Source organism: Cydia splendana, chromosome 24 (genome assembly GCF_910591565.1).
Source record: "Cydia splendana chromosome 24, ilCydSple1.2, whole genome shotgun sequence".
NCBI lineage: Eukaryota > Metazoa > Arthropoda > Insecta > Lepidoptera > Tortricidae > Cydia > Cydia splendana.
In genome coordinates this window covers 8100507-8369667 of record NC_085983.1, presented here as the reverse complement: position 1 = coordinate 8369667, position 269161 = coordinate 8100507, and the positions used below count along the sequence as shown (strand labels likewise).

The following is a 269161-nucleotide window of genomic DNA, read 5'->3' as shown; positions in this document are numbered from 1 at the left end:
GCCCTCGCTTTCATGGCGATGGTCTCCGTCTAAGCCCCAGCTGGAGTGGCCACCATGGCCGTCTGATGAACTCCCGTGGTCGCTGTGGGTATACTGATGGCCGTCCTTCTTTGCAGCACTACTTTTTATTTCATGCGATCTAACCCCGGTTCCATCTTTATTTATTATCTTTAAGACCTTGTCACTGGCTGCGGATGATCCTTCGGATTTTCCTACTTGCCTTTCATCGCTTGTATCGCTTTTATATCCACCCTTGCCATCGGCCACGGTCTTGTATCCCTTGTGAGCGACGTCGTAAGCAGATTTATCTGAAGCACTGCTTCCCTTTTCCTTCTGCACACGCGTTCCGCTCTTATCTTTTATGATTAGATCTTTATCTATCGCTGCAGATTTGCCCTCGCTTTCATGGCGATGGTCTCCGTCTAAGCCCCAGCTGGAGTGGCCACCATGGCCGTCTGATGAACTCCCGTGGTCGCTGTGGGTATACTGATGGCCGTCCTTCTTTGCAGCACTACTTTTTTTTTCATGCGATCTAACCCCGGTTCCATCTTTATTTATTATCTTTAAGACCTTGTCACTGGCTGCGGATGATCTTTCGGATTTTCCTACTTGCCTTTCATCGCTTGTATCGCTTTTATATCCACCCTTGCCATCGACCACGGTCTTGTACCACTTGTGAGCGACGTCGTAAGCAGATTTATCTGAAGCACTGCTTCCCTTTTCCTTCTGCACACGCGTTCCGCTCTTATCTTTTATGATTAGATCTTTACCTATCGCTGCAGATTTGCCCTCTCTTTCATGGCGATGGTCTCCGTCTAAGCCCCAGCTGGAATGGCCACCATGGCCGTCTGATGAACTCCCGTGGTCGCCGTGGGTATACTGATGGCCGTCCTTCTTTGCAGCACTACTTTTTTTTTCATGCGATCTAACCCCGGTTCCATCTTTATTTATTATCTTTAAGACCTTGTCACTGGCTGCGGATGATCCTTCGGATTTTCCTACTTGCCTTTCATCGCTTGTATCGCTTTTATATCCACCCTTGCCATCGACCACGGTCTTGTACCCCTTGTGAGCGACGTCGTAAGCAGATTTATCTGAAGCACTGCTTCCCTTTTCCTTCTGCACACGCGTTCCGCTCTTATCTTTTATGATTAGATCTTTATCTATCGCTGCAGATTTGCCCTCGCTTTCATGGCGATGGTCTCCGTCTAAGCCCCAGCTGGAGTGGCCACCATGGCCGTCTGATGAACTCCCGTGGTCGCTGTGGGTATACTGATGGCCGTCCTTCTTTGCAGCACTACTTTTTATTTCATGCGATCTAACCCCGGTTCCATCTTTATTTATTATCTTTAAGACCTTGTCACTGGCTGCGGATGATCCTTCGGATTTTCCTACTTGCCTTTCATCGCTTGTATCGCTTTTATATCCACCCTTGCCATCGGCCACGGTCTTGTATCCCTTGTGAGCGACGTCGTAAGCAGATTTATCTGAAGCACTGCTTCCCTTTTCCTTCTGCACACGCGTTCCGCTCTTATCTTTTATGATTAGATCTTTATCTATCGCTGCAGATTTGCCCTCGCTTTCATGGCGATGGTCTCCGTCTAAGCCCCAGCTGGAGTGGCCACCATGGCCGTCTGATGAACTCCCGTGGTCGCTGTGGGTATACTGATGGCCGTCCTTCTTTGCAGCACTACTTTTTTTTTCATGCGATCTAACCCCGGTTCCATCTTTATTTATTATCTTTAAGACCTTGTCACTGGCTGCGGATGATCCTTCGGATTTTCCTACTTGCCTTTCATCGCTTGTATCGCTTTTATATCCACCCTTGCCATCGGCCACGGTCTTGTATCCCTTGTGAGCGACGTCGTAAGCAGATTTATCTGAAGCACTGCTTCCCTTTTCCTTCTGCACACGCGTTCCGCTCTTATCTTTTATGATTAGATCTTTATCTATCGCTGCAGATTTGCCCTCGCTTTCATGGCGATGGTCTCCGTCTAAGCCCCAGCTGGAATGGCCACCATGGCCGTCTGATGAACTCCCGTGGTCGCCGTGGGTATACTGATGGCCGTCCTTCTTTGCAGCACTACTTTTTTTTTCATGCGATCTAACCCCGGTTCCATCTTTATTTATTATCTTTAAGACCTTGTCACTGGCTGCGGATGATCCTTCGGATTTTCCTACTTGCCTTTCATCGCTTGTATCGCTTTTATATCCACCCTTGCCATCGACCACGGTCTTGTACCCCTTGTGAGCGACGTCGTAAGCAGATTTATCTGAAGCACTGCTTCCCTTTTCCTTCTGCACACGCGTTCCGCTCTTATCTTTTATGATTAGATCTTTATCTATCGCTGCAGATTTGCCCTCGCTTTCATGGCGATGGTCTCCGTCTAAGCCCCAGCTGGAATGGCCACCATGGCCGTCTGATGAACTCCCGTGGTCGCCGTGGGTATACTGATGGCCGTCCTTCTTTGCAGCACTACTTTTTTTTTCATGCGATCTAACCCCGGTTCCATCTTTATTTATTATCTTTAAGACCTTGTCACTGGCTGCGGATGATCCTTCGGATTTTCCTACTTGCCTTTCATCGCTTGTATCGCTTTTATATCCACCCTTGCCATCGACCACGGTCTTGTACCCCTTGTGAGCGACGTCGTAAGCAGATTTATCTGAAGCACTGCTTCCCTTTTCCTTCTGCACACGCGTTCCGCTCTTATCTTTTATGATTAGATCTTTATCTATCGCTGCAGATTTGCCCTCGCTTTCATGGCGATGGTCTCCGTCTAAGCCCCAGCTGGAGTGGCCACCATGGCCGTCTGATGAACTCCCGTGGTCGCTGTGGGTATACTGATGGCCGTCCTTCTTTGCAGCACTACTTTTTATTTCATGCGATCTAACCCCGGTTCCATCTTTATTTATTATCTTTAAGACCTTGTCACTGGCTGCGGATGATCCTTCGGATTTTCCTACTTGCCTTTCATCGCTTGTATCGCTTTTATATCCACCCTTGCCATCGGCCACGGTCTTGTATCCCTTGTGAGCGACGTCGTAAGCAGATTTATCTGAAGCACTGCTTCCCTTTTCCTTCTGCACACGCGTTCCGCTCTTATCTTTTATGATTAGATCTTTATCTATCGCTGCAGATTTGCCCTCGCTTTCATGGCGATGGTCTCCGTCTAAGCCCCAGCTGGAGTGGCCACCATGGCCGTCTGATGAACTCCCGTGGTCGCTGTGGGTATACTGATGGCCGTCCTTCTTTGCAGCACTACTTTTTTTTTCATGCGATCTAACCCCGGTTCCATCTTTATTTATTATCTTTAAGACCTTGTCACTGGCTGCGGATGATCCTTCTGATTTTCCTACTTGCCTTTCATCGCTTGTATCGCTTTTATATCCACCCTTGCCATCGGCCACGGTCTTGTATCCCTTGTGAGCGACGTCGTAAGCAGATTTATCTGAAGCACTGCTTCCCTTTTCCTTCTGCACACGCGTTCCGCTCTTATCTTTTACGATTAATTCTTTATCTATCGCTGCAGATTTGCCCTCCCTTTCGTGGCGATGGTCTCCGTCTATGCCCCACCTGGAGTGGCCACCATGGCCGTCTGATGAAATCCCGTGGTCGCCGTGGGTATACTGATGGCTGTCCTTCTTTGCAGCACTACTAATCTTCTCACTCGATGTGACCCTGGTTCCATCTGGTCCGATTGAGGAGTAGCCTTTGTCTGACTGGGCAGACGCAGCATGACTGCTATCTGCGTGGGTCCTGCTCGAGTGAGTGATTGAAGACTTCGGTCCGGGGAGCGGGATCAACGGCGGCAGGACCGGTGAAGCTGCAAAAAATTGTTCATTATTTAGGTCCCTTTGAGTTCCAGGAATATAAATGTCAGCCAAAAACGGCCTAGAGGTTTTAAATTTAGAAGTAAATTGACAGCCTTTTTCGTTTGCCGTGGGGACTCAAGGAGTTATTAAAAATTAAAAGTATTATTACCTACATTTCGTAGCACTTTCTTCTTTGTCAATTTTTCTAATATGTTCCTATTTCTATTATATTGTATTGTATTCAACTGGGACGCAAGCAATTAGAATAAAACTGGGATATATTCTGGCAAGCCAGCTTTGTCAGTAGATAAAGGCAACATATTTGGAAAATGTAGGCCGAAGGATCTTCTTCCACATAAATTTTGAATTTGGAGCCTTTTTATAAGCTCTTGTTTATCTTGCCCTGTTAGTATGTATGTATTATATGTTAGCAGAGATATATCCCAAGTAGCATTGCAAGCTGTATATAAGCTGTATTAAGGTTTATTTGTATACTATAAGCTGTACAGTTAGGCTGTACAAAGGCTGTATAAGCGCTTATACAGCCCTTATAAGTAAAAAAAGGGCCCAAATTATACAGCCTTTGGCGTTATTAGAGCTGTAGAGTAGCTGTATAAGCAATACATTAGCTGCATAATAGCTGCATTACAGCTATATTTCGGTGTAACAGGAAACCTTAACACTACAGATAATCTCTTATAAGTACGATATAAGAATATAAGTTTTAAATGAGTTATAAGAAAGAATTACAAGAGAATAATAATCATTTAAGAAACTAAAATGTCTTAATCTTGTTCATTCGTAATATAGTAATGGCGACAATAAAGTGTTATAGTGGATGGTAAAAGTAAAAGTAAATATTATACAGGACTTGAATGGAATTTTACATTATTGGTAAGTGCGGATTATTATTTATTGTGAACCTGTGTATCTTTTCTGGCAAAATATTTACGCGCCTGCAAAATAACAAAGAGAAACCATAAGGAAAATATTAAAAATCGGTAAAGTTACTGTTTGTTTTTAAGGTTAGAGTATCAAAAATATTTATAAATATTAATTCTAAGGCTAAACAATTTATTTTAGCTGGTAATCATAACACGGCGTTAGTCTGCTAAATATTTGCAAGTATTTCTTTAATTATATTTACAAATAGGTTTTTTTTTTATTTGAAAAATGGCGACAATTTTTAAACAGCCTACAGGATAGTTGGAGAGCATTATAATCTTAGTAGCTGTGCTGTGTAATAAATGGAGTGTATTTTACAGCTTTTGTAATTAAAACAGCTTTATAATAGAATATTTGTATTCGTTTGGCTGTATTTCGGTTCTCCGTACATAAGTTATAATTCTCTTTAGAGATCCGTATAACAAATAAAAAACCTGTACTGTAACTGTCATTCATTAAAAACATTCGTAAAAACTAAAAAACTAAAACTAGTGCCTACGTCAAATCATGGGATTAGTTGTCAAGCGGACCCCAGGCTCTCATGAGCCGTGGCGAAATGCCGGGATAACGCGAGGAAGAAGAAGACTGTAACTGTCATATATTCCTTTAGTTTTATAATACACTTATTTTCAGAAATCATTACACTACTATACTTATACGAGTGTAAAATTACACCAAAAGATTGTTATAAGCGACTCTATCAGTAATACAGAAAAAAGCTGTACTATAGCTGCCATTTATTCATTTGGTTTTATAATACCCTTACAAACAGAAGTTATACAACTACTATTCTTATAGGAGAGTAAGATTACGCCATAAGAAATAGCTTTAAAACGGGGTTGACAGATACATTTGTACAGCTACAAGTGCCAAGTGATACTACAATACAGCCTGTATACAGCTTTTACGATAAAATTAGCTTGTAGTGTTTCACAACACTTAATGTTTTAAAACGGAGTTGACAGATACTTTTGTACAGCTAAAAGTGCCAAGTGATACTACAATACAGCCTGTATACAGCTTTTACGATAGAATTAGCTTGTAGTCTCTCACAACACTTTTAGTTTTATAGTAGATTGTTTATATTCTGATAAAGCACCCCATGCTTCCGCAGAATCCTTTATAATGATTTTATACAGCTTGAGCTGTATAATGTCTGTAAAGTACCTTTTATACAGCTTAAATCTTTTCTGACACTCTTATACGTCCCTTAAATCACTCTAAGTTCTTAATTGGCTGCTATATTGATGTTGCCGACACTTCCATGCTACTTGGGATATAACTCCGTATGTTAGTTAGTTAGTGTGGGTCAAATCTTGGAAGATAAATTTGTCCCACTTCGCAAATTCCGATTGAGCTGAAATTTTGCATACATATGTAAATCGGATGACAATCTAACATTATGATGACATGGAGCTGATCTGATGATGGAGACAGGAGGTGGCCATGGGAACGCTATGATAAAACAACGCAAACTCATTGTGTTTGGGGTTGTTAGAATTGTCACGATGAGTATTAGTTGCCTGTGGAAAGAAAAGTACAGTCAGCGATAAAAGCTTGTCCCAATAATGTTTTTTTTGCCAAATTACCACTGACAAATTTAGCTTGCCAGACTATATGTATATGCATGTCGGCGGCCGATCGTAAGATCAGGCAGATCGTGAAATTCCTAGGCATATCGTGAAACGTGAAAATCTTTGACTCGTTCCCTGGGTCGACGGAGCCCCGCTACGCGGTGCTCCTATTTCTGGGCAGTTTGCCCTTCGGGCATCTGAAGCAACCTAACGAACCTATCCTACCTATGTATTGGTTTAATGTGACTATATCGTCAAAACATTACACAGGAACATTACGATCTGCCTGATCTTACGATCGGCCTACGACATGCATATGGATATCACTCGGACGCTCTTTAAAACGACTACAGTATACCTACAACGCGTACACTTAGGTTGGGTTAACCTAGCAATGTGCTATAGAGAATATAAAAAAAAAACCGGGCAAGTGCGAGTCGGACTCGCGCACGAAGGGTTCCGTACCATAATGCAAAAAAAAAAAACAAAAAAAAAGCAAATTAAAAACGGTCACCCATCCAAATACTGACCACTCCCGACGTTGCTTAACTTTGGTCAAAAATCACGTTTGTTGTATGGGAGCCCCATTTAAATCTTTATTTTATTCTGTTTTTAGTATTTGTTGTTATAGCGGCAACAGAAATACATCATCTGTGAAAATTTCAACTGTCTAGCTATCACGGTTCGTGAGATACAGCCTGGTGACAGACGGACGGACGGACGGACGGACGGACGGACGGACGGACAGCGAAGTCTTAGTAATAGGGTCCCGTTTTACCCTTTGGGTACGGAACCCTAAAAATAGGTATTAGTATTTTTTTCTGCACATTTAGTGCCAAACATTCTTACATTTAGTTATGATTGACGTCGAGTACGTAGGTAAATGTTAACCTTTTCGACGCCGTGTCAAACACAAAAGCTGTCACTCAGACGCCACGTCACCGAAGTGTCAAAACTGAAATTGAACTTTATGCATATGCACGTAGTTCTATGTTGCTCTGGGGTCTGTGACCGATTAATCGGTCTTTGGCGTTGAACCTGCGGTGCGGATATATCGGTCCCTGGCGTCAAAAAGGTTAAATGAAACAGATTATAAAGCGAGATTTAGACTGGAAAGCGTGTTATAAGCGCTGGTGGCTTAGCGGTAAGAGCGTGCAACTTGCAATCCGGAGGTCGCGGGTTCAAACCCCGGCTCGTACCAATGAGTTTTTCGGAACTTATGTACGAAATATCATTTGATATTTACCAGTCGCTTTTCGGTGAAGGAAAACATCGTGAGGAAACCGGACTAATCCCAATGAGGCCTAGTTTCCCTTCTGGGTTGGAAGGTCAGATGGCAGTCGCTTTCGTAAAAACTAGTGCCTACGTCAATTCCTGGGATTAGTTGTCAAGCGGACCTCATCAGGCTCCCATGAGCCGTGGCAAAATGCCGGGATAACGCGAGGAAGAAGAAGAAGAAGAAAAAGTTTTTTTTTTTTTTTTTTTTTAATAAAACATTTATTTACATACAAAATATATACAGTGGTATATTTTTTTAAGAAAAAGTTTAGACTGGAAAGAACTTTTATGCAATTTTTCATTACATTGCGGTATCTGATCTGACCAAACTTCAAAAATTCAATATGTAAGTAGTTATTTGTTTTACAAGGGGACAAAGTTGTTGTTTAACAGCTCGTGCTAATATTGATACCCGAGCAAGCGAAAGATTCCAAAATTGAACCACGATCGTAGCGAGTGGTTCTAAAAATAGAATCTTGAGCGTTGCGAGGGTTTCAAAGCACGAGGGTTAAACAAAATTTGCCCCCGAGTGAAACACAAAATTTTTCACCGAAGAAAATATTAACTGTACGATAACATTTCAAACAAACACAAACCAAATCAAATCCAAATGAATGTTATTTTTAAATATTTATCATTTAAAATCATCATTTATAAGTCAATTCAACCAGCAAACATAAGAAAACAACTCAAAATTTGCATTTGATTAGTTTGTCTCACATGTGAATAAAATGCAACTTTGCTATTGGTTTTTGAAGGACCAAGAGAGCCTTTACCAGTTGGTGTGGTGAAAAATATATTTATTTTAAGAAATTAGCGTTCCAAGAGAAGAGACGCAGTACAGTGATCCCCACACTAGGCTCAGACCGATATGTTGCGGCTATTATTTTAACAGAATATATTATAATATAATTATGTATTATTAAAGCTACTACACTAAAAATAATAATGATTAATGCAGTTTACCCATTGACGTATAAACACCGTGTTTTTATTGAATTCCGTTAACTTCGGGGTACGGTTAAGTACGTTTAAGAGAACTAAATGGCATAGTAAAAAATAATTAAGTTTAAAAAGTAATTAAATGTAGCATATAGCGTTGTTGTGACACGGGCATTACATTTAACTCAACCAAACAATTGAATCTGTGACTTATCAATGTCAATTCGAACATCGATGGACCGAGATTGTTCTTAAGTTTAGTAGCAAATGTATGAACTCATTCTAACTAATCAATATGTAAACCGGCCCTAAGGCAAGTTTACACGCTTGTAGAGGCTTTATAGGAAAAAAATAGATTATTGATTATCTCCGAAATGGAGTTAATTAGAATATCGGTGTCTTTGAGAAAGTTAGGTACTTGATTTAAGCTCAGGAATGCACCCTTGAAATGAACGGAAAAAAAAAACACGGTGTATAATAGGATGACTCACGTTAGACCGGGCCGTGGCCGGGCCGGAGCTTCGTTTTCTATGGAAAGCACCACGTGATCACCGATCAGCCGTCATAGAAAATGACATGTCGGAAGCCTCGGTCCGGGCACGGCCCGGTCTAGCGCGAGTCAACCTTAACTCAGGACTGGCCTTATGGGCAATAAGAATGGGGCATGAATGGGGCCAGTACAGCGGTGTGGCACCGCTACAACACGCTCGAATTCGTGAGTGAACTTGTACCATTTTTAGTGCCCGTAAGGGTATCCTTAGATATACGTCATTGAGTTTACCTTAGTAGTCCGCAATGTAACGTAAATTGCATGCAAGTTCTTGCTAGTCCATAGACTAGTGCTAGTCTAACCCTCGTTTAAGAAACCCACTTACACACACACACACACACACACACACACACACACACACACACACACACACACACACACACACACACACACACACACACACACACACACACACACACACACACACACACACACACACACACACACACACACACACACACACGAGCACATAAAAAGTATACATTTATTAACCGAATAGCGCTGGTGGCCTCGCGGTAAAGGGGCCCACTGATTAACAGTCCGCCGGACGGTATCGGCCTGTCAGTTAGAACAAAATTTTGACAGTTCCGAACAACTGACAGGCCGATACCGTGCGGCGGACTGTTAATCAGTGGGCCCCTTAAGGGCGTGCGACTTGCAATCCGGAGGTGTCGGGTTCAAACCCCGGCTCGTACCAATGAGTTTTTTGGAACTTATGTACGAAATATCATTTGATATTTACCAGTCGCTTTTCGGTGAAGGAAAACATCGTGAGGAAACCGGACTAATCCCAATAAGGCCTAGTTTCCCCTCTGGGTTGGAAGGTCAGATGGCAGTCGCTTTCGTAAAAACTAGTCTGCCTACGTCAAATCATGGGATTAGTTGTCAAGCGGACCCCAGGCTCCCATGAGCCGTGGCAAAATGCCGGGATAACGCGAGGAAGAAGAAGAAACAATAAATAGGTACTAGTAGTTCGCCCCGAACTGAAAACTCGCGGTTTGCCAAAAATTATATAGAGCGATTGACTTTGTTGTACCTACTTACTCGTATAGTTCGACATAAATTAGTAGAAAATAATTTTCAAGAAAAAAAAAACCGACTTCTATGGGGGCCGGTGAAAGATTATTGTACATAGATGGTGCACTATGTAGAAAAGGAGGTAAAACCATCCACTTTTCTAGTAGGTAGCATTTCGTTTCTGTAAGGGTCGCAGTTTTAGCCTCACGAATCCACTTCTCTGATAGCAGTTCGGTTCTGTGAGGCTTGCAGTTCGAACTTAACCAAAACCACTTTTCTACTAGCATTTCGTTTCTGTACCCACTTCTCTGATAGCAGTTCGGTTCTGTGAGGATTGCAGTTCGAACCTAACCAAAACCACTTTTCTAGTAGCATTTCGTTTCTGTAAGGCTCGCAGTTCTAACCTAACCTAACCCACTTTTTTTCGGTCCTGTGAGGATCGCAGTTCAAACCTAACCTAACGCACTTAACGGCGCGTGCGGTACGGTGTACGGGGGTTTGAGCGGGAGGCGCTAGTAAGTTTGGCATCATTAACTATACTTTATACCTACATTTTATGGTAGGTAATCATAGTGGTTTAATTAGCTAAGGTATCATTGGTTTTCCGGGTCAAGGTCTGAGTCCGGGTCCGAGTCCGGGACCGGGTCCAGTTCCGGGTCCAGGACCAGGTCCAGGTCGAGGTCCAGGTCTAGGTCTTTGTCCAGGTCCAAGTCCAGGTCCAAGTCCGGGTCCAGGTCCGGGTTCAGGTCCAGATAAGAGCCCGAATCCGGGTCAGGTCTGGCTCCAGGGCCAGCTCCGTCAAAATTGAAATTCGAAATCGCCAAACGTGCAGTCATTGAAGAGTTCTGTTCTGATCATCATCAGCAGTTCCACTTCATCAAATGCGACAGTTTTTAATGTAAATTCTTGATTTTCTGATGAAAATACACAAACCTCTATACGCATGCCTTTAAGATTTGAGGAGTTCCCTCGATTCCTCGTGGATCCCATCATCAGAACTCGAGCTTGACAAAAATGTGGCTTAAAAACTTAACTTGCTTAACAAACATAACGAAGAGGACAAATCGCCAAACGTGAACTATGCTTCATTGAAGAGTTCCGTTCTGATCATCATCAGCAGTTCCACTTTATCAAATGTCACTTTTTTGAATGTATATGCTTGATTTGTTGATAAAACACATAAATCACTACATGTATGCCTTTAAGATTTGAGGAGTTCCCTGGATTCCTCATGGATACCATCATCAGAACTGGGTTTTGACAAAAACGGGACCAATCTGTATGCATATACATACAATTTAAAAAAATTTTTTTCAAAATCGGTCCAGTAATGACGGAGATATGGAGTAACAAACATAAAAAAAAATCACAATCGAATCTCCTCCTTTTGAGATTTGGAAGTCGGATAATAAATGAGGGCGCCACTTTCTGCGTAGCTGTCACATTTTTGATGTAAAATGCTTACACATGGCAACAATTTATAGTCTGTCAAGCCATTTCCGTCAGTAGAACGTTTTCTAAAACTCGCTTGCCTCGCCCGGGACTCGAACCAACTAAAAATTACAAAAAATAAACACTCGCAATTTTATTCTAATAGTCGATACAGTTAATGTTAATGATAACATTTCTCCAAGAAACATTAGGTCTTAGACTCGTCTGTCGTACAAAATATCCATAAAATCTAATATTTAGTATTCAAGATTTTTTAGACAAGCCAAATTAAAGAAAAAAAGAAAAATACTTTAAATGCAGTTTTGTTTCTTTTTAAAAATAAAGCAATGTCTCCTTTAAGTAAAATGAGCCAGCTTTTAAGGATTTAAGGTAGTTTCCCTCCAGGGCCCGACTTATCTTTCCACACTGTATAACACTTGAGTCGATATTTCATTAACACTAGCACTGGTTCGATTTTGTCCCCGAAAAACCGGTCTATGAATCTATAGATTAGTAAAATAAAAACTTACCACCACAGCCAAGAAAGCCACTTCTGTCTTCATTTTGCTGGGTGTTGACTGGAGTGCACCTTATGGCCCTTACAATAGCTTTTTATACGTAATATTACAATGGAATTTAAAAACAATAACAAGCATAAGTACTTAACTTATTATAAATCAAATAAAGTACTTAATCTAAAGCGATGGCAAATAACGTCAATTTTATTGTATTTGTCATAAAGTCAACATGGCATTTCTTTACAATATCTGTTATGCATACCGTAAAACGGGGTGAGTAGGTTTCGCGGGGAGAGGTGGGTTATGAATGGGGAGAGGAGGTTTGAGAGGGGGGTGAGAAGGGATTCTAAGGCTACTGCTACAAAAATAATGTATTCCAATTTAAAATGGAGCTATAGTAATACGCATAATAAAAAAAAATCGATCCACCAATCTTCCAAAATCACCTTTGTATGAAAACCCCTCTCACCCCAAATACGAGGCACTACGGGGTGAGGTGGGTTTTCCTCTTTATCGTCAAAGTTATGAAATGGAACTACCCAAAATAAAATAAAAACTAAAATACAAACGTCCGGAACACTACACCATATACACCATTCAGTTTTCATATGTAAAAGGGTCAAACAGATCACTGTGTTATGTCTTTCCTGTAGACATACACTAGAGTTAAGGGCTATAAAGGTTAATTTTCTTATTTAACCCCTATCCACGTGAAAAGGTCCTCCTTTTATTTAGAGAACCATGATAAAATCATTGCTTACATGCCCACAAGCTGTTAACTATTGCCCACAGGAGAGAAAAATGTGCTGTTCGCGATAACACACTAGTTTTCTCTCCTGTGGGCAATAGTTAACAGCTTGTGGGCATGTAAGTAATGATTTTATCATAGTTCTTTAAATAAAAGGAGGACCTTTTCACGTGGATAAGGGTTAAATAAGAAAATTAACCTTTATAGCCCTTAACTATTGTGTATGTCTACAGGAAAGACATAACACAGTGATCTGTTTGACCCAAAAATAAAATGTTATCGAGGTTTGAATTTCAGTTTTGACCCTACTCACCCCATTTTACGGTACCTATTTTGTTTTACAATTATTATTTATTTTATGTCTGTCTCTATTATTAACCCCATTCCAGGCCGCACCAATCTACAAGGTTTTCCCGAAAAATCCAAATATATGCCAATTAATCTAGCTTTGATGATTAATTTGAAGACAACTCAAATTTCCCGAAAGTGCAATCTAATTTGAATCTTAAATCGGAATGCTAAAGTTGAAATTCTAGTGGTGGTCGATAAATCGTACTATGCCTGGAAAAGGGCTAAGGGGCCCACTGATTACCAGTTCGCCGGACTATATCAGCCTGTCAGTTAAACGCAAAATTTGCCAGCTCCGAACAACTGACAGGCTGATATCGTCCGGCGAACTGGTAATCTTTATTTTTTATTTATGTGATAGTCAGCAAACGAGCAGACGAGCCGCCTGATGGGAACCCAAGTAACACACAAGCAGGATAATAGAGTAAAATTATCATCTTATTCAAATTAAGATTGCATAAATTTTGTGTATAAGCGGTGGAAATTACTAAATTCGGAATAAGAAAATATGTGGGCCTAGTGGGGCCTAAATGCTGAATAAATTATGCATAGTATCGGTTTTGCATATTAAAGCTGAATAATACTTATTTCTTACACAGTTAGTCAGACATTATTCAGCTTAAAGCATTTGTGGTTACTAAAAGCTGCATAATATCAGCATTAGCAGCAATTAGCTGTATATATTTTGTGTCGTGAGATATTAAGCAGACAATATTAAGAAAAATGTGATACTGGCTACTAAATGCTGAAAAGAAGCGTCGGTGAAGACTTTCAACTGTATAAAAGCGGTTGCAGTTTCTGTTTTAATGCTAGTTTTTGAATAAAGGTGGACGCTATTACTGGAAGCTGTAATGAAATCCACATATTATTTGTTATTCAGTAGCTGCATATATGGGTTAGTTATGGCTTTTATAGACATAACGTCTGAATATTAAATACTAAAACAACACTTATACTTAAGTTAAAGCGCTTTTAATACACATATACTATCTTTTCTTGCTAAAAGCTGCAAAATGAACGCAATGAGCAGCGCTATTCAAACTACTGCTTAGTATCAACAAATGCGCGGTGGAGAGGGTTCCGTAGCTTTATAAGTTTATACACGGTAACAGTGCTACTTGAGCCTGTTTGCTTTGAGCTTGAGCGTGTTTTTATTTTATTTGGAACGCATCTTGCGTATTTATTCTTTAATCCAACCATTATTTAAAAAATCGAGGTTTAGTTTTCTTAACAATTCTCTTCGATTGGTTATTTTACACAAGATGCATTGTCGTTTTAATGACGTAGAACAATTGCTAGCTACCATCGTAAACACTGTTAACTGACCATTTGCATACCTTACTGCAACGAGATAAAGTTTACCAATGGCCATTTAAGGTTGTTGCTAGTTTGCAAACAAGGTGGCAAATGCTAGTTATGTATATTGTTGCAATAAAAACTTGTAGACTGGACTGGGTATGTGAAAAATAAAATAATCACCCCCATTAAAATATAGCGAAATCGGTTCTCCTGTCGATTTTGAACGGACTGTTTTTAGGTTTCAAGTGGGTCTACTCATACCCATCCCACACTATACTCGTACTCATACCTAAACAATACAGCCCATACCAAACTATACTTGTACTCATACCCGTGATACCCGCAACTAATATACCCGCACCTTCGCACCTATACCATATTCATATTCATACCATACTCGTAACCATACCATACTCATACTATATACATCTTCGTACTCACTTCGTACATCTTTGCGTGTACCTTTACCTACTACATATTTGTCGGAACTGATAACGGAAAAAATAACTGTGTAATCTGCCGTGCCCCCAGATTTATCATATAACTTAAATATTATATCGCGTTTATAATATTAGTAGGAAGTAGGATTGAATATTGCCCGTGTTGCATACCTATAATGTTTCTCATCAAACTAGTGAGGATCTATGTGGTTTTTACCATTTGTGTATAGAACCCTAATAGGCTTTAAGATTGAGAAAACAATTACTATTATACTGATGTTATTCAAAACTTGTTCTAAAACCATTATTATCTAACATGTAGCTTAGTAACGCGAATAATGTGAATGCCTATTCAGAAATTTAGCACATAATAGCTGTGGCAGCAGCTTATATTCAGCACAGTCGGACGCCATTACGGTTCCTCATATCCTAACCTCTAAAATTAAATAGGAATTTAAAATGATCTGAAAAACCCATTTATATTCATTTATAAAACTAGTTTTATCGTAGCATAACTTGTTAAAGTACATTTTCTATCACTAAAACATATAAACACCGCAAAAAAATTACAAATTTAAAAGTGGAGTACTACATTTTCTATATTTACTTTCTAAACAGTGCATTATTAACGCGGCGCTTTAAAATTTTAACAGTAAAGTCGCATGCGCAATGAAATTGATGTTATGTAAACATCAAATCAATATATGGGTAATGTCCTCCTTATTTTGTATTCACTTCAAACACTACACTTTGACACGAGTTCAGAAATTAAAATGGAAGACAAATCATACACAAATAGCTGAATATATTTTCTGTAACAATGCACTTTTGAACCAAAAGCTGCATAACGTGTGACTAACTGAGTCATTCTATACAAAGCTGGATAACTTTGGTTTAAAAGCGGTATAGAAGCTTTTGACAGCCTCTATATAAGTGTTATTCAGCGATTCAATGTGTGGGCACACACTTATACAGCTATTACATTACTGTTATTCAGTAATAAGCGGCGTGGGCTAGCCCACTTTGCGACCAAACCTTCTGTATAACGTCTGTATAAGCGCTTATACAGACGTTATACAGCTACCTTATTCAGCATACGTACGGAATGCTCTATTATTCAAACAATATTCAGCTACTTTTGTGTTACTTGGGAAGCGGTCATCGTCGCCCATGGACATAAGCAACATCACAGGAGCCACTTATAAGCGTTGCCGACCCTTGAGAACCCTAATTAAATAGCAAAGGAAATACCTCAGGAGGAAGCTCATTCCACATTCTGCACGTTCTGCGAAGACACGAGCGAGATGCCCGCTTATTCTTGGTGTGCCATGTCAAGCCCTATAATATAATAATAATAATTCAGCCTATATACGTCCCACTGCTGGGCACAGGCCTCCTCTCATGCGCGACGTTTATATATTCCCATTTTTTTATATATTTACAGAGATTCAGAGGATAGCCGTGGTCGTATGCCACTTTACCTTAAAGTTTATAATCGTGACATACGACCACGGCGATCCTTTGAATATCTCTGAAAATATATAAAAACAAATAGTAAAATATATTAAAATATATTTATAGCTTATGTATACAATTTTGAAATACTTTCTTGTGTAGGATGTCAGCAAGGAGACCCACTAGGGCCCGCAATTTTCAGCCTAGCCATCCACCCCGTCATCACTCAGCTCACATCGGACCTAAATCTATGGTATTTAGACGACGGCACCATCGGTGGCAGTAAGTCGTCTGTGTTGGCAGACCTTAAAACTTTAATCGACCGCTTCGCAGAAATCGGTCTTACAATCAATTTTAAAGTGTGTGAAATGTTCATTTCAGAAGCCATTCCGCCCAATGCCCGATCCTCTATTATCAACGAGATTAACCAGCTCACACCAAATATTTCCATTTTAACCCGCGAAACCCTCACACTTTTAGGAGCCCCCATTTTAGACGAATCCATCCCGTTATGCATAAATTCCAAAATAGAAAAATTCTTTAAGTGTTCCAAACTTTTTTATGAAATCAACCCACACATGGCCCTCTACATCTTACGACTATGCCTTTTTTCGCCCAAATTTTTGTACATCCTTCGCTGCGCCCCACTTTGGAAATTCCCCATAATTACTGCAAACATCGACCAAATTTTAAAGAACACCGTTAGTAAAATTCTGAACATAACCTTCACATCCCCCAGTTGGATCCAAGCTACCTGCTACCTGCTGCCCAGACACTAAAGCGCCGCAAATATGCGTTCCTAACGGACACATACGATTTTGCGGCGCTCGCCATTGAAACACTGGGCCCATGGTCGACCGACACCAAACAGTTAATAAAGGAAGTGTCGGTCAGGCTAATAGGCGTCTCGGGCGACCACAGGGCGGGCTCCTTCTTGGCTCAAAGATTAAGTCTGGCGGTTCAAAGGGGCAACGCCGCCAGCATTCTAGGGTCCATTCCAGAAGCAGGTAGCTTGGGAGAGATATTTTATATTTAGTATTTAGTTTTAGTTGTTCATTTAAGGGTTTTGTGTAAGTATTATTTTAACATTGTTGACAATATTGGTTACAGACTGAAATAAATGCCAAATTCATTATTACGTTGTATTTTTTATTTAAAAAATTCTGGGTAAGTAATAGAACGTATACAAACCTATAATATATTGCTCAGAATGTATAAATTCAATTAGTATAATTTTGAATGGCATAACGTGCAATAAGTATAACGTGCGATACGTATAACAATGAATTCTATAATTTTATAATGTATAATGAACTTTACATATAATATCGTTTATGATAAGTATAAAAAGGTATAACGTTGAAATAATATAATATACAAAACAAATACCACGCAATAAACCTAACCTTTTATTTTTCTGGGGGGTAACAGTTCTAACCTAACCTAATACTTTTCTGGTAGCAGTTTCTTTCTGTGAGGGGTCACAGTTCTAATCTAACCTAACCTACTTTTCTGGTAGCAGTTTCTTTCTGAGAGGGGTTGCAGTTCTAACCTAACCTAACCTACTTTTCTGGTAGCAGTTTCTTTCTCTGAGGGGTCACAGTTCTAACCTAACCTAACCTACTTTTCTGTTAGCAGTTTTTTCTGTGAGGGGTCACAGTTCTAACCTAACCTAACCTACTTTTCTGGTAAGCAGTTTCTTTCTGAGAGGGGTTGCAGTTCTAACCTAACCTAACCTACTTTTCTGGTAGCAGTTTCTTTCTCTGAGGGGTCACAGTTCTAACCTAGCCTAACCTACTTTTCTGGTAGCAGTTTCTTTTTCTGGGGAGTCACAGTTCTAACCTAACCTAACCTACTTTTCTGGTAGCGGTTTCTTTTTCTGGGGAGTTACAGTTCTAACCTAACCTAACCTCCTTTTCTGGTAGCAGTTTCTTTTCCTGGGGAGTCACAGTTCTAACCTAACCTAACCTACTTTTCTGGTAGCAGTTTTTTTTTCTGGGGAGTCACAGTCCTAACCTTACCTACTTTTCTGACAGTAGACAGTACACGATGACCTATGAAATACTGAGCTATCCAAATAATTTTACTGATGTTTTGTTCGGATACCGATAATGTTATTCATTATTTTAATTTATATGCATAATGAATGTTATATTAAATGTAATTAGTTTATTTGTATGTTATACCAAACAGCGGTATGTATATTGTATGTTATATTATTTTTATGTTATACTAATTGAAAATATAAATTTAGTGCATTATACATAAGATTAGTATACGTTTTGAACGTTTGTAAACTGAAATTATACCAAAAGTTCGTATTCATTATGATACGCACCCAAAAATTCTAACTCTTATATTCTAATATTTCCTGTATGATAATTTCAGATAAGAATTCTATCTTGTTTCATACTTTTTAGAGCGCGATTTGCAGTAGTCGGGTTTTAGTTTTTGACCTTATTTTTTGGTTTATCGATAACTTCTCACATCACTAGATTATCGACATTAAATTTTTACTATTGCCCATCACTTTTTTGTCGGTGTACGTATTTAGAAACTTAACCTCGCTCTTAAAATAAGACAACTGCAGCTTAGGCGAAAAATCCTGCGTAAAAATCTCAAAAATCGAGGTTTCGTACTACACTGTTTCCTCCTCCAAAACTTGGAAATAACCAAATTTGGAAATCTAAATGATTATGAAATTATCTGTGTCGAACCGTTTTGCTTTTTTGGTTAATTGATATCAGTTTTGAATACCACGCCTCTCATTGCGGTATAGTCAATTAGGCCATTTTGGCCATTTTTGAAGGGCTCTAGCGCCTTAAAAAACTAAAATATCAAAAAAAGCAAAACGGTTCGACACAGATCTTGACAATATTAATCTGTGTTGAAAAAATCATTGCTCTAGCTTCAAAAACCACAGAGGAAAACGTCGAGTACGTTTGTATGGAGGAATGACCACTCCTTATACTTATTGTGTGTGTGAAGTTTCAAGTGTGTAGCTGTAATACTTCAAAAGTTACAAGTAAGTGAAATTATGCCTAACCGCTGACTTTCGCCAAAACATGCCCGTATTGGGAGGTGACGGAGTGATTCAAGGGCCCGTAGGTAAAGGGTTAAGAGCTATATACGACAGGTATTATCAACGTAACTCTATATAGCACGTTTATTAGTGCATGACACCTTGCATTTTGAGACTATGCGCTGAAACTTGGCACAGTTGATTCTTAGCTGGTCATGAGCAGATACAGACCGGGAGTGTCCGGGAGCCGTAGAGAGCCACCTCTCATTTAGTGGGGTGGAGGGGGGAAGTTCGACGCTGCCGCGCTTCACTTGAAGCTAGATTTCTCTAAAACTACACCAATTAGGGCATGTGATATATCATTTTCGGATAAATTTAGGACGAGGAATCTATTTTTGGAACAAAAACAATGCACTTTCTAACAAAAAAAAAGAATAAAGTAGTAAAGACTAAAAACGTATTTCCGATTTTTTTATAATTACTATTGTTTTTAATCTGGCAGGAATCTGAAAACAAAAAATATAGTCGTAAAACTACACCTATTCCGTTTATAAAAAAATATAGTTTATTATACAAATCTGTTGATAAATGGGAGATATAAAATAATATTAAGCGTGGGTCAGAGTGATCTCATATTAAGGTGGGAAAGTTACTTATAATTTGTTCTACAATCGTTTATTTTTTTTTGTTTTTCGTAAATAACTCGTAAACGGTAGCTCACAGCAAAAATTATCTTTTACGTAAATAATCTGTTCCAGATTTCTTATAAAATAAGTGCCACTTTTTTTCGCTAGAATCAATATTAAAAAAATATATTGAAGGGAGAAAGTTTAGTCATTCGTAAATAACTCGTAAACGATGGCCAATAGCAAAAAATGTTTTATTACATGAATAATTTACATAAAATTTCCTACAAAAAAGGTTATTCAATTTTCGCTAGGATCAATATTTAATAAAAAGGGGGCCTTAGAATTTATTTTCTCTCTTTAATATCGTTTTTAATTGTAATTGTTGAATCCATCGCTTCATTTGTTCAAGATTCAATGTACTTAATACGCCCTTGACGGAAATATAATCATTTTGATCCCTTGTAACAACTACTATTGTGAGTTAATAAGAAAGCAGAACAGCAAAATCACCTTCGCGTGTTACCGCCGATACCCGATGTATCTTTATAAAATCCGAAGGTTAATTTTACTAACGGAATAGGGAATATTACGCGAAACTCTGCGTAGGGGGCGCTATTACCACAAACACGTTCGACGTGTTGCCTCCCTGTCACACTTACGTACGAATTTACAAGTGCGACACAGAGGCAAAACGTCGAACGTAGTTCGCGGTAGGCCCTCGGGCGTCTTTCCCCGTTTCCACTGACAACAAAGACTTCTCGACGCTCAAAAATTCGATTTTGCTTTTTCGTCACGTCTATTTCTTACCTCGGGCGTTGTTGTGTTGTCCGCACCGTAGCCGCTTACACAGGTACACAGGTCCATATAAATTGTCGTATCAAGGCATTTTACATTACAAATCTAATCTAGACTTGGTTAAATCTAAGCACATAATTATGTAATAATCTAATAATAATAAGGATAACAGTGTAATTTTGAATAAAAAGTATGTTGTTTGGGGGGAGAGAACTTCCCATCAGGCGCCGATCCACCGTTGTGGGCACGGTGGGCATGCCCACAACCCTAATAGGATGCCCTATTGATTTCCTGAGTAGAATTACGCCGATTTTTGTTTCGCAGACGCTTTGGCAGAGGAACATTTGGCAGAATTTCATTAGGTATAGGTAATTACGCAGAGTAGTCAGTTGATCGATACGCAGATTTACTTTTCGTACAATGATCGTTTGGTGAACGTCAAAATTGCCCGAGTAAATTAACCATTGGCCGAAACACGGTACCTAGGTACTTAGTGAAATAGAACTCTTAGCTGTCATAAGTATTTATATCAGCTGACAACTCAAATTAGTGATACAAAATAAACAGCAATTTTTTAAATTGTTAACTTATGGAGTCTTAAATTTAAACATTCAGAATTTTATGTACAATTGCTTAAAATAATTTCAGCTTTTAATTGACTGTCATAGGAGTTTTAGAGCGCAGGTCTATATGGATATTATGGATATGGAAAGGGCTCCATAGACCTTACGAAAAATCGCATGCCATTTTTGGTAAATTTCCGACTACACTTAAGTGTAGGGGCAAGTGCTCTACATGTGGACATTATCCAGATTTTGGCCTTATTTTGTTCATAAATCATAAACTATTGACAATGTCAAAAACTTATTTATTTATTTTAAACAATTATTAAATAGTATATAATTGCAGACTAGTTTTATCACGTTAGCTAAATAGGAACCAGAGATATAAAAAAAATGTTAAAATTGATATTTTTGTATGATATTTGGCAGGGTTTGTACCTATGGTCAATATTCTTGGTACAACTTTCCAGCAATTATTTTGGACTTGATATTGTCTCCAGGCCGGGTCTACAAAGACGTCGGAATCATCGTTAGTACGCAAAGCTTTAGACGAATAAAGCTTGATTTTTCGTTAGTCACGGTGTCCATCTTAGGTACACTACTCTACCTCCTTTTTATTAACCATACTATTTAGTTATCAATTAAACATCTGGCGAAATGCGAAAACTGTAGAAAACAACAATGAAACCTTGACGCTTATTTTGTGATTTTTTTACACACTTGTATCATTTACCGAATTCACAAAAAACATTTATATTACGAGGATAAAATTTAGTTATTAATATAATAACACTTTTATTATATACAATTACAAGTTATTAACATAATTTTTTTTCAGAACCAAAAAAATCTCTACATTTACCGGGTGTGGCCTGTAACACGAGCTAATAATTAAAACATAGATTGTACTCCTCAAACGGTGACACTTTTGTTCAACAACTTTTAAAATTTATGAAGTATTTAGACTCCCTATTTTTCATACAAAATAAATATTATCTTCAATGGACGCCATCGCCACGCCATATCATTGTGATTGACGTTGCTTGTCACGCCTTAAACATAACAAAATTCGCAATACATTGCGTCTTAGAATAAACTTTAAAGTGTATTAAAAATCAAACCAATAGTTATTTTTAAAAGTCGCTGAACTAATGTTGGTCAGTATGAGGAGTACATCCTACAGTTAAATTTTTTGCTCACATTACAGGCCACACCCGGTATATATATGGTGAATAACTAATTGTTAGTAATATAAGAAAATGCATTTTTTTAAGTCCACGATGGTAGCATATCGTTAGTAATTCTTTAAGAGCCAACGGGAGTGGTCATTTCCCCATACAAACGTACTCCTCGTTTTCCTCCGTGGTTTTTGAAGCTAGAGCAATGATTTTTTCAACACAGATTAATATTGTCAATATCTGTGTCGGACCGTTTTGCTTTTTTTGATATTTTTGTTTTTTAAGGCGCTAGAGCCCTTCAAAAATGGCCAAAATGGCCTAATTGACTATGCCGCAATGAGAGGCGTGGCATTCAAAACTGATATCAGTTAGCCAAAAAAGAAAAACGGTCCGACACTCATAATTTCATAATCATTTAGATTTCCAAATTTGGTTACGATTGGTTAAGTTTTGGAGAAGGAAACAGAGGAGTACGAAACCTCGATTTTTGAAATTTTTACGCAGGATTTTTCGCCTTGTCCTTATCGCACTACTTTTAGGTGCCGCTTCCGTTAGCGAGACGGGTATATTTACCTAAAATATTTAAAACTCTGCTCCTGTTTCGTCTTAAATACCGGTATTAGTGTCCACAGGTAAAACCGTCCACAGCACTTAAGTATACTTATATGTAGTGTGATCGAGTGCCACTTGACAAAAACTTTAAAAAAAGTTATAAAACGTTACTCGGCTGAAGGTTGCTTGATGAAAAGATTACTCTACCAAATGAAAAATACTCTAATAATTGGTCTGCTAATTTACACAGAAGCGAACTGAATGATATGTGAATCAAGAGTCTACCAAAAGTTAGTTGACCAAAACTTACATCTACGAATAATTGACTCTACGAAACCATTTTCGGCGAAACGTAAGCAAATTGACAATCTGCTAAAAATTGGTCGGGGAATCATTAGGGTAGGTACTCCAGCTGAATACAGAGCCCTAATTATTTGCAAGGATATGAGAAGAATACCAAGGTTACCAGTACAATTTGACACTGGGTTAACGGTTTAACGGGTTAACTCCGGGTTAGTGGGATGGTGCAAGTGGCGCTAAGTGTGTATACTCGTAGACTGAAATAAATCGCTTGTGATCCCTCTGCGAATTTATTGGTCGGGGAATCATCAGGTACCCCCTACTCGCACTTGGCCGATTTTGGAGTGGCTGTGACCACAACCTTTTTTGAGGGCTGGATCCGCGCCTGCTTCCCATGAAATTGATAATTATGTGAATAAATGTAACGAACTATTAAAGATTATTGATTTTCCTTCTGAGCTTTCGGACTGCTGTGACGGATGCTGTATGGACAACCATGAGCATTGCAAGATACTTGACAATCTGTACCTTAAAATAATATCCTCGCTATGTGAAGCTTCTTCATACAGTAAGGCCGTCACGAGCGGACTAGGCAATGGTAAAAAGAAGGTAATAGGATGGAATAAGCATGTTAGCGATGCGCACAGAGAGGCGAGGGCTAGATTCCAGGAGTGAGTCTGGTACGGCAGGCCTAGGGGGGGATCTGTTTTTGATGTCATGTGTCACAGTCAGAAAGTATTTAAATCGAGGTTAAGGTGGGTCCAAAAGCATCAAGAACAGATTAAAATGGATTAGCTTGCCACTCACCATAGAAATAACGATTTTAGAAACTTTTGGAAGTGCACAAAAAAGTTGGAATCTAGGCCTGGTCTGTCTGTAAGTGTGAACGGTTTCTCGGATCCCAAGTGTGTTGCTAATGTGTTTATGGATCAGTTTAATGTGAAGTGCTCTTCCACCGCCGTCGGCGGAGCCGAGCCGCTGCAGGTGCCCGATGCTGGCAGACTGGACGGGGACTCACCGACCCGGTTTAGCGTTTGTGACGTAAGTAAAATAATAAAATCTATGAAAAGGGGTAAATCACCCGGTCACGACCACTTGAGCATCGAGCACCTGCAGTTTGCCGGTCCCCACCTGCCTCGAGTATTAGCGATGTTTTACAACTTATGCATATGTCACTCTTACCTACCGCCGCTTATGACAAAAACGATTGTAATACCTATTGTCAAAAATAAGACGGGTGACATTTCGGATAGTGCTAACTATAGGCCTATTTCTCTGGCAACAATTGTAGCGAGGGTGCTCGATCGCTTGCTAAACGTACAATTAGCCCATCGGTCGGTGGTATAAGAATACTAATTGAAAAGTGTGAGTCCTATGCCCAAAAATATAACTTACGATATAATGTCGCGATAAGTGAATATATGGTTTTTAAGGCGGGGAGCAAGTGCGTACGTCCCACCCATTCGTTTGAATGGCTAACAGCTGAGGAGGGTTTATTCATTCAAATATCTTGGGCACTTGGTCACCGACATTTTGCGTGACGACGCGGACATTGAACGCGAGCGCAGGGCGTTAGCTATTAGGGCTAATATGGTAGCTCGTAAGGTTCAGCAGGTGTACAGCGCAAGTCAACGACGCGTTCAGGGTACTGTTGCGGCTGCCGCGATACTGCAGCTCGTCGGGCATGTTCGCCGACGCGCATGTGGACGGTTTCCACGCGACGCTGCGCAAGCGCTGCGCCGCGACGCTCCGCAGGGTGCGCGACAGCCGCCACAGTCTCCTGGCCGTAGTGGCAGGGATATGGGACAGTGCATTAGTTAGGCACTGGACCTACCAACATTTTAGTTTAAGTTTGTTACTAACAACTATGGATTGAATCGTCCGAAATAAATAAATATTTTTTATTCTTTTTTATTTTTTAAATCTCCATTCTACGGTATAACCACAGAATAAGTAATAGTACTATCGCACAAAAAGGACAAATCCTACAAAACCGAAGTTTGACAGCGATTCTGGGTCGAATCATGATTCTTTCTAACTTATGGCACTATCCATTTCGGCTATTTAGGGTTATCAAAATTCAAGTCATTATCTTATCTGTGGTCGTACACGCAAAGGGACGTCAAGTTGTGATAACTCTAGTAATTGCTCGGAGCAATGCTGAGCCGACTTCCGGTTCGAGCGCCATCTTGATGGTCACGCGTCGTGATCAATTGCTTTGTTTTTTGCTCATTAATATTGTTTAAAGTGTAATATCGATAGCCTATTATACAGTGAACTAATGTGGTAGTGTGCAGTGAATGGAGAATTAATCTTGAAGCACGTTTAACCATCATTTTGGAGTCAACGGCCGGTTGTCCACGTGTTTCTTGTAAAGCCCGCTATCGCTTTACATGAGCTAAATCACCGTACACTGTCTTGTACTAACCGTACAATTTCAATCGTATTACCCTGCTACTACGACCTTGATACTGGCGAAATAGGCCCAATGGGCTGAAGCCATAATTTTAAAAGAATGAATGAATGCTGAGCCGAACGGAGCCGAGTTTGCCCGAAGGGAGGAGTTTTGCACCCCTGGTTTAAGTCAGGATTTCAAGTAAATAAAATAGGTACATAAGGTAAACGTCCTAATGCTCGACAATCTCGACATGCTCATGCCCAATAGGTGACACACTAAAGCTTAGAAATAGGCAAATTGAAAGTTTAAATATTCACTCCTCGAGTGAAGTCTTGGTAGCTTAGTTGGCGGAGCGATGGGCTAGTTATCCAGATGGCCTACCGCGAACCACGTTCGACGTGTTGCCTCCCTGTCACACTTACGTACGAGTTTACAAGTGCGACAGGGAGGCAACACGTCGAACTTGGTTCGCGGTGGGCCCTGGTAAGCCCTCAGAGTCGGAAGTCCGAGCCTCACCCGAGACAGTGAATTTTGCCACTTTTCATTCAATAGCTTTATGCCATCGTTTGTAGACGTTTCTACTATACAATAGTTGTAAGATAACATTACTGGGACTAACATAGGGTTTTAGTAAAACAACAAAAGCCAAAAACAAATAATTTTATCAAATGAACGTTGAAGTTTTTTACGATCGTGAACCGGGTTATATTTGAACAGTCAATTATAAGTAGGTATAAAAACTCTAAACAAATGTTACAACACCTAATGTTTAATTTAATACTTCTAGCCCTTAATGACTTCCACTTTTTTAGAAGAACTAGATGAGGCAGAACTCTTGCTGGCATTTGAAGATTTAGAGTTGACGCTAGCCGTGCTACCATCGGCTCAAACTGAAGTCCGGCTTGACTGGTTTTTGGAAGAGCTGCCATCATCCACGCTTTACATTACATTATTATCCCGAGAGGCACACTCGGCTTGCTCTTTGGCTCTGATCGAGGAATTGTGCTTATTTATTACCTTCACAATCTTGTTAATATATGCGGATAGAACTTGGGAATTACCTATTTGCTTATCAACGCTTATATCGCTTTCGTATCCACCCTTGCCATCGACCACGGTCTTGTGTCCCTTGTGAGCGACGTCGTAAGCAGATTTATCTGAAGCACTGCTTCCCTTTTCCTTCTGCACACGCGTTCCCTTCGCATCTTTTACGATTAATTCTTTATCTATCGCTGCAGATTTGCCCTCTCTTTCATGGCGATGGTCTCCGTCTAAGCCCCAGCTGGAATGACCACCATGGCCGTCTGATGAACTCCCGTGGTCGCCGTGGGTATACTGATGGCCGTCCTTCTTTGCAGCACTACTTTTTTTTTCATGCGATCTAACCCCGGTTCCATCTTTATTTATTACCTTTAAGACCTTGTCACTGGCTGCGGATGATCCTTCGGATTTTCCTACTTGCCTTTCATCGCTTGTATCGCTTTTATATCCACCCTTGCCATCGACCACGGTCTTGTACCCCTTGTGAGCGACGTCGTAAGCAGATTTATCTGAAGCACTGCTTCCCTTTTCCTTCTGCACACGCGTTCCGCTCTTATCTTTTATGATTAGATCTTTATCTATCGCTGCAGATTTGCCCTCGCTTTCATGGCGATGGTCTCCGTCTAAGCCCCAGCTGGAATGACCACCATGGCCGTCTGATGAACTCCCGTGGTCGCCGTGGGTATACTGATGGCCGTCCTTCTTTGCAGCACTACTTTTTTTTTCATGCGATCTAACCCCGGTTCCATCTTTATTTATTACCTTTAAGACCTTGTCACTGGCTGCGGATGATCCTTCGGATTTTCCTACTTGCCTTTCATCGCTTGTATCGCTTTTATATCCACCCTTGCCATCGGCCACGGTCTTGTATCCCTTGTGAGCGACGTCGTAAGCAGATTTATCTGAAGCACTGCTTCCCTTTTCCTTCTGCACACGCGTTCCGCTCTTATCTTTTACGATTAATTCTTTATCTATCGCTGCAGATTTGCCCTCTCTTTCATGGCGATGGTCTCCGTCTAAGCCCCAGCTGGAATGACCACCATGGCCGTCTGATGAACTCCCGTGGTCGCCGTGGGTATACTGATGGCCGTCCTTCTTTGCAGCACTACTTTTTTTTTCATGCGATCTAACCCCGGTTCCATCTTTATTTATTACCTTTAAGACCTTGTCACTGGCTGCGGATGATCCTTCGGATTTTCCTACTTGCCTTTCATCGCTTGTATCGCTTTTATATCCACCCTTGCCATCGACCACGGTCTTGTACCCCTTGTGAGCGACGTCGTAAGCAGATTTATCTGAAGCACTGCTTCCCTTTTCTTTCTGCACACGCGTTCCGCTCTTATCTTTTATGATTAGATCTTTATCTATCGCTGCAGATTTGCCCTCGCTTTCATGGCGATGGTCTCCGTCTAAGCCCCAGCTGGAGTAGCCACCATGGCCGTCTGATGAACTCCCGTGGTCGCTGTGGGTATACTGATGGCCGTCCTTCTTTGCAGCACTACTTTTTTTTTCATGCGATCTAACCCCGGTTCCATCTTTATTTATTACCTTTAAGACCTTGTCACTGGCTGCGGATGATCCTTCGGATTTTCCTACTTGCCTTTCATCGCTTGTATCGCTTTTATATCCACCCTTGCCATCGACCACGGTCTTGTACCCCTTGTGAGCGACGTCGTAAGCAGATTTATCTGAAGCACTGCTTCCCTTTTCCTTCTGCACACGCGTTCCGCTCTTATCTTTTATGATTAGATCTTTACCTATCGCTGCAGATTTGCCCTCTCTTTCATGGCGATGGTCTCCGTCTAAGCCCCAGCTGGAATGGCCACCATGGCCGTCTGATGAACTCCCGTGGTCACCGTGGGTATACTGATGGCCGTCCTTCTTTGCAGCACTACTTTTTTTTTCATGCGATCTAACCCCGGTTCCATCTTTATTTATTACCTTTAAGACCTTGTCACTGGCTGCGGATGATCCTTCGGATTTTCCTACTTGCCTTTCATCGCTTGTATCGCTTTTATATCCACCCTTGCCATCGACCACGGTCTTGTACCCCTTGTGAGCGACGTCGTAAGCAGATTTATCTGAAGCACTGCTTCCCTTTTCCTTCTGCACACGCGTTCCGCTCTTATCTTTTACGATTAATTCTTTATCTATCGCTGCAGATTTGCCCTCTCTTTCATGGCGATGGTCTCCGTCTAAGCCCCAGCTGGAATGACCACCATGGCCGTCTGATGAACTCCCGTGGTCGCCGTGGGTATACTGATGGCCGTCCTTCTTTGCAGCACTACTTTTTTTTTCATGCGATCTAACCCCGGTTCCATCTTTATTTATTACCTTTAAGACCTTGTCACTGGCTGCGGATGATCCTTCGGATTTTCCTACTTGCCTTTCATCGCTTGTATCGCTTTTATATCCACCCTTGCCATCGACCACGGTCTTGTACCCCTTGTGAGCGACGTCGTAAGCAGATTTATCTGAAGCACTGCTTCCCTTTTCCTTCTGCACACGCGTTCCGCTCTTATCTTTTATGATTAGATCTTTATCTATCGCTGCAGATTTGCCCTCGCTTTCATGGCGATGGTCTCCGTCTAAGCCCCAGCTGGAATGACCACCATGGCCGTCTGATGAACTCCCGTGGTCGCCGTGGGTATACTGATGGCCGTCCTTCTTTGCAGCACTACTTTTTTTTTCATGCGATCTAACCCCGGTTCCATCTTTATTTATTACCTTTAAGACCTTGTCACTGGCTGCGGATGATCCTTCGGATTTTCCTACTTGCCTTTCATCGCTTGTATCGCTTTTATATCCACCCTTGCCATCGGCCACGGTCTTGTATCCCTTGTGAGCGACGTCGTAAGCAGATTTATCTGAAGCACTGCTTCCCTTTTCCTTCTGCACACGCGTTCCGCTCTTATCTTTTACGATTAATTCTTTATCTATCGCTGCAGATTTGCCCTCTCTTTCATGGCGATGGTCTCCGTCTAAGCCCCAGCTGGAATGACCACCATGGCCGTCTGATGAACTCCCGTGGTCGCCGTGGGTATACTGATGGCCGTCCTTCTTTGCAGCACTACTTTTTTTTTCATGCGATCTAACCCCGGTTCCATCTTTATTTATTACCTTTAAGACCTTGTCACTGGCTGCGGATGATCCTTCGGATTTTCCTACTTGCCTTTCATCGCTTGTATCGCTTTTATATCCACCCTTGCCATCGACCACGGTCTTGTACCCCTTGTGAGCGACGTCGTAAGCAGATTTATCTGAAGCACTGCTTCCCTTTTCTTTCTGCACACGCGTTCCGCTCTTATCTTTTATGATTAGATCTTTATCTATCGCTGCAGATTTGCCCTCGCTTTCATGGCGATGGTCTCCGTCTAAGCCCCAGCTGGAGTAGCCACCATGGCCGTCTGATGAACTCCCGTGGTCGCTGTGGGTATACTGATGGCCGTCCTTCTTTGCAGCACTACTTTTTTTTTCATGCGATCTAACCCCGGTTCCATCTTTATTTATTATCTTTAAGACCTTGTCACTGGCTGCGGATGCTCCTTCGGATTTTCCTACTTGCCTTTCATCGCTTGTATCGCTTTTATATCCACCCTTGCCATCGGCCACGGTCTTGTATCCCTTGTGAGCGACGTCGTAAGCAGATTTATCTGAAGCACTGCTTCCCTTTTCCTTCTGCACACGCGTTCCGCTCTTATCTTTTACGATTAATTCTTTATCTATCGCTGCAGATTTGCCCTCTCTTTCATGGCGATGGTCTCCGTCTAAGCCCCAGCTGGAATGACCACCATGGCCGTCTGATGAACTCCCGTGGTCGCCGTGGGTATACTGATGGCCGCCCTTCTTTGCAGCACTACTTTTTTTTTCATGCGATCTAACCCCGGTTCCATCTTTATTTATTATCTTTAAGACCTTGTCACTGGCTGCGGATGATCCTTCGGATTTTCCTACTTGCCTTTCATCGCTTGTATCGCTTTTATATCCACCCTTGCCATCGGCCACGGTCTTGTATCCCTTGTGAGCGACGTCGTAAGCAGATTTATCTGAAGCACTGCTTCCCTTTTCCTTCTGCACACGCGTTCCGCTCTTATCTTTTACGATTAATTATTTATCTATCGCTGCAGATTTGCCCTCCCTTTCGTGGCGATGGTCTCCGTCTAAGCCCCAGCTGGAGTGGCCACCATGGCCGTCTGATGAAATCCCGTGGTCGCCGTGGGTATACTGATGGCTGTCCTTCTTTGCAGCACTACTAATCTTCTCATTCGATGTGACCCTGGTTCCATCTGGTCCGATTGAGGAGTAGCCTTTGTCTGACTGGGCAGACGCAGCATGACTGCTATCTGCGTGGGTCCTGCTCGAGTGAGTGATTGAAGACTTCGGTCCGGGGAGCGGGATCAACGGCGGCAGGACCGGTGAAGCTGCAAAAAATTATTCATTATTTAGGTCCCTTTGAGTTCCAGGAATATAAATGTCAGCCTAAAACGGCCTAGAGGTTTTAAATTTAGAAGTAAATTGACAGCCTTTTTCGTTTGCCGTTGGGACTCAAGGAGTTATTAAAAATTAAAAGTATTATTACCTGCATTTCGTAGCACTTTCTTCTTTGTCAATTTTTCTAATATGTTCCTATTTCTATTATATTGTATTGTATTCAACTGGGACGCAAGCAATTAGAATAAAACTGGGATATATTCTGGCAAGCCAGCTTTGTCAGTAGATAAAGGCAACATATTTGGAAAATGTAGGCTGAAGGATCTTCTTCCACATAAATTTTGAATTTGGAGCTTTTTAGGGTTCCGTACCCAAAGGGTAAAACGGGACCCTATTACTAAGACTTCGCTGTCCGTCCGTCCGTCCGTCCGTCCGTCCGTCCGTCCGTCCGTCCGTCCGTCCGTCCGTCCGTCCGTCCGTCCGTCCGTCTGTCACCAGGCTGTATCTCACGAACCGTGATAGCTAGACAGTTGAAATTTTCACAGATGATGTATTTCTGTTGCCGCTATAAACAAATATACAAATACTAAAAACAGAATACAATAAAGATTTAAATGGGGCTCCCATACAACAAACGTGATTTTTGACCAAAGTTAAGCAACGTCGGGAGTGGTCAGTACTTGGATGGGTGACCGTTTTTTTTTGCTTTTTTTTTTGTTTTTGTTTTTTTGCATTATGGTACGGAACCCTTCGTGCGCGAGTCCGACTCGCACTTGCCCGGTTTTTGTTATTTATAAGCTCTTGTTTATCTTGCCCTGTTAGTATGTATGTATTATATGTTAGTTAGTTAGTGTGGGTCAAATCTTGGAAGATAAATTTGTCCCACTTCGCAAATTCCGATTGAGCTGATATTTTGCATACATATGTAAATCGGATGACAATCTAACATTATGATGACATGGAGCTGATCTGATGATGGAGACAGGAGGTGGCCATGGGAACGCTATGATAAAACAACGCAAACTCATTGTGTTTGGGGTTGTTAGAATTGTCACGATGAGTATTAGTTGCCTGTGGAAAGAAAAGTACAGTCATCGATAAAAGCTTGTCCCAATAATGTTTTTTTTGCCAAATTTCCACTGACAAATTTAGCTTGCCAGACTATATGTATATGCATGTCGGCGGCCGATCGTAAGATCAGGCAGATCGTGAAATTCCTAGGCATATCGTGAAACGTGAAAATCTTTGACTCGTTCCCTGGGTCGACGGAGCCCCGCTACGCGGTGCTCCTATTTCTGGGCAGTTTGCCCTTCGGGCATCTGAAGCAACCTAACGAACCTATCCTACCTATGTATTGGTTTAATGTGACTATATCGTCAAAACATTACACAGGAACATTACGATCTGCCTGATCTTACGATCGGCCTACGACATGCATATGGATATCACTCGGACGCTCGACGCTCTTTAAAACGACTACAGTATGACCTACAACGCGTACACTTAGGTTGGGTTAACCTAGCAATGTGCTATAGAGAATATAAAAAAAATAGGTATTAGTATTTTTTTCTGCACATTTAGTGCCAAACATTCTTACATTTAGTTATGATTGACGTCGAGTACGTAGGTAAATGTTAACCTTTTCGACGCCGTGTCAAACACAAAAGCTGTCACTCAGACGCCACGTCACCGAAGTGTCAAAACTGAAATTGAACTTTATGCATATGCACGTAGTTCTATGTTGCTCTGGGGTCTGTGACCGATTAATCGGTCTTTGGCGTTGAACCTGCGGTGCGGATATATCGGTCCCTGGCGTCAAAAAGGTTAAATGAAACAGATTATAAAGCGAGATTTAGACTGGAAAGCGTGTTATAAGCGCTGGTGGCTTAGCGGTAAGAGCGTGCAACTTGCAATCCGGAGGTCGCGGGTTCAAACCCCGGCTCGTACCAATGAGTTTTTCGGAACTTATGTACGAAATATCATTTGATATTTACCAGTCGCTTTTCGGTGAAGGAAAACATCGTGAGGAAACCGGACTAATCCCAATGAGGCCTAGTTTCCCTTCTGGGTTGGAAGGTCAGATGGCAGTCGCTTTCGTAAAAACTAGTGCCTACGTCAATTCCTGGGATTAGTTGTCAAGCGCTCCCTCATATAATATAATTATGTATTATTAAAGCTACTACACTAAAAATAATAATGATTAATGCAGTTTACCCATTGACGTATAAACACCGTGTTTTTATTGAATTCCGTTAACTTCGGGGTACGGTTAAGTACGTTTAAGAGAACTAAATGGCATAGTAAAAAATAATTAAGTTTAAAAAGTAATTAAATGTAGCATATAGCGTTGTTGTGACACGGGCATTACATTTAACTCAACCAAACAATTGAATCTGTGACTTATCAATGTCAATTCGAACATCGATGGACCGAGATTGTTCTTAAGTTTAGTAGCAAATGTATGAACTCATTCTAACTAATCAATATGTAAACCGGCCCTAAGGCAAGTTTACACGCTTGTAGAGGCTTTATAGGAAAAAAATAGATTATTGATTATCTCCGAAATGGAGTTAATTAGAATATCGGTGTCTTTGAGAAAGTTAGGTACTTGATTTAAGCTCAGGAATGCACCCTTGAAATGAACGGAAATAAAAAAAAAACACGGTGTATAATAGGATGACTCACGTTAGACCGGGCCGTGGCCGGGCCGGAGCTTCGTTTTCTATGGAAAGCACCACGTGATCACCGATCAGCCGTCATAGAAAATGACATGTCGGAAGCCTCGGTCCGGGCACGGCCCGGTCTAGCGCGAGTCAACCTTAACTCAGGACTGGCCTTATGGGCAATAAGAATGGGGCATGAATGGGGCCAGTACAGCGGTGTGGCACCGCTACAACACGCTCGAATTCGTGAGTGAACTTGTACCATTTTTAGTGCCCGTAAGGGTATCCTTAGATATACGTCATTGAGTTTACCTTAGTAGTCCGCAATGTAACGTAAATTGCATGCAAGTTCTTGCTAGTCCATAGACTAGTGCTAGTCTAACCCTCGTTTAAGAAACAACTTGCATGAGAATTTCCTTAAATATGAACGTTTCCAGAAATTTTGAGAATGTCCTGTAACCTTTGCATACCTATTGCTTGCATAAACACTCACTTGGAAATGCACCAACAGCCACGAAAACCTGAAAAAAAAACAAACAAACAAAATAAACAATAAAAAATAAATAGGTATAATTAGCTATATATATACTCTAAAAAACACAAGTTAAGAAAAGTATACATTTATTAACCGAATAGCGCTGGTGGCCTCGCGGTAAGGGCGTGCGACTTGCAATCCGGAGGTGTCGGGTTCAAACCCCGGCTCGTACCAATGAGTTTTTTGGAACTTATGTACGAAATATCATTTGATATTTACCAGTCGCTTTTCGGTGAAGGAAAACATCGTGAGGAAACCGGACTAATCCTAATAAGGCCTAGTTTCCCCTCTGGGTTGGAAGGTCAGATGGCAGTCGCTTTCGTAAAAACTAGTGTGCCTACGTCAAATCCTGGGATTAGTTGTCAAGCGGACCCCAGGCTCCCATGAGCCGTGGCAAAATGCCGGGATAACGCGAGGAAGAAGAAGAAACAATAAATAGGTACTAGTAGTTCGCCCCGAACTGAAAACTCGCGGTTTGCCAAAAATTATATAGAGCGATTGACTTTGTTGTACCTACTTACTCGTATAGTTCGACATAAATTAGTAGAAAATAATTTTCATAGATGGTGCTCTATGTAGAAAAGGAGGTAAAACCATCCACTTTTCTAGTAGGTAGCATTTCGTTTCTGTAAGGGTCGCAGTTTTAGCCTCACGAATCCACTTCTCTGATAGCAGTTCGGTTCTGTGAGGCTTGCAGTTCGAACTTAACCAAAACCACTTTTCTTGTAGCATTTCGTTTCTGTACCCACTTCTCTGATAGCAGCTCGGTTCTGTGAGGATTGCAGTTCGAACCTAACCAAAACCACTTTTCTAGTAGCATTTCGTTTCTGTAAGGCTCGCAGTTCTAACCTAACCTAACCCACTTTTTTTCGGTTCTGTGAGGATCGCAGTTCAAACCTAACCTAACCCACTTAACGGCGCGTGCGGTACGGTGTACGGGGGTTTGAGCGGGAGGGGCTAGTAAGTTTGGCATCATTATACTTTATACCTACATTTTATGGTAGCTAATCATAGTGGTTTATTTAGCTAACGTATCAGTGGTTTTCCGGGTCAAGGTCTGAGTCCGGGTCCGAGTCCGGGTCCGGGTCCAGTTCCGGGTCCAGGACCAGGTCCAGGACCAGGTCCAGGTCGAGATCCAGGTCTAGGTCTTTGTCCAGGTCCAAGTTCAGGTCCAAGTCCGGGTCCAGGTCCGGGTTCAGGTCCAGATAAGAGCCCGGATCCGGGTCAGGTCTGGCTCCAGGGCCAGCTCCGTCAAAATTGAAATTCGAAATCGCCAAACGTGTAGTCATTGAAGAGTTCTGTTCTGATCATCATCAGCAGTTCCACTTCATCAAATGCTACAGTTTTAATGTAAATTCTTGATTTTCTGATGAAAATACACAAACCTCTATACGCATGCCTTTAAGATTTGAGGAGTTCCCTCGATTCCTCGTGGATCCCATCATCAGAACTCGAGCTTGACAAAAATGTGGCTTAAAAACTTAACTTGCTTAACAAACATAACGAAGAGGACAAATCGCCAAACGTGAACTATGCTTCATTGAAGAGTTCCGTTCTGATCATCATCAGCAGTTCCACTTTATCAAATGTCACTTTTTTGAATGTATATGCTTGATTTGTTGATAAAACACATAAATCATTACATGTATGCCTTTAAGATTTGAGGAGTTCCCTGGATTCCTCATGGATACCATCTTCAGAACTGGGTTTTGACAAAAACGGGACCAATCTGTATGCATATACATACAATTTAAAAAAAAATTTTTCAAAATCGGTCCAGTAATGACGGAGATTATGGAGTAACAAACATAAAAAAAAATCACAATCGAATCTCCTCCTTTTGAGATTTGGAAGTCGGATAATAAATGAGGGCGCCACTTTCTGCGTAGCTGTCACATTTTTGATGTAAAATGCTTACACATGGCAACAATTTATAGTCTGTCAAGCCATTTCCGTCAGTAGAACGTTTTCTAAAACTCGCTTGCCTCGCCCGGGACTCGAACCAACTAAAAATTACAAAAAATAAACACTCGCAATTTTATTCTAATAGTCGATACAGTTAATGTTAATGATAACATTTCTCCAAGAAACATTAGGTCTTACACTCGTCTGTCTTAAAAAATATCCATAAAATGTAATATTTAGTACTCAAGATTTTTTTAGACAAGCCAAATTGAAGAAAAAAAAATACTTTAAATGCAGTTTTGTTTCTTTAAAAAAAAAAAAGGAATGCCTCCTTTAAGTAAAATGAGCCAGGATTTAAGGTAGTTTCCCTCCAGGGCCCGACTTATCTTTCCACACTGTATAACACTTGAGTCGATATTTCATTAACTGCACTGGTTCGATTTTGTCCCCGAAAAACCGGTCTATGAATATAGATTAGTAAAATAAAAACTTACCACCACAGCCAAGAAAGCCACTTCTGTCTTCATTTTGCTGGGTGTTGACTGGAGTGCACCTTATGGCCCTTACAATAGCTTTTTATACGTAATATAACAATGGAATTAAAAACAATAACAAGCATAAGTACTTAACTTCTTATAAATCAAATAAAGTACTTAATCTAAAGCGATGGCAAATAACATCAATTTTATTGTATTTGTCATAAAGTCAACATGGTATTTCTTTACAATATCTGTTATGCATACCGTAAAACGGGGTGAGTAGGTTTCGCGGGGAGAGGTGGGTTATGAATGGGGAGAGGAGGTTTGAGAGGGGGGTGAGAAGGGATTTTAAGGCTACTGCTACAAAAATAATGTATTCCAATTTAAAATGGAGCTATAGTAATACGCATAATAAAAAAAAATCGATCCACCAATCTTCCAAAATCACCTTTGTATGAAAACCCCTCTCACCCCAAATACGAGGCACTACGGGGTGAGGTGGGTTTTCCTCTTTATCGTCAAAGTTATGAAATGGAACTACCCAAAATAAAATAAAAACTAAAATACAAACGTCCGGAACACTACACCATATACACCATTCAGTTTTCATATGTAAAAATAAAATGTTATCGAGGTTTGAATTTCAGTTTTGACCCTACTCACCCCATTTTACGGTACCTATTTTGTTTTACAATTATTATTTATTTTATGTCTGTCTCTATTATTAACCCTTTTCCAGGCCGCACCAATCTACAAGGTTTTCCCGAAAAATCCAAATATATTCCAATTAATCCAGCTTTGATGATCATTTGAAGACAACTCAAATTTCCCGAAAGTGCAATCTAATTTGAATCTTAAATCGGAATGCTAAAGTTGAAATTCTAGTGGCGCGTTGATTGCGCGTTGAAATTCATGTGGTCGATAAATCGTACTATGCCTGGAAAAGGGCTAAGGGGCCCACTGATTACCAGTTCGCCGGACTATATCAGCCTGTCAGTTAAACGCAAAATTTGCCAGCTCCGAACAACTGACAGGCTGATATCGTCCGGCGAACTGGTAATCTTTATTTTTTATTTATGTGATAGTCAGCAAACGAGCAGACGAGCCGCCTGATGGGAACCCAAGTAACACACAAGCAGGATAATAGAGTAAAATTATCATCTTATTCAAATTAAGATTGCATAAATTTTGTGTATAAGCGGTGGAAATTACTAAATTCGGAATAAGAAAATATGTGGGCCTAGTGGGGCCTAAATGCTGAATAAATTATGCATAGTATCGGTTTTGCATATTAAAGCTGAATAATACTTATTTCTTACACAGTTAGTCAGACATTATTCAGCTTAAAGCATTTGTGGTTACTAAAAGCTGCATAATATCAGCATTAGCAGCAATTAGCTGTATATATTTTGTGTCGTGAGATATTAAGCAGACAATATTAAGAAAAATGTGATACTGGCTACTAAATGCTGAAAAGAAGCGTCGGTGAAGACTTTCAACTGTATAAAAGCGGTTGCAGTTTCTGTTTTAATGCTAGTTTTTGAATAAAGGTGGACGCTATTACTGGAAGCTGTAATGAAATCCACATATTATTTGTTATTCAGTAGCTGCATATATGGGTTAGTTATGGCTTTTATAGACATAACGTCTGAATATTAAATACTAAAACAACACTTATACTTAAGTTAAAGCGATTTTAATACACATATACTATCTTTTCTTGCTAAAAGCTGCAAAATGAACGCAATGAGCAGCGCTATTCAAACTACTGCTTAGTATCAACAAATGCGCGGTGGAGAGGGTTCCGTAGCTTTATAAGTTTATACACGGTAACAGTGCTACTTGAGCCTGTTTGCTTTGAGCTTGAGCGTGTTTTTATTTTATTTGGAACGCATCTTGCGTATTTATTCTTTAATCCAACCATTATTTAAAAAATCGAGGTTTAGTTTTCTTAACAATTCTCTTCGATTGGTTATTTTACACAAGATGCATTGTCGTTTTAATGACGTAAAACAATTGCTAGCTACCATCGTAAACACTGTTAACTGACCATTTGCATACCTTACTGCAACGAGATAAAGTTTACCAATGGCCATTTAAGGTTGTTGCTAGTTTGCAAACAAGGTGGCAAATGCTAGTTATGTATATTGTTGCAATAAAAACTTGTAGACTGGACTGGGTATGTGAAAAATAAAATAATCACCCCCATTAAAATATAGCGAAATCGGTTCTCCTGTCGATTTTGAACGGACTGTTTTTAGGTTTCAAGTGGGTCTACTCATACCCATCCCACACTATACTCGTACTCATACCTAAACAATACAGCCCATACCAAACTATACTTGTACTCATACCCGTGATACCCGCTACTAATATACCCGCACCTTCGCACCTATACCATATTCATATTCATACCATACTCGTAACCATACCATACTCATACTATATACATCTTCGTACTCACTTCGTACATCTTTGCGTGTACCTTTACCTACTACATATTTGTCGGAACTGATAACGGAAAAAATAACTGTGTAATCTGCCGTGCCCCCAGATTTATCATATAACTTAAATATTATATCGCGTTTATAATATTAGTAGGAAGTAGGATTGAATATTGCCCGTGTTACATACCTATAATGTTTCTCATCAAATGTTTCTCATCAAACTAGTGAGGATCTATGTGGTTTTTACCATTTGTGTATAGAACCCTAATAGGCTTTAAGATTGAGAAAACAATTACTATTATACTGATGTTATTCAAAACTTGTTCTAAAACCATTATTATCTAACATGTAGCTTAGTAACGCGAATAATGTGAATGCCTATTCAGAAATTTAGCACATAATAGCTGTGGCAGCAGCTTATATTCAGCACAGTCGGACGCCATTACGGTTCCTCATATTCTAACCTCTAAAATTAAATAGGAATTTAAAATGATCTGAAAAACCCATTTATATTCATTTATAAAACTAGTTTTATCGTAGCATAACTTGTTAAAGTACATTTTCTATCACTAAAACATATAAACACCGCAAAAAAATTACAAATTTAAAAGTGGAGTACTACATTTTCTATATTTACTTTCTAAACAGTGCATTATTAACGCGGCGCTTTAAAATTTTAAATAAAATGTATATATATATTAACAGTAAAGTCGCATGCGCAATGAAATTGATGTTATGTAAACATCAAATCAATATATGGGTAATGTCCTCCTTATTTTGTATTCACTTCAAACACTACACTTTGACACGAGTTCAGAAATTAAAATGGAAGACAAATCATACACAAATAGCTGAATATATTTTCTGTAACAATGCACTTTTGAACCAAAAGCTGCATAACGTGTGACTAACTGAGTCATTCTATACAAAGCTGGATAACTTTGGTTTAAAAGCGGTATAGAAGCTTTTGACAGCCTCTATATAAGTGTTATTCAGCGATTCAATGTGTGGGCACACACTTATACAGCTATTACATTACTGTTATTCAGTAATAAGCGGCGTGGGCTAGCCCACTTTGCGCCCAAACCTTCTGTATAACGTCTGTATAAGCGCTTATACAGACGTTATACAGCTACCTTATTCAGCATACGTACGGAATGCTCTATTATTCAAACAATATTCAGCTACTTTTGTGTTACTTGGGAAGCGGTCATCGTCGCCCATGGACATAAGCAACATCACAGGAGCCACTTATAAGCGTTGCCGACCCTTGAGAACCCTAATTAAATAGCAAAGGAAATACCTCAGGAGGAAGCTCATTCCACATTCTGCACGTTCTGCGAAGACACGAGCGAGATGCCCGCTTATTCTTGGTGTGCCATGTCAAGCCCTATAATATAATAATAATAATTCAGCCTATATACGTCCCACTGCTGGGCACAGGCCTCCTCTCATGCGCGACGTTTATATATTCCCATTTTTTTTATATATTTACAGAGATTCAGAGGATAGCCGTGGTCGTATGCCACTTTACCTTAAAGTTTATAATCGTGACATACGACCACGGCGATCCTTTGAATATCTCTGAAAATATATAAAAACAAATAGTAAAATATATTAAAATATATTTATAGCTTATGTATACAATTTTGAAATACTTTCTTGTGTAGGATGTCAGCAAGGAGACCCACTAGGGCCCGCAATTTTCAGCCTAGCCATCCACCCCGTCATCACTCAGCTCACATCGGACCTAAATCTATGGTATTTAGACGACGGCACCATCGGTGGCAGTAAGTCGTCTGTGTTGGCAGACCTTAAAACTTTAATCGACCGCTTCGCAGAAATCGGTCTTACAATCAATTTTAAAGTGTGTGAAATGTTCATTTCAGAAGCCATTCCGCCCAATGCCCGATCCTCTATTATCAACGAGATTAACCAGCTCACACCAAATATTTCCATTTTAACCCGCGAAACCCTCACACTTTTAGGAGCCCCCATTTTAGACGAATCCATCCCGTTATGCATAAATTCCAAAATAGAAAAATTCTTTAAGTGTTCCAAACTTTTTTATGAAATCAACCCACACATGGCCCTCTACATCTTACGACTATGCCTTTTTTCGCCCAAATTTTTGTACATCCTTCGCTGCGCCCCACTTTGGAAATTCCCCATAATTACTGCAAACATCGACCAAATTTTAAAGGACACCGTTAGTAAAATTCTGAACATAACCTTCACATCCCCCAGTTGGATCCAAGCTACCTGCTACCTGCTGCCCAGACACTAAAGCGCCGCAAATATGCGTTCCTAACGGACACATACGATTTTGCGGCGCTCGCCATTGAAACACACTGGGCCCATAGTCGACCGACACCAAACAGTTAATAAAGGAAGTGTCGGTCAGGCTAATAGGCGTCTCGGGCGACCACAGGGCGGGCTCCTTCTTGGCTCAAAGATTAAGTCTGGCCATGGTATAATAATATACTCCGCCTGGTACTCCATTCCCGTCTTTTCTAGGTCACCTAACTGACACGCGCTTACGTCATCATGCGACAGCGCTATATGATAATATGCGATAGCGCTATATATAGCGGCCATGTTGTTGTGACGTAGCCCCGTGTCACTCTGGGAATGGAAGACCATGTTTTATTAGACTATGAGTCTGGCGGTTCAAAGGGGCAACGCCGCCAGCATTCTAGGGTCCATTCCAGAAGCAGGTAGCTTGGGAGGGTTACATATCAGAATACCGAAAATCGATTTACCTAATGTTGAATCACCTATGCTCGTTTCACCTATTTTTTTAAATACCTAATGACCAATTAACCTAAGCTCATAACACCTAATGAACGAATTACCTATTGCACGTTTCACCTACAATTGGTTTACCTAAGCTCAGAATACCTATGCTCGATTTACCTAAAGTTGAAACACCTAATACTCGAAATACCTAAAGCTAATATACCTAATACATGAAACACCTAATGTTGATATACCTAATGCACGAAATACCTAAACTCGGTATTCCTAATGATCGAATTGCCTAAAGTTAACATACGTACTGCACGAATTACCTAAAGTCGGTATACCTAATGATCAAATTACCTAAAGTTAACATACCTAATGAACGAAATACCTAAATTCGATACACCTAATGCACGAAATGCCTGAACTCGATGCACTTAGTGAACAAAATATGTACCTAAAATCAAAAATATAATTATTGTTTAGTAGAATATTATTAGGACATACTTACAACATTTGGTATAAATTTTTTAGCCAAATCATTCAATTGACTTACTATTTTTTATTATAATATAAGGTCTAGTCATTTGCCAGAGTCGAGATAGGTGCGACGACGAGCAAAGCGAGGAGGAGCGTGTTAGGTTAACTGCGACCAAACAGTGCCAAAACCGACTTTTATTTCATCGTCATGATGCTAACTTACAATAATTACGTTTTTGATAAGATAAAATAACCAATTTTGTATTAGACTTCAGAAATCATTCTACTACCTAAAAAGAAGCGTTTCAAAAAGTGTATTTTTAAGTTGTTATCCAAACAAACAGTTTCTACTGTAAGGTTGGGAAATCATACGATTTATTGGGTTGCGACTTGATCATTCGGCAAAATGATATGAATTTTGTACTAGGTATATAGACTTTAGGTATTCCGTGCATTAGGCATATCGGCATTAGGTAATGCGTGCAGGAAGTATATCAACTTTAGGTATTTCGTGCGATAGGTTTAACAGTTTTAGGTATTTCGTCCATTAGATAAATCAAATTTAGGTACATCGTTCATTAGGTATATCGTATATCAGCTTTAGGTGTATCGTCCATTAGGTATATCAGCTATAGGTGATTCGTGCATTAGGTACAATAGCTTTAGGTGAAACGTGCAGTAGGTAAAACGTGCATTAGGTATATCGTGCATTAGGTATTTCGTCCATTAGGTTATTTAAGCTTAGGTATTATAAACTTAGGTCAGTCAATGTTTAGGTAAAATGATTGATAGGTAATTTAAAAATAGGTGAATCAAGCATAGGTGATTCAACATTAGGTAAATCAGTTTTCGGTATTCTGATATGTAACCCTTGGGAGAGATATTTTATATTTAGTATTTAGTTTTAGTTGTTCGTTAAAGGGTTTTGTGTAAGTATTATTTTAACATTGTTGACAATATTGGTTACAGACTGAAATAAATGCCAAATTCATTATTACGTTGTATTTTTTATTTAAAAAATTCTGGGTAAGTAATAGAACGTATACAAACCTATAATATATTGCTCAGAATATATAAATTCAATTAGTATAATTTTGAATGGCATAACGTGCAATAAGTATAACATGCGATACGTATAACAATGAATTCTATAATTTTATAATGTATAATGAACTTTACATATAATATCGTTTATGATAAGTATAAAAAGGTATAACGTTGAAGTAATATAATATACAAAACAAATACCACGCAATAAACCTAACCTTTTATTTTTCTGGGGGGTAACAGTTCTAACCTAACCTAATACTTTTCTGGTAGCAGTTTCTTTCTCTGAGGGGTCACAGTTCTAACCTAACCTAACCTACTTTTCTGGTAGCAGTTTTTTCTGTGGGGGGTCACAGTTCTAACCTAACCTAACCTAACCTACTTTTCTGGTAGCAGTTTTTTCTGTGAGGGGTCACAGTTCTAACTTAACCTAACCTACTTTTCTGGTAGCAGTTTCTTTCTGAGAGGGGTTGCAGTTCTAACCTAACCTAACCTACTTTTCTGGTAGCAGTTTCTTTCTCTGAGGGGTCACAGTTCTAACCTAACCTAACCTACTTTTCTGGTAGCAGTTTCTTTCTCTGAGGGGTCACAGTTCTAACCTAACCTAACCTACTTTTCTGCTAGTAGTTTTTTTTTCTGGGGAGTCACAGTTCTAACCTAACCTTACCTACTTTTCAGGTAGCAGTTTCTTTTTCTGGGGAGTCACAGTTCTAACCTAACCTAACCTACTTTTCTGGTAGCGGTTTCTTTTTCTGGGGAGTTACAGTTCTAACCTAACCTAACCTACTTTTCTGGTAGCAGTTTCTTTTCCTGGGGAGTCACAGTTCTAACCTAACCTAACCTACTTTTCTGGTAGCAGTTTTTTTTTCTGGGGAGTCACAGTCCTAACCTTACCTACTTTTCTGACAGTAGACAGTACACGATGACCTATGAAATACTGAGCTATCCAAATAATTTTACTGATGTTTTGTTCGGATACCGATAATGTTATTCATTATTTTAATTTATATGCATAATGAATGTTATATTAAAATGTAATTAGTTTATTTGTATGTTATACCAAACAGCGGTATGTATATTGTATGTTATATTATTTTTATGTTATACTAATTGAAAATATAAATTTAGTGCATTATACATAAGATACGTTTTGAACGTTTGTAAACTGAAATTATACCAAAAGTTCGTATTCATCATGATACGCACCCAAAAATTCTAACTCTTATATTCTAATATTTCCTGTATGATAATTTCAGATAAGAATTCTATCTTGTTTCATACTTTTTAGAGCGCGATTTGCAGTAGTCGGGTTTTAGTTTTTGACCTTATTTTTTGGTTTATCGATAACTTCTCACATCACTAGATTATCGACATTAAATTTTTACTATTGCCCATCACTTTTTTGTCGGTGTACGTATTTAGAAACTTAACCTCGCTCTTAAAATTAGTGCGATAAGGACAACTGCAGCTTAGGCGAAAAATCCTGCGTAAAATCTCAAAAATCGAGGTTTCGTACTCCACTGTTTCCTCCTCCAAAACTTAACCGATCGTAACCAAATTTGGAAATCTAAATGATTATGAAATTATCTGTGTCGAACCGTTTTGCTTTTTTGGTTAATTGATATCAGTTTTGAATACCACGCCTCTCATTGCGGTATAGTCAATTAGGCCATTTTGGCCATTTTTGAAGGGCTCTAGCGCCTTAAAAAACTAAAATATCAAAAAAAGCAAAACGGTTCGACACAGATCTTGACAATATTAATCTGTGTTGAAAAAATCATTGCTCTAGCTTCAAAAACCACAGAGGAAAACGTCGAGTACGTTTGTATGGAGGAATGACCACTCCTTATACTTATTGTGTGTGTGAAGTTTCAAGTGTGTAGCTGTAATACTTCAAAAGTTACAAGTAAGTGAAATTATGCCTAACCGCTGACTTTCGCCAAAACATGCCCGTATTGGGCGGTGACGGAGTGATTCAAGGGCCCGTAGGTAAAGGGTTAAGAGCTATATACGACAGGTATTATCAACGTAACTCTATATAGCACGTTTATTAGTGCATGACACCTTGCATTTTGAGACTATGCGCTGAAACTTGGCACAGTTGATTCTTAGCTGGTCATGAGCAGATACAGACCGGGAGTGTCCGGGAGCCGTAGAGAGCCACCTCTCATTTAGTGGGGTGGAGGGGGGAAGTTCGACGCTGCCGCGCTTCACTTGAAGCTAGATTTCTCTAAAACTACACCAATTAGGGCATGTGATATATCATTTTCGGATACATTTAGGACGAGGAATCTATTTTTGGAACAAAAACAATGCACTTTCTAACAAAAAAAAAGAATAAAGTAGAAAAGACTAAAAACGTATTTCCGATTTTTTTATAATTACTATTGTTTTTAATCTGGCAGGAATCTGAAAACAAAAAATATAGTCGTAAAACTACACCTATTACGTTTATAAAAAAATATAGTTTATTATACAAATCTGTTGATAAATGGGAGATATAAAATAATATTAAGCGTGGGTCAGAGTGATCTCATATTAAGGTGGGAAAGTTACTTATAATTTGTTCTACAATCGTTTATTTTTTTTTGTTTTTCGTAAATAACTCGTAAACGGTAGCTCACAGCAAAAATTATCTTTTACGTAAATAATCTGTTCCAGATTTTTATAAAATAAGTGCCACTTTTTTTCGCTAGAATCAATATTAAAAAAATATATTGAAGGGAGAAAGTTTAGTCATTCGTAAATAACTCGTAAACGATGGCCAATAGCAAAAAATGTTTTATTACATGAATAATTTACATAAAATTTCCTACAAAAAAGGTTATTCAATTTTCGCTAGGATCAATATTTAATAAAAAGGGGACCTTAGAATTTATTTTCTCTCTTTAATATCGTTTTTAATTGTAATTGTTGAATCCATCGCTTCATTTGTTCAAGATTCAATGTACTTAATACGCCCTTGACGGAAATATAATCATTTTGATCCCTTGTAACAACTACTATTGTGAGTTAATAAGAAAGCAGAACAGCAAAATCACCTTCGCGTGTTACCGCCGATACCCGATGTATCTTTATAAAATCCGAAGGTTAATTTTACTAACGGAATAGGGAATATTACGCGAAACTCTGCGTAGGGGGCGCTATTACCACAAACACGTTCGACGTGTTGCCTCCCTGTCACACTTACGTACGAATTTACAAGTGCGACAGAGAGGCAAAACGTCGAACGTAGTTCGCGGTAGGCCCTCGGGCGTCTTTCCCCGTTTCCACTGACAACAAAGACTTCTCGACGCTCAAAAATTCGATTTTGCTTTTTCGTCACGTCTATTTCTTACCTCGGGCGTTGTTGTGTTGTCCGCACCGTAGCCGCTTACACAGGTACACAGGTCCATATAAATTGTCGTATCAAGGCATTTTACATTACAAATCTAATCTAGACTTGGTTAAATCTAAGCACATAATTATGTAATAATCTAATAATAATAAGGATAACAGTGTAATTTCGAATAAAAAGTATGTTGTTTGGGGGGAGAGAACTTCCCATGAAATTGATAATTATGTGAATAAATGTAACGAACTATTAAAGATTATTGATTTTCCTTCTGAGCTTTCGGACTGCTGTGACGGATGCTGTATGGACAACCATGAGCATTGCAAGATACTTGACAATCTGTACCTTAAAATAATATCCTCGCTATGTGAAGCTTCTTCATACAGTAAGGCCGTCACGAGCGGACTAGGCAATGGTAAAAAGAAGGTAATAGGATGGAATAAGCATGTTAGCGATGCGCACAGAGAGGCGAGGGCTAGATTCCAGGAGTGAGTCTGGTACGGCAGGCCTAGGGGGGGATCTGTTTTTGATGTCATGTGTCACAGTCAGAAAGTATTTAAATCGAGGTTAAGGTGGGTCCAAAAGCATCAAGAACAGATTAAAATGGATTAGCTTGCCACTCACCATAGAAATAACGATTTGAGAAACTTTTGGAAGTGCACAAAAAAGTTGGAATCTAGGCCTGGTCTGTCTGTAAGTGTGAACGGTTTCTCGGATCCCAAGTGTGTTGCTAATGTGTTTATGGATCAGTTTAATGTGAAGTGCTCTTCCACCGCCGTCGGCGGAGCCGAGCCGCTGCAGGTGCCCGATGCTGGCAGACTGGACGGGGACTCACCGACCCGGTTTAGCGTTTGTGACGTAAGTAAAATAATAAAATCTATGAAAAGGGGTAAATCACCCGGTCACGACCACTTGAGCATCGAGCACCTGCAGTTTGCCGGTCCCCACCTGCCTCGAGTATTAGCGATGTTTTACAACTTATGCATATGTCACTCTTACCTACCGCCGCTTATGACAAAAACGATTGTAATACCTATTGTCAAAAATAAGACGGGTGACATTTCGGATAGTGCTAACTATAGGCCTACTTCTCTGGCAACAATTGTAGCGAGGGTGCTCGATCGCTTGCAAAACGTACAATTAGCCCATCGGTCGGTGGTATAAGAATACTAATTGAAAAGTGTGAGTCCTATGCCCAAAAATATAACTTACGATATAATGTCGCGATAAGTGAATATATGGTTTTTAAGGCGGGGAGCAAGTGCGTACGTCCCACCCATTCGTTTAAATGGCGAACAGCTGAGGTGGGTTTATTCCTTCAAATATCTTGGGCACTTGGTCACCGACATTTTGCGTGACGACGCGGACATTGAACGCGAGCGCAGGGCGTTAGCTATTAGGGCTAATATGGTAGCTCGTAAGGTTCAGCAGGTGTACAGCGCAAGTCAACGACGCGTTCAGGGTACTGTTGCGGCTGCCGCGATACTGCAGCTCGTCGGGCATGTTCGCCGACGCGCATGTGGACGGTTTCCACGCGACGCTGCGCAAGCGCTGCGCCGCGACGCTCCGCAGGGTGCGCGACAGCCGCCACAGTCTCCTGCGGGCTCAGCACGGTTCCATTTTTATCGACTATCACTATGCGCGTCCCTTTCGCACTTACATACTTGTTAGAACGTGACAGGCATGGTGACAAGGGATAAAAACGCGACCGTGCTAAGCCGCCTGGCCGTAGTGGCAGGGATATGGGACAGTGCATTAGTTAGGCACTGGACCTACCAACATTTTAGTTTAAGTTTGTTACTAACAACTGTGGGATTGAATCGTCCGAAATAAATAAATATTTTTTATTCTTTTTTATTTTTTAAATCTCCATTCTACGGTATAACCACAGAATAAGTAATAGTACTATCGCACAAAAAGGACAAATCCTAATACAAAACCGAAGTTTGACAGCGATTCTGGGTCGAATCATGATTCTTTCTAACTTATGGCACTATCCATTTCGGCTATTTAGGGTTGTCAAAATTCAAGTCATTATCTTATCTGTGGTCGTACACGCAAAGGGACGTCAAGTTGTGATAACCCTACTAATTGCTCGGAGCAATGCAGAGCCGACTTCCGGTTCGAGCGCCATCTTGATGGTCACGCGTCGTGATCAATTGCTTTGTTTTTTGCTCATTAATATTGTTTAAAGTATAATATCGATAGCCTATTATACAGTAAACTAATGTGGTAGTATGCAGTGAATGGAGAATTAATCTTGAAGCACGTTTAACCATCATTTTGGAGTCAACGGCCGGTTGTCCACGTGTTTCTTGTAAAACCCGCTATCGCTTTACATGAGCTAAATCACCGTACACTGTCTTGTACTAACCGTACAATTTCAATCGTATTACCTTGCTACTACGACCTTGATACTGGCGAAATAGCCCCAATGGGCTGAAGCCATAATTTTAAAAGAATGAATGAATGCTGAGCCGAACGGAGCCGAGTTTGCCCGAAGGGAGGAGTTTTGCACCCCTGGTTTAAGTCAGGATTTCAAGTAAATAAAATAGCTACATAAGGTAAACGTCCTAATGCTCGACAATCTCGACATGCTCATGCCCAATAGGTGACACACTAAAGCTTAGAAATAGGCAAATTGAAAGTTTAAATATTCACTCCTCGAGTGAAGTCTTGGTAGCTTAGTTGGCGGAGCGATGGGCTAGTTATCCAGATGGCCTACCGCGAACCACGTTCGACGTGTTGCCTCCCTGTCACACTTACGTACGAGTTTACAAGTGCGACAGGGAGGCAACACGTCGAACTTGGTTCGCGGTGGGCCCTGGTAAGCCCTCAGAGTCGGGAGTCCGAGCGTCACCCGAGACAGTGAATTTTGCCACTTTTCATTCAATAGCTTTATGCCATCGTTTGTAGACGTTTCTACTATACAATAGTTGTAAGATGACATTACTGGGACTACCATAGGGTTTTATTAAAACAACAAAAGCCAAAAACAAATAATTTTATCAAATGAACGTTGAAGTTTTTTACGATCGTGAACCGGGTTATATTTGAACAGTCAATTATAAGTAGGTATAAAAACTCTAAACAAATGTTACAACACCTAATGTTTAATTTAATACTTCTAGCCCTTAATGACTTCCACTTTTTTAGAAGAACTAGATGAGGCAGAACTCTTGCTGGCTTTTGAAGATTTAGAGTTGACGCTAGTCGTGCTACCATCGGCTCCAACTGAAGTCCGGCTTGACTGGTTTTTGGAAGAGCTGCCATCATCCACGCTTTACATTACATTATTATCCCGAGAGGCACACTCGGCTTGCTCTTTGGCTCTGATCGAGGAATTGTGCTTATTTATTACCTTCACAATCTTGTTAATATATGCGGATAGAACTTGGGAATTACCTATTTGCTTATCAACGCTTATATCGCTTTCGTATCCACCCTTGCCATCGACCACGGTCTTGTGTCCCTTGTGAGCGACGTCGTAAGCAGATTTATCTGAAGCACTGCTTCCCTTTTCCTTCTGCACACGCGTTCCCTTCGCATCTTTTATGAGTAATTCTTTATCTATCGCTGCAGATTTGCCCTCGCTTTCATGGCGATGGTCTCCGTCTAAGCCCCAGCTGGAGTGGCCACCATGGCCGTCTGATGAACTCCCGTGGTCGCTGTGGGTATACTGATGGCCGTCCTTCTTTGCAGCACTACTTTTTTTTTCATGCGATCTAACCCCGGTTCCATCTTTATTTATTATCTTTAAGACCTTGTCACTGGCTGCGGATGATCCTTCGGATTTTCCTACATGCCTTTCATCGCTTGTATCGCTTTTATATCCACCCTTGCCATCGGCCACGGTCTTGAATCCCTTGTGAGCGACGTCGTAAGCATATTTATCTGAAGCACTGCTTCCCTTTTCCTTCTGCACACGCGTTCCGCTCTTATCTTTTATGATTAGATCTTTACCTATCGCTGCAGATTTGCCCTCTCTTTCATGGCGATGGTCTCCGTCTAAGCCCCAGCTGGAATGGCCACCATGGCCGTCTGATGAACTCCCGTGGTCGCCGTGGGTATACTGATGGCCGTCCTTCTTTGCAGCACTACTTTTTTTTTCATGCGATCTAACCCCGGTTCCATCTTTATTTATTATCTTTAAGACCTTGTCACTGGCTGCGGATGATCCTTCGGATTTTCCTACTTGCCTTTCATCGCTTGTATCGCTTTTATATCCACCCTTGCCATCGACCACGGTCTTGTACCCCTTGTGAGCGACGTCGTAAGCATATTTATCTGAAGCACTGCTTCCCTTTTCCTTCTGCACACGCGTTCCGCTCTTATCTTTTATGATTAGATCTTTATCTATCGCTGCAGATTTGCCCTCGCTTTCATGGCGATGGTCTCCGTCTAAGCCCCAGCTGGAGTGGCCACCATGGCCGTCTGATGAACTCCCGTGGTCGCTGTGGGTATACTGATGGCCGTCCTTCTTTGCAGCACTACTTTTTATTTCATGCGATCTAACCCCGGTTCCATCTTTATTTATTATCTTTAAGACCTTGTCACTGGCTGCGGATGATCCTTCGGATTTTCCTACTTGCCTTTCATCGCTTGTATCGCTTTTATATCCACCCTTGCCATCGGCCACGGTCTTGTATCCCTTGTGAGCGACGTCGTAAGCAGATTTATCTGAAGCACTGCTTCCCTTTTCCTTCTGCACACGCGTTCCGCTCTTATCTTTTATGATTAGATCTTTATCTATCGCTGCAGATTTGCCCTCGCTTTCATAGCGATGGTCTCCGTCTAAGCCCCAGCTGGAGTGGCCACCATGGCCGTCTGATGAACTCCCGTGGTCGCTGTGGGTATACTGATGGCCGTCCTTCTTTGCAGCACTACTTTTTTTTTCATGCGATCTAACCCCGGTTCCATCTTTATTTATTATCTTTAAGACCTTGTCACTGGCTGCGGATGATCCTTCGGATTTTCCTACTTGCCTTTCATCGCTTGTATCGCTTTTATATCCACCCTTGCCATCGGCCACGGTCTTGTATCCCTTGTGAGCGACGTCGTAAGCAGATTTATCTGAAGCACTGCTTCCCTTTTCCTTCTGCACACGCGTTCCGCTCTTATCTTTTATGATTAGATCTTTATCTATCGCTGCAGATTTGCCCTCGCTTTCATGGCGATGGTCTCCGTCTAAGCCCCAGCTGGAATGGCCACCATGGCCGTCTGATGAACTCCCGTGGTCGCCGTGGGTATACTGATGGCCGTCCTTCTTTGCAGCACTACTTTTTTTTTCATGCGATCTAACCCCGATTCCATCTTTATTTATTATCTTTAAGACCTTGTCACTGGCTGCGGATGATCCTTCGGATTTTCCTACTTGCCTTTCATCGCTTGTATCGCTTTTATATCCACCCTCGCCATCGACCACGGTCTTGTACCCCTTGTGAGCGACGTCGTAAGCAGATTTATCTGAAGCACTGCTTCCCTTTTCCTTCTGCACACGCGTTCCGCTCTTATCTTTTATGATTAGATCTTTATCTATCGCTGCAGATTTGCCCTCGCTTTCATGGCGATGGTCTCCGTCTAAGCCCCAGCTGGAGTGGCCACCATGGCCGTCTGATGAACTCCCGTGGTCGCTGTGGGTATACTGATGGCCGTCCTTCTTTGCAGCACTACTTTTTATTTCATGCGATCTAACCCCGGTTCCATCTTTATTTATTATCTTTAAGACCTTGTCACTGGCTGCGGATGATCCTTCGGATTTTCCTACTTGCCTTTCATCGCTTGTATCGCTTTTATATCCACCCTTGCCATCGGCCAAGGTCTTGTATCCCTTGTGAGCGACATCGTAAGCAGATTTATCTGAAGCACTGCTTCCCTTTTCCTTCTGCACACGCGTTCCGCTCTTATCTTTTATGATTAGATCTTTATCTATCGCTGCAGATTTGCCCTCGCTTTCATGGCGATGGTCTCCGTCTAAGCCCCAGCTGGAGTGGCCACCATGGCCGTCTGATGAACTCCCGTGGTCGCTGTGGGTATACTGATGGCCGTCCTTCTTTGCAGCACTACTTTTTTTTTCATGCGATCTAACCCCGGTTCCATCTTTATTTATTATCTTTAAGACCTTGTCACTGGCTGCGGATGATCTTTCGGATTTTCCTACTTGCCTTTCATCGCTTGTATCGCTTTTATATCCACCCTTGCCATCGACCACGGTCTTGTACCCCTTGTGAGCGACGTCGTAAGCAGATTTATCTGAAGCACTGCTTCCCTTTTCCTTCTGCACACGCGTTCCGCTCTTATCTTTTATGATTAGATCTTTACCTATCGCTGCAGATTTGCCCTCTCTTTCATGGCGATGGTCTCCGTCTAAGCCCCAGCTGGAATGGCCACCATGGCCGTCTGATGAACTCCCGTGGTCGCCGTGGGTATACTGATGGCCGTCCTTCTTTGCAGCACTACTTTTTTTTTCATGCGATCTAACCCCGGTTCCATCTTTATTTATTATCTTTAAGACCTTGTCACTGGCTGCGGATGATCCTTCGGATTTTCCTACTTGCCTTTCATCGCTTGTATCGCTTTTATATCCACCCTTGCCATCGACCACGGTCTTGTACCCCTTGTGAGCGACGTCGTAAGCAGATTTATCTGAAGCACTGCTTCCCTTTTCCTTCTGCACACGCGTTCCGCTCTTATCTTTTATGATTAGATCTTTATCTATCGCTGCAGATTTGCCTTCGCTTTCATGGCGATGGTCTCCGTCTAAGCCCCAGCTGGAGTGGCCACCATGGCCGTCTGATGAACTCCCGTGGTCGCTGTGGGTATACTGATGGCCGTCCTTCTTTGCAGCACTACTTTTTATTTCATGCGATCTAACCCCGGTTCCATCTTTATTTATTATCTTTAAGACCTTGTCACTGGCTGCGGATGATCCTTCGGATTTTCCTACTTGCCTTTCATCGCTTGTATCGCTTTTATATCCACCCTTGCCATCGGCCACGGTCTTGTATCCCTTGTGAGCGACGTCGTAAGCAGATTTATCTGAAGCACTGCTTCCCTTTTCCTTCTGCACACGCGTTCCGCTCTTATCTTTTATGATTAGATCTTTATCTATCGCTGCAGATTTGCGCTCGCTTTCATGGCGATGGTCTCCGTCTAAGCCCCAGCTGGAGTGGCCACCATGGCCGTCTGATGAACTCCCGTGGTCGCTGTGGGTATACTGATGGCCGTCCTTCTTTGCAGCACTACTTTTTTTTTCATGCGATCTAACCCCGGTTCCATCTTTATTTATTATCTTTAAGACCTTGTCACTGGCTGCGGATGATCCTTCGGATTTTCCTACTTGCCTTTCATCGCTTGTATCGCTTTTATATCCACCCTTGCCATCGGCCACGGTCTTGTATCCCTTGTGAGCGACGTCGTAAGCAGATTTATCTGAAGCACTGCTTCCCTTTTCCTTCTGCACACGCGTTCCGCTCTTATCTTTTATGATTAGATCTTTATCTATCGCTGCAGATTTGCCCTCGCTTTCATGGCGATGGTCTCCGTCTAAGCCCCAGCTGGAATGGCCACCATGGCCGTCTGATGAACTCCCGTGGTCGCCGTGGGTATACTGATGGCCGTCCTTCTTTGCAGCACTACTTTTTTTTTCATGCGATCTAACCCCGGTTCCATCTTTATTTATTATCTTTAAGACCTTGTCACTGGCTGCGGATGATCCTTCGGATTTTCCTACTTGCCTTTCATCGCTTGTATCGCTTTTATATCCACCCTTGCCATCGACCACGGTCTTGTACCCCTTGTGAGCGACGTCGTAAGCAGATTTATCTGAAGCACTGCTTCCCTTTTCCTTCTGCACACGCGTTCCGCTCTTATCTTTTATGATTAGATCTTTATCTATCGCTGCAGATTTGCCCTCGCTTTCATGGCGATGGTCTCCGTCTAAGCCCCAGCTGGAGTGGCCACCATGGCCGTCTGATGAACTCCCGTGGTCGCTGTGGGTATACTGATGGCCGTCCTTCTTTGCAGCACTACTTTTTATTTCATGCGATCTAACCCCGGTTCCATCTTTATTTATTATCTTTAAGACCTTGTCACTGGCTGCGGATGATCCTTCGGATTTTCCTACTTGCCTTTCATCGCTTGTATCGCTTTTATATCCACCCTTGCCATCGACCACGGTCTTGTGTCCCTTGTGAGCGACGTCGTAAGCAGATTTATCTGAAGCACTGCTTCCCTTTTCCTTCTGCACACGCGTTCCGCTCTTATCTTTTATGATTAGATCTTTATCTATCGCTGCAGATTTGCCCTCGCTTTCATGGCGATGGTCTCCGTCTAAGCCCCAGCTGGAGTGGCCACCATGGCCGTCTGATGAACTCCCGTGGTCGCTGTGGGTATACTGATGGCCGTCCTTCTTTGCAGCACTACTTTTTTTTTCATGCGATCTAACCCCGGTTCCATCTTTATTTATTATCTTTAAGACCTTGTCACTGGCTGCGGATGATCCTTCGGATTTTCCTACTTGCCTTTCATCGCTTGTATCGCTTTTATATCCACCCTTGCCATCGGCCACGGTCTTGTATCCCTTGTGAGCGACGTCGTAGGCAGATTTATCTGAAGCACTGCTTCCCTTTTCCTTCTGCACACGCGTTCCGCTCTTATCTTTTACGATTAATTCTTTATCTATCGCTGCAGATTTGCCCTCCCTTTCGTGGCGATGGTCTCCGTCTATGCCCCACCTGGAGTGGCCACCATGGCCGTCTGATGAAATCCCGTGGTCGCCGTGGGTATACTGATGGCTGTCCTTCTTTGCAGCACTACTAATCTTCTCACTCGATGTGACCCTGGTTCCATCTGGTCCGATTGAGGAGTAGCCTTTGTCTGACTGGGCAGACGCAGCATGACTGCTATCTGCGTGGGTCCTGCTCGAGTGAGTGATTGAAGACTTCGGTCCGGGGAGCGGGATCAACGGCGGCAGGACCGGTGAAGCTGCAAAAAATTGTTCATTATTTAGGTCCCTTTGAGTTCCAGGAATATAAATGTCAGCCAAAAACGGCCTAGAGGTTTTAAATTTAGAAGTAAATTGACAGCCTTTTTCGTTTGCCGTGGGGACTCAAGGAGTTATTAAAAATTAAAAGTATTATTACCTACATTTCGTAGCACTTTCTTCTTTGTCAATTTTTCTAATATGTTCCTATTTCTATTATATTGTATTGTATTCAACTGGGACGCAAGCAATTAGAATAAAACTGGGATATATTCTGGCAAGCCAGCTTTGTCAGTAGATAAAGGCAACATATTTGGAAAATGTAGGCCGAAGGATCTTCTTCCACATAAATTTTGAATTTGGAGCCTTTTTATAAGCTCTTGTTTATCTTGCCCTGTTAGTATGTATGTATTATATGTTAGCAGAGATATATATAACTCCGTATGTTAGTTAGTTAGTGTGGGTCAAATCTTGGAAGATAAATTTGTCCCACTTCGCAAATTCCGATTGAGCTGAAATTTTGCATACATATGTAAATCGGATGACAATCTAACATTATGATGACATGGAGCTGATCTGATGATGGAGACAGGAGGTGGCCATGGGAACGCTATGATAAAACAACGCAAACTCATTGTGTTTGGGGTTGTTAGAATTGTCACGATGAGTATTAGTTGCCTGTGGAAAGAAAAGTACAGTCAGCGATAAAAGCTTGTCCCAATAATGTTTTTTTTGCCAAATTACCACTGACAAATTTAGCTTGCCAGACTATATGTATATGCATGTCGGCGGCCGATCGTAAGATCAGGCAGATCGCGAAATTCCTAGGCATATCGTGAAACGTGAAAATCTTTGACTCGTTCCCTGGGTCGACGGAGCCCCGCTACGCGGTGCTCCTATTTCTGGGCAGTTTGCCCTTCGGGCATCTGAAGCAACCTAACGAACCTATCCTACCTATGTATTGGTTTAATGTGACTATATCGTCAAAACATTACACAGGAACATTACGATCTGCCTGATCTTACGATCGGCCTACGACATGCATATGGATATCACTCGGACGCTCTTTAAAACGACTACAGTATACCTACAACGCGCACACTTAGGTTGGGTTAACCTAGCAATGTGCTATAGAGAATATAAAAAAAAATAGGTATATTAGTATTTTTTTCTGCACATTTAGTGCCAAACATTCTTACATTTAGTTATGATTGACGTCGAGTACGTAGGTAAATGTTAACCTTTTCGACGCCGTGTCAAACACAAAAGCTGTCACTCAGACGCCACGTCACCGAAGTGTCAAAACTGAAATTGAACTTTATGCATATGCACGTAGTTCTATGTTGCTCTGGGGTCTGTGACCGATTAATCGGTCTTTGGCGTTGAACCTGCGGTGCGGATATATCGGTCCCTGGCGTCAAAAAGGTTAAATGAAACAGATTATAAAGCGAGATTTAGACTGGAAAGCGTGTTATAAGCGCTGGTGGCTTAGCGGTAAGAGCGTGCAACTTGCAATCCGGAGGTCGCGGGTTCAAACCCCGGTTCGTACCAATGAGTTTTTCGGAACTTATGTACGAAATATCATTTGATATTTACCAGTCGCTTTTCGGTGAAGGAAAACATCGTGAGGAAACCGGACTAATTCCAATGAGGCCTAGTTTCCCTTCTGGGTTGGAAGGTCAGATGGCAGTCGCTTTCGTAAAAACTAGTGCCTACGTCAATTCCTGGGATTAGTTGTCAAGCGGACCTCATCAGGCTCCCATGAGCCGTGGTAGATAGATAGATAGATAAATCATTTATTTGACAGCTGCAATGACACACAATATAAATTTAAACACATCATAACAGAAAGAAAAAACAATAATTATTACACTAACAAAGAAAATTGAGTTACAAAGAAAATAGCAGTTACAATTTTATAAAAGTAGGTAGGTACAAACTGTGTGCGTTGCAACAGGACAAAAGGGTCACGGCTCAGTGATATGCTTCGCTCTTTCGAGCAAAGCACTGATTTTCTGCCGGAACCCAGGTCACAACAAATATTATATTTATGTAGAAGTATTTACGTACGTCGAAAACAATCGTACAGTGTAAGTGTGATATGTGCATGTCGTGTGATAATTTTTTGATGAAATACTTAGATAGTAGGTAAAATTGACCCGTGTGTACTGTGTAAGTCTCCCCAGTGTGTTGTGTTACACCAGCCTCACCATGTTATATCCTAAAATCTGCAACCAAATAGCCGAATGGAATCCCAGCGGTTTGTTTTTCAAAAAGAAGTTTTTTAAAGTGGTTTTTAAATGTTTTTTTGGATTTAAGTTGTCTTAAAGGCGGAGGGATATCATTCCAGCATTTGGTCGCGAGATAACGGAAACAACCGGTAAAGGCAATCGTCCTATGAGGGTGTACTTCTAAAATGCAACGTCGAGTAGATCTTGTGGCGTGTCGGTTGTGAAAAGAAGAAATATTTATTTTAGAGAATAGATATTCGGGTGACTTGCAATTTATAACGCCAAAGAGAAGACAAGCAAGATGTAAATGTCTACGTGATGCCATATTCAGAGTCGAAGATTTGTTCAAAAACGGTGTGATATGGCTCCTTGGAGGAACTTTGTAGCAATATCGATAACACGCGTTTTGAACTCGTTGTATTAATCGACGACTCTTTTGTTGCAGACGAGGCCCGTACACCAGATCGCCGTAGTACAACTTAGACAATACGAGCGATTCGCATAATGTCAAGCGAACTTTTTCATCTAGAAGGTTTCTTACTTGATACAATACTTTCAATCTAAAGAAACATGATTTGGCTAGCTCCGCTATGTGCTTTTCAAACCTTAACTGGTTGTCTATTATTATACCCAGGTTTCTGGCCTCCTCTACTCGCTCTATTAATGAGCCTCTAATATTTAGTTGAGGGCTACCATCTAAGATTCGAGAAATTTGAGTTTTACTACCCAAAATCATTAACTTTGACTTAATAGGGTTTAGCAACAGACTGTTTTGTTCAGCCCAAGCGGAGATACTTTCGAGGTCTTCGTTAATTTTATTAATTGAGTCAGGGAAGTCACAAGGACGGGCCGTGTAGTACATCTGAACATCATCCGCATACAAGTGATATTGACAATGCTCAATAATGTTAACGATGTCAGCGCTATATATAATAAACAGTAAGGGCCCGTGAATGGAGCCTTGTGGGACTCCGCGATTTAGGGGTCTAGAGTCAGACACCAACAAAGTGCCATCGTTTTTAGCAATTTTAACTGACTGCATACGCCCAGCAAGGTAACTTCTAAACCACGAGAGTGACCCTAAATCTACACCGTAATAAATTAACTTAGATAGAAGCAAGTCAATATTTATGCAGTCGAACGCACGAGAAAAATCCAACAACACTGGCCATAAATAATATTGTCAAGAACGTCAATAAGGGCGGTTACAGTCCCCATACCCCTACGAAATCCTGACTGTAATTGAGGTAGGATATTATTGGTTTCTACATACTTATATAACTGCTCATAAACAGCTTTTTCTAATATTTTCGAAAGAAAAGGTAAAATACTTATAGGCCGAAGATCTTTGAGCTCAGTAGGGTTATCCACCTTTGGCAGAGGTGTAACTATGGCAGATTTCCACAATGATGGCACTTCACCAGTCACCACCAGCCACCAGTCACCGTGGCAAAATGCCGGGATAACGCGAGGAAGAAGAAGAAGAAGAAAAAGTTTAGACTGGAAAGAACTTTTATGCAATTTTTCATTACATTGCGGTATCTGACCAAACTTCAAAAAATCAATAAGTAAGTAGTTATTTGTTTTACAAGGGGACAAAGTTGTTGTTTAACCGCTCGTGCTAATATTGATACCCGAGCAAGCGAAAGATTCCAAAATTGAACCACGATCGTAGTGAATGGTTCTAAAAATAGAATCTTGAGCGTTGCGAGGGTTTCAAAGCACGAGGGTTAAACAAAATTTGCCCCCGAGTGAAACACAAAATTTTTCACCGAAGAAAATATTAACTGTACGATAACATTTCAAACAAACACAAACCAAATCAAATCCAAAATGAATGTTATTTTTAAATATTTTCATTAAAAATCATCATTTATAAGTCAATTCAACCAGCAAACATAAGAAAACAACTCAAAATTTGCATTTGATTAGTTTGTCTCACATGTGAATAAAATGCAACTTTGCTGTCGGTTTTTGAAGGACCAAGAGAGCCGTTACCAGTTGGTGTGGTGAAAAATATATTTATTTTAAGAAATTAGCGTTCCAAGAGAAGAGACGCAGTACAGTGATCCCCACACTAGGCTCAGACCGATATGTTGCGGCTATTATTTTAACAGAATATATTATAATATAATTATGTATTATTAAAGCTACTACACTAAAAATAATAATGATTAATGCAGTTTACCCATTGACGTATAAACACCGTGTTTTTATTGAATTCCGTTAACTTTGGGGTACGGTTAAGTACGTTTAAGAGAACTAAATGGCATAGTAAAAAATAATTAAGTTTAAAAAGTAATTAAATGTAGCATATAGCGTTGTTGTGACACGGGCATTACATTTAACTCAACCAAACAATTGAATCTGTGACTTATCAATGTCAATTCGAACATCGATGGACCGAGATTGTTCTTAAGTTTAGTAGCAAATGTATGAACTCATTCTAACTAATCAATATGTTAACCGGCCCTAAGGCAAGTTTACACGCTTGTAGAGGCTTTATAGGAAAAAAATAGATTATTGATTATCTCCGAAATGGAGTTAATTAGAATATCGGTGTCTTTGAGAAAGTTAGGTACTTGATTTAAGCTCAGGAATGCACCCTTGAAATGAACGGAAATAAAAAAAAAACACGGTGTATAATAGGATGACTCACGTTAGACCGGGCCGTGGCCGGGCCGGAGCTTCGTTTTCTATGGAAAGCACCACGTGATCACCGATCAGCCGTCATAGAAAATGACATGTCGGAAGCCTCGGTCCGGGCACGGCCCGGTCTAGCGCGAGTCAACCTTAACTCAGGACTGGCCTTATGGGCAATAAGAATGGGGCATGAATGGGGCCAGTACAGCGGTGTGGCACCGCTACAACACGCTCGAATTCGTGAGTGAACTTGTACCATTTTTAGTGCCCGTAAGGGTATCCTTAGATATACGTCATTGAGTTTACCTTAGTAGTCCGCAATGTAACGTACACACACACACACACACACACACACACACACACACACACACACACACACACACACACACACACACACACACACACACACACACACACACACACACACACACACACACACACACACACACACACACACACACACACACACACACTATTTTTTATTTATTGTTTACGCAAAATTAGAGCTATACCTACTATTTTAGGATTTTTTTTCCAGTTTACAGTTATTATTAAATTTTTCTCTTTTTCCTTGTACCTTAAAGACTTACAAATTAAGTTATATTTACAATTCTTGTACAGCACAAGTTACAAGTCTACCCACAGATGATTTTTTATTATGTATAAATTCCAGGAAGTTCTGTTATTGGCTATGCTATAAGTTCTCATGTTTTTTATATATTATTTAATGTAAACGCTGTTGAACTTCTCAATAAAAAAAAAAAAAAAAAAAAAAGAAACAACTTGCATGAGAATTTCCTTATGAACGTTTCCAGAAATTTTGAGAATGTCCTGTAACCTTTGCATACCTATTGCTTGCATAAACACTCACTTGGAAATGCACCAACAGCCACGAAAACCTGAAAAAAAAACAAACAAACAAAATAAACAATAAAAAATAAATAGGTATAATTAGCTATATACTCTAAAACACACAACTTAAGAAAAGTATACATTTATTAACCGAATAGCGCTGGTGGCCTCGCGGTAAAGGGGCCCACTGATTAACAGTCCGCCGGACGGTATCGGCCTGTCAGTTAGAACAAAATTTTGACAGTTCCGAACAACTGACAGGCCGATACCGTGCGGCGGACTGTTAATCAGTGGGCCCCTTAAGGGCGTGCGACTTGCAATCCGGAGGTGTCGGGTTCAAACCCCGGCTCGTACCAATGAGTTTTTTGGAACTTATGTACGAAATATCATTTGATATTTACCAGTCGCTTTTCGGTGAAGGAAAACATCGTGAGGAAACCGGACTAATCCCAATAAGGCCTAGTTTCCCCTCTGGGTTGGAAGGTCAGATGGCAGTCGCTTTCGTAAAAACTAGTCTGCCTACGTCAAATCATGGGATTAGTTGTCAAGCGGACCCCAGGCTCCCATGAGCCGTGGCAAAATGCCGGGATAACGCGAGGAAGAAGAAGAAACAATAAATAGGTACTAGTAGTTCGCCCCGAACTGAAAACTCGCGGTTTGCCAAAAATTATATAGAGCGATTGACTTTGTTGTACCTACTTACTGGTATAGTTCGACATAAATTAGTAGAAAATAATTTTCAAGAAAAAAAAAACCGACTTCTATGGGGGCCGGTGAAAGATTATTGTACATAGATGGTGCACTATGTAGAAAAGGAGGTAAAACCATCCACTTTTCTAGTAGGTAGCATTTCGTTTCTGTAAGGGTCGCAGTTTTAGCCTCACGAATCCACTTCTCTGATAGCAGTTCGGTTCTGTGAGGCTTGCAGTTCGAACTTAACCAAAACCACTTTTCTACTAGCATTTCGTTTCTGTACCCACTTCTCTGATAGCAGTTCGGTTCTGTGAGGATTGCAGTTCGAACCTAACCAAAACCACTTTTCTAGTAGCATTTCGTTTCTGTAAGGCTCGCAGTTCTAACCTAACCTAACCCACTTTTTTTCGGTCCTGTGAGGATCGCAGTTCAAACCTAACCTAACGCACTTAACGGCGCGTGCGGTACGGTGTACGGGGGTTTGAGCGGGAGGCGCTAGTAAGTTTGGCATCATTAACTATACTTTATACCTACATTTTATGGTAGGTAATCATAGTGGTTTAATTAGCTAAGGTATCATTGGTTTTCCGGGTCAAGGTCAGAGTCCGGGTCCGAGTCCGGGACCGGGTCCAGGTCGAGGTCCAGGTCTAGGTCTTTGTCCAGGTCCAAGTCCAGGTCCAAGTCCGGGTCCAGGTCCGGGTTCAGGTCCAGATAAGAGCCCGAATCCGGGTCAGGTCTGGCTCCAGGGCCAGCTCCGTCAAAATTGAAATTCGAAATCGCCAAACGTGCAGTCATTGAAGAGTTCTGTTCTGATCATCATCAGCAGTTCCACTTCATCAAATGCGACAGTTTTTAATGTAAATTCTTGATTTTCTGATGAAAATACACAAACCTCTATACGCATGCCTTTAAGATTTGAGGAGTTCCCTCGATTCCTCGTGGATCCCATCATCAGAACTCGAGCTTGACAAAAATGTGGCTTAAAAACTTAACTTGCTTAACAAACATAACGAAGAGGACAAATCGCCAAACGTGAACTATGCTTCATTGAAGAGTTCCGTTCTGATCATCATCAGCAGTTCCACTTTATCAAATGTCACTTTTTTGAATGTATATGCTTGATTTGTTGATAAAACACATAAATCACTACATGTATGCCTTTAAGATTTGAGGAGTTCCCTCGATTCCTCATGGATACCATCATCAGAACTGGGTTTTGACAAAAACGGGACCAATCTGTATGCATATACATACAATCAAAAAAATAATTTTCAAAATCGGTCCAGTAATGACGGAGATATGGAGTAACAAACAAAAAAAAAATTACAATCGAATCTCCTTCTTTTGAGATTTGGAAGTCGGTTAATAAATGAGGGCGCCACTTTCTGCGTAGCTGTCACATTTTTGACGTAAAATGCTTACACATGGCAACAATTTATAGTCTGTCAAGCCATTTCCGTCAGTAGAACGTTTTCTAAAACTCGCTTGCCTCGCCCGGGACTCGAACCAACTTATAAAAATTACAAAAAATAAACACTCGCAATTTTATTCTAATAGTCGATACAGTTAATGTTAATGATAACATTTCTCCAAGAAACATTAGGTCTTACACTCGTCTGTCTTAAAAAATATCCATAAAATGTAATATTTAGTACTCAAGATTTTTTTAGACAAGCCAAATTAAAGAAAAAAAGAAAAATACTTTAAATGCAGTTTTGTTTCTTTTTAAAAATAAAGCAATGTCTCCTTTAAGTAAAATGAGCCAGCTTAATTTTAAGGATTTAAGGTAGTTTCCCTCCAGGGCCCGACTTATCTTTCCACACTGTATAACACTTGAGTCGATATTTCATTAACACTAGCACTGGTTCGATTTTGCCCCCGAAAAACCGGTCTATGAATCTATAGATTAGTAAAATAAAAACTTACCACCACAGCCAAGAAAGCCACTTCTGTCTTCATTTCGCTGGGTGTTGACTGGAGTGCACCTTCTGGCCTTTACAATAGCTTTTTATACGTAATATTACAATGGAATTTAAAAACAATAACAAGTGTAAGTACTTAACTTATTATAAATCAAATAAAGTACTTAATCTAAAGCGATGGCAAATAACGTCAATTTTATTGTATTTGTCATAAAGTCAACATGGCATTTCTTTACAATATCTGTTATGCATACCGTAAAACGGGGTGAGTAGGTTTCGCGGGGAGAGGTGGGTTATGAATGGGGAGAGGAGGTTTGAGAGGGGGGTGAGAAGGGATTTTAAGGCTACTGCTACAAAAATAATGTATTCCAATTTAAAATGGAGCTATAGTAATACGCATAATAAAAAAAAATCGATCCACCAATCTTCCAAAATCACCTTTGTATGAAAACCCCTCTCACCCCAAATACGAGGCACTACGGGGTGAGGTGGGTTTTCCTCTTTATCGTCAAAGTTATGAAATGGAACTACCCAAAATAAAATAAAAACTAAAATAAAAACGTCCGGAACACTACACCATATACACCATTCAGTTTTCATATGTAAAAATAAAATGTTATCGAGGTTTGAATTTCAGTTTTGACCCTACTCACCCCATTTTACGGTACCTATTTTGTTTTGTAAATTGTTGTTCTGAACAATTATTATTTATTTTAGTTCTGTCTCTATTATTAACCCTATTCCAGGCCGCACCAATCTACAAGGTTTTCCCGAAAAATCCAAATATATTCCAATTAATCCAGCTTTGATGATTAATTTGAAGACAACTCAAATTTCCCGAAAGTGCAATCTAATTTGAATCTTAAATCGGAAAGCTAAAGTTGAAATTGTAGTGGCGCGTATATGTGGTCGATAGATTTAGATTTATTTATTTCATAATATGAAATTACAATATAAATTACTTTCAGAGATGTGACTTATTTGAAATACCTTGTATTTAAAATGCAAATACAAAATGCAAAATACCTATTTTGTATTTAAATACCTTTAGAAGGAAACTATTTTGTATTTTATTTGAAATAGTTTTTGGGACCTATTTTCTATTTTCAAAATACAAAATACTTTATAGTAGGTAATGTAGGTAGGAGTTACATTTCTTCTGATGTTACAATTCTGGCAACTCTCTCATTCTTTTAACATGGAACTGTTGAATCTGTCTAGTAACGTCGCACATGACCACAAGCGTAGCGAGTGGTTAAAAAAGTGGAATCTAGAGTGTTGCGAGGGTTTCAAGGTACCAGAGGAGAACAAACTTTTCTGCCCTGGTGAAACACAAACGAGACGTTTTCATCACACCAACGAGAGGCATTATACTAGCTGTAAAATATTACAAATCTAAATTAATGCTTTTTAAAATTGCCCTTTAAAATCCATCATCCATCCCACCGGTTAATATGAGCAAACAATTGTCAACTGATTGACACACTGTTTTCAAAGAATAAAGAGAGTCTTTTCAACTCGGAAATTCCGAGTAAACTTTTTAATTCAGACTAGGTATTCACTGTTCAGAGTACCTTTTATCGCAAAGTATTTGTATTTTTAAAAAGTATTTTGAAAATACCTATTTTGTATTTGAAATACAAATTCAAATACTATTTTGTATTTTGCATTTGAAATAGTATATTAAGGAAGGAAGTATTTGTATTTTGTAAAGTATTTTTCACATATCTGATTATTTTATACTAATCTATAAGAATTTATATTATGATCGTCAAGTAGGAAAATAACAATTGATTATAATTATACAAATGTCGAGCAATACACAATTTAAAAACCATTATAAGCAATCGATTAATTAACTAAATTATTAACAATGTCAAATAATATAAAAGAAAAACAATGTCAATATGGCTAAGCTAAGCACGGATATCTCATAATGATCGTCAAAATAAAATAAAATGAAAAACAGGTCAATAGAAAAATTAATAACATTCAATTTGGATTATTACATGTCATTTTCATATATTCATTTACAGAATATAATGGATTGATTATCCAATAAAAAGAGTCTCAATTGGCGTTCAAATGTTTCGTCCGATAGTTCGGTTCGCAATTTTGATCGTAGACGCTCATAATATGTTGGCCCTGTCACCCTCGGATTCTTGACTGAAAGTGCCATGCGACTCGGCACTGTGCGTGTAGTCTTACTGGTTATGAAGCTTTTTTCCCGAAAGCTGCATATTGAGAGGAAAGCAAGCCACTTTGCACGATGATAGTGGAGGCTCAATAAAACAATTTTTTTCGAAGAACCGGTAATTTCGTACCTTAAACTCTAAATCATAATTAGATTCCAAAAAATGTTGCCACTGCAATAATTTGTTAGTAAAATAGTAAATTCCTTTTTATAAATAAATAAGCTAAGATAATTTATTTATTGATAATTTTAAGCCTACGATTTAAAAAAGTAGTTTCATTTACTTATTTTTACATAAATACAAGACGCGCTAGTAAAAAGTGGCAACATTGTTTTACTTATTTTGGAATCTAATTATGATTTAGAGAGAAGAAGCCGAGGTGAAGCTAGGTCTCTTATAAGCAGAAAATAAAATGTACAAGTTTTACGAATCCTCCGATTTCGTTAAATTTGGTGTCAATTGTAAGAAAATGACTTTCTTTGTCGTAAAAAAATTAAAACAAAATATGTCAATACAAAAATAATGTAAAAAAAATTGAAAACCTAGTGTGTTCCATATAGAGAAAAGTCTACAAAAAGCACTAAATGATAAAATCAAACATATTTCTTATCGTACATTGAAAACTGCATCAAAATCGGCTAAGCCGTTTATGAGATTCAAGTTTTAGAATTTGGCTAAGTTTTATTTACATGGCGATTTTTAGTACAGTCATATTCTTGAGTCGGGACTTTTGGGCTTCTGTTAAGACGATAGATAGGCCCAATGCCCTTGAGCGCCTGGGCGGAGCTAAGCGCTCTGTCCCCGCACCACCCGCTTACCCCGCTCACTGCCATCGTACGTGAATTTTGTATCGCTGCACCGCCACGAGGTTCAAAGAATAAGATACAGCCCAGAGGCGCGCAGTTGGCGCTATACTCGTATATCTTTTGTTTGCATATATTTTGTTTTCAAACATGATGATGTATGAGTAGATCATGCATTTAGTGGAGGTCGTAATTTACATTTCATGGTTAATACGACAAATATAAATAAATCATTCATCATCAATCATTCATACTAAGATTCAAGTTCCGTACTCACAAAATATTTGATCTCCATACAACCTTTCAACCCCTTTCTCACTAAATTAGTTTTCATGTTTTTTTAATTTAAGTAATACCTTTTTACAAAGTTTCAAGTTTCTAGCTTTTAAAAAAATGTGCACCCCAAAACAAACTTTCATCCCCTTTTTAACCCACTTAGGGGTTGAATTTCCAAAAACGTTGCAATTACATTTTTTGTAATCGTCTATTATGCATTTCTAAGAAGTTTCAAGGCATTTGTAATGGATTCAAACTTTCAACCCCTTTTAACCCTGTTAGGGGATGAATTTTACAAAACGCTGAAATTACTTTTCCTCATAATATCCCCAAATACAAAGATTCAAGTCCCGCGATCGAATAAAATGTTTGATATCCATACAAACTTTCAATCCCTTTTTCACCACCTTAGGGGATGAATTTTCATAAACGCTGAAATTAGTTTTCTTGTATTTTAATAATATATCGTTTTACGAAGTTTCAAATTCATAGCTTAAAATAAAACTTGATCCCCATACAAACTTTCATCCCCTTTTTAACCCCCTTAGGGGTTGAATTTCTCAAAATAGCTTCTTATATCTTGTACACTTTATAAATGTAATCTGGTGTGCAAATTTCAACTTTCTATCCTTTGTAGTTTCGGCTCTGCGTTGATGAATCTGTCAGTCAGTCAGGACACTTGCATTTATATATACAGTGTGGAAAGATAAGTCGGGCCCTGGAGGGAAACTTCCTTAAATCCTTAAGCTGGCTCATTTTACTTAAAGGAGACATTCCTTTATTTTTAAAAAGAAACAAAACTGCATTCCAAGATTTTCTAAAACTCGCTTGCCGCGCCCGGGACTCGAACCGACTAAAAATTCCAAAAAAATAAACACTCTATTCTACTAGTCGATACAGTTAATAATTAATGATAACATTTCTCCAAGAAACATTAGGTCTTAGACTTGTCTGTCGTACAAAATATCCATAAAATATAATATTTAGTACTCAAATTTGTTTTGACAAGCCAAATTGAAGAAAAAAAGAAAAATCTTTAAATGCAGTTTTATTTCTTTTCAAAAATAAAGGAATGTCTCCTTTAAGTAAAATGAGCCAGCTTAAGGATTTAAGGTAGTTTCCCTCCAGGGCCCGACTTATCTTTCCACACTGTATACCTAGATAGAACATAGATAGATATACCTACAATATAAATTGCCAATGTTGATTATGATTAATTCATTATTATTTTTTAGGAATCGAACTTTATTAAAAACGTAACATAAGTGGAAATATTGTCATTACGTTCGTAATAATAGGCTGCGAAATACCGTGTTGCGCGCGCTAAAGCGCGTCACAACCAAATCAACTTTCTGCAGTTATTTAATCTTTGGCCACAATAACTCCAATTTTATTGCACTTGGGCTCAGCACAAGCATGCTGTAACCTGTAAACCTATGAAAATGTACCCGGCTGCTTACATAATACCTAGGGATGTCATAAAGGAAAGAAAACACAAGAGTCCACTTGATAGCTGTTTTATTTCTTCTCTCAAAACTCCTACATACCTTATAAATTACATCTTCTAGCTCTGACTGCTAACGGTAGAGCTGTTGGTTCATTAATATCTGTATTCTTACACTTAGGATAAACCACCAACAAACTAGTTGTTTAGTTAAATTTTATTCAGATAATTATAACCCGTAAAGTTACGCCTGAGCATTAAATTGGCAAGTAACACTGTCCATTAGATCACAGTAAACCTTGGTTATGATATTAAAGTTATTCATTATAAATGTGACAAAAGCAAAAGGTTACCGATCTATGACAAAACAAAACATGAACTTCAAGTAAACTATGAGCTTACTATGGGCTACCTAAGGGCCAACACATACCTGCTGCCACAGACGACGTTAATTCCTCCAAGTTAACTCCTCTGCATTCCGCCAGACGAACGAGATAGACGATCTAAAAAATATAACAAATATCATGAGATTTATCTTTGTGCACAACTGCTGAGAGACGCATAAACACTGAACCGAATCATAACACTTACAGAAAAGTCTGCAGCGGTCAAGAAATAGCATTTGGGTCGGAACTCGTGACAATGACCATGAAGGCGTCCCGATCTTGAGAAGACCCGTCTCTTACATCAGCTTGCCACGCTCAAGGGCACGCACCTCTTTCTTCAGCAACATGGCAAAGGAAAGGAACATTTGCCACGACATATTAAACCCTGGAAAGAATAAATAACTTAGTCTTTACCGAGTTTGGATTTAGCCGGTTTGCCGTGAAAACACAACATTGCGAGAATTACTTACCCAGTAACCAAAATAAGTATCTCCGGAACTATATACAGCGACAATGGATTTCCACGCTGAGTTTTATATTAATATATTTTAATTATTGTAACAATCAATATATATATGTTCTGACACAAATCCATGCCGTCTTTTCTTCTCATTCTATTTTCCTTCCATCTCAAATTTCGTGCTCTTTACAACACGAACTGCACGTTGCCAGTCATATTGTGCTATCTTTTAAAACATATAGGTTTAATTACCCAACGACACAATATCAAGAAAAAAGGTGAAATACAAATATTTCTATTCGTAATTAAACTATATAATTAAGTGAATCATGTTCAATATTTCTAAAAAGAAATTAACACTAACAGAAATAACAGAAACAACGAAGTTCCACCAAAACCACTAGCTGGCGCTATGTTACAATGCAGAATACAAGGAAGGCACGGAGCGACGAGCGACACAGCCTCCTCGTCTCAAAGCTAGCACACGACTGCCGGCCACGCCTTTTTCGAGCTCTATACGCACGAAATGTTGAAAAATATTCGATTACTTAAAAAAAATTCACAGATTTCGTGCCTCACACGACTATCGAGCACATTGGAAATGAATCTACGGAATTCGAAAAAATATTGTCGCTGAGCGACGAGAAATTCTGGATAAGGAAAAAGTTACAAAATAAAACTACAACGTTGAATGATAATTATTTTATTCTTAGATTAACACAAGTATCCTGGACATAACGCATGTGAACAAACAAGTTGCAAAATTTCCACACGCGTATCGAAGTTTGAATAATTGTCGCCGTGGCGCATAAGTATAGGTACATATTTCATTTTTCGATTAATAAGCAGGATATATTAATGTTCAAAGTACAAGAAAATTATTACACGGCAAATTGATATGCGGATTGGGGACTTCACATACACCTTTGAATTTCTTCGCAGATGTATGCAGGTTTCCTCACGATGTTTTCCTTCACCGCCTCACGATGTTTTCCTTCACCGAATCGGAATACATAAGAAACCCCAATTTGAGACAATAGTCTAGTCTAAAATTAAAAGTGGTGAAAAATAGAGATACTACTCCTAAAAATAAGTGTGATACCTCATTGGATTCGGAATGATGTCAACAAAAATGTATTCAAAGCGTTTATTCCCACATAAAAAAATCAAAAGTTATTAACAAAAAAATTGGCTAAGAGCACTTCGGGCCATGCTCAGTGTAGGGTTCCATAGTTACCATTCTGTCAGATTAGGCTAAACGGGGGCTATTAGCACAGAATAAATTTAATAATGGTGCTATTAGTAAGTATATCATGTACATAACAAGCAAAAGGGTTTACTTTCGCAGCGCTATGTACGTTTTTTTACTAAGAAGATTTTTTTACTATCATGGTTGTCTCCCCAGAGTGGTAAACAATACGTGAGGAGAGTTTGGCACAACGATTTATACACCATCACTAGGATTTTGGAGTCGGTTGAATGACGGAGTTGCTTAAAGACGTACATAAGCTTCCTACTGACTCGAGCTGTCACAGAGTTTATATGGGTGTGCCAATTCAGATTTTGATCTAGGACAACTCCAAGATACTTAAGGCACTTGTCCCACCAAGAGCGAGTAAGCGATTAACTATCGGCGATTTTCTCGCCCAAGAAACGAACAAAAGATTAGGATCCTGTGTTAGTAAAAGAGACACACTGCCGGCGAGAACACTCGCTCTACTAGTTTGTCGCCGCGATAAGATAAAACTAGCTCAGCGGTACTCGCTCGGCGATGCTCGCTTCGTAGTTAGAACTCCAGCTGCAAGACCAATCAGTCTGCGTGTTCGGCTACGCTGCACCGCCCGAGCGAGTGACACGAGTAATTGCCCGTCGCACTCGAACACTCGCCTATAGCCGAGCGACAAAACTATTGGAGCTAACACTCGCTTCTCGCCGCTCGCCCACTCGTTTCTAGTTTATCGTTCTACTCGCTTATCGCTCATCGTCGGCGGTGGGACAAGTGCCTGATACTAGAGGTCAGAGTAAGAGAAGGACATAGGCAGTTAGTTGAAGTTAGAATTCTTGACTGAAAGTGCCATGCGACTCGGCACTGTGCGTGTAGTCTTACTGGTTATGAAGCTTTTTTCCCGAAAGCTGCATATTGAGAGGAAAGCAAGCCACTTTGCACGATGATAGTGGAGGCTCAATAAAACGATTTTTTTCGAAGAACCGGTAATTTCGTACCTTAAACTCTAAATCATAATTAGATTCCAAAAAATGTTGCCACTGCAATAATTTGTTAGTAAAATAGTAAATTCCTTTTTATAAATAAATAAGCTAAGATAATTTATTTATTGATAATTTTAAGCCTACGATTTAAAAAAGTAGTTTCATTTACTTATTTTTACATAAATACAAGACGCGCTAGTAAAAAGTGGCAACATTGTTTTACTTTTTTTGGAATCTAATTATGATTTAGAGAGTAGAAGCCGAGGTGAAGCGAGGTCTCTTATAAGCAGAAAATAAAATGTACAAGTTTTACGAATCCTCCGATTTCGTTAAAATTGGTGTCAATTGTAAGAAAATGACTTTCTTTGTCGTAAAAAAATTAAAACAAAATATGTCAATACAAAAATAATGTAAAAAAAATTTAAAACCTAGTGTGTTCCATATAGAGAAAAGTCTACAAAAAGCACTAAATGATAAAATCAAACATATTTCTTATCGTACATTGAAAACTGCATCAAAATCGGCTAAGCCGTTTATGAGATTCAAGTTTTAGAATTTGGCTAAGTTTTATTTACATGGCGATTTTTAGTACAGTCATATTCTTGAGTCGGGACTTTTGGGCTTCTGTTAAGACGATAGATAGGCCCAATGCCCTTGAGCGCCTGGGCGGAGCTAAGCGCTCTGTCCCCGCACCACCCGCTTACCCCGCTCACTGCCATCGTACGTGAATTTTGTATCGCTGCACCGCCACGAGGTTCAAAGAATAAGATACAGCCCAGAGGCGCGCAGTTGGCGCTATACTCGTATATCTTTTGTTTGCGTATATTTTGTTTTCAAACATGATGATGTATGAGTAGATCATGCATTTAGTGGAGGTCGTAATTTACATTTCATGGTTAATACGACAAATATAAATAAATCATTCATCATCAATCATTCATACAAAGATTCAAGTTCCGTACTCACAAAATATTTGATCTCCATACAACCTTTCAACCCCTTTCTCACTAAATTAGTTTTCATGTTTTTTTAATTTAAGTAATACCTTTTTACAAAGTTTCAAGTTTCTAGCTTTAAAAAAAATGTGCACCCCAAAACAAACTTTCATCCCCTTTTTAACCCACTTAGGGGTTGAATTTCCAAAAACGTTGCAATTACATTTTTTGTAATCGTCTATTATGCATTTCTAAGAAGTTTCAAGGCATTTGTAATGGATTCAAACTTTCAACCCCTTTTAACCCTGTTAGGGGATGAATTTTACAAAACGCTGAAATTACTTTTCCTCATAATATCCCCAAATACAAAGATTCAAGTCCCGCGATCGAATAAAATGTTTGATATCCATACAAACTTTCAATCCCTTTTTCACCACCTTAGGGGATGAATTTTCATAAACGCTGAAATTAGTTTTCTTGTATTTTAATAATATATCGTTTTACGAAGTTTCAAATTCATAGCTTAAAATAAAACTTGATCCCCATACAAACTTTCATCCCCTTTTTAACCCCCTTAGGGGTTGAATTTCTCAAAATAGCTTCTTATATCTTGTACACTTTATAAATGTAATCTGGTGTGCAAATTTCAACTTTCTATCCTTTGTAGTTTCGGCTCTGCGTTGATGAATCTGTCAGTCAGTCAGGACACTTGCATTTATATATACAGTGTGGAAAGATAAGTCGGGCCCTGGAGGGAAACTTCCTTAAATCCTTAAGCTGGCTCATTTTACTTAAAGGAGACATTCCTTTATTTTTAAAAAGAAACAAAACTGCATTCCAAGATTTTCTAAAACTCGCTTGCCTCGCCCGGGACTCGAACCGACTAAAAATTCCAAAAAAATAAACACTCTATTCTACTAGTCGATACAGTTAATAATTAATGATAACATTTCTCCAAGAAACATTAGGTCTTAGACTCGTCTGTCGTACAAAATATCCATAAAATATAATATTTAGTACTCAAATTTGTTTTGACAAGCCAAATTGAAGAAAAAAAGAAAAATCTTTAAATGCAGTTTTATTTCTTTTCAAAAATAAAGGAATGTCTCCTTTAAGTAAAATGAGCCAGCTTAAGGATTTAAGGTAGTTTCCCTCCAGGGCCCGACTTATCTTTCCACACTGTATACCTAGATAGAACATAGATAGATATACCTACAATATAAATTGCCAATGTTGATTATGATTAATTCATTATTATTTTTTAGGAATCGAACTTTATTAAAAACGTAACATAAGTGGAAATATTGTCATTACGTTCGTAATAATAGGCTGCGAAATACCGTGTTGCGCGCGCTAAAGCGCGTCACAACCAAATCAACTTTCTGCAGTTATTTAATCTTTGGCCACAATAACTCCAATTTTATTGCACTTGGGCTCAGCACAAGCATGCTGTAACCTGTAAACCTATGAAAATGTACCCGGCTGCTTACATAATACCTAGGGATGTCATAAAGGAAAGAAAACACAAGAGTCCACTTGATAGCTGTTTTATTTCTTCTCTCAAAACTCCTACATACCTTATAAATTACATCTTCTAGCTCTGACTGCTAACGGTAGAGCTGTTGGTTCATTAATATCTGTATTCTTACACTTAGGATAAACCACCAACAAACTAGTTGTTTAGTTAAATTTTATTCAGATAATTATAACCCGTAAAGTTACGCCTGAGCATTAAATTGGCAAGTAACACTGTCCATTAGATCACAGTAAACCTTGGTTATGATATTAAAGTTATTCATTATAAATGTGACAAAAGCAAAAGGTTACCGATCTATGACAAAACAAAACATGAACTTCAAGTAAACTATGAGCTTAGTATGGGCTACCTAAGGGCCAACACATACCTGCTGCCACAGACGACGTTAATTCCTCCAAGTTAACTCCTCTGCATTCCGCCAGACGAACGAGATAGACGATCTAAAAAATATAACAAATATCATGAGATTTAGCTTTGTGCACAACTGCTGAGAGACGCATAAACACTGAACCGAATCATAACACTTACAGAAAAGTCTGCAGCGGTCAAGAAATAGCATTTGGGTCGGAACTCGTGACAATGACCATGAAGGCGTCCCGATCTTGAGAAGACCCGTCTCTTACATCAGCTTGCCACGCTCAAGGGCACGCACCTCTTTCTTCAGCAACATGGCAAAGGAAAGGAACATTTGCCACGACATATTAAACCCTGGAAAGAATAAATAACTTAGTCTTTACCGAGTTTGGATTTAGCCGGTTTGCCGTGAAAACACAACATTGCGAGAATTACTTACCCAGTAACCAAAATAAGTATCTCCGGAACTATATACAGCGACAATGGATTTCCACGCTAAGTTTTATATTAATATATTTTAATTATTGTAACAATCAATATATGTATATATGTTCTGACACAAATCCATGCCGTCTTTTCTTCTCATTCTATTTTCCTTCCATCTCAAATTTCGTGCTCTTTACAACACGAACTGCACGTTGCCAGTCATATTGTGCTATCTTTTAAAACATATAGGTTTAATTACCCAACGACACAATATCAAGAAAAAAGGTGAAATACAAATATTTCTATTCGTAATTAAACTATATAATTAAATTAAATCATGTTCAATATTTCTAAAAAGAAATTAACACTAACAGAAATAACAGAAACAACGAAGTTCCACCAAAACCACTAGCTGGCGCTATGTTACAATGCAGAATACAAGGAAGGCACGGAGCGACGAGCGACACAGCCTCCTCGTCTCAAAGCTAGCACACGACTGCCGGCCACGCCTTTTTCGAGCTCTATACGCACGAAATGTTGAAAAATATTCGATTACTTAAAAAAAATTGACGGTGACGGTGGTTTCGTCTTCCGTCCCGACCGGCGCGGTGAGGGTGGATCTGGCTGAGCAGATGATGAGGATGGCGCAGGCGGCTCGGCCGCTCCTCCGCCTGTATCCCTGCTGGTGGAGGCCACAGGTGCCGGTGGTGGCATGGGACCGTCTGGGTGATCCCGGTTGGGCGCTTCTGGGGCCGGTTGTTCGCCATGGTCGCCACTCTGTTCTCGAGTGTCTACGTTACGTCTGTAGTATGTAAAGTTTTTGATCTTGATCGTTCTCCTTGGGTTTTGTTCAGATTCGGGTTGTCTAGTTTCGGGCACATGTCGAGATGTTTGTTGGTTTGTGTCGATGGCCGTCTTTGGTACTTGTTCATATCTTAGGCGAAGCTGATCTGCATGTTTGCGTTTATGTACTCCGTTCGTGAGTTCTACTTCGTAAGAGTAAGGTCCGTTGCATTTAATGATTGTTCCAGGGTCAGACCCCTTACCGATAGGTTTGTTTATCCAAACCTTATCGCCAGGTTTATATACCGGAGGCACAACTACTTTGTTGGTAGGTCTCAGTATCTGTTTGAGGCGTGCCTTTTCCATGTTCTCTCTTACGTCAGGCTTCCACAGGTCGAAAGTAGTGCGTATTGGCCTTCCGAACATCATTTCGTAGGGCGATCGATCTGTTGAGCGTCGTGGGGTATTGCGGTATCCTCGAAGGAAGCTGTTAAGGCGTTCCTGGAGGTCAAGGCTTCTGCCACTGGCTAGCATTCGCTCCTTAAACGTGCGCACTGCGCGCTCCGCCAATCCGTTCGTTTTGGGGTGATAGGGTGTTGTTTTAATGTGTGTGATGCCTGAAACTTGGCAAAAATGGTTAAAATCTTCTGAAGTGAATTGCGGTCCGTTATCACTTACGATATATCTTGGTGTTCCAAATGTAGCAAATATGTTCTTTAATCTCTGCACTGTTGCCCTCGTCGTTGTAACGTTCGTTGGCACAATCTCTAGCCACTTCGTATAGGCGTCAATAACTATTAACCACATGTGACCTAAGAATGGCCCCGCGTAGTCTACATGTAACCTGTGCCAAGGCTCCACAGGTATTCCCCACGGAAACACCGGAGCTTCATTCGTGTTGCTTCTTGACTGCTGACATAGACTGCACCTTTTTGAGAAAGTTAATATGTCTTTGTCGATGTTTGGCCAATATACGTGAAGACGTGCCAGTGACTGCATAGCTGTGATGCCGTTATGGCCGTCGTGTAGCATTTCCAGGATCTGGGGTCGGAGTGTTTCTGGTATGACGAGTCTCCCGTTCCAAAGTAAGATTCCGTCTTCGTATGATATCTGGTCCCTTTTTTCATAAAACGTGTGTAGCTCGTTGGAAAGGTCTTTCTTATCTGGCCAATGCGTTATGATATAATTTTTGATGATGTTGAGCGTGTTGTCTTTGAGTGTTTGTTTTTGTAGCTCGTGTTTTGTTACGGGAATGTTTTCGAGTCTTAGATGTAGTAAGTGGGCGAATTGCGGTAGCCCGGTTCTTTCTTCCAGTGTTGTGTCGTTGCATGCGATCGGTAGTCTTGATAGTGCGTCGGCGGGGGTGTTCTCTCGTGCTGCCTGGTAATGGATAGAATATTCATAGCTGTTTAAGATCATGGCCCATCTAAGGAGCCGGTTGCTAGCGATTTTGGGTGTTTCTCGATCTTGGCTGAAAATCCTTTCCAGGGGTTTATGGTCAGTTAACAGGATGAACTTTCTACCATAAAGATATTGGTGGAATTTCGTGACGGCATACACGATTCCCAATGCTTCTCTGTCGATAGTCGAGTATCGTTGTTCGACGTCGGAGAGTGTTCGCGAAGCATACGCCACGGGTCTCATCGTCTCGTTGATTTTATGGAATAAAACAGCACCAACTCCCTTCTCTGATGCGTCACTGCTGAGATATATCGGTTTGCTTTCGTCGTAGTGTACGAGCGTGTCTGATGACGTTAGGATGTTTTTGAGTTCGTTCGTTATTCTTGTGTCTTCTTCGGTCCAGTTCCACCTTTGGTTCTTTTTTAGATGTCTGTACAATGGGGCGCATCTCATGTGAAGGCTGTCTATGAAACGGCCATAATATGTTAACGAGCCTAGTAGTGCTCGGAGTTCCGTTGTGTTGGCCGGGATAGGCATGTTCTTAATTGCATTGATTCTTTCTTCCGTTGGGTGTAGACCGCTGGCGTCTATTTTATGTCCTAGAAAGGTGACACTTTCCTGTAACCAAGCGCACTTATTTACTTGGCTTTTCACTCCGGCGTCTTGTAGCCTTTTGAGTACCGTTTTTACGCGTGTTAGATGTTCTTCTAAGTTATGGGCTGTTATAAGAATGTCGTCAAGATAACAAACAACACCATCAATGCCACTGAGGATCTGGTGCATTGTCCTTTGGAAAACGGCCGGCGCAAAGGAAATTCCAAATGGTAAGCGTTTGTAGCGAAAGTAGCCCTTATGTGTTGAAATCGTTAAGTATTTTCGCGATTCTGGATGGATCATCAGTTGTAGGTATGCATCTTTCAGGTCGATCTTTGTAAACAGTTGTCCTCCAGACAATTTTGATGTAATCTCTTCAAATCTGGGAAGTGGATAATCATCGGTTTGGACATGTTGGTTTATAGTAACTTTGAAGTCGGCACAAATGCGGATGCTTCCGTTAGCCTTAATTGCAATGACAATTGGGGAGGCCCATTCAATTGGAGTCGACATAGTGTCAACTGGTTCTATAACTTCTTCTTGGACTAGTCGTTGTAGTTCGCTGTTCACTTGTTCACGTAAGGCGAGAGGTACCGGGCGAGGTCGGAATGTTTTGGGCGTTACGTCGTTAGGTATGTGAATCTTAGCACTATGCCCTTTTATAGTTCCAAGTTTACCGTCAAAGAGTGACTTGAATTCTTGAAGGATGTACTGTACTGCGTTGTTATGTTTTGTGTCGTGCTGGTTTGAGGTTACTGCTGCAGGTGTTTTTATATTGCACAGCCTGGCTCCAGGGGGCATAGGTAATTTGAAGCTTATGCACCAATCCAGCCCAAAAAGTGGAATATCGTTTCGTTGCGTAACGTAAACGGTCAATACCTTCTGAATGTTAAAAGCATTAACTGTTATCTCGCATGTTCCTAATGTTTCAATTTCTACTTCCGTGTAAGCCACAAGGTTCTTGCATTTCTTTAATGGTGGACGTCCAATAGAATTCCATAGGTTTTTTCCAATTACGGAATGCACTGCTCCTGGATCATATAGCATTTCGACCCTTTTTGCGTTGAGTTGAGTTGGTATCATAATTTTTGTAGTTGGGTTGTTGTGTCTCTTCACAGCAAATGTGTGTATGCTCTGTTCATCAAAATCGTCATCGTCGCTGTCTGTTTGCCTTGTTATTTGTCTAGTGGTATTGTTCTGTTGTAACTTGAGCCTACCGCTGGTTATGCAGACGCTTGAAAAGTGGTTTTCTTTGCCGCAGGCATTACATCGTTTTCCTTTTGCCGGACAGTCGTTCATGTTCGTGTGAAAATCACGTCCGCAAAACATACATGTTTTAACTTTAGGAATTTGTCGTTGAGTAGGCCGATGTGTTTTGGGCCTTATTTTGTTAACGGTTTGTTGTTCAGTACCCATCTGGGGGTTGTTTGTTAAACGTTGGCTCTGTAGTTCTGCTTGTTCAAGCTTGTTTGCTGTGGCTATAACATCGGAGAGTTTAGCACTGTTTGTTGGGTGTTCTTTAATTAGTTCTTGCTGCCATGTGCTGTTATTGATGCCGATTACCAGTTGGTCTCTTATACGTTCGTCCAGGGTGGTTCCGAATTCGCAGTATCCCGCTAATGATCTTAGCTCGAGGATGAATTGTGTGATTGATTCTTCTGCTTTTCTGTGTCTAGTTGCAAAAGCGACTCTTTCTGAGAGGACGTACGTTTTTTTGCCGTAATATTCGTTAAGCACCTTCTTTAAGTCATCGTACGACTTCGTAGTAACGACAACTGGTCGATAGTAATCTACGAGTACCTTGAAGGCTGCAGGTCCAATCCGAGAAAGAAGAAGTTGTTTTCGTTTATCCTCAGAAGTTTGTTTGTCGAAGCCGTGAATTTGTAGTTCAATTTCGAAGCGCTGGATATAATAATCCCAGTCTTCTGTTTTGTTATCGAACGAATCGAATTGGAAACGATCAACGCGTTCGGTCATAGCTCCGTCGTCGTCGCCAAAATGTTATATTAAAACATATTTATTTTATTAATCTTGTAGTTTTATTCTGAATGTTCAGATGACATTGACAGTTGACATCATAGAGTAAAGTACGTAAGTATATAGGTTGAGGTTGACATGATACTACACTTTGAATTTCTTCGCAGATGTATGCAGGTTTCCTCACGATGTTTTCCTTCACCGCCTCACGATGTTTTCCTTCACCGAATCGGAATACATAAGAAACCCCAATTTGAGACAATAGTCTAGTCTAAAATTAAAAGTGGTGAAAAATAGAGATACTACTCCTAAAAATAAGTGTGATACCTCATTGGATTCGGAATGATGTCAACAAAAATGTATTCAAAGCGTTTATTCCCACATAAAAAAATCAAAAGTTATTAACAAAAAAATTGGCTAAGAGCACTTCGGGCCATGCTCAGTGTAGGGTTCCATAGTTACCATTCTGTCAGATTAGGCTAAACGGGGGCTATTAGCACAGAATAAATTTAATAATGGTGCTATTAGTAAGTATATCATGTACATAACAAGCAAAAGGGTTTACTTTCGCAGCGCTATGTACGTTTTTTTACTAAGAAGATTTTTTTACTATCATGGTTGTCTCCCCAGAGTGGTAAACAATACGTGAGGAGAGTTTGGCACAACGATTTATACACCATCACTAGGATTTTGGAGTCGGTTGAATGACGGAGTTGCTTAAAGACGTACATAAGCTTCCTACTGACTCGAGCTGTCACAGAGTTTATATGGGTGTGCCAATTCAGATTTTGATCTAGGACAACTCCAAGATACTTAAGGCACTTGTCCCACCAAGAGCGAGTAAGCGATTAACTATCGGCGATTTTCTCGCCCAAGAAACGAACAAAAGATTAGGATCCTGTGTTAGTAAAAGAGACACACTGCCGGCGAGAACACTCGCTCTACTAGTTTGTCGCCGCGATAAGATAAAACTAGCTCAGCGGTACTCGCTCGGCGATGCTCGCTTCGTAGTTAGAACTCCAGCTGCAAGACCAATCAGTCTGCGTGTTCGGCTACGCTGCACCGCCCGAGCGAGTGACACGAGTAATTGCCCGTCGCACTCGAACACTCGCCTATAGCCGAGCGACAAAACTATTGGAGCTAACACGCGCTTCTCGCCACTCGCCCACTCGTTTCTAGTTTATCGTTCTACTCGCTTATCGCTCATCGTCGGCGGTGGGACAAGTGCCTAATACTAGAGGTCAGAGTAAGAGAAGTATGGCTACCACCAGTTTTGACATTGACATAACGCTCACGTTTACGTAATTTACTTTCTGTACATCTCGCTTGCACTAATATGCCAGTACGAGCGAGATGCATAGAAAGTAAGTTACGTAAACGTGAGCGTTATGTCAATGTGAAAACCTGGTGGTAGCCGTAAAGGACATAGGCAGTTAGTTGAAGGAGACTGACATATGTGGCCTTGTATTGTAAATGGTTCAGAGGATAACGATGAATTAGCAATGACGAAACGCATGACTTTAGTTTTATCTAAATTAAGGGTGAGGTGAGAAGGTTATTCTTAAGCCACTGCATTACATTTATATTTAATCCATACTAGAGTCGGACCAAGAAAAATCTGCAGCGGATTTGATAGCTCACGCAGTCTACGTGTTATATATACGTCATTTTTTCATAGAAGTTTGACGTTTAAAATAACACGTGCACTGCGTGAGCCATCAAATCCGCTGCAGACTTTTCTTGGTCTGACTCTACACCTGCTTAGTCGTGTGTTTTGTTATCTAAATGCTGGCTGGCGATCGTTTGTGAAAATGTCTATTGACTTTGACGCCTTCGTTAGTTAAAAAAAGTTTCATTTCTTTCCTAAAAAAAATGAAAAATACGAAAAAAAAACGATAATTTCAAAACGTCCTGAAAAAAAACGATTTGATTTTTTCGACAATCGATTGCAGACGTTTCTACTTAATACAATAGTACCTACATTATGATACAAGTGTGCTACGTTGGTCATTACACACGAGGCGATATTGTGCGCGCGAGCTGCATTTATTGTACATGAAGCAGAAGGACCCTTCTCTACTGGAAAGCCACATAAATTTGATGATGGCCATTTATTTTAAAGAAGTAGTTGCAAGATATTACGGGGATTCTACCATAGGGTTTTATTAAAACAACAAACCTAAAAACATAATTTTATTGCCATAAGCTAATGAAAGTTTTTTGACGATTGTGAACCGGATTATATTTGAACAGTCAATAATAAGTATAAAAAAACTCTAAACATATGTTACAACAACTATACTCTGTATCTTTAGGTATTTCAATGAAAGTAAACAAAATCTACCCTTAAATGGCTCGTTAAGCCAGTTGAGGGTAGATGAAAACATTACACGATCAAATAATGTAGGTGTAAAAATCCAGGCGGTTTTGTAATTGGTTGGTTAACCAATAAATGTCATAACTACCCGAAAATTTACAAATTGTTTACTTTTATTTAAATACCTATAGATACAGAATATAATCTTTAATTTAATACTTCTAGCCCTTAATGACTTCCACTTTTTTAGAAGAACTAGATGAGGCAGAAGTCTTGCTGGCATTTGAAGATTTAGAGTTGACGGTAGTCTTGCTACCATCGGCTCCAACGGAAGTCCTGCTTGCCTGGTTGTTGGAAGAGCTGCCATCATCCACACTGGCGTTTTCTGTTTCTGAAGTCTTCAGTCTAGAGGAACCGTTCGGGTTCTTCTCGATTAAAACTGACTTGTTGCTGTCAGATGCGGCTTTGTGAGCCGTCGCGGCGTTCTCTTTAATATTCCAGGATTCTGAGCTACCGTCAGCGTTCTTTGAAGTGCCTTGGTTTTTGTTGTTACTCGAAGTGCCGCTGCTTTCGGAAGCAGCGTCACCAGTGTTACGAATGTAAGTGTACTTTCCATCTTTCCCTACAGACTCGTACGACTTGTCGTCTGACTTAGACGCCGCGTCACTCGCCGAAGCGTAGTCGCCGGTTGATCTCGAGCTACTTGAGCTACCATCATTGTTTTTGTTGGTCATTTGGTTACTGTAGGAACCTGAGTTTCCACTTTGTTTAGAAGCTGCTGAATCGGTACCAGTTATTCTTACGGATTCACCGCCTTTCCCTACGAATTGATATTCTTTGTTGTGGCCTGTTTGTGAAGCCTGTTTATCGGCTGAAGCGTTGGTGCCTTCAGAACTAGATTTACCGGAACCTTGAGGACCTGTATAAGCGCTTTGGCCAATGTAGGTGCCTGAGTAGCCGCTTTCTTTGGACGCGCCCGCTCTCTGGTTGGTAATTCTGACTGATTCTCCCGATTTTCCTACCGATTGATATTCCTCGTCATGGGAATCTGATGCCTGTTTATCTGCTGAAGCGTAGTTGCCTTTATTACTGTTGGTACCAGACCCATTAGGACCATCGTACTTGTTGTTGTTATTGTAGTTACCAGAATTGCGGTTTTCTGTCGACGCACCTGCTTCCTTTTGTACTATTTTGACGGATTCGGCCTTTGCTCCCACTGATTGGTACTCTTTGTTATGAGAGTCGGAAGCCTGTTTAGATATACCAGCATCTCTTCCTACGTAGCCCCAACTATTGTGGGACCCGTCGTTGCCTGTGCTAGTGCCCTGGTTATTATGAGTACCTGAATATTGATTTTCTCGTGACGCGCCGTCTCCCTGGTCTACTGTTGTGACTGATTTTCCCTTTTTCTCTACAGATTCATACTTCTTGTCATGGGAGTCTGATGCTTGTTTATCAATAGAAGCATGTGTGCCTTCAGAATTATAGGTGCCAGATCCATCTTTATTTGAGAAGGTGTTTTGGTTAATGTAATCACCGGAATTTCGAGTTTCTTTGGACGCTCCTGCTCCCTCATCTGATTTTGTAACTGATTCTCCTTTCTTTCCTAATAACTGATATTCTTTCTTATGGGAGTTTGACGCTGCACGATCAGATGCCAAGTCTTTAGAGTAGGTGTTGGAAGATTCATAGCCATCAGCATTAATTTTAGTTTTCTGTTGCGAATGTGATTTCTCACTGTTATTATCCCGAGAGGCACTCTCGGCTTGCTCTTTAGCTCTGATCGAGGAATTGTGCTTATTTATTATCTTCACAACCTTGTCAATATATGCGGATACAACTTGCGAATTACCTACTTGCCTATCAATGTGTCTATCGCTTTCGTATCCACCCTTACCGTCGACCACGGTCTTGTATCCCTTGTGAACGTCTTCGTAAGCAGATTTATCTGAAGCACTGCTTCCCTTTTCCTTCTGCACACGCGTTCCCTTCGCATCTTTTGTGATTAATTCTTTATCTATCGCTGCAGATTTGCCCTCGCTTTCGCGACGATGGTCTCCGTCTAAGCCCCAGCTGGAGTGGCCACCATGGACGTCTGATGAAATCCCGTGGTCGCCGTGGGTATACTGATGGCCGTCCTTCTTTGCAGCACTACTTTTTTTATCATGCCATCTAACTCCGGTTCCATCTTTATTTATTATCTTTAAGACCTTGTCACTGGCTGCGGATGATCCTTCGGATTTTCCTACATGCCTTTCATGGCTTGTATCGCTTTTATATCCACCCTTGCCATCGGCCACGGTCTTGTATCCCTGGTGAGCGACGTCGTAAGCAGATTTATCTGAAGCACTGCTTCCCTTTTCCTTCTGCACACGCGTTCCCCTCTTATCTTTTGTGATTAATTCTTTATCTATCGCTGCAGATTTGCCCTCGCTTTCGCGACGATGGTCTCCGTCTAAGCCCCAGCTGGAATAGCCACCATGGCGGTCTGATGAAATCCCGTGGTCGCCGTGGGTATACTGATGGCTTTCCTTCTTTGCAGCACTACTTTTTTTATCCTGCCATCTAACTCCGGTTCCATCTTTATTTATTATCTTTAAGACCTTGTCACTGGCTGCGGATGATCCTTCGGATTTTCCTACATGCCTTTCATGGCTTGTATCGCTTTTATATCCACCCTTGCCATCGGCCACGGTCTTGTATCCCTGGTGAGCGACGTCGTAAGCAGATTTATCTGAAGCACTGCTTCCCTTTTCCTTCTGCACACGCGTTCCCCTCTTGTCTTTTGTGATTAATTCTTTATCTATCGCTGCAGATTTGCCCTCGCTTTCGCGACGATGGTCTCCGTCTAAGCCCCAGCTGGAATAGCCACCATGGCGGTCTGATGAAATCCCGTGGTCGCCGTGGGTATACTGATGGCTTTCCTTCTTTGCAGCACTACTAGCCTTTTTATTAGATGTAACCCCGGTTCCATCTTTTTCATTAATCTTTAAAACTTTGTCACTGGCTGCGGATGATCCTTCGGATTTTCCTACATGCCTTTCATTGCTTGTATCGCTTTTATATCCACCCTTGCCATCGGCGACTGTCTTGTATCCCTTGTGAGCGGCGTCGTAAGCAGATTTATCTGAAGCACTGCTTCCCTTTTCCTTCTGCACACGCGTTCCCCTCTTATCTTTTGTGATTAATTCTTTATCTATCGCTGCAGATTCGCCCTCGCTTTCGCGACGATGGTCTCCGTCTAAGCCCCAGCTGGAATAGCCACCATGGCGGTCTGATGAAATCCCGTGGTCGCCGTGGGTATACTGATGGCTTTCCTTCTTTGCAGCACTACTTTTTTTATCCTGCCATCTAACTCCGGTTCCATCTTTATTTATTATCTTTAAGACCTTGTCACTGGCTGCGGATGATCCTTCGGATTTTCCTACATGCCTTTCATTGCTTGTATCGCTTTTATATCCACCCTTGCCATCGGCGACGGTCTTGTATCCCTTGTGAGCGACGTCGTAAGCAGATTTATCTGAAGCACTGCTTCCCTTTTCCTTCTGCACACGCGTTCCCTTCGCATCTTTTGTGATTAATTCTTTATCTATCGCTGCAGATTTGCCCTCGCTTTCGCGACGATGGTCTCCGTCTAAGCCCCAGCTGGAATAGCCACCATGGCGGTCTGATGAAATCCCGTGGTCGCCGTGGGTATACTGATGGCTTTCCTTCTTTGCAGCACTACTAGCCTTTTTATTAGATGTAACCCCGGTTCCATCTTTTTTATTAATCTTTAAAACTTTGTCACTGGCTGCGGATGATCCTTCGGATTTTCCTACATGCCTTTCATTGCTTGTATCGCTTTTATATCCACCCTTGCCATCGGCGACTGTCTTGTATCCCTTGTGAGCGATGTCGTAAGCAGATTTATCTGAAGCACTGCTTCCCTTTTCCTTCTGCACACGCGTTCCCCTCTTATCTTTTGTGATTAATTCTTTATCTATCGCTGCAGATTTGCCCTCGCTTTCGCGACGATGGTCTCCGTCTAAGCCCCAGCTGGAATAGCCACCATGGCGGTCTGATGAAATCCCGTGGTCGCCGTGGGTATACTGATGGCTTTCCTTCTTTGCAGCACTACTAGCCTTTTTATTAGATGTAACCCCGGTTCCATCTTTTTTATTAATCTTTAAAACTTTGTCACTGGCTGCGGATGATCCTTCGGATTTTCCTACATGCCTTTCATTGCTTGTATCGCTTTTATATCCACCCTTGCCATCGGCGACGGTCTTGTATCCCTTGTGAGCGACGTCGTAAGCAGATTTATCTGAAGCACTGCTTCCCTTTTCCTTCTGCACACGCGTTCCCCTCTTATCTTTTGTGATTAATTCTTTATCTATCGCTGCAGATTTGCCCTCGCTTTCGCGGCGATGGTCTCCGTCTAAGCCCCAGCTGGAGTGGCCACCATGGACGTCTGATGAAATCCCGTGGTCGCCGTGGGTATACTGATGGCCGTCCTTCTTTGCAGCACTACTTTTTTTATCATGCCATCTAACTCCGGTTCCATCTTTATTTATTATCTTTAAGACCTTGTCACTGGCTGCGGATGATCCTTCGGATTTTCCTACATGCCTTTCATCGCTTGTATCGCTTTTATATCCACCCTTGCCATCGGCCACGGTCTTGTATCCCTGGTGAGCGACGTCGTAAGCAGATTTATCTGAAGCACTGCTTCCCTTTTCCTTCTGCACACGCGTTCCCCTCTTATCTTTTGTGATTAATTCTTTATCTATCGCTGCAGATTTGCCCTCGCTTTCGCGACGATGGTCTCCGTCTAAGCCCCAGCTGGAATAGCCACCATGGCGGTCTGATGAAATCCCGTGGTCGACGTGGGTATACTGATGGCTTTCCTTCTTTGCAGCACTACTTTTTTTATCCTGCCATCTAACTCCGGTTCCATCTTTATTTATTATCTTTAAGACCTTGTCACTGGCTGCGGATGATCCTTCGGATTTTCCTACATGCCTTTCATTGCTTGTATCGCTTTTATATCCACCCTTGCCATCGGCGACGGTCTTGTATCCCTTGTGAGCGACGTCGTAAGCAGATTTATCTGAAGCACTGCTTCCCTTTTCCTTCTGCACACGCGTTCCCTTCGCATCTTTTGTGATTAATTCTTTATCTATCGCTGCAGATTTGCCCTCGCTTTCGCGACGATGGTCTCCGTCTAAGCCCCAGCTGGAATAGCCACCATGGCGGTCTGATGAAATCCCGTGGTCGCCGTGGGTATACTGATGGCTTTCCTTCTTTGCAGCACTACTAGCCTTTTTATTAGATGTAACCCCGGTTCCATCTTTTTCATTAATCTTTAAAACTTTGTCACTGGCTGCGGATGATCCTTCGGATTTTCCTACATGCCTTTCATTGCTTGTATCGCTTTTATATCCACCCTTGCCATCGGCGACTGTCTTGTATCCCTTGTGAGCGACGTCGTAAGCAGATTTATCTGAAGCACTGCTTCCCTTTTCCTTCTGCACACGCGTTCCCCTCTTATCTTTTGTGATTATTTCTTTATCTATCGCTGCAGATTCGCCCTCGCTTTCGCGACGATGGTCTCCGTCTAAGCCCCAGCTGGAATAGCCACCATGGCGGTCTGATGAAATCCCGTGGTCGCCGTGGGTATACTGATGGCTTTCCTTCTTTGCAGCACTACTTTTTTTATCCTGCCATCTAACTCCGGTTCCATCTTTATTTATTATCTTTAAGACCTTGTCACTGGCTGCGGATGATCCTTCGGATTTTCCTACATGCCTTTCATTGCTTGTATCGCTTTTATATCCACCCTTGCCATCGGCGACGGTCTTGTATCCCTTGTGAGCGACGTCGTAAGCAGATTTATCTGAAGCACTGCTTCCCTTTTCCTTCTGCACACGCGTTCCCTTCGCATCTTTTGTGATTAATTCTTTATCTATCGCTGCAGATTTGCCCTCGCTTTCGCGACGATGGTCTCCGTCTAAGCCCCAGCTGGAATAGCCACCATGGCGGTCTGATGAAATCCCGTGGTCGCCGTGGGTATACTGATGGCTTTCCTTCTTTGCAGCACTACTAGCCTTTTTATTAGATGTAACCCCGGTTCCATCTTTTTCATTAATCTTTAAAACTTTGTCACTGGCTGCGGATGATCCTTCGGATTTTCCTACATGCCTTTCATTGCTTGTATCGCTTTTATATCCACCCTTGCCATCGGCGACTGTCTTGTATCCCTTGTGAGCGATGTCGTAAGCAGATTTATCTGAAGCACTGCTTCCCTTTTCCTTCTGCACACGCGTTCCCCTCTTATCTTTTGTGATTAATTCTTTATCTATCGCTGCAGATTTGCCCTCGCTTTCGCGACGATGGTCTCCGTCTAAGCCCCAGCTGGAATAGCCACCATGGCGGTCTGATGAAATCCCGTGGTCGCCGTGGGTATACTGATGGCTTTCCTTCTTTGCAGCACTACTAGCCTTTTTATTAGATGTAACCCCGGTTCCATCTTTTTTATTAATCTTTAAAACTTTGTCACTGGCTGCGGATGATCCTTCGGATTTTCCTACATGCCTTTCATTGCTTGTATCGCTTTTATATCCACCCTTGCCATCGGCGACGGTCTTGTATCCCTTGTGAGCGACGTCGTAAGCAGATTTATCTGAAGCACTGCTTCCCTTTTCCTTCTGCACACGCGTTCCCCTCTTATCTTTTGTGATTAATTCTTTATCTATCGCTGCAGATTTGCCCTCGCTTTCGCGGCGATGGTCTCCGTCTAAGCCCCAGCTGGAGTGGCCACCATGGACGTCTGATGAAATCCCGTGGTCGCCGTGGGTATACTGATGGCCGTCCCTCTTTGCAGCACTACTTTTTTTATCATGCCATCTAACTCCGGTTCCATCTTTATTTATTATCTTTAAGACCTTGTCACTGGCTGCGGATGATCCTTCGGATTTTCCTACATGCCTTTCATGGCTTGTATCGCTTTTATATCCACCCTTGCCATCGGCCACGGTCTTGTATCCCTGGTGAGCGACGTCGTAAGCAGATTTATCTGAAGCACTGCTTCCCTTTTCCTTCTGCACACGCGTTCCCCTCTTGTCTTTTGTGATTAATTCTTTATCTATCGCTGCAGATTTGCCCTCGCTTTCGCGACGATGGTCTCCGTCTAAGCCCCAGCTGGAATAGCCACCATGGCGGTCTGATGAAATCCCGTGGTCGCCGTGGGTATACTGATGGCTTTCCTTCTTTGCAGCACTACTTTTTTTATCCTGCCATCTAACTCCGGTTCCATCTTTATTTATTATCTTTAAGACCTTGTCACTGGCTGCGGATGATCCTTCGGATTTTCCTACATGCCTTTCATTGCTTGTATCGCTTTTATATCCACCCTTGCCATCGGCGACGGTCTTGTATCCCTTGTGAGCGACGTCGTAAGCAGATTTATCTGAAGCACTGCTTCCCTTTTCCTTCTGCACACGCGTTCCCTTCGCATCTTTTGTGATTAATTCTTTATCTATCGCTGCAGATTTGCCCTCGCTTTCGCGACGATGGTCTCCGTCTAAGCCCCAGCTGGAATAGCCACCATGGCGGTCTGATGAAATCCCGTGGTCGCCGTGGGTATACTGATGGCTTTCCTTCTTTGCAGCACTACTAGCCTTTTTATTAGATGTAACCCCGGTTCCATCTTTTTTATTAATCTTTAAAACTTTGTCACTGGCTGCGGATGATCCTTCGGATTTTCCTACATGCCTTTCATTGCTTGTATCGCTTTTATATCCACCCTTGCCATCGGCGACTGTCTTGTATCCCTTGTGAGCGACGTCGTAAGCAGATTTATCTGAAGCACTGCTTCCCTTTTCCTTCTGCACACGCGTTCCCCTCTTATCTTTTGTGATTAATTCTTTATCTATCGCTGCAGATTTGCCCTCGCTTTCGCGACGATGGTCTCCGTCTAAGCCCCAGCTGGAATAGCCACCATGGCAGTCTGATGAAATCCCGTGGTCGCCGTGGGTATACTGATGGCTTTCCTTCTTTGCAGCACTACTAGCCTTTTTATTAGATGTAACCCCGGTTCCATCTTTTTTATTAATCTTTAAAACTTTGTCACTGGCTGCGGATGATCCTTCGGATTTTCCTACATGCCTTTCATTGCTTGTATCGCTTTTATATCCACCCTTGCCATCGGCGACGGTCTTGTATCCCTTGTGAGCGACGTCGTAAGCAGATTTATCTGAAGCACTGCTTCCCTTTTCCTTCTGCACACGCGTTCCCCTCTTATCTTTTGTGATTAATTCTTTATCTATCGCTGCAGATTTGCCCTCGCTTTCGCGGCGATGGTCTCCGTCTAAGCCCCAGCTGGAGTGGCCACCATGGACGTCTGATGAAATCCCGTGGTCGCCGTGGGTATACTGATGGCCGTCCTTCTTTGCAGCACTACTTTTTTTATCATGCCATCTAACTCCGGTTCCATCTTTATTTATTATCTTTAAGACCTTGTCACTGGCTGCGGATGATCCTTCGGATTTTCCTACATGCCTTTCATGGCTTGTATCGCTTTTATATCCACCCTTGCCATCGGCCACGGTCTTGTATCCCTGGTGAGCGACGTCGTAAGCAGATTTATCTGAAGCACTGCTTCCCTTTTCCTTCTGCACACGCGTTCCCCTCTTATCTTTTGTGATTAATTCTTTATCTATCGCTGCAGATTTGCCCTCGCTTTCGCGACGATGGTCTCCGTCTAAGCCCCAGCTGGAATAGCCACCATGGCGGTCTGATGAAATCCCGTGGTCGCCGTGGGTATACTGATGGCTTTCCTTCTTTGCAGCACTACTAGCCTTCTTATTAGATGTAACCCCGGTTCCATCTTTTTTATTAATCTTTAAAACCTTGTCACTGGCTGCGGATGATCCTTCGGATTTTCCTACATGCCTTTCATGGCTTGTATCGCTTTTATATCCACCCTTGCCATCGGCCACGGTCTTGTATCCCTTGTGAGCGACGTCGTAAGCAGATTTATCTGAAGCACTGCTTCCCTTTTCCTTCTGCACACGCGTTCCCCTCTTATCTTTTGTGATTAATTCTTTATCTATCGCTGCAGATTTGCCCTCGCTTTCGCGACGATGGTCTCCGTCTAAGCCCGAGCTGGAATAGCCACCATGGCGGTCTGATGAAATCCCGTGGTCGCCGTGGGTATACTGATGGCCGTCCTTCTTTTCAGCACTACTAATCTTCTCATTCGATTTGACCCTGGTTCCATCTGGTCCAATTGAGGAGTAGCCTTTGTCTGACTGGGCAGACGCAGCATGACAGCTGTCTGAGTGGGTCCTGCTCGAGTTAGTGACTGATGACTTCGGTCCGGGGAGCGGGATCAACGGCGGCAGGACCGGTGAAGCTGCAAAAAATTGTTCATTATTTAGGTCCCTTTGAGTTCCAGGAATATAAATGTCAGCCAAAAACGGCCTTGAGGTTTTAAATTTAGAATTAAATTGACAGCGTTTTTCGTTTGCCGTTGGGACTGAAAGAGTTAGGTATTAAAAATTAAAAATACTATAACAGCTTAAGCAAGAGCTCCTTGCATTTTTGAGCCAAGCCGGGCACCGTGCGCGAATTCTTCAGAGTTCACGTGCAGAATGAACCTGAAGTACTCTGTGGGTCAAAGACTTTTGAAAGCTCTAGATTCGTTTGGATTTGAGGAAATGGAGCTCAAAACTGCGACACAAACATGCTGACATAATAGTAAACATGAAACAAACCGTTTATTTAACGAAAATAATACAAACTTAATACTTAAGTACCTTATAAAATATTTTTTTAAAAACTAAACCTAATAAAAAAATAAAAATCCCTAAAACCTACCTTATAAGCCTAGGCCCCTCGGCATGGTTGTAACATGGTGCCCATCGCGCAGGCAGCATTCCCGCGCTGTATAGTGATGGCAATCCTTTGCGCGAGAAAGCTGCCTGCGCGAGAGTCCCCTGTTGCCTGTGCCTCCCTTAACCGCTTACCAAGCTCAGGAGCCCACGCACTCCTCTACCCCACGGTCCGAGTGTCTCGACGCCAAAAGCTACGAACTCGTAGTTGGCGCCGAGACAGCTGTATTTATAAGCCTTAACCCGCTCTCGGGCGTCCGCCGCTGCCCCGGCATTTCTGCTGGTTGCTTGAATGTAGGACGCTGCCAACGTGTCGGCGCAGGTAGCGTCCCACTCCCACACCAGCGCGCGGCCCATTCTCCATGGGATTAACGACATCGCGTCCGGGCGCTTAGTAAACATGATAATTATGAGGCCATTTCGTAGCACTTTCTTCTTTGTAAAGTTTTCTAATATGTTACATATTTATATTCTATTCAACAGGGACGCAAGCAATTAGAATAAGACTGTGATATAGTTTGGCAAGCCAGCTTTGTCAGTAGATAAAGGCAACTGGAAAATGTAGGTCCGAAGGATCTATCTTCCATATAAAAAGTTTGAATTTCGCGCTTTTTTACAAGTTTTTATTTAACTTGCCCGGTTAGTATGTATGTATGTTAGTTAGTGTGGGTCAAATCTTGGGAGCGTGAAATTAAAATTAGATTGCACTTTCGGGAAATTTGAGTTGTCTTCAAATGAATCATCAAAGCTGGATTAATTGGAAAATATATTTGGATTTTTCGGGAAAACCTTGTAGAATGGTGCGGCCTGGAAAAGGGTTAAAACGACTACAGTATACATATACAACGCGTAGAGTTAGGTAGGGTTAACCTGGCTGCTTTGGTCATTATCTGTACCAAATTCAGCGGGAACCGTCAACAGTTTGCCATCACTGTGGCGAAGAGGACGACACTGCCCAGCACACCCTTGCGGATTGCCCAAGCTGGGTCGTAGCGCGCCACGAAATGGTGGCGATATTGGGGGTGGATGATCTCTCTCTGCACAGCGTGGTGTCGAGCATGTTGAGCAGCGAGAGATCGTGGAATGCCGTCTCAAAATTCTGCGAAGCGGTGCTGCAGAAAAAAGAGGTAGCGGAACGGGAGCGCGAGGAGCGAGCAAATGCGCACCCGCTCCGGCGTAGACGGATGGGGAGAAGGCGGTTACAGTATATCAATCGCCTACTCCCCCAGTAGGGCCTGTGGGCTGGGAATCCACATTAAAGGGCCTTCTCGACGTCTGGGGGTAGGGTCAGTGCGTTGCTGATCCTTCCCTCGATTGGAGTGAGGGTGCCCCCGGTATACTAACCGGGGCAGCCGGGGGGACGACACGGTGGAATGGTCTGCGAACCAGTGGCGTCCCCCAATAGGTAACGGTAACGCGGGCAACGCCGCAGGGGATGTTAGTGGGTATTCTCTTCCCCTCCCTCTGCTAAGCAGCAGCTTACGGCAGGAGGAGCGAGTCCCACATAACCCCCCCCCCCCTTTTTGGGGGTGAGATGCCTAAATGCATTTACCCCTGCGTCAAAAAAAAAAAGGTAGGGTTAACCTAGCAATGCTATAGAGAATTTAAATAAATTGCAAAGTCCCATGAAATGTTCTCGGTATTTTTTTCTGCACGTTTATTGCCAAATCATCTTACATTTAGTTTTGATTGGCGTCGAGTGACGTAAATGTTAAATGTGGCAAGAACTTTTTAATTTTCATTACATTGCGGTATCTGACCAAACTTCACGAATAAATCCAAAATTCAAAACATATGAATTTCAAGAAATTAGCATTCCAAGAGAGGCAGTACAGTAATTCCCACACTAGGCTCAGCCTGTAACGTAGGAATCTTAGAGAAATACAGAATACCGATATGTTGCGGCTAATATTTTAACAGTACATTATAATTATTATTAAAGCCACATTAAAAATAACAATTTTTAATGCAGTTTACCTTAGTAGTCCGCAATGTAACGTAAATTGCATGCGAGTTCTTGCTATAAGTAGTTCGTTTTTTTAGCATTAAAAATAAGGTAAACAATCTTAATGTGTCTTTTAATTGAAAAACACACTTTAAAAATAAGTTACGGCAAATATGTAACAATTATGAACCTAATACGATCATTTATATTCTTCTTCTTTCATAAGTAATAGTTACTGATTTTTAAAAAGCGTTTTTCAATTAAAAGACATGTCAAGATCGCTTACCTTCTTTCAAGTTCTTTCTAATGCTAAAAAAAACGAACTATAGTCTAACCCTCGTTTAAGAAACTTGCATGAGAGTTTCCTCATGAAGGTTTCTAGAATGTTCTGTGGCTTGCACATTGCTTTGGTTAACTTGGTGAAATAGACACTCACTTGGGAATGCAACAACAGCCACGGAAACCTGGAAAAAACAAACGAATACAATAATTTTAATTGAATTATAACTTATAGCGCCGCCTGCCTTCAATACGGCCACATCTCATATGATTATTGAAGATTACATGTTTTGTGATCGTCACGAATAAAAATCTTTTATCTTTTATCTTTAAGATTCAATCTTAATTGTATTAATAATAAAAAAATTAGTTTCCTTTAAAAATGTTGATGTCCAAGTGGCCGTATATTTATATTTTTCATATATTTTATTTATCATTTTAAATCAGGCAACAAGGCCCATATTACAAATACCTTACAGATATAGACTAACATATATATTGTATATGCATTTTTATAAACTTAAAAAACTAGAAACACTATTTAGGCTGGTGCGAACGCAACCTTTATTTGTATAAACCTAATGCAATAGCTAAACGCAGCCGTCGGGCGCGGCTAGTATTTGGAAGCTTTTTCTAAAGCACCAATAGGAGCGCTCCACATACCCTGTATCGCGGCCAATTAGAGGCACCTAAATCTAAACCACCATTTTGTACTTTCAAATTATGCAAATCACTCTTCCATCAGCCTCCATACAATAACCACACCACTTCTACATCTAACAGTTTAGTCAAGAAAGCCCGTGTAACCAGTACCTTTTGAAAATTATAATAGTTTACTTCAAATCGAAGCTTTTTATTTGAGTCGTTGAGATCCTGACCTGCGGCGGCTACAAGGCGACAAAACGGCGGTGTGGCTCCGTTGAATCGTCTAGTCTTGTGTCGGGTTCGGGGGCGACCAGAAATTTGCCGCCCCGTTTATGATCAACATGAATAAAATTAGTTAATATAAAACAATCGGTAAAAATGGTAGAATTAATACTTACAAAATAAAGTTCAAAAACTAAAATCTTACAGCTGAAAATCGGGCTCTAAAAGATAAAAAAATCTCGTAGTCTGAAATATTCACATGGAATGTTTTATATTTATCATCTTTTAAATAAAGATATGGCGGCTACCTCGCACAACGTATCAGCATTGCGATACAGCGAGGAAATGCCGCCAGCATCCTTGGTACAATGCCTCAAGGGCCTATTTTATTTAGATTTAAGCTAGTTATTAATTTCGTTTAGTAGTACCACTGTATATATATTGTATGTCAATAAATGTTTTCAATAAAGATATACAATATATGTAACATAATTTACTACATTTCATATACACCGTGGGAACGAGCAGATAGTAGCCACGCATTTCTGAAGTCATCATAAATAGTAAAAAATGTTATATGACATTTGGACAAATTCGGCGAAAAAAAATGTATGTAGGTATTTAGGGCGGTAAAAAAAATGGTTCTTAATGTTGCCTCTCCGCACTCTGCAAGTGTTATTTATGTCATAATTTTAAAGATGTTTGACGTTCAATATAACACTTATGTTGTCAAAATCGTTGCAGAATTATCTTGTTCTAACTCTAACACTCTTAATTAATATTGTTTACTTTAAGGATGAGTCACTTGCCCTTGTCCCATTCACTTGGGGTCGGCGCAGCATGTCTTTCTCTTCCACACCTCTCTGTCGCCCGTCATTTCATCATTCACATGCGTTCGTTTCATAGCATCTCTCACACAGTCCATCCAGCGTTTCCTCGGTTTTCCTTTCCTTGTAGTTCCCTCCACATTCATTCGTAATTAATACCTGGTAATACCTTTCTCGTCACATGACTTTCATCCCTCCGCATCACATGCCCGTAACTACGCTAGGCAATTTGCCCTTACATTTGTTATTATGATTTAATAATTGCTTGCTATCGACAATATAACACTTGAGTCGATATTTCATTAACACTAGCACTGGTTCGATTTTGCCGCCGAAAAACCTATCTAATCTATAGATTAGTAAAATAAAAACTTACCACCACAGCCAAGAATGCCACTTCAGTCTTCATTTCGCTGGGTGTTGACTGGAGTGCACCTTCTGGCCTTTACAATAGCTTTTTATACGAAATGTAACAATGGAATTTATAAACAGTTTATTAAGTTATTATAATTCGAATAAATAAAGTACCTACTTAATCTAAAGCGATGGCAAATAACGTCAATTGTCATAAAGTCAACATGGCATTTATTTACAATATCTGTTATGCATATTTTGTTTTGTAAGTCAATTGTTGTTCTGAACAATTATTATTTATTTTATGTCTGTCTCTATTATTAACCCTATTCCAGGCCGCACCAATCTACAAGGTTTTCTCGAAAAATCCAAATATATTCCAATTAATCCTGCTTTGATGATTCATTTGAAGACAACTCAAATTTCCCGAAAGTGCAATCTAATTTGAATCTTAAATCGGAATGCTAAAGTTGAAATTCTAGTGGCGCGTATATGTGGTCGATAAATCGTACTATGCCTGGAAAAGGGCTAAGGGGCCCACTGATTACCAGTTCGCCGGACTATATCAGCCTGTCAGTTAAACGCAAAATTTGCCAGCTCCGAACAACTGACAGGCTGATATCGTCCGGCGAACTGATAATCTTTATTTTTTATTTATGTGATAGTCAGCAAACGAGCAGACGAGCCGCCTGATGGGAAGCGGTCATCGTCGCCCATGGACATAAGCAACATCACAGGAGCCACTTGTAACCGTTGCCGACCCTTCACTGAGAGAAAAGTATAACAAAAACACACTTAGAATTACAAAAAAAAACTTAATCCGGGGACAAGGAGAGTCAACTAAGAGGAACAAATTGACTTTTGCAATTTCTATTAGTTCTTGCAGTTTCTATTATCTGTTTGTTGAAATTAGATTTAGGATTACTGAGCTGTTTGTAGAAATAAATAAACTTTACAGAAATAGTGAAACTTCCATAATTATTACTAAACTTCATTTTTTCCCTCAGTACAGAACTGTTATTTAATTCCTGGTGATGATTTTTCTCTCAGTGTTGCGAACCCTAATTAAATAGCAAAGGAAATACTGAGGTCATTCCACATTCTGCACGTTCTGGGAAGAAACGAGCGAGATGCCCGCTTATTCTTGGTGTACCATGTCAATCCCCCCCTCCCGCAGAAGAAGTTGCTAAGCGGGTGAGGTGTTCAAAATGATCTTGACGCGACTTTATTGTTAAGAGAATAAGAGCGTGTCAAGGTAAGGGCCGCCATACACGGACTGCTTTGAGCAGTCAGTGCCAACAGCTTCAAGCGGTCGCCGTTGGGTGATCTGCAGTTTCAATACAAAATCGTCATTCGCAATACACGAACCGCTCAAGCAGTTGCAACTGCTTCGGGCGCTTGGCTGCGCGGTGAAATTTCATCATGCGGTCAAGCTGCAAAAGCAGTCCGTGTATGTTGATCACTGGGTTACTGCTCGAGCAGTCCGTGTATGGCGGCTCTAATTTTTAACACTCGCCCGATTAGCAACTTCTGCTGCTACTGTACTACCTATTGGGTACTTAAATCATTTTTTTCTTATCACTCGTTACTACCCAACTAACATTAGGCGCTAAATTTAAGGGTAAGAAGAGATTTATATAAGCGCCTATTTACTCTTTAGGTGTTGTTAGTGCTCTAAAAATAGGAGTTATAGCCGGCTATAACCCCGTTTTAACCCCGGATTGGGCACAAATTTTATCACCATAAGATTTATAACAGTGCTACAGTAGGGTTAGCGGATAAAAAAAGAGACATAAGAGCGGTATAGTGGAGCTACAATAGTGTTAATTAATTCTTTAGGAGCTAGATGGGTTGCATATAGCTGACTACAAACTGTTGTAGTAGAAGAGCGCTAAAGTAGTGTTGTAATAGCGTTGATTAAGTACTTAGGATTTAAAAGGGTGCCAAATAAGCGAATACTAACTACTTGAGTAGTAGTGTAGGGCCGTATAGATGATACTTTCAGCTTTAGATGGTACATTAGCATTTAAAGTCAATATTTGTAACACTCAAGAAGGTAATTGCACATTTTTCCTTAGCCCTATCTGCTTTGGTTGCAGATGTTTCCATTTTGTATTATTATTCGTAAGCTTGCTCTGTGACAGCTTGAAGTGAAATGTAATGGCGGATAATTAAAAGCAAATAATTATTTTAGTTCACTGATGCAGGAGTTATCTGCGGATTTATGATCGCGAAATTAATTACACTGTCAAAAACTATATGTATTACTAACAAAATTTTAATGGGCCTCTGATCCTTTGCATATTTATCTGAATATAATATTGCTTTATTTGTGGTCCACCGTATTTAATTTTCTAAAAATTACTCAATATACGTGAAGTCCGGTTTTAAATATAACAATACTAACATTAGGTCAATATTGAGTAAAAGTATCGATTTTTATGAAGTATTTACGTTCTAATTAATAGTTTTTGTTTTGCTTATTGATTCATCGGTCATCTTAACATGGCGCTATAGGCTTAGGTTCTAAGTAAGACTCCAATAACAGTATAAGATGTACTAAGGTATTGAATAACGCTCGTCTGCGACTACATGATCGATAATGGTGACTCATAACTTCTCTTTTCGACTGTAAGCATAAAGTAAATATATATAGAGTCGCCGACCCATGCAAGCCTCGCTTAGTTCCACAGAAATTCAAGAGATGTCACTCAGAGCACCATTGGGCCTAAATAGATATTTGTGTCATTTGAAATCTTGCCAATTTTTAAATTAACATGTATAGTTCTAATTTATTTACTATATTACAACAAAAACCTTTTAAAACATCCATTTACACATAGTAAATCGACGCAGAAAAAAATAAATAAATAATGGCATGAACTATTCTAAGCGCCATCTATCGCATTATTAGACAGTTAGTTTCTTGCCGTTGTAACACACTAAATAGCTCGATTGTTTGAGAAAAACTATCAATAGATGTCACTGTAGTAAATCCCATAGACCTAGTATTACATAGATGAGCTATACGCGTGCCTCCGTGAGGGACAAAACATATGCAAAGCGACAATATTAAAAACACGTTTTAACATTCCTGACAACATACCAAAAACAATCTACGTAATTTGGTCGGGTTATTTGTTGCCCACCATAAACCATACTAAATTTTTGGTGGGGAACAAACAAAAAGTGCGACTGTGACAAGGACAAGCAATAATACCGCTTTCTCTGCTACTCCTACTGAAATTTCCATAAGTGCATCTCGATCGGTCGTTTGGCCCCTCCCCCGTGTCATCTCTATATGATTGTACCTCTATGGTAAATCCTCATACTTAATGATCTTGATCATAAAGTTCGACCACAGAAACTTTGCAGCGCTAGATAAAAAATAGTTTTTAAAAATCAGTATGCGACAACACCACAGAAAATGGATTAAATAGTCTTGATACTTGTGAAATTTCTACCATATTTACCGTCTATGAAAAATTTAAGCGGTGCATTTATGGTTAAATAAGTTTAATTCCAACAATATATGTCACTATTAATATGTATACATATACTAAATGTTGATAAATAATATAATCAGCATTGCGATACAGCGAGGAAATGCCGCCAGCATCCTTGGTACAATGCCTCAAGGGCCTATTTTAGATTTAAGCTAGTCATTAATTTCGTTTAGTAGTACCACTGTATATATATTGTATGTAAATAAATGTTTTATTTTATCTATAAAAAAAAAAAATATTGAGATATTTGTGAGAATATGACATTTGGCTTCATCAAAATTATTGAGCTTTTGTAATATCCGCGACGGCCTAGCAGTAAATAGGTACAGAGGGCCAACCGCAAACACCAACGTTCGCAAATTGCGAGCATCTTTCTCTTTTACTCCCATTAAGGCGTAATTATATTGACAGAGAAATTGCCCGCAATTCGCGAACTTCGGATTTCGGAAAAACGAAATAAACCATTAAAACAATAAACATACATTCAAAATAAATTTAAGCTTTAACTAGTAGGCCACCCATGCCGTAAGCATAAGCATGGAGGTCAGTGGCGTAGCTAGCATGGGTGGCACCCGGGGCGGAAATTGTGGGTGTCACCCCAAAATTCAATCAAAATTGTAAAATATGTTAAATATGTTTAATATGTTTAATATTTTACAATTGTAAAATATGTTTAATATTTTACAATTGTAAAATATGTTTAATATTTTACAATTATAAAATTACGTTTAATATTCCATAGCTCACAATTTACTCCATCGCTTTCATTTTAGATTCCATGAACTCTCAATAGTCCACACCCTGGCGGGTGTTGCCTCTGCGCGCGTTCTATGACACGGGCAAGGACAGCATCCGCTCGGTGTAACCCACATTTCATAAGTGTCATAAGGGTCTACATGTTGGCTTGGGCTCCGCGCACGCCTCCCAAAGGTCCGAGTCATCATTGTCCCGTGAAAGATATACAAATAATTTACGTTAAAAAAAAATTTAAAAACTTTTTTTTTGCCAAGTGCGCGATTTCAAAGAGATTCTGTAAAATCCCATTTCACAATGAATTTCAAATAGTCCAGTGTCACACAATTAGAAAGTGACATAGCTTCTCAATTACAGATATAATCACATAATAAAAAAAACTTTCTGAATAAAAAAACCTACGAGGCACCAACATATTATTGTTACATACCAGGAACCCCGAGAGATTTTAACCATGCATTTCTGAGAATAAGGACAAAATACTAAAAGAGTTTACGTCAATTTCGCCAAAATAAAATTATTTTTCGATTTTTTGTACATAAAATGTAAATGCTATAATTTGTAAAACTGACACCCAAAAATAATTTTTACTTTTCTTTGTCAATTACAGAAATAATCTCACAATTAAAAAAAAAACTTTCCAAATTTGCGAAACTTTCCACATGAGAATTTCTCGTTTTTCGATTTTTTGTACATAAAATGTAAATGCTATAATTTGTAAAACTGTCACCCAAAAATAATTTTAACTTTTTTTTGTCAATTACAGAAACAATCACATAATTAAAAAAAAAACTTTCCAAAGTTGCGAAACTTTCCACATGAGAATTTCTCGGTAACTTCTGAGAATGTTCTCGAGAACGAGAATTTATTTATTTATCGTAGTTTATACCATGAATATTCACGATAGTTTAGGTGTAGTATCCTTACCCCCAGAAAATTCCGACTTTTGGTCTACCGCTTCCGGTCAGAAAAATGTATGACGGCCCGGCCAAACGGTCAGACCTAGGTGGGGGTGCTCGACCAAATGTCATAGAGGGACCCTGGTAGTTTTTGACGCCGCCATGTTTTTTTTTTTCAATATGGCCGATTTTTTTTTTTAATTTTTTCAAGTTAAATTGCACTAGCGCGCTGAAATTTTGGCCACGGAATCTCGGAGTCCCCTAAATACCTATGAAAAATTGTTTTTTTGGAAAAATACTACAATTGCGGGAAAACTGGCCACTTTTATTTAGTATGGCAACTTTTAAACGGTGCGTGATAGGTGGGGGGTGCTCGACCAAATGTCATAGAGGGCCCCGAGATAAAACAAACTGCATTAAAAAAAAATGGCCGAGTTTTTTTTTTTAATTTTTTTCATATTGGTGCGAGCGCGCTGAGATTTGGCATGGCGGGAGATAGAGGCCTCTAGATACCTATGACAAAATCATTTTTTTGGAAAAAATCCAAGAAGGCGGAACAATAATTTCCATGTTCTGAGAACATTCTCGAGAACGTTTCCGCTTTTTGGGAATGTTCTGCAATTTGTACATTGCTATGCTGGTGGTACTGGACTATGAAATATAGGACATTTTAGTCTTTAAATATGATCAGGAATATTCTGTCAAAATCTCTCGGGTTCCTCGTGGGCATGTTGTATATTATTTCCTTAATGGCGGTTGTGCAATCTGCCACAGTTTTACGAATTTTTATAGATGGCACTACTGATGTTCACGGTCGGGTGTCACCCCCCAAATGGGTGACACCCGGGGCGGGCCGCCCCCGCCGCCCCCCCCTAGCTACGCCACTGATGGAGGTTGTGGGTTAGAGGACTTCGATCTCAAAACCCACCTCGAACCAATGGGTTTTTCGAAATGTTAGAGAAAGTTCATAAGGTAATGCCTATACCTACTAGGTGTGTTCAACTTGGTGTGAAACCTTAGTCTAAACCAATATTATAATATATTATCTATTTATGTAATATAGTCGCAACAATAAAAGTCTGCAGCGATTTGATAGCCCACGCAGCGTAAGTGTTATTTATACGTCATAATTTCATAGAACTTTGACGTTTAAAATGACACTTGCACTGCGTGGGCTATCAAAATCGCTGCACACTTTTTACGGTCTGACTTTAGATATGGTGCAAGTATTAAAATGTTTCATTCCACTTACCCGTCATCAACTCTAAATTTTGTAAACATTGTCGTTTTTGAGCTTGAATTGCCTAGTGCTGATTTTTTACTAGTGTAAAATTATTCGTCACGCGGAAAAGTAATTCCCGCACGCCGATTTTGTAAGGTTTCACCATGTTTTTCCCGTTCATCACAAAACACAACGAATATTTACCTAAACGATTTTGACAAACACATACCATAGAGAATGACGTTTACTGACTATTGCGCTGCAAAGTTTCTGTGGTCGAACTCTATCAACATTATTAAATAATAATATAATTTTTGTTCTTAGAAACGTGATAATAATTAAAATAAATTAAACCTACATGGTGCCATCACCCACACTGTTAATTGTACATTGGTGGACCTTATGCCTTTTGTATTAAGCTAATAAAGTCCACCGATGTACAATTAGCAGTGTTGCTGTTAGTACATTTATTTACTTAACCTTACGCATTGCAAAATTGTCCTCATATATACATATATTATAGGACAGTCTTACACCTTACACTAACCGACATACTTAGTAACAAAACATTGTAAATTCTTGAGCAGTTTAAATAGCAGGGCAGGTGACAAAAACTTGCTCAAAGAAAAGAGACATCCGACACTAAAAACATATCCGTATATGTATGAGAGCAATAATACAATGTGTAAATGTAAATAGATACTTATCTTATACATATTTTATGATCATATCAAAGCCATACAAGAGGTGTGGACAAATGGGAATAGACCATTAATATATACACACACAATTAAAAAACAAATAAATGTCCTATGAGGATTTGTACCCGGGACCTCCTACTTCATAGGCAGAGCAGGGTCACTGTCACTAATGACTAGCTAGGAGGCCGTAGAAATAATATACAATTTATTTCATTATATATTTAAATTAAGTACAGACAGCGTCGTATATTCAAATAGTTCAGTACGCCATACAAATAATATGGTGTACCGAACTATTTGAATACTGTGGATGCTACCTACTATATGACGCTGACTGTACTTATATAACAATTGACAAATCAGACTGGTAGCCACACTCTAATGGCTAATCTAGGATTAAAACTTTTTAGTGGCTGGCCATCTTTGTCAAAATATAGAGCCTCAAACCACATCAAATATTTAAGTATATTGCCATTGCCCGCCAGCATTGAACAAATTGGTTATTGGTGGGTAGACAAAATAAAGTCACTATCATGTTAAACATTGAATTTATTAATTGTATTTTATTATTTTTAAGAGAATCTTCATAGCATGTGTCTGTCCGTCGATACAGGAATCAATCTCAACCATCTTCCACTCAAAATATTTTACTTGTGGTACAGAGATGCATTGACTATTTCATCTTCACTCTCTTGTTGCATACATTGCTACTTCTAGTGGCTAGAGGCTGGGTCCTGAAATCAGAAACATATTTGTTATATATAAAATGTAATATCACACTAAAGTTAATACACAGTCACAATAAGGTGTCGCTGCGGGGCAAGCGTGGCTGGCCTTCACATTGGAGTCTGTTTGCAAATTGATTACATACATTTGCTTACTTTCACTTGCATTAAGTGGCAAACACTAACCATTGTATATTTAGACCAAGAAAAGTCTGCAGCGATTTTGATAGCCCATGCAGTGCATGTGTTATTTAAAATAACACTAAATACTTTGGAATCTTTCGCTAATCAATATTAGCATGGGGGGTTAAAATAAAACTTGACAATAGTTATTCGTTTTACAAGGGGGCAAAGCAGTTATTTAACCGCTCATGGCGCTCATGCTAATGTTGTTTCCCGAGCAAGCAGAAGATTTGAACTATGACGGTAGCGAGTGGTTCGAGAAGTAGAATCTTGAGCGTTGTGAGAATTCAAGGCACGAGGGTTAAACAAACATTGCCACCTAATGAAACACAAAATTTATCACCACGCCAACGCAGGGAAAATATCAACTATAAAATACCAACAAAATCAAATCCACATGAACATTATAAAGAATTTATAATTCAAAATCATCATTTAAAAGTAAATTCTACCAGCTAACATAAGGAAACTGAAAAGTTAGATCGGATTACTTTGCCCCACATGTGGGAAAAATGCAATTTTCGCATTAGTATTTGAACAATCAAGAGCCTTTACCAGTTGGTGTGGTGATAAATTATTTAATTAACCTTTGTATTCAAAACAAACTTACCTGAAGTGGCAAACAGTAGACACTGTCAGATTAATATGTAGATTTTAGGATTAGTAGTGTTCCGTTACTACATCGGCAATTCACGTCATCATCACGGGTCTTTCCGTCTATTGTAGACGATTTATTCATTGCTGTTTAGACAACGGGTTTGGTGACTGTGGAGGCCGATGCGTGAGCGGCACGACCTCCCACATTTTGGGCAGAGAAAGCTCATGCCACCTGAGGTTCCAGTCCTTTCTTTCTGCGACACCTTCTGCTATCTGCTATCTTAAACCAGGCTTGGTCGCATAATCTTCTCCCCTCCACTACACGCTTGCGCCATCCATCACGGTCTTTAGCTAAGGCTTCCCAGGTATGGTGGTCGATTTCAAATGCAGACATGTCTCGCTTAGCAGTCTTTAAAGCGCCGCATCGGTCTTCCAACGTTCCTTTTAGCATACCTACGTAACTGCACCAAGCAAGACACGTCTAGGTATTATATTTACGTACTTGTACTATATTTCAAATGAAGCTATAATATAAAATTAAAAAGTTTGTATAAACAGAAACAAAGCAAAGGCATCAAACGCGATGCCGGTTCGTGACGACTTTGTGTGTGTGACAGTTTATTTTTAGTGTTGCCGTTGAAAGTTCTTTCTTGTCCCTAAATAGAGCTTTTATGATTCTCTTTATTCATTTCTCATCTTAAGTTAGGTTATTTTATAATATGAATATAAAAGTAAAATATAAAAACACTTACAAAACCATAAAAATTAATATAAACACATTATAAAAAACCTAACCTAGGGTGCCGCCAGCAGCGGGGCAAGGCCCAAGCTACCGGTGGTCAGGGCTGCAGAGAGAGGAACCGGCGGACTATCCGCGCCGTGTCCAAGATCACCGCCTTCTGCATCTGACCCTTGATCCAACCACCTAGCGAGAGTCTCTCAAGGTGTTGGTCGAGACTCTTCGCTATTAGACCGTTTACTGAAACGACTATCGGGACAATGATCGTCGAATCAACATCCCACATGGCGGTTATCTCGTGAGCCAAGTCTAGGTACTTACTGGACTTGTCCTTCTCGGCCTTCACGAGATTCTCATCATGGGGGATGGTGATGTCAACGAGCACGGCCCGACGTTGCGATCGATCTATTATCACAATATCAGGCTTATTGGCTACAATAGTCCTGTCAGTGATGATAGATCGATCCCAATAGAGCGTGGCACGACCATTCTCGAGAACAGGCGCAGGTAAGTACTTGTAGTACGGTACTTCGCGGTCCACAAGGTCATATAGAAGAGCAAGTTGCTGGTGAATAATCCTGGCTACGAGATTATGTCTGTGCAAGTACTCGCCGTTAGCAAGATGAGAGCAACCGGAAATGATATGCCTGAGTGACTCTCCGGGACGGCGGCATGCCCGACAGATGTCGACCGTACCGTCCTTCAGGATATATTTCCGATAGTTGTTCGTCATCATCACTTCGTCCGCAATTGCACAGGCAAAACCCTCGGTTTCTCCGAAGAGGTCCCCGAATCGTAACCAGTTCACCGACGCGAGCAGGTCCACATCGGGTCCCGTGAGGGCCTTGTAGAACCGCCCGTGTAGCACCTTACTCTCCCATGCCGCCTTGCGATCCGCAGTACTTAGTACCACAGGTTTGCGCCAGTTCTCGTTTGCCAAGGAAAGCGGCGTGAGGTTCCTATCTACTGCCACCACATCACGATGCATCCCACACTCGTTGTTAAGGAAATAGTTCCTGAGATTGTACACCTCGTGGTTGTGGAGATCCTTGGCGTTTAGGAAGCCTCGGCCTCCACACTTCCGTGGGATGTACAATCTCATAACTGACGAGCGTGGGTGTAGCATGCGATGTGCGGTGAGCAGTGATCGGACCCTCCGATCCAGGGCGTCCAGCTCGGTCTGAGTCCACCTTAGTATGCCAAAGGAGTATGTGAGTAGGGGCATTACCCAGGCGTTGAAGGCGCGCACTTTGTTGCCTCCTGACAAAAGACTGTTAAGGACTTTTGTGAGCCGACTGAAAAAGCGCTCCTTCACCGACCGTCTAATACCCTCGTCCTCAATACCCAACGACTGTGACATACCAAGGTATTTATAGGTTTCTGATTCAGAGATAGATCTGAAAGACATTGTCTCAGAAAGTTGTAAATTTGTTGAATTTACAACCCTCCCCCGCTGTACATGCATAACCGCACATTTATCGACACCAAACTCCATGTGGATGGCACTACTGAAGACTTCGGTGGTTTTCAGTAGCTCCAACAAGTCTTGGCTATTTGGTGCAAATAATTTGAGGTCATCCATGTACAGAAGGTGAGAAATGACTTCACCCTCTCTCCGAAGCCGGCAACCTAGTCCCAAATCCTTCAGCAGGGTGCTGAGGGGATTCAAAGCTAGGCAGAACCACAGGGGACTCAGACTGTCGCCCTGAAAGATTCCTCGCTCAATCCTTATAAAATCCTGCGGGCCAGAGCGGTCACCCCCGCCTCCTGGTTGACGAAGGACTGTGGTCCACTGTCTCATACACGCGCTTAGGAAGGCTCTCAAAGCTGCATCAACTTTATACAACTCTAAGACCCTCCCCAACCATGAATGAGGCACCGAATCATAGGCCTTCTTGTAGTCAATCCAAGCGGCTGAGAGGGCACGCTTGTTCCGCCGGATTTGTTGGCAAATGGTCATGTCTATGAGGAGGAGCTCTTTAGTACCACGGGACCCAACCCTACATCCATTTTGAGCGGAAGCCAGAATATTGTTTGCGACAATGTGCGCGTTGATTTTTGCTCTCAAAATGGATGTAAGGAGCTTGTAGAGTGTAGGCAAGCATGTGATGGGTCTGTAGTTCTTCGCTTCCGTGGTACTACCGGACTTATAGAGCAGGAAGGTGACACCAGTTGTTAAGGAAGGTGGGAGAGAACCAAGCTCGAGGGCTTGTTGAAATTGTACTGCCAAGCGCGAGTGAGAGCATCGGAACCACTTTAGCCAGAAGTTGTGCAATCCATCCGGCCCAGGACTTTTCCAGTTCTGGGCCGTGCGGATGGCACAACTGACGTCATCGGGGCTGGTGGTGACTGCCCCCATAGGTTCGATGGACTCGCACTCACGCTCGACAACACTCATCCAACCCCCCTCGGTGTGTCCGACAGGCACCGACCAGATGCTACGCCAGAAGTCGGTCATGGCAGTAGCATCCGGCGGCTGCGTGTCGGGCGCACGAAGGTTGGCTTCCTCCCACTTTCGGTACACCTTCCTTTGGTCACTTTGAAAAAGGCGATTCTGCTGAAATCGATCCACACGCTCTCTGTAGCGGCGAATACGGTTTGCCCATGCATAGACTTTCTGCTTTAGAAAGTCGATGCGCTCTGTGACATTGGCCATGTAGTCGCGGGGCCTGATATCCGTCCCCGCGAACGCCTGGTTCACAAAGCGCATTACTCGGGGGCGATTGTTGCCCCCCCTGAAGCAGATTAGTTTTGCGATGAGAGTCCTAAACGAGCCGATACGTCGCTCGATCCGCGCTTGCCATGCAGGGACACCTCCGACGGTCCTAGGTGCACGTTCAGTGTCCGGGAACTTGACGCGAGCAACACGGCACGCCGCGATGGCTCCGCAGTACATGATCGAGTGCGTATCATCTAAATCTTTACTAGTCCGCAAATGTGGTTCTAGTAAAGCGTTTAGGGCTCCCATTAGCGCTAGATTGCGTCTATTCATAGGCAGACGTGGTAATCGGGGCCTAGAGTTGGTTGTGACGCGATACTGCGTAATCGCCTCTTCCAAAGTCCTCCTCAGTTGCTCATTAGCAGTTGTATTCACATTCTGACTCGCGAAGTCCCCCTCGTCGGTATAGAAATCAACCCGCGGCGCCCCCGGTGCCAGGTCGGGTGCGGGCACCGGATCCGGCGACGTGGCGGGCAGATCTCGCACCGAGGTGGAGTCCGCGCGAGCAGAGAGAGCCTCCTGGCGAAGCCGATCAAGTGTCGCGTCATCCAAGCGTTTTAGCCGCTGAATGACGCGCACCTGATCCGATAATCGCTGCTCCGACACGTTGATGGTAGGTTCAAGAGCCTGAAACAGAGGCAGTATTCTCGAACGATAGGCGGATAGCTGTGTTCCCCCCTCTGTAGCCCCATAATAGGCGCGCATGACATTCTCGTTCATGTTTCGAGTCCATCTCATGTCCATCTTATGATTTATTATTATACAATATTATTAGTTCAAATAAAATATGATATTCCAAAAGACTACAAATAATATTATATAGTACTTAAATTCCAAAATAATGAAATGCCTCAAGTGTCCATTTCTGCTTTTTTAAGGAACAGGCGTATAACATTACCCTGAAGTAGGGGACTAATTTTAAAATAGCAATAATCAGTACTTTATGCCGTTTTTGACGTTTCTGTGCACGCTGTTGTCTGTCTATACTTAAAGGTCACATAATTAGTGATACAAACACCTGCCTGGTCGATATAAGCAAAATTAGATATATTTATTACCTATTCTAATTACAACAGAAAAAGTTTATAAAAACAAAAATTAAATGCTTTTGTAATAATTTCCGGTTTGATAGGTACGGGTTTTGCCATGGTAGAAGTTGAAAAGGAACGTTATGAAAACATATCTTTGTATAGGTACTAAATACAATGGTACAAATCTGTTGCAATGGTACAAAATAAAAGCAAGACGCGACGTTGCCAAACTGCTGCGAAGCGAAAGTTTGACTCGACAACGTCGCATCCTATTGTTACAATAGGGTATTTTCGAACTAGTCAAATCAGTTACTTTTTTATAGTTATTGCAATGCAACTTGTATCGTAAATTTTTAGAAGTCACGATAAAGAGTGAATTGAGCATGTATTGAGGTATTTTATCCCATTAACTCCAAAATCGTCTGAATCACACATTTTTATTTAATAACTTATGCTTTCGTGGCAAAAAGGCGGAAGGGAATAAAAAAGTTTTACTTTTAATTGCCATTTTTTTCAATGTGGATTCTGTTGTCACTGTTGTAAGCATATGCCAATTGAAGAAAAATTGATTATTAATTCAGAACATATAATTATGTAAAAAAACAATATTGATACATTTATACTGCCGTGCTAACAATATATGCAGTAATCGCAGTTAAAAAGTTATGCAATTGTTTATCTTGTTCTCTTTGAATAAATTCTTTATTTAAACGATGATTTTCATGCAAGTACTGCACATACAATAAGCAGGGCAGTATACGGTCATTTATATGTGACGTTCCACGGGAAAAGGTACCTTATGAGGGTTTCTAGTTTCGGAGATATGAAATGTTTTGTAAAGAGGTGAAAAAATGCTCAATTTTTTTTTATTGTTTGATCTGAAACCTTAATGCGTAACGTTTATTTACCTGTTTTTATTTTTGTTATAAGTTAGTTATAAGCCTAGTAATGTCGTCTCAGAGTTTAGTAGAAAAGGTACCTTATGGAAAAAAGATTGAAAATTCCCAAAAAAACTAGTCAATACGGGAAAAGAAGTTTGGTAGTTCTCTACCAATTTCCTGTATTAGCATTCTGCAAAACTAATTTGATAATTTCAGTTCTGGTTGGGGCGCCTCGCAAATATTATAACCGTACATCGACCGACATCACAAATCCAAGTAGTCTGCTATTATACCAAAGTTACTCTCGTCAAGTCTTTCTTAACTAGAATAATCTTCATTTGGTTTGGTCGCATGCAGTAAATCAGCTATTGGTTTGCTGAAAAATGCCAATACCCGACGCATTACCTTATGGAATATCTGAGGTCATTGAACCTCAATGCCGCTTATCTTCAATAGAAACCGAAATATATTATTGATAAGAAATAGACGATTTATACCATTACCAAAATATTATTAGTTTATCCTAACTGTTCCATCATCATCATGCCTCATCATGTAACTTAATCACAAGGTACCTTTTCATTACATACAAATTATTGGTCTTTTTTAAGATTATTATGACGAAGAACTAATTAAATTTGGGGCAGTTTAATGTAAATTAATATTTTCTATTCATAAAAGATAAACTGTAATATGATTGATATTTACTAGTGATGTATTATTAGATTTATTTCCATAAGGTACCTTTTCGTAAATGTATGGAGCAAATACTGTTATTGTTATGTAAGTTTAAAGTGGCATAAGGGGTTAAATATAGTATTTAGTTGGGGTTTTAGGATTTATTTCATTTGAATGACAGAATTTCTTTCATATGTGCTCAGAAAAATTGATTGTGTGTGACATTAAAAGTAAAAATATGCAATTTTGTGATTTTAAATGAAAAAGTCAGAAAATACATTTTCACCTCTAAATCGGTATTGTTTGTTGCTTAAACTGTCTGTCAGTGTCGTTTTCTAATAGATAAAATTTAAATCTTGAGAGCTCATTGCAATCAATCGTGAAAATGAAATAAAACTTTATTTTCAAGAGATTGGTTAGTATACACATAAATCAGTCGATATCAAAAGTTTCTATTTGCATTACAGAACAAGTCGCAATATTTTTTTAATCTCAGATATATAAGGTATTATTATTTGTAGTCAACTATGTAACTTACTTCAGGAACATAGTTTTTTAGGCGGCTAAACTTAAAACTTCTCTATCGTAAAGTTGCTCATTTCACAACATTATTTTCAAAAAATCATATCTCTGTAACTACGCAACCTAGAAGATTGATCTTTTGTGTTATCGATAGCTTACTTATTGTAGATTACTGGGGTATGCATAACTCCATACCCGCCATAAGGTACCTTTGACCGTGGGACGTCACATATTAAGTACAGTGTACGAACGACGGCTTCATTCAATCGCGCGTTGTTCAAGTAATACTATTGGGTCTCGAATAATACTCCTTTTTGCCCAATCGCGCGTTGTTCAGGTGGGTCATTTATAAGCGGGTCTCGCATAATACTCATTTATTTAAAAAGTATCAATCAGATTACTTTTTTGCACTAGTGTAAAAAAATCAAACTTTACACACAATTTGCAGCTACAAAAACTAAACTTTTTGAGCAATTGTATTAAAAAAATATAAAGAAACGCTCAAGTACCAGTGGCATGGTGGTAGGGAATGCAAATCGGTTATAACCGAAACCGAAATATTCGGTTATAACCGAATATTTTGACAAAATTTCATAACCGAATAACCGGTTACGGTTATTTTCGGTTATTTATTTATGACTTAAATTGTATGTTTTTATCATCAAATGACTACAAAATCCTGCCATTGTTGGCTGTGACGCCTGTGACTATAATTTTTGTCATTCGTGGACTTTAATAACAAAAATATATCAAATTTACTTCCCTTATTAATGAAATATTTTTATTGAATATTGTATCACGTTCAAGGTCATATTTTACTTTTACTGTATTTGGTGTGTTTTATTAAAAAACGAAGACTTTTACTCACATTCCCTAATACTGTAGGTACTAAAACAAAGATTTTTGTATTTTTTTAATTACTTCATTGTAAATTTATAATTTTTCGTCTAAAATAACCGTAACCGATTATAACCGATATTCGGTTATTTTTCGGGCATAACCGTAACCGAAACCGGTTATGAAGTTTGGCCGGTTATTGCATTCCCTACATGGTGGCAAATACACGGACTTTCGCTAGTAGTAATGTCTAATCCTTTTGCCATGCACCAATGGTAGCATGCGCAAAATTATTATGACAGGTATTTATTTTCAGCCGGTTTAAATAGTTTCGGCAAGACTTATGTAGCATATAATATATAAATATTATCATCACCACAGTATCGTTTTCCGAAATTATTTTATGGTTATACCGTTTGGCTACGCTATTTCTCTGTACCCTGCCTCTCCCTTCCCTCCCTGTACTCCTTAAGTGCCCTAACTCTCTTTACTCCTACTGAAAGATTCATAAGACTATCCTGTTCGGTCATTTCCTTCCACCACTCATGCCTGATCCAGTTTTAAACTAGATTCATGATTTATTAAATTCACTATAAAGCGACATCTGTTGATTATTCCTAATCGTTGGCAACGGCATATGTCTACTAACTTTCAATGAAGATGTATAGATGTCGTTAGGAGTTCTATGATTTGGATGTGACACAGCACCATCTCGTGTCCATGATAGGCAATAGCGCATTTTCAGTGACGCCATCTGGTAACGATGCGCTTTTAGGCGGTCGCATTTTTAATGTATGGGATGGCGGCGTCTGTAGTCTGTGCTGTAAGTGATACAAGAGAGTTAAGTAGCGATTATGATACACGGAGCTATAAAAGACTTTTTATCACCTGTTTAGAACCTTAAGTGAAAATTGCAGCTTCTTATTACTCATATAGATATTAAGGTGGTAGAATTCACTTTGAGCTATAACACTAGCGGCTTAAGATGCATTATAGCGGCCAACACGGCTACTGTGGATCTTAAAGCTATACATGGACCTCTTAAAGACCTTGATGTCACCAGAGCCTGTAAGCTTAGAATATGTAGCTATTCTACAGCCGTTCTATGTCTTTAGGTGATAAAATAAGTGCTAAGTGTCGCTTAATTGTTTGTTGGGTATGGTTAATACTATCTCCTAGAAAAAAAACTCCCTAAAACCTTTATGGCATTTAATATTTTAAATCAATCAAATATGCATTTTTGTGGTATGGGTCACCGATCTAGATATTCTAAAATATTAGTCAACCGTGGCTCTTCTAATAAATTGTGTCAGTAATGTCTTCTGGCTGACGGGACAAAATAATAACAATAAATACTCGATTCAATCTAGGGTGGCTAGTTATTTGCCACTACATAGTAATTGGCCACTCTTAACACTAAGACTTCAATTGGCTTGTTTCTTTCTGATTTGTTAGGAGTGGCCAATTACTATGTATAGTGACCAATAACTATAGCAGTCACCCTACCTATTATACATAGATCTATTTTGTGCAGATATAAAGTTGAATTGTCTTTCTTCTTCTTCCTCGCGTTATCCCGGCGTTTTTGCCACGGCTCATGGGAGCCTGGGGTCCGCTTGACAACTAATCCCATGATTTGACGTAGGCACTAATTTTTATGAAAGCGATTGCCATCTGACCTTCCAACCCATAGGGAAAACTAGGTCTTATGGGATTAATCCGGTTTCCTCACGATGTTTTCCGTCACCGAAAAGCAACTGGTAAATATCAAATGATATTTCGTACATAAGCTCCGAAAAACTCATTGGTACGAGCCGGGGTTTGAACCCGCGACCTACGGATTGAAAGTCGCACGCTCTTACCGCTAGGCCACCAGCGCTCTGATATAAAGTTAAATTGTGATGAATTAAATAAATTGTTTCCGTGTAACTGAGTAAAAACTTCAAAGACGCAGGTTAGTGTCTGGATCTGGTCCCGTAGAGCGCTATAAAATAAATTAGGAGGTTATTTTTGTACGGAGTAGGGTGACCATGCCACAGGAGCATTCCGCGGGACTGTCCCGTAAAAGTTTTTAAGAGTTTGTATAGGACAACAGAAGACAATAAATAGATAGGGAATTGGACTGTTCAAATTAGTTACTTAGTTATTACTACTATAATCTCTTCTCTTCTCCGTCGAATTACTCTTGACAGAGCAGTCGTGGTCACGTTGATCGACGAACGATTCTACGCCAGTTCTCCCTGGCAGATGCTTCTCTGGCACATGTGTTAAGTGGGGTGTTGGTAAGGGCTTTTATCTGATCCGTCCAACGCATTGGGGAACGTCCTCTTGACCTACAGCCATTGACCCGTCCCTGGACAACAAGTCTCTCCATGGCCTGCTCTCCACGTCGCGTCACATGTCCGAAGTATCTGAGGATACGCGCTCTGACCGTAGCTGAGAGCCTCTCTTTCACCTTAAGTTCTTCAAGTATGGAGACGTTTCTACGGTGTTGTGTCCAAGATACTCGCAGCATTCGTCTCCAACACCACATTTCGAGTACGTCGATTCTTTGTCTCTCTCGCTCCTTCACTGTCCATGTCTCAGCACCATACAGTAATATAGGGAATACGAGAGACCGCACTAATTGGACTTTGGTGGCTTTGGTGATATTTACTATAATATATCAAAATAATCCATCACTCATAGTTCGTAATCATATGAATGACCTCATGACTACTATGATGTCATATAATATGACGCTTAAAATCTTTCTCATACATTTTGTCCCAAAATCTGTTTACTCACAACTAAAAATTACGCATAAGCTCACAGTATAGACACTAAAATGCATAGAGTCAAACCAAACTCTACATGGCATATATTTGCAATGAGTGCAATGACAAAGTGTTGTAATGACATCAATAATGTTAAATTTCTTCGAAAATATGACGTTTCTAATGACACTAGCTCACTCTGTTTTATCCAAGTCGGTACAAAGTTAGCTTAGATAGACTCAACTCAATCGCAGAATAAATAATAGTACTAGGTACAGAAGACTCACTCTCTAACAAAACGCGTCTGTTACGATCAGGACAGATATGGCCGCTAGGTGGCGACAGCGCCACGCGCGGCTTATGGCTAGCCACCAAAATTGGTGTGGAACGGATGTACTTTTAGCTACCTGTAGCAAAGCGACGAAATCGCGGAGTGAGCCACGCCTGACTCAATTCAAATTGAGGAATGTCCCGGGGAAAACGGCGTGATGGTCACAGTAGCCGGCACGGGCCACATGGCCCCCGTCTCGAGGAAATCTTGTAAACAGGTACAGTCTGCCCTAATATCCGGCACACGATGGTACAGTCAATATAAAAAGGTAACTAAATAAACTATAATGGCTCTGTGACGACCATAACTTGCACTTGGTCAAAGTAAATTATGTAGCCACTGTAAATTTACTGCCTGCCATCTTTCGACAGAAGATTAAACCTGTTAGAACGCCATTTGACTTTGTTCATTATTCTTTCACTGATATGTGTTAACTTGTTAAATATTAATATTAACGCCATCTAGTCGAGAGTAGGCCAAAGGTGTGATACAATATTTTTGAGCGATGGCGCCATAACCTTTGGCCTATAGTCGAGTAGATGTCGTTAATTTCAATATTTAACAAACTAACTTCGAAAGATGGCAGTAAAATTACAGTGGCTACATAATTTACTTTGATAATCCGCCTCTATACACTCTATTCTCTTTGCTTGCACCTTAACGCCTTTCTATTTTGCCCTATGGTTGACTGGTAGAGAATACCTATAGTGGAATTAATTCAGCCTGTTGTACTCTTTTTTATGTGCAATAAAGTATAGAATAAATAAATAAATAAATAAATAACTTTAAACTGAATAATTTAAATGTATGTCTCCGCCATTTTTAAGAGTTTCCAAAATCTGAATCCACGAAAAAAATCAGTGTTTAATCATGGAACCTTCTCACAAAATTTCACGAGAATCGGTTGAGAATTGTGACCTGTAGACGAGAACATCTGAATAGACGAAAGCATGTGCCCATGCTGAAACCTTAGCTTTCGCTCGGTCAATAAAATATTCAAATGATAACCCCTAGGATCTTTAAAATTTTTTTAAACGTATTTTACATACGTTTCAAAAATACTAAGTTTGGTTTTTAATGTTTTTATTTTCTATTGTTTTCTCGAAATATTATTTCCAAGGCGGGTTTAGATACCTTTACCTAGGTATCCATGGACGACGGTCATCTCTTACCCTCAGGCGCTTCGTCTGTTCGTTTGCCTCCTATAAAATAATAGTTACATTTTAAGTAAATATTTATTATTTATCTACCTAAGAAACCAACCAACCTAAGAAACTCAGGAACAAACATTTGTGATAAATACAAATAAATAGATCTCCATGATGATTAACTTGGCAAATTATCTTACTGACCCATTTAATAAATACCCTGTATGTTTAATACACTTGCCCTAGTAATTGGTTTAGTAAACAGACGTCTATATCCGTCGGTGGCTTCCGCCGAGGGCCATGTGGTGTGGCACGGGATCTGAACCTGCACTTCAGCAGGCAATGGCCGCCAAAAATATAAAAACCGGGCAAGTGCGAGTCGGACTCGCGTTCCAAGGATTCCGTACATTACCCAATTTTTAACAATGTATTTTTTATATGTGAAACGCGAGTGAATAGCCTTTAAAAAGGCCGTAGGGGTCGGATCAAAAACTAAGTAATTAGTCCGACTCACACTTGACTGCATTTTTCTAAAGGTTTTCCTGTCATCTATAGGTAAAGACCTATTTTTTTAATTTTTTAAAAATTTTAGACCCAGTAGTTTCGGAGATAAAGGGGGGGAAAGCTAATTTTTTGGCTATTTTCTTAAATAACTTCTAAACTATTTATGTTAAAATTACAAAAAATATATATTTGAGATTCTCAAAATGAGCTCTTTCATTTGCTATGTAACACGATATAGTTTAAAAAACATTATATTTTAATTTGCCCATTTACGCCCCAAAAGTGGTCATGAGATACAGCGTGGTGACAGACAGACGGACAGTGAAGTCTTAGTAATAGGGTCCCGTTTTTGCCCTTTGAATACGGAACCTTAAAAAGAAATAATGGCAAACTATGGTGAAGTCGAACAATATCATCATATCACCCGCAATCTCTGGAAACTATCATCAACGACCGGTCTGGCCTAGTGGGTAGTGACCCTGCCTGTGAAGCCGATGGTCCCGGGTTCGAATCCCGGTAAGGGCATTTATTTGTGTGATGAACACAAATATTTGTTCCGGAGTCATAGGTGTCTATTTATATCACTATACCTTGTATTATTGTATTTGTATTGTATTGTATACTTACCTTATAAAACAAAGTCCCCCGCCACGTCTGTCGGTTTTTGTGTATACAGGGTGGAACATTTCTAGAGACTGAGCTGAAAGGATAATGTTATCTAAGTGATCTACAATCGAGTTACTTATTATAATCGTAAAGCTGAAGTAACAAGTAAAACAAAATCACTAAAATGAAATATTTTTATATCAGTGACAACCCTACAAAGATATTTACATTTTAAATTGACACATGTCATGTCATACAATAGGATCTACTTGCTAGAGGGTTGAAACATAAAGATTTTTGCATTCATGTTTAACAAATTGTATCTCTAAAACGGTTAGAAATATTAACGTGATTAATAAGTGAAAAATAAAGTACGTAGCCTAAACAATTCCCCGTTTGCGTAAAAATCCTTCGTTCTGTTCCACCCGATATACCTATGTTCGCGATAAACTCAAAAACTACTGAACGGATTTTCACGCGGTTTTCACCTATCAATAGAGTGATTCTTGAAGAAGGTTTAGGTGTATATTTTATTAAAATTTTGTGTAACCTGTGCGAAGCCGGGGCAGGTCGCTAGTATTATATATGTCGGGGCGTGACTCCAGAAGGACGTATTGCAGCGTGACAGTTCATAGTTTTAGACGCCTTTATACAAGTGATTAGCAATGTTTGGCTACTAGCAATGTTTGCTGTTTGGAAGTTGTAACGAAATTCATAACGTAGAGAGTAACGCCATCTATTGGCGTGTTGTTGAACTAAGATGACAGGTAGAAGGCTTTGGAACGTCAAGAGGTTTCTCTTGGGTGAACGTAGGCACGAGTTGTCATTTTTGTCGTTATGTTGGTAGACTGGTCAAGCAGGTTGACCAACTTGACGTTGAGGCGGGAGCACTGGAGCAGCGAGGCTCCGCCGCTGGTGTTTCTTCTTGATCGGACCGCGCTAGAGATCGGACGTACTCGTTAGCCAACCTCGTGCCTAACTCGCCACGTTCCTGAAGGCTTATACCTGAAGAATTATTCTGAAAGCTTATAGAATTCAACGTTCTTTATCCATTTAGCTAAGTGTTTTATTCCAAGTGTTATTTTGATTTCTTATGTTTCATTAGAAGCTTACTTTTGTGAAATAAAGAAAGGATGTGTTGTTTTGAAAGGATGTTATCTTTTATTTTACAACAAATCAGTTAGCATCGGAATAATAATTGGTTCTTTTTATCATTTAGTACTGAGATATAGTAGGCGCTAGTATGGTTAACGAGTTCGAATGCTTATTTCATGCACTGGTAGCATACTAATTTAGCTGTGAAGTAATACATTGAGGTACTATGCCCACTGCCGTCGCCCGTGCCTCCGTCATATATATCGCTGTCTAAGTACCCACAACACAAGCCTTATTGAGCTTACTGGGGAACTAAGTCAATTTGTGTAATATTGTCCTATAATATTTATTTATTATCATTTATTATTTTATTATTAATGCGAAAGTAACTGTCCCGCTTTGTGCGTAAACCACTGAACCGATTTAGATGAAATTTGGCATGGAAATCGTCTGACCGACGGGGAAGGACATAGCTAGGGTAGTTTTTATCAATCATCATCATCATCACCATTAAGGATGACTCACGTTAGACCGGGCCGTGTCCGGGCCGGAGCTTCCGGCGCATCGTTTTCTATCGAACGCATCACGTGATCGCCTGTCATGTCATAGAAAAGTAAGCGCCGGAAGCTCCGGCCCGGACACGGCCCGGTCTAACGTGAGTCATCCTTTATGCTGAAGCATTATTGTGGAACTAGTCTACTAAGGAAATCGGTTAATAAGACACAACAATGACTAAGTAGTAGGTATTTTATTTTATTCTTTGGCACATCATTGCGAGATTCTTTGGTAAAACATTTACATCGAGACATTAAAAAAACGTAATAAATGTCCCCATCAACATTACATACACATACAGTCAGCAGCAATAGTTGCTAAGCGGGCGAGGTGTTCAAAATGATCTTGACGCGACTTTATTGTTAAGAGAATAAGAGCGCGTCAAGGTAATTTTGAACACCTCGCCCGCTCAGCAACTTCTGCTGCTGACTGTACCTACACGAGTACACATTCTTAAACTTTAACTCTATTATATCTAAAGTAAGGACGATAAGCACAAAGAATTTCATACATTGACCTGCCGTTTCATATCTCTATCGCACGCGCGTAATTATATTGCTGTCTCGCCCATGATGCCGGCGGTCAACGCCACTGTGTGAGCGAGACAGCAATATAATTCATTGCGTACGATAGAGATAGGACGTCGAGTCAATGTACGATATTCTTCGTCTTTAGCGTCCTTAGTGTAAAATAATCTTTTAGATGCAGCACACAAACAAAATCAAAGTCGTAACTTTTGCCGTGTGTGTGTCTGTGCGTGTGTGTGTGATTATCATAGAGAAATATAGTAAGAATAGAGTGCTCACTCCATACATCAGTTTTGGTACCAAAACGATTATTATTTTCGCAGTCGACATCTAGCATCGAGTAGCGGAATTATCAGTACCGCTACTTGATAGCAAAGACATATGTAACTTCGTATAAGACGAATAAAGTCTAAGGAAAAAACGTGCCTCGGAATTCAAGTAAAAGTCATTCTCGAATAGATGCCGCACACACCTTTAGCCTATCCTCGGCTAGATGGCGTGACGACACCGTTTCATATTTAACAATTTTAACACATAGATATCAGTGAATGAACATGGATCAAAATGATATAAAAATAATAAAATAATTTATCCATATATATACATTTTTTGATAACTTTATACGTTTTCATTTTGAGTTTTAGTCGTGTGTCGATAGATGGCAGTAAATTCACAGTGACTACAAAATTTACAATGACAGGACCCCTCTATACTATCTATTCTTTTTGTTGATAGGTACTAGAATTCTCTAGTGTCGCGACTCACGAAAATTGTATTGAACAACAATTTACAACTATAGATGGTCAAGCAAATCTTGTCAGTAGAAAAAGGCGCGAAATTCAAATTTTCTATGAGACGATATCCCTTCGCCCCTACATTTTTAAAATTTGCCGCCTTTTTCTACTGACAAGATCTGCTTGACCAAGTATAATATTAAAAGCAGAAGGAGTTGAAAATAGAGTTCAGGTAAATCCGGTGATAATATTAGCTGAAAATTGTTGAGCATTAGACTTTTCGGTCGGTGCAGCATCTATTGTCAAGTGGCGGTACTGATAATTCCGCTACTCGATGCTAGATGTCGCCTACGAAAATAATAGTCTTTTAGGTACTCAAACTGAAGTATGGAGTGAGCACTCTATGTATTTTTTTCTCTATAGGTACTATAATACTAATTAATTTAAACTCAACTACTTACATGTATAATTAACTATAATATTTAATTTAACATTTCATAATTATAGTATTTGTCAATCAGCTTGGTTTCGGTGACAGATGTCATCTCTATAAAATGTATACTTAACCATAAATGCAAAATCTCGCTTATTGTATTGAAATGCCACCTGTCACCGTAACTAAGTTGTTTGAAAAATACTAATACATATTTTCTTATTATATAGCTTATAAATAACATAAGTACGTTTCGAATACATAGCAAGTGACTAAAGTGAAAACATGCTAAATGTTTTTTGGCAGAAAGTGAACTCAATTCCTTTTTTTTTGTTCAAAAATATTTTGAGTGACAGATCACGTCGGCACTCCTAATAAAACTGTATGTTTTTTAATAACTAGGGTGTATTTGAGTATTTCCGAAAATAGTGAATAGAATCAGGCGTTACTTTGCGGAAATTAAGTAATTGCATGTAAAAAATACGCAAGTAAGTGCCAGTTGCACCAACCACATTTGACAGACTGATCAACATCAGCCGGCGCGCCCCGGCGCTTTATTATGAAACTTTCCATACATAAAAATTTAGCGAACTCTTTAACGATACGAACAGTTTGGTGCAACCGACCCTAAGTATAACGGGTTAGCACTGATTGACTAGCACGTTATCTTTTCGCGGATTAGCAAAGTAATATTTTGGTTTTGATTATTCCCGAAAAGTTCAGAATGCCGGACATTTCCAAAAATGAATTCTAATGCGATGGGACCTCTATGGGAGATTTTCGGAATTACCCGACGTGTTGAAGTAGTCGTAAAACTAAATATTTTTTATTACAACACAAAAAATGACAGATAAAAAAACTACTGGGCAACAACATTTGATATTAAATTAAATAGATTTATTTAGAATGTAAAATTTTAGTAAGAAAAATGGTATATAAACATATTTCTTCAATTATTTTTTTTATTAATCCCACTTAATCCCTACAAAATGAAACTTGAAGAAACTGTCATAGGGACCCTCATTAAGGTGGCCACTGACGAGCCTTCCAACAGTCCAAATAGCGTGGCTGCAATCCAAAATCGGTCCGTGAGTGTCAAAAACGTACAATGTTTAATATTAGGATGCCGTCCATTTGGATGAATCCATTGTAACAGCATCCATTTGGAAGGCTCGTCAGTGGTCTGCTTTAGACGCGATTATAGTAGGTAACGTCGGAATTGTCACAAACTCTGGGTCTAGTACTAGACCAAGAGCTAGGTCTTCAGGTTCTGTTCTGTTTTAAGTTCTAGCGCCCACACGTGCTGCGGCCAGCCCGTTCGCCCGTTCCCCCTCTTCTCTGCTGTGCTCTGAAACAAAAGCAGCATGTTACATAGGTCACTAGATAAGTTTTGCAATAGAAAAATATAAAACAAGGAGGAGGCCTATCGCATATACTTTTTAAAACTATATTTCCATAGACTTTTTAAATTTATACGTATGCAAAGTTTCAGCTCAATCTCCACCCACACTAACACTAACGGCGCGATTCGGGAAATGAATTAGAGATTAACTAGATACGATATAGTAAAGATATGTGACGTCCCACGGGTAAAGGTACCTTATGGCGGTTGGCGCTTACGCTATTATTAACGTCGCTCCAATATTATTGCGGCGCTATGTGACGTAAACGCCAGCCGCCGTAAGGTACCTTTTGCCGTGGAACGTCACATAACTTTACTATTTCATATCTAATTTATTTCCCGAATCGCGGCGCCAGCCGCCATAAGGTACCTTTTGCCATGGAACGTCACATATCTTTACTATTTCATATCTAGCGAATCTCTAATTCATTTTCCGAATCGAGCCGTAACTAACTACTTAACCAACTCATACTATTGATGTTTTTCAAACCCTAAGGGTGGAATATATGACACCTATTGTTTCAATTCAATTTTGCGAGATTTGGCGTTTTTAGGTTATAAATTATATAGAAATGACAAGTGTCGAGGTGTCGTTCTCCCCTTCGAGTTTAAAAAATATTATAACAGGGCAAGTTTAATTCAAATTCAAAATTCAAAAATTCAAAATAAATTTATTTCAGAAATTAATATTACAGGAGAGGCAGTACAGTGATCCCCACACTAGGCTGAGCCTGTGACGTGGGGATCTTAGCGAAATACAGTGTTGCGGCTATTATTTTACCAGAATATATTATAATTCTCTTTATTTATTTTTGGTCTTAAGTTAGGTTATTTATAATATGAATATAAAAGTAAAATAGGTATAAAAACACAAAACAATAAAAAATACATATAAACACATATAAAAAACCTAACCTAGGGTGCCGGTGGTCAGGGCTGCAGAGAGAGGAACCGGCGGACTATCCGCGCCGTGTCCAAGATCATTGCCTTCTGCATCTGACCCTTGATCCAACCACCTAGCGAGAGTCTCTCAAGATGTTGGTCGAGACTCTTCGCTATTATAATTATTATTAAAGCCACTACATTAAAACCAAGAATGTATTGTAAAGAACAGCACCGACCACATTTCCCGTTTTCCACTAATAGATTTACGACCGTACCTGCAGCGTCTGCGCAGCGTCAAGCACGCGAGATTGTTTATTATAAAACCTTGGTGTAGGTACTCGTACAGATAACAGAGTGATTTCGTTATGTCCTTATGTCTGAAGCGGAAACAGGGCGGCCAACTTTTGCGCTACAAAGATGTGCTGAAGCGTCACATGCGGAGATGTGACATTGAACCATCGCACTGGGAGACTTCGGCACAAGATCGGCCGAAGTGGAGGCATACAGTAAGTACAAAAGTGCAAGCCTTTGAAGAGCAGAGGCGAGTGGAACTCGACGCGAAGCGTGACGAGTTAAAGGCCCGACCACCTGCGGTCATAAATTACAATTTTGTCGGAGGGGTGCTGACCTGCGGTGAGTGTGGACGTACATTCACCGCAAAAATAGGCTACGTCAGCCACCTGAGAGCTCACGATCGTCGCTCTCACTAGCCAGTAAATACCCAGTCGCCGAGGCCGAAACCGGCTAGGAAAGGATGATGATGATGTCTGAAGATATTCTGAGGGGTGAATGTACAGTCTGTGGCCTGTACTACGAGCAAAAAATTTGACTGTAGGCTGTACTCGTCATACTGACCAATATTTGTTCAGCAACTTTTAAAAATAACTTGTGGTTTGATTTTTAATACACTTTAAAATTTATTCTAGGACGCAATGTATTGCGAATTTTGTTATGTTTAAGGCGTGACAAGCAACGTCAATCACAATGATATGGCGTGGCGATGGCGTCCATTGAAGATAATATTTATTTTGTATGAAAAATAGGGACTCTAAATGCTTCATAATTTTTAAAAGTTGTTGAACAAAAGTGTCATCGTTTGAGTAGTACAATCTATGTTTTAATTATTTGCTCGTGTTACAGGCCACACCCGGTATAGGCAGGGCCGTCTTAAACTATGCTGGAGCCCTTGGGCACATAAGAATTTGGGGCCCTTTTGGAAAGTAAAGAAAGCGAATTAAACTAACATTTTTCTACTACGATCTTCTATTTATTATGAGTAATCAAATATACTGTTACTGTCTGTCCTTCGGGGCCCCCCGAGGATGGGGGCCCTAGGCACGGGCCCCGTGTGCCCTTATGGTAAAGACGGTACTGTATATAGGTAGGAGGGCTGAATACCTTTTACTATGGAGCCAACTCCAAAAGGAATACCTTTTACTATGGAGAAAAATATTTCGGCGAGCCATGTCAATGATTTCTCTGGAACAGTAGATTTTTTTGGCTACAAATATAATGACCACCAAAAAATACTTTGGTACCCTAAATAAAAAAATCATGCTTACCAAAAAAAATTACAGAACACCAAAAAAATAAGGCCTAAAAATACAAAAGTACCACCGTTATAATTACGACTGCACTTCAAATTGTATTCAAATACCAAATATATTGAATGATCACCAAAAATCATTAATGATCGGCCGCTCCCGACCGCACTCTCTGTGCTCAACTCCGTACTCAACGTAGACCCGCAATGTGATCTCTTTCACTCTACATGGTATTTTTTGATTGAAAAATGTAAGAGATTAATAGAAAAATCCTAATGTGACTACTGCTATTTTTAAGTTTGATAGGAGACCTGTTTGTTAGAAATAATAGTTATATAATACTTGACATAATATTTATATTTGTGACGCTTTGGCTTGTTAGCTGTAGTTTACAGATGTATTTAAATAAATAAACAATAAACATGATCACCAAATCTTGAAGACCAAATTAATGCGATATTTTCACCTAAATAAACCACTATGATTACCAAAAAATGTATACATATTACCAAATATAGTAAAGTGATGCCAAAATTTAGTTGCTCCTCCCGCTCAACCCCCTGTATCCCGCACCGCATACCTACCTAACCTAACCTACTTTTCTAGTAGCATTTCGTTATGCTACTAGAAAAGTAGATTAAACCGCTATCAGTTTGAACTGCTATTAGTTAAGTGGGTTAGGTTAGGTTAGCACTGCGACCCTTACACAATCGAAATGGTACTAGAAAAGTAGGTTAGGCTAATTTTAATTTTTAACAAGCAGAAACGTATGCGAACGATGCTATTAAGCTTAGAATAAAAGTGGAAAAATTACCGTCTTGGGTGAGATTTGAACTCACGGCCTCTGAATCGATACTCCAGCGCGCTGCCATCTAAGCCACCAAGACCTCATCCATAGCCAGCAAATCTTTCCACCATATTATAGGTCAAGGGGGCCTTAGCGACATCTACTGCAAGAGTGTTACACTTCTTAAACGGCTACCGGAGTTCCAAGTCATATTGGAAAAGACAGTAATTTTTCCAATTTTAAATTTAGGTTAGGTTAGGTTTGAACTGCGACCTTTACAGAAACAAAATGCTACTATAAAAGTGGGTTAGGTTAGGTTAGAACTGCGATCCTAACAGAACCGAACTGCTATCAGATAAGTGGACTAGGTTAGGTTAGAAGTTCCAACCTAACCTAACCCACTTTTTTATCAGCATTTCGTTTCTGTAAGGGTCGCAGTTCTAACTTAGAACTGCGACCCTTACAGAAACGAAATGCTGATAAAAAAGTGGGTTCACATTAGAATGGGGTTATAATTTTGGTGATCATTTATTATTTTAGGGTGGTAAAATATATTTTTTTGGTATTAAATTTTACTAAATCTGGTGATCAGTTAAATAGCAGCCGATTTTTTTTCTCACGATTTCGGGGTTGGCTCCATAAAAATTTGTCCAACATAACCTACATTTTCAATTCACCCCTCAGAGTTTGTTCAGACATAAAAAAAACAACTTGTACATAACTAGTTATACTCATTTGATGCTTATTGAACTCTAATGCCTAGACAATAAGGGTGACAGCTGGCTACCAAGCGCAAGTTAGAAGATTAGTAAAATTATACATAAAAAATACCATAATAAAAAACTCAATTTTATACAACTCAAAACTTACTTATCTAGAATATAGAACTGCTAACAATACTAACAGTAAAAATAAAGGATAGGTACTTAAATACATAAGCACTCGGACAAATTGCAAACCTGTTACTTGTGAAAACAAAACAACAACTTGTGTTTTTTATTTAAAACAACCGGGATCAAAGTGGGTTAAAAAATAGATTCGCTAATTTTCGCTTCACTGAAGGAATATTGTTGGAACCACTGTATCTTCATATCGATTCATAGAAAATCATGTTACTATGCATGTTACCTACTCAATGCATTTCGTCAGAGAAATTGTAACTTTATTTATTTAGCACAAATACTAAATAACACAGCTTTACAAGCATTGTCAAAAGTAAAATACGCATATCATATTGAGCGTGTGTCATCAAATGCGTCAATGAACATATGTTGGCATTCGATATGCCATTATGTCATTTGTTAAATTAATTACTGCATCAGGCGGTTAGCATGAGTTGCAATCTTGCGCGCGAGTCCATACCTACTTGAAGTCGCGCAAGATGTATGAGTCGCGCGCAAGAACGCAACTCATCCGCCTGAAGCAACATTAGAATAGAATAAAATTTCTTTTACTTAATCAAGTAGGCTTTTACTATCTCTTTTGAAGTTATTTAGTTATTTAATTAATAGCATAATTTTTGTGACATATATAAATTAATGTGTACCGTAACTAGTTTTTACGAAAGCAACCATCTGACCTTCCAACCCAGAGGGTAAACTAGACCCTATTGGGATTAGACCGGTTTCCTCACGATATTTTCCTTCAACGAAAAGCGACTGGTAAATATCAAATGATAGTTGCGAAAAACTCATTGGTACCTACGAGCCGGGGTTTGAACCCGCGACCTCCGGATTGAAAGACGCTCGCTCTTACAGGCCATACTTTTCCAACTACTACCTACTACAAACATCTCAATTATCAGAAAGCAACATATCAAATCACCTAACAACCAAAACCCCTGTTCCAATAAGCCACGTGCCCCCAATTTTAAAACGATTACACGCCTCATAAACAAGGCATAAAAAAAACGTGTAACCAAATCTATAGACAAAAACTTTTTACACAAACAGTTTAGAAATTGCTTACACATGTTGGCTGTGTGCGCACGACCGTTGTCTAGAAAAAGTTGTGTGAAAAAATGGCTCCCGTTTCGTTATCGGTCTTTTGGGAGCTATTGACGTATTTTTGGATAGATTTTACTATTGTTTTAATTGATAACGATACAACAGTAGTATCATTAATGAATACCCTGCTTCCCTTCTTTAAATATAGTGTCTTACGTCATTACTTTAATAATTATTTGCTAACGTAATTTTGAGTCCCTTCTTTTCATAATAAATTTGATCTTTAATAGAATCAGGCGTTACTTTGCCGAAATCCACATTAAGTAGGTACCTAATAAAAAAAATATATAACTTTACTAATCCACGAAATATCTAATACTCGTTATGTGTTAGTCAATCAGTGCTTACCCGTTATATACTTACTTGCGTATTTTTACATGCAATTAATATTATCAAAATACAATCCTATCATGTTTTGGCATTAAAGTGATTTGAAGTTTGAAATACCTAAAATTCTTTGACTACGGTTGAATAATATTATTACTTATACAACATTTTAAACTCGAGCGTTTTGTACACATATTTAATTACACAAACGGATGTACCGCGATATAATTTCATTGTTTTTAAAATAAAAACAATGAAATTATCTCGAGGTAGACCGGTGTTTGTTTAATTAAATATGAATATGATTACTTTCCTTTTATCGTTGAGGTAATAAAGAATATGTGGTTATTGTTAATCAATTGCGTCATTTGTGCAATAATCCAATTGCAATGGTTGCTTGACGAATGTTGACTAAGATGCAACTGTGTAAACTATGTATGTGTGCGTATTTAGCCAATGACCTTCCATCAGTGAACGAATAAAATAATAGTTTCAATGTCTGTATGATTTCATTGGAACCCGATTAAAAGATATACAGCTTTCCTATCAGCAATATAAGGTAGTAGGTATTTTCACAATGGAAACTTCCTTTAATTTTAATGAAATAAGAGTTTGAGATGATTTTTTTTTTGTTATAACCACATTTTTCCACATAACCAATACCCAAATGCCAATTTATACATAGTAAATAGTATTAGTATTATGATGTCAGCCATTTAGCAATGTGTTATCAAATTAGTTGCATTGCGTTTGTCCTCGCAGCAAGTTCTGGCCCTAAATATATGTGTATGTAAGTAGTAGGAAAATGAAACTCCCTAGTGCGGAAATAGTACATTACGATATTTACGATATAAGTGCGAAAAGTAGGAAATTCGCAACGAGTGGCGATAAATTGAAACACGAACGAAGGGAGTGTTTTTAATCGGAACGAGTTGGTGACCTTTTCGCACGTGTATTGTACAACGTTTTACAGTACATATGGCCCTTTAAATTTCCGATATAGGCACGTATAGTGCTAATTACCGCACTAGGGCGGTAAAATATGTAGGTACCGTAATAGTAGATTGTTAACCAAGGGATGAAATCAATCACCCGAGTTAAACACTCTACTTTTCATTTCGAATACGAGGAAAGTAAAATGCATGTGTTTATTAATACATTACTAAGTATACATTTTTATACATAGTATTTTTAGGGTACTTTCAATTAACAATTTAGGCAAAAGTATCGTTATTTATGGAATGGGGAGTCAAATATAAGAATAGAAATTGTATAAAAAATCCATTTATACCCAAATTTCAATTGCTGATCGTAAAAAAAAAAATCGTACTTGGAACCTAAAATGGTCTAGTGCAGAAACATATCATTTTCTACACACCTTTTAGAACAACAATGACCCTCTTTCAGAGCAAGAGAAATGAAAAATCCATTTTCCACATTATAAGTGAATTTTCCGAACAGGAGAGATAGAAATACATTTCACAACGAGTGAAATAGCCCAAACGCGATATAATTACGGCGATAGGCAATAAAGTTCCGTAGCCATGTGGTTTTGTTTCGTTATTAAATTAGATTAACAGGGACGTCTGGTTCGCGCACTCTCGCGATTGCTACCCCAGTCACAGAATAAATAATAGTACTAGCACAGAAGACTCACTCTCTAACAAAACGCGTCTGTTACGATCAGGACAGATATGGCCGCTAGGTGGCGGCAGCGCCACGCGCGGCTTATGGCTAGCCACCAAAATTGGTGTGGGACGGATGTACTTGGACGGAACTACCTGTTGCAAAGCGACGAAATCGCGGAGTGAGCCACGCCTGCCCCAGTCAAATAGGAATGTTGGTGAAAAATTTCCGGTACGATTTCCTCTTGAAATATATTGTTATCTATATATATAAACGTGAAAGATCTGACTGACTGACTGACTGACTTAAATCAACGCACAGCCCAAACCGCTGGGACTAGAAAGTCCAAATTTGGTAACTAGATTCCTTATAAGGTCTAGGGGTCCACTAAGAAAGGATTTTTCAAAATCATCCCCTAAGGGGGTTAAAAGGGGGATGAAAGTTTGTATGGGGTTAAAGTTTTCTTTTAAGCTAGGAATTTGAATCTTCGTAAAAAGATACATTATTAAAATACAAGAAAACTAATTTCAGCGTTTTTGAAAATTCATCCCCTAAGGTGGTGAAAAAAGGGTTGAATGTTTGTATGGATATCAAACATTTTTTCGAGTGTGGGACTTGAATCTTTGTATTTACGGATATTATTAGAAGACAGGCAAAGTAATTTCAGCGTTTTGTAAAATTCATCCCCTAACAAGGTTAAAAAGGGGTTGAAAGTTTGATTCCAATACAAATGGTTTTGAAACTTCTTTGAAAGACATAATAGCCGATTACAAAAAAAAAGTAATTGCAACGTTTTTGGAAATTCAACCCCTAAGGGGGTTAAAAAGGGGATGAAAGTTCGTCTGAGGGTGCAAATTTAATTTTAAGCTAGGAACTTGAACTATTTGCAAAAAAAGGTATTAAATTAAAAAACCGGCCAAGTGCGAGTCGGACTCGCGTTCCAAGGGTTCCGTATATTACACAATTTTTAACAATCAGTGCCGGATTAAGATATGTTGATGCCCTAAGGATTTCTAGGTGCCCCCTCTCCCTTGGGTCATCAAGATTACATTGATTTTTTGGTAAATTGAGAGAAGTTCATTGCCGCGTTACAGCTGAGAATGGAAATCAGTCACATCATTTTATCACGAAAATTGACAGTGCCGCAGCAGTAATGTTGCAACAGAGTACCTAATGCTGTTGCAGTCGCCACCCGAATGTCACCTTTATCATAGCTTAGAAAGTAATAGAACCGCGAGCGAAGCGAGCGCGGAAATTTTTCGATATAAAAACGCAATATGATAGACAGTTGTAAATTTTTACTTTCAGTATGGAAATCAGTCACATCATTTTATCACGGAAGTTGACAGTACTGCAGCAGTAACGTTGCAACAGAGTAATGTTGCTGCAGTCGCCACCCGAATGTCACCTTTATCATATCTTATAAAGTTATTGAAAACGCGAGCGAAGCGAGCGCGAAAATTTTTCGATATACAAACGCAATTTTACTTTTAGTCCCAACCAGGCGCGAATCCAGGATTTCATACAGAGAAGGGATGGGACAGTTTTCTATCAGCCTAGCTTCGCATAGGGCTCGATATTTCTTAGGCTTCGATATTCGAGGTTGTTTTCATGCATAAAATATGCAAGAAAGCAGAGCTTGAGAAAGTGTGAGAAAGGCAGTAGGCCTAGCTGCGAAAGAGGAAAGCTTGGATTTGGATCCACGCCCAAGTGTAATTAAGGCAGAAGGCCTCGCATAAGACCTAACGCCGAACCGCAAAAGAGTGGGTTGAAGTCGAATCTATGCATGTAATCACGACTCTTCTACTGCTACCGATTGTTTCCCAAAGAATTACGCGCCATTATTTTTGCAAATTAGCTTTTGGACAGCTAAAAAAAATCGTGTGGTAAAAACGATGTGTCTGTCCCTAATTTTAAAATTTGTTCACCTTTTTCAACCTGGCATTTTGGTGCCCCTCCTGAACATGGTGCCCTAAGCACGTGCTTGTTTTGCTTATTGGTTACAAAGTCTTTATTAATTCAACCATTAAAGTCGACGAGTACAAAAAACTTTAAGCTAGCTCTCAATTTAACATTTTTTTTAAACATTATTTTTAATTTGACCTTACAATTACTCGTAAGTAGGTAAGACCGTTAAATATTTAAAATGATTATCTTATCAGAAAATTATCACCAATAACTCTAAGAAAACTACTACTCTAAGTAATCCGGCACTGTTAACAATGTATTTTTTATGTGAAACGTGAGTGAAATCTCTTTAAAAAATCCGTAGGGGTCGGATTAAAAACTGTAATTAAGTCCGACTCACGCTTGACTGTACATTTCTAATAGGTTTTCCTGTCATCTATAGGTATAGACCTATTTTATGTATTTTTTTCAAAATTTTAGACCTAGTAGTTTCGGAGATAAGGGGGGGGGAATGGTCATTTTTTGCCTATTTTCTTGAATAACTTCTAAACTGTTGATTAAAAAATTATAAAAAAAAATTATTTGAAATCCTTACAATAAGCTCTTTCATTTGATATGTAACATGATATAGTTAAAAAAAATTTTTTTTTTCATTTCTTCATTTACCCCCCAAAAGTGGCCCCCATGTTTAAAATTCATTTGTTTACGTTACATGTCCGTATTCGGGTCACAAACTTACATATGTGTAGTTTCATTTTTCCGAATTTTCGATTTTCATCTGACTTTGCTCGAATTCTTGTTCTAACTGATAAAAAAATATTATACGTTAAAAAAAATTAAAATCGGTCAACATTTAGAGGTTGCACAACATCAACAAAGATTTTTCAAATAACTAACGACTCTACATCGGAGGGTAGAAAATGGTTTAAGCGGCTACCATCAAAGCAGACAGTAGTGTAATACTGAACCTTCTACATATAAATAAATTTTAAAATTAGTAGTAAACTTGGATTTTGGTTACTCGATAAATGTTCTAATTAAGATTTTTCAGTTTTTCCACCTGTTTCCAAAGGAAAAGTGCTTTTATCGTGTTTTAGACGCAAAATTCAGTTTTCTCATTCGATTTTAGTATCAGTTCATTATATTTTGTCATTTTAGAACATAGTTCATTTTCACGCAATGTATGGGGTTCTCACTCTACCTTTTCAACTTGTGCAACCTCTAAACGTTATTCGATTCTTTTGAAAATTGAAATAGATAGTTTTTAGTGTGGGGAGACTCCATTGGTGAGCAAAGTCAGGAAAAATATTACAACTTTTTTTTCTCCATACAAAAGTGAATCACCCTAAATTGTGTACCAAATTTCAACTTGATTGGTCCAGTAGTTCCGGAGAAAATCGGCTGTGACAGACGGACAGACAGACAGACAGACAGACGCACGAGTGATCCTATAAGGGTTCCGTTTTTTCCTTTTGAGGTACGGAACCCTAAAAACATAAAAACTAATTCAAGCATTTTTGAAAATCATCCCCCAAGGTGGTGAGAAAGGGGTTGAAAGTTTGTATGAAGATCAGATATTTTGTGAGTGCGGAACTTGAATCTTTGTATAAGGGCATAGGCACCTATTATGAGAATACAAGAAAAGTAATTTCAGCAACCAACATCAAAATTCACTTGACTTAAAACTTCATACAACTTGCTAAAAAATAAAGTACTTAATTTCAACATTGCTTGGGTATGAAAATTATAGTACTAAAGATGTAAAATGTTGAAGATAAGATTCCACGCGGACGAAGTCGCGGGCAACAGCTAGTTGTTTAATATTTTCGTTAATTTTGCCCCTTTGAACAATTCCCCTTATTTTGTTTGGCCTATATCTATTCTTATTTTAGCCAAGTTTTACCCCCCTCTCTTCTAGTAGCTCAACATACAAGAAAAATTGGAAAGTCTTTTCTTCGAAGACCCCGTAATTTCGCCTTAGGAAGTTAAAAGGTTAAAGAGTTAACCTTTTAACTGCCGTAGAATGATAAATCATCATCATCAATGGCTACACTGCATCCCCGTCGGATGATTGTTGCAACGCTGTGTCAAGAGCGGTTGAGACGGCCAATGTATTTCCGCCTATGGCTATAGGTACAAGCATATCATCTTCGCACGGCACTTCACTGAGACTGATATATAAGAAATTCAATATCGGGTCATTTCGATAAAACTGATACACGATCGATAAAAAAATCTATGACGGTTAAAAGGTTTAAAAAATCTACAGGTTTCACAGGTCATCCGATTTAGACAGACTACAGAGCCTCTACCATCAGTTTTAACATTGACATAACGCTCACGTCTACGTAATTTACTTTCTGTACATCTCGCTTCCACTATTGCTCGCATATGCGAGTACGAGCGAGATGCATAGAAAGTAAGTTACGTAAACGTGAGCGTTATGTCAATGTCAAAACTGGTGGTAGCCGTACAGGAATGTGTATATACTTATATAGGAAGCTGACAAACGTTTGTTAAAAAATCTGTGTACCTATGACCTACCATAATCCCAGCGACGCCGTCGCGGCGCCGCCTACACTTGAGCCGCGCATGTGCAAGATAACGGTTCCCGAGAGAAACACTCTTCTCAATTACTGCGCCAGATTTATACTTATATGTAGCATGAGTGCGGTAACGTCGATTATTTCAAATAGCTTCGATAATGAATAATAGTTACAATAATTTTAAATCACACTGAAAAAAGTAATTAGCCCCGTACCTAGTTACTCAGTGCCACAAAGTCATAGCCGAAAATATAACTGAAATTAAGTAATAGGGAATAATTTTTGTTCTATAGCTAGAGTCGGAGGACCATGAAAAGTCTGCAGCGGATTTGATAGCCCACGCAGTGCAAGTGTCATTTATACGTCATAATATCATAGAAGTTTGACGTTTAAAATAACACGTGCACTGCGTGGGCTATCAAATCCGCTGCAGACTTTTCATGGACTGACTCTATTAGCTATCCTAAAACCGATTTTTTAATGTTATGTAACACAACATCTAGTCCCATTTTTTGTGTAAGTAAGTACATAAGGTAAACATACTGGTGCTCGACGCGATCCCAGTACATGTCATCTTGAAACTTAAGTCATTGTCTTGAAACTTAAGTCACTTGAAACTTAAGGCGTAAGCGAGCCTAAAAGTGTCGCGAACCTGTTTAAAGACCATTTCTTTTTGAAATCTCCCTTAGGTCCATCGCTGATGGGGGGGCTTGTGACTGAGACCTCCAATGAAAAACCAGGCCCGGGGTTTACGGTCAAGGATATTGACAAAGTAATTAAATCAATGTCCAGAGGCAAATCCCCGGGTCATGACGGTCTCAATATCGAGCACCTCCAAAATGCTGGTCCTCACATATCTACGATATTGGCAATGTTTTTTACAATATGTATGAGGCATTCATATCTGCCTAATGATATGATGCGTACTATCGTGGTTCCTGTAGTTAAAAACAAAACTGGGGACTTGGCAGACAAAAACAATTACAGACCGATATCACTGGCAACGATTATAGCCAAAGTATTTGACAGTGTGCTTAATTCACAGCTAAGTGAGCATATAAAACTACATGACAACCAATTTGGCTTTCGACCGCGTTTGTCTACAGAATCTGCAATACTGTGTCTGAAGCATACTGTCAAGTATTACACCAAGAGCAAGACCCCAGTGATTGCATGTTTCCTGGACCTTTCTAGGGCATTTCACCTGGTTTCCTATGACATACTATGGGAAAAATTAAGGAAAACCAGTATACCACCGGAAACAGTACGTATGTTTAGGTACTGGTATGGAAACCAGGTCAACTGCGTTAGATGGTCAAATGCGCTGTCGGACGAATACAGGTTGGAATGCGGGGTGAGGCAGGGGGGTTTGAGCTCACCAACACTCTTCAACATGTATGTGAACGAACTCATCGAGGAGCTCAGCAGCATCCATGTCGGATGCCATATAGACGGAGTCTGTGTAAACAACATCAGTTACGCGGACGACATGGTGCTGCTGAGCGCCTCGGTCTGTGGCATGCGTAGGCTGCTCAAGATATGTGAGGACTATGCGGTGAGTCACGGTCTCAAATATAATGAGAAGAAGAGCCAATATGTAGTCTTTGAGAGCGGCCGCAACAGGTCTTCAGAGTTTCCCGCAATATATCTTAATGGCAGTCCAATGGACCGAGTAACCCAATTTAAATATCTAGGTCATGTTGTTGCGGCCGACCTCAAGGACGACATAGATATTGAAAGGGAACGAAGGGCCTTGTCGGTCCGGGCAAATATGATAGCACGAAGGTTTGCGGGTTGCTCCAGGGGGGTAAAGATCACTCTCTTTAGAGCGTTCTGTACTTCCCTGTATACCTGCAGCCTTTGGGTTCAGTATTCGCAACGGGCTTATAGGGCCCTTCGAGTCCAATATAATAACGCGTTCCGGGTGATGATGGGACTGCCTCGCTTCTGTAGCGCATCAGGGATGTTTGCTGAGGCGGGCGTCGATTGTTTTCAGGCGACCTTGCGTGTGCGCGCCGCATCCCTGGTGCGCCGGGTGCGGGACAGTCCCAACACCATCTTGAGAATGATAGCGGAAAAACCAGACTGTCCCATAATGCTCCACTGTGAGGGACTACATTCCCCTACAAGTGTGATACAGTGGTAGCAAAAATTAAGAGTTTGGCTAGCACTGTATATCTTGTGTCAATTTTAATGTGTATATGTTGTGTTTATGTGTAATTCTTGTAAGTTTATTGTTTATTGTTGTGTATTGCTATGTGTGTACCTAAATCACATGAAATAAATAATTTTGAAATTTGAAATTGTCAATAGAGGTGACAGCAAGGGGTCATCTATTGGGTATTAGCATGTCGAGCACTAGCACGTTTACCTTAGTAATAAAATATTTTGTAACTGTCATGCAAAAAGTAGGAAATTCGCAACGAGCGAGCGGCGATAAATTATTTATTTATTTAAAATTTATTGCACAAGGAAAATACAAATCTACAAAAGGCGAACTTAATGCTACAAGGCATTATCTACCAGTCAACCTTCGGGCAGAGCAGAAAACTTGTAGGCGGTGCAACAACATGTTGTGATAACAAACAAAGTAAGTACTTTTACACAACTCATACAACTAATATAAATAATACATACCTACATATGTACATAACAAATAATATGTACATGTGTATGTCTATGTATATTATAACACAACTGAAGGGTTTTAAATCAACACGAGTTGCGATGTTCAGCCCTGAAGCCTCCAGCCGGCTCCCCGTCTGTCTGCCAGACCTTAAGCCCCTTGAGAGGACCTTTTTCCATATTACTCCGGGTACGGAACCTATGAAATCATCAAGTCACCTGTGTATCAGCTCTCCGGCGCGGTGGCGCGTGATGTAGCTCAGCTCTGAAGCCTCCAGCCGGCTCCCCGTCCGTCTCCAAGACCTTGAGGAGGTAAGAGATGTAGGAGGTGGCCAGCCGAAGCGTTTTGATCTGAAAAGAAGGGGGATGTTAGTGGCGGGTGATTAAAACATTAATCGGGAGCACACGTTTTTAAAAACGCTCGTCTGCTGAATGAGCATTGCATTGCAACTAAAAATAGGTACCTCCACATATTTACTTACACAAACGGGTCTACTGCGATATAATTTCATTGTTTTTACCTTAAACTCCGACGTTTCAGCTGAGTTGCACCAGCTGTGGTCACGGAAAGACATCTTTCCGTCACCACTCAGCTGAAACGTCGGAATTTAAGGTAAAAACAATGAAATTATATCGCGGTAGACCCCCGATAAACGCGAGAGTTTTAAGTGTTAAAAAATTGGTACTTAATAGAAAAAAAAATATATAAGCAAAAATAAGTTTTCACAACACAAACCTCATCGATAATTGCATGGGATTTGCGTTATATTGCGGCATTTGATATATTGAATGAATTCATTCACGTCCTTAGCCGGCAATTATCTAAAATGACGTGCTATTTGTTGTTAGATCAATAGAGGCCTAAAGCGCTACTTTCACGCCAAGGTTTAGACAAGCGGCCCGCGAACCTCTCACTTGCGGCCCGCGAGCCACCTTGGCTATGTTGTATGTAATATTGTCAAACAACAATGACTGATAAAGTCACACATATAAACAAAAGTGCGGCCCGCGTCTACTTCCTTAACTACTATGTGGCCCTTGGCTGCTAAAAGGTTGCCGACCGCTGGTTTAGACCATCTATTACCATATTTCCGAGCAGTGGCGTGAAATAGTTATTTGTACAACAAGAGATCAAAGTTTGATATTTCTTCGAGTGCTTATTTTGAGTCCCGTGCAAGCGAAAGATTCTATAATAGATTCACGAGCGTAGCGAGTGAATCTAATTTAGAATCTTGAGCGTAGTAAGGGATTCAAAAGCGCACGAGATGTAAATAACTTTGATCTCGTGTAGTACACAAAATTTTTCACCCTAAGCAGTGAGAACATACCTAGAGGGACAGAGATAATAGAACCCAAGTATATCGAACTTGTATTAGACCCCGCATGTTGAAATGACTATAAAGGTCACTTGAATGTCATTTTGTCTCACTCAGTGAGCAAAATCGCATTTTGCTCACTGAGTGAGACGCAATCAGTGAGCAAAATGCGATTTTGCTCACTGAGTGAGACAAAATGACTCAGTGAGCAAAATCGCATTTTGCTCACTGTTTTTAAGAAGCAAAGTACCCTTGTTCGAGCTGCTGAGGTGAAAAGCTAATTATCTAGCTAACGATCGTAACATATCAAGCGGAAACGCTGCGTTCGCATCATTCGTATATGAACTTAAATCTCATTACAATAAGGTTGATATTGACCAACCTTGGATAGCTTAGTGTCGGGCGCGACGCGCGGGATTCGTGCGCGCAGCAGCGAGAACGCAGCGTTCACGCCCGCCGACCGCACTGCCGTCTGCCAGAGAGGTCATAATCACTGATTGAAACTTTCACGATTTTTACACATTATTCAATTGTACAACGGGACTTATTTAAGTTTTAAGATTTACCTCCGACGTTTCGAGGGCGTTGTCCCCGTGGTCTCGGAGAAGACTGGCTAAAGTTGGCATCAACATCTTCTAGCCGCGCGAGTTTTTCGAACTACGCACTTGGTCTTGTTTATCAGTTTGAACCTTTTGCGCACTAGGGATGTTACTCTGTAGACACACAACGCTAACGATATGAGATTTAGCCAGTCTTCTCCGACACCACGGGGACAACGTTATCCTCGAAACGTCGGAGGTAAATCTTAACACTAATATACGCGATTAAGTCCCGTTCTACAATTTAATAAGGTCATAATTAGACACAGAAAATCGCTGGAGTTCGTCTAAAGCGCTTTATACACCTTTAAATAAGGTGTGTGAAAGGCCAACAGGAACAGGCCAACTTTGCACAGACTTTGCAGTGATAAAGTGTGAAAATGCCATTGTTCACGTAATTTTTTCATAGGAATTTGACGCTGCCAAGTTGGTGCAGAGTTAGATTAGACGGACTCTAGCTCTAGTACAGACACAAACACAACACAAGAAGACGTTTTACCAAAAAATAAAAAAATCTGATAGAACATTGTACCTACAGTGTTTTTTGTTTCTAAAAACGCACTTGTGTTTGTCAGCCTTTAAAAAACAGTAGGATCAATAACTTGGATGTAATAGAGTAACATTTGGCAGACGGCAGTTGCAGAGAGTAAGCTTTTTATTATATTAACGGAAAGAGTAAAATTGGGGCCTTATAAGAGACAGCACAGTGGTGGCTCCACAAATAGTTATTTACGATACAAGTACGTTACGAACAATAGGAAATTCACAAGTGGCAAATTTTAAAGCATGACTGAAGGGAGTGTTTAAAATCTACACGAGTTGCGAATTACCTATTCACACGTGTATCGTACAACGTTTTACAGTACATATGGCTCTTTAAATTTTCGGACTTCGTTTCATTCGCAGGGACCATGCTATAAGTATCACCACGCCATACACGACTTTAAAGGATGACTCACGTTAGACCGAGCCGTGTCCGGGCCGGAGCTTCCGGCGCATTGTTTTCTATGGAAAACGTGATCGCCTGTCACGTCATAGAAAAGTAAGCGACCCTTCTAGGCATGATCCAACCTTCTACTTTTAAAAATCTGTATGATACAGGCCTCAGTGAAATGTAATTACCTACACAAATCATTAATCGTATTGTCCCCAGGAAAGACGCTAGTTTTCCCGAACGTTTTTGACCCATCTGGTATATAAAAACACCAATTGTAGGTGCGTTATTTTATTATAGGTCGACCTTATACGTAATTACAAAAGGCGGTACACCGATGTACAGTGAACAGTGTGGGCGTTGTTATAGTCTGTCGATTTGTAACTGGCCCCGAACCGCTAATCCTTTGTCTATTGTTAAGTAAAACCGCACCTGTAAAAAAAAGGGTCGTGTAATTCTCTACGGTTATTGAGTGCTGGCGAGTCGAATCGAATCAGTCTAATATGTGTCATCGAGATACGTAACGAAGGCGCGTTATCGGAGAGCGCATCTACACTGGTTTTTTAAGCGTTGGACTAGCCCGCGCTCAGGTGCCAATTAGAATAATTAAGACCCTTTTTTGCACGTGCGGTTTTACTCAACAATAGACAAAGGATTAGCAGTTCAGCGCCAGCTACAAATCGACAGACTATACCAGCTTTACCTTAGATAACTTGGTGTCAGGCGGCACATTGGGTATACACTCCCTCAGATCCGTAAAGGCGGTGTTGATGCTCTGTGTGCGCCGGCGCTCCTTCTTGTTGGCTTAGCAGTTCGGGGCCAGCTACAAATCGACAGAGTATACCAGCTTTACCTTAGATAGCTTGGTGTCAGGCGGCACGTTAGGTATACACTCCCTCAGATCCGTGAAGGCAGTGTTGATGCTCTGTGTGCGCCGGCGCTCCTTCTTGTTGACTTAGCAGTTCGGGGCCAGCTACAAATCGACAGACTATACCAGCTTTACCTTAGATAACTTGGTGTCAGGCGGCACATTGGGTATACACTCCCTCAGATCCGTGAAGGCAGTGTTGATGCTCTGTGTGCGCCGGCGCTCCTTCTTGTTGACTTAGCAGTTCGGGGCCAGCTACAAATCGACAGACTATACCAGCTTTACCTTAGATAACTTGGTGTCAGGCGGCACGTTGGGTATACACTCCCTCAGATCCGTGAAGGCAGTGTTGATGCTCTGTGTGCGCCGGCGCTCCTTCTTGTTGGCCGTGCTGCGGCGCTTGACGACGCGGACGAAGGAGGGGCCGGAGGGTCGGGGGTAGCGGGGGAGCTGGAGCTCGCAGTCCACTGTATAAAAAAGTCAATATTTTTCACTATGAAAAAAAAAATGTTTTGTAATGTTCAGTTTGAGCTCTTTCAAATGATATCCCACTCGACCTAGTAACTAGACTTTTTAATTTTAGCCCCCTCTTTGTATTGGGTTTTTAGTATTTTCCATAATTAATAAAAAATAAATAAAAAAATTACACTTCCAATGTGTTTGTGTTAGCGTTGTTCATAAACATTCCAAATTTCAAATCGATAGCTTCAGTAGTTCTCGAGATATTTAGCGATGTGACAGACGCACAGAGTCGCACCATAAGGGTTCCCTTTTATTTTGTTAGGTTTTGTACCTTTTTGGTACGGAACCCTAAAAACGAGATATTTAGCAATGTGACAGACAGCAATGTGCATGTTTCAGAACGTTCCCAAAATCTCCATTCCTAGTTATTTACTTATGAGAAAATTCTCACGCATGTTTCAACTTGGGAAGAGCATGGTATAATAATATACTCCGCCTGGTACTCCATTCCGAGATTCGCGTATGACCTAACTGACACGCGCCTACGTCATCATGCTGTTTACAGGTTCTCAAACTTTGAAATGTGGGAGAATTTTAACCAACGGTGAAAATTATTTTAACGGCATTAATTTTAAGTTATTCATGTAGAAACATAGTAAAATAAAACAAATCTAATGTATTAAATTAATCTTTATTTATCTATACAAGACAAACGTTTAAAAAACTAATTCACAGTTACACATTAATTACCAAGCTTACGACGTGAAAAGTTTGGAAAACACTGCGACTGCTGACACTGAGCGAATGGGGAAGAGTAAAAAATTAAATAAATAGGTAAAGGCTTCTTCTTCAATGTTCTTGACTATTGACGACTGTTTAATATCCATCCCTAGATAGCACTAGCAAATAGATGGAAATAGAAGAGGTACAGATGTATTAGTGCATAAATGTTATCCATCGTACTTTCTCGGAAAAGTTCGTACTCATTTGTCATGCTACTTCAGTACTTTTTGTAATGAAATAACAAGACATGTTCGTATGCTTCCGTGAAAATACAATGGAAAATAATTATGCACTACATCTGTAGCATAAATGTGGGATTCCACCAGTGTGCGGCACTGTGCGGCACAAGCATATTCAGTAAAAAATGCTTGTGCCGCACAGTGCCGCACACTGGTGGAATCCCGCCTTAATGTCCCAAAATGAAATGTATGAATGTTGACATAAGTTGTTCGCAGAAATCGCGAAGCGTCTGGTTGACGTAACTGGTGACCGAAGAGCTGGCGGCTACCTCGCACAACGTATCAGCATTGCGATACAGCGAGGAAATGCCGCCAGCATCCTTGGTACAATGCCTCAAAGGCCTATTTTAGATTTAAGCTAGTTATTAATTTCGTTTAGTAGTACCACTGTATATATAATAATATCGTATGTAAATAAATGTTTTATGTTGACAGCTCACCTGTGTTGTTCTGCATGTAGTTCTGATGTATGTTCTGAAAGCCGTCGTAGGGGTCATTTGACATGTTCACGTCGTCGTAACCTGTCAAACAGCATGTTTTGGGGTTACTTTAGACACAGGTTGACTACGGCCGATGTCTTTAGGACCCCACTAGCGTCTACCGAGCGTCGGCGCCTAGTCAACTCTATGGTTGCTGCTCGACGCAACGCCGACTAGACGACGACGCTAAAAAGACGCCTTTTTTTTAGTTCTAACATACACAATAAACAAAACAACTTTAAAATTTCGCCAAACTGCGGAACAGCGGTTAGTTGTTTGCCAGTGTGGGGCCCTAAGGATTTATTTGAATTTGTACAGTCAGCGTCAAAAGCAAAGGATAAGACTATGCGTCAAAATTATTTACCATTCTTTGATAACTTAACAAATAGAAACATATACAACGTGTCCCAAAATTCAACGATAAGCTGGCACCAGGAGATGGACCTGCTCATTTGTCTACTCCAGGAAAAATAATAAAAAAAATTGAAAAAAATTATAATTGGAAAATTGTAGACATGGTCGTTAAAAATACCACTAGGGGTGTCGACTTTAATTTTTTTTGTAATTCCATAATACATTGAGATACTTATATTTTTTCTTTTTTTTCCTCGAGTAGTCATGAGCAGGTCCATCTTCTGCTGCCAGCTTATCGTTGAATTTTGGGACACGTGGTATATATGCCTCTATATACAACTGCAGGAAATAATATTGAACGACAACCATATAACCCAATGTCTGAGGGCCTACCGCAAATATTGAAAAACGTTATACTCTGGCAAACCCACTTTATCAGTAGAAAAAGTCTAAAAATCCAATTTTTTTATGGACGGACAACCCTTCCCGTCTACATTTTTTAGCCGCGTTTTTTACTGGCGAAAACGGCTTGCCACACTTACATATCTGCCTCACTGTCGCTCAAAAAAACCGGGCAAGTGCGAGTCGGACTCGCGCACGAAGGGTTCCGTACCATAATGCAAAAAAAAAACAAAAAAAAAGCAAAAAAAAAAAAACGGTCACCTATCCAAATACTGACCACTCCCGACGTTGCTTAACTTTGGTCAAAAATCACGTTTGTTGTATGGGAGCCCCATTTAAATCTTTATTTTATTCTGTTTTTAGTATTTGTTGTTATAGCGGCAACAGAAATACATCATCTGTGAAAATTTCAACTGTCTAGCTATCACGGTTCGTGAGATACAGCCTGGTGACAGACGGACGGACGGACGGACGGACGGACGGACGGACGGACAGACGGACGGTCAGCGAAGTCTTAGTAATAGGGTCCCGTTTTACCCTTTGGGTACGGAACCCTAAAAATGCTCGATGTTAGCTGTAAGCCCTTGATTATCAATGTGTTTTGCTGACTGTAACCGACCTGCAATAATATGTTACTCTTCGAAGGCCGCAAAAATATGTGACACGCTCTTATGGCTCTACAAATAAGATCGTGTCAGATATTTTTGCGGCCTTCGTTGTGTAACATGTTATTGCAGGCGACTGTTCCAAACGTAATGATGTATGTATGTCAGTCTTACCGTAGCTCCTGGAGATGTAGTGCTGGTTATCGTGGTACACGTCCCGGGAGTCGAACTCGGGCTCGACGCCGGGCCAGTACACTCCGCCGTCCATGGGGCTTCCTACAACAACAGTTAAAACTCAATATTAGTGGTGGAGCGCTGGTGGCCTAGCGGTAAGAGCGTGCGACTTTCAATCTGGAGTTCGCGGGTTCCAACCCCAGCTCGTACCAATGAGTTTTTCGGAACTCATGTACGAAATATCATTTGATATTACCACCACCATCATTTGATATACCAGTCGCTTCTCGGCGAAGGAAGACATCGTGAGGAAACCGGACTACCTAATCCCAATATGGCCTAATAGTTAAACCCTCTGTGTTGGAAGGTCAGATGGCAGTCGCTTTCGTAAAAACTAGTGCCTACGTCAATTCTTGGGATTAGTTGTCAAGCGGACCCCAGGCTCCCATGAGCCGTGGCTCGTGGCTATTTCAGTCATCAGTCTCGGTACAAAAAGTACTGAGGTTCTGAATTAGCAAGACAAATACGAACGTTTCCGTGAAAATACGATGGAAAACAATTATGCACAACATCTGTACCATGTTTCATGTAATTTAAGCATGTCGTCAGGCGTGGCTCACTCCGCGATTTCGTCGCTTTGCTACAGGTAGCTAAAAGTACATCCGTTCGGCCCCAATTTTGGGGTTTGCCATAAGCCGCGCGTGGCGCTGTCGCCACCTAGCGGCCATATCTGTGCTGATCGTAACAGACGCGTTTTGTTAGAGAGTGAGTCTTCTGTACTAGTACTATTATTTATTCTGTGATGTCGTTTTAAAATGAGAACATACTTGGATTATATGAATTTGTATGGCGGCTAGGTTCGTGCGACTCAAAGGACGACTCACGTTAGACCGGGCCGTGTCCGGGCCGGAGCTTCCAGCGCATCGTTTTCTATGGAAAGCATCACGTGATCGCCTGTCATGTCATAGAAAAGTAAGCTCCGGAAGCTCCGACCCAATCTAACGTGAGTCATCCTTAAGTCTGTATGTTTTCATTTCTTCATTACCTTGATGACTAGGCGGACAATAGAAGGGCGGCTCATATCGGTCGAAACCTTCGTCCGAAGGAGAGATGCTACCGTAGCTCGACATCCTGTGAACAAACAAACTACTATTACAGTACATATGGTGCTACTTTACCGCCCTAGGGCGGGATTAAGGACAATACGTGCCTATGTCAAAAATTTAAAGGGACATATGTACTGCAAAACGTTGTACGAAACAAGTGCGAAAAGGTAATTCGAATTTCTTACTTTTCGCCCTTGTATCGTAATGTACGGTACATCTGGTGCTACATTACGACACCGGGTGCTATAATAAGCACACTACGTAACTACCTCGAAAATTTAAAGCGATACACGGGCGAATAGTTAATTCGCAACTCATGTCGATTGAAAACACTCCCTTTCGGTCGTGTTTTAAAATTCACCACTCGCTGCGTATTTCGCACTTGTAAATAACTATTAAGGTAAACTAACGCCGTTTATAACTAACTACATAAAAAATCTCCTGGTATATATTTTTTATTTATTCAAAATCATCACTTAAAATTCAGTTGTACATACCAGCCAACACGAGGAAACAACTCAAAATTTGCATAAAATTACTCTGCCACTTTTATTTATTTATATATACTTTATTGCACAAATATGTAATTAATAATAAGTATACAAATGGCAGACTTAATGCCAAAAGGCATTCTCTACCAGTCAACCATTGGGCCAAACAGAAACATTTATGGACTTTTGTGGATAAAATGCAACTTTACTGTCTCATCAGTCTTTGACGAATAAAGAGAGCCTTTACGAATTGGTGTGTTGTAAAAATAAATATCACTCCGGTCCCTTCTTAGGATAATTTAGGTTGATTTTGTAAGGTTAAAATTAAAAGTAGTAAGACTAAAATCAAAAATAATGCGTTTAAAAAGTAATTTACAGCAGCCTAATGTCTACCACGAGTAGTAGTTGGGCATTTCGCAGGAGGGCCATTTTTACGTGTCCGGGGCAATAAATGATTGAATTTATTGCTCAATAAATCTGAATTAATTTAGGCATGATCTTCAGCCTATATTCTGTCTGGGGCACTATCAAATTATTTATTTATTATTTATATAATACAAGAAAAAAAAATTCAAATGCCCAAAATGATGTTCGGTGGGAGTGTCCCGCACCCAGATTTTATGAAACAAAAAATTATTACTCAAGATGGGGCATTAGATCGGAGTTATTATGGGTATTCACGCATAGGGTATTAGTTAACTTATCATATTCTTTATATCACAATAATGTGTTTGCTCAACTCATTGAATAAAACCAAATTTACGATGTGTCCCGGGCTAGTGCCTGATTTCGGTGTAATTTGCAAAACATGTCGGTACTCCTTCAAAGTTGTAAACCAGGAACTCAGTGTCTCAAACATAGTATGCTTTAGTTATGCCTTAACCGTTGAATAGAGCAGAGGTACAGTCACAGTATAATAAAGTGATTTTTTAAAGGTTTCACCGTCCTTCGGTGGGTTTGGTTCTATGTTTTTTTGAGATCGGTGGTGCAATTTACTCCGAAAGTTTTAGTGCATTTATCGTTATGCAAGTGATTAAGAAATCCTCGAAAGTACGTAAATCCATCATTATTACATCTCCTCTGTATCACCCATGCTATTTCTGTAATTGCTAAAAAGCGATTAATTTTGACATCGCTGGTGTTGATTTCCTTGGATTCGGTGGATTTTTTGACCACCGATATCAAAAAAGTGATCACTGAATTCAAATCCTGCTTTGTAACCTAGTTTGTTGTACTAATTTATCACACTTAAAAAGTGCAAGATACGTTGTATAAACGTAAAATTATGTTTGTAAATAAATTAAGTCATAATAGGTACAAAAGATCACTAGTTTACTATGAGTAGTTTTTTAAACCAGACGTGTGTTGAAACTTGAAGACCCAATGTTTCTTTCTCTGTCTTGATATTCTCTTCAAACCAATGAAGTAAATTATGTTAATTGTCCTCTGTATCACCTGAGGCCCTACACCTCGATACCTTTAAACGTGTCAGGCATGTTAAATGAATGCAGTCAATTAGATCCCACTTCTTTTACAATAACTTGTGTATGTAAGTACTATGCACACCCAAGGGACAGGATGATCAGAACAAGGGATTAAAAATAAAGTGGCCTTCTAATGTCGAGATCGCTTCAAAGGCAATGAGACCTAGACATAGACCCAAATTGAACATAGCAAATGTTTTAACAATCCTCAATGTCTTATGTCTTTATGTCTAAATATAGGAGTTACAAATTAGCTCAAGTGTTTGAGGGTGCTGGAGATCTCCAGCACCCTCAAATAATTAACGGGTAATTAGATCTTCAGGCATTAGTCGACCACTTCAAATAGTTTTAAATTGATGGAGTTCACGCTTTAAAACTCTGTTATTCAAAAATACTTGTTTTCCGTATTGCATCACATTGCTTTATATATTTTTTGAGCATTGATCAAAAGTTTCTTGTTTATCGGGTGTAGGTAACATAAGTTTCTTTTTGATGCGTGTGCGGTCGGATTGTGTTAAACAAACACCTTCTCCTTTATGGCACTAATGTGCGAATTTGTGGTCGACATGTGTGAAACTCGTTCCAGGACCATACATCGCCCATCACCCTATTATATGAGGACAGTCAAATAGTGTGGGATATCTTCTAGAGATGTTGTTTTACAAGCCGTAATTAGATTACTTTAAAATCTTGGGTCTATATCTATTACATTTATGTAAGCTTTCGACATCATTAGCCTTGTTACATCGCTTATAATCAAATAAGAATGAAAAATATGATTAAAATGTAATATGGTTGAGATATAAAATTGAAATGTGATTTTTGTGTATGCATTATTGAATTCGGTGACGCCAATTGATTTCAATGCCTGCACATGATTTCGGTGTTTTTTAAATCTCAAATATCTTAAAAACTATAAGGTTCTAATGGAGGCCTCCACTACCAATATTTTTTATATTAAGGCTAGATTTTAGGAAATAAAGTCGCATATCAAATAAGTTAAAAAAAAAATTTGGCACCGAAGTCAGGCACCGAAGGTCATCTCTGAGAAACGCCCAGTTACAAGTGGCACTTGAGACAGTGAGACTGCTGAGATACTAACTATAAACTACGGCGCCACGGTATCAGTCAAGAGCTGCGTTCATCTCCATCCATTTAGTTTTTTACCCAACTACCACAAAGTCAAAAGGGTTATGATTTAAGATAGATAAGATACTATAGTTAAGTGTTTTTGTTTTCAAAAATCTAGGAAACTTAGAATGTGTAGTGTTGAAACTGCTAGCTAGCCCGGATAGTTTAGAAAAGCTGATGGTAGTTCGTAAGGTCGAAGGGGAACGAGGACACGGTCGATCGCCTACCCGGTGGTCAGACTTGATCACCATCACCGGCTTGCCAATACCTAAAGCTATATTAAGACCGCAGGACAGAAACACTTGGAAAAGCATGGTACATCGCGCAGGAAACTCTTCAAACTAGACACGACCTTCAGCAATCAAGACGCCGATTAAGAAGAAGGTTATGAGCCCAGGGTAAGCAGTGTCGTGGTCTTCAAAAACGCAAAGATGTGTGAGGTGTGAGCCTTTCAACGACCGAGGCAGAATTTGTTGTGCCAGCCTAGCAGAGTGTGGTTATACAATGTTTTACTCAAAATCATATCACTACACCTTATACGAATAAAACAAAGTCCCCGCCGCGTCTGTCTGTTTGTGTGTTTGTATGTTCGCGATAAACTCAAAAACTACTGAACGGATTTTCATGCGGTTTTCACCTATCAATAGAGTGATTCTTGAAGAAGGTGTATAATTTGTTAACCCGTGCGAAGCCGAGGCGGGTTGCTAGTATGTATTAAAATCCCAGGAAGTAACAATATTATGGCCGCCAACATGTCAAATGTAAACACACAAATATTTGATAAAACGTGGCTCACACGTGTGACAGTCCATGACACAACGAACCGGAACTTTATGGTTATGACGTTAAAGTTTAATTTCCTTCAAACGACAAGATTATATGTGATTTTATCCAGTTTTAGCCAAAAAGACGTATTTTATAAGAGAGAACGTGACGCTTACGTTTTTTTTCCATTATTTTCTTATGTCAGTGTTTAGATCATAAAGATTTTTAGGCAGCATAGTTTTTAGAGGAATAGTTCATTTGAATCAAGACTAAAATTGTACATATAATACCTATATACGCATGGGTTCTAACTACGAACTGGTGCATGTTTAGTTTCGTTAAATTGAAGATTGGAGATAAACAAGTGCGAGTCGGACTCGCGTTTCAAGGGTTCCGTGCATTAAGTACGACTTATAGTCGTATCATCGAGAGCGTGGAATTGCATATGTAGTAGTATTGTTTGTTTACAGGCATTCTATATTTGAATTTTCTATTTTCTTGTACTATCAGCATACAACCACTACAAATGCAATTCCATCTTCTCGATAATTCAACTATACGCTTGACTGCACATTTCTAAAAGGTTTTCCTCTCATCTAAAGGTAAAGAACTATTTTGTCAATTTTTTTCAAAATCTTAGACAGTAGTTTCGGAGATAAAGGGAGAATGGAATGGTCATTTTTTGGCTATTTGCCTTAATAACTATGTATTTTAAAATTATAAAAAAATATATATTTGACATTCTCACAATGAGCTCGATATAGTTTGAAAAACTTTTTTTTTACTTTCTCATTTACCCCCCAAAAGTGGCCCCATATTTAAAATTCATTTGTTTACGTTACATGTCCATCTTGGGTCACTAATTTACATTATGTGTACCAAATTTCAACTTAATTTATCCAATAGTTTCCGAGAAAATAGGCTGTGACAGACGGACAGACAGACAGACAGACGCACGAGTGATCCTATAAGGGTTGCGTTTTTTCCTATTGAGGTACGGAACCGTAAAAAATAAAGATTGGAGATGAAAAAGCAAAATGTCCTTAACCAGGTAATAAATACATATTTTCTTGTGCTGAAAAGTATAATTATAAATGGTTGTCAGCTTAGAGCATTTAGTAACTGGAGACGCCTTGGTTGTCATTTTCTGTACAAAACAGTCTGCCGATTTTTGCGGGGGAGGGGCACGTCTAATGTATGGCTATTTTGTACTATCGCGGTCAGATACGGCTGGACACGTTAAGCGTTATTTTCGCTTAAACCTGACAATATTTGTGTTCGGGTTAGCGCTGATTGACTAGCACGTTATTATTTCGCGGATTAGCAAAGTAATAAGTATTTTTGTATTAATTAGCGGCCTTCTAGCCTAGTCGGTAGTGATCCTGGGGGCTGCCCATAAATTACGTCATTTGTCAATTGACAATTGTTGACCCCCCCTACTTTTACTCCGTTTCCTCCTACGTCATGCTACCATCATGACGACACCGATGTCCAGACCTCCCCTCCCCTAATTTGAAATGACGTATTTTATGAATAGCCCCCTGCCTACGAAGCAGGAGGTCCCGAGTTCGAATCCTGAGTTATGAATGTTTTCTATGAATATAAGTATTTATTCTATGTACCTATATAAGACTAGGTCGATCTGTGTAAAATTGTCCGATGATAGGTATATGTAATTAATTTAGTGTAGTAACCCTTTAGGTATCCCATTAATTAATTAGGTACTAGTAGGTATGTACCTACGTATAAGTAAACACATAAAAAGAAAATGAAACTAAATAAAATTGCTTACCTCGATTGAATGCACAATCTTGGCACAAAAATATATTCACCAACTCAACCACATCACTATAAAAGCACAATCACTTTCAAATCTTAAAACACCAGTTTTCATTAATTATAAACCCACTCACACACGAACTAAACTTTTTTTTATTTATTTTTTTCGAAAATCGTACCGCGGTTGTCTGCCAGTTTGACAGGTAACGCGGCAACCGCGAACTCGGGACTGGCTGGTTTTTTGGCCCACTCTCTGGAGGCGGGGCGTAGATAACTAAGTTAATAGAATGCGGGAACGAAACGCAATAAGCGCCATTTGTGATTAGCAATGGGCGGTGAGAAGGAGGGGAATAATCGATGTAAAACCTCCCAACTATGATGCACAATGATCCACAAGTTCAAAAGGAAATTAAGTATCTATACCGATGTTCCTTTTGGTTGGCGACCGGTCTGGCCTAGCGGGTATAGTGACCCTGCCTATGAAGCCGATGGTCCCGGGTTCGAATCCTGGTAAGGGCATTTATTTATATGATGATACAGATATTTATTCCTGAGTCATGGTTGTTTTCTATCTATTTAAGTATTTTATATATTATATATATCGTCGTCTGAGTACCCACAACACAAGCCTTCTTGAGCTTACCGTGGGGCTTAGTCAATTTATGTAAAAATGTCCTATAATATATTTTTTTTTTTACTCCGAGTTTTTTCTTCCATCTATAAACAAGGTATGTTTATAGATGGAACTACAATAAAAATACAGTAAATGACACACCTGAACGAAAAAAATACAGTTAATTTTGGATTACAGTTGGGAGTTTGGGAGCTTTGGACTACGTGGGCCATACTGAAAGTTTTTGGATTCTGATATATGAGACGTTATTTTTTCTAAGTAGCCAGTTCCAGGAATTTTCAGTATGCCCCAAGTATAGTTGGGAGGTTTTACGGTACTCGTAGCACACAATATAATAAAAGGTTATTTTATTTTATGTGACTGTCAAAAGTTCATAATTTTTGAGGTATCCGTTTCCTCCGTAACCGAATAAGTGTTACAGTGTTATGTTATTTCTATGTCTTTTTTCTTCTTGTCTGTTACCTCCCGTGATTCTTCTCACTTGATGGTCTCATCGGAAGATCAGCGCTGGAAACCACCAGCAACATGCTGAGATGGGACCATTTCGTGGCACTTTAATCTTATTTTATGTTTTCTTTTATATAATGTAATGTATTGTACCGATTGTTTGTGCTTACGAATAAATCAATTCTATTCTATTCTTTTAATAACATACAGAGCCCACCAGCTATACACGGTGGCCAAAAAATAAGTGCATTCCCGTTGCCAGGGAGGTTTTGGGATTATACTGAGCAACTTTTAGGTACTATGGGACCAACCCCGAAATCGCGAAAAAAATGGCTGTTTCATGTTTTGGCTGGTCCATTTTCTATGGGAGGGTAATTTTTTTGTTGGTTCCATAGTAAAAGTTGCTCGGTATAATCCCAAAACCTCCCTGGCAACGGGAATGCACTTATTTTTTGGCCAGACTGTATGCACAGTCAGCAGCAGAAGTTCACAATTACCTTGACACGCTCATAAGAGCGTGTCAAGGTTGTGTGTGTGTGTGTAAATACAGTGGAACCTGGATAATTGCAATCTCAAGGGACCGGCCATTTTTTGTCAATTAACCAGGTTTTTCATTTAAGCAGGTCGTGTCAATTAACGAGGTTCAAAAAATCGTTGTGTCAATTATAGAGGTTTTCATTAATAGAGGTTTCGTTCTGACAAATTTCTTTTATGGAGGTGCAAATAACCATTAAAAGTAGATTTACACGCTTACGTTCTGGGTTTCTGGTCTAAATATTGCTTCTGTCTATACTTGCACTTTTACACTACATTAATTAATAATTACTACTTTATTTTCTTATCATTTGGGTTTTAAAAAATTCCCTTGAAGAAAGAAGAAAGTTTTATAAGAATGTAAAAAGCATACTTTGTTTTTGATTCAATCAAAACTATGTCACCTACTACAGGCTGTGATAGATACCCAATAAATAAATTGAATTCTGGGTGCAGATATAAATAAAATGATCATTGCTATTAAAATGTTGTTTCTGCTGTCTACAACTACATTATTTCAATTACAGAGGTAATAAGTAAGACTCGTTTCAATAATAGAGGTAAAAAGAAGAGCAAAAATAACGGATTTTTTTAGCACAGTGTCAATTATAGAGGTCTTAGTTGCGATGTGGTCAATTACAGAGGCAAAATTACGAAAAGCACTAAAATCTAAATTGCAATTATAGAGGTTCCAAAATTTCAATTATAGAGGCCTTTTGGTCTCAAGGGACCGGGACCGGACCTTTGGTTGCAATTATTGAGGTATTCCATTTATCCAGGTGCCAATTAACCAGGTTTCACTGTACTCTTAACAATAAAGTCGCGTCAAGATCATTTTGAACACCTCGCCTGCTTAGGAACTTCTGCTGTTGACTGTACCTACAGAGATACATTAGGTCCCTGTATATTGTCAAAAACATACAATTGGTAAGTATAGTGTGAATTTTACGATCTGAGCTAGTTTACTCAAAGAGTCTCAAGAATACAAATACCATTGAGTGGTAAACCACAAATTAGGATAACCACCTTGTAGTAAAAGCAGATTATAACCGCCTTGAAAAGTTAGTATAGATTAACGACTCTATTTCTTTATACAATAGACTACAAAATACACTAACTAAATAATGGCTAACATAACTTTTTTTGCATTTAACAACCATCGACACTCACTTTACAAAAGATTGAATATGATATTATCTTTTTAGACCATTTTAACCCCATTCAACAAGGAATAAGGTTTAAAATTCAATATACATACACTGTACTTCTAACTTATTTTGTAAGTAAATTGTTTGGCGCCTACGAGAACAAAAGCAGATAATAGGATTCTTATAATACAATGCCATTGTTAGTACAGGTAAGTGAACAAGCTCAGTTCAAAAAATTATATCTATACACGAACTTGGAAATAAGCATCCCCTTTTCTCCCACTATTGTGTCACTTACAACATTTTAAATAACAACTTAAAAACAAAGGGCCTACCGCGAAACCCGTTCGACGTGTTGCCTCTCTGTCGCACTTGTAAATTCGTACGTAAGTGTGACAGGGAGGCAAGACGTCGAACGGGCTTTGCGGTAGGCCCTCAGTCCCGCCCCATACCTAATATCTTCTATTGGTCAAACTCATATCCCTTCCTTACAAAACTGCTCTTCAAACCAATCTCAACTCTAATACTACCATCATTAGATCGAAAATAAATTCCTAGGGTCTTGTATATAATTCTAAGTCACTTTGCAGTCTAACGTGATATTTAAATTTGAACCGTATGTGTTACAAATAGGGATACATTTGCAACTACTTGGTAAATTTAGATACGCCTTTGCGGAACTTATTTGTTGATGTCTAATGAGCGAGTTGGGTTATGCTGCAAGTGATTTTGAACTTTAAAACGCTAATGTTACGGTTGGTTTTAAAATAACAGATAAGAGAGATATGAGGACAGAGGGAACCACGAACGATGTTTTACTACTCTGTCGCACTTACGTATGAATTTACAAGTGCGATAGAGGCAAAACTTCGTAATTGGTTCGCAGAAGTTTGTTTTGACGTGAAACGTGTTACACACCAACAAAATAATAGGTGTAAGTATCATAACTGTGGGTGTAAACCTCAAAGATTGCAAAGGATTCTTCGTAATTTCATATACCTACTTAGTACGTAAATGTGCATTTTCACTTAATGTGTACCATTTACTTTTTTTCGAAAATCCATCAACTTTTGGGTTATTTCTACTCAGAATCACATGGACTATCGATATAAAAACAAAAAAATTGTCCCAAAAAAATGATAGTTTTGTAACGTATTTTCACATACATTTTGTATGGACCGTTACAAATAATTAGTATGAAAAACTGGGAACACTTTTTTTATTTGAATGAATGAATGATTGTTTATTTGCGGAATATGGGTTACAATAAGTTGTTACAATATTAGTTATATAGTCCACCATACTCTACTTAATTAAGTATTTGTCTCATTCAATTCTAGTACTCGTGATTCTTAGTCTAAATAACCCAAAAGTTGATGGTTTTTCGAAAAAAAGTAATTGCTACCATTTTTTCTGAAAACTCCCATATACTTCGTAATCCCATTATTTCAAAGAACAAATACGGTTCACTCTACAATATATGTATACAGTCGCCATCACATATATCAGAGCGGTCAACGCGCTCACAAATATCTGAACACGCCTCTATTGTCAAGGCGTTAGAGTGCGCCTTGCACCTTGGCCGCTCCGATATATCCGATGGAGACTACACATAACATACACTTCTAAATGATAATTATAAAATTATCCTACCGCAGTAATTTCACTCTAAATCAAATTGTATGGCTATCATCCAGATCATTAACACGATAACTCCATCGAGTGATTGTCCCTAGCCCAAGGGTTCCCAATCTTTGTTATCATGTTATAGAGCCCCTTCAGCGCAACGACAAAACGCTATTACGTGTTCGATATTTTTTGGAAAATCATTTTTTACCGTAGAAGGTAGGATCCTATAGAAGTGCTATACGCGTGCCTCCGTGAGGGACAAAACATACGCAATGCGACACTATGATTGGTCGAATTTTATAAGTTTAAGGGTCCACTGAAAATCAGCGCCGTTGCACTAAGTGCTCCGACATAATTATGCTGAGTGGTATCCTCTTTGGGACAACCAATTGCATAACTATATCACATGCTTATCATCTATTAATTTTAAGTGTGTTGTTTCAAATAAATTATTTTCATTTCATTTCAATTTATTTGTTGCCCACCATAATACATACTAAAAAAACGGTGCGGAACAAAAAATATGTGAGACTGTGACAAGGACAAACAATAATAGCGCTTTCGCTGCTACTCCTACTGAAAGATACATAAGACTATCCCGTTCTGTCAGTTACCCCTACCACTCATGCCGAATCCAGTTGAATACTAGATTCATGTTTTTTACATATGTGTAGGTTATATTATAATACAAACTTACCTAATACTAAACTAAACCTAACTAATAAATAAAAATCCCTAAAACCTACCTTCTAAGGCCCCTCGGCAAGATGCCCATCACGCAGGCAGGTACAGTTTACAAAAACATATAGGTAGAGAGATACACAGGTACCTACTTGAAATTACTCAATCTTCATGGCAATTAAATTCTAAATGGATAAGATCAATCAAACTAATACATATCTAGTGTATAAGTGTCTGCAAACTTTACGTTATTCTTCCTAGAGGTTGTGCCCGGCATTTTGCCAATGCTCAGTTGGTGAGCCTAATTTTTAGGGTTCCGTACCCAAAGGGTAAAACGGGACCCTATTACTAAGACTTCGCTGTCCGTCCGTCCGTCCGTCCGTCCGTCCGTCTGTCACCAGGCTGTATCTCACGAACCGTGATAGCTAGACAGTTGAAATTTTCACAGATGATGTATTTCTGTTGCCGCTATAACAACAAATACTAAAAACAGAATAAAATAAAGATTTAAGTGGGGCTCCCATACAGCAAACGTGATTTTTTACCAAAGTTAAGCAACGTCGGGCGTGGTCAGTACTTGGATGGGTGACCGTTTTCTTTTTGCATTTTTTTCCGTTTTTTTTTTGCATTATGGTACGGAACCCTTCGTTCGCGAGTCCGACTCGCACTTGCCCGGTTTTTTAATTTAATGTTCTACTATTTACTTGCACATTGTATATAGTTCGTTTTTTTAGCATTAGAAACAGACTACGCGATCTTGACGTGTCTTTTAATTGAAAAACGATTTTTTTAAATCAGTAACTATTATGAAAGAAAAATAATGTAAATAATCGTATATGATTCATAATTGTTACATATTTGCTGTGACTTATTTTTCAAAAGTGTTTTTCAATAAAAAGACACGTCAAAATTGTTTACCTTTTTCTAATGCTAAAAAAACGAACTATAGTTGGGACACACAGTTTGGGAACCCCTGCCCTAACTCAATTATTGCAGAGCGTAACTCAATAACTCAAAAATGAGCGCGGTGTCGAATTAGGGGGAGGGTTTGTTATGACAGCATACCCAGGGGTTAGATTGACTGTCATTAGTTTGGCAATTATCAGACCCCCACAGATAAGATTCCCAGTTTTAATAATCATGAGTTCTTATCTGTTCATGTTATGTATTATCTGTTCATTTCTCATTTATTTATTTATTAAAAAGAAACCTATGTACTTATGACTAGGTATACAAAAGTTTGGCCAAACTGTATACAATTTGTTGGCGAATAGTGCGCTCTCAATACACCGGTCTTATTACTCCTCTTATACAGGATGGTCCGTACCTTGACGGACAAATTTTTTTTTAGATTCCTCACGTCGTGGGCTATCAGAATATACACCATGCATGACAACCGATTTTTCGTAGTTTTGAGTTATGAATTTTTTTAACTTTTAATTTGTTAAAAAATTCCGGGGTGAAGCAATTAATTTATTAAAACAAACTATTAAACTTTTTTGTATGTTTCTTTTAGTAATATAATCCTTGACAAACGGCGCAGTTGCTAAAAACAAGTGCGAGTCGGACTCGCCCACCGAGGGTTCCGTACTTTTTAGTATTTGTTGTTATAGCGGCAACAGAAATACATCATCTGTGAAAATTTCAACTGCCTATCTATCACGGTTCATGAGATACAGCCTGGTGACAGACGGATGAACGGACGGACGGACGGACAGCGGAGTCTTAGTAATAGGGTCCCGTTTTTACCCTTTGGGTACGGAACCCTAAAAATCAGCATCCTCACTTGGCTGTGAGTTGGAAAAAAAGACAAAAGACGAAGTTTTACGTTCAAGCATGTCAAGCTTAGATGTTGCCCTTACCTAAATAAATAAAAAATACAAGCGATTTCCAGGACTTTTGGTTATTATAGAAACTGCTAGACCCTAAGTTTTTTAAAAGGTCAAAAAAGTGATAATAGGTACTTAATAGAACGGCCCGGGTCCGGGCCGGGGCATCCGACACTTCGTTTCCTATAGTAAGCGTCACGTAATCACCGATGTCAAAACAAAGTGTCGGTTGCCCGGTCCGGACCCAGGCCGTTCTAGCGTGAGTCAAGGCTAATGCCATGGAAAAAATACACGGAAACTAGACTATAGCAGGGGTGCGAAACTCCTGACTTCGGGCAAACTCTGCTCCGTTCGGCTCAGTATTGCCCCGAGCAATTATTAGGGTTGACACAACTTGAGGTCCCTTTGCGTGTACGACCACATATACACCGTGTTTTTTTTTATTTCCGTTAATTTCAAGGGTGCATACCTGAGCTTAAATCAAGTAACTTTCCCAAAGACAACGATATTCTAATTAACTCCATTTCGAAGATAATCAATATTTTATTTTTTTTCCTATAAGGCCTCTACAAGCTTGTACACTTGCCTTAAGGCCGGTTTACATATTGATTAGTGTTTAGAATGAGTTCATACATTTGCTACTAAACTTAAGTAAAATCTCGGTCGATCGATGTTCGAATTGACATTGATATGTCACAGATTTCAATTGTTTGGTTTAGTTAAATGTAATGCCCGTGTTACAACAACGCTATATGCTACATTTAATTACTTTTTAATATTAATTTTTCTGAAAAAAAAAGCAAAAAAAAATTATTTTTTTCAAAATTAACTATGCCATTTAGTTTTCTTAAACGTACTTAACCATACCCCGAAGTTAACGGAATTCAATAAAAACACGGTGTATAATAATGACCTGAATTTTCACTATCCTAAATAGCCGAAAGGGATAGTACCATACATATGAAATGAATCCCTGTCAAACTTCGGTTTTGTAGGAAGTTTCTTTTCTGTACGGTAGTACTATTACTTATTCTGTGGTTCTACACCTGAGTCTACGCAAAGACCTTGCTCCGCTCGGTTGATAAATAAAACTCTTAGTACTTTACACAATTTATTTACATTTCATATTCATATAAACGCACACGTTACAAAAATTAGTTACAGCAATATTTATAAAAGTTACAATATTATTAGTTTTATTATAATTACATTCAATCCAATACTTCGAGAAAAATAATAATGTTACCCCTCCCAGCCATACAAATGGAAAATGCAAAATTTGCCACAGAAGTTTGAACCTAGTTTCTGTCTTGAAAGTTTCTACGCTCTCTTAAAACAAGTTTCAATTAGAGATGCACCGGATATTCGGTTACTATCCGGTATCCTGCCTATCCGGCCATTATTTTAACATCCGGCCGGATACCGGATAGTGGCCTACTACCCGGCCGGATATCGGATAGTAACATTGCTTGATTTCGGAGTAAACAAATTGGAATAAGAAACAGTCAGGGTCATAATCGTACTCGTTTATTATTTTAAAACAATTTAAACATTTCACTCACTTGCACGCGCACTCATTTCGAACCTAGAAATGAGTCCGCGCGAACGTTCACTACGAAACAGATCCAAAACCTGCACAATGCGCACCTTGAAAACCTAAAAGTAGGTATAGTTCCGCCGGCCGAATATTCGGCGGCCGACTACCGAATATTCGGCCGATGGTCAGGCCGATTATCCGGTATCCGGCTAAACAAATCCGTTGCATCTCTAGTTTCAATGTTGTTTATGCCTCTTAAGGTGCCTTAGCGCGCATCTGGCAGCCGTGCCCTTGGCGATCCGATAGTTCCGCCCTACGCCCTTGAAGGCCCCTCGACCGAACACCTCCACGCACACGCGGACTCTCCTCCCGTCGGCAAGACGCTCTGGTTTGCTGTAATCATAAAAACATGAGGTTAGTGTAGGCAATTAGGGTTTACGCGATCGAGATTTTCACGTCTTTTTGACAGCTGCTGTCAAGATCCACCAATAAAAAAAACATGGTTAAACATGATTGGTGGATTATGACAGCTAGACCTCTCGCCACGGTACTGTCATCTAGTGAAAAACTCGATCGCGGAAACCCTCATTAGCCACTTTCAGTGTTTAACAGTAACACTTTGGTTTACTGTGACATAAACGCATATTGCTTGTGGCAGCGCAACCTAACGTGTATATACACGGTGCCTAAAAAATAACTGCTTTCCCGTTGCCAGGGAGGTTTTGGGATTATACTGAGCAACTTTTACTATGGGACCAACCCCGAACTCATGAATCAGGCCCGTAAAGTTTTATGAAAGGGGGTAAGGCTGCCTTTCCACTGAGGCGGAGATGAGAGATGTGCGGGAATGGGGTTGGCCGGTCGATGTATTTAGCAGATGGCGCCAGCATAACTTGCCCTGTCAAGTCCTAGAATTGTGTCAATGTTTTGTTTTTATTTATTGGAATTTTATGGCCTGGATGCCAAATTTCATAAAAAAACGGGCAAGCTATGATGGCGCCATCTATGCAAACCTTTGACAGTTGCCAACCCCATACCCCATTAACCAATAGAATTGGTTGTCTTCTCCACTCCACACAACCATTACAACCAATGCTATTGGTCGATTTTCACGTTATAACTAGTTGGTTTTTTAGCATTAGAAAAAAAGGTAAACAATCTTGATGTGTCTTTTTATTGAAAAACGCTTGTGAAAAATAAGTCACGGCAAATATGTAACATTCATGAATCATATACGATTATTTACATTCTTTTGCTTTCATAAGTAATAGTTACTGATTTAAAAAAAAAACGTTTTTCAATTAAAAGTAGAATAAGAAGAAATACATTTATTTTAACGAAACAAAGAAAAAAGAAGTACATGAAAAAAAGAAAGGCATGCAGACATAAAAGACATTTGGACGCTAAAATATATAATAAATAAATATAATGCCGCGGCAATCCGTGGCGCTGGTTTTCTGTGGGGACCTGACTTAATTTAAAGTTGATGGCGCCACGTACGCCAACGACACACAAATAAATTTACATTGATTTAATAAAACACACACGTGACGCAAACAAAAGACGCGTCAAGATCGCGTAGTCTTTTTCTAATGCTAAAAAACGAACTATATGAGTTGGGGGGGGGAGTCTTACCCGAACTTGGCGGTGTCGGGCTCCGCCTCGAGCAGCTCGCGCACGGGCGACTTGGGCGCGGCGGCCGAGAACGCCTCCAGCTCGGCGCCCATCAGCTGCTCGTACGAGCCCCACACCGCCGCCAGCGACATGCCTGCCAACAACAAACATCATTCATACAACAATAGGCTAGATGACAAATTTTTATTTATGGTATCAATCGATCAGGTTTGTTTTTAGGATCAAATGTATATAGTTGCGATACAATCTTTTTTTGGATAAAATGTAAGGACACGAATGGTACCCTAACTTATTTCCTTTTTGGAAGTTCAAAAAAAACTTAAGTTTTGAAACTTTTAGGTCCTATATTTTTGTATTATTATTTTACAAGATTTTGTTATAAAATTCAACATGCGTCGTCATCCCTCTTAACGAAAACATTGAAATAGTTATTTGTTTTACAAGGGGGTCTAGAAATATGGCACCCGCTATGGATTCGAAGAGGTCTCATAGAGCCTCGGGGACCTCCACATCAGCTATACCTTGAAACCTCATTAGAAGCTCTGTACGAAGTATTTGTAGGTATGATGTGAAAAATCATATAGCTGCGAAGTATGCTACTTACCGGAGTCTAGAAATATGGCGCCCGCTATGGACTCGAAGAGGTCTCATAGAGCCTTGGGGACCTCCACATCAGCTATACCTTGAAACCTCATTAGAAGCTCTGTACGAAGTATTTGTAGGTATGATGTGACAAATCATACAGCTGCGAAGTATGCTACTTACCGGAGTCTAGAAATATGGCGCCCGCTATGGATTCGAAGAGGTCTCATAGAGCCTTGGGGACCTCCACATCAGCTATACCTTGAAACCTCATTAGAAGCTCTGTACGAAGTATTTGTAGGTATGATGTGAAAAATCATATAGCTGCGAAGTATGCTACTTACCGGAGTCTAGAAATATGGCGCCCGCTATGGACTCGAAGAGGTCTCATAGAGCCTTGGGGACATCCACATCAGCTATACCTTGAAACCTCATTAGAAGCTCTGTACGAAGTATTTGTAGATATAATATGACAAATCATACAACTGCGAAGTATGCTACTTACCGGAGTCTAGAAATATGGCGCCCGCTATGGACTCGAAGAGGTCTCCTAGAGCCTTGGGGACCTCCACATCAGCTATACCTTGAAACCTCATTAGAAGCTCTGTACGAAGTATTTGTAGATATAATATGACAAATCATACAGCTGCGAAGTATGCTACTTACCGGAGTCTAGAAATATGGCGCCCGCTATGGACTCGAAGAGGTCTCCTAGAGCCTTGGGGACCTCCACATCAGCTATACCTTGAAACCTCATTAGAAGCTCTGTACGAAGTATTTGTAGGTATGATGTGATAAATCATACAGCTGCGAAGTATGCTACTTACCGGAGTCTAGAAATATGGCGCCCGCTATGGACTCGAAGAGGTCTCCTAGGGCCTTGGGGACCTCCACATCTTCGGCTTGCTCCAGCTCGTCTTCGTGAATCAGGTAGTGCTGCAAATACGTTATAATAATTAAAAAAAACTAGATGACGCGTGTTAACACTGTTATGGCAGGTGTCCGGGGCTCTTTACAATAGCCCAGTCTCATTGTCCACCCAAACTTCAATCTACACCGTGTTTTTTTTGATTTCCGTTAATTTCAAGGGTGCATACCTGAGCTTAAATCAAGTAACTTTCCCAAAGACACCGATATTCTAATTAACTCCATTTCGAAGATAATCAATTTTTTTTTTCCTATAAGGCCTCTACAAGCTTGTACACTTGCCTTAAGGCCGGTTTACATATTGATTAGTGTTTAGAATGAGTTCATGTCATTTGCTACTAAACTTAAGTAAAATCTCGGTCGATCGATGTTTGAATTGACATTGATATGTCACAGATTTCAATTGTTTGGTTTAGTTAAATGTAATGCCCGTGTTACAACAACGCTATATGCTACATTTAATTACTTTTTAATATTAATTTTTCTGAAAAAGAAAAGCAAAAATATTTTTTTTTTTTTTTCAAAATTACCTATGCCATTTAGTTTTCTTAAACGTACTTAACCATACCCCGAAGTTAACGGAATTCAATAAAAACACGGTGTATAGACTGGTATACTATTCACTTTTTCTACTGCTGCGACCGGTTCATGGGTGTCTATTGTTGCGCCTGTGGTTCCAGCAGGTGTTCTACAAGACATTAAAGCTCTCCAAAGAGCCTCTACGTGTTGGATCTATATCCCCACGCAAGACTATCAAAAGACCGGGATTTATACGCCCGTGAAATCCAAGGAGATACAAAATATAACTGTAGGCTGTACTCCTCATACTGATCAGCTACTGTTAAAAATAACGTTATCAGAAAACGCTGTTCAACAAAATATAGGTACGGAATGGAATATAATAATGCTGAAACAGATAACTTAACGTTATTTAACGTCATGCTCCCTGGAAACCCCACTGTCTGTTTTGTGATTTATTGAAACGTAATGCTGATGTACACAATATGTACTGAATTAGTACATACTTAAAAAAAATTGTACCTCAATAGATCGAGAGTACAATTAACTCAATTCGGACTTGCTGTAGAGCATCTCCCCAGCAACCCCAAAATTTAATTAAAGAAAATTTACGTAAATACTTAGGTTTTAGCAAAAAAGACGCCTAAAAAAAATTGTACTGCAGTTTTTAACGTTGATCGAGTTAGCCATGGCTAGTTAAATTACCTAATTGTCGCCAGGACGCAAGCGCCTCCAGCCGACTTCTCAAACGTACGAAACTTTGTATTTTTATATAGGTACAATGAGATACACACATTTTATTTATGTTATGAACTTGGTTTCTGGTGAGAGTTCCAATGTTTTCTTGTCAACCAGAAATGGTGTAGTTGCATTGATCATAAACGTATGTACTTATTTTTAGTCGTACCTACGTGTTTCTTACATGACATTATTGAAGTATGTTGATAACGTTAAAACGAAGATTAGGTACTTTTATTTTTTATTGCTAGGTAGGTACTTATATTATTATTTAATATTATTAGATGAAAAATATGGTTTTATGAATTATAACTCCTATAAGTACCTACCTACAACCTGGCAATAAAAATAAAACTACCTACCTAATCTTCGTTTTAAGAGCCCATCAACGTGCACACTAGCGCCACTGCTAAATAATCGTGATTATTTAAATTTAGCGACAGGTATTTAAAAAAGGGGGCCGCTACGTACTGTATTGTGTATTTAAGTACCTTTTGAATACATTAAACTAGTTTTTATGTTGCTGGATTCGTCAATCTATGCGTCCAAAGTTAAAACGGCCGTTTATGTTTTGAGTTCCTAGATCGGCAAATCCAGCAACATAAAAACTAGTTTGACGTATTCAAAAGGTACTTACATACACAATACAGTACGTAGCGGCCCCCATTTTTAAATACCTGTCGTTAAATTTAAATAATCACGATTATTTAGCAGTGGCGCTAGTGTGCACGTTGATGGGCTCTTAACGTTATCAAGATACTTCAATAACGTCATGTAAAAAACACGTAGGCACGACTAAAAATAAGTACATACGTTTATGATCAATGCAACTACACCATTGCTGGTTGACAAGAAAACATTGGAACTCTCACCAGAAACCAAGTTCATAACATAAATAAAATATGTGTATCTCATTGTACCTATATAAAAATTAGGGATGTACCGACTAGTCGCCGACTAGTCGGGAAAGCCGACTATCCGGCCACATTTGTAGTCGGCGATTAGTCGGCGCTTTATTAGTGAAAGAAAAACAGAAAAAAAAACAAATCAACTGTCAATATTTACCATATGTTTTATGTTTATTTTACTAAAATACCTATTCAGGGTGCATACGAAAACTTTTGTTCGTTATCGTATGTTGGTGGGCTGGTGTTTTCCTCTACAGGTCGATCTCAACTGATTCTCGTGTAATTTCATAATCACGTTCGATAGTTTTTTTATTATTATTCAGTTTTTGTTTTTTTTAATGGTGGAGCCATGAGGAACTACTAATGTTATTGCAAAATTTAGAGACTTAGTCAGGGCACGTTGCTCGTAAAGACGCTGACCACAGGGGATAGGTTCTTAACTGGCGACTACGTACGGGAAATAGAGCCTTGGAAATACCTCCTACAAGCTGTACTGGCGGTCTGCTCAGGATCGCAAAATAAAAGAACTAAAGACAGAAATTGAACGAGGATTCTTGTGATAGGTCTTTGAACCTGTAGAGAACACCTTTAAGCCAAGCTAAATTATGATGAATAGCGCAACCAAAGGAGCAAAACTATTGTTTTTCACCTGAACTTATACGAAACTAATGATCTGGCCGACTAGCCGACTAGTCGGCCAAATCAATAGTCACTAATAAAAATACAAAGTTTCGTACGTTTGAGAAGTCGGCTGGAGGCGCTTGCGTCCTGGCGACAATTAGGTAATTTAACTAGCCATGGCTAACTCGATCAACGTTAAAAACTGCAGTACAATCTTTTTTAGGCGTCTTTTTTGCTAAAACCTAAGTATTTACGTAAATTTTCTTTAATTAAATTTTGGGGTTGCTGGGGAGATGCTCTACAGCAAGTCCGAATGGAGTTAATTGTACTCTCGATCTATTGAGGTACAATTTTTTTTAAGTATGTACTAATTCAGTACATATTGTGTACATCAGCATTACGTTTCAATAAATCACAAAACAGACAGTGGGGTTTCCAGGGAGCATGACGTGTTATTTATTATGATTGTATTTTTATTATGTAGTTTGATATCCACAAATTAAAAAAGCACTGCTTGAAAATCCACATTCATTTAAAAGATACTATATCATGCATGACCAGATTTTTTCGTTCCATATTTTATACAGGATGCCCCAGAACTACCACGTCACAGTGACGCCGGAGGTAGGTCAACTCAAGAGGAACATAACCAGCCTAACATGACCCCAGTAAAAGTTGCACGGATTTCGAGTTATTACCGGAAAAAAAATGAATTTTCCCCTTTGTACTAAAAATCTTAAAACAAAGGGGAAAATTCTCTAATAACTCGAAAACCATGCAACTTTTACTAGGGTCATGTTAGGCTAGTTAGGTTCCTCTCGAGTTGAGCTAACTCCGGTGTCACTGTGACGTGGTAGTTCTGGGACACCCTGTATAACCAAAGATGTTTTTTATTTATTTGTTTTATTTAGATGTTTTGACGACCGGTCTGGCCCAGTGGGTAGTGACCCTGCCTATGAAGCCGATGGTCCCGGGTTCGAATCCTGGTAAGGGCATTTATTTGTATGATGATACAGATATTTGTTCCTGAGTCATGGTTGTTTTCTATGTAGGTATTTAAGTATTTATATATTATATATATCGTTGTCTGAGTACCCACAACACAAGCCTTCTTGAGCTTACCGTGGGGCTTAGTCAATTTGTGTAAGAAATGTCCTATAATATTTATATTTATATTATATTTATATTTATATTTTTTATTGTTGAGGATGTACCTCCTCGCTGATGGAGTGTCCGTTTTCTTCCTGTATCCTAACGTAGCGAGTCAGCACCTCGTTCAGCCCGGGTGACATGTGGCGGAAGTACCTGTGACAACAATAGGGTATTTATTATACTGTATTTAATAAAATAAACTATTTTACACCATGCATGAAATAAAGCACCAGATAATTATTAGAAAAACACAGATAGGATAGGAGTCATTTTTAAACACAAGTTCTATTTAATAAATCGGATAGAAATATAAATAAAAAGTAGGTGAGTTGACCGTGACTGTTTCATATAAATTCCATATTAGCTAATCGTTTTGACAGTTCTAACAAAGTAACTGATTTGACTAGTAGGAAAATACCCTATTCAATAATCAACAGTCGTGTAGTTGATACCCCAAATAAAAGCATACAGGATGTTTTTTCATCCCTTAACCATTTTTCGCGAGCTGAATTTAACACAAAACAAAACAAACGTGTATTCATTTTTTCATTTTTTGGCAATAGGGAATATTAGGCAAAACTCTGCGTAGGTGCACCACTAGCACATACAGTAAACAAACCTCACTGACATCATCAATGGCACATCATGCGTCACTAGGTCAATCACATGGCCTACCGTGAAACACGACAATCGAAAGTTCGGTTTCTGCCTCTCTTGCTTATTCGATCGATATAGAGGCAGATAAAGAAATTACAATTATCGCGTTTCGCGGTAGGCCACCTGTAAACAAACCGCCTTGGTGCATCAATGTCATAGTGAAAACTTGTCAAAAAACTGTTTAAGGCCTAGTATAAGTTACTCTATGGTTTACTAAACAAATTAGTGCTGCGCTCTGGTGGCAGAACATTGCAGTAATACTCCCTATTCTGAAAAGTTACTCGTTTCTGAACCGAACAAATAATAACGAAAATGCGGACAAACAGTACATTATGACATAAAACTTTATATCAAACAAAGGGACCCCTTGTCGTAGATGCATGGAGAAGGAAGAAACAGCCTCTCACGTGGTGTTGGAATGCAGCGGAGTGGCCCCATACAGGGCAAAACATCTCGGATCCCCGAGAGACTTCCCCGAGGTCCTACTCAACATCAAAGGTTTGGTGGGATTCCTCGAGGAGCTGGGCTGGTAGGACTAGCCCACCCCCTATCACGCTAAATAGGCGCAAGTCGTCGAGTTGCGGAAAATCGCCCGAACTACAACACAATACGACCGGTCTGGCATAGTGGGTAATGACCCTGCCTATGAAGCCGATGGTCCCGGGTTCGAATCCTGGTAAGGGCATTTATTTGTATGATGATACAGATATTTGTTCCTGAGTCATGGTTGTTTTCTATGTATTTAAGTATTTATATATTGTATATATCGTTGTCTGAGCACCCACAACACAAGCCTTCTTAAGCTTACCGTGGGGCTTAGTCAATTTGTGTAAAAAAAAGGAAAAAAAAAGAAAAAATACAAGGAACCCCCTAGTAACTGACTTGTGGAAGCCGTGTCGGGCGGCTAGAGTGGCGAAGATGGTGTTGTTGACGAGGGCCGAGCGCAGGTCGGTCAGGGCTCCGGGCGAGTGCCGGCGCGGGTCCTCGTACAGGTGCCGCGTTATTAGGTAGTCTGCGAACAAACGACATTAAAACTATACTCTGTCAAGCCATTTCCGTCAGTAGGAAAGAGCGGCAACTTTGAAAAGCCGGACAAGTGCGATTCAGACTCACGCACGAAAGGGTTCCGTACCATTACGCAAAAAACGGCAAAAAAATCACGTTTGTTGTATGGGAGCCCCACTTAAATATTTATTTTATTTTGTTTTTAGTATGTATTATTGTAGCGGCAACAGAAATACACCATTTGTGAAAATTTCAACTGTCTAGCTATCACGGTTCATGAGTTACAGCCTGGTGACAGACAGATGGACAGCGCAGTCTTAGTAATAGGGTCCCGTTTTTACCCCTTGGGTACGGAACCCTAAAAGCCGACACAATGCAATACTGTTTATTGTTACAATTCCATCATTTTCTAGTATTCAGCAGCTCCACCTCACTATAAAAAAAAATACCCAAATCTAAAATCTTGTAATAAAAAGTCTGACGTTTTACTTACTTCTGAATTTAAAGCAAGCTTAATAAAAATAGTGCTTAGGGCCGCGAACTAAGTTCCAAGGTTACTCTACTTCAAATCAAAAGGTAAAGATAAAACTTACCCAAAATGGCGTCACCGAGAAACTCTAGCCTCTGGTAACAGTCGGTAAGTCTGTTTCTCTGGTGTGACGCGTGTGTGAGCGCCTGCAGTAGGAGCGAGCGATCTTTGAACCGATACTGAAGGGTCCGCTCCAATGCGTCATAGCCTGAAAAAAAAATTTGAAATATGGTAGAAGTGTGGCGTTACTCACAGCTTGAAGGATATTTCGCAGTTGAATGGTTTGTCCCTCGTGTGTTGAGTAACTAGGGCTTAAATGGCAGCATTCAGCTAGGCAATATATCACAGCCACAAACACGTATGTAGCACGGTGGGCGTTATCCACTCAACATGGCTACAGTGCAGCGTGAGTGTTTCTGTTCCTAGCATATTTCGCAGTTTAGTTTAGTAACTTATAAGTAGAAGAACTCGCAGGAGCAGAGTAGTGTGGAGTGACTCACTACGTAGCATATTTCGCAGTGCAGCATGGGTTGTCCCTCGTGTGGCAAGACTTACCGGACAACATCTGCGCTAGCTCGCCCTCGGGGTCGGCGATATAGCGCAGCAACGGCGAGGGCGGCGCCCGCAACGCTCCAAACATCGGCTGCAAGAAAATACCCGTGCTGAACAAAGTAATGAGATGACAGAATCCGTAGTTTTCTTGGGATTACAATGACAAAAACTATAATGGGTATACAGAGTCCGAACGTCAAAGAAAATTCGTATAGAACTATCATATAACACCTACTTAACAAAACAACTACTATGCATTCCCATACTTCGCAGTCGCGTGACTTCTCTCTCGTGTGATCACAGCGGGTGTACAGGAAAACAACTAACTTACCAGGAACCACTGCCGATTCTCTTTGTAGGGCGCCAGCGAGCCGACCGGCCAAGTCGTTTTCATATGATGGCTTTAGAGTCTGTCTCTTGACGTCTTGCTCGTAACATACTTCGCAGTTGTATGGTGTCTCTCGTGTGATCACCGCAGAATTGTAAAACAATATAGAACTCACCAGAAACCATTGTCCGTTCTCTTTGTAGGGCTCCAGCGAGCCGACAGGCCGAGGAAGTTCATCATCATCATCTTCGTCTGATGACTCTGAGTCTGACTCACGCCGTGTTTTGCGGGCAGACTGTTTCTTCTGTTGGACAAAAAAAAACATGCTAATATACGAATGTAACTCTTATCTGTTGCATTGGGTTGTTGTTTTACTAAACTAATGTGTACTGTGTGTACTAATGTGTAACGAACACTTAAGATATTGTGTAACAAACTTGGGGCGCACACACATTACCTGCCAATCCTCTAGCTTCTCGACGGTGCCGTGGTCGGTGACTGGCACAGCATGTCGTGGCAGCACCCGGATCCCGAGCCAGGCCATGAAGAGCAGAGCTCCGCGGGGACCGCACTCCAGGAGGTACGCCCCGATTAGGGCTTCCACGCAGTCCGCTATTGATTTGTCTGCACAAAATAGGCACTAACGTAAATTAAGGACGTTTAATAGCCGCTAACGTGGTGAAATTTGAAGATTTATGGCGTAATTACTAAACGCATGTTGCAACTGAATTAGCTATGAATATTTTGTCTTTATCTGTCTTTTTGACTTATGTCTTTTTAAGAAAAGGATAAAACATAATTTAATTAGGCTCGTAAAGTTTTATGAATAAGGGGGTTAACCTTTAGCAAGCACCCCACCGTCCCAATACTAGTACTAATTAAATATAAATAATAATAATAATCAGCCTAAATACGTCCTACTGCTGGGCACAGGCCTCCTCTCATGCGCGAGAGGGCTACTTACTACTAATTACCTACATTGAAATTTAAACCATTATTAAATGAAACTAAGTTGCTTTTATGTTATTTCGTTAGATTTTAAAACAAAACAAATTCAATTATATTTTCTTATAGGTACCTATATCACTGATTCAATAGGGTATTTGACTGTATTTAAATAAGATTATTTCACATGCATGAAATAAAGCACTAGATAATTATTAGAAAAACATAGATAACAGTTATTTTTAAACACAAGTTATATTTAATAAATCGGATAGAAATACAAAAAGTAGGTGAGTTGACCGTGACGTCATTGTGTAATATTTCATATAAATTCTATATTAGCGTAATAAGCCGACGGGTTACCTGGGATGCTGTGCTGCGTGATGAGATTGTAAGGGATGAAGCAGCCAGCCGGAGGGGCCTCCTGCACACCCTCCGAGTCCACCTGTGAGACAGGATATAAACATAACCATACCCTTTCTTAATTAATCACTAGAGTGAGACCTAGAAAAGTCTGCAACGATTTTGATAGCACACGCAGTGCAAGTGTTTTTTTTAACGTCACACTTATATGAACATAAATAATAATAATAATAATTTGTAGCCAATAAGCCTGATATTGTGATAATAGATCGATCGCAACGTCGGGCCGTGCTCGCCGACGTCACCATCCCCCATGATGAGAATCTCGTGAAGGCCGAGAAGGACAAGTCCAGCAAGTACCTGGACTTAGCTCACGAGATTACCGCCATGTGGGATGTTGACTCGTCGATCATTGTTCCTATAGTCGTGTCGGCGAACGGTCTCATAGCGAAGAGTCTCGACCAACACCTAGAGAGACTCTCGCTGGGTGGTTGGATCAAGGGTCAGATGCAGAAGGCGGTGATCTTGGACACGGCGCGGATAGTACGTCGGTTCCTCTCTCTGCGGCCCTGACCACCGGCAGCTTGGGCCCTGCCCCGCTGCTGGCGGCACCCTAGGTTAGGTTTTTTATAATGTGTTTATATGTATTTTTTATTGTTTTGTAAGTGTTTTTATATTTTACTTTTATATTCATATTATAAAAACCCTAGCCTAAGAAGGATGATGAATAAAGATAATAATAATTTCAGCCTATAAACGTCCCACTGCTGGGCACAGGCCTCCGCTCATGCGCGAGAGGGCTTGGGCTATAGTCCCCACGCTAGCCCAATGCGGATTGGGGACTTCACATACACCTTTGAATTTCTTCGCAGATGTATGCAGGTTTCTTCACTACGTTTTCCTTCACCGAGAAGCTAGTGGTAAATATCAAATGATATTTCGTACATAAGTTCCGAAAAACTCATTGGTACGAGCCAGGATTTGAACCCGCGACCTCCGGATTGAAAGTCGGACGTCATATCCACGCGGCCACCACCGCTGATATGAAATTATGACGTATAAATAACAATTTCACTGCGTCTGCTATCAAAATCGTTGCAGACATATTTTGGTCTAACTCTAGCACTGGTACGTTTCTGGTCTCAAAAAACTAGGCTATATACAGTCGACGTCAAAGATATGTTTACACTTTTGTACCCTACTCCTTTGTAATAAGGTGAAATATGTAAACAAAGATGGCATACCTTTGGCCTACTCTCGAGTAGATGACGACACTTTTGGACAACAACAAATTTAACACATATCAGTGAAACAATTTACTGTGGCTACAAATATTACTTTGACAATCCGCCTCTACACTAAATTATCTTTGGTTATACTTACTTAACTACTTTTTCGGTTTTCTTTGGTATTCTCGCCGTCATGTACATTTTATCTTAGTTTGACTACCATTTCATATGTATCTCACAGTTACTTAAAGGTTAGCTGGAAGAGATCCCTTAACGGGATAAGTTCGCCTTTGTACACATTTACTGTATTCTCTCTGTGTTACCTATGTACTTGTTTTGTACAAATTTTTTTTTTTACTGTTTATTTTTAAAATAGAATTAACATACAATTAACTTAGAACTAATCTTACATTTTTAAGATTATTAGAACTAAGGGACATGGGGAGCAACCCCTATCAAAATTATTGAACATTACTATTAAGTGTTTTTACATGCTACTGAGTCTTTTTACATTTATCTTTTAACATTTTTTTTTATCATTTATCAATAAAGTGTTTAATACTTATCTTATCTTATTAACTTACTACTTACTACTACCAGAGATATATATAACCCCGTATAAGATAAATAAAGTCTAAGAAAAAAACGTGCCTCGGAAATCAAGAAAAAGTCATTCTCGAATAGATGGCGCCATACCTTTGGCCTATTCTCGGCTAGATGGCGTTGACGACACCGTTTGATATTTAACAATTTTAACACATATCAGTGAAAGAACATGGGTCAGTATGGAACAATAAAAATTAAAAATCATTTATCCGTAAACATATTTTGATTAATTTATACATTTTCAATTTTATTTTAAGTTTTAATCGTGTGTCGATAGATTGCAGTAAATGTACCGTGACTACAAAATTTACTTTGGCAATAGCTGTCTATACTATCTATTCTCTTTGCTACTACTACTTCTACTACTTACAGGTGCGTGTGCCGCGGGTGGGGCTTTGTGGCAGGGCGGCAGCCAGTTGTCGTGGGGTTCGAACTTGGACGCGATCATTCGCGCGCCGAGACGCTTGCGCAGGCCCAGTCGGTACAGGTTCAAGTTTGACACCTGTGAAAGTATGAAAAATGAATGAAAATGAAAAAACTGTTTATTTGGATTACAACATTTCACAATTCACAATTAGCTATGCTTGGAATCTCCTAGTAAGTATTGTAAATACTGGTGACAGAAGACCATTATACCAAAGAGAATTTGAAATAGAGAGTTACTGTCATGGTAAATTATGTAGCTACAGTACATTTACTGCCATCTTTCGACAGAAGATTAACACTGTTTGTAGCAGCCAGTTAGCCGCTACACTAGTAACTTCAGGTGGCCTGGACCCTCGGGGCCGAATGTGGTCCCGAGGGTCCATGCTTCAGGTGGGTTGGTGGTGAGCAGCACAGCAAAGAGCACTTGTAGTAATGACGTAGATATATTGTAAGTTAAGATACAAGTAAATAAGGTGACCCTCCTTCTCAGGAACCTAAGATGCGTCTATATCTCTCTTGTCTGGACAGCAGTTTTTATATCGTTGACTATCTTGTTTCCGCCATTAGAGTTGCTGTTCGACAAGACGTGAAGAACGTGCGACTCTAATACGGATGATAATCACGTAATACCATGTACGATATGTACGTGCAGCTAATTAGGTAGATTCCGAAATGCATGTACAGTGATAAGACTGTACATATTGGCAACCCCTAACGAAGCGAAAATTGTTAGCTTGAGAAAGAGAGTCGTTACAAAGTAAGTAGAGGTGCGTAAGTAAAGTACAAAGTAATTAAGTAAAGTTAACCAAAGTAAAATAAGCTATCGATCAAATTCGAAGGCAATGTCCGCTGCGGCGTCGTCCCGATGCCGCTGTTCCTCTCGGCTGGCTGACGGCTGCGCCTCCTTCCCACGTTGCAGATTCCTTGCTGCCGGAGTAGGCTGCATTTCTATGTCCACATGACGTCGCTTAATAGACTTGAGCGAGCATTGACTTCGTGACGTACGTTTCGCACATAGTTTCGGGAAACGTCGCTTCCCAGCCCAAACGGCGAATGAGCTATTCCTAACAGCAGGTAGCTGATGGCATATTGATGCATATCATGACTGGAGACAGTTGACGGCAGGGCTTGTTCCTGCCTATGCTGCAGTGTTAGCTTTCGATCGATTTCCGCTTCTGCTGCGTCATCGAAAGCGGCGGTTGATACCTTGTAGGGAGTTAGATTCACGATCCGATTTATTGAAGAGTTAGCGTTAAACACCGGTACGTTGATACCGTAGTCAATTTTAATTTTGCTATTAAACTGGTTATGGGAGTGGATCGTACGGTGCGATGCTTGCGCCGCATATCCTTGCGGTAACGTAACGAACCCCGACGACGTCATCGTGTGAGTGGTAACTTCGTCCATACATATTATTCGTAGTGAGCAGGTGTCACAACAAACTGCACGCCAAGCATTTGTCGCATGAAGTTCAATCCACTCGTTCTTGCATGACGTGTTTATTATATCACACAGTGTAGTATAGTGCCGTCTCAGCAGTTTTGCTTCGCACGAGACATTGTTATTGTTTAAGTTGTAGACAAGTAGATTCTTACTGCAAACGTAGCTGTCTGGCCTTTGCTGTATGCAGTATTTTAATATTTCCTCGGTCAAGGTAATATAAATGTTTTTCCTGAAGTTCACGCCAATGTATTTCGAAGTTGTTTTCATAATTGCAGCTCTCGCCGCAGCTCTCACTGGTAATGGTATAATTGGCTTGAAGAATGCGAAATCTTCGTCAGAGATGAGTGGCACGTGAATTTCGAATAGGAAATAACTGTCTGTCACCCTCGCCTTGACGTAAAGTAGCTTATAGAGATCCTTGATATCTTCCTTTATATAAGCATAGCATAGGATAGCGTCCGCGGCAGCCTGCCGGCGATTGCTGTGAGTTGCTTAACTAAGTTGACTGGCGTGACGGGATGCACGTCGATGTGTCCTTTGTAGATGTTCGTTAGCGTATTGAACATCCTTTAATTAGCAAGTGCGTGCCCAATGACGCCGAATTGAAATAACTGGTTGCCATCACTATTTATAATGTAGACTCGACCTTCGCAAAGTGATTTGATTTTGAATAAACTCGAGTAGGTAGTTCTCGTTGTCCTTTACAGCCTCTATATCATTTTGATACTTGTCCGCGAATCTCTGGTCCAAGATCCCGAGCAAACTGTTGACTGCGTAACCCACTCCGTCGAATAGGCTCCGTTTATGTGCTTATGCGGGGCCAGAAGTAACGAGTTATAGAACTTCCAAAAGTCCATTTCATGGTATAATTGCTCCATCGTAGCTTTGCAATAGCGAGGGTCAGTTTTCTGGCATTATTTATCGGTTTCGTGCAGGTAGCCTTCTACCTGACTGACAGCCTGCCAATAGCTACTTAAGTTATAATACATGAGGAGAGTCTATTCGTCGTGCATTATTTGTAGCTGGCCCATTGCATCATAATAAATGGGGCGCTCCGGTTCAAACGCTGTAATCTGAGCCGGTGCCGTATTACCGCCAGCGGTGGCGGCGTGTGACTCATTCGTTAGTTAAGACACACATTGCTATTAACGATGTAAATAACGTCATCAGAGTTGGCTTTGAGAGTTTACTTTGATGATGAGCTGATCTTCTCGTGCTAAGTTCCGCTTCCTTGTTTTCTTCTTGCTTGTCACCTCCGCAGTTAGATTCTATAGGTAGCGGTGATAGCTTGACTATGGGACGCTTCGTGATCCCTGACTTCGTCTTTATGGTTGTCACTCTTACGCGGCCGTCGCTGCCTGCGTGAGTCTCCAACATCCGCCCCATTGCCCATTTACCGGGCGGCAGATTATCATCCTTCTTTCAAGTTCTTGGTTGGTTGATTCCGTTTGCCCCTGGTTTGAAGATGCGATAAGTTTTCATTCGCCCAGGTCTTTCAGAAGTGCTGGTGCATGTGTTCGATAAGTTGCCATCGACACCGCAAACCAATAGTTTTTTCGTCACTGTAATCCGACAACGGCAGCGACAAAATTGAACTCCCGGTCAGGAAATGACCGGAAGTGATACAGTTATAAAACTCCTCCGGGTCCTCCGTTAAGGGACATAGCGGCCGTGAGTTCATACAGGCTTCAATACTGGTTAGAAAAGTAGAAAACTGCTCGTACGTTAGCTTTTGATCTCCTAACACTCGTTTGAAGCGATGCTTCATCGACCTTACAGCCCTTTCCCAGAGACCGCCGGCTGTAGGCCAGGCAGGAGCATTAAAATGCCACTGCACTTCCAGTTTCCCCATCTCGTCAAAAACTCAGGCGGTAATAGAAGCTGAAAACTCTTGTACTCATTCTTCAGTTTCCTGGCTGACCCGATGAAATTCGTTCCGCAGTCTTCCTTTATTTAGTTTTATCTCTACGGACCCCGTGAAATAAACGCCGGTGTGCGTAAACGGCCTCGAAGGGGTGACTCGCTGCTTTCGTAAGTCGGTCATAAGTTGATAGTTTTCCTTAGATTTAAATCGATGGCACGTCACACAGTGTCGTAACCGTGCCTTTACAGTCCTGTTCCCACTTATGATCCAATATCGCTGTCTGATATGGAACAAAGTTAACCGTGTTCCTCCATGAAGCGTCATTCCATGAGCTTGATCGATGATTAATTCAGTAATTCGCCCCTTATTTGACAAAATGATCGGGTTCTTCATCCCGGGAGGCAAGTTCGACTTGCTTAGACGACCTCCAAGCCTGATGATACCCTTATCATCCATGTATGGATTAAGCTTGATCAGATTCGATTGTTTCGTGATCAATTGTTTCTTCAATAGCTGTTTATATCCGTCTTCAAAATCCATGCGCTGCGCACATTTTATAATAAGTTCAGTCGCCTTTGCCAGCTCACTCGTAGTTAGATATGCAGCGTCAGGTTTTATTTTGCTAGCTGCTGTTATGAAACGTAATATCCATGCAATGACCCGTACAACACGGCTAAATGAACTATACTTGCGTAATAATTCATATGCAATATATTTACTATGTTTCCAAGTTGGACTCTTTGCCTTTTCTATAGTGCATACGTTTGTTGTAAACAATGTTGATGGAGTTTTTCCTTCACCTTGCCCGTCGAATGTCTTCAAAAAACTCGGGTCCGTCCCACCAAAGTTGCAAGTTAATAAGTTTGCTAGGGTAAAGTCCCCGTGATGCGCAGTCCGCTGCATTTTGCTCGGACTTAATGTAGCTCCATCGCTCGGCTGGAATTATCTCCTTGATTTTCACAACACGATTTGCTACATATTTTTCCCACTTCGAAATATCCCCTTGTATCCAGGCCAAAGCTAGCTGAGAGTCACACCACGCATGTATAGTTACGGAATACCCCGTTCATACGTCCCTTATCTTCTTGACTAGCTGCGATAAGAGTAAGGCTCCGGCCAGCTCCAACTTCGGCAGGGATTTCTTATTAGCCAAAGGTGCGACTCTTGTTTTTGCTGCGACTAGGGTGATAATCGGTTCACCTCGTTCGTTAAGTGCTTTCGTGTACACTGCACACGAATAAGCCTTCTCGCTCGCGTCGCAAAAACCGAATAAATGTATCGCGTTCTCTGTCGTACCGACCCATCGTTGTAGTTTAATACTTTTTATTTGTGTTAGCTCAGTTTTAAACCTTGCTCAGTTGCCTTGAAGATCCTTCGGCAGCTCCTCCTCCCAGGAAAGCTGCTCCAACCAGACTTGTTGAAAGAGTAGTTTTGCTGTGATCGTTATCGGAGCCCAGAATCCTATGGGATCGTATAACCTTGAAATTTCGGATAACAGTACCCGCTTAGTTAGCGATTTAGTTTTCCTTGCATCTAAGTCCTAGCTAAACGTAAATGTGTCGCTATGGGGATTCCACGAGAGCCCGAGTGCTTTCGTAGACTGCTCGCTCTTAAAGTCACAGACTTCGGAGGTCGAAACTTGATCCTCCCTTAAGTTTTGCAGAAGCATGGGATGGTTCGCAGACCACTTCCTTAAGTTCATCCCTCCTCCATTCAGCAATTCTATAAGTGCAGTTTGAAGCTCCTTAGCTGCATCGAGCGAGTGACGTCCACTAATTAGATCATCAACGTAGAATTCGTTAAGTAATGCGTTCGCTGCTGCGGGATACTTGTGCCCGTCGTCGATAGCCAATTGCTTCAAGGTTCTGATCGCCATCAGGGCGCGCTCTTTGTACCGTAAGAAACTGTACATAAATGCAGCCTTTCAGTAGGCGAGTTACACCATATAATCTTTTGAAGGGAGTGTTGTTCTTCGGCTATACATTAACAGCGGTACATCTTGGCTATGTCCGCTGTGTAGGCATATCTATAAGTCCTCCATTTCATAATGAGACCTTGAATGTCCTCTTGAAAATTAGGACCTTTGTACTGCAAACTGTTTAGACTATAGCCGCTAGTTGTATTTTGGGAAGCATTAAAAAACTACCCGCAGCTTAGTTGTGGAACTGTCCCGGAGTACTCCATGGTGAGGTAGATAATACTCAGGGAATTTGCCTGGAGATGAGAGCTTCATGTGCCCCATGTCAGCATACTCTTTGATGAAGTCCCGTAAATCCTCACTTTCTTTTGAAGCCCTTTTTCTAGCTGAAGAAATTGCGAGATCGCCACAGCTTTCGAATTTCCAAGCTTTTCCTCGCAGTTGGGATGAAACGGCACCCGGACGATGTATTTCCCATCCGGCGCTCGTTGAACAGTTTGTCTGTAGTAAGTTTCGCAGTAGTCGTCCACGATAACGTCCGAGCTATCCTGTGTAACGTCCTCAGTCACCCAGAATTTAGCTATTTCTTTCTAAGTTTAAGATAGTTACATGACAATTCAATGTTTCGAGATCTCCGCTCAAGATCCACCCAAGCTGAGTCTCTTGTGCACTAGGAGGTCCTTGATTACCTCCACGGAGCCCGTCCAGGATGACTCTAGCGTAGACACCTGATCCGAGCAGTAAGTCAATCTTGCGGGATACGTTGTAGTCAGGATCGGCGAGTTTTAAATTTTCTAAGTGCGCCCAGCTCTTCCTTTCAAACGTAGAATTGGGCAAGCTATTAGTTATCCTATTCACAGCCAATGCTCTAGCTTCGAAAACGTAGTCGGAATAGATAGATTTGCAATTCAATTGCACCCGTCCTTTACAATCCTTGGATCCTCCAACTCCAGAGACAATGCCGCCAAGCTTGTTCCTTGGTAGTTAACTTGACTGCATTGGTCTAAAAGGGCCCGAAGAATGACGTAAGTTCCGTCGATTGCCTGTACCTTCACCAGGACCGTAGTTAGCAGTGCCTCTGACCCGTCCCCCGATAAATGATTGCAAGATGGGCGTGAACTTGAAGCTGCCGGCCGCTGACCCGACGAATTACCTTTATTGTAGTTAGCTGACATGTTTCTTTTCGTCGGATTATGCAAAAGTGTATGATGACGCATATTTCACTCCTTGCACGTTTTTGCCGACTTACACTCATCGCTTCCGTGACTGTATAAGCAATTTTTGCAGACGCGCAACCTTGCAACAGTTGCATTACGTTGGAACGAGTCTAGGTCAATAAACCTCGGATATTGCATTAAAATGTGATTCCCCTCACATAAGGCACAGTTTCCATATGTTGTGTGGTAGCTTTTCGGTAATTCCGGTTTATAGTTGAATGATTTCTTAGCTTGCCATGGTTTGTTGAAAGTTGGTTTACTGGATATTGCTGGCTTCTGATAGTTAGATGTATAGTTAGTTTCTTCTTTCTTCTGACTCTTCATAATTTCATATGCCATAAATCTACTTTCCAAGAAAGATAAGAAATCGGCTAGAACCGGCAATTCCCTCTGGTTCTGAAGCTCCTTTAGATAATCATTGAAGGAAGACGTGTCTAGTTTTAGCGACATAAGATGCACGATCATCGGATCCCATGTAGTTACTTCGACGCCGATATTAGCCAGCCCGTTGAGACACTCCAATATTACATCGTGCATTTTTTTTAAACTGTGCGCATCCGGATGATGAATGACAGATAGATTCAGCATGGCGTTGACATATGAAGTAAATTGCAGACGCTTGTTGTCATATCGTTGGGTCAACAGCTCCCAACAGGAAGAATAGTTTTCGGCGCTTATAGTTAAATGCTGCACTAATCTCTCAGCCTCGCCTCGTAGTTTAGTTTTCAAATGCTGCATCTTCTGAGCCTTGTTAATAGCAGGGTTGTTATGAATAGTTTCCAGGAAAAGGTCTTCAAATGACACCCATTGACTATAGTTCCCTGCGAACTCAGGAACCTGGACCCTCGGGGCCGAATGTTGATAATGAGCCACCGACCAGATCTTGCTATTCAATCTCCTTTTCAGCTCGTCGTACTTGTGCTCCATGTTAACGAACAGACTGTAATAGTGTTCGTTAGAGCCTTTCAGGATGGCATCTAACTCCCAGTGGTGCTTGTCAATGGGTTCCCATTTCGACTTCAAGATGCTCAGATGATCTTCTAACTCCCACTTCTGCGAAATTTCGTTGATGTCGACTTTAGACATGGCCCGATCGATTGCTTTAAAGTTACACTCCTGCTTATTAAGTAGCTCACGTAGCTTACTTTCGTCATCCTGGCATTCTTCGTCCACTTCTGTTATGTTAAAGTCGACCTTATTCCCCTTGATATTTTCCTGGTTCTGAGACCGCAATCGGTCCAAAATATCCTTCTTGGTTGACTCATAGATAGCTTCAGTTTTCCCGTATATGTCGCCCGTAAAATACGCCCGTATAATTGACACTACTTGCCGTTGCTTGCTAATTGCTTGAAGTTTACTTGTAGTGATAGATGCTTGAAGTTGAAGTTCGTTGATGCAGTAAACAATAGTTCGTAGAGGCTTGAAGTTAGTTGCTTGTAGTTAGTTTAAGTTGAAGTTTCAGTTGATACGCTTAAAGTTTAGTTGAGTTTAGCTAATTGCTTGAAGTTAAAGTTCCTTGTAGTTGGCTTGAAGTTGACGTTTAGTTGACGCTTGAAGTTGTAGTTAGTTGCTTGAAGTTGTAGTTAGTTGCTTGAAGTTGTAGTTAGTTGCTTGAAGTTGAAGTTGCTTGAAGTTGTAGTTAGTTGTAGTTGCTTGAAGTTGTAGTTAGTTGAAGTTGCTTGAAGTTGTAGTTAGTTGAAGTTGCTTGAAGCTGAAGTTGCTTGAAGTTAAAGTTGCTTGAAGTTGTAGTTAGTTGAAGTTGCTTGAAGTTGTAGTAGTTTCTTGAAGTTGTAGTTAGTTAAAGTTGCTAGAAGTTGTAGTTAGTTGAAGTTGCTTGAAGTTGTAGTAGTTTCTTGAAGTTGTAGTTAGTTAAAGTTGCTAGAAGTTGTAGTTAGTTAAAGTTGTGGCTTGATTCGTTGTACCCCGACGACTGTAATTGCGCTGGTTCAGTCCGATGTCCCTGGTCCACAGGTAACTAATGCTTTTGCACCCCAAATACGATATATGCGCCTTCTCAATTCACTGGTGGAACCCGCTTGTGGGAAGCCAGCAAACCGATTCGCTACCGCAATAGAGCAACAAAAACACTAAATACCTTTTGTTGAAGCCGCAGGACACGGAGAGGTTCGAAGGACCCTTTAATGTAGCAGCCAGTTAGCCGCTACACTAGTAACTTCAGGTGGCCTGGACCCTCGGGGCCGAATGTGGTCCCGAGGGTCCATGCTTCAGGTGGGTTGGTGGTGAGCAGCACAGCAAAGAGCACTTGTAGTAATGACGTAGATATATTGTAAGTTAAGATACAAGTAAATAAGGTGACCCTCCTTCTCAGGAACCTAAGATGCGTCTATATCTCTCTTGTCTGGACAGCAGTTTTTATATCGTTGACTATCTTGTTTCCGCCATTAGAGTTGCTGTTCGACAAGACGTGAAGAACGTGCGACTCTAATACGGATGATAATCACGTAATACCATGTACGATATGTACGTGCAGCTAATTAGGTAGATTCCGAAATGCATGTACAGTGATAAGACTGTACACTGTTAGAACGCCATTTGACTTTGATCATTACTTTATTACTTATGTAGATAGTGGTGTTTCTACAGCTGACATTGCTGATTACATAATGGAAAAAACGCAAGTGGTCGTTAACTTAGTGTCTATAAAAATGAGGAGGCAAAAAGGATATAAAGCCTATAAAATGTATATACCTAAAAGTAAATTAAACACGTTTCTTGATGAGAACCTGTGGCCAGAGGATATCAGGTGTCGTCGTTTTGTGGACAATAAGTTAAAGAGTGGATATGGAGCTCCCGAGGCTAATCATAAAAATACATAAGTGTGTTATATGGATATATTAACAAAAATAGTAAGCTTTAACTGTAAGTCTGTTAAAAGATCCATAGACGGAGTGAGGCAACTGTGTAAGACAGCGCATATATTGGCTCTTCAAGAATCGTGGTTATTACCTCACGAGGAGGGCTTCATAGGAACGATCGACAAGGACTTCGAATTTACCAGCAAATCGGCCGTCGATACATCGGCGGGAATACTACGAGGGCGCCCTTATGGCGGCGTTGCATTGATGTGGCGAAAAGGTGTATTTACGTCGGTGTCTGTAATCTCGTGTAAAAGTGTTCGGTTAGCGGGCATTAAAGTGTGCGCGGGAGATCGTAGTGCGTTATTTTTCTCGGTATATATGCCTACAAACAGTGTGGAAAATTTAGCGGATTTTACGGAGGTGCTAAGCGAGTTGAATGCAGTAATTGACAGTTGTGAAGTCGAGTCTGTGTTTATACTCGGTGATTTTAACGCGCACCCGAACGAGTTATTCTATAGTGAATTAATGAGTTTTTGTAATGAGCGGAGGTGGCTCTGTGCCGACGTGGTTAAGTTAGGATTGAGTTCGAATACGTACACCTTTATCAGCGAGAGTCATGGTTCCAGAAGGTGGCTTGATCACTGTGTGGTAACAGAGGCAGCTTCGCAATGTATTATGGATATAAAGGTATGTCATGATATATTTTGGTCAGATCATTTTCCGCTTGAAATTCAATGTAGATTGGGTTGTCTTACTCCAAAAGTTGTTTACCTTGACAACGTAGTAAACAAAGTAAGGTGGGGCGAAAGAGATAGTTTTCAAATTAGCGCCTACTATAAGGAATGTGAAGAGAACCTAAGGTGTATTGAATTTCCAGCGGAGTGTCTGCAGTGTGCAGATGCGATTTGCACCAATACTGAGCACAGATTAATCATTGATAGACTGTACTATTCTATTATTAAAATCCTGACCCGGTCAGCTGAAATCAGGTATGATGCAAAAAAATCTCGTCATGGGCGTGGGAAAATAATAGGATGGAATAGACATGTAAAGGAGGCCCACGGGAGGGCGCGACTTAGTTTTCAGGAATGGGTATTACACGGAAGACCTAGAAATGGTAATGTGTATGACAAAATGTGTGAAACCAGGAGGCTCTTTAAGTCTAAGTTGAAATGGTGCCAGGATAACGAAGAACAAATAAAGATGGACATTTTAGCGACTAGGCACTCAACTAAGGACTTTAAGGGCTTCTGGAATCATACAAAAAGGCTGGGAACTGGGGCGTGCGTGCCTGCAAGTGTGGAAGGGCAGTGTGAGCCTAAATGTATAGCGGAGCTCTTTAAAGAGCATTTTAAGGTGGAGTCTCCTTTAGGCATAATGTCATCAGGGTCGTCTGGCATTGGGGCTGTGGTGGGGGGTGCGTACACACTTGTGAGTGCCAAGCAAGTAGCTACAGTGATTAGAGATATGAGTAGGGGAAAGTCACCTGGTCACGACAGCCTCAGTGTTGAACACCTGCGGTTCGCTGGTGCGCATCTGCCTAGGGTGTTGGGGATGTTTTTCAACTTGTGTATTGGCCATATTTACCTTCCTCAAGAGCTTATGAAGACCATAGTAGTACCAATACCAAAAAACAGGACGGGTGATGCATCCGACAAGAATAATTATCGGCCTATTTCGTTGGCAACCATAGTGGCGAAAGTTTTGGACCGTCTGCTTGATCTTCAATTTGCGCGCCATATACACCTGAACGAGGCGCAATTCGGTTTTAGGCCAGGGCTTTCTACAGAAACGGCAATTTTGCGGCTCAAGCACACGGTTCAATACTATACTACGCGAAATACGCCGATATACGCGTGTTTTTTGGACTTGTCGAAGGCGTTCGACCTTGTTTCTTACAATATTTTATGGGATAAGCTCTTGAGGGAGACGTCTACACCCAGAGAGTTGGTCTACATCATGAAATATTGGTACCAGAACCAGAACAACAGTGTAAGATGGGCCGGTTCATACTCAGAGGAGTACAGGTTGGAATGCGGCGTCAGACAGGGTGGGTTGACGTCTCCGCGGCTTTTCAATCTGTACGTCAACAACCTGATCGAGGAGCTCAGCAGAGCTGGCATTGGATGCTCAGTTGGTGGCAAAATAATGAACAATATAAGCTACGCTGATGACATGGCTCTGCTGAGCCCATCGATCGGAGCCCTCGAGATATTGATTGGAATTTGTGAGGGGTACGCGGAGACCCACGGTCTCAGATACAACTCCAAGAAAAGTGAGCTTCTCGTGTTTAAGGCGGGTTCAAAAAAACCGAAGTACATACCACCACTAAAACTTGGAGGAACTGAGTTAAAAAATGTCACTCAGTTCAGGTATCTGGGGCACTGGGTCACCGAGGACCTATCTGACGACCTTGATGTGGAGCGGGAGCGTAGGGCATTAGCGGTGAGAAGCAACATGTTGGCTCGCAGGTTTGCACGTTGTACGAAGACCGTCAAAATAACTCTTTTTAGGGCATTTTGTCAGTCTTTTTATACGTGCAGCCTGTGGGTCAAGTGTACGCAGAGATCTCTCAATGCCTTACGCATTCAGTATAATAACGGGTTCAGAATGTTATTGGGGTTGCCTCGATTTTGCAGTGCGTCGGGGATGTTTGCCGAAGCGCGCGTGGATGGCTTCCAAGCCATAATGCGCAAGAGAGTGGCCTCCCTGATGCGCCGTGTTAGGGACAGCCCCAGCAGCCTTCTGAACACTGTTATAGACAATTTACAGTGTCCAATAGTGCGCAAATGGAACTCTATGCACATGGACCATAGAGGTGCTGTTGGGCAAATTTAGTTAAGTACTTTAAGAATTAGTTTTATTTAATTTAATTTAATTTATTGTATTAGGTATTTATATATGTAATGTAAAATGTATGGATCTTGTTATCCGAAATAAATATATTAAATAAATTACTCGTTCACTGATATGTGTTAACTTGTTAATTTAGAATATTAACGCCAGCTACTCGAGAGTAGGCTGAAGGTTATGGCGCCATCGCTCGAAAAGATTGCACCATACCTTTGGCCTAGTGTTTCACATATCAGTGAAAGAATAAGATCAAATAGGATCAAAGTCAAATGGCGTTCTAACAGTTTTAATCTTCTGTCGAAAGATGGCAGTAAATTTACAGTGGCTACATAATTTACTTTGACAATCCGCCTCTATACACTCTATTCTCTTTGATTATACTTTTTAGAATCTGTGCGGAAAGAGAGGAGTTGTGAAATGTATATATTCCATGACTCTTCTCTTTCCAAACAGACTATATTCATCAAATACACCCAATGTCAAATGTGTGTTTTTACCAAATGTCGCCATCCGAGATTAAATGTAAGAAAAACTATACAGTTTTAGGAGTTCCCTCCATTTTTCCTAGACTTAATGGGACCTACCATATACCCATTGGTTCAGCCGTCTTCGAGAATTTGGGAATCTTCAATGAAAACCAAACACCCCGACAAATTGAGATCCTCTGCCTTTACCGGTAACAAGTAAACGGGTTTATGAAAATGTCTATAGCGCGATTTAGAGCACTACAGCGCCATCTACCGGTCGATGTGAATACTTCTTACCTTTCTTACAGTAGGGTGTACCTGTTTACTCCTCATATGGCTCAGTTTCCCCTCGTGCACGGTAGGGTGCGCGCAGTACAGGTAAGCCGTGATGGCGAACTCCAGTCGTTCAAGTATAAAGCGCCATCTATCGGCCAGTGTGCACACTATCTCACCTGTTTACTCCTCATATGGCTCAGTTTTCCCTCGTGCACGGTAGGGTGTGCGCAGTACAGGTAAGCCGTGATGGCGAACTGCAGTCGTTCAAGTATAAAGCGCCATCTATCGGCCAGTGTGAACACTATCTCACCTGTTTACTCCTCATATGGCTCAGTTTCCCCTCGTGCACGGTAGGGTGTGCGCAGTACAGGTAAGCCGTGATGGCGAACTGCAGTCGTTCAAGTATAAAGCGCCATCTATCGGCCAGTGTGAACACTATCTCACCTGTTTACTCCTCATATGGCTCAGTTTCCCCTCGTGCACGGTAGGGTGCGCGCAGTACAGGTAAGCCGTGATGGCGAACTCCAGTCGTTCAAGTGTTCAAGTATAAAGCGCCATCTATCGGCCAGTGTGAACACTATCTCACCTGTTTACTCCTCATATGGCTCAGTTTCCCCTCATGCACGGTAGGGTGCGCGCAGTACAGGTAAGCCGTGATGGCGAACTCCAGTCGTTCAAGTATAAAGCGCCATCTATCGGCCAGTGTGAACACTATCTCACCTGTTTACTCCTCATATGGCTCAGTTTCCCCTCGTGCACGGTAGGGTGCGCGCAGTACAGGTACGCCGTGATGGCGAACTTCAGGAAACTATCTCCGATGGTTTCCAGTCGTTCAAGGTTAATGCCGTCGTTCGCGTTCGACATTGTAAGCGCCTGAAAAAAAGACATTCAAATATAGACCGACAAGAAATTGTAGAAATTAAAAACTGGCAACATCGTAGTGTCGTCCCGTTTTCTTAGATTGATTTGAAAGGGACGACACTACGATGTTGCCACTTTTTAATTTCTACAATTTCTTGTCGGTCTATAGGTTCGATATGAAACTAAGAAATATATTATACAAAAAATACATAAAGTAACTGCACTGCATTTTTCAACCAAAAACCTGATCTAGATTTAGACTATTCGATGCATGCGATTCGTTATTTCGACTCCTGACCCGTACGAGTCGAAATAACGAATTGCAATCGGATAGGGACCGTACGCGTTGTCGCGTTGGAGGGTCTGCCATCTTGTGGCCTGAATCGGAAACATACACATGTACATTGCCAAAGTAGTAATTTAGTTTATTTTATTCTTTTATCCTATTTCTGATTTTATTTTCTTATTTTAATTTGTATGACATTTTTATGCATGATTTTATATTTTTGTATGTTTTTAATTGTTATGTTAATCCTTGATTACTAGCATGTATATTTACTATTTTGACAATGTATCTGTTTTCCTAGCATGTAAGTGATTTGGTCTGAAACTGTAAGCTTACATTGTGTTCAATAAATAAAATAAATAAAATTAAAATAAAGCAACTACTTTCAGCAATAAGCACAGTATATTAAGGCCCGGTTGCACCAACCACATTTAACAGACTGATTAACGTCAAACAGCAGTGAATTATGTAATTTCCCATACAAAAAAAATTAGCGAACGCTTTAACGGTGACAGACGGTTTGGTGCAACCGACACTAAGTCATTGTAAAATAAAATACCTGTAAAATAACACTAGGACTCGGCCCAGGATGCCCCTCCAGATTCGGCTGGAAATCAAAATCGAACTCCTTCCCATTCTGCCCCTTACTATCATCATAATACGGTTTAAATTCCCTCACACCGATACGCTTCACTCTCTCCGCATAACTCTCCATCGTATCGAAGCCAATATTCGAAACTTTCTCATTCATATACTCTGGCGAATCAATGTCAACATCAGTCATAGAGAAACAGGTATATTTTTTAATTTCTTCCTCTGATAAACTGTTTTTGAATTCAGCCAGTAACGATCGCTTGTTCTTCTCGATCGCTTCTAAGGTTATGGGTCCGTTTTCGATGTTTAAAAAATCGTTTTCGTATGGGAAGAGTTGCTCGAATCTGGTTTTTACTTCGTCGTCCGGTATTGGTTCGGGTTTTCGGCAATCCTTCAAAGGGTCGGGGAGGACGTCTGTGATTGGCTGATCCTGTGTTATTAAAAGGCCTTTTTGGATGATTTCTTGCTCGTGTTCGGCGACTGATTGTTGGAACTGTTGTAGGCACTGTAAGAAAAAAGGATAGCTTTTAACCGCCGTGTCATATACAAAAATGTTACGCAGACGAAACAATGGTACAGTCAGAAGTTGCTAAGCGGGCGAGGTGTTCAAAATTACCTTGACGCGCTCTTATCCTCTTAACAATAAACTCACGTCAAGATCATTTTGGACACCTCGCCCGTTTAGCAACTATTGCTGCTGATTGTACATACAAATTATGATTAAAGAAGTCTCACTGCGTTCGTTTTATATTTAAACCCACATTTGTAAATTAATGCCTTTAATTATATAACAGTCACATAAACTGCTATTATAAAGCCATGTGATAATAAGACTGCGCTTATCAAGTGAATTATCAAGCGCTGGTGGCCTAGCGGTTAGAGTGTGCGACTTTCAATCCGGAGGTCGCGGCTTCAAACCTCGGCTCGATATCATTTGATATTTACCAGTCGCTTTTCGATGAAGGAAAGCATCGTGAGGAAACATGACTAATCCCAATAAGGCTTAGTTTCCCCTCTGGGTTGGAAGGCAGATGGCAGTATTATTATAATATAGAGTAACCTCTGTGGGCGCGTCTCCAGCCCGCATGGCCCGCGCGTGCGCGGCGCGGTCCCGCGCGTCGGCGTCGGCGTCGCGCGCCGGCGCCGGCCGCGCCGCGCGCCGCTCCACGTCCACCGCCTCCGCCTCGTGCGCCGTCTTGTATTCTATGCGGACGCCCATTGCCGCTGAACAAAACATTAGGATAAAGATTACAATAACATATAATAAGCAGAGGGCGGAATAGGGAATATTAGGGAAAGCTCTGCGTAGCTGGCACCTTTGTGGCACATACAGTAAACAAACCACATTGACACATCACACGTCACGTCAATCACATGGCCTACCGCGAAACAAGTAAATCGAAATCTCTCTATCACTCTTGCATATTCGAGCGATAAAGAGGCGGAAAACTAAATTTCGATTTTCGCGTTTACCGGTAGGCCCCTGTTAACAAACAGCCTTGATGCATCAATGTCATATTTTATTGTCTGTGAAAACTTGTCAAAAAACAGTTTAAGGCACAATATGTATAAGTTAGTCTATGAATTTACTGAGTCGGTAGTGCTGCACTCTGGCGGCAGAACATTGCAGTAATATCCCCTATTGCTCATGGCAAAAATCAAACGTCAATAGAGTTGGAACGTTGAATTTTATCGACTTTTTCAGCTATCGATAAGTTCAGTCACCTTTTACATTTCTGACTTTAACATTAACCTCTTTAATTAGCTAGTTGACTAGCTAGTTTTAATAATGCAGTACTAAGTTAAATAGTTTTTAAAATTATCGTTTTATATTGTCTTTTATTTAAATGTTATTCCATAATGTTCATATGAAGTCTATTATTGTTTGCTTATGGATTTGAGGTTTAGTTTTGTTAATAAATAAATAAAGATACCTACGCTAGGAATATAATTTCAGTTTATTCGATAGTCGATAAAATTCAACGTTCCAACTCTATTGACGTTTGATTTTTTGCCATAAGCAATTCTGCCCTCTGATAATAAGACAATAGATTCGCTATTAGCGAGCCATACACATACGGATTTGCCCGCCGGATCTGCCTGAAAGATGTCTCTGGCACATCCGTCAATGTGTGGCGAGAAATAGACACAGATTTGTCCGCCGGATATCTGTCGGCTGTCCGTGCTAAAAACCAACGGATCGGGATGTGCCCGTCAGACACATCTTTCAGGCAGATCCGGCGGCCAAATCCGTACGTGTATGGCTAGCTAATGCAGCATTTCAAAAACTATGGGTCGCGACCCATTTGTCAGTCGCGAGCAAATATTGAGCGGGCCCTGAAGCTACTAGGGAATCTCAGTGTCACCAATAGGGTATTTAATCGAATTTAAACTGTTGTGAAACATACTAACATCGCAGTACGCGATACACGGCCGTCGTGAACGCTGCTCGCACTGTTAGTGCTTGAGAAAGGAGATCTAGGCTCTCCGAAACATGTCACGCGAGTGACTAAAAACAAGTGAGTCTAAACCGTAAAATTATTCAATAGGGTATTTGACTACTAGTCAAATCAGTTTCTTTTTTCAAACTGTCAAAACGATTTGCTACTATGGAATTTATATGAAACACTAGCATGTGACGTCATAATTACCTACTCTTTATAGTTTTATACGGGTTTAAAAATAGAAATTGTATCTAAAAATAACTGCTGTCTACGTTTGTCTATTCATCTTCTAGTGCTTTATTTCATGCATGATTTAAAATAATTTATTTTAAATACAGTCAAATACCCTATTATATTTTTTGGTCTTTTTAAAACGGCCAAGAGATGGGTCCCGAATTTGGCAGTTTTTGTTAGGTGGGTCGGAGCCCAGTTAACTTTGGGAACAACTGGCCTAATGTATTTTGAAGACACATATTTTTGTTTGAGTAATCATTGAAAAAAAAAACATAACAATATTAGCATCATTTGACAGTCTTGGTATTTTAAAACCCTTAGAACTTTAAACGGTTCGAAAACTTGCATGCAATTTTCGTTACCCACGGTATTTGGTCAATGGACGAGTGGTCATCAATCTATCGAATATTGCATGCAAGTTCTTGAACCACCTAAAAAGAATAACAGTTTTGAATGATTTACGGTCACTAGACTTATATCGACCGGGATATACAATACAAAAGGTAATCACGGTTCATATCCCGGTCGATATAAGTCCACCTAAAAAGAAACCCAAATAACAGTAGAATTGATGTGTCTGTAACATTTGAAGGGTTCCCTCGATTTCTTCAGGATCCTATCATCATCGGTAGGGATCAATAGGGTATTTTCCTACTAGTCAAATCAGTTACTTTTTTAGAACTGTCAAAACGATTTGCTAATATGGAATTTATATGAAATATTACATCGTGACGTCACGGTCAACTCACCTACTTTTTATATTTCTATCCGATTTATTAAATAGAACTTGTGTTTAAAAATAACTCCTATCTGTGTTTTTCTCATAATTATCTGGTGCTTTATTTCATGCATGGTGTAAAATAATTTATTTTAAATACAGTATATTCTTCAGCTTGCCGCATCCAACATCTGCCTGCAGCCTTTCGCAGGGCGCTTTGGCGCTGTTTAGGGGAGGGCTATGTCCAGCAGTGGACTAATATAGCCTGATGATGATGATGATGACAGTATATTACCCTATTGTAATAGTAGAAGTCGCATAAAATCTAAGAAAAAATTACATCTGCAGTATAAAAGTATAAGTAATATAAAAACATACCATTGCTCTTACTGCTACAGAACCCACTGGTGTCCGTGTCGTCGCTGTCTTCAGAGTTCAGATCTGAATCGTCCGTGTCAAAATCACTGAAAATAATATCGTCTTCGATTACCGCCACAAGTAGTGGGAGTGCCGGCAGAAGTGAAAACTCAATGACATTGTAACAGTTTTTCGATCAGGTCACGTGTCCGTCTTACGTCTTACGAATCTTAAGGTCACGTGACCTGTCGCGAGTTTAACATTTTTCCCCATCACAAAAAGTGCACAGCGCCGCTAAAGAAGTTTTCACTTCAATACATAAATACAGGGGCGTATTTACCCTAGGGCCATCCGGGCCATGGCCCGGGGCGCCAACCCCCGGGGGCGGCATATGCCGCCCCTGGCGGATTGCATTTTGTTTTTCTTCCTTGACTTCTAGGGCGGCGAAACGTATTGGCCCGGGGCGCCAAAATTTAAAATACGCCCCTGCATAAATATTAGGGAACATCTTACACAGATCAACCTAGCCCCAAACTAAGAAAAGCTTGTACTATGGGTGCTAGGCGACGATATACATACTTCTATAGATAAATACATACTTATATACAAAGATTACAACCATGACTCAAGCATAGCATAGTATTAGTAGTAGTATTGGTAGTGTAGTTTTAGTAGTGGTAGTGTAGTAGTAGTGTAGTGTAGTATCATTATAGTGTAGTATTTGTTGTGAAACGGTTTACCTCGACATGTAGGAACAGTCGCTGTCAGCCATGGAGAACGTTCTCGAAGGGTTGAACTGGCTTTTCGGCTTCTGAACTGGGTCGCACCAGTTCGCACCGCCTATACACAACATATATAAACATTACATTATACAGGAAAGTTTGGAAAATCTTACACTAATCGACCTAGTTCCACAATCCACAGTGGGCTCAATCAATAAGGCTTTAGCTGTGGTGCATCTTTAGCTGTCCCGCCCGTGGCACAATATCTTTCATCAGGGGCCCATTTCTCAGACGATATTAGTCTAACATTATTAGTGTGTTGTCATGACAACCCATACGATTTGACAGTTCGTGGACTAATAATATTAGTCTAATATCGTTCGAGAAATGGGCCCCAGTATCACACTTGCTCATAAAAGGCACGTAGGCGATGCGCTCCTAAATCCTAAATGGGACATTATCTATGAAAAGTGTAACAACCCGCCTACCCTTTTTTCCAATACAATTACTGGTTCACTACCGGTCGGTATATTGAGGGTAGATACAACTCGGATAGAACCAGTTGGGGTGCTACCAGAGGTTATAAAAGGCCGTTATCCAGCTCGGAACGGGCACTTCGTGTCTAACCTTAGACCCGTTCGGTTTAATTATAAAAGTGTAATATTGAGAATTGAAGTGAATAAAAAAAGAAGTGATTTTAAAACCCAAGTGTATTAATTATCATTGTTCCTGGAGTTCTCCTCATTGAAGGTTTCATCTTCAGAAGTGAGACGGCTACGCTCACAAATAAGGTACATAATTTTTTTTTTCTATTTTTCAGTTATTTTTCATTAAATGAGTTACATTAGGACAGTTAAAATAAATAGATTATAATATTATCGATAAAAGTTTTTGCTAGTATTATTATTAAACAACCCATATTTACCGTAACGGAGCAATTCCGGAGGTTTATATGGTTAATTAAGCATATTTATCTTGCCAGGGTACTCCCTGGATTTGAATATGCTTGAGGTTTCTACTCATAAGTTCTTTCTAACAAACTATATTTACCGTAACGGAGTCAATCCGGAAGTTTATAGTTAGTCACATATGGTTATCTTGCCAGGGTACTTCCTGGAGATGGACATGTGGGATTTTTATAATCACATTACAAGCTACTTAGTTTTTTTTTAAAATAATAATTACTTAGTCCCCTAAAAATATATATATAATATTTACAGAACTTTAACACATAATGTATGAGTTTCAGCAATGGAGTCTGATGACGAAACCAATCATGAGCGCCAGAGTAGAAGCCGTGCTAAAAGCATCATCTTGAGGCCTCATAGACAACGGCGCCTGAAAACTCCAGAGCGAAATCCTGTGAGGCCCAGCCGTTTGGATCAGGAGGTACGCAGTGATCATCAGAGACGTCCACGTACTCGTAGTCGCAGCCCGCTAAGGAGATTACGGGAACAAGAAGAGGAGCTGGAGTCACAGAAAAGAAGAGTTGCAGCCTTATTGAGCCAGCTTGAGAACGAGAGCGCGAAACGACGACGACATGACAGCGAGCGACGTGACCGCGAGCGACGTGACAGCGAGCGACGTGAGAGCGAGCGACGTGAGAGCGAGCGACGTGAACCACCAACAACAAGGCTTGACCCACCCCAAGAGCGATCAAGGTATGATTCGGCATCTTCTTTTCTTGATGAGCTAGTTAAAATGATGAAAAATAGGCCCAGTGAACGTGAAAGCTTTGCTACCATCAATAACGTTATTCCCGAATTTGATCCCTTATCTAAAGAACAAACAATTAGTGTATGGCTAGACAAAGTAGATGAATGCGCTGAGATCTATGGTTGGACCGATAGGCAGGTAGTACACTATGCGTTACCTAAATTAGTAGGACAGGCAAAGGTTTGGTACCAGGGTCTACCGTCTCTCAAACGCACCTGGGTTGAATGGAAGGTACTGTTGAAGGAATCCTTTCCGTCAAACGAAAATTATGCAGAGCTTTTAAATGAGATGTTGAAGAAACGGGCTCGTTTCGGAGAGTCGTTAGAAATGTATTATTATGCTAAAGTAAATTTACTAAACCGCTGCAAAATTTTCGGAAAGAACGCTGTCGACTGCATAGTTCACGGGGTAGATGACAGGAATGTTAGGGTAGGTGCACAAGCAGCGAAATTCGAAAAACCCGAATACGTCTTAGAATTCTTCAAAACTTTGCGTTATAACAACGATAGAAAGGAAACACGCAGTTCAACACAAAACACGTCAGCAAATACAAAGACTAATGATCAGTCGAGTTCATCAAAACCTGTTCACAGTTCATCCCAACTAACTTGTTTTAACTGTAATCAAAAAGGACATCCTAGCTTTAGATGTCCTAAACCGTTGATAAAATGCACTTACTGTAACCTGATGGGACATACCGAAATAGATTGTCGTAAAAAGAAAAGGGCTCCACCTTCGGAGACAAAAGAAAAAGCTGTCATGAAGGTTTTGATGGACTCTGAGCCTGATCTTGGGCTAGGGTTACCTGAAAGTGTTAATAAAGATTACGGTGATATTTGTAAAACTGTTAACACGAGTGAAAAGTATAAGTTGCCAATAAAAGTAAATAATAATTTTATATTGGGGCAACTAGATCTTGGGAGCGAGGCAACATTAATTCGGAAATCCGATGCTGAGAAATTAAACTTGAAATGGGTTCCAGTAAATAGTCCATACTTACGTGGGTTAGGCAACGTGCCGTATTTGCCAATAGGTGTCGTGTATGTTACAATGGGGGTGCAAGAAGTAGTAGAGGCCAATGTTGAGCTCTACATAGTAGATGACCACCTTATAAATAGTCCAGTTTTAGTTGGGCATTCATTTAGCGAGCGTCCTACTTTGCGTATTATAAAAACTGCGACCGAAGTCTTAATTGAAAATGTTGAGAAAGATGATGTTATGAAGGTTCCTCTAATTGCTTCTTGTGATTCGATTATACCAGTAGGTACATTTACATCGATTTGTGTAAAGTCCCCGGGACTATATAGTGGCACAATCTATATACCTGGTACAGTTCGAGGCGGCCCTACTACCGAGTATTACTTACTGCCAGGGGAATATCATTTAACTAAGGGTACATGTCATGTCCTAGTACACGGATTAGGCGAAAACCCTGTGACTCTACAGAAAGGTTCACTAATAACTCGGGCCAAACATCTTGCGTCAGAGGTAAGAGTTGATCTTGCAGCAGAAGATGTGTGTAACCCAAAATTTATTATAAATTCTGATAAGGACCTTTCTTTAGAGGACCAGAAGAGCTTAGAAGATTTACTAGTTAAATATAAGACTTGTTTCTCCTGGGGCATGCACGACTTGGGTTATACTACGGAGACTGAAATGGTTATACAGTTAAAGGATTCCGAGCCAGTTGTGTATAGGCCATATAGGCTATCTTTTCATGAGCGAGAATTAGTTAGGGGAATGGTGCGCGAAATGATAGAAAACAATATAGTTCGCGAATCAAGTTCACCATACGCCAGTCCCATCGTTTTAGTGCAAAAAAAAATCGGGCGACAAACGGTTGTGCGTCGACTATCGAGCACTTAATAACAAAACAAAAAGGGATCATTATCCCTTGCCAAGGATAGACGATCTCCTCGATCAATTATCAGGGCAGGCTATTTTTACAACCCTTGACTTGGCATCCGGGTACCATCAAATACCGATAGCTGAGGAATCTAAGGAGAAGACTGCATTCGTTACCCCGGACGGGCAATACGAGTATAACCGTATGCCGTTCGGGCTAGCGAATGCACCTGCAGTATTCCAACGACTCATACACAAGGTTCTTAATAACGCTCAGATTAGACATTCCATCGTATACATGGATGATATACTTATTCCGTCTACAACTGTTGCCGAAGGTATGAGTCGCTTGGAAGAGGTTTTAGTTGCGTTACGACAAAGCGGTCTCACATTAAAACTAGAAAAATGCCATTTCTTCAAAAGAACTATAGACTTTTTGGGCTTTGAAGTAAGCAATGGCGAGATCAGACCGGGATCGCAAAAAACACTAGCAGTTGCTAGCTTTAAAGCCCCAAGTAATCAACATGAGGTTAGAAGATTTCTTGGACTTGCCAGTTTCTTCAGACGGTTTGTCAAGGACTTCGCTACTATAGCGAGGCCATTGACGGGCCTTCTGAAGAAGCAAGCTTCTTGGAGGTGGACTGATGACGAAGCAAAAGCATTCGAGACCTTAAAGCGCAATCTGATTCAGCGGCCAGTATTAGCGTTGTATGATCACACCGCAGAAACGCAGCTTCATACGGACGCTAGTAAGGTTGGCCTTGCTGGAATTTTATTGCAACGAAAGGGCTCAATGCCGTTTAGACCAGTGGCTTACTTCAGTCGTCAGACCACCGCTGACGAGCAAAAATATCACTCCTTTGAATTGGAGACGCTGGCGGTGATAAATTCCCTTAACAAATTTAGAAATTATCTCTTGGGTATAAAGTTCACCATAATAACAGATTGTCATGCCTTGCGTTCCACCTTCACGAAAAGAGATCTGGTGCCGCGCATATCTAGGTGGTGGATCCAGTTTTTGGAATATGACTGCAATATTGAATATCGTGCGGGAGCAAAAATGTCTCATGTGGATTGTCTAAGTAGGAATCCAATCATAGAACATAGCGCTGAATCTCATATTCTTGACGTTCTACCTGTCAATTCCGAAGACTGGATCACCACAGTTCAGCTAGGGGACGCAGAAATTAAGCGAATTAAAGATATTCTCGAGGATCCGGAAACAGCTAAGGTTGCATCAATATATAAAGAATACAGGGTTAAAAATGGCAAAGTATTTAGAATTCTAGACGACAAGACCGAACGCTGGGTAGTACCACGAGGGGTTCGCTGGCAGTTACTCAAGTCAAATCACGATGACGTTGGTCACTTTGGGTTTGAAAAAACCCTCGAAAGAATTCGCTCGTTTTACTGGTTTCCTAAAATGCGCAAGTTTATAAAAAAATATGTGTCTTCATGCTTAGCCTGTGCTCATCATAAACTCCCTTCAGGAGCAAAAGAAGGTCTATTGCACCCAATTCCGAAGGTAGAAATACCCTTCCACACAATCCACGCTGACCACCTCGGACCATTTGTGCGAAGTAAAAGGAAAAACTCTTATATTTTAGTAATCATTGACTCGTTTACGAAATATGTGAACTTGACACCAGTACGTTCTACCAAAACGAAAGCCAGCATCAAGGTGTTTCAAGCATTTTTTAATTTATTTGGCGTTCCAACACGGCTAATTACCGATCGGGGTACAAGCTTTACGAGCAAGAAGTTTGAAAAATATGTCAAATCTAAAGGAATAAAACATGTGCTAAATTCAGTTTCCACACCTCGCGCAAATGGTCAGGTGGAAAGATATAACAGAACGATCTTGTCCGCACTTGGAGCCATGACACATGACAAGAATCCTGAGTCATGGGACGAGTACGTACAAGAGATACAGCTTGGTATAAATACAACTGTACACGAAGTTACTAAAATGACCCCAACTGAACTACTTTTTGGGCGAAAAACGTCAGGCCCATCCCAAGGAATCTTAAACCAAATTTCAGACGAAATAGGGAGTGGAGTAATTGATAGCTCACTAAGCGATGCTAGGAATGAGGCTAGTCAGGCTATACAAAAACACCAGGAGATAAACAAAAGACGTTATGATCACTCTCGGAAGCCTGCTAGGTCTTATAAAGTAGGCGATCTTGTACGAGTAATTAGGGCCATACCATCCGGGTCAGGTCAGTCCAAGAAGTTAGAGCCTAAATGTCAAGGTCCCTACAAGATTAAAAAGGTATTACCACACGATCGTTTCATCGTGGAAGACACGCCTCTTACCAGAAAGGGTAGACGATATGAAGGAGTAGTAGCTATAGACAAAATATTTCCCTGGTTGAGTTACGGTGTTGATTATTCTTCAAGTAGTGAAAGTGACGAGGAATGTTTTGATAAATAGTTGGTCCAGGCGTTCGCATTCACTGGTCGATCTTCATATACTTACATAATAATATAACTCTGATTGTTAAGTTGCTGATGCCTAATCATATCTATAGAGATAAAGAGCGAAATATCATTAGAGATGATATTCATAAATCGGGGTCATTAGAGATGAACCCTAGAAAAAAAAAATCAAGTGATTATGATAACTGATAGTTTATTACCTAATTTAATTTTCTAAGATTAATTGAATTATTTTGTCATTACGTTTTTTTCAGTGTCATTGGTCGAACGGTACATTAGCCTTTCGTATTCGTATATCCTGCCTCATGCCCGTCCCAATTGTTGGACTAAAAAAAAATTAAATCTGTAGCTCATTTTAAGTATTCAATAACAATTGTTGTCAGCATACGAAGGTTAATGTTCCGTACACGTATGTACTGTGGGTTGTGTGTTTATTATTAATATCACTGATGTTTAAGTTATTATTGCACACAGAATGGAATTAATGAATCATGTAAAATGATTGCTTTCAAACCGTTCTTATCAGAAATAATTAGCATTAACAGTTGCACATCCGCTATAAGGTATTACTTGTATTGAACTTAAAAGTATATTAATAATTAAAAAAACGAGGGGACTCGTTTCGAGCAGGATGACCGACTGTAACAACCCGCCTACCCTTTTTTCCAATACAATTACTGGTTCACTACCGGTCGGTATATTGAGGGTAGATACAACTCGGATAGAACCAGTTGGGGTGCTACCAGAGGTTATAAAAGGCCGTTATCCAGCTCGGAACGGGCACTTCGTGTCTAACCTTAGACCCGTTCGGTTTAATTATAAAAGTGTAATATTGAGAATTGAAGTGAATAAAAAAAGAAGTGATTTTAAAACCCAAGTGTATTAATTATCATTGTTCCTGGAGTTCTCCTCATTGAAGGTTTCAAAAGGGACCTTATTGTCGATGGCGCTTACGTCGCACAGCGTCGCGCGGCATTGTATCTATATCGGAGCATCGTTAATAATGGCATAAGCGCCATCGACAATAAGGTCCCTTTTCATAGATAACGTCACACATTTCGTTTACATTGTTACCAGTACAATTTGACACTGGGTTAACGGTTTAACCGGTTAACCCCGGGTTAGTGGATGGTGCAAGTGGCCCTTAAGGGGCCCACTGATTAACAGTCCGCCGGACGGTATCGGCCTGTCAGTTAGAACAAAATTTTGATAGTTCCGAACAACTGACAGGCCGATACCGTCCGGCGGACTGTTAATCAGTGGGCCCCTTTAGTGGATCAGTACTCACCGGAAGCGGAAGTGCAGAAGGTCAGGTTAGGAGGCAGCGGTTCCATAAACTCATCGAACTCCGGCGGCTCCGGGATGGAGGACGCCATGTTGTTGTCCCACGTGCCAATCTCGAAGCCCTGCAACGTACCAACACGGTGGAACCTCGGTAACTCGAATACGGAGGTGAAATAAATGTTAAGAGCCCATCAACGTGCTCACTAGCGCCACAGCTAAATAATCGTGATTATTAAATTTAACGAAAGATATTGAAAATAGGGGCCGCGACGTACTGTATTAATTTGTATTTAAGTATCTTTTGAATATATCAAACTAGTTTTTATGTTGCTGGATTCGACAATCTATGCGTTCAAAATTAAAACGGTGGTTTTTTTTTGAGCTCATGATGTATTTCTGTTGCCGCTATAACAACAAATACTAAAAACAGAATAAAATAAATATTCAAATGAGGCTATCATACAACAATCGTGATTTTGCGTAATGGTACGGAACCCTTCGTGCGCGAGTCCGAGTCGCACTTGACCGGTTTTTTTAACTTACGCTCTCAGCATCCTCCTTCTCTTGCAGAATATCGTTGATGGTCTTCTCCTTGGGCTCTTCCGTCTCTCTCTGTTCCTCGTGTTCTCTCTCGCTCAGTTCGACTTCGTCTTCGTCCTTCGGTTCCTCTTCGTTTTCCTTCCTCTTTTCGTTCTTCTCACAATCAGCGCTTAGCACCTGAATTTAAGATAGGTATATTCAATAAGTTTTTGGCATTGACATAATATCTAAAAAGAATGGGACATGAATGGGGCCAGTACCACACCTCGGACACTGGCGATCAAATGTATGAAACAAACCCGTTCCTACGCACACAGTCTAAGCTCGTGTAGGTGGACGCGTACCTTGCTTGTGTGAGTGAGATAAGACGTGCTAGGGTTCTCGCCATTTTGTTGTCAAGTTCGATGACCTCAATGACTCAAAACTCATTGCGCGTATTAAGAAGAAATAAGAATCGTATTATGCTGTAAGGTGGGTATCTAAGCTCGATTTATACAATAGTTTCCTATTTTGAATCAGTTTAAACGAAGTAACAAAATTTTTGTAAGGAAATTCAGGCCACAAAAATATTACGTAACTTGAAAACATGATTTTTTGTTCATATAGATATTTTGTTGTTTTCAGTGTGATCTGATAGGTTTTGTAAATATTTGTTTAATATTTGAATATTTTACGTGGCCTCCGCTCTGCGCACCGCGTCGTCGCGTCCTTGCCAGCCGGTAACTGTGAGGTAACCGAGAGCGGGTGGGCGGCACTTTCAACGGGAGGCAGGGAGTGTCCATACTGTACGTTAGTACTATTTATTATACTGTGCCGGTACAGCGGTGTGACACCGCTACAACGCGATTGGTTGATGAGTTCGCATCACGCGCGCGATTGGTCGCAACTAGTTGCGTTAGACTGCACGATTGGCGCGAATTCTCGCGTCCTTAGATATTATATGTCAATGGTTTTTGGCAATAAATTCATTTTTGGTACAAGCTTTTATCGCTGACTATACTTTACTTTGTTATATAAATCAGGCAGATCATGAAATTCCTAGGCATATCGTGAATCGTGAAAATTGTGTCGTGCCCTGAGTCGACGGAGCCCTGCTATAAGGGGCTCCTATTTCTGGACAGTTTGCCTTCGGGCATCTGAAGCAAGCTATCGAACTTATCCTACCTATCTATTGGTTTAATGGCTGGCTCTCACGTGGAAACCATAGACCCGACTTCTAAACCATTAGGTTTCAACCTTCCCCGGAGATTGTGGTGTCGCTTAAAAAGACTGAGAACGGGTCACAGTCGCTGCAATTACCTTCTACATAAAATTATTTCATCAATTGTTTTTTATTGCTATCAATAAAAATTGCAAGTCTTATGTTTTGGGGTTAAAGTTCTGATATCAGCACGGGTCTATTTTTTTTTTTTACATAAATGGGGGTGGAAAGACTCTGCAATGTGCGAGTGTGGCGAAGAAGTCCAGACTATGGACCATATAATTCAGCGATGCCCTCTGCACTCATACTCGGGACCACCAGAAGACCTGCTGCGCCTAACACCCGACGCAATTGCGTGGCTGAACGCACTGAATATTGACATTTCATTCAATTTTTAATTGCAATGTAATTTCTATTCTGTGACATTTATATAACTGCCTATTTTTGTATAAGCCATACGATTAAATAAATAAATTGGTTTAATGTGACTGCCGTCAAAACATTACACAGGAACTTTACTATACGAAGTACGTGTTAGTAAAACGTCTAAGAGAGAACATAAATTTAATTCGTAATCACAGAATAAATAATAGTACTACGGTACAGAAAGGACACTTAATACAAAACCGAAGTTTGACAGCGATTCAGGGACGAATTATGCTGACCCTTCCTAATGTATGGCACTATCCCTTTCGGCTATTTAGGGTTGTCAAAATTCAAGTAATTATCTTATCTGTGGTCGTGCACGCAAAACGACGTCAAGTGGTGCCAACCCTAATAATTGCTCGGAGCAATGCTGAGCCGAGTGGAGCCGTTTGCCCGAAAGGAGCAGTGTCTTCCCACTGCCGTAATATAGTGTCTTAGAAGCCTAGGGAGAAACCCGGTCGCACAGACAAAACATCCTCCAGACTGAGCATAGTCGCGCTACCCCCTCTGCCACGCATACGGTAATTTTACTCCATGTTCGAGTCGAAAGTGTCTTTGTGTGACGTCCGTGTCTTTGAACGGACCAATCACGGCACGGGACTTCGCTCACCTCGTCCCGCGCACCTCCGCATTTTTGGCATCATCGGTTGCATGAAATAATTTCTCTAAACTCGGTCTAGAGGATTCCTAGTCTATGCCCGGTCGTCAACAGAGGGACATGATGTTGTGATCCTCAGCATTGAGTAGAAAGTGTCTTACCTCGGCCAGACTCCATCCAAAGTCAAGCGGTGGCCACTGGAACCCCGGCCCCACTCTTGGGACCCCAAGAGCGACCCCGGCCGCTACGCCACGACGTATCTCGTCTGCTATTAGCAGTGCGTTGATTCTGGGGACCAACAATAGTTATTTGATTTACAAGGCGTTACAAGCCGTTAAGTTTTATGAATAGGGGGCTTATGGGTTTATGATATGTGTGTAGATAACCTTAACCGACCTGTAGAGTACGCAGGGGAGAGCGACAGTGGCGAACCACAGTGGCGCCGCGAAGGGATGCACGGTGCACAGTTCTGGAACTAATATCTGCTTCTGATCTAGTCGGTCGCGTTTGGCGCGCCGAGTGCGCTCTGACGACACGGGCAGGGCTACGCCCTTGCGGTTGACGTATCTAAAAATAAATAATTCAAATTATAAACTGATATAGATGGCATAAGATGTCGAAGCGCTCCGGAGGTCGCGGGTTCAAAATAAATCCCAATGAGTTTTTAAGAACTTATGTACGAAATATCATTTGATATTTTACCAGTCGCTTTTCGGTGAAGGAAAACATCGTGAGGAAACCGGACTAATCCCAATAAGGCCTAGTTTACCCTCTGGGTTGGAAGGTCAGATGGCAGTCGCTTTCATAAAAGCTAGTGCCTACGCCAATTCTAGGGATTAGTTGTCAAGCGGACCCCAGGCTCCCATGAGCCGTGGCAAAATGCCGGGACAACGCGAGGAAGAAGAAGAATAGTCTCCGAAGCTTGTGTGTTGAACGGAAACTAGAATCTAGGATCAATCTTATCTTTATCTTACAACTATCTTTGTCATATCTTTATCTTATTTACCTGGGCGTGAGCAGATTGAGCCTGGCACTAGTGTGGTCCACGTCCAACAGAGGCTGTTGCGGCTGTGTGAGTGAAACGCCATATTTGCTCTTGTAATAGTCACGGAAGCTTGTGTGTGTGTCCGACGGGAACTCAGAGTCTGGGGTCAATCTTATCTTTATCTTACCTTATGTTATCTTTATCTTATTTACCTGGGCGTGAGCAGATTGAGCCTGGCACTAGTGTGGTCCACGTCCAACAGAGGCTGGTGCGGCTGTGTGAGTGTGACGCCATATTTGCTCTTGTAATAGTCGCAGAAGCTTGTATGCGTGTCCGACGGGAACTCAGAGTCTGGGTTCAATCTTATCTTTATCTTTGTCATATCTTTATCTTATTTACCTGGGCGTGAGCAGATTGAGCCTGGCACTAGTGTGGTCCACGTCCAACAGAGGCTGGTGCGGCTGTGTGAGTGTGACGCCATATTTGCTTTTGTAATAGTCACGGAAGCTTGTATGTGTGTCCGACGGGAACTCAGAGTCCGGGGTCAGATTGGAGCATATTTCGGCTACTAGGAAGAACTGGAAGAGAAGATTCAGTGATAAGTCTATTACTAACATTGCCTGTTGTCTGTCTCTATTTTTAATCGATTGTTTTTCTTTAAGCTGTATCTTTTACTGAGGTGTGACACAATATGTAAAGAGTATTCTATCTATCTGGGGGTTTTCAGAAAAAATTGTACCTTTAAAAAAAAAAGCCATCAACTTTTGGGTTATTTAGACTCAGAATCACGAGTACTATTGATTGAATGAGACAAAGAAAAAAAGTGTTCCCAGTTTTTCATACAATTTTTGGGTGTCAGTTATGTACCTAACGGTCCATACAAAATTCATGTGAAAGTGCGTTACAAAACTGTCATTTTTTTGGAACACATTTTTATTTTATTTATTTATTTTAAACTTTATTGCACAGTAAAAAATATACAGTGACAAAAGGCGGACTTAATGCTACACGGCATTCTCTACCAGTCAACCTTTAGGCCAAACAGAGAAGCTTTTTGAAGATTTTTGAAAAAAAAGTAATTAGTACACTTTTATGTGAAAATGCCCATCTTTCTTTTTACTTTAAATTCAGGAAACATCCCTATTTAGCTAGGACCCTATACTCTGTATCTTTAGGTGTTTAAATAAAAGTAAACAAATAATTTGTACATTTTCGGGTAGTTATAACATTTATTGGTTAACCAACCAAATACAAAACCGCCTGGATCAGTCACTGAACGACCTGACTTTACCCTACATTTGATCGTGTAATGTTTTCATCTACCATCAACTGGCTTAAGAAACCATTTGAGGGTAGATTTTGTTTACTTTTATTTAAATACCTAAAGATACAGAGTATAGCTAGAAGAATACTACGACTCGGCCATCCTGACTATGCACGTCCTCACCTCCTTAACCTCGACCTACATTATGTTTACTTTTATTTAAATACCTATAGATACTGTCCCCAAATGGTGCAACCATCGTGATGGTACCTGTACTACTCACACACACAGTGGGACAAGTATATGGCTCGTTACGTCACCAGTAGCTAGGATCGACACGTCCGCTCTCACCAACGGCTCTCACTAGCGATGGGCGAGTCGAGTTATCTGATTCGAATAATCCGAATCAACCTACAGATGAGTTGATTCGAATCAAGACTATTCGCAATTCGAATCAACTCGGCCACTAAACTAACTGGTAACTTGGTATCCGATCCGCTAACTCGGCGAATGAATCGCCAATTCGCCAACTCTTCGAGCCGAGTCAACGCTATCACACTGCTACTAAGGCCATTCAAAAATAAACCTTAACTCGGTAGCCCGAAGGTTCTTTTTACAACAACTGCCGCTTGATTCGCCGTCTCAATTCGAGTTGACTGGTACTATGACCATTCAAAAATAAACCTTAATTCCATGGCCCGAAGGTTCTTTTTACAACAACTGCCGCTTGAATCGCCATCCCGAGTCGAGTTCACTGCTAGTATGGCCATTCAAAAATAAACCTTCATTTGGTGCCCTGAAGGTTCTGTTTACAACAACTGCCGCTTGACTCGCCGTCTCAACTCAAGTTTGCGGCTCCGCGGCCGTTGACCTTGTCGCGAACCGTCGAGTCGAGTCAACTCGAATCAGCGGCCGAATCAGTTCGAATGATTCGAATTGAAAAAAAGTGGACTCGTCACATCGCTAGCTCTCACGTGACTGTCGCCCCACCACCCGTGAACCCGAGACTACGTCATCCCTACTATAGCTCAATAGCACAAACACTACAGTACCTGGGGTTGGTCCTGGTTCCGGTACCATGGTGTGACGACCGCCTCTCTGTATTTTTCAGGGTCAAACACGAAGATTTCGCCAGGCTTCAGCAGTGGGTTGTCCATCTTCTTCACTTTTCTCTTGTCTTGGTTTTCTGACTGAAAACAAAAACTATATAATTTTTTGTCCTCTCCAGAGCTGTGTAGTGTGTAGTACAGAAAATACATTTTTTTTAAATATACGGGTAGAAAAAATCTAATATTATACTTTAGTGCCATCCTGTTTCCTCGCCCATACTTCGCCTACCCCGGGCCGTTTTTCTTCGTTCTTCCCTTCTTCTGTCCATAGCAGGCTTCTACAGGAATACCATCTTAATAATATAAATACTTACTTTAGTGTCATCGTCTCTCCTCGCCCATATTTCGCCTTCACCAGGCCGTTTTTCTTCGTTCTTCCCTTCCTCCGTCCATAGCACCGGCTTCTACATGAATACCATCTTAATAATATTAATACTTACTTTAGCGTCATCCTCTGTCCTCGCCTATACTTCGCCTTCTCCGGGCCGTTTTTCTTCATTCTTCCCTTCTTCCGCCCCTATCACCGGCTTCTCTAGCTCAGCGTGTGCTTTCTCTTCCGTGTACTGATATATTTGTTACTAAACTACTGGCTTCTATGTACATGTTTCATAAAAAACAAAAATAATTTAAACGTAATTTTTTACTTTAGTTTCATCCTCCTTCCTCGCCCATACTTCGCCATCCCCAGGCCATTTTTCTTCGTTCTTCCCTTCTTCCGTCCATAGAACGGGTTTCTCTAGCTCAGCGTATGCTTTCTCATACGTGTACTGGTATATTTCTTACTAAACTACTGGCTTCTACAATCTACATGTTTAATAAAAAACAATAATAATTTAAACGTAATTTCTTACTTTAGTGTCATACTCTTTTCTCGCCCATACTTCGCCTTCCCCATGCCGTTTTTCTTCGTTCTTCCCTTCTTTTGTCCATAGCACCGGCTTCTACATAAATACCATCTTAATAATATAAATACTTACTTTGGTATCATCCTCCTTCCTCGCCCATACTTCGCCTTCCCCATCCGTTTTTCTTCGTTCTTCCCTTCTTCCGTCCATAGCACCGGCTTCTACATAAATACAATCTGTAATAATATAAATACTTACTTTAGTATCATCCTCCTTCCTCGCCCATACTTCGCGTTCCCCGGGCCGTTTTTCTTCGTTCTTCCCTTCTTCCGTCCATAGCACCGGCTTCTACATAAATACGATCTTAATAATATAAATACTTACTTTAGTATCATCCTCTTTTCTCGCCCATACTTCGCCTTCCCCGGGCCGTTTCTCTTCATTCTTCCCTTCTTCCGTCCACAGCACCGGTTTCTCCAGCTCAGCGTGCGCCTTCTCTTCCGTGTACTGGTATATTTGCTCCAGAAACTTCCAGTCGATGTCCACTTTAGTGCTGCCGTCTGGGTTGTTTACTGTTACATTTTAATCATATTTTAGATTTTCGGATTTTCAGTGGTACTGATGTATTTTACTGGGGATTTTACTCTTTGACAACAGACGTTATGAGTCACCGAATGTCACTGATGTGAACAAGAAAAAATGGTTTCGCAATTATAAACCATCTTACTACAAAAACGCAAAAAAGATTGTCAAAAATGTACAAAAAAAACTTTCGAATACAATAAAAGGGCGAAGGATTGCGTAGAATAATGTTTTGAAATTAGGGAACGTCCATTAATTACGTGAGAGGTTTTTGAAGATTTTTATGATAAACTTTGAAACAAAAAGATATTATAAAATCGTTTAAGTAGGTCTAAGGCAATAAACATACAAAATAAATCCCACCTCCTCTTTCTAAATCTTGAAGTTTTCATAAAAGTAAATCCGTACCTTTAACAGTGGGCACAACGTAGTAGTTGTTGTGTGTGCAGGCGTCCGGCTCGAGCGTCATGCCGCGGCGGCGCACGCGCAGCACGTCGGCGAACACGAAACGCATGAACCTGCGACGATAGAGAAAAATAACACACCTCGAAAATTTAAAATTGTAAGCTCTTTCATTCTCTTCTTCCTCGCGTTATCGTGCCATTTTGCCACGGCTCATGGGAGCCTGGGTCCGCTTTGACAACTAATCCCAAAAATTGACGTAGGCACTAGTTTTTACGAAAGCGACTGCCATCTGACCTTCCAACCCAGAGGGGAAACTAGACCTTATTGGGATTAGCCCGGTTTCCTCACGATGTTTTCCTTCACCGAAAGGCGACTGGTAAATATCAACTGATATTTCGTACATAAGTTCCGATAAACTCATTGGTACGAGCCGCGGTTTGAGCCCGCGACCTCCGGATTGAAAGTCGCACGCTCTTACCGCTAGGCCACCAGCGTTTTTAGGGTTCCGTACCCAAAGGGTAAAACGGGACCCTATTACTAAGACTTCGCTGTCCGTCCGTCCGTCCGTCCGTCCGTCCGTCCGTCCGTCCGTCCGTCCGTCCGTCCGTCCGTCCGTCTGTCACCAGGCTGTATCTCACGAACCGTGATAGCTAGACAGTTGAAATTTTCACACATGATGTATTTCTGTTGCCGCTATAACAACAAATACTAAAAACAGAATAAAATAAAGATTTAAATGGGGCTCCCATACAACAAACGTGATTTTTGACCAAATTTAAGCAACGTCGGGAGTGGTCAGTACTTGGATGGGTGACCGTTTTTTTTTGCTTTTTTTTTTGTTTTTTTTTTTTATGTGGTACGGAACCCTTCGTGCGCGAGTCCGACTCGCACTTGCCCGATTTTTTTTTTATATTTAAGCTATTTTATTGTTATCCGAAATTAAATGAAACAATGTACAATACCTCGTGATGAGTTCCTTCCTGCGCGGGCTGAGCCTGGTGTCGGCGCGCGCGGCGGGGCCCACGGTCACACGCACCTCGCCAGAACGCGTGTACACCGGGAACGACGGGATTTGCAATCTGCGAAACACGTGCTGATTCTAGTTGCAAGCAAACTTATGTTGCAAGTGTTATGTTAAACGTCAAACCTCTATGAAATTATGACATATTTGTATTTATTAATTCGCTGAATATGGGTTTACAAAGGTGTACAATAACATATTAATTAGTGCAACCATAACCTGCTTGGTGTATCATGCAAAATTTGAAGTCTAATCGCACTAATAACATAAAATTAAGATAAAAATATTAAAAAATAACATGTCACATTAATTATTAACATTATAAAAGTCATGCGATTCATTATTTACATTTCAAATATGAAATAACACTTGCACTGTGTATGCTATAAAAATCGCTGCAGACTTTTCCGCGACAGCCGCCACAGCCTCCTGAGCTTAGTAGCGGGGAGGGGACAGTGGCCTAATCAGGCACTCGTCCTCGCTTCACTTAGGTTTAGGTACTAATATAGTCGTTTAAGTATTTTCTTGTTACTAACAAACTATGGACATTTAGTCGTCTGAAATAAATGCATTTTTTTTTCTTGGTCTAACTCTAGTATACATATTTTGCTCTAGTCACCTGTCCGGTTGTTGTACTCGCATGAGCACACCGCACGCTTGTCTCGCTAGCTGTGGCGCGTGGAGCCGCCTTCCTCTTGTATTATATCGCTCGGGTAGCGCGCACCAGAGGGTGCAAGCTATCCCGCTCACTCTAATATAGAGAGAGTAAACAAACATTCTCTAGTCACCTGTCCGGTTGTTGTACTCGCATGAGCACACCGCACGCTTGTCTCGCTAGCTGTGGCGCGTGGAGCCGCCTTCCTCTTGTATTATATCGTTCGGGTAGCGCGCACCAGAGGGTGCAAGCTATCCCGCTCACTCTAATATAGAGAGAGTAAACAAACATTCTCTAGTCACCTGTCCGGTTGTTGTACTCGCATGAGCACACCGCACGCTTGTCTCGCTAGCTGTGGCGCGTGGAGCCGCCTTCCTCTTGTATTATATCGCTCGGGTAGCGCGCACCAGAGGGTGCAAGCTATCCCGCTCACTCTAATATAGAGAGAGTAAACAAACATTCTCTAGTCACCTGTCCGGTTGTTGTACTCGCATGAGCACACCGCACGCTTGTCTCGCTAGCTGTGGCGCGTGGAGCCGCCTTCCTCTTGTATTATATCGTTCGGGTAGCGCGCACCAGAGGGTGCAAGCTATCCCGCTCACTCTAATATAGAGAGAGTAAACAAACATTCTCTAGTCACCTGTCCGGTTGTTGTACTCGCATGAGCACACCGCACGCTTGTCTTGCTAGCTGTGGCGCGTGGAGCCGCCTTCCTCTTGTATTATATCGTTCGGGTAGCGCGCACCAGAGGGTGCAAGCTATCCCGCTCACTCTAATATAGAGAGAGTAAACAAACATTCTCTAGTCACCTGTCCGGTTGTTGTACTCGCATGAGCACACCGCACGCTTGTCTCGCTAGCTGTGGCGCGTGGAGCCGCCTTCCTCTTGTATTATATCGTTCGGGTAGCGCGCACCAGAGGGTGCAGGCTATCCCACTCACTCTAATATAGAGAGAATAAACAAACATTCTTTAGTCACCTGTCCGGTTGTTGTACTCGCATGAGCACACCGCACGCTTGTCTCGCTAGCTGTGGCGCGTGGAGCCGCCTTCCTCTTGTATTATATCGTTCGGGTAGCGCGCACCAGAGGGTGCAAGCTATCCCGCTCACTCTAATATAGAGAGAGTAAACCAACATTCTCTAGTCACCTGTCCGGTTGTTGTACTCGCATGAGCACACCGCACGCTTGTCTCGCTAGCTGTGGCGCGTGGAGCCGCCTTCCTCTTGTATTATATCGTTCGGGTAGCGCGCACCAGAGGGTGCAAGCTATCCCGCTCACTCTAATATAGAGAGAGTAAACAAACATTCTCTAGTCACCTGTCCGGTTGTTGTACTCGCATGAGCACACCGCACGCTTGTCTCGCTAGCTGTGGCGCGTGGAGCCGCCTTCCTCTTGTATTATATCGTTCGGGTAGCGCGCACCAGAGGGTGCAAGCTATCCCGCTCACTCTAATATAGAGAGAGTAAACAAACATTCTCTAGTCACCTGTCCGGTTGTTGTACTCGCATGAGCACACCGCACGCTTGTCTCGCTAGCTGTGGGGCGTGGAGCCGCCTCCCTCTTGTATTATATCGCTCGGGTAGCGCGCACCAGAGGGTGCAAGCTATCGCGTATAGCACGTTGCTACCTGTAACAAGTGTTCAGAATAATCTGTAACAAAATAAGCGGTGGTGGCCGAGTGGTTCTGACATCCGACTTTCAATCCGGAGGTCGCGGGTTCAAACCCCGGCTCGTACCAATGAGTTTTTCGGAACTTATGTACAGAATATCATTTGATATTTACCACTAGCTTTTCGGTGAAGGAAAACATCGTGAGAAATCTGCATACAGCCGCGAAGAAATTCAAAGGTGTATGTGAAGTCCCCAACCCGCATTGGGCCAGCGTGTGGACTATAGCATTAACCCTCTCGTGCTTGTAAGTAGTGGGACGTATATAGGCTAAATTATTATTAATTATAAATAAGTTTTTGGCAAAAATTTCATTTTTGGTACAAGCTTTTATCGCTGACTGTACTTTTCTTCCCACAGACAACTAATACTGATCGAGACAATTCTAAAAACCCCTAACACAATTAGGTTGCGTTGTTTCATCACAGAGTTCCTATGGCCACCTCCTGTCTCCATCATCAGATCAGCTCGACGGTACCATAATATTGCATTGTCACCCGACATACACACGTATGCAAATTTTCATCTTCATCGGATACCGGGAAGTGGGTCAAATTTAACTTGCAAGATTTGACCTGTACAAACATACATAGTTAGCTACTGTCTTGTCCAATGTCATTGCGTCTCACTCTCTCATTGAGCAAAATGTGAGACGCAATACTAATTGGACAGATGGAATACCACCCTAAGCTAACTCTGGACAGACTTTGCAGTGAAAATATGACGTTCCTATTGGCACTTCCATACTTCTTCACTACATAACCACAGGGCGGACGCGCCATACATCAAAAATCATTTGCGTTTATATGTGTTCCCGGCACGTCTGTACACGCGTCATTGTGTATGTGTGGGTAAGACGCTTTACTGAAAGGACGCCAGAAGTCCGCCAGATTCATGTCGCGGGGCGAGGTAATGCGAGTCGGGGCGGGGCGGGGCGTGGCCGTTCTGTATGATAATACTATTACTTATTCTGTGCCATAACTTTTGAGTGTTGAGAAAATATCGTACTGTAAACTTACTGGTAATTGGCTCTGTGTGTCCGCCTGCCTCTTCTGCCAGCTGTTCGTCCGTCGTGTCCACAATGGGCTCGCAGTTCGTGAAGGCTCTAGCTGTCTGAAATAAGAGGCATTCCTGTAATATCTCAAAGGTATATGTCAATGAGACATAATTTTATACCGAAATTTAGCAATAGGGTGAATCAACCATTTCTAGTCACTAGTTGCCATGGTTACGGTCTCTTGGGTCACTCTTAAAATACTAGTTATTTCGTATTTAAATGAACCAAACTTGATTTTTTTGGTAGTTATAAGGCCTTTCCATAATGGGACATCTACTAAGCACGTTTGTAGAACATGGTACAGCAGCTCTTCTAAGAAACTATGCTACTATTGTCTCCTGGCTGATGGGACAGAATAACAACAAGAAATAGTTGATCGACCCAATAACGGATTATGGATAATATTAGATAACGTCAATACTTTGAAAAAATCTCGTATCTAACACTGCTACTCAAAGTAGAAAGGCAGTAACTCTGTATGCATCCCATAGATTGAGACTACATTTTTTCTTCTGATTGACAGAACAAAATACGAGTTTTTTTTTAAAGTAGCGATATGTATTCTAAAAATATTCATACATCGAATTTGACAGTTGAGATAGAAAGTCGCTGTACGGCTCAATAAATTATGCGGTAACATTGGTTGTCAAAACTTGACATTTGACAATTTTCTGACACAAAACAGATTTCTGACATTTTTGTTTGTTTTTTATTTGTTTTTTTAAGATTCACAAACATATTTTATTCTTCTATAGTATTTTTTAAATCCGAGGGGTACGGTGACAGGTGTCATCTCTATACGATTTATAATTATAATATAAGAATGAGATCTGGCAGCGTTTGAAAAATACTTTACAATCAATAACTTTTTCCTTTCTTTTACACAAATTTGACACAAATCAAAGAATTTTAAGAAAAAACTATGTAAAATAATAGTTACCCTTTTATAATAGTATTGGCGTCTCTTCGTGGTTCCAGGCCTCGCATCGGCCTCGGCGCAAGCTTCTAACTCGCCCGCCTTGAAGTTCTCCTTGCCTAAAGTATAACAACAACATGTTACAAATTAATCAAATCAATATAAAATATAATACAGAGCTGAACTAATACAGCAAAAAATCTTTGTTTTTTTTTTTGTTTTAGCAAAAAATTTATATAATTAATATCGATCACTCCCGATGCTCATGCTCCCGTATTTGACAGCTGAAGTAGATGCGCTGTGCGGCGCCATATATTTTAGTGTAAACGAATTGTCAAACGTCAACTATTAACATTCAGACTAATGGCACCCAGAGTTACCACAAAATGTAGTATGCAGTATATTATTATAACATTTATGACTAGCAACCCGCCCCGGCTTCGTACGGATTAACAAATTATACACCTAAACCTTCCTCAAGAATCACTCTATTGATAGATGAAAACCGCATGAAATCCGTTTAGTCGTTTTGGAGTTTATCGAGAACATACAAAAAGACAGACGGGCGGGGGACTTCGTTTTATAATGGTAGAAGAGCCGACTGCATAATTTTAAACCGACTTGATACCGCTATGAAGTGCTTGGCAGACGCTCTCAAAGGGGTACCGATGGTCATCGGGACCCCTAAACTAACCCAAGCACTTCCGGCAAAAAAAATACTGACAGACTTCGCTTTTCTGGGTCTACATGTAAATTTCTAACTGCTGCCATAACTATTATTTCAGTATCAGATGGGTTAAATCAGCTCCCCTTTTTCGCACCGGAAGTGGCCTTCTTTTTTGTACTTTCGGCAAGTTCCGCCGTGGCAGACTATCGCGGACTTAGCATCACTTTTATGGGAAACCAATGTGCATTTCATCGCGGTATCAAGTCCGTTCGAAATTTTGCAGTCGGCTCTTCTACCATAACGTGTAGTGATAATAGCCAACATGCCGCTATAGCATGTGACTACCTATAGGCATAAGATGATCGTCGAGCTCTCCAGACTTGTGTAGTATCCTACACGCTTGCAACGCCGCCATTCTGCGCGCCAGCACTCGCGTCGGCATTGGGTGACCCTATAACAAGTATAAATATTCATATTTAATTACACAAACGGGTCTACCGCGATATATTCATTGTTTTTACCTTTAATTCCGACGTTTCAGCTGAGTTGCACCAGCTGTGGTCACGGAAAGACTGACGTCCCAACAAATGTCAACGAAATTCAATGTCAATGAAATTATATCGCGGTAGACCCGTTTGTGTAATTAAATATGTGTACAAAACGCGAGAGTTTAAAGTGTTATATAAGTATAAATATTAACATTAATGGCTATGTGAGCTGTATACCTCGCAATAAACTTAAAAATGTTAAAAAAAATAGGGTCTATGGCCTTAAGTAAGTATGTTAGGTCAATGACCGTCATTTTGAACATTTTCCAAAAAACAAAACAACTGAAAAAAACTATTTAACTACAGAACCTGATGTTCACAAAATTTCACGAGAATCGGTTGAGGAATTCGATTTGCAGGGGAAAATATGCCCAAGCCGAAACGGAGACCTTCGCTGACGGTCAACTAAACTGACTACAGTTACTATTTTGTGGAGAGCCTACTTTTTTGGAGTTGGGTTAAAGTAGCCTATTGAATCACCACATCATTCATTAATATCTGCTCAGCAGTTTAGGCACTACGCTAGGACACACGTTACAAGAATTTTGTCAAAATCTTGATGTTTTCCTCTCAATTTGACGACCGGTCTGGCCTAGCGGGTAGTGACTCTGCCTGTGAAGCCGATGGTCCTGGGTTCGAATTCCGGTAAGGGCATTTAGTTGTGTGATGAACACAAATATTTGTTCCCGAGTCATGGGTGTTTTCTATATATACAAGTATGTAACGTCGCCTAGCACCCATAGTACAAGCTTTGCTTAGTTTGGGGCTAAGTTATCGACATTAGCTAGAAGAGGTACATTTTAAAGATAAGTTCGTCTTTATATTATAGCTTATCCATATACTGACCACAATGTATTTGACGGTATGAGGGGGCGAGGCTAATGTAACGATTATAGCGAAATTCACTAATGTAGCGATTATAGCGAAATTCACTAATGTAGCGATTATAGCGATACTGACCACAATGTTGTATTTGACGGGGCAGTTGAGCGGCAGTCGTAGAGTGCACACCCAGGCTGGCTGCACGCCCGTGGCGGTTCGTATGTGGACTCATACGGTGCAGTATAAGGGGGCGAGGCGAATGTAACGATTATAGCGAGTCTCACTAATGTAGCGATTACAGCGATACTGACCACAATGTTGTATTTGACGGGGCAGTTGAGCGGCAGTCGTAGAGTGCACACCCACGCGGGCTGCACGCCCGAGGCGGTTCGTATGTGGACTCGTTCGGTGCGGTATGAGGGGCGAGGCGAATGTAGCGATTATAGCGAGTCTCACTGATGTAGGGATTACAGCGATACTGACCACAATGTTGTATTTGACGGGGCAGTTGAGCGGCAGTCGTAGAGTGCACACCCACGCGGGCTGCACGCCCGAGGCGGTTCGTATGTGGACTCGTTCGGTGCGGTATGAGGGGCGAGGCGAATGTAGCGATTATAGCGAGTCTCACTGATGTAGGGATTACAGCGATACTGACCACAATGTTGTATTTGACGGGGCAGTTGAGCGGCAGTCGTAGAGTGCACACCCACGCGGGCTGCACGCCCGAGGCGGTTCGTATGTGGACTCGTTCGGTGCGGTATGAGGGGCGAGGCGAATGTAGCGATTATAGCGAGTCTCACTGATGTAGGGATTACAGCGATACTGACCACAATGTTGTATTTGACGGGGCAGTTGAGCGGCAGACGTAGAGTGCACACCCACGCGGGCTGCACGCCCGAGGCGGTCCGTATGTGGACTCGCTCAGTGCGGTACGATGGGGCGAGGCGGGTGAATGTGTCGGAGGGCAGTTTGCCGCAGTATCTAAAAAAGATTTGAGATGAGATGAGGAAAAAATCGAAAATAAGGAAATTACTAAGCTAATTATACGGCCAATTATTATTGATTAAAATTTCAAGTAAGTGTAACCGTTAAAACTTTGGGGTCATGGGGGCCAAATGTGCGTCGACTGTACAAAGACTTGTAGGGGCGCCTAATAGAGGCTTCTGGTGACCAGAGGGCTGGCCCCTATTTCGCACAGCGTATTAGTATCGCCATACAGCGAGGAAATACGGCCAGCCTTTTGGGCACCTTGCCTGTTGCAACGCGCATTTTTGAGTTTTGTGTGTTTTCCGAGCAAAACTCGGTTTCCCAGATATTATATAATTAACTTACCTATTTATCAAAGCTATAGCGGAACTAAGATCGACACTAGCTATATCCTCTTTCTTGGCCTCCTCACTACAGCACTCTTTATCGACACCACTCCTCTTTCTATTACACTTGTTACACTCTAAATTCAGTTCACTGTTCCCACTATTCCTCATTTCACTAACTTTCGATTCTACACTATCTTCTGTGGACGTTTCTTTTGAATCAGCATTTGATTCGTCTTCATTATTTTTTATAATATTATCTTCAGTTATTTGACTAATTATCTCTATAGATGTTCCTTTCTTGCTTTTGACTAGATATTCTTCATTTACAGTTTCAATATCTTTACTAGTTATTTCATTATCATATTTATCATTATTTTCATTAATTTTCTTAACTGAATCGTTTTCCTTATCAACATCAACTTCTGTATCTTTTTCTAGGTTGGCTGAGGGAGAGTAGGGAATCACGAGCGCAGTGAAGGCATCTGCGTGATCTTCTTCTTGCTGTGGCGGCTCGTCCTGGATACCGCAGCCGCATTTGCGGCTTATGATCTAGAAAATAATCTTAAATAAAATCTAAGACTTTTTAAGGGTTACATTCTTACTAATATCAAAGGGAATTTAGTATAGACATAGAGTAATTTAAGTAAAGAGTGGTAACTCGATACATCAGTTTTCTCACCAAAACGCGCGTTATTTCGTAGTCTATGCGTTTTGGTAAGAAAACTGATGTATGCAGTTATTACTCTTTCTTTACTTATATTACTCTATGGTATAGAGGCGGATTGTCAAAGTAATTTTTGTAGCCACAGTAAATTTACGGCCACCTTTCGCCCGCCTGTCAAAACTTTTAGAACCATCGCTCGAAAAGATGGCATGCTCGTGTAGATGGCGACACTTTTTTGACATTTAACAAATTTAACATATATCAGAGAACGAACAAGGATCAAAGTCAAATGGAGTTTCAATAAGTTTTGGTAGGCAGGCAAAAGATGGCAGTAAATTTCCTGTGGCTACAAAAATTACTTTGACAATCCGCCTCTAGATCAAGCTGAGTTGCACCAGCTGTGTCAGTCTTTCCGTGACCACAGCTGGTGCAACTCAGCTGAAACGTCGGAATTTAAGGTAAAAACAATGAAATTATATCGCAGTAGACACGTTTGTGTAATTAAATATTTATTATATTTATTTTCACCACACCAGCTCGGAAAGGATTACTTTACACTTCAAAAACGGATAGCAAATTTGCATTTTATTCACATGTGAGGCAAAGTAATCAAATGCAAATTTTGAGTTATTTTCTTATGTTTGCTGGTAGAATTGACTTTTAAATGATGATTTTGGATGATAAATATTTAAAAACATACATTTGGATTTGATGTTGTTTGATATTTTACATTTAATATTTGCTTCGAGTCGGTGCAGTGAAAAATTTTGTTTTTCACTCGGGGGCAAATTTTGTTTAACCCTCGTGCTTTGAAACCCTCGATTCCATTGAGCGGTTAAACAACAACTTTGCCCCCTTGTAAAACAAATAACTATTATTTTATGTCATTTTGGATAAGGAATCCTATACGAGTAAAGCGCTTCATCTACTACCTGGTCCAGCTCCCGGTAGACTGCGACGTGTCGGAGCAGATCCTGCGCGAGCCCGGCGCGCGCCAGCAGCGCGCACGAGGCGCGCGGCGCGCGCGCGCGGCCGCGGCACAGCCCGTGGGAACGATACCTGTACAAAAATATTGCTGAAATAAGACCAGTCCAAGTGGGCAGTGACCCTGCCTATGAAGCCGATGGCCCCGGGTTCAAATCCCGGTAAGGGCATTTATTTGTGTGATGAGCACAGATTTCTTGAGTCAAGTTTGTTTTCAATGTATTTATATATTATATATGTCGTTGTCTGAGTACCCACAACACAGCCTTCTTCAGCTTACTGTGTGGCTTAGGCAATTTGTGTAAAAACTGTTCTATTTTGTTTTTATTTGAAACGTTAAAACGTAATTTTATTATTTTACAAAACTATTTTTTATATGGATGAATTTTTAAGTGGAAACAACTTGTCAATGCGTTTAGCCCCAACCAAAATTTTGTAGTTTTTTATAGATTTAAGAGAAAGGGTTGAAATTGAAACAACAAGTCGACAACTAGGTATATTTAAAAACTCACGAGGCCGGCACGTCCCACCGTAGCACGAGACTGCACCGCGGCAGGTCGATGACCGACAGCTGACGTAGCCAGCAGCAGTATACAGTGCAGTTATATTAGTAAAGTACTCACGAGGCCGGCACGTCCCACCGTAGCACGAGATTGCACCGCGGCAGGTCGATGCCCGACAGCTGACGTAGCCGGCAGCAGTATACAGTGCAGTTATATTAGTAAAGTACTCACGAGGCCGGCACGTCCCACCGTAGCACGAGATTGCACCGCGGCAGGTCGATGCCCGACAGCTGACGTAGCCGGCAGCAGTATACAGTGCAGTTATATTAGTAAAGTACTCACGAGGCCGGCACGTCCCACCGTAGCACGAGATTGCACCGCGGCAGGTCGATGCCCGACAGCTGACGTAGCCAGCAGCAGTATACAGTGCAGTTATGTTAGTGAAGTACCCACGAGGCCGGCACGTCCCACCGTAGCACGAGATTGCACCGCGGCAGGTCAATGCCCGACAGCTGACGTAGCCAGCAGCAGTATACAGTGCAGTTATGTTAGTGAAGTACTCACGAGGCCGGCACGTCCCACCGTAGCACGAGATTGCACCGCGGCAGGTCAATGCCCGACAGCTGACGTAGCCAGCAGCAGTATACAGTGCAGTTATGTTAGTGAAGTACTCACGAGGCCGGCACGTCCCACCGTAGCACGAGATTGCACCGCGGCAGGTCAATGCCCGACAGCTGACGTAGCCAGCAGCAGTATACAGTGCAGTTATATTAGTAAAGTACTCACGAGGCCGGCACGTCCCACCGTAGCACGAGATTGCACCGCGGCAGGTCAATGCCCGACAGCTGACGTAGCCAGCAGCAGTATACAGTGCAGTTATGTTAGTGAAGTACTCACGAGGCCGGCACGTCCCACCGTAGCACGAGATTGCACCGCGGCAGGTCAATGCCCGACAGCTGACGTAGCCAGCAGCAGTATACAGTGCAGTTATGTTAGTGAAGTACTCACGAGGCCGGCACGTCCCACCGTAGCACGAGATTGCACCGCGGCAGGTCAATGCCCGACAGCTGACGTAGCCAGCAGCAGTATACAGTGCAGTTATGTTAGTGAAGTACTCACGAGGCCGGCACGTCCCACCGTAGCACGAGATTGCACCGCGGCAGGTCAATGCCCGACAGCTGACGTAGCCAGCAGCAGTATACAGTGCAGTTATGTTAGTGAAGTACTCACGAGGCCGGCACGTCCCACCGTAGCACGAGATTGCACCGCGGCAGGTCTATGCCCGACAGCTGACGTAGCCAGCAGCAGTATACAGTGCAGTTATATTAGTAAAGTACTCACGAGGCCGGCACGTCCCACCGTAGCACGAGATTGCACCGCGGCAGGTCAATGCCCGACAGCTGACGTAGCCAGCAGCAGTATACAGTGCAGTTATGTTAGTGAAGTACTCACGAGGCCGGCACGTCCCACCGTAGCACGAGATTGCACCGCGGCAGGTCAATGCCCGACAGCTGACGTAGCCAGCAGCAGTATACAGTGCAGTTATATTAGTAAAGTACTCACGAGGCCGGCACGTCCCACCGTAGCACGAGATTGCACCGCGGCAGGTCGATGACCGACCCTACCCACTAAACCCACTCCGGCGTTTCACCCTCTTTGCCGTTCGTGAGGGCGCACTGGGATCGAGGTCATTCCACCACGGCGCCCTCCGGCAGCCCCGGCTTATCGCCAGGGCACCCTCACAATGCAGGGGGGGATCAGAAACGCTTGATCCCCACCCCTACGACGTGTGTGGGGCCGATGCGATGCGATGCGGGTTCGGTACCCACTGGCCCCACTAGGGCTCGAGGCGAGCATACGCTCCTCGCCTTCGACCCTGCCGCCTGCGTCGGAGAGGAAGCGCGTCAGCAGCCGCTTCTCGCTCCCTCTCCGCCTCCTCCTTCTGCGACATAACTTCTTCGCAGAAGGAGGCCACCGCTTTCCATTTCCTCTCGCTACCCAGCATCACCGCTATTATGCTGTGTAGCGAGAGGTCCGCCACCCCCGTCGCTGCCCTGAGGGAAGCTCTTTCCACGGCCCAGCGATTACACTCTTCCAGAGTGTGCTGAGCCGTATCATCCGCCGCGCCACATTCGTGGCACTGAGGCCCCGGCTCCCTCTGTATTTTGGGCCAAATTCTCCCCCCCTCTCGCTAAGAGAGGGATAAGGAGCGGCGAGTCCCACACACTGTGCGTAAATGCATTCCCACTCCGTCAAAAAAAAAAAAAAAAAAAAAAAAAAAAAAAAAAAAAAAAAAAAAAAAAAAAAAGGTCGATGACCGACAGCTGACGTAGCCAGCAGCAGTATACAGTGCAGTTATGTTAGTGAAGTACTCACGAGGCCGGCACGTCCCACCGTAGCACGAGATTGCACCGCGGCAGGTCAATGCCCTCCTCTAGAGCTGACGTCGCCAGCAGCAGGTTACAGTCGTGCATACGAAACCTGAGAAATATAAAAGCTTTTTTAAATCACCATACTTTGGTTTTGCAATTACGCGAAACTCTGCGTAGGAGGCTCCACTGCCACTACCCAACACAATCTGGGGGCCTACCGCGAAAAAAAAACGAAGTTTCGTTATCTAACCTCTCTATCACTCTTGCATATTCCGAGCGCTAACGAGGCAGATAACTAAATTAAACTGCCTTGATGCATCAATGTCATATTTTATTGTCTGTGAAAACTTGTCAAACAAACAGTTGAAGGCACAGTATGTATAAGTTACTCTATGGTTTACTAGCTAGCTTAGTGCTGCACTCTGGCGGCAGAACATTGCAGTAATACCCCCTATTTAGTGAGCGGAATGGGACGAATCTCGATCCGAATCACACACAAGTAAAAAACCAGACAAGTGCGAGTCGGACTCGCCCACCGAGGGTTCCGTACTTTTTAGTATTTGTTGTTACAAATCCGGTTTTTTACTTGTATGTGATTCGGCAACAGAAAAACATCATCTGTGAAAATTTCAACTGTGAGACACCGTGAGATACAGCCTGGTGACAGACGGACGGACGGACAGCGGAGTCTTAGTAATAGGGTCCCGTTTTACCCTTTGGGTACGGAACCCTAAAAAGTATTGTGAAACAACTGAAGTTAAAATTTGCTGATAGTTGAATGCCTAGCAACAGTAGCAACACGTTTAGGTGCCCCTCTACGGATGAATAACTCACGTACGTCGCGACGCTAAAACACCGGGAAGGGGCCTTTTTAGGGTTCCGTACCCAAAGGGTAAAAACGGGACCCTATTACTAAGACTCCGCTGTCCGTCCGTCCGTCTGTCACCAGGCTGTACTCGTATCTCATGAACCGTGATAGCTAGACAGTTGAAATGTTCACAGATTATGTATTTCTGTTGCCGCTATAACAACAAATACTAAAAAGTACGGAACCCTCGGTGGGCGAGTCCGACTCGCACTTGTCCGGTTTTTTTTTGTGATTTGATTTCATGATATATTCCAATAGGAAACTAACTTCGCTCGGACAGGCGTGGCTGGCGTGGCTCAATTCGCGATTTCGTCGCGTCGCTATATACAAGTACATGCGGTCCACACCAATTTTGGTGTCTAGCCATAGTGGTTGCCGCGCACCGCTACAGAACGGACGCCTGCTCGCGCTTGCGCCACCTGGCGGTGATATCTATCGTAATAGACGCGTTTTGTTAGAGAGTGAATCTTCTGAACCTAGTACTATTATTTATTCTGTGGCTCAGTGTAAATAATTAAAAAGTAAGTGTGTGATAAAGGAGTCAATTTCGGTCCAGCTCACCACTGAAATAAGCAACTATACACGCCCTATAGTGTGAACTCTATATAGCGTCACTCAAGGGACCGGACATTTTTTGACGTTATAGAGAGCTTTCGTTAAATAGAAAGAAATTAATATTATAGTGAACCAACTAGAGCCAAAAATGTCGACGTCATAGGGAGTCAAACGTTATATCGAGTGACGTTATATGGAGTTTACACTGTATATGTAATCTAATCTAATCTAAAATTAATCAAATATACTTACTTTTTCAGCGCGTCCTCGCGTGCACGTGCATGTCTCCTCAGCTCCGCGGTATCCGCGGCGCCACCGCACGCTACATACTGCGCGTTCACACCGGACAGACGGGGTTCGAACCGGGACAAATCCTGCAATACAATTAACTTGTTAGTAAGTTACACATTCGCAGTTGTATGGTTTGTCCCTCTGTAATTTATTTAAATAAGCTCCGCGGTGCCACGGCACTGCTAAAAGCAACATACTGCGCGCTTCACCGGACAGACGGGGTCGAACCGAGATAGATCCTGCAATACATGCTCTAAAAAGTTACAATGAACTTGTTGGTGACACATTCGCAGTGGTATGGTTTGTCTCTAGTGTGAGTTTGTTAAATTAGCAATTCTTACGAATTATTTTGTATTTATTTTACAGAGATAAGTTTCAGAGGCCTCCGGTTTACCAAACAGACACTTTGTATCTCAATGTATGAGCTAGAAGGTCGTGTATACATATTGTTGGCACTTCGTCCGTGTCGATATTATACCTTGACTGTACACATTGACCACAGCTGGTGTAAATTAGCTGAAACGTCGGAATTTAAGGTAAAATAATGAAATTATCGCGGTAGACCCGTTTGTGTAATTAGATATGTGTATAAAACGCGAGAGTTTAAAGTGTTATATTATACACAGTAAAAAACCTGCAGTACTCACCACAACAACGAGGAACATAATCTTCGCCATAATAGGTTCATTCATGAACACGATCCCACACAACGCATCAGGGTTCATCTGAGCCTGCTGGTTCCGTACCACGTTCCTCTGGACCCTGCCCCGACCCCGGATCCTGTGTATCCGCCTAGGGAACAGGAGCGACCGGGGGTCCGTAAGATCCATTCCAGTTTTAACTTCAATTGTATCAGTTTTTGTGTTAGATTCTTTGTTTACATCAAGTTTATTCAAATCTATACTTAAATCGTGTATTTCTTTTAAGTTAGCCTCGTAAGTGTTAACTTTATCCTCTATTTTATTGCTTAGTGCTACAAAATCGCATTCTTCTATATCGTCTAACATTTTTTTCGTTAATTTTTTACTATCATTCTCTTTTTCTACGTCAATTTCATTAGTATTTTTTTTATTATCATTCCGCTTTTCTTCGTCTTCATTACTATTTATAGTGGTGTAGCCATTTAAAGTAATTTTATCATTAATATCATCTTTAGTCACATTATCTGTGTTTTCACTTTGATTGTCATCATTATTTTTATCAGTTATGGCTTTTTCATCAGTTTTATCATTTTCACCGTCATTATTTTCAAATTGAGCTAATATTTCAATAAATCTGAGTACTTTTGGTGTGGAAAAAGTAGTAATTCTTTCTAATTCAGAGTATTTAGAGAACATTAGATCAGCGTAGCACCGGATTTTAACTAATACTGTAGTACATAGACAGAGTAGCAGGAAATGCCTTTCGTATGGAACTTTGATTTTGAGTTTTTCTAATTTAGTTAGCAGGGAAAATGCCGCTTTGTCGGCGCCGTATGGACCTGTAAAAAAAAATTAACTTGACCGCGTGTTGTCTGCTTTTATAAATTTTTAAACAATTGTTTTTCCTGCAGCTATTTATTTAACTGAGGTGTGTGTGTGTTCGAAATATAAGTTACACTATAGTATTTTTCACACACGAAGGCTTTTATATTATTTTTAAAACACGAAGAGAACTTTGGGAAGTTTGGCGTTTTAAGGTTATACATTGTATGGAGATGACACCAGTCACCGTTGACTGGTGTCATCTCCATACAATCTCCATACAACCTTAAAACGCCAAACTTCCCAAAGTTCTCTTCGTGTTTTAAAAATAATATAAAAGCCTTACGCTTAAAAAAACTTGCGTAATAATTGAAGCATAGTTTTTTTTGTACATAGTGTTCGTTTGTCTATCATGTTTTATTTAATTTACTCTCAATTGCTCAAAGGTTGACAGGAAGAGATTCCTTATAGGGATAAGTTCGCCTTTGTACATAATATATATTTTGTTTCATTGTAATCTAACCTGTCTTATGTACAATAAACTGTTTACATACATACATACAAAACTTACCCAGCTCGTCCAAAACGTAGTGAAACTGCTTGAATATCAGCTTAGGGTCAATTGTCGGGTTCGGGATATTCATAAACTCCTCATATAAATCCTCGCCATAGATTTCCGTGGGATCGTACCTGTCAAGAAATAATCTCTTTTGAAAACAAAGTTGCCACACTGGGTACAAACCATATAACTGCGAAATGTGTAACCAATGGCGAATTTATGAGTAAATACACTATTGTACAAACATGGCTTACGATAACGGTGCACATAATACTCTGACAGTTATCCCTTCCCATAAAAATACCCCCCAGATTTGAATTACCCAATACACAATTTCCCGCTATTAAAAAAGTTATAGGTCAAGAAAAGTTATGATAGGATAAAATAAAATTCTATACGTCTAACCTCTTGCGCGGCATTACAATATTTGGCGTTGTCAAACTATGCTGTACAGATGAGTTGCTCGCGGCACAAAAGCCGTGGGATGTTTAATCCCTATTCAGACCTCTATATGGAGCGTGCATGAACAGGGTAGGGGGCAGCACAAGTGACCCCTATTAATTGGCGCGAAACGGACATATCAAGCTTAAGTTTCCAATTTATGCCACAAGATGGCAGAACCTATAACGAGCAAGGTAGCGTGCGTGAACTGTAGGGGGCAGCACCTGCTTAACGTGAAGTGTCAATGTCAAGTTTATGTTTCCGATTTAGGCCACAAGATGGCAGATCCTCCAACGCGCACGGTGCCTATAGTTATTCTAGAATTTCTAGATCATTGCTGATGCCCTGGCTACAGAATAAATAATAGTACCGTACACAAAGGAAACTTCCTACAAAACCGAAGTTTGACAGCGGTTCAGGGTCGAATCATGCTGTCCCTTTCTAATATATGGCACTGTCCCTTCCGACTATTTATGGTTGTCAATATTCAAGCCATTATCTTATCTGTGGTCGTGCACGCAAAGGGACGTCAAGTTGTGTCAACTCTAATAATTGCTCGGAGCAATGCTGAGCCGAACGGAGCCGAGTTTGCCTGCGGGGAGGAGTTTCACACTAGGCTTACCTGTGCTCCTCTAAGAACTCTGTCACATTGTCCAAGGCGTTTCTCATGAATGTCTCCAACTCCTCATAGTCGGCGCAGACGGGCCGGCTTACGGCGTATTCCACTATCAGCTCTTTGGGCTTACAGGGGGCGCCAGTGAACCTATAACAAAAGTAAAATTAAGCTTAGAATAAATTTAAAAGTGGAAAAATTACTTTCTTGGGTGAGACTTGCACTCACAGCCTCTGGATCGATACTCCAGCGCTCTGCTACCAAGACCTCATCCATAGCCAGCAAATCTTCCCACCATATGGGTCAAGGGGACCCTAGCGACATCTACCGTAAGAGTGTTTCACTTCTTAAACGGCAACCGGGATTCCAAGTCATATTAGAGACATTAATTTTTCCAATTTTAATTCTAAACTTAATAGCATCGTTAGCAGACGTTCCTGCTTGTTAAAAATTTAAAGTAAAATTAGTTGTTCTATCCTAATATTATCCATTCTTTTGCCGTCCAAGCTAGTCGTCTTTGGAGTTTACTCCGTTTAAATATCAGATAAGTCATTAAAGTAAACAATCCGAACTTAAATTGACTGATTATCATTGATTGTGACTATTGTGTCATGCAATATCTACTATGATTTTAGTAGTTTTGAAGAAATTATCAGGTTATTGTCATTTCCGGTTTTTATCCCTATTAACCCCGGTTGACGGTAACAAATTATTTAACTAAGAAGATGTTATAGTGATAGGATCAACAAGATGATGGCACAGGCAAATATTTATTCAATTTAAGCTTTAATTATAACGATAAATAGATAGAAGATTACTAGGGATGTACCGACTAGTCGCCGACTAGTCGGGAAAGTCGACTATCCGGCCACATTTGTAGTCGGCGATTAGTCGGCGACTAGTCGGCAAAAATGGCCGATTAGTCGGCACTTTATTAGTGAAAGAAAAACAGAAAAAAAAGAAATCAGCAGTCAATATTTACCATATGTTTTATGTCTATTTTACTAAAATACTTATTCAGGCTGCAAACGAAAACTATTTTCCATATAATTGACCGTTTGATCGTTATCGTATGTTGGTGAGCTGGTGTTTTCCTCTACAGGTCGAACTCAACTGATTCTCGTGTAATTTCATGGGCAAGTTCGATAATAAAATAATTTTATTATTTTTAATTTTTTGTTTTTTTTTATGGTGGAGCCATGGGGAACTATTAATGTTATTGCAAAATTTTGAGACTTAGACAGGGCACGTTGCTCGTAAAGACGCTGACCACAGGGGATAGATTCGTAACTGGCGACTACGTACGGGCCTTGAAAATACTCCTACAAGCTGTAGGTACTGACGGTCTGCTCAGGATCGCAAAATAAAAGAAGGACAGAAATTGAACGAGGATTCTTGTGATTAAGGTCTTTGAACCTGTAGAGAACACCTTTTAGTCAAGCTAATATGATGAATAGCGCAATCAAAGGAGCAAAACTATTGTTTTTCACCAGAACTTATACGAAACTAATGATCTGGCCGACTAGCCGACTAGTCGGCCGACTAATCGGCCATTCGAGCGCCGATTAGTCGGCTAGTCGGCCAAATCAATAGTCGGTACATCACTAAAGATTACACATGATCAATTGATCACACGGTCGATAAACCATACACCTGCGAAGCATGTTGACAAGTATAAAACTATACCTTTTTCCGCCGTCCATATCATCAGCCAGATCCACCTGGCTGCACAGCCTCTCCTCCAGCCTCCTGATGTTCCACTCGAGCTCGCTCTACATCTCGACATCGTCGCGACAAACCATACAACTGCGAAACATGTTGACAAGTATAAAAACATACCTTTTCCCGCCGTCCACATCCTCAGCCAGATCCATCTGGCTGCACAGCCTCTCCTCCAGCCTCCCGATGTTCCACTCGAGCTTGCTGTACATCTCTACATCTTCGCCACAAACCATACACCTGCGAATCATGTTAACAAAAACGAAAACGTACCTTTTTCCACCGTCCATGTCCTCAGCCAGATCCATCTGGCTACAGAGCCTCTCCTCCAGCCTCCTGATGTTCCACTCCAACTTGCAGTACATCTCGAAGTCGTCCACGTTGTCACAAACACCGAACTCTTGTAGGCTGCCTTCGGTGACTTGTTTGGCACCTGTTTGAAAAAATTACAACATAATATATATCACAATATAGGTTCTTATAGATTGATATACTTTTGAATAATATTGCATACATAATAATATACATAATAAGGGCAGGGGGCAGCTTGTGGCGAGCTGTTGGGGAGTAACGACCCCACGGACCCGAGTGCTCCCGAGAGTCGGTCAGGGTCTCCGTCTCCGGCGTGTCTTCGTCGGTCGGAGTGGACCCCAAGGGGACCCGCAGGACTCTCAGCTCTGGTTTGCCTTCATTGGCCGTCCAGAGAGGAGTCGCTAGAGCTATATATATGCTCCAGGGGTGGAAGTGAAAGATGCATAAGACGCGAGTTGGCACAGTGGCTGGTAACAGCCACTGGGTAGAAAGCGGCGCACACCTCTCGACACCCCTGAGCCGCTCACACCGATGTTGCTCCTGGTCGTCTTTACGACGGCAGTTTCAGGGGCCCATCTAGTCAGCGGCGAGTCACCGCCTGCCTCGATGACGGTGTTAACATTGTTATGGCAGGTGTCCGGACCTCTTTACAATAGCCCAGTCTCATTGTCCACCCAAACTTTAATCCATAGACCGGTATACTGTTCACTTTTTCTACAATAGTCCCAATGCCTGCTGCGACCGGTTCATGGGTGTCTATTGTTGCGCCTGTGAACGGGTTCCAGCAGGCGTTCTACATGACATTAAAGCTCTCCAAGGGGCCTCTACGTGTTGGATCTATATCCCCACGCAAGCCTATCAAAAGACCGGGATTTATAGGCCCGTGAAACCCGAAATGGAGTACATAATAATATATTTGAATAATATTTGATATACAGACATGATTCCTCCTTTTCATCAGGCGTGTTCTCAGCAACAGGGTCCGATCTCTTGGCGGGGAAGAGGGGGTACGTCAGCCCGAGGACCCGCGGCTGAGACGGACTTGACTTGTACAGGTCCATTATCTGTTGAAGAAACTCAGATTTTAATGAGATAAAATTAATCATGAAACATGATTACAGATACACAATAGGAAAGCTAAATTTAACTATAAATAAAACTAAACCTAAACCAAAGAGAATTTGAAATAGAGAGTTACTGTCATGGTAAATTATGTAGCTAGTGAAAGAATCAGGATCAAAGTCAAATGGCGTTCTAACAGTTTTAATCTTCTGTCGAAAGATGGCAGTAAATTTACAGTGGCTACATAATTTACTTTGACAATCCGCCTCTATACACTCTTTTCTCTTTGGTTATATCTGATAGTGACTGAACAACTTACTGTTTGCAAGTCTGCGTCGGTGTGCAATAGACGACACTTGATTTCAGAGACTAAAAGGATGTTTTATCTATGGCAGCAAGAGTCTTTCAGGTATGTTTAAGTTGTTTTTATTTTTCGAGAAAAGTTAATAAGACATTCCAATAAACGGACATATTCGATATTCGTGGCAATTCATTCGACGAATAAATTATTCCACGAATAATTTATTCAAATAAGAATAATCATCCGCCAATGTTATTCGTCATTCGCGAATAATTTTGTTATGTTTATTCGTCATTCGAATAAATTTTGCCCATCTCTGATCTGAACACACACTAACCCCTTGACTATAGAGGCGTTCGAAACGTCGGGATGTAGTATGAATTCAATATACGCGATATAATCCGTTTCAATAGTTTTATTTCATGAGTAACTATCGCGGTAACCGAAGACAATATTATATAGAGGCGTGTTATATAGAGGGTGTGTATTGACGATTGTTCAACTTACTGTTTGCAAGTCCGCGTCGGTGTGCACTAGATGACAGCTGTCAACGACTAGCACGTTTACCCTGGTCATGGTGATGACGCCGTCTTCAAGTAGTTGACGAAACACGGCAGAAGTGCACACTATCACCTGGGAAACAGAACAGAATCAGATAGTAACCCAAATAATAACATAGGTAGAGTTAGACCAAGAAAAGTCTGCAACGATTTTGATAGCGTACGCAGTGCAAGTGTAATTGTAATGTCATAATTTCATGGAAATCGTTTAAAATAACACTTGCACTGCGTGTGCTATCAAAATCGTTGCAGACTTGTCTTGGTCTAACTCTATGTACATTTAAAAATTAAAGTACATAGTTAAATAATAAATATCTTCCCTCTTTCTCCTTGCACCATATTTAACAACAGAAGTAGATGTTGACCGTAATAATTATATTATGTTATATGTTATCAATAAGGGTCTCTGTTGTTTCCCATATAGTTTTAAGTCATAATGTATTGTTTGTCCGCATATTCGTTGGTCATAATTTGTTTTTTCTCAGAAACGCGTAACTTTTCAGGATTGCCATAAAACAAACCTAACCTAACCTATCTATAGGATAACCATAAGAATATCATAAAAAGTTAACGGTTTCAGAATTATGACTAATAATAATCTGACAATCATTACATTATGACTTTCAATAATTATGTCAAACAAAGGGATCCATATCAAAAAATCAAAATAAATATAAAACATTGTAAAATGTTAAATTTTGTCAATTTTATAAACATTTCACAAACATCTTAGACACCGACAATCTCTCTCTTTGATCGGTTCCTCATGTCTGAGGATCGTGGTCAGTATCAGGGTTGCATCTGGAGCGGATGATCTGCCTCCACCGGTTTCTGCGCGTCTCCCACAACCGTGTAGAAAGCAAAGGATGACGAGTCTTTAAGTTGATCGGTCCACCTTATTGGTGAACGACCGTGTGATCTTCTGAGCACCGACAATAAGGTCTTGTATATATATTTTTGGAATGTTGGCTTGTAAACATGTTTGTGAACTCGACCATAAATACTAATTAAGTTCATATTATTCGTTTCAATTGGAACACAGTTGCGTTACCTTGTCTCGTGCAACTTTCTTACAAGATGGAACAATTATTCGTGATGCCAGAAACTAGTAAATCTAAAAGACAATTGTTGTATGGAGGTTGTTCTCCATACAACACCTCGTACCGAGAACATTGCTAGGCTTTATGGAGGAGCTGGGGTGGCTAGAGTAGCGCGTGAGTAGCGTAGTAGAGTACCTCGTTTCACGCAAAATAGGCACAATGGTTGTCGATTTGCGGAAAATGCCCAGAAGCACTAACTAACATCTCGTTACTCGCGGCCCTTTGTAATTGTTTTTCCATTTTAGATTTATATGTATACATATACAATCTGTCTTGTCTTCTATACTCGTACTTGCTCAGTAATAATTCTGACTACTATCACAGAATAAATAATAGTACTAGGTACAGAAGATTCACTCTCTAACAATACGCGTCTATTACGACAGCTGCCAGACAGGTGACCACAGGGCGGCACAAGCGCGAGCAGGCGTCCGTTCCGTAGCGGTGCGCGGCAGCTACTACTTCTAGACACCAAAATTGGTGTGGGCCGCATGTACTTGTAGCGACGCGACGCGGAGTGAGCCACGCCTGGTACTGTCCTCACCTCGTTAACCTCGACCTCCTGTCTCCAATCTTCAATATCTCCATAAACACTCGCGCTGGCCACTGCCAGGTCAGTCAATATGCGGAGCTCGTACGCCGCACACGGGACCCGCGAGGCGCGGGTCACGAACACGGAGCGCTGCTTCCCGGATGAGAATTGGCTGCAATAAATAAATACACCAATTGAATTTAACTGTCATACTAATTAATTCACCAACCAGTAAATTATAAAAGGATATTTCGTATGTAAATTCTATGAATCAAATTGATAAGAACCGGGTTTCGAGCTTACAACACTCCGCACCACTGCCACACCAGTGCCAAAGCGCGGGCACCTTTCGCTGCCAAGATTAAGGCCAGAGCACACCGACTGCGTGTAGTGTTAGTAGGAACTCGAGTCCTTTAAAAACTTCTGAGTCTTTTAAGTCCCGAGTTGAGTCCTTTCATGAGTACTTTTTTAAGATGACTTGAGCCTCCGAATAAAGACTCCGTGAACAATTTTATAGGTTATTCCTAAACCTAACAATAAATTAGGCGTTATTGTATGATTTATGTATCTAATCCACAAATTATACATAAACATCAAACATCATCAAACATCAACATTTATTAAGCAAATAGGCCACAAGGGCACTTTTACACGTCATCATTGAATTTACATAATTACAAGCAAAAATAATAACATCAACAATTTTATAAAATAAAACTAACAATTCAATCTAACGTATTACAATTACTAAGAGATGTATATGGTCTCTTAATGTCTAATTACATAAAAAATACAGATACAAAACACAAAAAAAAAATCTATAATATTTAGAGGTGTAAATGTCTCTAGGTGTCAGAACTATAAGATTATATAGTTTATCAAGTTATCCTTAGAGATGTATAGGGTCTCCAAGAGTCAATATCCTGTATAATTAATACATTCATTAAGAGAAAAGAAACATACGAGAGCAGAATGAGGCGTCTCACTGTAATTAATTAATAAAAATAAAGTTACTAAGTATAATAGCTTGTGTTAGCTTAAACAGACCAGTCTCCACAAGCATTTCAAAGACAATACATTTCGAAAATGTTTGTAAAAAAATCGAGTTCTCTGAAAAGGACTCAAGTCTACAAAAAACTCGGGTCTCTATCAAGTTAAAAGAACTCGAGTTTAGACTTAATTATAAGAGTCTGAAAAACTGAGTTGAGTCTTGAAGAAGAGGACTCAAAGGACTCGAGTCCTACCTAACACTAACTGCGTGTGCGAAGACGAGACGTATACGTTGGATCTGTGCACGCACACGTCACGCAAGCGGTGTGCCGTCTCTCATAAGGATCTGTATACTACAAGCGGATGTCTACCCAAACGCATCCGGTGTGCACAGGCCTTACATCAGCCTCCTCCCGTCTCCGTTCCACTCACCCCCTGATCTCGTGCGCCTCCTCATGCAGCAGCCGCGTGGCCGTGAACGCCGCCAGCTCGGCCGCTATGGTGTTTCGGGTGCGGGCCGCGGCCGCCAGCCGAGCCCCGCCCTCCGCCGCGGTGAACCGGGACCAGTTACCTTCCGCCATCTTGATAAAGTTCCACAATATTAGTTTTCATCAAAACCAAGTGCGAGTCGGACTCGCGCACTAAGGGTTCCGTACCATTACGCAAAAAACGGCAAAAAAATTGTTGTATGAGAGCCCCACTTAAATATTTATTTTATTTTGTTTTTAGTATTTGTCATTATAGCGGCAACAGAAATACATCATCTGTGAACATTTCAACTGTCTAGCTATCACGGTTCATGACTTCATGAGATACAGCCTGGTGACAGACAGATGGACGGACAGACAGACAGACAACAGAGTCTTAGTAATAGGGTCCTGTTTTTATCCTTTAGGTATGGAACCCTAAAAAGGACCGAAAAATTCATTAACTCAGTCAGGACTACTTAGGGCTTCCATATTTCGTAGTATTTCCCGCGCCTTTTTTCAGTCCCGCTTGTTGCGGGATTACGAGCGCGGGATCCCGCGTGATTTGCGGGACTGTATTCTAGATGTTGTAGAAGTTAACTATATCGTCAGCCTCCTATCTTAATTGCTCATCACCCTCTTGAGCGAATACTCTCAAGTCCATCAGCAAGAAAGATATTCTTAATGAATCTGGAGTCGTCCAGAAATCATGTGATCGTTTAGAGGGGGGGTGAGGGTAAGAAAAATATCATGAACGATCACGATGGGGGAGGGGTCAGAGATGATATCACGTGTATTTATTTTTTCAAAGCGGGAAAGACAATAAACAACAATATTACTCAAAACTTTAAGTAGATCAAATAATCCGCTCTATTTTATATGCGTATTTACCCAATAAAAACATCAATATTATCACGTGATCTTGTGGCAGGGGGGGTTGCGTTAAAATCACCAAATATCACCAAGGGGGAAGGGGGGTCCAAAATAGGCCAAATATGATCACATGATTTCTGGACAACCTCAATCTGGGGAGTCAAATATGTATACTTTATGCAAAAGCTTATTATTATTAGGGTTAAACAACTTTATCTTGTCACTTGTTACCATGGCTACAGTCTCCTGGGTCACTCTTAAAATCATATATAAATGAACCAAACTTGCATTTCTGTGGTGGTTATAAGGCCTTTCCATAATGAACCATCTACTAAGCATGTTTTTAGAACATGGTACAGCAGTTTTTTAGCAAACTATGCTCTTATTATCTTAACAATAAAGTCGCGTCAATATCATTTTGAGCACCTGGCCCGCTTAGCAACTTCTGCTGCTGACTGTACTATTGTCTTATGGCTGTTGGGACAGAATTACAACATAATAATAACATTAAAAGAAAAAAAAATAGTTGATCGACCCATTATTATACATGTAGATGGTCTAAAGCAAATCTTGTCAGTAGAAGAAGGCGCGAAATTCAAATTTTCTATGAGACAATATCCTTTCACGCCTACATTTTTCAAATTTGCCGCCTTTTTCTACTGACAAGATCTGCTTGACCAACTATATTTGTAAAGCAGGCAGGCAGTTGAAAAAACTGATAATGCCTCAGTCAACCAAGTTTTCAGTGTTGAGTAGAATTTGCATTGTGGTTAATCTTTAATAGCAATTCCTGGTTTTTCCAATGATCTACTGAAATGGGGTTGGCAACTGTCAAAGGTTTGCCTAGATGGCGCCATCATAGCTTGCCCCTTTTTCTATGAAAATTGGCTTAAAGGGCTGGCATCCAGGGTATTAAAAAAACAAAAATATGACACAATTCTAGGGATTGACAGGGCAAGCTATGATGGCGCCATCTGCTAAAAACTTCCACCGGCCAACCCCATTACAGAACGGCCGTTAATGTGATCCGCATGAATTGTTCGAGCCCTGGTTCTTACACACCTCACCTTGCACAACTCAGACTTTATGAATCAATTTGATGTTCATTCACAGTTAAACTTATGACAAGGCAGTATGGCTTAGAGCTTTACCCTGTCCAGATGGACGAAAAAAAAATTCACAGTTTATATTGCTTGAATACCTAATTAAGTCACATTACAAATATTTTTTAGTTTATAACTACTTTTCAGTAGACAATTTCAAACAAATGATTTAACTGTAAAACTACTCTTTGTATAAATTAACATTTAAACAAACTAATAACAAAAAAATAACCCCAAAATGCCTTATTCAAACGTATATAAAATTTGTACTGTGATTCGAAGCTCACCTTGGTAGCTTTATTTCTCTCCTTCCACAGAAACGTTCCACCTAACACTTTGTTTATACTAAACAATGTATAGAAAACCCATTGTTTTACAGAAAATAATGGCCTTCGTTTACTTTACATGGTTACCGAGTAATGCACTTGTTTACACGAAAATTATTAAATATAACATCGTAACAAGACGCACACAACCTAGAGCCTTGTATTATTGAGAAAAAAAGTTCTTAAAAACACGTAATCCTTGTAGAAATGTAGGAAAACTTTACAAGTTTACGAGCAAAAAATGTAAAACCGTACCGCAGCAAAGTTCGATGACATTTCAATCGGCGTTTGGCATTAAATTTCATGTTCGGGACATGCTTTAAATAGCGTGCGTTGAATTTGACAAGAACGTAATGAAGATGAAATTAAGCGCTTAAATAGTTTGGAAGCGTTTGGGGCATGAATCTAGTGTATAATTGGATCGGGCATGATGGGTGGCGGGAAATGACCGAACGGGATAGTCTTATATATCTTTCAGTAGGAGTAGCAGCGAAAGCGCTATTATTGTTTGTCCTTGTCACAGTCCCATATTTTTTAATTCCCCACCGTAAATTTAGTATGGATTATGGGGGCAACAAATAAATTCGACCAATCATAGTGTAGCATTGCGTATGTTTTGTCCCTCACGGAGGCACGCGTATAGCACGTCTATAGGATCCTACCATCTATTGGAAAGGTTTCAAATATTTAAAAAATGAAAGTGTCAAATGTCAAATTGACAGCTGTCAAACTACAAGCAGCGAACTCGTGCGGATTTTAGAATAATTTATGTTTATTATTTATTAATTTTAAGCTTAATTAGATCACATAATGGAGTGTATAAGCATATTAGAGCGGGAAATAGCCGACTTGCGCAAGACTTTAGCCGAGAAAGAGAACGAATTGTGCGAAATTAAGAAGAAATGGTTATCGGTTCGTATTGTTTCCTTTTTGAGAACCAGTAAGTACAGTCGCGCATAAATATCTGAACACGCCTCTATTTACAAGGCGTTAGAGTGTGTGCTCAGATATTTTTGAGCACCTTGGCTACTCCGATATATCTGATGGCGACTGAGCTACAATTAAAGTTATGCTTAGCAATGGTGTTATTGTGACGAAAATTAGGAGAATATCTATAACCTAATCATTTATTTGCAGTAATAGATAAATTAAAGACGGATGGTACAAACCTTTAAAGGCAGAAGGCATTGTATGTGTTATTGTTGCTGGCCTTCTAAGGCCTGGTCAATTTCCTTCTTGTTAGGGGCTATATAAGGGTCCATAGCCTATGTATCACTGTGACCATCCCTGATCTATTGTGATCGCCACCTACTACAGTCTCGATCCAAACCTGCAACTTCAAACAGCTGCAGAATCTTTTTGATCTCGAGAGACTTTAACTCCTCCGGGTGCAATATGTGTCTGCCCAGGATTAAGTCATGAGTGCGCCTTAGGCAAGGGCACTCTGTGAGGATGTGCAAGGGCGTCTACTCTGCCTCCATACAGTCTGCACCGCCCCATGTCATGTTTCCCCCTAGTGTGCATGTGCTTATTTAGGCCTGGCCATACAAAATCCATAATTTGCTACTGAAACTTAAACCTATAGAAATACTCTTTATTGTACACCTCAGTACAAAAACAATACAGCAACAGAAGGGCTATTTTGGGATTTACAAAAAAAACCGGTTCCAAGCCCTGTCCTAGACAACCTTTTTTTTTTATTATATTGCCTTTTATTTCCACAAATTTTCATTTTTCATTTCAAATTACTTAAATATTATTCTTCTAATTTTGTGGTCCCTGTTTGGGTAAAGGCCTCCTCCAAGCTTTGCCATGTTACTCTATTAGACAACCTTTAGGTAGCAGTGAATGGCACCCTGTTATGCTCTGGTTTCCTAGGATAGCGGTGCCGTCATATAGCGGCTGTCTCCATACAAATACTACAACATCAATATTTAACCATATTATATAATAAATAAATAAATAAAAATAAAATGCGTTTATTTTCAGACAACAAGGTCCATAGTATTGTTAGTACGTACTTAAAATAACAAATATAAACTAAAATTACAACTTAAAATTAAAAAACTAAAATTATTAATACTAAACTAATAGGTACTACAACTAAAATGAGTTAGTATTACTTAATTTAATAACAAAAAATCTAAAACTAAAAGCCCTGCATGGCAGCCGTGCGAGCGGTTCACCGAGGCGCACGCACAATCGGAGCATGCAGCTCGTTAAACCTGCCGAGCCGGCGCTGTCCTGCCTCCCGGCCACGACCTGTAGGAGACTGTTGGGGCTTCCCCTAACCCGTCTGATGAGCGACGCGACTTTGTTGCGCATGAGCGCATAGAAGTCATCAATGTGCGCGTCGGCAAACATGCCTGACGCGCTGCAGTAACGAGGAAGCCCCACCATCGCCCGGAACAGGTTATTATACAATATTCGAAGGGTATTGTACGCTCTTTGGGTATAGTTGGTCCACAGACTGCTGGTGTAGAAAGTTTGGCAGTATGCCTTAATAGTATGGAGACGGCCGCTATATGACGGCTATCCTAGGAAATCCGAGCTTTGGGACAAACAATAGTAGGTACTTATAGGTTATCGCGGGCTTGTTTTCCGCAACTCGACGTCTATTATTGCGCCTATTTTGCGTGATGGGATGGCGGCACTATTCCTGCCAACCCAACTCCACCAAGAAGCCCAGCAGACCCTTAATGTTAGTAGGTACTTATTAACAGTCTTAATATGACTTTAGGCAAGTCTATAAGTCTATTTTAAATTTAAATGACATTATCAGTTGGTACTGACGACTACCACTTAAAAGGATATGCCCAGTCCGTACTAGAATTTAACTAGTAGAGAATGCTTTTGGCATTAAGTCCGCCTTTTGTATGATAAGTTTTTCTTTTGTGCAATAAAGATTAAATACATAAATAAATGCTACTTTTGATTAAAATATGCTTTTTTTGTTGCAGAAGCCACAAGACAATCAGATGCAAGCCAACCCCAACGGGTTTCATGGCCAGGCCCATGTAGAACGTCTGCCCCGATGGGCAATAGAAAGGTAAATTATACCCAAACCCCATTATCAAGGTTGCCGGGTTATTCCCACTAGTTACCACCAAGTTCTTACCAGTGGTAACTACTGGGAATACCCAATACGTACCCTAAAGTCGCATTTAGTGCATTACTTTGCCTTAAATATCATTAAAGCATAATAGGGATGATGACACATGGTGAATTTTATAACAAAACCTAGTAAAATAGATAGCAAATGAGCAATTTATCACAATAATGTGGATATAAAAATAATATATGGAAATAATACAAAAATACAGGAACTGAAAGTTTCAAAATTTAAGTTTTTTTTTTAACTTCCAAGAAGAAAATAAGTAAGGATACCATTCGATTCCTTAAATTTTATCCAAAAAAAGATTGTATGGCAACTGTGTACATAAACGCAATATTTCACCGACAAAAACGCAATTATCTTGTTTTTTCAATACAGTCCATACTTCAAGATGGACTCTCAGTGACCTTGACGTCACGGTCACTTATCGTTTTGTTAGGGGCGTTTCGCGAGTGAAGTACGATTGTCAGACTTTGACTATCATTTCTGACTTTTGACTTGCTTTATTGCAATGGGTCCCATATAGACATTTGATCCTAAAAACAAACCTGGCTCCAATTTCACCACGGTGACAGGTGCGACAATTGTAAAACATCACTGTTGCTGACGTCACAGGCATCCATGGGCTACGGTTACCGCTTACCATCGGGCGGGCCGTATTCCTGTTTGCCACCATCATTGTTTTATTAAAAAAAACTTTATTATATCGGGAAAAAACAGATATTTCTCTTGCTAAGTTTATGACAATTGTCACGAGAAACACTACAATTGTCACGAAATTCCGACATATAACTCATTACCTGTCAAGAATTACCTACAATTCTTCTAAATCTTGACAATTGTCAGAAACTTCGCAAAAGAAATATCTGTTTTTTTTCCGATATAATAACGTTTTTTTTAATAATACAATGATGGTGGCAAACAGGAATACGGCCCGCCCGATGGTAAGTGGTAACCGTAGCCCATGGATGCCTGTGACGTCAGCAACAGTGATTTTACAATTATCGCACCTGTCACCGTGGTGAAATTGGGGCCTGATCGATTGATATCGTAAATGAAAAGTTGTCATCTAGCCTATTCCACAACTTGTAATGGGTGGTGGCGGCCTGGCGATTGGCGCAAGACCGGTCATTGTGGCACTCTTTGGGGGAGGCCTATGTCCACCAATGGACGACCACTGGCTAATATGATGATGATGTAATGGGTGTTATTCAATATTTAAGATTTAGAATATATTTTAATAATAATATAATGTTTTAGCGAAGTTTTCTAGGGCCCAAAGTGTCTAGAATAAAATCTAAGTAGGCTAGTGTTGGTTAAGGGTATTTTGAGTCTTCTGCGTTAATTTTGACTTGGTTTAGACTCTCACATTATTATAATCAGATAGGTATCTTTAATTTTATAGCATTTTTGATGCAGCGGTATGGTGTTAACGGAATTTGGTATAGATAATTCCAACTAAAATGGTAAATTAAGGTTAATAATGTTAATGTAATTAACGCTAATTAATAATTGGGTTGAAATTGTTTATACCAATTCCGTTAACACCACTCCGTTACACCGAAAATGCTTTAAAATTTACGATGTATACGATTATAATTAAGTAAGGTACCAATTGAAGGTATCTCTGTTTGGCCTTATGGTTGACTGGTAGAGAATGCCATTTGGCATTAAGTTTGCCATTTGTACATTGTTGTATACATTTTGTGCAATAAAGTTTAATAAATGAATTAAGTGAAAACTCGAGTTCTTTTCAACTTGTTAGAGTCCCGAGTCTGTTGTACAGACTTGAGTCCTTTTCAGAAAACTCTAATTTTTACCAAAAATTGAAAATGGATGATGTGGATTAGTGTAATATGGCGATTGTCCACTTTTAGTGTTTAGCAGTAACACTTTGGTTTACTGCGACATAAACGCGTATTGCTTGTGTCAGCGCAACCTAACGTGTATATATAGGCAGGCATTTAGAGAATATACGTTCTTATACTATCACACATAAGGTGTTTGACTTCTACTCCCTGCTACCGCTCGAAACCATATATAACAAGTACTATATCTTGTTATTTGATGGCGACCCGGACCAGCGAACCAAGGAACTAACACTTAAAAAGGAAAATCTACCAAGACTACAAAAGAAGAGAAGAACCAACGCAGTCAAGATCAACCCAGAAAATCAATCACACTTTCAACGCAAGAATCCACGCAGTCAGAACCAACCAGCATTAAGAACCAACAGACAAGAAGAACCACCCAACATCAAAAAACGGAAATCAAGTTAAGAAGAGAAATCAAGAAGAGCGAAGATCGAAGAGCGTTGTCCAGGGTTTCCCGGCTCGCAAACCAAGAGGTGTCCAGGGTTATCCCGGCCCACCATAATCATCGGAAGCAGAGCCAGCCAGCCATATGAAGCGTCAAGCGAGTGCCACGTGGAGGTGCCAGCTCGCCAGGCCGCGTCAACAGCTGCCAAGAATGCCGGTCGCGAACTCGCACCGGACCGGACGAAGACGAAGCCGAGGACGGCCAGCCACTCAGCAATAGGATGTAAATCCTACGTGTAATTTAGTATTTTATTTAATTTTCTCTAAAAGCCAGCATTTTTTTTTCCAATTCAGTAGCAGTCATATTTAAATCAATTAAAGGTTGTTGCTAAACTCAATTTCGTTTCGAGCATAAATAATTTTCATAAGAAGCCATAATATAATATAAAAATTAAAAGTGTCGAATAGTGTCCTCAATTATGTATGTTGCAATTTGCAGCGCGTGCCACACGTTGTGCGCACGTCGACAGAAAACTTAACTAGGCCGCGAGACTTTGCCGCGAGTTAGAATATTTTAATAAGCGATGAATGAAATTTGATACATCGCATAACGATTAAGTAATAAACAACTCAATTCAATAAAATTATTTAATTGTTTTTGAGTAATGATTAATACTTTAGCTACGTGTCGGACTGATCACCTGATATACAGCGAAAGTTTGATTTATTACATAATTTTTTTTTGAATTTTGGAAGTTAAATAAAAGTGTTTATTTTATAAAAAACCTTACAGTACGGTACAAGTTTGAGAAGTTTTAAGGAGTTTAATAGGCACATTCGTACAATGTGACCTTATAGCTAGAGCACTAGTCCTTCGTACTTGATCATAGTGTGATATACAGTATCCTCCGTGAAAGTTGTAGGAGACTTTTAAGTCTTAATGTATTTGTGTCTCTAGGTACAGGCAGAGCCGTACAGCCTGGCCTGATATGCCGCTATTATTGTGTTTTAGGGTGACCATGCCCTCGGGTAGCAAATCCCACGTGTAGTTATGAAGTTCGGGTACGCACGGGAGCGTAGCCCATGATGTATTGACGATAGGGTGACCATGCCCTGGGTAACCATTCCCATTAATTATGTTAGGAGCTTAGGACTCCGTCTTAATACGGCATTAGTTATTTTTATTACGAGATTTATAGGGTACCATAACTATAAACAGCGAGAGTGAATATTTTAAAGTTGAATACCAAATGTTTTTAAATGTTTTAGAGTTGAATAGTAAATGTTTTAAAGATGAAGAGTAGGTAAATGTTTTTAAAGAACGAGATTTATATTTTATGAGAAAAGGAAGTAAATTAATAAGTTAACGTTTGAGAGATGATAACATTTTAAGTGAAGATAATATTTTCTTATTAAAAGATAACGATATTTTTTTACAAGGACTACGACATTAATACGACACATAAAGTCAAGCTAAATAAAGATTGTTTGCATTATACCTATATAATTTATTAACATTTTTTTTATTGATTTCAGAAAAAATTGTAAACAAGTAACATGCGTTTAAATTTTTTCTTCTGCCACCCCGGCGGTGAGAAGAACTTTCGGGGGAGGTGTAATATGGCGATTGTCCACTTTTAGTGTTTAGCAGTAACACTTTGGTTTACTGCGACATAAACGCGTATTGCTTGTGTCAGCGCAACCTAACGTGTATATATAGGCAGGCATTTAGAGAATATACGTTCTTATACTATCACACATAAGGTGTTTGACTTCTACTCCCATCACCCGCTCGAAACAACATAACAAGATCTCTCCTGTTATTTGATTAGGTAAACCATGCAATAACGGTTATTTTCTTTACTGCTACTAGTATTTACATAAAACCTACAAAATTGTTGATGGAGTCTTTATTTGGAGGCTCGAGTCTCGCACTCAGTCTAAAATAAATGAACTTTAAAAACCGGACAAGGCTGAGTCGGAATCGCCCACCCAGGGTTCCGTAGTTTTTAGTATTTGTTGTTATAGCGGCAACAAAAATACATCATCTGTGAAAATTTCAACTGTCTAGCTATCACGGTTCATGAGATACAGCCTGGTGACAGACAGATGGACAGTGAAGTCTTAGTAACAGGGTCCCATTTTTAGGCTTCCGTACCCAAAGGGTAAAAAACGGGACCCTATTACTAAGACTCCGCTGTCCGTCCGTCCGTCTGTCACCAGGCTGTATCTCATGAACCGTGATAGTCAGATAGTTGAAATTTTCACAGATGATGTATTTCTGTTGCCGCTATAACAACAAATACTAAAAAGTACGGAACCCTCGGTGGGCGAGTACGACTCGCACTTGTCCGGTTTTTACCCTTTGGGTACGGAACCCTAAAAAGCGCTGCGATAAATGACTCAACTCGGGACTTAAGAAACTTGAAAGTTTTTTTAGCGCTCTCTCGTAAAAACGCGTAGAATTCTTCTTCAGGCTCTATAGGGACCGTGCGCGTTAGAGGGTCTGCCATCTTGTGGCCTGAATCGGAAACATATGTACACATGTACATTGCCAAAACAAGTGCTACCATCTACTGTTCTTGTCGGTATGTTTCCTTGTGCATAGTAAGTTCTGCCATCTTGTGGGCTACACCGGAAGCATAAACGACACATTTACTCCTCGCGTCTTAAACCTGAAGGCTCCTATGCTGCCCCCTATAGTTCATGCACGGGGCCTATGTCTCGACTGTAATGTTCTTTGACATAATACAGGTACAGTCGACAAATCCTGCTGCCCGAGATTGGTGTAGAAGGGCAGGCGGCGCTGCTGGCTGCTAAGGTGCTCCTGGTTGGAGCTGGTGGACTTGGGTGCCCGGCTGCCGCGTACCTAGCAGGCGCCGGTGTTGGTACGTATGGTGTGCAGGTACAGACAGACCCTGATGGAGGGTCAGGCTCTGCTGGCTGCTAAGGTGCTCCTGGTCGGAGCTGGTGGACTTGGGTGCCCGGCTGCCGCGTACCTAGCAGGCGCCGGTGTTGGTACGTATGGTGTACAGATACAGACAGACCCTGATAGAGGGTCAGGCGCTGCTAGCTGCTAAGGTGCTCCTGGTCGGAGCTGGTGGACTTGGGTGCCCGGCTGCCGCGTACCTAGCAGGCGCCGGTGTTGGTACGTATGGTGTGCAGGTACAGACAGACCCTGATGGAGGGTCAGGCTCTGCTGGCTGCTAAGGTGCCCCTGGTCGGAGCTGGTGGACTTGGGTGCCCGGCTGCCGCGTACCTAGCAGGCGCCGGTGTTGGTACGTATGGTGTACAGATACAGACAGACCTTGATAGAGGGTCAGGCGCTGCTAGCTGCTAAGGTGCTCCTGGTCGGAGCTGGTGGACTTGGGTGCCCGGCTGCCGCGTACCTAGCAGGCGCCGGTGTTGGTACGTATGGTGTGCAGGTACAGACAGACCCTGATGGAGGGTCAGGCGCTGCTAGCTGCTAAGGTGCTCCTGGTTGGAGCTGGAGGACTTGGGTGCCCTGCTGCCGCGTACCTAGCAGGCGCTGGTGTTGGTACGTATGGTGTGCAGGTACAGACAGACTGATGGAGGGTCAGGCGCAGCTAGCTGCTAAGGTGCTCCTGGTTGGAGCTAGTGGACTTGGGTGCCCTGCTGCCGCGTACCTAGCAGGCGCTGGTGTTGGTACGTATGGTGTACAGATACAGATAGACCCTGATGGAGAGTCAGGCGCTGCTAGCTGCTAAGGTGCTCCTGGTTGGAGCCGGCGGGCTTGGATGCCCTGCTGCCGCGTACCTAGCAGGCGCTGGTGTTGGTGTGCAGGTACAGACAGACCCTGATGGAGGGTAAGACGCTGCTAGCTGCTAAGGTGCTCCTGGTTGGAGCTGGTGGACTTGGGTGCCCTGCTGCCGCGTACCTAGCAGGCGCCGTTGTTGGTACGTATGGTGTGCAGATACAGACAGACTGTTGGAGGGTCAGGCGCTGCTAGCTGCTAAGGTGCTCCTAGTCGGTGCGGGGGGCAGGGTGCAGCTGCCCCGCTGCATATGTTATGGATATGGATGTTTTCTATGTATAGGTTTAATGTGTATTATATTTATCGTCATCTGGTACCCACAACACAAGCCTTATTGAGCTTATATATATAGTCCTCCTCATGATTTCGATGACGGTGACCTCAGCAATTACGGATTACGCCTGTTATGAGCCCGAATGTGTCTGCCCAGACCGAACTTGGTCTTAAAGATTCTTGTGGACTGTGGGATTAGGTCGATTTGTGTAAGATCAATAAGATCATCCTATACCTATAATATTTACTGGTTAATTATTTGCAGGTGAAATAGGCCTTGTGGACTACGACACAGTGGATGTGACCAACATACACCGGCAACTTTTACACGGGGAAATAGATCAAGGCACCAGCAAAGTGCAGTCAGCCGCTGCCGCTTTAAGGAGGTAGGTTTATTGTAGTGTGTGCACTACGCCTTACTCACACACGTGCATAGCTTAGTATATAATGGCTTGTACTTGTTACTTAAGACAGAATAAACCTATATTCAGTAGGTACGATCGAGTTCTCCTATAACGCCCTACCTTACATGGCGATCCTGCCAGGGTCGCCATGTGAGGTGGGACGTTGAAATGATACTGCTTGCAAAAATAACTAAGTAGCAGCAGTATATAATGGAGCGGTATACACGTGTGAGGGTAAGGCGTAGCTCACACCACAAAATAATTAATATTAAATAAAATATTTCGTGTACCGAAAAACCACCCAACTATAGTCCAGATGGCGTTAATATTAATATTTAACAAGTTAACACATATCAGTGAAAAAATAAGGAGCAAAGTGAAATGGCGTTCTAACAGTTTTAATCTTCTGTCGAAAGATGGCAGTAAATTTACAATGGCTACATAATTTGCTTTGACAATCCGCCTCTATACACTCTATTCTCTTTGATAAGACTATTCCTTTGTTTCTTTCTGCTTTGTTATGAGTGGGAAATTAGTATGGAGGGGTCAATAGTATAGTAGTCACCCTACTACAACCTCCTAAGTCCCTGCGTACAATTTTTTGTACATATTCCAAAATCTATTTTGAACTTTTATTGTGTAACTAAGGGTTCCAATTTCAAAAACAAAACAATTGTGTCTGGGTCTCAGGAGGATAAATGCAATGCGCCCGCGTCTAGGCCGTTCGGATTACCGGGATCACTGGATTAGCGAGACTGTACTGTATAGGCCCCGTGCATGAACTATAGGGGGCAGCATAGGAGCCGTCAGATTTTTGGCGCGAGGCGTAAATGTGTCGTTTATGCTTCCGATGTAGCCCACAAGATGGCAGAACCTACTATGCACAAGCGTACCGACGAGAACGGTAGATGGTAGCACTTGCTTTGGCAATGTACATGTGCATATATGTTTCCGATTCAGGCCACAAGATGGCAGACCCTCCAACGCGCACGGTCCCTTATGACAAATTTAAATATTTTTTGCAGGATAAACTCTAACGTAACGGTGACCACACACGAGACGCAGTTGTCCTCTACCAACGCGCTGGACATCGTGGGTCGGTACCACATGGTACTGGACTGCTCGGACAATGTACCGACTAGGTACCTTTTGAACGACGCATGCTCTCTTACTAAGGTCAGTAACCATGGACGTATAATATCTAAGGACGAGCTAATGGGGCACTAAAAATGGTACTAATTCAGCGGTGTTACTCACGAATTCCAGCCAATCGTGCAGTTTCCAGCCAATCCGCTAGATATATCAGTCTAACGCAACTAGTTGCGACCAATAGCGCGCGTAATGAACTCGTCAACCAATCGCGTTGTAGGTTTCACACCGCTGTACCGGCCCCTGTCATGCCTCATTATTATTGCCCGTAAAGCCAGTCCCTATATATCTATGTCAATGTCAGTAATCTAATAAAGTAATAAATAAATATTAGGGGACCTCTTACACAGATCAACCTAGCCCCAAACTAAGCAAAGCATGTACTATGGCTGCTAGACGACGATATACATACTTATATACATAGAATACACCCATGACTCAGGAACAAATATTTGTGTTCATCACACAAATAAATGCCCTTACCGGGATTCGAACCCAGGACCATCGGCTTCACAGGCGGGTCACTACCCACTAGGCCAGACCGGTTGTCAAGATTGACCTCTTCCACCTAATTAAAAGTAGCACAGTCGCCATCGGATATATCGGAGCGACCGAGGTGCTCAAAAACATCTGAACACGCACTCTAACGCCTTAACAATAGAGGCGTGTTCAGATATTTGTGAGCGCCTTGGCCACTCCGATATATCTGATGCGACTGTACCAGTGGGGAGACACTCCTCCTTTCGGGCAAACTCGGCTCCGTTCGGCCCAGCATTGCTCCGAGCAGTTATTAGGGTTGGCACCACTTGACGTCCTTTTGCGTGCACGACCACAGATAAGATAATGGCTTGAATTTTGACAACCCTAAATAGCCGAAAGGGATAGTGCGATACTTTAGAAAGGGACAGCATGATTCGTCCTTGAATCGCTGTGAAACTTTGGTTTTGTGGGAAGTGTCCTTTCTGTACGGTATTACTATTATTTTAATCTGTGACTGTACATACTTACTTGAAAGGGCTTGAAAGGGCTTGAAATCATTAGGTAGTTTCTCTATTATCATCAATTGAATTAAAGTAATAAATACTTTTTCATCACACCAGCTCGGAAAGGCTTACTTTTCACTTCAAAAACGGATAGCAAAGTTGCACTTTGCTATCAGTAATTCACATGTGAGGCAAAGTAATCAAATGCAAATTTTGAGTTGATTTCTTATGTTTGCTGGTAGAATTGACTTTAAAGTGATGATTTTGGATGATAAATATTTAATAACATTCATTTAAATTTGATTTGGTTTGATTTTGTTTGATATTTTACATTTAATATTTGCTTCGGGTTGGTGTGGTGAAAAATTTTGTGTTACACTCGGGGGCAAATTTTGTTTAACCCTCGCAATGCTCAAGATTCCATTTTCGCTCCACTCGCTACACTACACTGGTTCAATTTTGGAATCTTTCGCTTGCTCGGGTATCAATATTAGCACGAGCGGTTAAACAACAACTTTGCTCCCTTGTAAAACAAAATAACTATAGCTTTGATTAATTTATTTCCAGTTGCCCCTTATATCCGGAAGTGCCTTAAAAATGGAGGGTCAGCTAACGATGTATGGATATCGAGCGCCGAAGGATCCCAACGAAAAGGTAATATTACAGTGTAAGGATATTTAACGTAACGTCTGGTTTAAAAAAACCGGACAAGTGCGAGTCGGACTCGCCCACCGAGGGTTCCGTACTTTTTAGTATTTGTTGTTATAGCGGCAACAGAAATACATCATCTGTGAAAATTTCAACTGTCTAGCTATCACGGTTCGTGAGATACAGCCTGGTGACAGACGGACGGACGGACGGACGGACGGACAGCGGAGTCTTAGTAATAGGGTCCCGTTTTACCCTTTGGGTACGGAACCCTAAAAACGAATGTTGAATAAAAAAAACGACCAAGTGCGAGTCAGACTCGCGCACGAAGGGTTCCGTACCATTATCTTATCTTATCTTATTGTTTTCGGGGGCCCTTGTGGATACACTTCGACCCATAGGGATCTTTTGTGCAATTACCCCCAGGAGAAGATCCGTCAACTACTCAAGAGCTTTTACCACCATATCCGTACCATTACGCAAAAAACGGCAAAAAAATCACTTTTGTTGTATGGAAGCCCCACTTAAATATTTATTTTATTGTTTTTAGTATTTGTTGTTATAGCGGCAACTGAGATAAGAGATAAGAGATAAGAGATCTTTATTTGCATACCATAGTACAGATGTTATATACATGGACCCTAGAAAGGGTGTAGCAAAAATTTATGGTTCACAATTTCACAGTTTTGGTTATTATTACTACTGACTTATACTTAGGTTTCGATATTATAATACTTATACATTTTCTAAATTGCACTTTTAAGTTGTAACAACTGAAATACATCATGTGTGAAAATTGCAACTGCCTAAGCTATCACGGTTCATGAGATCGGTTCAGCCTGGTGACAGACAGACGGACAGCGAAGTCTTAGTAATAGGCTTCCGTTTTTACCCTTTGAGAACGGAACCCTAATTAAAAAACTCTTAATGTATTTGGATTAGCCTTGTTTCTAACTGTTCCAAATTTCAAATCGATTAGCGTAAGCAGTTCCCAAGATATTTAGCGATGTCACAGACAGACAGACGGAGTTTTCGAACCATTTACAGTGTTCATTTTAACAGGGGTGTATATTTTTCCTCAGTCACCCGTTAACCACGAACGCTGTAAAGGATTCGAAACGTCGTGATATTTTTCAAATTCATTATTCTTCTTCCTCGAGTCATCCCGGCATTTTGCCACGGCTCATGTCGGGGTCCGCTTGACAACTAATCACAAGAATTGACGTAGACACTAGTTTTTACGGAAGCGACTGCCATCTGACCTTCCAACCCAGAGGGGAAACTAGGCCTTATTGGGATTACCACAGTTTCCTCACGATGTTTTTCTTCACCGAAAAGCGACTCGTAAATATCAAATGATATTTCGTACATAAGTTCCGAAAAACTCATTGGTACGAGCCGGGGTTTGAACTCGCGACTTCCGGATTGAACGTCGCACGCTCTTACCGCTAGGCCACCAGCGCTTCCTTTCCATTCCATTTTAAATTTATTATACGCGATATAATCCGTTTACATAATTTTGTTGTAAAAATAAGATATTTGACTACTAGTCAAATCAGTTTCTTTTTTCGAACTGTCAAATCGATTTTGATACTATGGAATTTATATGAAACACTAGCATGTGACGTCACAATCAAATTACCTACTCTTTATAGTCTTATACGGGTTTTAAAATATAAATTGTGTCTAAAAATAACTGCTGTCTACGTTTCTCTATTAATCTTCTCGTGCTTTATTTCATGCATGGTGTAAATTAATTTATTTTAAATACAGTCCCCTATTTTGTATTGTGGTTTTAGCAGGAGGCGTACCAGGGCCCGTGCTATAGATGCCTCTTCCCGTCCCCCCCACCCCCCGAAACGGTCGGCAGTTGCTCTGCCAATGGGGTGGCAGGGCCCGTACCCGGACTAATAGGTGAGCTACATACTGTATCAAGTTTGCAGTAGTGCATAATTATTTTCCATCGTATTTTCACGGAAGCGTACGAACGTGTCTTGCTATTTCAGTCAGTCTCGGTACAAAAAGTACTGAGGTTCTGAAGTAGCCTGACAAATACGAACGTTCTCGAGAAAATACGATGGAAAACGATTGTACACTACATTGTACCATTATTTTGTTTCAGGCGTGCTACAAGCGCTGGAGGCCATTAAGCTTATAGTGGGATATCCTCACAATAAGCTGTTAGTGGAGCGTATGCTTATATTCGATGGCGATGACTGTACCTTCCGAACCGGTAAGTTACTTACTCAAAGGTTAACTGGAAGAGATCCCTATTCTGTGCGGTACTTAGGTATATATTTATGTGTGGTGTACAATTAACAGTTTATAAAATACAATACCCACTAACCAGACTGACAGCGCCTAAGTCAACTATATTTCTACACTTACTTTTTAGGGTTCCGTACCCAAAGGGTAAAACGGGACCCTATTACTAAGACTTCGCTGTCCGTCCGTCCGTCCGTCCGTCCGTCCGTCTGTCACCAGGCTGTATCTCACGAACCGTGATAGCTAGACAGTTGAAATTTTCACAGATGATGTATTTCTGTTGCCGCTATAACAACAAATACTAAAAACAGAATAAAATAAAGATTTAAATGGGGCTCCCATACAACAAACGTGATTTTTGACCAAAGTTAAGCAACGTCGGGAGTGGTCAGTACTTGGATGGGTGACCGTTTTTTTTTTTTGCTTTTTGTTTTTGTTTTTTTTTTTGCATTATGGTACGGAACCCTTCGTGCGCGAGTCCGACTCGCACTTGCCCGGTTTTTTTTAAACTTTCGCGTTTTAACACATATTAACTCACATTTATAGACGGGTCTAACCCGGCGGGTGTGCGTGGATATTGTGAGTGTTGCGTGTCGGACTATCGACAATAATTAACATTATGTGTAGTGGGTGGTTTGAAAGTGTGATGTCTACCCCAAACTTTTCCATACACTTTTTGTCGGGTAGTTGCACTAATCTCTGTTTTGACATTTTGCTGGGACATCAGTTAGCCGCGACCACGACCAGTGAAACCTGTGTCGAAACGTCGGTAAATAAAGTTAATTGAATAAAATTCGCGTTAGACCCGTCTATAAATGTGAGTTACTTTTTCTAAACTGATGTCCAGAAGTAGGGAGATGAAACTCACAGCAGTTGTATTTTTTTTTATTCAGACATTTATGTAAGAATATGACTGAGAAGGTATGGAGCCACGAAAAATAACGCCTATAAGCGATGCTGCCCCCTTCAATTCACGCACGCACGCTATAAAAGTAGCTTACTCGTAAGTTAATTAAAACAAAAGTATGACTACTACTTGTGTATTTTTTACATGCAATTAATGGGGTTGGCAACTGTCAAAGGTTTGCCTAGATGGCGCCATCATAGCTTGCCCCTTTTTCTATGAGATTTGGCTTAAAGAGCTGGCATCCAGGGTATTAAAAAAACAAAAATTTGACACAATTCTAGGGATTGACGGGGCAAGCTATGATGGCGCCATCTGCTAAAAACTTCCACCGGCCAACCCCATTGTTAAAGCCTCCCACCGCGAATAGAAATCAAAGATTTCTGATTCTATTAATTATACTCATGGTCAAATTTATAGGAACGCAAAAAAATGATTTAATTACTGGATTACAGCTCTGCACCTAAAGTAATTTACAAAATTAGTAATAAAACTTCTTTTACAGTACATACGGTTCTATTTTCCCCCACTATAGTTTGTTTTTTTTAGCATTAGAAAAAAGGTAAACAATCTTGATGTGTCTTTTAATTGAAAAACACATTTTAAAAATAAGTTACGGCAAATATGTAACAATTATGAATCTAATACGATCATTTATATTCTTCTGCTTTCATAAGTAATAGTTTTTGATTTTTAAAAAGCGTTTTTCAATTAAAAGACATGTCAAGATCGCTTACCTTCTTGCAAGTTCTTTCTAATGCTAAAAAAAACGAACTATAGTGCGTAAAATAGCACTTTTCGTGCGATGTCAAAAGTTTAAAGGGCCATATGTACTGTAAAACGTTGTACGATACACGTGCGAATAGGTAATTCGCAACTAGTTTCGATTTAAAATATATCGCCACTCGTTTCGAATTTCCTCTTTTCCGCACTCGTGTCGTAAATAACTATTTTGCGTTTAGTGTATTTAATTTGCTAAATTTGTCCATTAGTGTATTTAATTTGATCTTAAAAAGTAACGCGGTAAACTAATGAAATACGTCTGCAACTGTCAGTTTACTCTCTCTGATTTGGATACGGGGTTACAAACCCATGTGGATTATATGACAGATGATTTTCGATTTGATTTGTACAGTGAAACTCCGTCCGCGCAACGCAGAGTGCGCCGCGTGCGCCGCCACCCCGACCATCACTCGGTTGATCGACTACGAGGCCTACTGCAAGGCGAAGGCCTCAGATAAGGTAGTTTATATTAATTACTAGCGACCCGTCCCAATTTCGCTTACAAGGGTGTCATTCTGAATCCCTAACAACGTTTGTCCTAAAGTCACTTGCCCTAACTGGTTTGTCCTAATGGGCACATGCCCTAACGATTAATTGTCATAACGATTATTTTCCATAATGTAAGGTTCTGAAAAATGGTTAGGTTTTAGAACTTGCTGCCACAAAAGTAGGTTAGGTTAGGGTTAGAACTGCGACCCTCGCAAAAAAGAAAATATGCTTAATAACATTAGGATAGGTTAAGTTAGGTTAGGGAAAAGAAAATTAGGGTTTTTAGTGTTAGGACAACTGATCATTATAACAAACAATATTAGGGAATGCAAAGATAGGAGAAAAGACTTTAGGGATTCAGATATAGATCCCGGTTCCAAAAACCTTAACAAATGATATACCTAAAGAATCACTCTATTAATAGGTGTAAACCGCATGAAAATCCGTTAAGTCGTTTTTGAGTCTATCGCGAACATACACACAAACAGACAGACGCGGCGGGGGACTTTGTTTTATAAGGTAAGGTGTTTTGTTTTATTGTCTCGCGGGAGTTTGCAGAATTGGGCAAACGTAAGTTCGTATAGGGACCGTGCGCGTTGGAAGGTCTGCCATCTTGTGGCCTGAATCGTAAACATAGGTGCACGAAGCCTCGCGCCAAAAATCTGACGGCTCCTATGCTGCCCCCTATAGTTCATGCACGGGGTCTATGAATACACTACAATCTTACAATCTACAAGTTTACTTGTAGCATGGTCTAATAAAACACGGTCTTCTATTCCCAGAGTGACACAGGCCTACGTCACAATAACATGGCCGCTATATATAGCGCTATCGCATATTATCATATAGCGCTGTCGCATGATGACGTAGGCTTGTGTCAGTTAGGTGACCTAGAAAAGACGGGAATAGAGTACCAGGCGGAGTATATTATTATACCATGACTTGTAGAAGCTATGTAAAAAAAAACTTTAACCTCTCGTGTGTCCCGATTATTTTTTAGGGTTCCGTACCCAAAGGGTAAACGGGACCCTATTACTAACACTCCACTGTCCGCCTGTCTGTCTGTCACCAGGCTGTCTCTCATGAACCGTGATAGTTAGACAGTTGAAATTTTCACAGATGATGTATTTCTGTTGCCGCTATAACATCAAATCCTAAAAAGTACGGAATCCTCGGTGGGCGAGTCCGACTCGCACTTGTCCCGTTTTTTTTTAATAATTTCCTCGTGCGCGCAATCACGTTCCGGCTACGAGCGCTTTATAGAGTAAGAGAATTTATTTTGAGAATATTTAAAAAAGATAATAGCGTTAGACCAACATAAGTCTGCAAAGATTTTGATAGCACGCAGTGCAAGTGTTATTTATACGTCATAATTTCATAGAAGCTTGACGGTTAAAATAACACTTGCACTGCGTGCTATCAAAGTCGTTGCAGACTTTTCTTGGTCTAATCCTTTTTTAAGGTTCCGTACCCAAAGGGTAAAAATCGGAACCCTATTACTAAGGCTCCGCTGTCCGTCTATCCGTCCGTCCGTATGTCTGTCACCAGCTGTATCTCATGAACCGTTATAGATAAGTAGACAGTTGAAATTTTCACAGATGCTGTATTTCTGTTGCCGCTATAACAACAAATACTAAAAACAAAAAAAAAATTAAGTGGGGCTCCCATACAACAAACGTAATTTGCCGTTTTTTGCGTAATGGTACGGAACTCTTCGTGCGCGAGTCCGACTCGCACTTGGCCGGTTTTATTTACATAGAAGGTCTTCATCAACAGTTAACATATTTTATTATAGAATATTTCGGTTAACTCGCAGCATAATGTGCCATTTTAACTTTAAAATCTTTTACAATTCGGCAGTTTTTAAGTTAAAATGGCACATCATATTAAAACCAAAATATTAATTTTACCATGTAAATATATTAATTTAGTGTGTGTGTGTGTGCAAAGCAGATGTTCAAAATCGCGAATGTCAAAGGTAAGTTTTTATATTAAAATGAAATAATTTTATAGTTTTTCGTCCTATCACATTCGCGGTATTGAATTTCCTGTTTCTATATAGTCGTGTACATTAACATAATTATTTTCCATCGCATTTCACGGAAACTTACGAATGTGTCTTGCTATTTCAGTCAGTCTCTGTACAAAAAGTACTGAGGTTGACTGAAGTAGCATTACAAATACGAACGTTTCCGAGAAAATACGAAGGAAAACAATTATGAACTACATCTGTATTATCAAAGACGTTCCTTTATTCCCCTAGTGTTTTTGTTGTTCTTTATATATTCCGTGACCCAAGAGACAATGTTGATACATGGAACACAGTTTAGCAATTCAGGTGCTTTTTTTTATGAACAAGGGTATATTCTATGTTTTGGTTGTTTTCTAATATATCTAATATTAATAATATTTCTAATATTATGCTACTAAAATCATAATTATAATTATTTTTGTTTGTTTTTTTTTTTTCAATTATCTACATACTCGTATGTGACCCAGGGGACATCATTATTGCAAGTTAAAAAGTTAATAATATTTTTCTACTACTGTGACGTAATTTATTCAATGTTTTCTTTTTTTTAGAAAAAAGCCGACGCCAAAATCAAATCGCAACGTAGAAAAGAAGAGAAAGAAAAACGCATGTCCGGCCAAAGCTACTTTGGCTTCCGGAGAGACAGGGACAGAGCGAAATGGGTCCAGGACGTGTTAAAGCAGGAGAGAAAGATGGGTCCGTCCTGCTCGTCGCCTTTCTGTAAGAAAGGGACGGCGAGGAAATGCCCTAGCTTTAGCGAGGATGTTAGGATGAAGATATTTGATTATTTTTGGAACGAGTTGGATTGGGCGGGGAAGAAGAATTTTGTACGGTTAGTACGGAATACCACCCATACCACCTGTCCTATTTCTTTGTCCAATGTGCATTGCGTCTCGGTCCCTCATTAAGCAAAATGTGAGACGCAAATACACATTGGACCAAGATATTGTACAGATGGAATACCACCCTACCTTAACACATTCAGGGCCAAGAACCCGACTGTCAGATACACTGTTCGTAGCGACTACGCGCTCCATACGGCAAAAACGTGGCTACGTGCTACGAGCGTAACCCGTAGCACTTAATGGCAATGAATGTGTTAATATATGTATAGGTATTATGATTAAGTATTTATAATGTAATTACATTATTTAAAAGGGAGCATACGTACACTGTAGGAGAGAGTTGGTAGGCAACGCACATATGACGCCTTAGAGGCCACTAGCGACTTGGCATTAAAGTAAGGACACTAAACACATTACATTAGTACATTAACCCGCGTGTTCCTATCTCTATCGCACGCGCGTAGTTATATTGCCGGCCGCCCATAATGGCGGCGGTCAAGGACACTGCTGTGCGAGCGGGACAGAAATATAATTATGCGCGTGCGACAGAGATAGAAAATCGAAGGCGTCATTACCTATTATATGAGGCCTTTCTATTTGATTCATAATCATCATCATCATAACAGCCAGAGGACGTCCTGTTGCTGACGACTGCTGGACATAGGCCTCCCCCAAAGAGTGCCACAATGACCGGTCTTGCGCCACCCGCATCCAGCGGACTCCCACGACCTTTACCAGGTCGTCAGTCCACCTTGTGGGGGGGGGGGGTATTTGATTAATTAATTCAAAATATATGTATTTTTTATCAACGTTATTGTATTTCGCATAATAGAATTAAATCTATTCCAGATCTCTAGTGGACAATATACCCGCAAAACGAAGAAGACTGAAACACAAAGGCGAAATATCGAGAAAAGGCGACTCCAAGTTATACCACCTTGTATACAACGAGCAAAAACTGCCCGTCTGCCGAACCACCTTTCTCAACACTCTAGGAATCAAAGAAGCTATGGTCAGATGCTGGCTCGTCAAAGAAGATAGACCTAAAGAACCCAAAAAGCCTCTAAAAGCTTTAAACGTAGAAACATACATAGATAGTTTACCTAAAGTCGAAATTAAATGTCCATATTGCAAATCTACACCTATGTACAGTGATTTGTTATACGTAGATCTAAGTAGCGTTAAAAATCAGTACCAATTATATAATCATTATGTAAAAGATATGAAATTAAAAGGTTTGGTGCCGGCGTCTAGAAAGACGTTTTCTAAAGTGTTTTTGGCAAAAAATTTGAAGATTTTTAAGCCCAAAAATGAGAGTGACGTGTGTGATATAGTGAGTCAGCATAATGTGATGAACAGTAGTTATCAGTTGGACAATTTGAATTTGGATTTGGGGCAGAGTGTTATTAATATTAATTATACTACGCAATGGTGAAGCAAAATGTGACGCCCCACGTGTAAAGGTACCTTATGGCGGTTGGCGCTTACGCTATTATTATCGCCGCTCCAATACAATTGCGGTGCTATATGCGACGTAAGCGCCAGCCGCCATAAGGTACCTTTTTCCCGTAGAACGTCACAAATAGTAGTTTAAGTGATTGCTACATAATGCCTTCTTTATTTATATTTATTTAAATACCGTATTACTGTAGTCTCCCGGGTCACGCGACAACACCGTTGTCTCCTGGGTCACGGGACAACAACAACTCAAAATATTTTTGACACTTGTTGATCAATTTAAATATCGTATTGTATTTAATTGTATATAAACTATAAATGACTGATTATATGTAGTTTTCTTTTAAATTATTGAGAATGTTAAAAATCATTGAGGTCACCACTCACCACTCGTTCCTTGCCCAAGGGCCTGCATAGGGATCCAAAGGGAAACACAACCAGCCTTATGGGAACCCTTCCGCAGGGATCGGACCTCGGTGATCTAGCCTAATAAACCTATGAACTGAAATAAATGGCATATAAGAAACTATATCGTAATCCCGTATTATAGGGTATTTGACTGTATTTAAAATAAATTATTTAACACCATGCAAGAAATAAAGCACCAGAAGATTAATAGAGACAGAAGTTATTTTTAGACACAATTTTTATTTTAAAACCCGTATAAAACTATAAAGAGTAAAGGTAATTTGATTGTGACGTCACATGCTAGTGTTTCATATAAATTCCATAGTAGCAAAATCGTTTCGACAGTTCGAAAAAAAAAACCGGGCAAGTGCGAGTCGGACTCGCGCACGAAGGGTTCCGTACCATAATGCAAAAAAAAAAAAAACAAAAAAAAGCAAAAAAAAAAACGGTCACCCATCCAAGTACTGACCACTCCCGACGTTGCTTAACTTTGGTCAAAAATCACGTTTGTTGTATGGGAGCCCCATTTAAATCTTTATTTTATTTTGTTTTTAGTATTTGTTGTTATAGCGGCAACAGAAATACATCATCTGTGAAAATTTCAACTGTCTAGCTATCACGGTTCGTGAGATACAGCCTGGTGACAGACGGACGGACGGACGGACGGACAGCGAAGTCTTAGTAATAGGGTCCCGTTTTACCCTTTGGGTACGGAACCCTAAAAAGAAACTGATTTGACGACCCTATTCGTAAAATCGCAAAATCGTTTTGACAGTTCGAAAAAAGAAACTGATTTGACCCTATTCGTATAGAAGGACCCGATTTTTGAATTTCGAATGCTCGATTTCGTGCAAAACTCGCTAATTACCACCACAAGTTCATAGCCATAGTGAAACATATTGGTACGAAAATAAGGTCGATTTTTGTTTAAGTAATTATATTTTAGTAATTAGTGAGTTTTGGTTGTCACCTGACGATATCTCCAATACTAGACATTTAAATTTTACTAATATAACTGGACAGACAGTATTGGAGAGAGTTGGAAGAGGCCTATGCCGACATAGGGTATTTTCCTACTAGTCAAATCAGTTACTTTTTAAGAACTGTCAAAACGATTTTCTAATATGGAATTTATATGAAACATTACATCGTGACGTCACGGTCAACTCACCTACTTTTTATATTTCTATCCGATTTATTAAATAGAACTTGTGTTTAAAAATAACTCCTATCTGTGTTTTTCTTATAATTATCTGATGCTTTATTTCATGCATGGTGTAAAATAATTTATTTTAAATACAGTATAATACCCTATTGCCGACAGACACACCACACTAAGATACATTCTATAATATAAACAACGTACATCTCACAAACTAAATATCTAATCTGTATTTACAAGTGTCTCTTATATGGATTAAAGGCTTATTTCATTTAATTTAATATAATTGGAAACGAGTAGTCAATTTCTGGTGTTCGAATTTCAAAAATAGCATTTCGCCGTTTTCCACAGATTTTCGAGTGTCGAAATAGAGCGCTCGGAATTCAAAAACCGGCCTTCTGCTCGCTCTTAGAGAATACTAGCGGCCCGTCCCGGCTTCGCACGGGTTGACAAATTATACACCTAAACCTTCCTCAAGAATCACTCTATTGATAGGTGAAAACCGCATGAAAATCCGTTCAGTACTTTTTGAGTTTCTCGCGGACAAACATACAAATGCAAATAGACAGACGCGGCGGGGGACTTTGTTTTATAACGTGTAGTGATGGCATAAGTACCTATACCAGGCGTGGCTCACTCCGCGATTTCGTAGCTTTGCTACAGGTAGCTAAAAGTACATCCGTTCCACACCAATTCTGGTGACGCCCGTGGCGCTGTCGCCACCTAGCGGCCATATCTGTCCTGATCGTAACAGACGCGTTTTGTTGGAGAGAGTCTTCTGTACCTATAGTACTATTATTTATTCTGTGCCTATACGAAAGAGAAAATGTAATCTGTTTTACGCGTTCCGACCGAAATTGATAAATCAGACTCTGATTGATGAGAGGTTTATCAGACGTTCCACTGAGTCCAATTTATGTCAGTTGATCGATTATGCGACGACGTAATGAATTGAATGGATAATGGCTGTCAGGTATAGATGTTATTTTTATTTATACCGACTAAGGTAGGTGAGGCATATAAGCTTTAGGTATTTTTTAGAGTACCGTACCAAAAGGGTAAAAACGGGACCCTATTAGGTACTAAGACTCCGCTGTCCGTCTGTCTGTCTGTCACCAGGCTGTAACTCATGAGCCGTGATAGCTAGACAGTTGAAATTTTAACAGATAATGTATTTCTGTCGCTATAACAAAAAATACTAAAAACAAAACAAAATAAATATTTAAGTGGGGCTCCCATACAACAAACGTGATTTTTTTGCCGTTTTTTGCGTAATGGTACGGAACCCTTCGTGCGCGAGTCCGACTCGCAGTTGGCCGGTTTTTTATACATATCAGGGGACATCTTACACAGATCAACCTAGCCCCAAACTAAGCAAAGCTTGTATTATGGTTGCTAGGCGACGATATACATATATATAGATACATAGAAAACACCCATGACTCAGGAACAAATATTTGTATTCATCACACAAATAAATGCCCTTACCGGGATTCGAACCCAGGACCATCGACTTCACCGGCAGGGTTACTACCCACTAGGCCAGACCGGTCGTCAAAATAAGATACGACCGGTCATTTAAATGAAATATTATTTTAAATAATCAGGATATTCGAATTTAAACTATCGTTAAACTCGGTTAAACATACACCTACTGACCTGTATAGATATGATGGTCGTTCTTGTCTACGTGACAGCGTGATAAAACGGTGTCCGTCACTTTCTATCCCACGGTGTTAAAAAGTGACAGTTATTTTATCACGTGGATAAAGATGGATAAAGCTATCCATAATACGCCGGCAGAACATGACAATTTTTTTTAAATTTCCGCACTCTTAAAAACTACAAGTCTTGTAAGTACATTAAAATACAAGTGTGAATGAAAAATAGGAAATTGGCAAAGAGTGGCGATACATTTAAACACGACCGAAGGGAGTGTTTTATATCGGCACGAGTTGCGAAATTATTATTATTTATTAGTAGCGCCATATACAGGGTGTCCCTAGCCATTGGACAAAGCCGAAATGTACATATGCATTAGGGTATTTAGAACCAGTATACAAAGTATCATAACAATCGGTGTAGCGGTTACGAAGAAATTAACAAATTACGATTTTTTTACTTTGGAGCAAGGACCATAACCAAAGTCCATGCTTTGGAGCAACCTGTATGTGTTAGTAGCTCCTGAGGTAATAAATAGTATGAAACGTTCTTCGACCGTTTTGATTATCTTTTTTATTTATGACACTAATAAGATTCTGACTTTTGACAAATGTCATCATTGCCGCACATTTTCAAAGAAATTGTCAAAAGCACTGCCAATGATTATGATGATGATGCAACTGCCTTTTTGTTGTTGATTATTGGAAATAACTTTTGTTTGATAATTTATTTTTTTATCTTTTGTTGTACCGTAAAACGGGGTCAACAGAAATCGCGGGGTGAATAGAGAAATTTTGAACTTTTTCTTTCAAGTTGTTATTTTAAAAATGTACATCTCATTAATTAGATTTTTTGGAATGCGTATATAGTAGACTATTTATTCTCTACATTGATACCAAAAGAACTTAATCAAACTGCCTAAAAGTTAGATTTTTTTTACTCTAAAGTAAGGTCTCGCCGAGGTAAGAAATATAGCCTGTCTGAATTTTGTTCTAGCGGTAAATGTTTTGACATTAACTAAGTAAAAGTTAGCTAACCTGATAATATAGTATCTGTAGTACCTAAATAATAAATAATATCAGTAATTTTCTCTATAATGAAGCATTTTTTTGCAAAAAACTAATAACAAGCAATTTTACGTGATAAAGGGGTCAGTGGACACGCATATGGGGTGAATAGTTACGCCATAGGGGGTGATTAGATACAACAAAGGGGTGTAAAGATACGCCTTGGGGGTTAAAAGACGCGAAAAAATAACGGTCACCCATCCAAGTACTGACCACTCCCGACGTTGCTTAACTTTGGTCAAAAATCACGTTTGTTGTATGGGAGCCCCATTTAAATCTTTATTTTATTCTGTTTTTAGTATTTGTTGTTATAGCGGCAACAGAAATACATCATCTGTGAAAATTTCAACTGTCTAGCTATCACGGTTCGTGAGATACAGCCTGGTGACAGACGGACGGACGGACGGACGGACGGACGGACAGCGAAGTCTTAGTAATAGGGTCCCGTTTTACCCTTTGGGTACGGAACCCTAAAAAACAAGGTCGCAATAGCGCGCGTTTGTTAGTTCAAGTTACGAGCTAACAAACGCACACTGTTGCGAGCTCGCTAACAGTCATTAGATTCCAAAAAATCGACAATGTCACAACTCTCCTCTGTCAAAACTCACCTCGGTCTCCCCTACCATTTGCCAATGGTCACCCTGTATACTGTATAAGTACTAGTTTGTAATGAATAAAATTTCTTATATATGTACGAAATAATTTAAATCAATGCAAATTTTAGTTTGGTTAGCAATTACCCTTTCTCTTTTCTTCCCAGGACCTTGACCTAAAGATCCTGCCTCCCTCGCACCGTATCTCCGCGAGCGAGCTGCCCTGTCTTCTATCTTGCTCGCTCCTGGTCGACGTGCGAAGTACTTCGGAGTTCACAATGTGCCATATAGATGGCGCTGTGAATTATCCTATAGATTCCCTTAGAGGGAACGTATTGGACAAGTTACTGGAGGAAATACGGCAGAGAGATGGTCAAGGTAAGCCTATCTATACTATTATCAAAGATAAATATAAGATAAATAAAATCTTAGGAAAAAACTTGCCTCGGAAATCAAGAAAAAGTCATTCTCGAATAGATGGCTCCACACCTTTGGCATATACTCGGCTAGGGCGGCGGCTTTGATATTCAACAAATTTAACACATATCAGTGAAAGATCATGGGTCAAAGTCATATGGCGTTCTAAAAAATCGGTCCAACAGCTGACGGGGGGCTCCGTAACAATCCCAAAGTTACTTATACTCTTGAAAACACAAGCAGGGGGGTGTCACTACGCAGTTTAGGTACATTTGTCCGGCGCGCCGCCCGGAGCGGCAGGCGTATGGCAGTGGGCTGCCGATCGACCGCACGATAGTCGTGTCACGTGGCGCTCGCGCAAAGAAGATTCACGGTTCATGCGCGGTTATAAGTTTCAATTTTGTTGCAGGCGGCGAGTATAGGTATAATTTTATACCTAAATCTGACTTTTGTGAAGGCGTGAATTTTCTGTACGGTACTACTATTAGTTATTTTGTGACACAAGCATGTTATCAGTAGCACATGCGGCAAATTAAAATTGATTGATTGATAGTATTTTTTAATTTCACGCATCTGTACTGGAAAATTCGTTTGGCAAACTATAGTCGTAGTTTATCTATCAGTTCGCAGGCCTTTGCGTCTATTGCAGAGGATTTATCCATTGCTGTTTAGACAACGGGTTTATTGACTGTGGAGGCAGATGCGGGAGCGGCACGACCTCATAAAAAAAAAAAAAAAAGCCTTTATTATTTCTTGCATGAAAAAAAAACAAAATAAAATCAAACAATAGTGTATAGGTTATTTAGTTTATCAGTAACTTATTATATAACATTTTGGAAACATCTTAATTTCTAGTATGTTAGTAATTTAGTATTTATATTTAGGTAGGTATGATTAATTGTTGTTTCTGCTAGAACCCCAGTTTGGGTGAAGGCCTCCTCCAAAGATGCCTATTTAATTCGGTCTTGCGCTTATGAGATTCTTGTATTCTTCTGTTGACTTTCCTACTCTTCGCACTTCCGATATACCTGTTATGTTGTACTTGATTATACTGTTATGTACTGTTGTTGTACTGTTATGTTGTTGTTGAATTTAGCTTTTAAGTACTAACATTATTTTTAAGTATGTACTAACAAAAATAAGATCATTGTTATCTTTATGAAATAAATAAATTGAAATTGAAATTGATTTCTTTTCTTGATTCTTCTATTTCTATTAATCAATCATATACTTAACGAAAGTGTTCTGACTTTGTATGTTGCAATCTGTCTTCGGTGTGTGTTCCTTTGTTCTTTGGAGGGTTTTGGTCATAATCTTCCCCGGTGACCAGCCGTGTTGGAAGATGTATTTTGTTTTTTCTAGTCTTGATTTTTGTCAAGTAATTTCTGTGTAGAGGAGGGGTAGGGTACTAATTCTATAAGTTCGTGTCTTCTTTTTCTTTGTTGTTTGGATTTTTATTAACTAAATAATTTAATATTCCTGGTTTTAGAACTGTCTCCGATACACTTTGTGGTCTTTGTAATGGTGAATGCATAGGTTGGGTTTTATTTTTCTTTGAAACCTGTGTTCTATAGTCATTCTGGCGTTGATTGTTCTCTGGTGATATTTGGAGGTTCCTTTTTTTGTTGGATGTTGTGTCTATTGATTTTCCAACGATTACTAATTTGTCATACTTGATGAAGGCTTTATTCCCGTTCGCGTTTTCCATTTTTAGTTGAGTTTGTAATTCTCTCCTTTTTTCTAAGATGTTTGGTGGGAAGTCCTCAGTGATGTAATATCCAGTATTGTTGAGCATTTTCTTGTTTTTCAAAATATTGATTTTTGTACCAAGGGTTGAGAATGTTACCCCTATGGGGCGGGGTCTGTCCTTTTTTACGCCTAATCTTCTAAATGCCTGAATGTCCCTGCGGTCCAGTTCAATTTTGAAGTGTTCTTCGATAAATGATATGATGGCGTTCTCCTGTTCAGAATATGGTAAATTGTTTTCTTCAATTCCGAAAAATATTAGGTTTCTTTGCCTCGCCTGTTTTTCTAAAATACATATATAGCCTTTTTTCTTGTGTGTCCACTTTCTCCTTAAGAATATCGTACTTTTCTTCCCATTTTACGAATTTTTCATCAATGATTGTATTGATATTTTGGGTCACTTGTTCAGTAACGTTTTTTCCGCTCTCCCGAATCGTTGTTTTTTGTTCGTTTAGCTCTTACTCATACTCATACTCATTTATTCGTAAAGCCAATTTACATGTCAAATAAAAATTAGATTTACATTTATAGTTGAGATCAAAATTAAAATTAAATATACAATTATGATTGAAAATTAAAACAAAAGCTTATTCGCAAGTCGAATTAAAATTACCTCGCACATTTTTATTTATTTATTTATTTATTACTATTCGGAGATCCAACAGCTGTTAACATGTTAATAGGTTTTATTTTTGGCAGAGAAAGCTCATGCCACCTGAGGTTCCAGTCCCGGTTTGCTTTCTGCGACACCTTCTGCTATCTTAAGCAGGGCTCTCCAAACCCCGGCCCGCGAAGCGTTCCAATCCGGCCCGCCGACAGCGTTCCAATCCGGCCCGCGGGAGCCCCCAGGCGTTGAGCCCTAACAGCAGCAACCAGGTGGCCCGTGCGAAAATTCTGAGGCGCAATATGGCCCTCAAGTAAAAAAGTTTGGAGACCCCTGATCTAAAGCATTAAACTAAACTAGGCTTGGTCGCATAGCTTTCTCCCCTCCACAACACGCTTGAGCCATCCATCACGGTCTTCAGCTAAGTTTCCCCAGGCAATATATCTATAAATAAAAAATAAATGTTTGGGGTTAATCTTACACAGCCTAGCCCCACACTAAGCAAAGCTAATACTATATAAAGTATAATACTAGGCGATGATATAGGTACATACTTAGATACATAGATAACATCCATAACTCAGGAACATATATTCGTGGTAAACACACAAATAAATGCCCTTACCAGGATATGAAGATATGAACCCGGGAACTCCTGCTTCGTAGGCAGGGTCACTACCGACTAGGCTAGAAGACAAGGTTAGGTGGTCGTAATCTGTCAGTTATTTTAAGATAATGACCCGTATTTTTCTGTAATTTAAAAGACGATTCGAGTACAATTGTGACGACCGGTCTGGCCTAGTGGGTAGTGACCCCTGCCTGTGAAGCCATTTATATATGTGATGAACACAAATATTTGTTCCTGAGTCATGGCTGTTTCCTGGGTATATAAGTAGGTATGTATGTATATCGTCGCCTAGCACCCATAGTACAAGCTTTGCTTAGTGCTTAGGGCTAGGTTTGTCTGTGTAAGAGGTCCCCTAATAAACATAAAAATAAATAAATAAATATTATAGGACATTCTTTACACAGATTAACCAAGTCCCACAGTAAGCTCAAGAAGGCTTGTGTTGTGGGTACTCAGACAACGATATATATAATATATAAATACTTAAATACATAGAAAACAACTCACAAACATGACTCAGGAACAAATATCTGTGTCATCACACAAATAAATGCCCTTACTGGGATTCGAACCCAGGACCATCAGCTTCACAGGCAGGGTCACTACCCACTAGGCCAGACCGGTCGTCGAAAACGGTCCTAATATTTATTTATTTAATTATTTCCAGTGACATTCATCTGCCGTCGCGGGAACGACTCGCAGATAGCAGCCAAGCTGGTCCTGGACGCTCTGCCGGACGACGCTGGACGCATCCGCGACGTCATCGGCGGTCTGCACGCGTGGGCTAAACACGTCGATCACGACTTCCCTGTTTATTAACCTTTTCGACGCCGTGTCAAACACAAAAGCTGTCACTCGGACGCCACGTCACCGAAGTGTCAAAACTGAAATTGAACTTTATGCATATGCACGTAGGTCTATGTTGCTCTGTGGTCTGTGACCGATTAATCCGTCTTTGGCGTTGGACCTGCGGTGCGGATATATCGGTCATTGGTGTCCAAAAGGTTAACTCTTTCAATTCCACCCCCCTTTGCACTCTCTTCAGGGATGATTTCCGACATAAAACCTATCCTATGTCTTCCCTGGGACTTAAACTATCTTTATACCAAATTTCAACTAAATCGGTTCAGCGGCTTAAGCGTGAAGAGGTAACAGACAGACATACTTTCGCCTTTATAATATTAGTATGGATCTACATCTACTACATTGTAACTGGTGTGAGTGAGATAGATAACGTTTTTCGGTTTTGGCGGTAGACCATCAGGGGCGAAAACTATTTGTCTTACCGTGAGGTGACAACCAGAACTCACTAATGGAGTTGGCCGGTTAATTTGTGGTAGTAATTACTGAGGTTTAGTTGTCCCCTGAGGGCCTATCGCGAACCACGTTCTACGTGTTGCCTCTCTGTCGTACTTGTAAATTCGTACGTAAGTGTGACAGAGAGGCAACACGTCGAACGTGGTTTGCGGTAGGCCTCTAACGATATATAAGTGATGCCGATTTTCAACGTTGTTCATTATAAGAATACCATTATTATAAGATATTACATTATGTACCGATATTCATATTTATACAGGGCGATCAACCCAAATGGGTCAGTATGATGTAACATATGGAGAAGTCAGAAACTAATATGAGAGGTAGCCAAATCTGTTCTTAGGAACCATGGCGTAAACATTAGACTGAAATGCCCACAATTTAAATAACTTGCAAAATGTTATCATTGATATGAATAGGTCATCATTATGAATCTTCGAGCAACACGGAAGGGAGGCGGCATTCGCACTATTTCCCCTCTGCCGAGGTACAAGATTAGCGCGTCAATCTAATCTAGCGCGGGTAATAAAACTAGTTGCACTTGGATTTTTCACTAGACCGAGTCCAGACGCGCGCGTGAACACTGCTGCACAAAAATGCCTGTTTGCTCCGTTTTTTGTTATAAAAAGAGGTCGGGGACATCAAATTTACAAAAAGAAAGTGTTACATTTCACATGTAATATTTTTTTTTACATATCATACGTTTAATTACATTCAAACACAATGATTATATTTTAGTCTCATGTTGGATTTATCGATTTTGCTCGCTCAGTACAAATTGCGGATCGGTCGAGCGACAAATCCGACTTCTCATCTCTCAGAATACAATAACATACTTCAACGAAAATGTGTTAGTGTGCGTGTTGTGACACTTGTCACTCGTCCGTACACAAAAAGAGATCGAGGTTTGCAAGATTTGTCTTTGACGTGTGTCATTTTCTATGTATTTGTGCCGTCATTACAGATTGGATTTTGTATGTAAGTGTGTGAGAAGTGCGACTGTGTGCACCTTTCCCCCCGCGAAAAATGGCAGAAAGATTTGTACGGTGAGATATCGCTTGGGCCCCTCCCTTCCGATGTGTCGGAAGCCGGTGTTGCTCGAAGTTATGAATCATTTATCTGAATAGACCACTTATGCATATCTTATCTGCATCGATATTTTGTATTACAAATTGCGTTTATTTAAAATTAGAACGCATTTGTTCAGCGGGCGTGCCAATTTATTTAAAATTTGAAAATGGAACACTTAATAAGTTTAATAACTTTTTGTTTTCTTGGTACACGCGATTACATAAAGAATATTGACCAGGTTATGTATGAGAGGTTAAAAAAATATTGAATGCCATTATTATTAAATCTTAAATCGAAGCCATGGTTCCTAAGAACAGATTTCGCTATCTCTCATAGTTTCTGACTTCTCCATACTGACCCATTTGGATTGATCACCCTGTATACGTATATAAAATATTTTTAATATGTGTTTAAAGATTGAAACGACCATATTTTAATATGTACCTTCCTGAGTAATCAAAATATACCAAATGATAATAAATTACGGTGTTTTATTTATACTATTTATTCCTTCGAGCAACACCGGCTTCCGACAGATCGGAAGGGAGTGGCCCAAGCGATATCTCACCGTACAAATCTTTCTGCCATTTTTCGCGGGGGGAAAGGTGCACACAGTCGCACTTCTCACACACTTACATACAAAATCCAATCTGTAATGACGACACAAATACATAGAAAATGACACACGTCAAAGACAAATCTTGCAAACCTCGATCTCTTTTTGTGTACGGACGAGTGACAAGTGTCACAACACGCACACTAACACATTTTCGTTGAAGTATGTTATTGTATTCTGAGAGATGAGAAGTCGGATTTGTCGCTCGACCGATCCGCAATTTGTACTGAGCGAGCAAAATCGATAAATCCAACATGAGACTAAAATATAATCATTGTGTTTGAATGTAATTAAACGTATGATATGTAAAAAAAATATTACATGTGAAATGTAACACTTTCTTTTTGTAAATTTGATGTCCCCGACCTCTTTTTATAACAAAAAACCGAGCAAACAGGCATTTTTGTGCGGCAGTGTTTACGCGCGCGTCTGGACTCGGTCTAGTGAAAAATCCAAGTGCAACTAGTTTTATTACCCGCGCTAGATTAGATTGACGCGCTAATCTTGTACCTCGGCAGAGGGGAAATAGTGCGAATGCCGCCTCCCTTCCGTGTTGCTCAAAGATTTATTCATTTACCCCCTAATTCATGAAACTTCACGGGCCTAATTTAGTTAATGTTTTATCCCTTTCTTACAAATACTAAACCCAAACCCAACACAAAGCCCTACCCAAAGGTTGGTCTGGAAGAGACGCTTTTTAGCGATAAGACCGCCTGTTGTTACCTAGTCTTAAGCTTGTATTTCGCTTTTTGTATTTATTTTTCTAACTTTATGGTGCAATAGGATATTTACTTACTTACATAAAAGTCAACAAAATGACAGATAAGGACAAACTATTATAATATGGAATTTATATGAAACATTACATCGTGACGTCACGGTCAACTCGCCTATACTACTTTTTATATTTCTATCCGATTTATTAAATCGAACTTGTGTTTAAAAATAACTCCTGTGTTTTTTTAATAATTATCTGGTGCTTTATTTCATGCATGGTGTAAATTAATTTATTTTAAATACAGTATAATACCCTATTGAAGTTTGTAGCGCGTTTATGGATAAGGTGGTTAAACTTTATTGCACCAAGATTATACAATAGGGTATTTTCCTACTAGTCAAATCAGTTACTTTTTTAGAACTGACAAAACGATTTGCTAATATGGAATTTATATGAAACATTACATCGTGACGTCACGGTCAACTCGCCTACTTTTTATATTTCTATTAGTGATGTACCGACTATTGATTTGGCCGACTGGCCGACTAGCCGACTAATCGGCGCTCGAATGGCCGATTAGTCGGCCGACTAGTCGGCTAGTCGGCCAGATCATTAGTTTCGTATAAGTTTAGTCATTTAGTAATTTATTCAATATTGCATTGTGATGTACCTACATAATAAGGTGTTAAAATTTAAAAGGCCAGTTCACGACACCCTGTAAGGGCACACAATAGTAGGTACATACTTATTTACAGTTTTATACGATTTAAACAAGTCTATATGGTGATATAGTTCAGGTGAAAACCAATAGTTTTGCTCCTTTGGTTGCGCTATTCATCATATTAGCTTGGCTAAAAGGTGTTCTCTACAGGTTCAAAGACCTATCACAATTAAGAATCCTCGTTCAATTTCTGTCTTTTTTTTATTTGCGATCCTGAGCAGACCGTCAGTACAGCTTGTAGGAGGTATTTCCAAGGGTCTCTTTCCCGTAGTAGTCGCCAGTTAAGAACCTATCTCCTGTGGTCAGCGTCTTTACGAACAACGTGCCCTGTCTACGTATCTAAATTTTGCAATAACATTAACAGTTCCCCATGGCTCCACCATTAAAAGAAAACCAAAAACTGAATAATAATAGAATCATTTAACTATAAAACTTGACCATGAAATTACACGAGAATCAGTTGAGATC

General features: G+C 40.5%; 3 protein-coding genes and 1 long non-coding RNA gene across 4 annotated transcripts; 1 reads left to right on the top strand and 3 right to left on the bottom strand.

Annotated features, from left to right (window-relative positions):
* Window positions 1–104081: 104081 nt before the first annotated feature.
* On the bottom strand, window positions 104082–105636 carry LOC134802267 (uncharacterized). Its single transcript, XR_010145825.1, has 2 exons — window positions 105069–105636; window positions 104082–104284 (listed from the first exon to the last, which is right to left on the bottom strand). It is a non-coding gene; the product is annotated as an uncharacterized LOC134802267 (long non-coding RNA).
* Window positions 105637–122345: 16709 nt separating this feature from the next.
* On the bottom strand, window positions 122346–150943 carry LOC134802515 (heart- and neural crest derivatives-expressed protein 2). The gene is made up of 9 exons (XM_063775194.1): window positions 150792–150943; window positions 145068–145153; window positions 144023–144124; window positions 142449–142529; window positions 142326–142328; window positions 140810–140991; window positions 140660–140752; window positions 137027–137158; window positions 122346–122499 (listed from the first exon to the last, which is right to left on the bottom strand). Exons 2-9 carry the CDS (start codon window positions 145150–145152, stop codon window positions 122407–122409), a joined length of 771 nt encoding a protein of 256 aa, XP_063631264.1. The 5' UTR covers window position 145153; window positions 150792–150943; the 3' UTR covers window positions 122346–122406.
* Window positions 150944–158825: 7882 nt separating this feature from the next.
* On the bottom strand, window positions 158826–234823 carry LOC134802474 (endoribonuclease Dcr-1-like). The gene is made up of 44 exons (XM_063775152.1): window positions 234544–234823; window positions 232246–232394; window positions 230836–230995; window positions 229139–229264; window positions 228209–228332; window positions 227077–227389; window positions 225247–225387; window positions 224196–224314; window positions 222809–223641; window positions 222123–222244; window positions 220452–220556; window positions 217521–217647; window positions 215941–216473; window positions 215436–215589; window positions 213584–213689; window positions 212596–212690; window positions 211618–211711; window positions 210416–210557; window positions 208217–208333; window positions 207258–207367; window positions 206682–206839; window positions 205366–205449; window positions 203497–203627; window positions 203262–203369; window positions 202461–202631; window positions 202226–202352; window positions 199843–200016; window positions 199304–199421; window positions 192031–192130; window positions 191312–191397; window positions 188598–188761; window positions 187503–188042; window positions 186517–186669; window positions 172884–173015; window positions 170679–170760; window positions 169828–169994; window positions 169546–169674; window positions 169046–169133; window positions 168555–168698; window positions 167839–167968; window positions 166362–166452; window positions 162262–162370; window positions 160853–160985; window positions 158826–159610 (listed from the first exon to the last, which is right to left on the bottom strand). Exons 2-44 carry the CDS (start codon window positions 232392–232394, stop codon window positions 159454–159456), a joined length of 7146 nt encoding a protein of 2381 aa, XP_063631222.1. The 5' UTR covers window positions 234544–234823; the 3' UTR covers window positions 158826–159453.
* A 478-nt stretch (window positions 234824–235301) lies between these two features.
* LOC134802356 (adenylyltransferase and sulfurtransferase MOCS3) lies at window positions 235302–265590 on the top strand. The gene is made up of 12 exons (XM_063774977.1): window positions 235302–235494; window positions 237543–237631; window positions 242710–242776; window positions 243685–243751; window positions 244269–244389; window positions 245433–245583; window positions 247107–247193; window positions 248990–249101; window positions 249310–249420; window positions 251492–251598; window positions 261023–261233; window positions 264918–265590. The coding sequence occupies exons 1-12, from the start codon at window positions 235393–235395 to the stop codon at window positions 265067–265069; spliced, it is 1377 nt and encodes a 458-aa protein (XP_063631047.1). The 5' UTR covers window positions 235302–235392; the 3' UTR covers window positions 265070–265590.
* The last annotated feature ends 3571 nt before the right edge of the window (window positions 265591–269161 follow it).

Excerpts from the sequence above, each read along its gene's own strand:
- LOC134802515 (XM_063775194.1), bottom strand. The coding sequence starts at position 145,152 with ATGTCGAGCTACGGTAGCATCTCTCCTTCGGACGAAGGTTTCGACCGA. Across the intron at positions 140,753-140,809 it reads CTGACACCAAGTTATCTAAG|AAGGAGCGCCGGCGCACACA; the intron begins GTAAAGCTGGTA and ends TAAGTCAACAAG. Across the intron at positions 137,159-140,659 it reads CTGACACCAAGTTATCTAAG|ATCAAAACGCTTCGGCTGGC; the intron begins GTAAAGCTGGTA and ends CCTTCTTTTCAG.
- LOC134802474 (XM_063775152.1), bottom strand. The coding sequence starts at position 232,394 with ATGGCGGAAGGTAACTGGTCCCGGTTCACCGCGGCGGAGGGCGGGGCT. Across the intron at positions 230,996-232,245 it reads GAGGCGCACGAGATCAGGGG|CCAATTCTCATCCGGGAAGC; the intron begins GTGAGTGGAACG and ends TATTTATTGCAG. Across the intron at positions 199,422-199,842 it reads AGAAGGAGGATGCTGAGAGC|GGCTTCGAGATTGGCACGTG; the intron begins GTAAGTTAAAAA and ends GGTACGTTGCAG.
- LOC134802356 (XM_063774977.1), top strand. The coding sequence starts at position 235,393 with ATGGAGTGTATAAGCATATTAGAGCGGGAAATAGCCGACTTGCGCAAG. Across the intron at positions 237,632-242,709 it reads CCCCGATGGGCAATAGAAAG|GTACAGTCGACAAATCCTGC; the intron begins GTAAATTATACC and ends GACATAATACAG. Across the intron at positions 251,599-261,022 it reads AGGCGAAGGCCTCAGATAAG|GACCTTGACCTAAAGATCCT; the intron begins GTAGTTTATATT and ends TTTTCTTCCCAG.